At 33.8% G+C, this 213181-nt stretch overlaps 2 protein-coding genes across 2 annotated transcripts; both read right to left on the bottom strand.

Annotated features, from left to right (window-relative positions):
* Positions 1-70547: 70547 nt before the first annotated feature.
* On the bottom strand, positions 70548-111703 carry LOC128555321 (protein zer-1 homolog). Its single transcript, XM_053537405.1, has 6 exons — positions 111656-111703; positions 95131-95175; positions 90083-90150; positions 87761-87952; positions 86329-86429; positions 70548-71089 (listed from the first exon to the last, which is right to left on the bottom strand). The coding sequence occupies exons 3-6, from the start codon at positions 90109-90111 to the stop codon at positions 70944-70946; spliced, it is 468 nt and encodes a 155-aa protein (XP_053393380.1). The 5' UTR covers positions 90112-90150; positions 95131-95175; positions 111656-111703; the 3' UTR covers positions 70548-70943.
* A 5454-nt stretch (positions 111704-117157) lies between these two features.
* On the bottom strand, positions 117158-182189 carry LOC123564770 (uncharacterized). Its single transcript, XM_053537406.1, has 11 exons — positions 182089-182189; positions 176135-177422; positions 169792-169965; positions 168900-169014; positions 163731-163880; positions 161620-161708; positions 135851-135916; positions 135610-135706; positions 129397-129450; positions 128249-128425; positions 117158-117256 (listed from the first exon to the last, which is right to left on the bottom strand). The coding sequence occupies exons 2-11, from the start codon at positions 177391-177393 to the stop codon at positions 117164-117166; spliced, it is 2274 nt and encodes a 757-aa protein (XP_053393381.1). The 5' UTR covers positions 177394-177422; positions 182089-182189; the 3' UTR covers positions 117158-117163.
* Positions 182190-213181: the final 30992 nt, after the last annotated feature.

Below are 213181 nucleotides of genomic sequence, written 5' to 3' on the forward strand. Positions count from 1 at the left end.
AGTCACAAATAAGCATATCTTTTGACTTTTTTTTAGCTTTCGCATATTTTGTTAAGATTGAAACAGAAAGACCAATTACGTGGAGTTAGACCACTATTTGGAATTTATGTTTTATCAATTTAATGGAATTTTGTAATTAAATTCCCTTGGATATAAAGGTCTTTAAAAAGCAGATTATTTCTTTTGATTTCAATATAATTTCAAGTTTCCTTATTCGTTTAATAGCTATTTGGATATTTCAATTATTTCAAACAAAAGGCATATTTCAAACACTTTGTAGCTTCGGAATCCATCTATTTTCGATTTATCTCTTTTATGCAACAAAAGGTAATTACAGTAATAAAAAATTAACAAACTTTTATTTCTAATGAATTTCTTTAAAATATATTCTTCTCAACACAAATCTTTGAAAAAATAATACAATAGTTCTAATATTCATATCATTCCATAGGCACAAATATACTTTCGCTAAAATAACGCTATCTGAAAAAAAATCCAACATATGTTAAGAGCAAGTGTAAATATTCATTTCTTAAAGTTAAGTTTCAAACATCCGTTAGCTGATCAAAATCTGATTAATCACCTTTAAAGCCAACTGGTAATGCTTATGATGACATAACTTCGAAAGGAGATCACCGAATTTCGAATTATAAGAAACAACCTATATGTGTTACAAACTAGGTTAAACAAATTGTCCAGTTCTGTAGCTGGATAAGCATCTATTTTCTTTTCTGCTACAAACTCTGTCAACGTTATAGGCAGACGCCTCTCCATCTGCCTTAATTGCCTATAAATTTTACAAGTGCTTTTGTTATTTAAATTTATGATCATAAAATTTGTAAACAGATGTGTAGTTCTGGTCTGGTTGTGAAAGTTATGATATTTGTTATTTATCAAAATATCAAGGCCTTCGAATGGTTTTTCACCTGATTTATCACGGTTCAGAGGTTAGATGCGCAGGAATTTAACCACGAGGGTGTTAGATCCAGTGGTTAAATGTCAAGGCATCTAAACAAAGAAATGAGTAAATTAGAAATAAACCACAAGAAAGCCTTGCTGGTTTCATTCTTACATGCACATTGAAATATTATGATGGAAATTTTTCTCCATCCACTAATAAGACCACCCCGCTATTAAGACCAGTTTGCCTAAGAACCGTTGATGGTCGTAATAGCGGGATTCTACTGTACAATATCCTATCAAATGTAAAGGCAAAATCCAGTATTATATTAAAATTGAAAGAAATCTATGTTACCTTATAGGGCTTCACCAAAGATATTGACATGTCGAAAAATGTTGATCACCTTTAATGCCATCTTTTAATAAAATTGTTGTGTGTTACATAAAGGGTTAGATCTATCGAATTAAAGTTGAATAATTTTATCGCCATGTCTCTCACTGGTGCATATCAAGAAATGGTTTAATAATACAAGAAGCAATCTGGGTGCGTTTTTCTATAAAATAGCAAAATATACTTAAAGTTATTCAGCTAATAAAAGTCGCAAAATTGTTGACTGAGACAGGCCGCTCATTTTTATACTAGTAATTGACTACTACATCGGAAAACGTTCCCATTTGCAAGTGCACTTCTCATGTTCAATCATTATCATTTAGCCTTTAAATGGTTAACAACCTCATATACCGAAGATCTTGCTTATCGTTCGTCTGAAATATTGATTGATTAGAGAACTTGGCAGGTACAAAGACTATATATGGCTGCTGCACATGCAACACAAGTAAATGATTCGTTACAAAACGTTCTGTTTTCAAAACAAAGTGCTTATATATGGATTCTCTTGTGTGAAAATGTATTGTTGAATTTAGACAATTTATTTCTAAGTAATGAAATTATTGGAGGATGGAGACAAAACAGATTGTCAGATTTTTAGACACATTTCTGTAACGGAATCCAATAATGTTTAATGGCTACATGAAATAGATTAGCTAATGAAGGATGAAATGGTATTTGATCGAAGTTTGCTTTGATATTCTTACGCGTGAAACGAGATGCTAAATGACTTTATACAACAACATCCAATTAAATACAGAACATCAGTTAGGAACAATAGATTACATTCTTCGTGCAGCTCTAAGCTCCCCATTAACAGCAAAACAATAATGCTTTTTGCAAATGCACCAATCTGTCATTTCGTATAATTTGAAAACAGAAATGATTACTGGCATGTAACATTGGTATTGAATATATACTTAAATCGCTGTCAACATTTCTGAGGTATGAAATTTTTATTCACTTGGTTTTAAACCTTGATGTTTTAGATGTAAAGCAATGTCCGTCCTACGTCAGGTGTTCAACTAATAATTTAGCATAATGAAACTGAAATCTCTAAGAGGTGTACATAAGCATTTCGAAATATGTGCATTGCCCAGTTTTCTTGACAATATGTTATAGGTAGTTGTACGTGTTTGAAGAGCATTGTGTTTGAGCTTTTGAAGACTAACCATTCATCTACGGCTACAAAAAGATGCTTAATGAACTAAAACGAAATACCGTGGCACCTTCAATCATTAAGCCCATCACTCGTATGATCACATTTCTGTCAGTTAGAAATTTCTCATGGAACATTTTTGCATGTTTTGTCCTAGAATTAGGTAACACAGATACGAAAAATGCAAGGATTATCAACACTGCACAATTCGACTCATTTAGGACATCTTCATGGACTCTTTATAAAATATTATGCAGTTGGGTTTGAAATAAAATTTGCTCTTCCTAATGAAACCTATGGATATAGGTGGTTGTGCTATATAAGAGTGAGGAACGAATTCAGTGTTGTTATATTTTCTGGTCCTTTGTGCTCATGGAGTCTATTCAACATATGTGTAATAGAATTCCGCTTAAGACGGCACTAGGGGACGCGAGAGGTGTTGCACATGTCATTACCTTTCATGAACAGACTCAATCATTATTTTTCTTGGTTGCATTATTTGCTTCCAAAGGATCTTTTTACATATTTTTCATTGCTTATTCCGCTTTCATGTTTCAATGCAGTTTTTATTGTCACCGAATAAACTTAAGCGAGCTCCAAATTTTACAGAAAATTTTAACACTTGTTTGACAACATAAAAAATAGGAAATCCTGAAGTAGCGACAAAAGAGCGCACTATAAAAAACTGAAATGACTTAAAAGAAACTGGACACTTGTTATGTCTTGGTCTTAACATTGCAGAATGATTTATTACTGTAACATACCTAAAACTGAACATTTGTCGAAATGGAATACAGAGCATGGAACATATATATATCTGATGTGAAGCAAACCATTTAAATACTTGTTAAATTATAGTCAGTTGTCTTCAATTTGAGTTCGTTTTTACGTTTCCATTCACACCAGTATGTTTAAATATGGTCGAGAAACGATTAGAAAGGTAGTTAGTAATTAAGACACAGGTAAAAGGTGCAGTTTGTCTGAAAAAAAGGACAGAATCTTTTCCAGTGATATTTTAGTACTTAGTTCCATCTGGTGCAATGCACTGATGGGTTAGAACACGAGCGGCCAGATGCAACCTCAAAGGAAAATGTCTCTAAAGTAAAATAACTACTGAACATTGGTGCACAAAGAATGTCCTTACAGTAAACAAATATCTGAGAGATTAATAACCGGTTTATCTGCTGATGAAAAGAAACGTGACTTGTTCAAAAAACGAGGTTGTACAGAATGTAATGGGAAGAAGCCCTGTGATATCGTGCTAGATGTCAAGACGCCATATAGCGACATTCGTTTAATCTAGAAAGCGGATGTAATGAGCACTTGGATATGTACATAACATTGACGCGACCGTCTCTTATATAATGCACTCTCAATAGAAAAATGCCTTACAGTGGTCGGGTTGATGCTTATTCTATTTTACATGTTTTGCATTCTCTAATAATAGAACACTAGTAGACAGTTTACATTAACGTGATGGCTGAGAATCACTACAATGCCTCCTAAATAGTTTTTCTACATTTGTTACATTTTTGTCACGTAAAATCTTCTACTAATTAAATTAAGAGCAATGACTTATCTATAGACAATCCTGACATTGAAGTCATAAAACTGAGTTTTGATATCAATTTTAGATAGCAGTTTTGTCATAAGCTGATTTTAAGATTGTGCCCAGAATCAACCAATCAAATGATTGGAAACTGAGACTAGTCTATTCATTAAGCGCAATTTTCTTAGAGAAACTCCAAAAAATGGACCTTGACGAGTGTTTTGCGAACTTTGCGTATTTTCGAAATGCAATAGAAAGTTGATTTTTATGCACGTGAGTAAAGATATTCAATTATATATAGTCGCTTCCAAACATGAGTTTCGGTTTCAAATGATAATTCTAATGCGATCTGATTTGATTCCTATTAAACAGAGGAGACTAAAACCTTGCGTTATTAATATACAACAAATTTTCACTCATTGTACGTCACAATAATTACATCACAACGTCATACATCATAGCGGCACGCTGAAAAAAATAAATCAAGCAAATAGGCTAACTTGTGGGTTAATAATAATAACACTTAATAACGTGTGACAATTGAAAACAATATATCACAACATACAATTAAATAAAAATGTTTGTTCTTTCAGACGCGTATTACCAAATCACTCGGTCTGCTTACTTTATAAAAGTCCTTTGCAATGTTGTCTAGACTTCGAGGCCAGTCTAAAGATACTATCTTTCCGTTGGTCAATATCAGTAATGAGCTTCAAATGATTAATCTGACTGGTTTTCAAACTTAGACACCGATCTCTGCACGGCTTTTACGCTGTCTGCCAAACTCTTATTTTTCTAAGATCCTCATCCTAAATCAAATCAAAATGACAAAGGCAGCAAACATGTAACGTGGTAATCAATTAACTATTCCCCATACTGTCGGGAATAGGAGAAACAAGATATTTTGGATATTTAAACATCGTGGCTAATAAACAGTCTTATTATATATGTATATTTGGGTGAAATTCTGGGACTTATCGGTGACCTATAATCCATACCAGTCATATGTGACATAGCTTTGCCGATCCACTTGTAGTGTGTATCAATACATACTTTTCCGTGTACAACGGGATGAAAATTGTAGTTACAGTTTTTTCTTTGTAAGTCCTATATTTCTTAATTTTAATCACGTTACTTAGCGGGAATGTTTCCGCTTGCGAAAGACGTTAAGTGTCAATTTCGTTTAGGCACGTCTCCTGCACTTAAATTAAAATTGTTGCAAAATGCATATTTTAACGGAATAAGAATAAATTTTAAAGAATTAGTAAGTTGTAAAATTATCTATACCCTATTGTGTTACCTTGAGTAGTTCGCGTATGACCGATGTTAATCGAAAGACATGCCAAGTAAATAGTAGATTTGTCACTACAGATGACTTGTTTCTCCTTTGTCCTTACCTTTTGCTCCGAAAATAATACACATATTTTACATATGAATCAATGGTGACGAACGCATGGCTGCCGGCAGTTATTGAGCATACTTCTCTTACGCAAGGATTTAACTCGCGACGTCTCGATTCAGTGTTTAGTGCAGTACCTACTGAGGCAGCTGTGATGTTGGCTTTTCAGATTTTTGTTTGCCTACTCATCTGTATACAAACATTATGCCCTCATCTCTAGCCTGTCTAGCCGAAATAAAATAACAAAGTCAGCAAACTTGAACATGTTAATCAAGGAATGGTTTTTGTCTAATCCCTTGATCTGTCCATGAAAAATGGAAGAAGCTTTCGGCATTAATCTCTTATTAGTAAACGCAGCTACTCTCAACAGTACCGTTAATTTGCAGTCTACTCATAATGGTAAAAAAAGCTAAATAGATAAACACAGCAAACTTATAATCTTGATTACTGTCGCCAAGTTTTTGTGTAATTTTCGAGTAACGTGGCAACTGTTTTTAATAGTACTATTTTCTAATAAAACAAACTGTATTTTCGACACTGCAGCGTTTTTGCATGCAATTTATTCAGCAAGTGTACGTGCTGTGTAATAACATTTATCATGCTTCGGGCGGAGACATGTCACCAGCAGTCTTTTAGACAGAGATTGATAACAAAATATACGGAGGAGCATAGATTAGAAACCTTAGAGTCTTAAACAATTTTTTGAAAAAGCATATTTATATAAAGATCTTCTAATTTAAAGTATTTAAAAGGTTAATAATAAAATGTCTTTAAGCATTAATTAATTACTGCTTCAGATTTATTTTTCAATCCACTTGTAAACATTAAAAATGTACAATGTATTTCCAAAAAGAAACTGATTGGTATTTATTAATTTATACATGCCCTTTTACACTACGCTGAGAAATGTTATTTGCCATTCTGTCATCTTATATATTGCTCATGTAACTATAGTTTGCCATTTATTTTGGTTACAAAAACTAATTTATGTAATATTGAACGAAAGACAATTTTGCTGGAGTTAATGAACAAGTTCATAAGAAAGATTAAGAAAACTAATACCCTTCACAGATAGTTACTGATGACTTGAAGTGTAACCAATCGCCAACAAATTTTATGTTATATATTCCTAGAGGTAATTGAATATGTTTCTTTCACAAACCATGTATACTTTATTCTGTTAAAGATAAATCAATACATAACTTTATCACACATACGACGTCATTGGTGTATATAACACCATGTTTTACCTTTGACATATCACGTCAAGTTTCATAATATTTTGTTGTTGACATAGTTTTGAGAAGAGTATTTATTTATTTTGTTTGGTGCAACATCGCACCTACACAATTATAGGTCATATGGCGACTTTCCAGCTTATGGTGGTGGAGATAGACCCCAGGTGCCCCTCCGCGCATTATTTCATCGCGAGCGGGTACCTGGGTAGAACCTACGACCTTCCGTAAGACACCTGGATTACTTCCTCACATTGAAAATTCAACGCTGAAAGGCTCGAACCCACATCGATGAGGGGCAAGTGATTTGAAGTCAACGACTTAACCACACGGCCACGGAGGCCCCTTTTGAGAAGAGGCATTATTCGAATTGACATTTTCTACCACCGATATAGAAATTAACAATTTCTGTTTTGGCTCAGTCTCACATTTCATTATTTACTAAATTTTATACGAAAAAATATTTTCTGTGAGATCCTCTGTATATCATGTCAGACGATATTATGATATAGCGAGATTCAAGTGGAAAACTGAGATTTTGTCAGTTCGAAATTTTTTGTAATAGCAGCATATTTTATTTATTCCAAGGTATATTCTATGGTTGAGAGTAAATTAGAAATATTTTTAATGTTATATATTCATATAACGCATATATTTATAATACATCAAATCATTTGGTAAGTTTTGTTTTGTTGAACCATAACTGGAAGTGACAGAATTATGTTTTAATAACTACTGAACGAGCTGTCTTACAGAGCTTCGTAGCTGTTTGGAAGGAAGATACGAATGACAACTGTCCAACTATAAAACCGCTTATTCTTAGTCTTGTTTCTAAGCTATGTATACTCGTAAATTTTCAACCAAGAACGCAAACAACATTTTACATATTGTTGTAAATATATAATTTATCTTTATGTCTATTTTTTTATCAAACTACCATAAGCTTGTTTAGTAGTCGCTTAATTAATTATTTTAATCTGTAAGTAAAAGTTACAACACAACAGCAAAATACAATTGCGCCCCCTCCCACTATTTTTCATGTTGTCGGTGGCAACGCCAATATGACATAGCAAAAACAATGCATCATTCAGCTGAAATATTCAAACTATTACTTAATTATTGATAGTTTTTCTCAGTACCATTGCTTACGTTAGGCTTTATATCGCATAAATACCAAGTGGATTAAGGGTTAAGGTAAGCAGCTTATTGATAAAACGTGATTTGTAATATACATTTTTAATAAACTTTTCTGGCTTCATGACTTCTTTTTGCCGCATTATAAAGGTAAATACGCCTTTTCCGTTAAATTTAGTACTTCAGTACCTTTAGCGTTTCTGTAGTATTAAGCAGCAAATTTTCAGAGGACCATAGCACGCATATCCTGACAATATATGCAAGTTAACTTCATATAGGCTCCTTTCTGCAAGTTTGGGCTTGGTCTTTTGAAAACTGTAGAAGAAATACGCTGAGATTTTTGAAAATTCTAAGAACCATAATTAAAAAAGCAAAAGCGTTTTCAGTCAAAAGGACATAGCCCGCATACTGGACAAGGGACCTAGCCTTCACCCACCTATGGAGGACATCACAGTACACCCAAATGGAGTCAGGAAACAGCTTACAAATCTGAATCCTCACAAGGCCACAGGTCCTGACTGCAATACCACTTCCACACTCAAACTAGCTGCTAATGAACCCACCCCTGTTCTAGCCAGATTTGGGTACAAGCAAGGTACCAAATGATTGGCGTGATGCACTAGTCGTTCAGTCTTCAAGAAGAACAAAAAAAAACCTGCCATCGAACTACCGACCTGTCTCTTTGACGTCCGTAGAGTGCAAGGTTCTAATGCATATCGTGTACAGCTCGGTGATGCGATTCTTTGACCAGCACCGCATGCTCACAGAGTCACAGCATTGATTTCGGGCCAGAAGATCCTGTGAATCCCAGCTGCTGCGGACAATCCGAACCATTGCCAGTAGACTCAAGGGGAGGGGCCAAGATGCTGTAATACTTCTTGACTTTACAAAGGCGCTCGACAAGGTCCCCTATCAGAGCCTTCTGCACAAGTACTACGGAGTGAGAGGGAAGACACTGCGCTGGATAGAGGCTTTCCACGGCAACCGCAAGCAACAGTTCCTCCTAGAAGGCGAGAAATCAACTCAGGCAGATGTCGTCCCCGGTGTGTCCCAGGCAACTGTTTTGGGTCCTCTACATAAACCACCTACCAGAATGTGCCGCCCACTCCGAAACCCGTCTCTTCGCAGACGACAGTATCCTCTTCCGCTTCACTGGAAAACAGCATGATGCTGACCTCCTCCAACAGGACATTGAGGCCCTAGAGAATTGGGAGAGCGACTGGTAAATAATGTTTCATCCAGCCCAATGTACAGTACTGCGAATCTGCCAGAACCGCCGCCATCTGATCGAGATCAAGTACGGTCTCCATGGAGAGACCCTCCAGTCTGCGGATAGCAGCAAATATCTTAGCGTAACACTGAACGATGATCTTCAGTGGAAACAAATCAACAACACTGCTGCTAAGGGCAACCGTACAATCGGCTTTGTAAGACGGAACCCAGCAGATTGTTCCCCTGTGGTCAAGACAGCTGCATATACTACCATCATTAGACCAAAGCTGGAATACGCCAGTAGTGTATGGGATCCAGCAACAGCTACAGAAGCTGATACACTGGACCAGGTGCAGAGGATTTTTGTAAATTAAGGTTATATGCTTTGAAAAATTGTTGGAGGAGTTATCTGGAAAAAAAATGAAACGGACAGATCAATTTGGGTTTATGAGTCTTAAACCTGCCACAAAAACCAAAACTTGTCTCATAAACTTAAGATTTAATAACACTAATAGTCTCAAAAATATTGGTACGAACGGAGGAACACTCGGACGAAACGTTAAGGTGGCAACAAGGTGGTCTCTAGAATTTCGGGGAGTATATTTAATATAACCCTTAGATTTTAATCTTTCATTGGAATAATTGTATAAAGAGCTATTGGTATCAAGAAAGGAACTGTATGATTGAGTGTTATTAAAGAAACAAGGTTAGACTTACTGCTTACAAAATGACAAAGCAAACAGTTATGCAGCTACCAAAACAACGTCATGAAAATAATTGGTGATTGAAATAAAGAGTCTGTACATTTTTTAAAAAAAAATTCATAAAACTCTTTTGTGATACAGCGGAAAACATTCCCATTTGCAATTGCACTCTTAAATCAATTGTTTTTGTTTACAGCCTGTCTGCAATTCTGATTGTTTTGGAGAACTTGGCAGGTACAAAGTCTATATATGGTTGTTACACATGCAACAGATCTAATGAATCGTTACAAAATGTTTTTGTTTGCTTATCTGGTATCCTCTTGTGTAAATAAATATATTGTTAAATCTGAGTAATTTATTTGTAAGCAATGACATTAATTGGGAATAGAAAAAACAGTTACAACGTTTATTGACTACATGAAATGGATTTGCTAATGAAGGATGAAACGGTACAATATAAGCATGAAAATAGATGCTTGATAGCTTTATCCAATAAAATACAAGAAATCAATTAGGAACGATTGATTAAAATCTTCATGTAATTCTAAAATAGAAAAAGTGGAAACTCCACAGGTCGCTCAACACGAGAAAAATGAAAATGTTGCAGGCTCGCTTTGATTGAAATGCTTGTTTGATGCTACCGTCCACGCCCTCAGGCCCGTGTTTAGCAGAACTCAACAGCCTCCAATAAAAGACTGAAATGAATCTGCAAATGCACATACGTATGCCTAATTTTAAGGACCCATAACATTTCTCGCAGCATTATAACAATAGTGTCATTTAATGTGTAGAATTTAAAATATACTCTGTTGTTATATATTCCACCCTTATTTCGATTATATGCAGTTTATATACGGAGTGCTAAACGGTCGTAATACAATTTAAAATAAAAAACATAGTCACATGATTTATTATTAAACGTCGTATTGGCTCGTAAGCGTAGTAATATAGGGATAATACACGTTTTTGTTTTCTGCAGAAGCACGCGGGATCTGTTGGTAATAGAGAAAGAAGGTTTACCATATTTTTGCATATCACTTAAAAATTCAATGAACAGAAACACAATTTCAAAAATAATAATTTTACATAAGAGTTATTTTGAGAACAAGAGAATGAGTACGAACGTATCGACCTGCTTTCAAGATTAGTATGAATTATGTGAGAAATTAAATAAAAACATACCGACTGCTACTTCCCAAAATCAGTGATATGATTCCGAAAAAAAACAATCGTACAAGTTACAAGCGCTTCAATAAGTACACGATTATTGACAAAACTTTAACCGGCACTGAATTCGAAAAGGATGAGATTTGCAACTAAGCACATTAGCGGCTCTGTAGGGGCGAAGGCAGTGCGTTTGGGATTGGTAACTTATACAGCAAAATATGCTATGGATTACATCTTTCATGCGACAAAAATTGGTTATTATGGAAGAAACAAGACGCAGATACCAGATGTCTATCTGCACAAGAATGAATATTTGGGCCTGATACAGCACTTTTTTAATTTTGTAACAGGCCTAAATGGAAATCAGTTTTAAATATATCTGGCGTGTACACGTTTCAATAGACACCTTGTTTAGTCTTCTATATATGAACACATCTGCGGATGTCTTTTTAGAATTTGATTTTTAGTATTTGTAACATTTGCAAATGTTGATTTCGGCTCAACTCGGGGCTAGAGGGCGTATACAATAGCATGTATTTCAACTACCGTCTATGAACAGGCTAAATCAAAGCGAACTGGCAACGTTTTCTTTTTTGTCGTGTTGGGTGCCCTTTGGAATATCCACTTTTTCTTTTTTTATATTTTCTTCTTTATTGTATGTAATCTAAAAGTCAGAACAGTATAATTTTTATTAATGACCATAGAGATGCGCATTTCGTTCACTAAGTTTTGCATTCTCTAGCGGTTGACTTTAATGGAGCATAAGCTGAGAGTAATCACTAGTAAATTTCTTAAATATTTTCTACGTATTCGTTCATCTTTTTTCGGGGAAACATTCACTTATTCTAAATAAGAACGATCATCTTTCAACAGACAATCCTGTCAAGGAAGACATAAAGCTGAGTTTAGAAACAAAATTGTCAAAGGTTATTTCAGATTCACTGAAGGACCAGTCAGTCAGATAATGTAGAGTTGGGACTGATCTGCCTACTTAGCTGGAATGTCACGAAAACATTCACATACAAGGCAACGTGAGAATTGTAATTGAAAGTGTAATATGTATTTCCGCGGTGACTTTTATCTCAGCAAACCTTAAGTAGAGAAATAAAATTACAGAAATATCAGATAAGAAAAAATGTCGTAACGGAACAGTTTTATTTCAAATTAGGCGCATTTTACCTCACGGGAATCAGTTAACAAAAACGAACGTGTTTTAATCATGATTGTTCTCGACAAAGTCTTTTGAGTGATGAAACCGACATTTTTTTCTGTTTTAGTTTTCTCTGGTCGTATACTTAAACTTACATTATATCTGGACATAATGCTATTACTACTACTACTAATACTTATACTACTACTAATAATAATAGTAATGATGATGATTATTGTAATGATAATATCTTTTTAACTGTATTTTAAGAGGATTTCATATTTGGCAGTAAATTAGTCTAATATAATCCTCGAAACTTAAACAAACTATATATATTAATAATCTATTTGATCAGTAAAATATGCATTCAACACAGATTTTTCAAAGAAACTGTTTTCTGTCTTCGATACATGTATGTTTTCGTTATAAGTAACGCCAAGGATTTTGCCCATGAGAAAGTGTGAAGTAGCGAGCAGAAAAATAGTATCATTTGGTTCTCGATACTCCCCGTAACAATGCTGCTGCCATTTATTTGCTTAAAATACATAAACGGTTTATATCGCTAGCATACAATTCCATTTAATCTCCAAAAACTAGAGCATTTTGCCTGTGTCTAAAGTTTCGTATAGCTGGAACTTAAAGCACAGCAAAAATAATATTAGGGTAGCTCGATAAATCGCTATATTTGCTAAAATTGAAGTATGGTAAATTAATAGAATTGATGTTTGCTCTGTTAGCGCTGTTTAAGTATAAGTATTGTAATATAACAAAAGAAAAGTAATCTCTATAATGTTGGGGCTACTACTTTGTACTCGATTGTATCACATAGTTGTTTTTAACACGGTTCATATACTTGGGTGATAGAAAAAGTTTTAGAACCTTAATTGATCAAAATTTGTTTTGATAATCTTAATATCATGAAACTAGATGCTACATGACTTCATCCAATTAAATACACGAAAGCAATTAGGAATAATTGATTAAACTATGCATGAAATACTAATCCTACCATTAAGAGCAAGACATTAATGCTTATGCAAATGCACCAATCTGTCATGTCATATTATTTATATACAGGAAGGAGTATAAATTATCGGTATTAAATGAATTCTTTATCTTAAGGATGTAGGACCATTTTTTTCTACCGTTAAGGTTTTTTTTATACTCCGTGAGCTTGAAGAACATTAGTTTACATTAGACATTTAAGAGGTCACCGAACTCGTTTTTATCTAATAGGACATTTTCTTTTCCACTGTTTAAGCATTTCTGAAATTAAGTAATGCTGAAAAAGTGGCGGGGTACTTTATAAAATATATACTATCCCACATAACGTTATAGGAATTCCAGGTCTTACATGTTACTATGACTACATGGTGATATCAGTATTATATAAGAATAAATGTCACTTTCAAATTCCTTTCCTTTTTACATGATGACATAATTACCCCATCCACTTTTTATCAATGGAAGAAACATATCTAAATCTACAATAAAAAATCTATAGCTAAGATGAAAACAAAATTTGCTACTTCAATGACACACAAAAATGCTTCAAAATGGAAAGAAAATACTTGGGGTCACCGTGCATATAAGAGATATAGTTATTAAAAACTTTACAACTGGCGACTTTTATATTTTTAGCTCATTTTCTTTCAATTTATACTTACTACATAATTAAAGCTGTGGTTAAGCTCCAAGTTTGTAAAACTCAGAGACCAGTTTTAAGTTTGAATATTTCCACAATTTGCTACAAATAATCGACCTGGTTGGTCCCCAAAATTAGATCTCCGTATGGCTTTTAGAAGGCTAACAAAACATTTTGTTATTCTGATATCCGCATTCAGCATCATCACAAAATGACAAAGACAGTAGACGCGTAACATTGTAATCAGTTAGTAATTCGTTGTACTGTCGTAAACAGGAGAAACAAACCTGAAGCTGTGAGCATTAATCAATTGATATAAAACTCAAAGCTAAGATCCTGGTAGAGATTGTCTATAAGAAATCGCATACATTCACAAATCCTATTTCAATCATTTATAATATGTATTCCTTCACATTGGCCTTGAGATAGTGACAAAAGTTAAAACTTTCTCTAAAACTATTCTGATCGATATAATTATTGTATTTAGTTCAGTTTAAACTTCAGAGTTGTTTTTTTAATATCCCACGGAAAAAATCGAAGTTAAACATACCCGCGGAAAGGACAAAAGTTTTGCCATATGGTCAAATAGGTTCCAGCTTATTCCAGTTTACTATTACATTCCACATTAACTGGAAAATAAGTATAGCAGACAAATTGAACTGGAGTCCATAGAAACATCTTAAATGGTTTCTCTTTTGTAGTTTGTTGACATTTGTCTCTGGAAAGCTAGTATGACTGATGACAGCTAGACAGACCAATCAGACAGACTGGTGAAAGAAACCAAATGCAATCCGTATGTTTGTATATATATTTTTTTTTACAATTGGTACGTACACTTAAACATTAAAGGACAGTTGAGAGGTACTCATTTTCATTTCAGTGATGCTAAATGACTTCAACCAATTAAATGCACGAAAGCAATTAGGAACAATTGATTAAGTTATTTATGGAATTCTAAGCCTACCATTAAGAGCAAGACATTAATGCTTTTTAAAATGCACCAATCTGTCATGTCATATTATTTTAATACTGAAAGCATTATTCAATTTCGGCATTAAAGGTATTCTTAAATCTAACATGATCCAAATAACTTTTCCTACGTAACTGTAATGAAAAAAAAAACAAATTTTATGAATAGAAAATAATGTATATATCATAATAGTTTCCATTATATGCCATTTATATAAAACATATGTCAGTGCTAATTGGTATAAATACAACATAAAACATGATTAATGATAAAACACCATTTCGTTATCCAGCTATCCGCATCCTGCATCAACAAAAATGACAAAGGCACCGGACGCGTAACATTGTATAATCAATTAGTAATTCACAATACTGTCGGGAACAGGGGAAACAAAACTTCAAGCTCTGAGCATTAATCAATTGCTATAAGATTCAAGGCAAAGATTCTTTTAGAGAATGCTTATAGCAAATCGCAAACATACACACATGTTATTCTATGTATTTTTCACCTTGGTCTTGCGGTATTGGCAAGAGTTAAAACTGTCTCTCAAACTATTCTGATGGATATCTTGCATTTAGTTCAGAATAAGTTTCAGGGTTTTTCTTTATAAGATATATTTCACGGAATAAAATCAAAGATACACATTCTGGCAGAAAGGACGAACATTACGCCATATGATCAAGGTTTCCCGTCAAATAGGTACCGGCTTATTTCAATTTAAGAACAGTGTCTATATAAATATACGACTTATAAAACTGTTAACTTAATTCAGGCAAACATTCCAAAATAACACAGACGTTGTTATTGGAAATTAAATGTAGCAGACAAATTGAACAGGAAACATCTTAAATGGTCTCTCCTTTAAAGTGTGTTGATATTTGTCTCAGGAAAGCTAGTATGACTGCTGACAGTTTGACAGACCAATCAGACAGATTGGTAGAAGATACCAAATGCAATCAGCTTGTTTGTTTATTGTTTTTACAATTGTTACTTACATTTAAACATTGAAGGCCAGTTGACAAGTACTCATTTTCATCTCGGCATTGTACAGACATTCAATATACGTAGCTGTAAAGTTATTCATTAGATATTTACTGTAGTCGAAGGTAAATCAAAGAAAGTGTCCCGTAAAAAATGTCATAACATTTATAGGATATTAGATTTGTATCGAGAAATATGCATGAGTTCTGAGCGGAAATATTGCGCGACTATTATTCCGCGAAAGAACAAGTGCATATTTCTTGATGCAAATCAAATAAGCATTTTCACGTAAGATTACTATATAAATGATACAGATTTGTTTTTAAGCCTGAGTGAAATTGAAAATATCGTCGTAAAAGGACTTTTATTCGCGGCGACATACATGAAACTGACGTTCCAAATGACGTCACACACCCGATATGAAGTTCAAACGTCAATATGGAAAAATATTGACGTTTCATGTTCCGTTGAAACTTAATTAACGGAGTTATTAATCGAGTATGTAATAGTTTTGATTTGATTTAATCATATTTTATTGCTTCTGAACACATACTACACAGCACATATACATAATAAGTGACAAAAGCAAATGGGTTGGGCTACAAGTTATTACAACATTAGAAGTCAGCCTTTCCCAAGTGCGTAACATTAATAGCAAATGAAAAATGAACGAGTGTATTAGTTAAATTTAGCATTCCTTAAAGATATTGTGACATAGAAATGATAGTAATAATGATTACAATGATAAGAAGAAGAAACAGACCACATCAATTCTTTATTAGCTAATATATTTAATGCTGTAATTTAGCAAATATTTATGTTCAATATATGCATTTATATCTTCAAATCTTGTTTTCAAAATAAACATATAACTTTATTATATATAAATATTGTTATGTCTATCAGTGTCTATCTTAAAAACGCAACCAAAGACAATCTTGGCATTCAACTGGAAAATATACTTGCAATTCTATTATACCAGATGCCAAGTCCTTTGATTAACACATCAGACAGAAAACAAGAACATTAAATACTGTAGAAAACATTTAAATATCCACAGAATCTAAAAATTGGCAATAATAATATAACTTAAAGTATAAATTCTAGATCGTATTAAAGAAAATAATTTTGGTTGTTAAAACATAAAATTGTACATACTAACAAATCGCTGGAGTTATAGTGGATTAGCATGAAGATTAGCATATACGTATGTACTGACACTGACAGATAGTGTTCTATTTACTTCTTACGATCAAAATATATCCATTTTTTTATTTTATTGTATGCTAAAGTTACTATGTTGTTGCGTTTGATCATAGAATCATATCTACAGTTACGTACAAACTTAAAGTTCAAAGCAAAGCACATTTTCTGTAATAGACTTACACATTATTCAAATTTTATCATAAACATGCCATGTACAGCAAATTCTATATCTCACCAGCATTCACATGCTGATAATACATTTTCTTGTCTAGATCTATAAGCTTTTAATTTAATACAATATATCAGCAAACACTACCTGGTCATCTGGTCATCTTCTTTGAATCTCTTGGGATACCAGATGTGCCTGATATAAGCCAGTCATATATGGTAGTACATAAAGCCTAAGTTAAAATTGTGAGTCAGTAAGTTGAGGTTTTGCCGTATTCATCACATGGTTCTGTGTTTTAAAAAAAAAACATGCTTTGGTAAAGATAAAAAGTATTGCAGCAACAATAGAGTAAAGGCGAAAACATTATGTTATGAAAACAAAAGGCTTATCCAGTACATAGTAACAACATTAAATAGACTATCTAATGAAGTAATGGCATGGTCTTCATTCTGAAAGCGTAAACGTACACAAGATCAATATATCCGTGCGAATGGCCCCTTGAACTATGATTATATTTGAAATGTATCAGTATCAATACATATTTATCAAACATGCTTTCTTCCTTGTTTAAACAATTTGCTTGTATGTGTATACACAATCATACGAGGGTGAGTCAATACGCTATGATAATGACCCTATGACAAATTCATTATTCAAGAGACGCTCCTGCATGGCGTTTGACGTCGTCATAATGTTACGTCATTATAGCGTCGCTCGAGCATCATGGCCGCGGTCAGTCATGAGAAACAACTCGCATATATATAAATCGAAAATTTGAGAGGGAAAACGGGGCAAGAAATTCAAGCAAAACTTATGTGAAGCTTGTGGTGGATCTGCAGTTTCGTTTAATACAGTGTATAGGTGGTTGAAGCGTTTTTCGGCGGGAATACTTGACACTTCTGATGACTAACGCAGTGGAAGGCGTACCGTGGTAACTGATAAGTTTCACATTGAAAAAGTTAATGAACTTTTGAATGAAAACAGGCGATATACATGCGATGAGTTAGCAGAGAGTGTCGGCATATGTCATGGATCGGTTTATACAATTTTACACGGCATTTGAAAATGCGACAGGTAGCCACAACACATGACGCGAGATCAAATGACGGATAGGGTAGACAGCAAAAAGACACAACACGGTATGAAAATGAAGGTGATGAGTTCTTAAATGGTATCGTAGCAATAGACGAGACGTGGCTGAGAAGTTATGAACCTGAATTGAAATCACAATCCTCTGAATGGCACATCCAGACTCGCCAAGACCGGCGAAATTTCATAGAAAACAGGGAAATCTGAAACAGCTTGCGAGTATAGCCAATGATAATAGAAGTGTACTATCGATGTATTTTGTTCCCGTTGGAGAGACTGTAAACGGAGCGTATTATGCAGTTTCTGAAGACAAAATTAAGACCAGCTATACAAAAAAGCGACCCGCGCTCCTAAACGCAGGTGTTGGGCTAATTCACGACAACGCAACGCCACATAAATCTAACCCCGTTAAGACAGTTATTGACCGCTACAAATGGGAAATATTGGCGCACACTTCTTATTCTCCTGATCTAAGTCCCAACGACTACGACTTGTTCCCGAAACTGAAAATGCCAGTAAGATTCGAAGATCAAGTTGCTGTGGTCCCGGAGCTTCAATGTATCTCACTTGGTTGCCGAACAACGGGAATCACGGATCTCCCGAAGCGATGGAATGCAGTCATTCAACAGAGGGGACAATACTTTGAAGGATTGTAAATAAGGTATGTCCCTATTTAGTATAGATTCTTTGTTATAAAAGCATTATAATAACTTATTTACTGACCCTCGTAATTCAAATATGCATTTGAAATAAGCATTCTAAAAAACTTATTTCGTTTGTGAACGTTTGCAGTAGCTTTGGAAGCTAAAATTTGGAAGAAAGTGTCTACATTACAAGTATTTCTGTTTTGTTTTTTTCGTTGGACAGGGTGTCGGAAAATAACACATTCTTTCCTTTTCTACTAACGAAGAGGATTACCGTTCTAAAATCCGAATTTAAGAATTTAAAAAGTGTTTCTAATGAAACAAAATGTATTTTCGACACTTTAGAATTTTTGGGCGTGTTGTGCAACAATTTTTATGCTCCAGCCGACAGTGCTGCATGAAGAGATTACATTCAAGGTAATCAGAAACGCGTAGTTCAGGAAGAGTTGTACATGTTTACAAATTATTTTTGACAGACTGAGTATGATTTTACGAAGACTAAAGTAAAACTCGTTTAGAAATATAGATAACAATTATAAGTAAAATCGCATTGACTCCGCCAGTTTAAAATGATAAAAAAGAACTCCAACATTTGGGTAAATTAGTTATAATGCTATAGCTTTATTTCCCGTGCACCTGTAAACTATAAAAGATGTATCTTTCTACATACGAAATTCAAAAACAAATATTTTGATAATTATTTAAGGGTGTGCCTGTTTTGTAATACAATGCACTGAGAAACGACAAGAAAATGTTTCATAAATAAGAAGTTTACATGGCAAAAAATATATTTGTCAGCAATAGAAATATGACTATTACAAAATGTCGCGAAGTATGCCATTTTTCCTTACTGTACTAACCTGAGTCAATGCAAATGACAGAGTGAATATTTTCCCGCGTTTCCTAGTCTCCAGCTCTAAGTATTAGTAATTGACACCATTCTATCTATATCTCCATCTTGTTTCGTAATTTTGTAATGCGATATCATTGACAGTGTTACGTGAGTATCTGTAATCACAAGTCTTGTTTTGCGACTTATTTTAGTTATATAAACTATTCCAATGTGAAATTGAACAACTCACAATTTTCTCCGAAGTAAATGAACATGTACATAGGAAAGTTCATTATCAATTTAATGTCCCTTCACAGTATCTCACTAATGATTTGGAGGTTTACCGATCGTCAACAAACTCCTTGACCTAAAGTTAATTTAATTAGCAGCTTATCTAGTCACTTCAAATATATTTCTTTCAAAGTCGCCTGCTAAAGACAAATCAATATGGAACTGAATAATGTCGCAGAATATTATGATAAATGGAGATTGACTTGGAAAACTGAGATTTTATCACTTCGAGGCTTTTTCCTGTGATATGTCATTACTTATTGCACTTGCGTTTGATATATCTACACGCGACAGCAAAAATGATTTTTGTAGACTTTAAGATAAACCTTAAACATGACTCATACGTCCACACCTTATACAATTTTTTTTAATATTATTACTTAAGGCTTTATTTATTGAATTTCTTTAAAGAGTTTTTGAACCAATTCCGCCAACAAGGGGACATACAACAGAAATATTATATATACTAGTTGTAGATTCGGGACTTTGCATCACGTCGAGTTGGCCATGTCACTTTATAACTCGGGTGGTAAGTTACACAAAAATGCAAGACTTGAAGAAAAAAACACAGATTAACCTACTAGTGTAATTTTCTTTCAAAGTCGCCTGCTAAAGACAAATCAATATGGAACTGAATAATGTCCCAGAATATTATGATAAATGGAGATTGACTTGGAAAACTGAGATTTTATCACTTCGAGGCTTTTTCCTGTGATATGTCATTACTTATTGCACTTGCGTTTGATATATCTACACGCGACAGCAAAAATGATTTTTGTAGACTTTAAGATAAACCTTAAACATGACTCATACGCCCACACCTTATACAATTTTTTTTTAATATTATTACTTTAGGTTTTATTTATTGAATTTCTTTAAAGAGTTTTTGAACCATTCCGCCAATAAGGAAATATTATATATACTAGTTGTTGATTCGGGACTTTGCATCACGTCGAGTTTGCCATGTCACTTTATTACTCGGGTGGTAAGTTACACAAAAATGCAAGACTTGAAGAAAAAACACAGATTAACCTACTAGTGTAATCTTTATCTTATTATAAACCTATATATCTTATATCATCAACGACTTGCTGTTTTCTGAATCCGTATCACCCTAGTCGCAATCTCACATACAGAGTTATCGTTCTTCCGCTTTCACTTCCGCTTCATAAGCCTTCACTCTGCCTATTTTAACGTTTAAGGCACTATCAAAAAGACGCGACAAAAGATATACTAGTTCTGTAAATAAGACGTTGCCTTTGTATGTACAACCTCAGGTATACTTTTTAAAATTCAAAAAAAAATGTTTTCAGAGCTCTTTTCTGTGTTTTTGTCCGGAAACTTTGGGCTCAACTGTTTTTACCAAAGGGTTGTAAGATAAGTGTTAAAGATTCTACTTTTATCCACCAAGAATCTGCTCAAACAATGTTATTCTGTATTCATCTGATGTTTAGCTATTGTGACGCTACGTGAATATAATATTTCGTTTGCAGATTGGAGGGTGAACCATGTTTAAGAGATAGTTCTTTTCGGCCAGTCTTACGGATTGCTTCTTGTCATACTTTCGTTTCCATAGTCTAATTTCCAGCAGCAGTACTCAACAGCAGTAATCAAATCAGACTTCAGTAAATACTGAGATAAAATTGGCACCACTGCTACTATTGCAGAAGTATCAACATTATGCAACATCTTACTGTCCTAAATCTGCAAACCATTTAGCTCGCACACTAATATTCTGCCATCAAAATAATAAATAACACCCTAGACATATAAAATGTGTAGGTCTTCCATTAAGTACAGAAACAATCTTCTGACTAAGAGCGACTGAAGGTTGCTCATCTGTCTTAAATTCGGTGTTGCATTGCTTGTAAAGATGCATGTACCTTTGTCCAGTTGATTGTGTTTACTTGTTTGTGAGAAGGATTTGGAGAAAATAGGTCTCAAAAACATATCGAGCTACCTTCTCTAAACAAAGAAGAAATTTGCGTACGGCAAATCACAGATGCATGTTTGAACACGTCATCTCTCAATTGGTATTGTCTTAATGTTCTTGTTTTTGATTTGCTTTACAGAATTACATTTTATAGGCGAGTCTGATTAAATGAAAACGCTTTCAGGTATTTTTTTGCAAAATACTTAGACCTTTTTATTGAATAAAACGGATACTTCGTATGGCGTTATGTTTCATGTTAAGAATATTAAGAAAATGTACACTATATAGTATCAAAAAATAGTCACTTTAGGTTGCCTCTCTGTCTTATATGATTTCTTCCAGTCTGAATTATTTTTTATGCCTCGGTTTGTCAGAGGAGAAAAAAAAAAACAAATGGAAAAGACTTTCGCTAGAAAATCAATGAGCTTTTAGCTAATAAAAATAAGGAAAAGGATTTAATTGATTTCTATTTACTTTGTTTACAAAGTCTGTGTAATAACTGGTATTTCAAATCTTAACATAACAGGAAGGCTTCAGACATTAGATTCGGGTAAAATTAGCATTAAATATGTTAAAACTGCTGTTGTCATTTTTGCCATTTGCTCATTTGGAATATCTTGCACACTTTAGATGACATCTTTAATATAGGACTATTTAACGATATAATGCTATATTACAATTATTGCATGAATGTCCCTTTTTCCACATTAGCTAATGACCCTCAAACTAATGTCACAGGATGCCTGCATTTGAAAATGCTAAAAATGAAACCAGCAAAAGTAAGGGCCCGCTATCTTGATTGTTAGATATAAGCGGTTATTTTTCAAGGATACATGACTGTTGAAGATTTCAGGTTTATGAATTCATGTCTCTTTCTGTACATAACAGAACATAACATGAACATTAGTTTATTGACATTAATTACACAAGAGTACAATAAATTAATACAGTTTTACATATGACATTGCGGCTTGTTTCATATCCATATCCATACAGTAAAACAGTTTGCATGTATGCATGTATGTTTTGGAACCCTATTATGCGTGTATCAAAAGCGCAGGGGTTCTCAATTTCCTGCTGTCCAAACTGAATTAATTGTTGAACTCTTGTCAAATAAGAGTCGTTTAAAGAACATGTAACAAAACAATTGAAACAAAAATTGGCAAGAAGTTGCAGTTACGTAAATCAAGAGAGAATAATGGGTCTTTTTACAACAATGGTACAGCATAATTTGAATAAAGTGATGTGATTTTGAAATGCTTTTGAGGAGAGTCACATTTGGAAAGCATGAAAAACTATTAAATTAAATTCAGACGATTAAATTACGCATTTCAACTTTTTATTGTAGAAAAGCGTAAGTATTCCCTACTGAATATTCATCCTTGCTTTTTTCCCTTCCCCCTAATATCCTCAACCCCTATTTCTGCCCAATCCCCATTTTAGATCTTGCATAATTATAATCAAAGCAATCTGCTATATATTCTTCCAATACAGTTTCTACTTGTGGCGTGCCTAGTTTTCGATGTTTGGCGTTGTGTCCTGTGCTTTTGGAAAAAATCTGCCATCACTTTTTAATTTTGATAAATTCATCCAGTATGACATCTGCTATAAACAACATACTGTGATGTATCCAAAAAATGCGGTACTTCGAAATTTCAAATGGCTACAGTATTATTATAAACTAACAGTCATATAATTGTTTCAGATGCTATCATGCTCAATACGTAAATAGACTCAGACAGATTTTTTCACTATAAGCTCAATAAATAAATAAGAGGGAGATGTACAAAAAAAAACACTTAATATAAAAGACTATTTCAGTTCAAACTTTCAGTTAAGCCAAACATAATATTATTCATTATATGTATTTCAATAACTTATCAAAATATTAGAGTGAAATAAATTTTTCACCGGTTAAAACTTTAAAACATGCCAGTTTAGTTCCAGCATGAAATAAAAAGAAAATTTGTGTGTAAAATTTAAATATTTTTTCACTCATGCACACCATATCTTACATTTTCACTTTTGGCTATGCCACTCGTGAACATATTACAAGTATAAGTTTTGACTTAAGTTGAAGATTTTACTTAAGTTTGTGGTGATTTCAGCTTAAGTCTAAGTAAAAAACTTAAGTCCTATTCATAAAACAGCTAAAACTTAAGATACGTAAGAAATGACTTAAGTCAGAAAACAAAATGGCGTCGTGAGTACGATTAAAGTGTTGTTTTTCAGAAACATAATTGTGCATGTTGTATCTGTCTGAAATTAATGTTGTTTTTTTAATGTTTTCGTCCACAATAAAAGCCAAGAATTACTTATTAAGTTGTTTTATGAATAACAAATATACTTAAGTAAAATTAATTTTTTACCTAAGTAATACTTAAAAAATAATCAATTTCTTATACTTATACTTAAGATGCTTTACATGTATGAATACGGCCCCTGGTGTTCACTTGTGAAAGATATTTCTATCTTACACTGAAACAAACAAATATGTTTCATTTATATAATTGTCTTTTATGTGATAAGTTCATATATGAATTTGTAACTATACTGAAAAAGGAAAAATAGTGAATACTTGGAAAAAGAAATTGTGTTTTACGTTACACACCCGTTTATCATATTTTAGTGACGTAAAATCGAAAGTTCTCGAGTCCACAAATATTCTTGAACGGACAATTGAATGAAATGAACTCATAAAAGAAATGTTTGGCTTCCCGGACATTTTGGCAGATATATCAAATTGATGCTGAATATATAAATATAAAGTAACAGTTGATACAACAGTTTGACCTTTGATGAAGAATTGATATGTCATTTTTCAGAATCTGTAAGACACGTCAAACGCTAATATTTCCTGGAATCTTCTTCAGTATCATTGAGCGCCCTCGTATATCATAAAGCTGTCAGTATCACATCAAAATAACAGCATAAAATATCTCACGTTTATGGTACAAGGGTGTGGAAATATCTAGGGTTTGGCAAAGGAAAATTGAAAATATATGTTACAAAACAATTGCTTACAACACAGTTCATCGCGTTTGTCATTAAAACAATACCTAAATTATACTCTAATGAAATGAGGTAAGTGACTTTTACAAAAAGATGTACTCATTCTTAAGACGTTTTTCCCCGCATATAATACATACTGCATATTTTAATGTTTGGTTCAAAACATAGCATTTTTCTGGTCTTGTATTAAACTTATGAGTATACAAACTAAACATTGATTGCTTCAGCTTTCCACATAACTTGTTGGTTTGGTCGAAATCAATATTTTCATATCAGCATACTTACACGGGTGAAACACAATATAGGGAGCATTTAGAATATCACATTGTTATACACAGTTTTCATAAATTTCCTAACCCTTTATTGCAATTTAACATTTACACTTCATAACACTAAATATGAAGAAGTTATGTGCCAAATTTTATTGATCTAGCTCAAATAGTTTTCAAGCAGTGGCAAAAAACGCATCTAGAAAAAGTCATTTTTGAAGCGTTATGTTGTTGCACTTAGAATTTTCCATATTTTTCAAATAAAATAATGGTATGATGTTATATATTTCCATGTAAATTGGTGTTATCAGCATAAAGACAATTTTTTAAGGATTATTTTGGTGTTTGATTTGTCATGATCGGATGAAAATTGTTGAAGCTGTCAAGAAAAATGTGAAATGGGTAAGATGTTATGCAGTTTTTCACTGAAATTCCTTCCTTTTGTTATAATGAATAATTGCAATGTTAACATTATTTTTTCTTTCATATTTTGGTCCAGAATCATTTCTCTGGTGTGATAGAACTTACAGAAAAAAAATCAAAATCATGTATTTCTGAAAATTAATTGTATGAATTTTTAAAATTGAAAATCAGGTTTTTATGAAAAGATGTAGAGTCCGTAACCAATTGTATTTTGTAGATTTGTAAGATATTATGAGAGTCTTTATTGATTTTTTCTTATCAAATTTAACTGTTGACATTGATTTTTTCTGCTATTTCCTTTATCATTAACTACATTTTTGCTGTAGCACCACTAATATGGTTACGGACACTACAAAAACCCTGTAGTGTCCGTAACCTGTCTTTCAATGGTGTAAATAAACATTTTTTCAAATTTTATTTATAGGTATTCTTAAGAAAGTAATAACTGATTTCACAAGTTAATTAATCAACTTTATTTTTCATCAACTTGTTGATGTTGCAACCGCATTGGAAAACCCTTATTGCGGCATCTTTATATACAGCATCATTTTCTGTTGCTGCAGCATGAAATTGAAAGATGTCATAGCAAACATGGAAGCGACGAGAGACAAAGAATCACTATTTTTTTCAATATGGAAGGTTCACTGATGACAAATTTAAATAAGTCTATTAATAATTTCACTACAAAAGGTAAATTTTGTCTATTTAATAATGCTACTTGAAACTGTAGTGTCCGTAACCAGAGCTGAAAAAATCAAAACTTGCATCTTTTTACAGAAAAATGAAAAATTATTATTTCAAAGTTTATTATTATTGAGAAAAAACAAATATATTTATTTGTTGACAAATATTTTCAGATATAAAAATATAGATACAGTTCAAAAGTGCTGAAAATCATGTTTATCATCTAAATTGCACAGATTTATATCAAAAATGTAAAGATGTGATAATGATAATTAACAGTTATTCAGTAAGACAAATTTCTTCAGGAGAATCATTGTTAAGATAATTCAAATTCATTTAGCTTACAATAATGTTTCTTTTCAAAATGTTTCAGAGGGGCAGTGTTATCTGGTTACGGACACTACAGAAATTAAACAATGTAAAAAAACCAGTATTACTGAAATTTCTGTTTAAATTATTATACATCTTACAGTTCAAGTGAATAAATCTTTACGAGTATTAATGATTAAAAGTTATATCTAAAAACTTGCAAATGAAAGAAAAATCTCTTCAAGAAGTACAAAGTGCAAACCATGTGATGACAAGTACATGTATACTCATTTAGATGAGATTTTATATTTATGTGATGGGCATATAGTGTTGCTGCTCTATGTATGTACATCCATCAGTTCATTCAAAATCTTGTGTGTCCAACTCCTCCCACCATTAGATTGCTCTGCTTCAGACTTTCATAGATGATCAACCTTGATGTGTAGATAACCATAAAAGAAGGTATTTCTCAGTGACTATTTTAACCACAGTTATGATATTTTTATGTAGAAATATAGAATACATCTAGAAAAATCTTGTGTGTCAGACTCCTCCCACACTATCAGCCTGATTTGATTCAAACTTTTCACAGATGAACAAGCTCAAAATGTGTGTATTACAATAAAGCAAGGAATTTTTTCTGTGACTATTTTACTACAGTTATGGCCCTTTGATAGTTTCTGTTTTAATCATAAGGAATATACAACAATGTAGAGAAACATTTTTATGTGTCCAACTCCTCCAACACTAGTAGCCTGATTTGTTTCAGACTTTCACAGATGAACAAACTTGATGTGCAGATGACCATAAAGGGAGAAATTCTTTCTGTGACTGTTTTTACTTTAGTTATGGCTGTTTGATATTTTTTGCTATATGGAATATAGTATGATAGGGGAATATCCTGTGTGTCCAACGATTCCCAAACTTTTAGCCTGATTTGCTTCAAACCTTAACAGATGAACAAGCTTTATGTGCAGATGACCATAGGGGAAGGAATCTTCTCTGAGTATATTTTTACTGGCGGCAGTTATGATCGTTTTTGCTTAATAGAGAATGGCACAGTATGTGTGCGCATCTGTGTCGTATGGTTATAATCTAGTTTTATATTGCAATTGAATTGCTTGATACGTAGAAGTATGTCTGATTTCATTGTGCATTTGTGATTCAGATATAGAGTTTTGATCTGATGAGGCAGCTGAAGTGCTGAAACTTAAAAGGCATAAAAATGCTGAATAGGTTAGAAGAGGTTAAATGGCAAGAAAGGCAGAAAGTCAATCCAGGCCAATGTGAAAATTAAAAGAAAAATGAGAGAGAAAGAAAGAAGGATTGTAGAATGAGACAGCAACAAGAAGTAGAGAAGAGTAACTCAAAACTAGATTAGTTAAGAAAGCAGAACTAATATCAAAATCACAGGATGAAGTAAAAAGAGTGGAAAGAAATGTATGTGTCTGCACAAACAGGATCTGTCATAGGAGATAAGAGACAATGTTGTTGCATTTATAGATGAATCTACTATGACTGATAATAGGGCTACATTTTTAACACCAAAACATCTGAAAATTTGAAAAAGAAGTTACAAAAAAATTATAGATATGTGTACTTCCGTTAGATAATTCATAGTGTAGTGTCCATAACCATGAAGTTAATTTTTTTTTTTCTGGTTAGTGACATTCTTGAGTAAAAATGTGTAAGTGTTAATTGTGTGATATGAATACAAAGTATTGATAATAATGTATCACTTAGAGAACTTAATATTGCTTATTAAGTTACAAGATTTCATGAAAACAGGAAGTTTTCAGATTTTGTTGTTCTGTTTTCTTTTTCATTGGTTTAAATTTGGCAAGTTGTATATTTTTGTTTGAAGAATATCAAATTTAAATACACTTTCCATTTAGATATCATTTTAACATTATACCAAATAATTCATGAGTGGGTTTAATGTTTTAACATCATCTAATGCAAAACCATTCTTGAGACTTTTTCGTAGTGTCCGTAACCAGTTACTGGTTTCTATCAATATTTAGGATTTTTTTGAAAATCAATCACTTTTCCTTTAATCTAAGTCATTTTGTTTCAACAAAGACAGAATGTGTGTTGATTTTTCATTAAGTTTTCATCATTAACACTGAAATTGAAGATGTCAGATGATTTGAAATATACATGTTTTTTAGCAACAAATTAATATCCAACAATATGTTTCTTTTTTCAGTATCTATACCTTTCCCAGTCCTATTTTTGCCTTGCATTATGTATTTCCATGTGTTTGTCCTACAAAACAGTAAAAATAGTTCAAGTTTATCATAAATTTGAAGCTTTATTTTACAAAATGTACCACTTGTAGTGTCCGTAACCAGCAAAAATATGCATTTTATCAGCCTTTAAAAATTACATTTCCGATGCAAGAACCAGCAAACCACTTAAGTTGCTTATACTTGAAGCACTCTACTATGTAGAAAAATACTTTTTTTGCCAAAATTAAGAACTTATTTTTTCACCTCCAAGTGCAACACTACTGTTCCTTATATTGTGTTTCACCCGACAGCATACTTACACATTCTGGAAAAAAAAAGATTTGAGTTGTTATTACATGATACGCGTATGGAAGGAAGGGGTTGAGGTAGTGAATTCTCATTTGTCCTAACAGACGCTCAAGGAACATATTGCTAAACACACTATAAGCCATGCTTCGGTGTGAGAAGGTTTAGTTATCGATGATCAGTATGAGATAAGTCACTAGTATTCAGTTGAATCTCAGGTGTAATAAGCAATAAAAAAAACGACTTATCAGCAGATATTAATTTCTCTCCCCAATATAAATATATTGATCAATATTCTCACATTAGCAAATACTTCTATGGTTTCTGGTAACTTGATACTAAGAACAGTTAATGTCGAGTTCATGAAATCATGAAATAATTTGTCTGTGATAATTGTGACTTCTTTCATTTGATTATTCTAAACGTTAGCTAAAAAAATGAAAATTAAGAGTTCTAGTCTAAGAGTATTTTAATGGAATCTGTGTTGTATATATGCAGCCAACTATTAGTTAGAATTCAAAGTTCATTCCGAGATAGCTGACTGACATTTATACATATGAAAAGAGATAAGTATCAAATACTAAAGATTACTAACGAACTAAAGTATATATCAACTGACCTAATATGCATATATAACATTCTAGTGACTAAATTTGTAAGATGTCATTTGCACAGTAAATCTCACACTTGACAACCATGTTCTTTAGAGCTAGCGTGGATATTATTGTCACGTGTCGTCTGTCCAAAAAGCCAAAATGTTCCTGGATATTCCACAAAGAATGGAGGAATGATGCTAATCTATAAGTATGTTCTTTTGGCAGAGCAACCGGGTTCACGAGAGATCAGGTTAGGTGCATCACATCTCATGTCGAGCGGAATTTAATAGAATAATAAGCTTAAAGAGGCTTAATCATTCACAACAATTTTTAGATGGGTTAGTTTTTATATTTTGTTGTACACGTAATAACATAGGCATTTCCTTAGTTTTCTTTTGTTTCTAACTAACATTAATAGCATTATTCGGGTTTATTTTCCATATACTAGACACTGTCAGTTTTGATACTTCAATACTTTAACACATATTCAATGTTCGTGTCAAGAAAATAATAAAAATAACATGGAAGTTATTACAGTCTAGAAATGGCAGCTTTACAAGACTTAAGAGACATGCTGTCTGCAATGAACTTAATACCAAAATCGTAAATATTGCAACTGTAACAGTATCACGATACACAGGTTTGAAAATATTAACATATTGATTATAAATAGAGGGAAGTAAGACGCCAAGCAATTTGAATAGAAATGTTAAATGCAGCAAATGTGTTTGTTCTCATAGTCAGTGGTTCTGATGTGATAAAGTCTATGTCTAAAATTAATTTCTAGTCAAATGACTGTATCATACAATTAAAGAAATTGTGTTGGGACAGGCATTTGTGACTATACATATTAATGAAAGACATTTGTAGAGTATGAAAAGCGAGAAGCTCTGGTCCAAAGTAAATACTGTCATCTAACTGACTATCTTTAAAGTAGGTAACACTGCCTAATTTAAATTCACTGATTTCGTGTCGCATGATGAAACTGGCAGAAGTATTCACATATGAGATAATATAGTTGGTTTTGCACTGTGGACGCATTTTATATCATTGTATTTTCCTCATTTTTGACAAATATTAAAAATAAACAATTATAATCTCGAATGATTAGTTTGTGCCAATAACCAATCATATTGATTAATTTTACATCGCACCATTTATAACTTAGTAATAAAAGATTAGAAATCATTTATTGGAAAACTATTTCTCATAAGTATGGAACTATATATTAATTGCCGACATATGGCATGCGTAATTTGCTTCTTTACTGGCGCTGTAAAACATGGTGACAGATGTTTATGGCCGCTTTTATTGTCTCAGTATTCCAGTGCAGCAATTACTGTATTTGATTTGCTCTACAAAATGGCAATTTACAGACTGATTATATACATATTTGCTAATTATTTCTTGTAACTATCCTTTTAGATAAAGTACAACTCTTATGACCATTTTATTGGATAGAAGAATAAATGTGTGTATATGAACACAATTACCACCCTCACCATCTATCTGGTAGATATGATCATCGTGTTTACTTCTGATTTTGTTGTGATTGATTTATATTTCAGTAAGAGATAAATGAAATGGCATATAGGGATCAAAAGTCACCGATTCTATCCAGAGATCGCAGGGTTATGTCTCAATAAGAAGCGGAACCAAGAATGGGTATAGACATGGAAAGAACGTGGTTTTCCTTGTTGAATATTCATCCTTGCTGTATTCTTCTTCCCCCACTAACACCCAACCCCTTCCTCTACTTCATACTCATGCTTGTATTTAAAAATGTACTTGTTGTTGGATTTTTTTAGGCAACCCGCCCCCTATATCTTTCCACAACAGTTTCTATTTGTTGCGGGTCGACTTTGTGATTCATGACTCTAGCTGTGTTTGCTGTGCTCTGTGCTTTCGGGAAATCTGAAAACTTTCTAATTTTAATTTTCACAACTTCCCACCAATATAAGCAATGAATATCGCTCTCTGCAATGTTTTTATTATGCTTGTTTTATTATAAATACTTACTTATATCATCAATAAATGAAAGTTTATGATTACTGCTGGCTATTTCGTACTTTGAAATGCATCAACGCTGCCGTATTTCAGTCAAAGCATACATGCTGTGCAGATTTCTATGGGTTAAAACCATCCGTTTTGATGATAAAATAGCGGAGTGAAGAAGACAAACTATCTTTTGTGTATCAGAGATATTGCAACTGATAAAACGCTGGCAAGCTGGTAAGCTAGAAACTGATGAATAGCTTGTACCATTTGCAAAACTCGAGGTGAAATGACTTTCTGTAGTAGCCCGGAGGCACCTGTAGTGGTTTTCCTCCACCATCAAAAGCTGGCAAAATGGCAATAGTACTATATTGCTTCGGTGTAACTGCAAAAAATATATGGTTGGCTTTCGCATGGCGGAAAAATGGCAAGAACGCGTGAACTAGATTAAAATTCAGCCCGGTGTGAAGGAATATAGTCCTTAAGCCTCTTGAAATGAAAGTGCCATTTTAAAAAATAATTACGTTTCCGTCAAATCACTGCCAGTAATACTTTTTACATACAAAAGTATTCAAAATCATCGGAGTTAATGGATAGTCTATAAATGTTAACATTCGAGTTCAACGACAGCACTAGCGGCCGTTTTCGACAGTCATTTTTTTCTCGACCTTGCCTATTTAACGGCTAATATACTTTTTTAGGAATAACGTAGAACCCGGAAACTTTACACAGGTGTTCCGAAAGGACACATCTGTTAAACCAGATGATAAAATGTTTCACATGTTGTTTATAAACAAAACAATTTGCGCAAAACTTTGGATTTTCGCTCGATTTTTTCAAACTGAAGAAATTGTTAGCGAATATCTCAAAATGTAATGATCGTATTTGGCCCAGAAATTGTAAATGTAAGCCATGGTCATTCCTTGACTAAACTGTCAAGTTGATTTGCAAGAATTGGCTTCGTTTTAATAGAAATAAATGAAAAACTTTACATACCGATTTACAGCTGGGTTACATTTCCAGCTGGGTTACATTTCCAGCGGGCGTCAGGATAGCCGGTTATCCAGCGTGCTTATTAATATAAATTACTAAAATACTGAAAATTGTAAGTCAGCTATATAAAAGCATATGAAAGCATCAGAAGGCTAATAAAGTAAAACTATGATATCATCAACCGTCCTCAAGTATTAAGTCTTTACTAAAGGGTAAAGAGTTTATAAAAAAGCTTATTAGCTTATTACTCGATCCCTTGCTTTTGTAACATAAATTGTAATTACATGCTATTTGTTGAATGAAATATTGTTTAAATCAAAGGGTAGCTTTGGAAGATCTTTTTAATCACATATCCTTAGGACGGCCAGCACATATTTATGCAATCTCACCAGGCATATGTATGTTTTTGACAACACAGAAAGTGACGTCACTCGACCTTCAGCTATTTCCGGAAGTAAATAAAATGAAAATAGAAATGCTAAACTTGAAAACGAAAGCCGCATTTTGATTTGTAGATAGTCAGGGGTCACGCGCAGGGGTCACCCCGTCTAAATGTATGCGCGTGGACTTCTTTTGTTTGCTTTTTTTGCTATTGGGGAGCCAATTTTCAGCACTTTATTACGAATTAAAATTACCTGGGCTTTAGTACAGCATGTCAGCTTTTAATCTATGAAAAAATATTTGAGCTCTGGATAAACAGAAATCCCACAGGGGTCCGTAACGGACCAAGGGTACATTGATAATTTTGAAACTTCATCAAATCGCTCAAAATGTCATTTTTGATGTTGTCTGAGAGTGTCAGTATATGCCTCAGATGTAAGATATAACCGTATTTGAGAGCTGCAGACGTAGACATTTCAGAAATATTTTCAAAATAAGTTTCATGTAATAAATGTTGTTTCTACGGAAGCGTGAAAGGGCCATCAGACGCTAATACGTTTTAGTACGTTAAGGCTGCGGAAAGGATATAAGCTGACATCATATTCAATTCAACACATTAGAGCTAGAGTGTGGTTCAAGTATCACTTACTTTGAAGTTTGCTATTTATAGAGATCATGGCAAAATTAGCGTTCAGTCCCAACATTAATGATAAGCTAAGATGACCAGGTAGCGTCTAATACTAGCAACTAACCAAATAACGTTGGACAATATATGGACAAAAAGTTTAACAATACACTAAAACACTTTCAAATACATTAACTGTTTGTTCTCTACAATTTCGTTATAAGATTGTATAATATAGATCATTTTTTATAAATGACACACAGTGTGTACAAATTCCTCGTAGTTTGTAAGTTGGACTACAATTTGTTTTTACTTAACAGCGATTGAGAGATAAGGAAATGTGATTCTTGCCATCAAGAACAATAGGCTCTTTCAAAAATGCCCATTTGATTATAATACCAAGTAATACAAATGCTTATAATGTACACAAACAGTTCAGAATTCAGGTAAATCATATTATATCACATATACCTAAAGTTATGATGGACAATCACGTCATGATATGAGTCAAAGACTGAAATTCTTGAAAACGACCGGGTATTATTCAAATTATCATTTTCACAGGTATGAAGGAATGTTAAGCAGTATCCTGTCTTGCAAGTGTAAATGATTGCTTCTGGTCGTCAGTCCTTTGAATTTCGTTTGAAGAATTCAGTATCTTTAATGAATCTCAAATGCCCGTTCTTGTTTTGAAAAGCGTTCTAAGTGCGATGCTTGATAGGTGTATAATCTTATTTGCTCATACATAATTATTTAATTGCTCCTAATAAAAATCTGCCATTTTGTTTTATTCGTAAATACCTTTTCAACAAATACTAGTTTATTCATGGTCTAAAACTGCAAGTTGTTGATGTATAGGGGCAAACGATTGAAAACGATTGTTTGCAATCTAAATAAGCAGAACTTTGCAAAATGTCACATGACTGTTAATCAGTTATTTCTTTACATGGCAGCCACATGTAGCTTTAATTAACATATAACAAGGTAGATCGGAACTCTTCTTTGCTTGTTTACGATCTTAAAAAGTCAGTTATGAAAATAAAAGTTCTACTATACGACACAATATATTTGAAATTTTGTCTATGCATGTAGGAATTGCCACCCTGACACAAAATACTTATTTATAGCTCTGTGTTAAACATTTTTCTGTTATACTGACATTGGAGGTGGTCATTAATGAATGGACCTCACTAATACTTGTATCATCGGTAACACATGCTTGAAGTTTAAAAATAAATACTTAAAAATCAATTCATGCATTTAGAATCAGAGCCCGGACAAGACACTGCGGGCGGACGGACGGACGAAAAGAACAAAGCAACTTCTAGACTCTAAACCAAAAGGACAATGATAATGAAATCAACTAGAATTACTCGACATGGCAATAAGGACCATACATAAGTATATACAAACTGTTTACTGACTGCAAGTATACACATTTTACACAAATGGAAGATGAAAGAAATCGCAAAAACACAGACAGACTAAACAGATACAAAATATACATAAAGAAGAGACACAACGTGGCATATTATATGTCTAAACGACAGTTTTTTTTTTACTTTTATACAGCTGTATTCTCGATAGCCGACAGCTGACTTCAACGACTGCCTATTTCAAATACGGCGGCCGTTTTCGACAGTCTTTTTTTCTCGACCATTCCTATTTAACGGCTAATATACTTTTTCAAGAATAACGTAGAACCCGGAAACTTCACACAGTTGTTCCGAAAGGACACATCTGTTAAACCAGATGATAAAATGTTTAACAGTTTGTTCATAAACAAAACAATTTGCGCAAAACTTTGGATTTTTGCTCAATTTTTCAAACTGAAGAAATTGTTAGCGAATATCTCAAAACATAACGATCGTTTTTGACCCAGAAATTGTAAATGTAAGCCATGGTCATTTCTTAACAAAACTGTCAAGTTGATTTGCAAGAATTGGCTTCGTTTTAATAGAAATAAATGAAAAACTTTACATACCGATTTACAGCTGGGTTACATTTCCAGCTGCGTTACATTTCCAGCGGGCGTCAGGATAGCCGGTTATCCGGTGTGATAAGCCTGCTTCTTACAATTGTCTGTACTACGAACAATCACTGTTACAAAACACTCAGCAAATCATATCGGTATATAAGTGTTACAGACACTTTGTACTGTAACAATATATCAGCAGTAAGCGTGAAATATGTATAGATTCTGTGGTGGCTATATTTGTATTATAATCGCACCGATACATTTTGCTGCCGTCAACGTAGATCAAAATTGATTGGAAAATCTAGTGGCTCAATGTAATAACGCAAACTGTGGAGCGTCTACACTTTTGCTATCTGTAACTTCATTACCAAACAGAACTCTATTACAAAATCGCAGACAATCGACCTAAGTGACATGTCGTTTCCTAATCAGATGGTATCAAAATTACTGGTACAGCAGAGATAATAATATGAACCTTTGAAACATCACTGCCTTTGAACAAATATGTTTTTGCTACAAATATAACCTTCAATGATTTAATTTTTGCTTTACTTCAGTTTTCAGATTATATAAATAAATCTCTTTCTATGACTAATACTTAAAAAAATAGATATTCGCATCCAACTATCTCTAATTTGTATTTGTTTAAGATACATAACTTGAACGAAATGATTAACATAAAGCTAAGGTTACCCAATACATCACCTAATGAAAACTAGTCTCTACAGCTACTTGATAGTCACATTTCATCTTTCATGAGCTTCGATAAACACTATAAACTTCTTGTCGCTGTTACTGCTTCAAAATTAGTTTTGCTAAACGAACATATATTTTACACGAGTGAATAATTTATCAAATTAACTGAATACATCTTTAGCGTCTGAGCAATTAAGAATGTTTTCTAAGTTATGTTAGCTGGTTATAGGAACTTGACGTTTGTAAGGTCAGGAATATTCTGCATATATATGCTTGTGAAAATAATATCCGAAAGTTCCAGAAGAATTTTGAATGTTTCTGAAATCTAAACGAAGCAATTCTTTGTTTATTTTTCATTAGAATGTTCCACTTTAAAAGTGTCTTGTATGTGAAAATGTTCCAATTCCTTGACCACGTGTCACAGTGTAAAAAGATGATTTCCGCAGTAACAGAGACAGGATGACCCTAAATCGCTTTTCCAATCGAGTAAAAAATTTGGTAAAAGAGTCTAACTCGTCAGATTATTATGAAATCGGGCCTAACATCTCTGTATGGAAATTTTTTAATGATCCCTGAACAGAGAGAGAGTGGAGGTGGGGGGCGGGGGGGGGGAGCGGAGTGAGGGAGTACTATTGACCATCTTGCAACCATTTTTGACGTTTCATTAAACAAACTTTGTGGAGGGTCACCGAAAGAATCATTTCAGAGAAATTACTTCAAAATCAGACATCCTGTTAAGGAAAATAATTTTTCGTATTTGATTAAGAATTCAGAAAAGAAAGAAGAATTTCTGATGGTCATTTCATAAATTGTCCAAGCTGCTAGCAGTTTGGCATAATGTGCCGCATGAAAAAATTTTTAATCTAAGCTTCGGTGGCGGCCTTTTTTAACCATGCAAAGTCGTTTTGCCAATATTGAATAAAAACTGTACAAGTGTTTAACGTTTTATTCAATAATGTTAGTCATATAAACGTATGTATGTACTTGTAGGTAGAAGTGAGCGCAATGACCAGCTTTGTAGAGCTGCTATTAAGAAATGTCTTGATGGTTACGACAAACATGGTTTAAACATATTTTATTGCATATCAATATACATAATATCTACATCTCAAATACAAAACTTAACAATATTATATGCAAAAGGGTTGGGTAACAAGTTCTCTCAACATTATTACATACCATCCCCTTAACAAAATTCACTTACATGAGATTTGGCTACAAAATGTGTATTGAAAAAGCTATGCAAAATTTTATATAATTGAAGTTAAAAGAAGAATGAAAGAGGGAAGAAAGAATAGTAAGAGAAAGTCAAGTTAGATCAAGTACAACATAATGTTTATATTTCGCTTAAAACTAATATTATAGTTTTTGCTTTCTAGATTTTTATTGTTTGTCTTGTTGTTGCAAAACTAAATCTAGATAAATTTGGACACAAAAGTCACTGTAGTATTTCAATTCTCAAATCGTTTTGTATCTTTAATAAACTTTTGAACACTTCTGAAAATAGTAATATGATCGTTTACTGATAAAGAAGGGTTTCCAAAAAGTAATGTATTTGTACTTAAAGGATGATAGTCCTTGGTTGACTGGAACATAACTATTCTTTGATTTATAAAGTTAGGGCACTGAAAAAGATAGTGCTCACAATCTTCAATATAATATCCACAACTACAACTAAATTCGTTAGCTAAATGATTATTAAAAAGATCAAAACACAAGTTGCTGCATTTGTTTCTTAGTCGAGAGTGAAAAATTGAATATTTTCGATCTCCAAAGGAATATATCTCCGGTACTTCTGGCGCTTTAAACCGTGTGGTCAATAATAACTTTTTGAAATCTGATAGGCTTTCTAGTTGTCTTGTTTCAATGGGTAGTTCATTCCACAATGAGATAGAAGATGGAATAAATGAACTAGAAAATATTTCGGTACCTCTTCTTAAGATTTCATAATCTTCATTATTTCTTAAGTTATAGGGGTTATTGTCACCGACTACATTAGGAAATAAATTACTTAAATATTCTGGGACCATATTATGTTTTATTTTATACATTAATATTAATTTTTGATATACCCGTCTTTGTCTTTCGGACAGAGATATCCATCCTATTTCCCTATAGAGATTTTCTAACGATACTGATCGCGTTGTACCAGTTACAATTCTTGCAGCTTCGTTCTGTAGTTTTTCAAGATTATCTTTTTCAAAATTTGTACAATTATCCCGTACGACAGCTGCATATTCTAGCAATGGTCGGAGAAACGATATATAAATTTGATTCAAAGATTTCATGCGCAATGAAAATTTCAGTTTGCGCATAATGCCTAAAATTTTTGATGCTGACAGTAATATATTTTCAATGTGTTTATGCCATTTACCATTGCTACTTAAAGTCACACCAAGATGTTTGTGATCATTAACAAATTTAACTGGAACATTATCAAAAGTAAGATTAACACTGTGTGGCATTACGTTTGAAAAAAGAATTGCCTCTGTTTTATTTGGATTAAAATCTACTAGCCACTGATGAGCCCATTGAGACACAATTGACAGGTCATGGTTAAGAATACCTTCTAAATCTGCAATATTTGCTGCTGTACATGCCAAAGATGTATCGTCGGCAAATAGACGGGAAATACTCAATAAATTGTCGACAATATCATTTACATAAATGAGAAATAACAAGGGACCTAACACTGACCCCTGTGGAACTCCAGCCATCACAGTCTTGAAATCTGATTGAGACGTCCCTACAAAGACATTCTGACAGCGATTTGATAAATAATTTTCAATCCAGTTAAGAACGTTTCCGATTATTCCTTTTTCTTGTAATTTAAATAATAAACCTTTGTGCCAGACGCGGTCGAATGCCTTAGAAATATCACAAAATACTATGCAATATTCGTTTTCGAGTCTAGTGATTGAGTAATTTGGTGATATATGTCGATTAATTGATAAACTGTTGAATGACCTTTCAAAAAACCTGACTGATACGAATAAAGTATCTTATTTTCGTGGAGATAATTGTATACGTATTTATACACAGTTCTTTCCATCAATTTACTTACACAACTTAAGAGAGAGATAGGTCTATAACTGCTAACCGAATGAATATCGCCTTTCTTAAAGAGTGGCATTACCATGGCTTTTTTCCAAATGTTGGGATAATACCTTCGTTTAAAGACCTATTAAACAGTAAACATAAAGGTTTGGCTATCGAATATTTAGTATTTTTCAAAACTTTATGACTAATTAAATCTAAACCTACTGCTTTATTAACCTCAAGATTAGATATTATATCTATAATATCATTTTCTGTAATAATTATATTGGATAATGAATTTTCTGTTCTTTTTCGCATTTCTGGAAGGTTAACATTTCTATCATCAATACTCGAAATAAATACAAAGTAATCATTAAGACATGTCGCTTTACCAACATCAGTAAAGTAAAATTGTTCCGAATTGTCATCATTAACCTTTTTCAGTGGGGGTATTATTTCCGATTTTTTATTTGTTTTTACTAAATAACGTAAGTGTTTCCAGTATTCTTTTTGATTATTTATCCTGGCCTCAGCAATATTTTCTTCAATATTACTAAAAACTTTTCCTTTGCAGACTTTTTGAGATTATTAACTTTATTTCTAAGTGATTTGAATTTAGTCCAATCTGTAATTTTTTTTACTTTTTATTGCTTTAGATCTATGTCGATCTCTGAGTTTAGAGTACTTTCTTATTTCCGAGTCATACCACGGTTTATCACGTGGATGAATCACTATTTCTTTGGATGGAATACAACGTGACATTAGTGAAAGAAAAACCTCATTAAAACAAGAACATGCATCATGAACAGATACCGTATTTGACTGTATAAAATCCCAGTTTTCTAAATTTATCAAGTTGTTTAATAACTCGAAATTTGCTCTTTTATAATACCAGATTTTTCTACGAGTACATGTTATATTATCATCGCATATTTTTATATATAAAAACGTTACTTTATGATCACTTATCTCGCTCTCTATGTCAATTACCCCGCTGTTAACATGTTCAATTCCATTACATATTAATATGGGATCAATAAGAGTTGACGAACTGTCAGTAACCCTAGTCGGTTCTTGGATAACATTTTCAAGACTATTAACTATAACCAGTTGTTTTTAAATTGTTTAGATTAGCATTTAATAGGTCCTCATTCAAGTCCCCGACTATTGTTAAATTAGATATAATGTTGTATGCATTTTCTATACAAATATTTAAATCATTCCAGAAAATAACTGGAGTACCAGGCGGGCGGTATACACTACAAAGTAAACCTTTAAAAGATTTATAGCGAATTTCTAGCAAAATCGCCTGAATTGATGGCTTTTCTAAATCATAACGACGTTTCGACCACAGATTATTGAGACATATGTAAGAATTCCACCTGAGTGCGCAGACATATCGCTTCTGTGACATGTGAAATGCTCCAAACTAATCACTTCATTTGGTACATTTCATTTAGATGTGTTTATGTAAAACAGAGAATGTCAAAATCTAAAAGATTGTCATTTACATAATTCATTTTATTTCTAATACTCCTAATATTTAAATGGCAAATCGAAAGTGAATTTGACTGCTCCGGGATACTATTGGATTCAGAACTGTCTGGTCCTGGATTTGTTTCTACATCTCCGGCCATTATCACTAGCATTAATACAATCACACCAAAGTTGACAAAATTAAAATTAAGAAACTTAAATGCTAAGAGGCATATTTCAAATGACCTTAGTACACAGTAAACAAGAAAATGGCCAATGCTCATTCGGTAATATTTAAAATATTGCTTCACTTGTGTCCTGTGGGTTTTATTATATAATAGTCCAATGGACACCCTGTGTGATACTATGTCATTACCCATTAGGTTAAAAAATTCATTAAATCAATACTATAGTTTAGGGTGCATTGGCTATGCAACAAATTTAAATCGCGGAATGCGCAAAAAGCTAACTCTGACGTATACTGCTGTACTATAATGCTAGAATAACTAATATGAGTGATAAGAGATAGGATAGACAAAAGAAGAAATAACATCTTATTGAAGTAATAACAGTAAATTGAGATATTATGGTTTGTAGACAATGAACTGCATTAATTAAAATAGAAATAGTGAAATCGCTGACTTGAAAATAACATTCTTAACACATGTGACAATAATATAAAACTTATCATGTCAATTTTGTATATTGTGAACAAATGATATATGTTGATGTAATGCATATATTTGATATTACATAAGGCAAATCAGAAAAATTGAAATAACTGTAGCAGATATCACACAAGACGTTACTTGAAGAAATCCAAATAAAGTAACTGCTTATAAAAAATATTGCGATAAACGTTACTTGAAGAAAATCCAAACAGAGTAAACTAACTGTAGTAGATATCACATTAGACGTTACTTGAAAAAAATCCAAACAGAGTAACACTAACTGTAGTAGATATCACATTAGACGTTACTTGAAAAAAAAAAGTTTTAATTCAAACAAAATAAACTAACTGTAGTAGATATTACATTAGACGTTACTTGAAGAAAATCCAAACAAAATAAACTAACTATAGGAGATATCACATTAGACATTACTTGAGAAAAAATCCAAACAAAGTAAACCACGAAGTTTTACTACTACTACGAAATCTAACACATATCAAAAACATGTGAAAAGATTAAATTAACGCATATAATAATAATAATAATAATAATAATAATACTTATAATAATAATAAAAAAACCCTGATCTATGAAAACATGTGAAAGTATATAGATTTCACACAATAATCTACATTATGAAGGTAATATGTTACCTTTCATGTCTACATGTAGTTTTGCCGAATGTATCATACTAATTTTCATTTGTATTTTAAAAGAAAAAGCAAATACTGTGACCTGTCACAGCATTAATACATAAATACGTTTTTGACTTAATATGATATCTAACCGACAAAATAAGAAACAGAAAAAGAAACGCCAAAAACTATTTCGTATATATACACATATTTACACAACTTGTTTGATTACTACCAACTCAGAGATAAAACTCGTGAGTTTCTTTTTCTCTGAGTTTTTATCCAGTAGAACAAGTTAAACCGTATTACTCAATTACATTGATTTGTCTATAACGTTATTCTATACTTAGATATTCTTGAAAAATATGCTAAAGAAAGACATGTTACTAGCGAACTTTAATTAAAATTCACGACATAATGAAATAGGTTTCGTTTTGACTTTGAATCAAACAAAGCATACTTATAGAGCTTTTGGCCGCAATACGTAACGACAGTGAAATACGTTTTTAACTGACACTTGAAACTTATTAAATTAAAGAAACAAAATGAACAGTACTAGACACGATGTTAAAGAAGTACACATAAATAAATGACAAAAATAACAAGATATAGTGAGATGTCTTTTTTGTAATGGCCTGGTATCTACGACGCATTTGCATACATACATATCAGCAAACTGTTGAATGTCAAGTTTATTAGGCAATATATCAAGTAATGTTAGCGTTATTTTAACGTGCATTGTTATAGCTGTATAAACAGTTTATAATCATTGAGTCTCCATTTATAGTATATATAATAGTGATGAAGCATTAACCCTATTTAGTTTACTCTACAAAATGTCTAATACACTTAATAATTTCCTCAAAAAACGCCGACAAGAAATGTGCATTATGTGCTGTGCGGAAATGACTATTTGCGATTTTAACATCAAATAAGCAACGAACATAAAAAATAGCCAGCCAATGTCTTTTTTCCTCCATTTTTCGCTTCCTTACATCAGTACTTATTATGATGCCTGAGAGAAAAGTGGTGTTCCGCAATGCTTTGACGTTTCTTGATAGGCGCGTCAAACTCTTGACCTTTCCCGGAGCTTACATTTCTTCTATATTAATTTTATTGACCGAGCTGATCGTTCTTTGCGTTAGTGACAATTAATCACATTTAATGTTTGAAGAACACTTTGATGTTTGTGCCATAGAGATCAAAACGATATTCACTTCATCTAACATTAAATCTAACATATTGTCGTAATATTTTCAGTTAAAACAACGGCATCGTTTTATTAATTAGTAGAATGAAAGGGTCATACACTTGCCTTGTTTAGTTGTTTATTCTTCTATAAGTTTCTAGACTCTGGTACTAAATGATATATGTGATAAGCACTAGCGACAATAAATTCCAACATTCCAATGAGAATCTTTACTTTTCTCCAAACAACGCAGCATTAATATCGATCAATGATCATACACTAGTTTACAGAAGCCAGCAGTTGCTGACAATTTGAAAATATCCTTAGAACAGATATTTGTAATTCAAGACAACTGAATGATTTATCAGTTTTACTTGAATGATTTGAAATAAGATAATGGCGCGGAAAGATAAGTTCGGGAAATAAATATTCAATCTTTATTCTGTTTACACTGATTTAATTTGTCCTACAAAATAGGCAATTTGTACTCCGCAAAGGACACATTTCATTCTTCGATACTGTCTTTACATTGTTTAATAGGTAATATGTGATCACTTGAAACTTTTAGGAAAGCACAACTGTATAAAAAAGAAACAGATATTTAAGTGCTATCTTATTTTCTTTATTTAACATGACCGTCCGTACATTCTCATTACGTATGTACATACATTATATGTACTTGATACTTGATAATTTTTCAATTATTTAACAGTTTCTATTCTTGTCAGATGATACCTTATTCAGGCTGTTTTGAAATATTTTAACGTTTTAGTTAAATTATTTGACCTTGTAACCTCCCCTTTTCAGTCCATTGTTTAACTTTGTAATAGGGAATCGATCTTACCGATTTTCGTCGCTGTACGGTAACATGCGATATACCGAATGAGATATATACTATCGAATTAAAAAATGTTTACTTCCGGCACGTGCACAGAGCGTCTGACTTTGGATTTTTTGGAAGGCTTTTCCTTGTGCCTAATAAGTGTCCACATAACTTGTCCGAACCGCAACGTCTTGCACATCAGTATAAATATTGATATATAGTATATATACATGTAGTGTGCACTTGTAAATAAAAGCACCTAGTGAGCACAGTTCATATAAATAAATATGAGCCACGCCATGAGAAAACCAACATAGTGGGTTTGCGACCAGCATGGATCCAGACCAGCCTGCGCATCCGCGCAGTCTGGTCAGGATCCATGCTGTTCGCTAACAGTTTCTCCAATTCCAATAGGCTTTAAAAGCGAACAGCATGGAGCCTGACCAGACTGCGCGGATGCGCAGGCTGGTCTGGATCCATGCTGGTCGCAAACCCACTATGTTGGTTTTCTCATGGCACGGCTCATATATACCTCTCCAGAGTGTGCGCCTATCCAAGAGGCTGAAATTACCTGAAATACAATGCAATATGGGCAGTGTTGATTTTATTACAAAATCTACCTTTAAATTGATAGGGAGTCGATCCTACGCATAGCGACTAAAATCGGGATCGATCCCTCTACGGTAACATGCGATATACCGAATGAGATATTTACTATCGAATTAAAAAATGTGTCTTTCCGTGCTCTTTTCAAATGTTATGGGATGAGTTGACGTCGGATCGATTCCCGATTGAGGCAGTGCCTTATTTCATATTATCCTCCTTAGTCAGTTACTTGCCCTTCTTCCCTTAGAATGTTATTTAACCTTGTAATCTGCTCCTTAGTTATTTACTTGACTTTGTAATATCCTCTTTAGACAGTAAATTCTCCTAGTAATCTCCTTCCTAAACGGCTACTTGAACTTGTAATCTCCTCGTTAGACAGGACAGTTACGCGGCCTTCTAATATGCTCTTTAGTTAGTCATTTGACTTGATAGTCCTAGCTTTATTAAGTTATTTGACCTACACTCAAATTTCAAGTTAACCTTATAAACTCCTCTTATGCTTGGTTATTTGACTTGGACTTGTAAGGAGGTAATACTAAATTATTTTGGTCAAATGAAACGTAAATTCACTGACTGATCAAACTAAACTGTATGTCAGTATAACAGCTGAAAATATGTCTTTTCACTATGTTTGCATGTGTACATGTAAAACTCACCTGCTATCCTTGTACAGAGTCAAAGTCATTATATAATTAATGTTTCATATGTAATCAAAACTATTTTGAATGACTAGATATTGGTTTAATAAAGTACTTAAAGATGTACATATAGGATTTCAGAATAAGTGGCAGCTCATCCCTTTGAGCCTGCAGAAGTACCAGGTGGAAATGGGCAGGGGGTTTGTGTTATTTAAACATGACTGTTTTTTGAGGGATCTATATTCTTTATTTTTTTTAAATGATATATTTAAAAACTTTGTTTTCTATACAACATGCTTGAAAACATGTCCATTGCTTTTCTAAACGATTGTATAAAAATAATACAAAATCAGCTTCGATGCAATATGTTATATTGTTTTGTGTTTTGTGGTGTAAGGATGTAATATCTCATTTGCATTTGTATCAAATAGAGGATAATGTTGAAAGTTTCCCATAAGCGAGTCGCATTTAAGACTCCATCGCACCGATATTACACAACAAGTCCATAAATCTCCTTGTTGCCATTATGAGATCATTGTTAATGGATAAATATTTGGTCAATGTGTGACAACGGAAATTATGGATCATAAACACTTCCAACATAAGAGAAATACAAGAGTTAATCTCCATATACTGCAATAAAAATGTTCAAATATATTATTTGGCATTACAAAGGGTTGTGTCTAATTATGTTGTAGCCCAGAGTTTGAGCATGCATACAGTTGAATAAGGGGGTGCTAGACAATTCTCGGAGAAGAATCACAGTCGATGGTAATTGAACAATACAAAAGTATTAAAACTAAACTATACATAACATGTTATGCGATATACTTATATGTCTGCTGTATGTAAACTGACCTTAGGCGGCATTTTCACCCCTCATAAAACGTGTCAAGCTTATGACATTTTCTAAAACCTACGTTTTCGTTGGCTTTATTGACCAGGATTGTATGAGTTACACTAGAAAATAATTCATTAAAAGTTACAAAATCTTTAACATTAGTATGATAGAAAAAATAAGAACAACATTCATAAGCCTTAAGAGAAAATAGAGTTTATTATCAAATGGACCTCTTCTGTTAACTGTCATTCCACTTGCAAATCCGTGGCGAAACAATGTGCCTACAGGCGTAGTTTAAAAAGTTGTGCATGTAGAAGGTCCGGAATCGATACCCAGATGGTCTTACAGAATGATAACACTGCATAACATCTTCATTTCCAAATATTGTTTTGAAGTTCCTTATTGGTGATGTAAGTCTGTCGCACTTAATGGCTTGATTATAAGACTAATTGTAGTTATTCCAGAACGCAAGTTTATCTCCAAAGTACGCTACATTAATCTCGATCAATGATACCACACTTGTTGGTCACAATTCTACAGTCTCTAGTGACAAAATAAGCTGATAAGAACTATCAGTAATTTGATATCAGTGATGTTATATATGTAACCATAACAGTAAAACATGTCTTCTATGAGAACTAATTAACTCTTCTTCGAATGCCACGTACCGGCTTGTATCTTTACTTCCGTAATCGGGTTTATCGTGTAGTCGAACGTATGTTTTTACTACAACCAAACGTTCCGCGTTAAAATCGTGAGTTAACAAGCTTATATGCCTTATAAAACCTTTTAAAAGCAAATGCCTGTAGTTCTACCCTTTGGACAAATGCATTAAATGAAATCATCTGGAATGCTATGCTGTAATTACAAATTGATGTTTAATAATGATAGAATGCAAGCAACATATAAAGAAATCCTCTTAAATTACAATAATAGTGTTTGTGTAATCAAAGTTCACACCATCATTTTGTTCTGATAATACGGTATTTCTCTACTGTTATAAAGAAAACATTATTTTATGATTTTGAAAATCATACACAGATTATTTGAAACTATAAATCACCGAAGTAATTTCATGGCATGGCTTCAGCGCAAACCCAATAAAGACGTCATCGGTGTCGTGAGACATTATTTCCTCAGATTGTGCGCTGCAGAAAGTTATAATAACCCAAATGTTGACTAATAAAGAAGTATGTATTTTGACTGCATTCATTATATTTGAAATGATATGCAACATTACCTGCCAAATCCACGGCATTTTGCATTTTTGAAATGCACGTGTACTTTTATTTCTTCAATATGTAATGCTCCGATTTTGATGGAAAGAAGAAAAAAGACTTTACTCATTGCATGATGTTGGAAGATATCAGCAAACGCCAGAAGACACTGACAAAATATAACAGAAAATAAAGAATTTTTTATTCAAATAAGTAATGGTTCTGGATAAGCTCTAAAATACATGATAAATTTCGTTTCAACGACGAGAATGATTACTAAACTGCGGTGTTACAATTTTGAGACTGAATGTATAAACCAAGCAAAAACTGTACTTAAAACATATATTCTCACATGAAATATTCACACCCATCAGTGGATAACGTTACAGCCCGTTAATCAAATACTGTATATCATTCCCGCGATCATAGAGGACTAGTCTGGATTACTTTTGCATCGCCATGTGAAAATAATCACTAACTTACAAACAACTCGTCTCATGATTAAAGAAAAGATTAATAAAGTACAAGCGCTTAACATAAGTTTTTGTCTCGATGTTTCCCTCTATAGACCACCAGAGCATGTGTGGTGATAAAACATACATGACATCGAAAAGACGTATTCTAAAAGTATTCAGACCCGGGATGACATAGACATAATAAAACAGAACAGCTGGTAAGCCACATGTCTACCAAACAAGCCCTTCAACTAAGAGCTTTTATTTCTATGGATATGTTGGTGTTTTTCAGCTGTATGATAAACCTTTAGTTTTGATTCCGACCGCACATTAAAAAGGCAGCAGACTATGATGACTGAATGTTATCATCGAAACGTGACAGTAAGCATTATTTGCATCTAAATCCACCAGGTATGCGTTGAATACTCTGCGGTCGTGTAAATGGTCTATGCAGCCTTTTAGATTTAAAGGAATAAGGTCAGTAATTCGGTCGAAATTGTGCTTCCGTGGTGTAGTCGAAAGAAGTCCATAATAAATAGATCCTAATTTTCCCACTATTTGCGCAAATTCGTGTAGAACGAGTGCTTTAATCACACTTTTTCACTGCTAGAATACATTCTGCATGAAATTAGACGATTTTCATGTTCATACACCCCACATGGCACGTTTTGCAGATCGAAACCGGAAGTAGGTGTTTATTGCGCAGACAAGAGCAAATATGCGCCATTTTTAGGGTAGCAGACTACAACTGACTGGCATCTCACTAGGAACTATTCAACCACTATTTTCTTTTCATTTTTTCGTTTATTTTTGATAGAACTTTCAAAATAGGGGTAGGAAAAAGTGATGTTCCCTAAAGATACATAAAGAAGACCTGAAGTTGTCGTTTTTATATGAAACAAAGAAGGATTAGATTTTAAATTACTGATATTTAACCTATAAGAGCTGAAATAAGACTTTTCTCGAAACACATCGCAATTAGTCTTAACAGTCATAAATCGGTCGTATATGATATAAAATGGTGTTTCCAATGCAAAATAATCACGAAATTTGAATTTTTTAAAATTTTGACCATATTTTAAGTAGATGCGCCTATTTCTGCAGCGATTTGTGGGATTAGAAAGCTAATATTTTGTCTCCAGAATGTCAGAAAATGCACAAAATGCATCCTTCTGGGTCTTATTCATGACGGAATGAATGATATTTCAGAATCCCAGTATAAAATATTGCAAACGAGTGAAACTTTTACCAAAATTTACAATAAAGCGACCCTAGGGCCAAAATTTAACCCAGTAATTGGGTAGGGGGTGGTTTCAATTAAATGTCGTTATCTCTCTAAAATCTCGAAATTTCACACTGAAACTTGGCAATATGTTTGGTATTATATCTTTCTTGAAAATAGAAATGAAAATGGTATGAAATTTGATAAGAAATAATTTCTTATATACCATATTTTGACCATGAAGATTGGAAGTCTTATGACCCGGGTAGAACAATATGTGTAAAATCAAAAAACAATTTTGAACAAAGTGTCATGTTTTAATTAGAAAGAAACAACTTGCTCATCTTTCTGTCTGTACAAACTTGATTCTTTCTTGAGTTCAAAACATCCGTCTTCCTCTTCCAATTAAACAACCACAGCAGAGGGTCGAACTTATTTTGGCTCGATAAAATTTTAAGCGAGAGCAAAAGGTTCGTAAAAGGTTAAATGATAGGTATTAGCTCTTAAACTAGGTGCGATATCTTTTTTAAATTTCATGTTAGTTTAACCTTATCGCGGTTATCAAAACTTTGTATTGAGTGGATAAACTTTTCTGATGCAAGGGAGAACTATGTCGTATACCAAAAGTTATTGAATGTAAACTGACAACCAAGAATATGTTCATCGGAAAATCTAAAATTGTTGATCCATTTCGGTTAGGTATAATTTACTTTTTATATTTTACAACATATTATACTTTGATATAAATATTATTATTTCTGTTTTAGCATTGAGTTTAAGTATGTTACAATATGGGGAAATACCTAACTGTAGCTTTTATAGGCTTAAAAGAAAAGAATAACTGAGAGGCGTTGGTGTAGTGACAACATTCATTCCGTAGCATCTTCTTTTTTCACCAACGGTAAATATATGTAACTTTTGGGATTTAGTTTGTGACCCGTAGGTACACTGTATTTTGTCAACATGTGTGTCGATAACTCCCCAACAATATATGAAAGTAATTGCTTAGATAAATGACATTCAGCCTTCAAAATGGCGTTCAAATTAGTGCAATTCAGTCAGATGGCAATGGTCAGGGTTCTGGTAGCTTGTAACATACATGGAGAATACATGGTCAAGAGGCTGAATAATGCCGTTCTGGAACTTCGTTAGGTCAACCTGGCCTTACATTAGCGCATATGCAGTTGAATGATTTTTTTATGTATATAGACTGCAATCCATCAAGGAGTATGTTCTTTTCTGGATGGTGTTTTTGCTGGATATCAGCTATCATCTCCAAAATATTCATTCATTGTTAAATTGAGTGGGAGACGGGATACAAGCATGTTATTTCTGTGGCTATTAGTTCTAGCCTAGATTTCTTTAACATAGGTCATATTTGCACTTTCTTTAATATCTTTGGTACATTACCTAAATCCATGGAATGTATTTATTTATTTTGCTCATCAATAGTTAAAGTTCCTCCAGAAATTTCTTAAAATGTCATGTCTGCATCTTCTGTTTCATGAGTAAAATCAACAAAACAGTTTGTTTAAACATTTCGTTCTATAACATTTTGAGTCTAACCTATCTGATCTTAGTGATTTGTTTTGTGTAAGTGCATAGCATTCCGTATGTTGTCAGATTTATTGATACAAAAGTCGCTGAAATTCTATTCAGTGCAAGTTCCTTTGCGGATAACTCAAAGGGAGCAAGATCACTACTGTTTTTGTTTGTTTTGTTTTTGTTTAATGCCATTTTCAACAGTAATTCAGTTATATAACAGAGGACAGTTAACCTAACCAGGGTTCCTGGATTTTGTAGGAGTACAAACCTGTTCTCTGCAAGTAACTGCCAACTTCCCGACATGAGTCAAGTGGAGGACGAATGATTTCAGACACTGTCTTTTTATTTTATAAAATAGTAACGGGGATTGAACTCAGAACCCCGCGATCCGTATATCTGCGCTCTCCATATTGAGCTAAGCGGGCTGGCTAGATGACTGCTGTATCCCTACAGGTCTTTGACGTATTGGAAAATGCCTATGCAGAGTAATAATCAATTCGATCCTAATATTACCCATCACTTTATATTTGATTATTCATTGTGACTTTGAGTATACGCTGCTTCATGTCTACATTCAAGCTTGCTTTTAAGAAGTAAAAGTCGTCTGTAATTAGGTGCAACTTGGTCGAAATACGACTATTTTAAGCTGGCAAATGAATGCTATCTATCAGTGAACATTAGCTGTTAAAATACATATACACTCACTAGCTTATCAACATGAGGCTGTGCATGTCATATGCATATAATTAGAGGGTAGTTTTCAAAACAGTCATAATGATATGTTGATAGTTTGATAGCAAAGATTAATATAGTTTGTGGTCAACCCTTATGTGAGCTTGCCTAATGAAAACAGTAGATTTGGCTAGACACTTGCGATGAAGAATAATATGTTTTGATATTTAAAGTGGAATTATACGCATTTTCCAAGTACAAATCCAGCTGAAATAGATGTGTGTGTGTAAAAGGGATGGAGGAATTATAGCTTTTAACCGAATATACCAAACTCTTCTTGTTACCAGTACGACATAGTAAGTTTCCAAATATGGACTGGGACAGTCTTTTTAAGAAAAGTCAAACTGCATGCAGGAGTTGCTTCCCTTCAACTTCAGAAATCTCTACCTATATGTAAGGAAGATCACTGCGCAGACGATTGAAGAAAAGAACTATTATTTTGTTAGTTCGATTTCTTTATTTCTGAAGTATAAACTTCAAATACTTATGTGGCATTATCATTGATTTAACAAGTTTAAATGCACAGTAACCGAAAGTTGCTTTTATAAAACATCCACCAAAAACACACTATGTGCAGTAAGATGCGCATACTGCCACTTTAATGTCTTTATATTTCACACATGCACTTGAAAAGGCAAATATTACCTCATCTGCAAAGGCAGTTATGCTAAGTATAGCTATTTGCCAATGTGGTGGTAATTATGGCAACGGTTGATAAACTTGGATAATAAACACGTACTCTTTGCATTTGGAAGGTACATAGATAAACATAAATTTGGTAGGAATCAAATATATATATATCACATTAAATTAAGTGTTCAACTTTCTTTGCAAATTACATAAAACAGTATGCTGAAACTGTTGCGGAAATAGGCTGTGTAAAATGGTTTTGTGCCTTTATAATCTTTCCCATATAGATATGACAAGATTTGTTTCTTATTTATTGCTACTTAAAAATTATATTCATGATCAATACGTTCTTAATTAACAGTGTAATGATAGTTCAGCTCATGAAATAAATTGCTACTTTTTATTCATATTATGGCGGCCATTTTACTTTTGACGGCCATTTTGATAACACGGTAATATCCAATAAATGTAAACAAATATAGTATGCAGCCTTAAATGTCATACAATGTACTGTGTAAATATTGAGCATTCTTTTCCTCTTTTTTATAGAAATACTTGGCATGATAACAGATTATTTGAAGAAATATTGGACTTTGGCGGCCATTTTCAATATCTTGGATGTTACAGCAACTTCCTTCTTATATAGATAATACCCAGTAATATTTGCACCAAGTTTGATACTTTTCCCACAAATGGCAAACGTTCAGGGTGAGCTATCATTATATATTTAATGGTCTGTCGTCCTGCATACATTGCCGGGCATTTTACTGAAATATTTCTCCTCTGAAATAACTGATTAGAATTACACAAAATTCATCTGTAGCATCCTGGCACGGGCCTCTCTCAAGCTTATTGAAATATTTCCGCGAGACGTCTTTTACAACTTCTAATTAACAAGCTTGGCCTATAGCATGCTTGTGTGGACCTTTCTGCAAGAGCTAGAAATAATAGTTCCTCTTCGCCCATTTAGGGGGCCACCAGAGATAATAAACAGGCTTTTAAACGACTTTTCCCGATGTTTCTGTTAAATTATTATGAAATTGAGCAAGCAGTTTCTGACAAGAAGATTTTCAAAGTTTCTGCTATATACATATAGGAAAAAATGAGGACACCCTCTAGTGGCCATTTGCTTCTATGAGGATAATGTAAAAAAAAGCTCTTGCTAGAGGGCATAGGCGTAGGAGCCATGGGGTGTGTGGAGGGGGGGAGCTAGGATAACTATAGTTTTGCCCCCCCCCCCCCCCCCCCACTCCCCAATATTTTGAAAAAGATATATAACTTGCAGTCTAATGTAACAGTTATTTAGTACCATATTATTCTTTTCAACCTGATTTCTTATTTGCATTTGGCCTTTCCTTGCATTTTGACTTGTCTCTTTCCGTAAGGTGAGTATTGAAACCTCGTATGCGCCGAGGATTGTTCGATTATATTTTATAAAAAGAATATAATATCGAGCGCATCACTACAGTTCCGGTTAGAACCTACGGCCCATTTGACCCCTGGACAAGGTTTTGTCATGAATGCACCAGGGATTCCTTGCCCCCACCCCACCCCCTCAACCCAAATGTTTAACTTGCTCCTACGCCTATGGAGGGTTATCAATTTCTGTCAAATTATTTTGAAATCCGGCAAGTGGTCTCTCAGCAGAAGATATTTTTTAATCCGTTGCCATGGCAACCAGAGTTTTGCATCAAATAAAATTATTTGTACAATTTTGTTATCCGATCAAAGTTTCATCAACTTCCACAAAATGGTTTCAGAGAAGATGTGAAAGTGTGGACGGACGACCTGCAGTGAGTGATCACAACAGCTCATCCCGAGCGCTTCGTACTCAGGTGAGTTTTAGAAAGGACTTCTCATCAATTGCTAAATGAATCTTTACAAACCGTGGTCTATAACATACTTGGATTATTTTTTCTAAAGTACTGCTCCTAAAGGCCGCCAGAAATAAAAAGAGAGACAAAATTTGAGATTTCTTCACTTGTCTTCCCAAAACATGACACTCTTGAATGTTCATATGGATGGTCCAACATGAATGCGCGTAAAGGGAGACTGACAGAGCTAAAATTACAAACATTTTTAAACAACTTCTTCTCTTGAACTGATTGGTGGATCTTCACGAAAGTTGGTCTGTAGCATCCCAGAACTGATCTTCCCAAGGAAGGCTACCGAAGTTGAAATATTAATCTTCTCATGAACTGCTTTTTGGATGTACACCGAACAAGGTCAACGGGAATAGGTTAGATTAGCGATTTACTGCCTAATGATAATAGGTATGCTGATCAAAAATAAGTAGAGCACGGAACATTAGAATGTCTTTACTATGTATTGTAGTGTTTACTTTTTAAGTATCAGCGATTTTGCTCGCAAACTCGATTGAATTAGTTGATTGTATACTTTTTGTGTTCATTTTTCAATATTCTTCCAAACAATACTGACAAATAGGCCGAAATTTAAATGGAATGATCAAGATAAAAATAACTAAACAAAAAAGCAGCTTTAATTTCACATACGTAGAACAATTGAAATCGACACTGGTAAAAGAAATTTAAGAGTTATAACTAATGTCATAGCTCTCAGTATAGTCAATCTAATTAAATTTCAACTCTAATAAGATATACTAGTAATCTAATTTGGTGTGAAAACAGTTTACTGCATGTAATAATAACATCAAGGAAAGTAAATGTTTCTGTAATTCAGTCAACCGAAAGTATAATAATTCCATTTACATTTCGGCCTATTTGTCAGTTTTTTTTTGTTTTTTTTTTTGGAAGAATATTGAAAAATCAATACAAAAAGTGCGCTTGATATGTACGATATCAAAGCAAAAACTCGTTTAAAACTGTGGAAAAGTAAGTGCTGTGTTCCATGTCAGTACACCATCAACTAATTTCATCGAGTTTGACAGCAAAATCGCTGATAATTAAAAAGAAAACACTACAATACATAGTAAAGACATTCTAATGTTCCGTGCTCTACTTATTTTTGAGGAGCATATCTATTGTCATGGATGGCAGTTCGATATTTCGCCTCCTCCACCAACCTGGACATTATTTACAGCAAAGAACAGCCGGTGCCGACGCAAGAAACCGCCGATATAGCAGATTTCGGAAAGAGTCCGCCAATACGGTTATGCGCCGTGCCATTACAACCGCTTTTCAATTTTGAATGTAAAACTTAGAAAAGAATACTGTATCACCTGTGTTTCGGGGACCTTGAAAGGTGCGCAGTTATAATCAATGACTGGATGAATAGAAACAAACTGAAAATGAACACTTCTAAAACTGAATTTATTATGTTTGGTAGCAGACCTCAATTGAACGAATGTTTTACAAATTCCATTAACATTGCTGGTGATAATGTCAAACGTGAAAGAACAATTAGATATCTCGGTACATTTCTTGACGAAACCTTGAACTTTAAAGATCATGTAAATCGCAGATGTCGAACAGCCATGTTGAATTACCTACGACGTCTAATTTACTAACGAATAAAAATGACGTGACGTCGTTGTAAAACATATCTGTCAGGTATGATTTTAATGTGTCTCTATTTAGTGAAGGTTTAAGCTGCCTTACAAACATCATTTCTCGTTGTTTTCTACTAACTATACTGTCCGTGAACATTTTGAAAAATGGAAATATTTTATATTTCGGGAACTTAGCTCCCGCACAAATGTCAATATGTTCGCTTACGTAAGTTCGTTAGTAAATAAGACGTCATTTATTTAACAGTGAGGTTCCTTGTTTCTATTGACGACGTCAAAGGAGGCCATATTGTTTGTAACCCTACTGATGATAATTTTTGAAACCGGTTGAGGGGTAAATCAAATATACAAGCTCAAAAGGATTTGGCTATTTCCTTAAAACCCTTTATATATATATATATATAAAGTTTCAAATTGCAAGGAATTAACAGCAGTAGACTTCTGTGTTTTTTTTTTCAATTATTTTAATTCTTCAATGCAAGCGCTTTCAACTGTACACATATCTTCAGGCAGTTTAAAACAAACAATTATCAGGTAAACTGCCTGAAGATATGTGTACAATTGAAAGCGCTTGCAGTGAAGAATTAATAGATGCCTGGTTAAAACACGTAGATTCTGGAAAATATGTAGGTGCTATATTTCTTGACTTAAGGAAAGCATTTGATCTTGTTGATCACTCTATTTTACTACATAAACTAAGATTGTATAAATTTACAGATAGTACAATTAAATTATTTCAGTCGTATTTATCTAACAGGAAACAGTTGATCAAAGTTGGTAACTTCAGATCCGAACAAATGACCGTTAGTTCCGGCGTTCCACAAGGGACAATTCCCGGTCCCCTGCTATTTTTACTTTATATCAATGACATAGCATCATCAACAAACGAAGGTAATATTGATCTATACGCTGACGACTCGACAATATATGAATCTGATTATGATATAAAAATTGTTGAAATTAAACTCCAAGAAAACTTAGATAAAATCGAAAAATGGTTTCAAACAACATGCTGTTACACCTATCAAAAACAAAATGTATGCTAATATGTACAAAACACAAGAAACGCAATTGCAGAAATTTGAACCTAACTATTGGTGGATCTATCATAGAAAATGTAACAGTTAAAAATGTTTTAGGACTTTATATCGACAATACACTTTCGTGGAATATACAAATAGATAAAATATGTTTAAAAGTTAACTAAAAAATTGCACTGTTGAAGAGGATTGTTTATTTTTTAACAGAGGATATGAAAAAATTATTCTACAATGCATATATTTTGTCTGTTTTAGATTACTGCTGTACAATTTGGTATACATGCAGTAAAGGCTCATTAAATAAGATTTTTGCATTTCAAGGAAGAGTTGCTAGAATTGTTTTGAATAAAGAATTGCAGACAAATAAATCTGAAATGTTAAAAGAACCCGGATGGATGAAATGTTCTGAACGATGCAAATACCATACTGGAGTAATGATATATAAAACTACAAAAAATCTTGTACCATCTTACATATCTGATATTTTAACATTTTCCAGCAATGAAATTTATGGCCTTAGATCAGTTGTACATAATGATATTTTAATACCTAAATGTCGCACAAATTATATGAAAAGATCATTTGGCTATAATAGTGCTAAAGTAGGAAATATCATTCCACAGAATATTCGTTGTGTGAATTCACTTACTGCTTTCAAAAGCAAATACAAAAAATACTTATTAGGATCTGAATAACCTACAACTTCAATTACTATTTATTTATTTATTTTCTTTTAACGGTTGAATGAATATCTGAGTGATTTTTATGATTGTATGCATATTTGTTTTTTTCTAATTAAATGGAGTGTTTGTCAAGAGTGAATGTTGTATTTAGATGTTTATCATTCAAATTCTGTCTTGTATTATAATTATATAATCAGTTTTTATCTATTTTTGTGTGTTGAACTGTTTTATTAATATTATAGAAGGCCACATTGAAACTTAAGATGTTTAATATGTTCTAATACTGTTATATATTTTTATGTGTTACCTTCTTTAAATAAAGTTATTATTATTATTATTATAAAATAATTGAAAACAACACAGAAGTCTACTGCTGTTAATTCCTTGCAAATTGAACTTTTATATATTTTATACCTGCACATGGATTTTACTGACTTTTTTAATATAATTATATATATATATTGATCTGTTTTCTTTTTCTTTCTTCTTATACTGTAGAAAAATCTCGTACTAGTATTAAATAAATGTTATTATCTCCATTGTATTTTATTTACACTTTTTACATGTATACTATACATTTTCGGTTGCCAGTTGGGTGCCTGATATGGTTCTGGTCATCATCATGAATGTAATAGATAATAATAATATATATAATTCTGTAATATATATAGACTTTTAATTTTTTTTTTTTATTACTGTCTCATATAGTTCAGTATTGAACAGCCATTAACATGTAATATAATATGTGCCATAGTTGTATAATGTCATGTTAACATGTATATTGGATGAGACAATAAACTAAATAAACTGTATACAGTGCAGAATGGCGATAATTGTATTTCAAATTCACACTTGGTTTTATAAGCAGTAAAATGTTATGGTAACACTCGTAATTAGCGCGACCAGACAATCTACTCGATCTACTTCGAGTTGTTATATATGATGTTGACGGACAATGGCGAAGATAAAAATATTAAATGCAATTTAATTTACAATAATAGATGACTTTTGCACTAATGTTCAAGCAGGTTCGATTATTCTATTTGAAACATTCTGCAGAATATAAGTTAGGAATGCAGTTATTGTCATATTTACACAATAAATATGTATTTCGCTGAGTTCTCTTGCATTGTAATTACGGTATTATCAATAGATAAATGTTTGATAAATGTTACTTTTTATCCCCCGCCGATGAAATCGGGAGAGGGGGTATTAAAATAGCGTTGTCCGTCCGTCACATCCGTGCGTGCGTGCGTCCGTCCGTCCGCAGCCATTTCTCAGTAACTAGCAGGTAGAAGTTCATGAAACTTAAAATAAACATGAACCAACATACTGCGATGATGCCCGTCAAGGTTTTTTTCTTTTTTGATTGGTCAATTTTCCTTATAGTTATTGCCCTTGATTTAATGAAAAATGCCCAAATATGTCCGTCTGCAGCCATTTCTCAGTAACTATTATGTAGAATTTCATCAAACTTGAAATAAATATGCACCAACATACTGCGATGATGCCCGTCAAGTTTTTTTTTATTGGTCAATTTCCCTTAGAGTTATTGCCCTTGATTTAATGAAAAATCCACGTCTGCAGCAATTTCTCAGTAACAAGCTGGTAGAATTTCATTAAAACTTGAAATAAATATGAACCAACATACTTCGACGATGCCTGTCATTTTTTTTAATTGGTCAATTGTCCTTAGAGCTATTGCCCTTTAATATTAATTTAATTGGTAGAATTTCATTCAGCTTCTTTCATTCTTTTCCATGAACTTTTATTATAAACATGTGAAGTTGTGTACCCACACCTGGCCAACACCTTGCCTTGGTAAACTCACCCCCCCCCCCCCCCAAAAAAAATATATATATATATAGAAATTTTGTTTTTCAAACCTTCCATGAATATTTATCAACATGCAAAGTTGTACCATTCCCCCACCTCACTCCTCCACCCAGTCATGCCCACCACCCCAAGCATGCAACACCCCGCCCCTCCCCCCCCCCCCCCCCCCCCCCATTTTTTTTCATTTGTAATTTTCCATCAATATTTATAAGAAACATATGATGTTTTGTACAGTCACACAACCAAAAAATAGCATTCATTTTGTGTTAAAATGATTTTGACTAATGAAATTATTTGCCTCTTAGTAACATCCTTAACTTTTTGCCGGATATACTGTTTTGCCGTTCCTCACCACAAACCCTTTCGGCGGGGGATACCAATTCATCAAATTTGCTTGTTTTTATTAGGAAAGCCTTTCATTCAGTCTTATATTAGCGCCAGACATGAATTAGCGCGTGCCCGTTCCCGCTAATAGCGTGAAAATTAGTACGCTATTATTAATACACTTAAGTACTCGGAAAGTAGGGGGTGGAGGGGCCTATATATTCGGTGGTCAGAGCCTCGGATTCTCCCTACCTCCCCCCTCTTACATAAAGATGTTATAAAAAAAATAGAAAAGAGTTAGGGTTGGGGCAGCCGGCTCGCAGCATACGATTAACCTGTCTTTCTGGGTAGTTTTTAGATGAAATTAAAATAATAATAATAATGTGTAAAGGTTAAGATAACATGACAAGTATTTTTCATATTACATATGAACTGTCCATTCTTTTGGGGTTTTCCATTATTATTTTACCAGGATACAATGACGTGTTAGTGCCCACTTCTGCCATCCACATATTCACATAAATAAGTGGTTTTTGTGAACTTTTTCTTGATATCCAGTTAATCTTCGTATCCAAATTGGCGATTAACGGTTATACTTTCCGTCCCCTATACGGAATGAATGAGTGTATATCCACCTCTTCCCCGAACCACACCTCTAATGGTTTGTGCAAGGAATGATATATTAACATATTTATTATGCCCCTTTATGTATTTTCATTCATTCCGTAATGATAGGGGACGATTACGGGATATTGCCAATCATAACAGACTAACTGACAAAAATCAAGATACCCAGTGACGTAAATAACGTAAGTAAATATGTGAATGGCAGAAATGGGCACCAACAGACAATTTTGTCCTGGTAAGATACTTACGTAGATAACACGCAGTTTTGTCACTTGCCAAGTAATAACTGAATAATTGACATTTTTACGAATATTTTCGAGATATTAAATAAATTAATATGTGGTTGGCAGAAATATGCCACCATAATTTTCTCTAAAATGTCTCATATCCAGTTATTATCTGGCAAGTGGCAAAATTACGTGTTATCTATATAATTATGTTAACAAGACAAAACTGCGTGTTAGTGCCTTCTACTGCCATTCACATAAATATCTAGATAATTATGTTAACAAGACAAAACTGGTGTTAGTGCCTTCTACTGCCATTCACATAAATAAGTGGATATAGTTAAAGTTTTACTGAGACCCAGTTAATATTCGTACCCAAATTGCCGATTAACGGTAACCATTAGACTTTTCGTAACAATTGTTCTCAAAATGAAGAAAATTGTCATACATATTTAATTTCTTGACAATGGTGTTGGATGTTGGATCTCTTTACATTTAAGCCTCTTTCATGTCATTTGGGTTCTTTTTAATTTGTTAGTTTCTGAACTATTTTCACAAAATATGAAAATTTCAATTTCTTTTAGCCTAAACCTGAGTATTTAAAATTCCTCCCACCATTTCATTTCTATGAAGAGAAATATTTAAACCGTCAAACTGTTTCCCTTTAGCATAATTCAAATTAGAAATATTTATGTCAACATTAAAACGGTTTTGTTTTTCGCCAGTTACTCATTTTTCGATTTTTTTTCTCAGTCTGACAAAAGTTATAAGGCAGTCCATGATGTATCCTTTTATATATAGCAGCCTTTATAGATAGGGTGAATTATATTGCATTTTTGCATCACCACTTGTTTTATTGTATATCTTACTGACATATCTGACTTCAAGGTACATTTGTGACGCATGTTTGTGGTGTTTCCTTTCACAATAATCTCCTTAAAACCAAAGCTACCTGGTGAGGACTACATCAGTGTGTATAATATTAACGGCAGGCAGTGTTCAAAGGCATTTGAAAGAAGTAAAAAAATCTGTATGATTTGGGAAAAAAAAGTGTATTTCCTCATCTGCTGATCTTAACAATATTTCCTTATTTGTTGCTCTGAATTCTTTGTATATTTCCTCATCATGTTGTTTGTATATTTCCTCCTTTGTTACCCATAACTGTTTGTATGTTTCCTGACATACAACAGATGCAGAAAAAAGACGTAATTAACGGTATTTTTGAATTTTGTTTCTGATTATGTTATACTTCTTTTTACTAAATCTTGGAATTCAAATCTATCCAATGTACAAATTAATGGGTATGATTATTTTGATTGTCCTAGACCGAAAACAAACAGTAGGGCAAAACGCTTTAGTGGTGGAGTTTTATTCTGTTATAAAGAAAGTTACCGTAATGCCTTAGAACTTGTAGATGTTAATAATAAGGGTATTATATGGATTAAACTTAAAAAAGAATTTTTAAATTCCGATAATGATGTATATTTGTGTACATGTTACATTCCTCCTGAAGATTCAGCTCTGTACCGAAATGTTAACTCTATTTTGTTTGAATTTGATTTTTTTGAATACCTTAATGCTGAAATTAGGAAATATAGTGACCGTGGTGATGTGTACTGGCTTGGTGATCTCAACGCACGGACGGGTGAACAGCCAGACTATATATCTGACATACATTTAGATCGCTATGTCAATTTACCGGAAAATATGGGTCACTCTATTCAGTTACCCGTTAGGGTCAATCATGACAAACAGATTAATCCTTTTGGATTAAAACTGTTAACGCTTTGTAAAGAAAATAATCTATCAATATTGAATGGGCGGCGTGAACCTGGCTATTGCACTTTTCATTCTGTATTGAGCAATAAACCTGTGTCCAGTACAGTTGATTATTTAATTACGAATTGTGAAAATTTTAAATATGTCTCTAACATGTGTGTAATGGATATTATGGAATTTTCGGATCATTGTCCCATATCATTTTCTCTGAATTATAATATTTCATTAAGAATATCAATAATTTTGAATCTCATGAAAAAATCATATGGAACACAGCTGAGAAGGATAAATTTTTGAATATTCTTCAAAGCAAATCTCATTTGTTTACTGATATTACAAACAGGTTGGATGTAGGTGAAACTGATATTGATAGCTATATGTATACCTTTTCCAATTTAGTGCAAGATATTTCCTGTCAAAATTTTGGGAGACGATTTTCTAAGAAACCGATTGTAAAAAAGAAGTCACCTTGGTTTGACTTAGATTGTCAGACAGACAGACAGACAAACATTCTTTATTTTCCATATCAGGTTATACGCATGGCATTACAATTACATGGTATAACAACATGATCAAAATAAAAGTACAAGAATACATCATATAAATGGTGGGCTAAAACATAAATATGGTGATACGAATCAATATTAATGTTCAAAAAGTACCAGTAAATTCACTGTAAGGTTTCACTTTAAAATTTACGATCTACGGGGGAAACAGAGCTGAACAACAACAACAATAATAATAATAATAAAGGAGTAGCTTTCAATTTTCTAGATGTATGCTAAAGTAATCGTGGGAATTAGTTCAACCTTCTGCACGTAAAAAGCGTGAGTTTAGCAGGTATTTACAACCGTAGTAGAATTGACCTATATATTCATTCTTTGAAAAACAAGGCACGCAACAATAATATTGTTGATTTGGGCCATTCGAAATGGATTTATCTATTAGTTAGTAAGTATTAGTATTTTGTTAACATTTTAATTGTTTACAAACTTATTTTGTAACTTTCAGTATGTATGCAACAAATCGCTGCAGCTGTTTTAAAGTTTGGATATCGTCAGTGTTTATTATTTGCTTAAATGATAATATATTTGGATGTCTAACAATATTACCGGGAAGCATTTTTTCTCGAGTTTTCTTAAATCTTTTGCAACATAAAAGGGCATGGAACTCATCTCCTAAGTCTGTCGGACAGTACGTACACTTCCTATTTCCATATTCTTTATAACTATTTTTCCATCGTCCAGTTTCTACTGGAAGTTTGTGATTTGCTGTTCTGAATTTCAATAATTTGAGACTTTCGTGCCGAGGTAAAATTTTTAAGTATTTTTCAAAGTTTATGTTATCTTTAAATAGTTTATACATTTTTCCTTTTGACGATTTTTCTAAATCGGCGGACCATTTTTGGAAGAATTGATTAATTAGAGTTTCCTTTATTAACTTACTGCTGTTCCTAAAATTCAAATTTCTTTGATTCATCCATAAATAGGAGTATCCAGTATTGTTCAAGATATCATGAATGTTTTTTAACCATCGAAAATTTCTGAAATCGTTAGAAAATAACATTGCTTCGTAACATAGATAGGACAGTTTCGTGTTTTTAGAGAGAATCAATCTATTCCAAAATGCGATTATTCGTGATTTAACTATTATTTCGATGGGGTATCTTCCTAACTCTGCATATAACATATACATGGGTGTACTATTTCGGGTTTTTGTTATTTTACGTAGAAAGTTATTATGTACTCGCTCAAGGGCGTTAAGGTTTTCGTAACCAAATATTTCGCATCCGTATGTAAGTATTGGTAGTATGGTGTTATCGAAAAGTTTTAGTTGCAAATCTATCGGGATATCTAGGTTATTAATTCTCATCATCAGTAAATGCATGGCTTTGTTAGCTTGATTGACAATATGGTGTCTAGCAAATGAAAAACTTCCATTACTTGAAAAGTACAGCCCTAAGTATTTGAAACTTTTCGCTATTTCTAACTTATTATTTCCAAGATGAAAATTAAACTTGTTATATTTTCTTGCTCCAAATACCATTACTTTTGTTTTTTCTGTATTTACGTTGAGTTTCCATGTTTCACAATATTCGTAAAAATCATTTAGACATTTCTGTAGAGAGTTTTCGTTATCTGCTATTAAAACGGTATCATCGGCGTACAGTAGAACTAGAATTTTGAATAGGGCATTTGATCTTATATGGAATTCTACGCCATTGTTGTCTCTGTTTGACAGGAAAAGTTCAAGGTAATTTAGATATAAACTAAAGAGCAAGGGCGATAAATGGTCCCCCTGACGCACCCCACGCTCGCTTTTGAAGAAGGCTGATTGTTCGTTTTTTACAGCTACACATGATTTAATATGGTTATACATATTGTATATGATTCTAAAAAATTTACCATTAATTTCATTTTCTAAAAGTTTTTTCCATAAACCTGTACGCCAGAGGGAGTCAAATGCCTGAGAAAAATCTACATATGTAATAAAAAGCTTATGTTTTCTGTTTTTCATTAGTTCAATTAAATAATATAGGGAAAGCATATGGTCTGTAGTCGAATACTCTGCCCTAAATCCCGCCTGATTTTTATTTAATATTTCATTTTCGTTAATATATTTTGTAAGTCTATTATTAAGTACTGCACTAAATACCTTTCCAAGACAACTCAAAATAGTGATAGGACGGTAATTAGCAGGGTCGTTATGACTACCCTTATTTTTATAAATAGGCCTTATTATTCCTTCAAGCCACAATTTCGGTATAGAGCCCGTGTCCATAATTTTATTAAAGTAGGCCACATAAACTGGTAACATAATTTCACAGGTTGTTTTAATGTACTCGTTTAGAATTAGATCTGTCGAGGGGGTTTTCCCATTGTTTGTGTTCGAAATAGCTTTCTTAATTTCTTCAGCGTTTATTTTTGAGTTTAATGTACTATCATCATCATTTATTAAATAAGGGGGTTCATCTGAGTCACTCTTTTGTCGATCTGAGTTTACATTTTTAAAGAAATCGAACAAGTCATTCATCGCCGGGTACCTATTTTTCGATCTGGGTTTAAATTTATTCAATATTTTCCAGTAATCTTTTGGTCTTTTTAAATGCATATTTCTTAATCTATTTTCATTTTTATGTTTTTGGAGATCAATGTATTTTCTCATAGTTGATTTATATGATTTACTAACTGCGTTAAGCCTAATTCTATTTATTTCTGATTTGTTAATTTTATATCGTTTTCTTGCCTGGTGGTACTTAACTCGTGCATTTTACATACTGGGCCGAACCATGGCCTTTGTTTATTGAATTTACTACTAGTGTCTGTATCTTTTGTTTGGTTATTTAGAGTTGTATTAGTATTAAATGTATTAACGGCAGACTCATGAAATAGTTTAGATATTTTTTCGGCTACTGATCTATATCGTGTTCAAGCACTTCCAAAATTTCGTTTATCCCTTGTATGTCTAGATTTAATATGAAAGTTTCTTTTTTCTTATCGTCCCATTTAATCTGTTTTTCTTTTTTATAGGAAATGTCACTATGTTTGTAAGTTTCTCTTTCAAAATTTCCTACAGTTAGGTTTGCCGAAAGAAGGGAGTGACCGTCGGAAAATAAATGGTCAAGCTCCATAATTTCAAAATGACTAAAATATGGGAGAAGATCAACAGCTGCAATTATGTAATCAATTACAGATGTGTTTCGAAACGCTGTTTTCCCAATATATTTATCTCTACATATAAAAATATTGTTATTTTTGCAGATATCCAGTAATTTATTACCGATTTTATTTCTTTTTTTATCAATTGATTTTCTGTCTAAGGGGATTTTCTGATCAATTAGTTTAAGATATGCATTAAATGAATTCAAAAATTCATTGTCAAAATTGAAGTATTCTGTCAAAAATGGATCAAATTCTAAATAATCCTGAGCATCAGAAGTATGTGCATTCAAATCGCCACAGTAAAGTACATGTTCATATTTACTACAAAAATAGGTAATCTCGTTCTCCAACAAAGCGAATAAATCATCATTATAGTAAGGTGACTGCTCGGGCGGAACATATATTGATGCTAAAATTAGATCATCGTCTATTGATAGTATCGACTTATCTATTTTCAACCATAATACATATTCGCAGTCGTTATTTAACAGTTCAACATAGCGTTCGTATTGTTTGTTTACAAATACACCTATTCCGCCTGATTTGCGGATATGAGATTGCTCTCTTGGTTTTGAAAAAAACAAATAATCAGATATACAAATAACATCTGTTATATCCAGTTTGGTTTCACTTACACTAAAAAAGTCAAATTTTTGCAAAAGATCTGTAAATTCTGGGTATAATAACCTTGATTTTAGTCCACAAACGTTAAGTGCTCCGGAATGTATGGTTCCTGTTCTCCTAAAATTGACATTTATCTGGGGATGTTTCCCCCTTCTGTCCTAAGTGTTTTCACTGGGGTTTTCAGTCCTAAGTATTACACTTCTTGGGTTTTCTTTCCCACTGCTGTTTTTACTGATGTTTGAAGTATGTGTTGCGCCTGAAGCAGAATCATCACTATCACTTGCAGCAACATTGTTCTCTGTTCTTGTATCCGACTTATTATTTGGATTCGTGCGAATGGGTAAGTCGTCACGCGCATGAGCGGCTGATTCCGAGTCTATGTCGTACGAATTTACTTGGGGTTCTTCTGATAATTGTGTGAGATCCATGGGTTCAGTCACGCTGGTGGAATTTATCTGATTGGACCAGTATTGTTTTTGCATTTCAACATTGGCTTTAAGTGTTGAAGAAACTTCGTTTTGTACGTTTAAATGTCTGCTTCCTCTAAGCACATCGTACAAATCGGGGAAGCGATCATATTTAACCACGCCTTTTACCTCAATTGCTGCCGGAAATTTGAATTTTACACTTCTAGGGTCATTCTTTGCCCTTTCTTCTTTAAATAACGGCCAGAGTTCTTTTCTGGCTTGTGCAATTTCTGGTGGATAGTCTCTGTTTATACTTATATTTGGTTTATAATTTTTTAGTTTTGGTGCTGATGATAATATATTGTCAATGTCATTTTGATCACTGAAACACGCTATTATTTGTCTTGGGATTTCTTTTCCCCGAAAGTATTTTCTCCTACCAATTCTGAAGGCTTGTTTTATTGAAATAAGTTCATTGTCAATATCAAGTTTCTCAGCCAGTAATTTGTACACCGTGTCAATACACTTTTCTCCCACCTGTTCATATACGCCGGCAAAAACTAGGTTATTAGAACAAGTACGGGCTTCTTGCTCTATTGACTTGTACTCCAATAGGCGTAGCCTTTTTTCCGTTACGTCTAACCTAGCCATATCCATGTATACATGCGATTCAATATCGTCCACTCTCAGTTTCAGAGGGGCGAGATTTGTAGACATAATTTCATATACTGATGAGAGTTTATCGTCATTAGACATGTCTTTGAAGTCTTCTAAAGACGGCCAAAGTTTATAATATTTGTCATTGGAGGTCGAACTGTGGGTGGGGTACCTGTATGATGACGTGGCCTCTTTTTGTCGTATCTCACCTCCTGAAATCCATCCTGTAGCGGGGTGAATCTCGAACCAAACCTTTCAAATGATTCAGCACCCTGTCCCCTATCTCCTGTAATACTCATTATGACTTACAGTTCTTAATAACAAACGTTTCAGCCAAAGTTTAATTTTCAATTTCTCAGTGACGAAATGGCGTCTTATTGCTTTGCCCACCGGAAACGGTGCAGCGAAGGAGACGTTTATGCAAGCCAAGCGTGTACTAAATTTAGATAACTGTGCCGAGAATAAAAATGCATTTTTAAAATGTAGAAGTCAATATGCTAAAATAAAACGACCTACGAAAGCTAAATTTTTTAATAAGGAAAAATTGAAACTGTCTGATCTTAGCAAAAATTCTCCTCGTAAATTTTGGAAGTACATTAAGAAATTTAATAAAAATGGTCCCAAATCAAGTGAAGTGAAGTTAGACGATTTTGAACAATATTTTTCAACGATGTATAACACACCGAATTATGATGATAATGTATGGTTCGATTTTATTTCGCCTGAACCTGATATAAATGTTGAAACACTTGATGCTCCTATTACGGTTGATGAAATTAAAAAAAAACTATATCTTTATTGAATCGAAATAAAAGTTCTGACATTGAAAATAATGTAGCTGACTTTTTTATAGATGCCAAAGATTTCATTTCACCTCACTTATGTTTAATATTTAATATTTAATACAATTTATGAATCTGGAATATACCCAGAATCTTGGTCTAAGGGTATAATTGTACCTGTATATAAGAAAGGCGATGTAAATATTCCTTCGAATTACAGGGGTATAACCATAGTAAATGTTACTGCTAAAATTTTCTCACTGTTGTTAAGAAATAGGATCAATAAGTGGTGTGAAAACGAAAATGTTTATATAGATTCACAGTATGGGTTTCGTGATAATCGATCTACCGCTGACGCTGCTTTTCTATTGCATTCAATAATCCAAAAGATATTATCTAAACAGGCTAAATTATGGTGTATATTCATTGACTACCAAAGGGCATTTGACACTGTTATAAGGGACGCACTCTGGGTGAAATTAGTTAATTCTGGAATAAGCTGTAAAATGTTAAATATGATTAAGAGTATATATAGTCTTGTAAAATGTTGTATTAAATTGTCTTCAAGTATGTCTATGTCAGAGTTTTTTGATGTTACATTGGGTCTAAAGCAAGGAGAACCATTGTCAACCCTGCTATTTATATTGTTCATCAATGATATTGTAGACAACTTAGACCTCAATGTTATGACAGATAAAGATCTTGAGTTATTATCAATGTACCTAATTTTGTTTGCTGATGATATCGTATTGTTTACAACTGATCCAAATAGTCTTCAAGCACAAATAAATAAAATTTACGAGTACTCTTCAAAATGGGGACTTAAAATTAATGTAAATAAAACGAAAGTTTGTATATTTCAGAAGAGGAAGACTCATCATGATATCGATTTCTTCATTAACGACGAAAAGGTTGAAACTGTTGATCATTTTATTTATTTAGGTGTGAAATTTTCTTATACTGGCAATTTGTTAGGAGCTGTTAAAACTTTGTCCGATCAAGCCTTGAGGGCTTATCACAATCTTCTTTCATTATTTGATCGAGTAAATCTGACTGTTAAATTAAAACTGCAGATGTTTGATACAATGGTTGCACCTATTCTTTTATATGGTTCTGAAATTTGGGGCGTATACAATTATACTGAAGTAGATAGAATTCACCTGAGATTTTGTAAATATATACTAGGTGTACGTACAGAAACACCAAATAATGCTGTCTATGGTGAACTGGGGAGAATCCCACTATCTATTATAGCAAAGGAGAGGTCTATTAAATTTCGGTTAAAGATAATGAAATCTGACAATTCATCATTATATAATATGTATACTGGCCAGTGTAATAATATTGTTGGAACTTGCTGGGCAAGTCGTATTAATTCTATTATTGAACATTTGGGTTTTTCACATCTTTTGAATAATTTCAACAAAGATTTTAATTATTTTCCTATGATAAAAAGAAGATTAAGAAATCAATATATTCAGCATTGGAATGGTTCACTTAATAATTGCTCTAAATTAGACTATTATAAGAAATTTAAAAGTTCATTCGGTTACGAACATTACCTGGATAAAATTGAAAATAATTCACTTCGGATTGGGTTGTCTCGCTTAAGATTAAGCTCACATAGATTAGAAATTGAAATGGGTAGATTTAGAGGGATTGATAGAACTGACAGATTATGTAAAATGTGTAATGCGAATGTCACAGAAACTGAATATCATTTTTTATTATGCTGTACAAAATACTTGCAAATCCGTAGAAAATACCTGACTCACATATCATGGCCAACGATTAATAAATTTAATACATTAATGTCGTCTACAAATAAAAAAACATTGTATAATTTGTGTCGTTTTATTAAAGAAGCTTTTGGAATTCGTAATAGCACTCTGGAAGTTATGACTGTTTCTTAAACTGAACAGTATATTTTCTATTTGTAATATGTTGCTGTGCTTATTGTCTTTGCCATATTTCTTGTTTATTATTTGTAAATGGCCAAAGGCAAATTGTGTTTTGCTGATTATGCCAATAAACTTGAAACTTGGTATTATACCGTGATAATTGTTTATCATAAATACAGGTGACAAGTTTTCTTACCTGTTGAATATCCGATAGGTGTTAAAGGATTATAACGTCTATTGTCTGATAAACGATAATTGTTTACAATAATCATGCTTTTCGAATAGAAAACGTTTTTCAGTAAATTAAAGTGAAAGTTTGAATACCAGAAAAGTTGTTTGCATTGTCATAACAGTTTGTCATTCTTTTGTAAATGTTCAAAAAGAGTATGGGTAAAATGCTACAATCTTAGTGTTAAACAGTTATTGAATGGTCGGAGTGGTCCGAGAGATTGGCCATATTTTGCAAATTATGAAGTTCATTATGCTTTCATTGTGGATAAATACCGTGGGCCTATAGGAAGTAGTTCACTGCGTACGTCCATGACCATGTTTTATTTTCGTTTTTTTTCAACCAAGGTAAGCACTTTCAATATTCCTGATATATCAAAAATAGGCGCGCATGGCTTGTCTATAAGCGCATATCAAAAATAAGCGCATAGTGTTGGCTTAAGTATAAGCGCATATCAAAAATAGGCACATAAAAGTGTCACTAAAATTATTATAAGCGTATACGCTTATTTACCAGATTTTACAGTATTGTTCTTAACTCTGTGTATTCCTCATTGTGCTGTTTGTATTTTTCCTAATTCTCTCTCCCTGTACTCCATTTTATCTGTTTTTATTTTTCCTCAACTGTTCATAACTGTTTGTATATTTCCTCATTTGTTGCTCTCATTTTTTTTTATTTTCCGTTTGTGTTGCATGTATATTTCCTCATCGTTGCTCTTTGTATTCCACGGTAAATGTTCTGATCTTTTCTAGGAGAATCACAATGTCATCTCGGAGTCCTCCATGTTGTATCATTCTGTCAATCTTTACCAATCCATCTCGAGATTCTAACTTTTCACAAGAACGCTTAGCTGTATTAAATACACATTCATAATTATATAAATAAAGCAGAATTTCTTCTTTTTGTTTGAAAGATATGTTCACGATTTTTATCCAAGATAAACCTCTGGTTGACATAAACGCAGTAATGGATATGAGGAGCTGTCAAACACTTCAAAATATTATCATTTTTAGTTTTTGTGCAGTTTTAAGTCTCACACACATGAGTTTGGTCACATTACATCTCCAAGTTCATAATGGTAGAAGACCAAAGCTGTCCCTTTAAACATTATTTAGGCACAAGCCGACACCTGGATAGGACCCACAACCTTCAATTAGCCAGAAGAGTGGCATCCTTACATGAAAGAATTCTTTAGCCCAAGTGGTGTTCAGAAACCACGCAGATAGGGGGCTGTAAGTAAATTCAAAATCTGGGACCAAAACTACTAGGCTACAGCAGACTAAAACATTATGCTATGGTTTAGAATACACTTGATATAATTACCTTATACCATATATATTCAATATTTACATTGAAAAATGTCATCCGAATATTTCTAAGGACAACCAGCCAATTAAACAAGAGGACCATGATGGTCCTGAAGCGCTCACCTGTCCAAATGCAACCCAGTTCATTGTGGCTAAGTTTCATTGAAAACCACCAAGTAGTTTCAGAGTAGATGCCATTACAAAAATTGTTAACAGACGGAAGGACATTTAAGGCGATTTGTCTAGTCCACCATCTGTAAATTTTGTTGAACTTAAATTCACACTACTAAGGGCTAGGCCTTTTTTTCGACCGGGCATTGTAATTTCAACAATCTCTGTACAAGGTTCATGTAAATGTGGCCTTTAGAGTGTCAGTACTACTTTTGCTTTGGTTGAGCAAGTGACATTATTAGTCCTAGGAAATAACAAGTAGAGTAATTATTGTTACAGTTTATAAATATATTTTTATTTAACTAGCATCACATTGCTGACATAAATCTTGTGAATAATGATATCCACAGAAATTATACATTATAATATAGTATTTGTAATACAAGCTGGCATTTTTTATCTAAATAATACAAAAATGTATATAAATAAGAGATATGTTTGCCCACAGTATGTGATATTAAACATGCTAGATTGTTTGATAGACATTACAATATAAGCCTTGTGTATCAAATGCAAATTATAATTTTTCATGAACAGCATATGATATGTTTCTGATTTAAAAAGTAACCAATACCTTTTTAGTTGTAGAGAGCTATTAGTACTGGGTATTTTGCACTGCGAGCTTAGTATTCGGTCAAATAGAAGGATCACAAGCATATCTCCACATCCCTGAAAGATCCATACTATAGACAGAGAAATTCCCACTGATATGCCCGCATGTTGTAGAGCTTCATAGAAGCATTTGTTTTTACAAATAAATTCAACTTTATACGGCACATAGTGCCCCCAGTACAGTAATAAGTAAACAGCCATATACAAAACTATCTCACAACATCCAACTGTTCCTCTTCAAAAACAATTATATCATATGCTGTCATTGTCTTCAAAATCTAGTTCTTGTCAATGATAATATGTACTGATAACAATCGAACATGTTTCATATTTGCAGATACAGGGTTTTAACAGCTAGGTCAAAGATGAAGATTTTTTTTCTATGCATGTTATATTGTCCATAATTATTCAACACAATAAAAATGTTGTTGCAGTTTGAACGTTTACTGTTGCATACATTATTGCATTGTTGATATTTTTAATCACACGTGGCCAAAGTTAAAGTCAGGTAAAATGAGGTAATTTAGCATTATTTAACTTTTGACTGGCAAAAACATTGTGTTGTGATGTTAAATGCCAAATACAATGACAATATGTTGATAAAACACAAAAATGAAAACAGTATCAAACAGAAACAGATATTAACACAAGTAATGAACAAACACACTTTAAAAACTTTAACATGAAAGAGCTACAATGTGATCTGTGTAGATAGTAACATCAGTGCCAAGCACATAATATATACATAAATTACATAGTATAATTCTTTTAACAATCCTATTAAATTTAAATCATTTACTTATGTATACAAGTTTAAAGACACTATGTCGATTGTTTTTCATTCTATAAGCACTAATATTTGTCTTATTTACAGGTATTGGTGACATTAACCATTGACTGAGAGACAACAGTAACTGTAAAGTTTCTGTAAGACACAAATAGCAATTGTTTCTCATACAATAAAATGAAAATACCTTTACAATACACACTGCATGTTGCTGACAATATTCAAAAATGATTGGTCTATTTGATGATAGCAATAATTGTTAACCATTGAAACAAAGAAAACGTAACAACCAAATATTTGTTGCATACCACAAATTTGACCAAGTTGATAAATGTAAAACATAATGATACATCAAGCTTGTTCATGCAATAAATAACTTAAACTATAAAAAGTGAATTTACCAATTAACACTTTGCACATGTTAAAAAATTGATTTGTAAAATGGCAATTTTCCACCGAATGCTTAAATGGAGAAACTAGAGCTATCACTAAAGGTGATGAATGTACCCCCGCATGCACTGACACAGTACATTGCAATTTGACGCACACAAGATTGCATAATTATGTGGACTGTATGTATATAGACTGTATGTATACAGTATAGTAACAAAAAACAAAGTCCCATAACTATGCAGAATATTCATCTAAAAGAAAGTAACATGCACCATGCACAACTAGGGTTGGTACTGATCACTTGTATGAAGTTTCATTAAATTGTATGCAAGGGTTCAGAAGATTATGCGCGCACAAGATTGCATATGCAGACTATATGTACATAATATGTTAACAAGAAACAAAGTCCCATAACTCTGCAATTTTTGTCGTTGAAAGAACCTAACATGCCCCCATGCACAATTACTGTTGTTACTGATCACTTGTGTTAAGTTTCATTACATTGTGTCAAGGGGATGAGGAGAGATGGTGCGCACAAGATTGTGTCTACGGACAGACAGAGAGACAACCTGAAACCAGTATACCCTCCCTTACAACTTTGTTGTTGTTGGGGGGGGGGGGGGGGGGGGGGGGGGGAGGTACAATAATTGTCTTTTCAAGAGTAGAAGCAACAACAGACATAATATTGACAGACTGATTAGAAAATTCAATTTGACAAGCCCACCATTCTTAAAGATGGTGAGCTAATAAGCTATTTCAAATAGTGGAAACATTCCCTTGTTGTTTTTATGGTGCCCACCCACATAAAGCAAAAGCACCATACAGTACCAACTTCATATTTTTATGAAGTTGGCACTGTAAGACAGCCAAATGGGTGATATTTTCAAGAAACACATTAAGGATGCACAAATGAATAGTAATTTACTTATTACTGTTTATTATTTCTTAAACAAATAAATTATTTTATGGTCTGACCAATAGGTTTCCACTGTCCCAACTCTAGCGTCTAGATTTGAAAAAATAAGATCTAAAGTTGTCAAATAGTCAGTTGTTGATTCATTTACAAGTTGTTCACACACCAGAGTTTCTGATAAGTACTCTAGAACAGGTCTAGATTTAACCGCTACATCAATATTAAAATCCCCTAAAATAACCATAGGTATTGACACACTTACTCTTTGTAACAGTTCATCTCTCAAGAATGTGCGAAACATACTGTCAGACATACTTGGAGATTTGTATAACACAACAATCTGCACTTCTTGATTACCCTGCACAATCTTCACAATTGTGAATTCAAAATTTTCCGAATTAAACGAGCAATATGAAGATATATTCATTTCATTTCTGACATATACAGCTATTCCATGTGAAGGTCTGTGAGTTGGTGATTGTGACGATTGATCATTTCGTATCAGGCGAAAGCCATCTATATCATACTCAGCATCAGTATCAGAATAGCACAACCGTGTTTCAGCAAGACCAAATATATGTGATGACATGAGAGTATGATCATATTTGATATCCTTAAAATGTTTATGTAGAGACCTGCAATTATTGAAAGCTACTTTTAATGTTGAATCAACCGATTCTAAAGGAACATAGCACAACTCCAGTCTAGCACTATTTTGTAACCTGTCCATTTCAGTCTTTACTTTTTGATCAACTTGTAAAGCTTGCTCATTGAAATTTAGAATTTGTAGCTTATCTAACGATTTAACTCTACTCAATGCAACATAATGTAGGTGTGGAACTTTCCGTGTTTTCCGCTGAGACAGGTCAATTACAGCACTTTCTAAAGTAGTACCTTGTGCTCTATGAACAGAACGCCCAGCAGACGGTTGCAAAGGGTACTGAATCCTTTCAAATGTCTTTTTGTTGTATGTAAAAGACCTTTCGATGTCAAATATGGGTGTCCAATTATGGTCTATTTCTGAATGGTAAAATCCTCGGTTTCTATATTTTATCCTTGTTTCATTTCCAGCTTTTGCCTCATCAAACTGCACCCATATGACACTTGGTCGATTTGTCTCTACTTGCTTGTATTCTAGATGTTTTACAATACAAGAAGCTCCATTAGCTAATCCATCTTCAGTGTCTACATTAACTGTTAGATCATAAATCATTCCAACTACAACAAGTAACTGACAATGTAAATTTGCTGTTTTGTTTGGATCTGTTGGCAATTTCTGTATGGCTCTTCTGTTTTTCATTGAATGTTTTGGGAAACAACAGAATCATGACATGGTATTAAAACTTTCTGCGTTTTTTAAACTATCAATAATTTTTTCATTGAATATATGCATGTAATAATTTTCTGCAAACAGATGTGGCGAGTCCTTCTGGTAATTTGTGCATCTGTGTTTATTTCACACTGTTTTAGAACAGTTTTGTCATCATCTGTCAAACAATTGCTTCTAAGTCTGTTTAAAAGTTCTGCAAATTTCAAATCATCCTTTTGTCTCATAATTTCTGTCAATTCATACAATGAAAAGTGTTCTTTCCACAGGTTTATTGAGAGAGCTTCTGCATCACGAGTTAAATCATTAAATATCCAATCACCACTCACAGGTTTCAACTGAAACAAGTCTCCCACAACAATTACACTTACACCTCCAAATGGTATTCTTGTTCCTTTCAATTCTTGCAGTCTCTGATTAATAAAGTTTAGCATTCCATTGCTTACCATTGATATTTCATCAATGATCACAACTGACAGGTTTTTATACTTAGATCTAAAAGTATTCAAAGCATCACATGTTAATGATTGATTTGCTTGTTTGTATTTTTGTTTGAAGGCTGATGAAATGGTTGAACCATTGATGTTAAATGCAGCTTTTCCAGTGTATGCACATAAAAGAACTCTAATGTCATCAGGATTCTCGCCTTCTTTAAGATTAAGTATTCTATATAAGGTCTGATATAATGCTTTAATAACTACACTTTTGCCAACACCTGCACCACCTGAGAGGAATGTATATAAAGGTGCATCTTTGGTTTTCACCCAATGTATAACATGATTGTAAAATTGTTTCTGCTTTATGTTTAATGATTGCAATAGAGATCTATAGTCTTCATCAGAAAGAAGATTTTCACTTGAAAGTACCTGTGGAGCACTGACAGAACATCCAATTTCAATGCCAATATCATATTCCCGGTGCTCAACTGCTCTATCAGGATTGAAATATATAAATGTTTCTGACTCTACTGTTTCTTCTTCAGCAGTTTCAGCTTCTACTTGCTGAGTTCCAGGAGCTATTTCATCAAATGCATCATACTCTGCTTCTGCCAAATCTCTAGCAATTTCTAATTCTTCTGCATGGTGTTCATAATAAGAGCATTTCTGGTCAACTGTTTCTTTCAATGACTCATAGTATTCTTTGTATGTACTGAAATTTGCTGGCAGCAAATCAGTTAATTCATTTCTCCACGGATGAAATAATAGAAGTTTTTCTCTGTAATGGTTTTCTTCATCTGTTTTGTGACTGAATCTTACATATCTAATTACTTTTGAGTTTTGACGACGTCTGATTTTGATTCCACTTTTTAAAGTTATAACTGTTTCAATTTCCTCTAAGTCCTCATCATCTGTTACTTCCATATTATTTTCATCATCATTTCTTTCATCAGAGTCTCCATTTCCATCTGGATAAATCACTTCAAACTGTGACACATAATCCGCTAAACAATAATGCTGCAATACTTTTGGCCGTTTTGAGTATCTTTTAATAACATTGTCAGACATTATGTCTGTTGATTCAGCTGGCATATTTTCAAGTACAGAGGCAGGTTTCAATAACTGGACCCTTTCATTTGGAGTGGATGTATAATAAACACAACATCTCTTGTACTTTTGGTCAAGGGCATTTGAAGGACCAATAAACTGCCTCTTGAGCACTAACTTAAACGCTATTTGAAAACACATTTCCAATATGTCTCACTTGTCTTTTAATATCCAAGTTCCCATTCCTCGCTTCTTTGGCAGCTGCATGTAACAAATTACTCATACCTCTTTGAGATTACTAATATATGACACTATATACATTGCACAGGCATAAGGATCTAGCACAAACTGTATGTCTACATTTGCCCTCCAACCTTTCAACACATGTTCATTATATAAATTCACACGTATTTCACTTGGATGACGTTTCAAAAATACTTTTGGTGAATCCAATGAACTTCTGATACATTTGATGTAATCTTCCTCACTCATTTGCACAACTTTTGTCAAAAACTTCTCATATGACATACTGTATCCATCTTTTTCATCATTCATTTTTTTCTGTAATTGCTGATATAATTTATGGTACTTGTCTCTGTCAATTTCAAGAGGTTCCAAAATCATAGTCTTTGGAATTGGTGGTAGTGGATAACCAAAGCGACAAAGTCTGTCTTCTCTTTTTCTACAAGTTCTAGAATGTTTGTGAGTTTGAATTTCTACAAGTGAACCAACAGCTGGATTACTGATAGAACATGTCAAATACTGATCCACATATGTGGTCAAGTCATTAATGGAATCCACTTTGTATTTTGGTGCATTCTTTACCCATACAATCATGTGAATGTGTGGAGACCCACGCTGCTGAAATTCAACTCTGTAAAAATAATCAGCAATTTCTCCAAGTGGTTTGTGCTCACTCTTAAGAACTGTATTAATAAACTCTTGTACTCTGTGGTCAAAATATCTAGAGCAAGTGACTGGATCTGACTGAATAAGTTTAATCTTTTGTTCCCATGAAAGTCCTTCAATTTGCTCATCAGAATAGTTGACCTTATAATTTAAAGTAGCTAACATTTTCAAAAGATCAGTCCATCTAGTGTCGGCAGAAGACAATGACATGAACCATGTTGGCATACCTAACTGTCTTAGCATTGCATATACATCTTTCTTTCGAGACTCCAAATAAGAAGGTGAGTTTCGAAGTTGTTTAAATAAATAGTAACCTTCATCATTTCTGACAATATTATTAATGTACTCAGAGTTCATTATCTGAGCTGCAGTCATGTTACTTGTACCTGTTCGACATCTTCTAACAGCAAGGTTGGCTTTATCATTCAGCTGTTTCATTTGTATCTTTTTCAGTTTAAAGAAAATATTTGGCAGACAATTAGCAGCCCTTCTGTCTTGGCTTCTCAACTCCCATTTTGCAATGTCACTATAATTTACTGGCACAATTCTTGCTTCGTTTTCAAGACGCCTTTTACCACAAAATATGCTAGGGAAACAAAGATATTCTGAATCTGTATCTTGAAATATGCTAAGTGGTCGTTGACCTTCCCCTGGTGCGAACGTAAATGTCATGTTTCGATTTTCAAGGTTGGCATCGTCTAGTAAAGTGTCAATATTTCCAACATTTTCCTGTGCGACTTCTTCTGCATCTGAATCATACAGCTCTTCACTATTATCTGTAATGTCTAAAGTTTGTTGTCTTGATTTTTCTTCACATGTACAATGGTCATGGATTTCAGCAAAAACATTTTCAAAGTCCTCAACGTCAAAATTTGATGCATGTTTTATTAATGTTTGAAAACAGGATCGCAATAAAGTGCTGTAATCTTGGTCATAAGTAGACTCCTCCAAAAGGTCAGCCATACAAGAGTCAAAATCTTCATAACTGGTATCCTTTAAAATTTCCACTTGAGACTCAAAGAATTCATTCAATATTTGATTACTGTTTGCTGTTACACTTTCAATCCAATGCTCATCGATTTCTACATTAGCATTTTTATAAAGTTCACTGTTTTTCATTAAACAATGTAAGGCAACAAGTACTTTGTGGGGTCTAACATTTTCAGAGAAAGCACATGACTTAAAAGACATTTTTTTCTTCAATTTTACTGGTACCGTAACATTTTCATCAAAAGGTCTTGGTAATGCATTTACTACAGGTTGAATATCAACAGGTACATTTACAACATTTCCTTTAATTGACAACTTGCGACCTCTTGGCAGTTCTCTTAATTGCATAAATGGTATACGTAAAGCAATTAAACGCTCTTCTAATGAGAAAAGTTCCAACTCCTTTGGCTTAACTGGCCACTTCATCCCATTTAAAACAGACAATTTCGGTACTTTACCACTGTTTATGCTAGATTTACATGTTCTACAAACCCATTCCTTGTTATCGACTGATATCACCCCTGTTAAATATTTTTCTTTCTCTTTGCAAATTAAATATTTCACTTCTGTTACACTGTGTTTGAACCATGTTTGATGACAACAACTGCATATATATACAGGCAAAAGTGATATTCTTTCTTGAAAACGATCAATACAAGTGTCAGTATAATGTCCGCACCGTCTTCTCTTTTTCTGCAAGCATTCAGCTTCAGAGAATGAAGGATATTTTCTCTTGGAAACTTTCCTTTCACTATCCAAAACCTTTTCAGCATCTTTACACCTTGCATCTAATCTCCATTGCTGTTTTGCAATTCTTTCTCTTTCCAAATTATATGGATTTGATCTTGATTTTCTCTTTGACTTATTTTGTATTTCAAGTTCTCTTTGTTTAATGTCATCACTTGTTCGTTTCTCTCTTCTTTGTTTTGCTTCCCAAAGCTTAAATTCTTTTACTAATCTCGCCCTTCTTTTCGACATCTTCTCATTTTCTTTCTCTTTCTCTCTGAATTCTTCAGACTGTCTGGCATTGCGCTTTGATTGAAGCGAGCACTGTCTATCTTTCTTCTGATATTCTTCAGACTGTCTGGCATTGCGTTTTGATTGAAGCGAGCGCTGTCTATCTTTCTTCTGATATTCTTCAGACTGTCTGGCATTGCGCTTTGATTGAAGCGAGCGCTGTCTATCTGTCTTCTGATATTCTTCAGACTGCCTGCAATTGTGCATTGATTTGAGCGAGCGCTGTCTATCTTTCTTCTGGTATTCTTCAGACTGTCTGGCATTGTGCATTGACTTGAGCGAGCGCTGTCTATCTTTCTTCTGATAATCTTCAGACTGTCTGGCATTGTGCATTGACTTGAGCGAGCGCTGTCTATCTTTTTTCAGATAATCTTCAGACTGTCTGGCATTGCGCATTGATTTACGAGTATACTCTTTATCCTTATTTTTAAATTCATCACTTTGTCTTTTCTCCTGCATGTAAGTTCTCATGTAAATTGTTCTCGAAGGCATCTTTTGCTTATTTGTTTGCTTTAATTTACTTCTTTGCATTTGATCTTTGAAGTACTTGCCTATGAGTGTTACAGGAGGATCACAGTTTGAATCTTGTGGCGATGTTTCTTTTTCACAAGCAGTACTATGACGACTAGGAGACTTCTTTTTCCTCTTATTTGTCACAGTTTCCCATTCATTTAAGCCAGGAGTGCCAGTATCATCATTGACTGATTCAACATTCTGTTCACTTAAACACATTGTTGGTTCACAATAAACACTGGCAAAATGTATGAGCAATAAGTCAAATTGCTCTGTTATGTCGATCAACATACTGTCATACAAGGCATACATGTATGTAACAAGATCTTGTAACTGATGAAACGAAATAAGTATTGATGTTCCACTTTCTGAGGACAACCCAGTTAGACCATGTGAATGTGAATCAAAAAAGAAATATTGGTCTTCCTTCTTAAACACAGCTGAACAAATTGATCCAATCATAAGTAGCAAGTAAGAGGACTTGGTAAATGCAGTATCCAATGATTGATAAAGAGAAGGTAAACTCATTGTAGCAAACTGCTGTGTGCAAACACCAGAGATGACCTCTAACTTGGTAACAGAAATCTGTTTATTCATGATATTTATATTGACTGGAAGTTCATCAAAATTTAACAGGAAATTCCTAAATTTGTTTGTTCTTTGGAGCTCTTGGACAGTTTTCTTATATATTGAATCCCCATCTAAAAGAACCATATCCAAGTCTTTGCTGCAATTCAACCTTGAATAATTTGCATGAATCAAGGAACACATAGCATTTAATGTGCACTGCCTGCCACGTGACTCTACACTGAAAATATTTTCACCTTGATGAAATGAGCCCAGGATAAATACATCAGAACCTGCTGGTCTTGAGAGTGTATTGAAAACTGGTGCAGCAACATATGACGGTTCACAAGCAGACAAAACAGATGATTCTATTTCAGATGTAAACATAGTACAATCAACTGGAAAGTATAATCAGTTTCAATTCCGGTTTCACTTGGTAAACCACTAGGAACATTTTGCATACAACTTTGTAAATCATCAAGCATATCGGTTGGCAAATCACAAGGCAAATCATAAGGCAAATCATTCAGCGCAGATGGCCCAGAGGGCTCAGAGAGGCGGGCATTGACCCCCATCTGCTTTTCAGTGCCCTGTACAGATAGATCTGTACCCATACCAGATGGCCCAGACGCAGACGCGACATTAGGCACAGGCCACAGTGGACCTGTAGGATCATCCCGACCCTCATCTGACGTAGCTTCATCAGGATTGACACCACTCTTCTCAAAACCATTCAACTCAACCATAGACCTGAAAATGTAAAACAAAAAGGTGCATTTTGAGAAAGACTCTGTCTCAAAATGTTTACAATGAAAAACATAAAGAACAGGACATAGCTTAATTTTAAACTAGAGCCTTCAATGAAATAACCCACCCCCTTTCCCTACAGCTGTTTGTTCAAGATGTTTTTGCAAAGGTATAATTATTTTTTCAAATGGTGACAGGGGACCGAAATCATAAATTAACAACATTAACATCTTGGCATTCCAACAAAATTACAGAACACTTGTAACTCTCAAAGTGAGTAATAAAGTTTAGACTAAATTGTCGAAGTAATTCTGTCATAAGTGAAATAAAGCTAACATACAACTGTAAGGACTCAATTTTCAAAACATGTTGGTGTTCATTTACCTAACACCCATGTCAATCCCTCTATCTGCTTCTCTTTTCTCTCTCATGCGAGCAGTTTTAGCCTTCCTGGCTTGGCTACAGGACTTGTTTCTTAATTTTGGCATCCTAAGTACAAATGTAATAGTAAATATAGTAAAGACATTTTTTTCAATTATACAAGTATTTATGAAAGTTTATGTAAGCTGGCAGAGAAATGTTTTAAACTTTATACAATAATTATTTATAAGCTTGAACTCCAAAGGCCTCACACAAGAAAGGTTGGAACCTATATGACAAATAAGCCAAGTACCGAACCTTTACAGGAAAAGATGAAATATCATCTAGTCTATAAAAACTTGGTGTTTCAGTAACAGTGACCTTGATCTTAACAATAGTCGAGGTCTCGGACTGTGTGTCTTAAGCAGATATCAACTATAATAAGACTAAATGCAAGCTTGTACATGTTAAAATGACCAACTTAACTTTACCATCCATTTTCTTCTGAGCACTGACCCTGTTATTCAACATATATCAGAGAATTAACATATATCAGAGAACTGGGAGTCATGGAATAGAAAAAATATTTGTTTGCATTCAAATTATATTACCTCACTCCTGAAAGTCCCTATCTTATGCTCTCTCAACAAACACTTGAATTCCTCAAACAGGTCACCTCCTCCAACACTAGAATCACTATCACCACTTATCTCTCACTATCAGTTTGTTAATCACTATTTTCACTATATTAATCTGTCACTATCAGTTTTTTTGAGTCACAATATCTAACACAATAAATATAATGTACAAAAATAAATTGTCACAAAGAATGTTTTCAGAAGGCTCAAGTTGATACTAGAAGAAAAAGAAAAGTTTGTTAGTCAATGTAAGATTGATGATATGTTCATACATCAACAAGAAGATTTTCAAAATCTTAAATAATAAAGACAATATTTCATTCCAAATTAATAACGGGGAGAGCTCAATGACCTTCAAATCACTTGTCTCTCTCAGCTTTGGGTTTAAGTCTCACTTAGGCATGTAGGACATTGAATTCTGGTCTACGGTTGGAAAATTGAATACTGCTTAAATGCAAGTACACACATTGTTGCACAGCTTGATGTAAAAAAGACGAACATAATAGTCCTGAATCGCTCAGCTGTCCACACATGATCAAGTTTTGAGCTCACAGATCAAGACAAACATTTGGAGCAACTTTCATGAAGATGCATTGAAGAATGTGGCCTCTAGAGGGGTCAAAAAGTCCATTTACAAGCTATGATTATACTGAAACTTACTTTTAAAATCACAGGAAATTATTTTTTAATCTATAATATGTCTCACTTAAAGTATATCAGTAGACTACTTTTAAAGTAATTTGCGGATATGTAAGAAATAAAGCAAAACATAAAGAGATAACCGTGTTCAACAAGGAAGTGTTCTCCCTGGAAGAGGCCCTTTTCATCACTGGTAATTTTTAACAGAAATGTGTGTTTACTGTGTAAGGATCATGATCCGAATTTTTTCTTTTTATTTGAAAATTGTTAATACAACAGGACTACTGATAGCAACAAAATCATTCAATCCACAGCCTTTAGCAAATCTATTTTTACCAATGGCACTTACCCGGTACGGCTGAAGCCTGCGATACCCAATAATAAAGCATTGTATTGTATTATTAATAATTGCAAGTCAATAATTTGACTAATGGGTACAATTCTGTTTTTGCAGAATTTAAGCGCATTTCAAACATGATTTTTCTGCCATCAATGCAGAAATTCTAATAAACATTTTTTTCTTCCTCGGACAGAGATCAGGTAAGATCCACTCCAGCTGAAGAATCCTGAAAATATAAAAATATCATCAAGGTGAACATTCTGACCAATTTTCATGAAGATCCATTGAAAAGTATGGCCTCTAGAGACGTCACAAGGTTTTTCCATTTTGAGACCTACTGACCTAGTTTTAGACCGCACCTGACCTAGTTTCGAACTTGAATTAGATATAATGAAGGTGAACATTCTGACCAATTTTTATGAAGATCCATGGAAAGATATGGCCTCTAGAGAGGTCAAAAGGTTTTTCTATTTTTAGACCTCCTGACCTACTTTTTTTTATCACAATTGACCCAGTTTCAATCTTGACCTAGATATCATAAAGGTTAACATTCTGACTAATTTTCATGAAAATCCATTGAAAAGTATGGCCTCTAGAGAGGTCACAATGTTTTTCTATTTTTAGACCTACTGACCTAGTTTTTGGCCGCAGGTGACCCAGTTTTGAACTTGACCTAGATATCAAGGTTAATATTTTGACCAATTTTCATGAAGATCCATTAAAAAGTATGGCCTCTAGAAAGATCACAAGATTTTTCTATATTTAGACCTGCTGACCTAGTTTTTGACCGCACGTGACCCACTTTCAAATCTGACTTAGATATTATCAAGGTGAACATTCTGACTAATTTTCATGAAGATCCATTGAAAAATATGGCCTCTAAGGAGGTCACAAGGTTTTTCTGTTTTAAGACCTACTGACCTAGTTTTTGATTGCACATAAACCAGTTTCGAACTTGACCTAAATATCATCAAGGTAAACATTCTGACCAATTTTCATGAAGATCCTTTAAAAAATATGGCCTCTAGAGAGGTCACAAGATTTTTCTACTTTTAGATCTACTGACCTAGTTTTTGATCGCAGTTGACCCAGTTTCAAACTTGACCTATATATCATCAAGATAAACATTCAGACCAATATTCATACAGATCCCATGAAAAATGTGGCCTCTAGAGAGGTCACAAGGTTTTTTCATTATTTGACCTACTGACCTACTTTTTGATGGCATGTGACCCACTTCCGAACTTGACCTAGATATCATCAAGATGAACAATCTGACTAATTTTTATGAAGATCCATTCAAAAGTATGTCCTCTAGATCGGTCACAAGGTTTTTCTATTTTTAGACCTACTGACCTAGTTTTTGACAGCACGTGACCCGGTTTCGAACTTGAGCTATATATCATCAAGATGAACATTCAGACAAACTTTCATACAGATCCCATGTAAAATATGGCTTTTAGAGAGGTCACAAAGTTTTTCTATTATTTGACCTACTGACCTTGTTTTTGAAGGCACGTGACCCAGTTTCGAACTTGACCTAGATGTCATCAATGTGAACAATCTGACTAATTTTCATGAAGATCTCATGAAAAATATGGCCTCTAGAGAGGTCACAAGGTTTTTCTATTTTTAGACCTACTGACCTAGTTTTTGACCGCACATGACCCAGTTTCGAACTTGACCTAGATATCATCAAGATGAACATTCTGACCAATTTTCATAAAGACCCCATGAAAAATGTGACCTCTAGAGTGGTCACAAGCAAAAGTTTACGCACGAACGCACGCACGGACTGACGGACGGACGACGGACGCTGCGTGATCACAAAAGCTCACCTTGTCACTTTGTGACAGGTGAGCTAATAAAAAAGAACTTGCACTGTATAATTTAATTCAAGGTGCGTTTGCAAGTTAGCACAGTCAACTGTAAATGTGCTTAAATTACAGGAAACACTAAAAGTTTCTTTTATCACCTTTGTAACTGATTATTCAAGTGACTTTACTTTCTTAAAACAGGGGCTTCTGTTGTAAAGGCCCCCGACTATGAATCACTTGTCCCTCACTAATGTGGGTTTGAGCTTCACTCAGGGCTTTGAATTCTTTATGTGAGGAAGCCATTTAGCAGGATTACAGGTCATCGGTTCTAACCAGGTGACCACACATGATGAAATCATGCACAGAGGAGTATCTGGGGTCTTCCTCCACCGTCAAAGCTGGAAAGTCACCATATGGCCTATAATTGTTTTGATGTGATGTTAAACAAAACAAAAACAAAGTATCTTAAAATAATGTACATTTCTAAAACAAATAACAGCAACAATACTTTAACAGTGCAACCTAATTTGAAATTGGTCTGAATCCAAAGACACTTACGTGAAACAATGACCGAATTACATATGAGCCAAGCTGCCCAATATTGTACAACTGGAGTGCTGTAACTGTCTAGGTGTGACAAAACTGTAGGCAATGACCACCTGAGAAAAGGAAAAAAATCAAACTCAAACTGTCTGATCCATAAACACTTCTGTAACAGGTTTTTATACAAGAACTGCAGCTTCATTTTGCAAGAGCCAGATATAAGTAAAATATTATTCTTATTTCCAGAGTTAATAGTAGATTAATTCTGAATTCATAATGACGATCAGCGATTTATTTGAAATTACTTAATCTCTCGATGCTTCTTCTGAATTCTCCAGCTGCTAGATGAGCTTGTACGAGCAACTAGGCAGAGAATGGAGAAAACGTAATCACACGGAAATTATCGATATTCCTTATGAATCAACTACATTGAGACAAAATTTTATTGCCAAAAAAATGTAATTTTCCTGTGTACAAATTAAAAGTTTCAAAACTTAAAATTATTCCACACGAATATGTTACTTTCATGCTGAAGTATCCTTAAAGTTTCTAATAATAGGATTAGGCCATATTGACCCTAGGGGAATAATTTGAACAATCTTGTAGTGAATCACTAGATGATGTCACACAGAAAATATCAAAGCCTTAGGACCTGTGGTTTTGGACAAAAAGAATTTCAAGGTTTTTCCCTATATACATGTAAGTCTATATAAACCATGTGGCCCCAGGGGCGGGCGGGCCATATTTGACCCTGGTAGAGGACCACTAGATGATTCTACATACCAAATATCAAAGCCCTATGCCTTGTGCTTTTGGACAAGAAGATTTTCGGGCCAGCAGTTTCACACAAGAAGATTTTTAAAGTTTCTTTTATATACTTACAGGGCAAAGTGACTATTCCCTCTGGCAGCAATGTTTTTGACGAATCATAATAATTTGAACAATCTTGGTAGAGGGTCACACAAGGACCACCTGTGTAAAATTATTCTAAAATTGGGCTAGCAGTTCCACTCAAGAAGATTTTTAAAGTTTGCACTATATACATTGTACATATCTATAGAGAAAAGTGACTATGCACTCTAGTGGCCATGTTTTTTGAAAAATCAAAATAATTTGAACAATCTTGGTAGAGGGTGACATTAGGACCATTTGTGTGGAATTATTTCAAAATCGGGCTATTGTTTAGGAGAAGATGTCTTATGAAGACTTTTTTAATTTTAGTTCTGGCAGTCCTATGTGCAACCAAGCGGAACCGTTTGAACACCTTTGGTAGAGGGACCACCCAAGGAACATCACGGCCAAGTTTCATCAAAATCCATTCATTGGTTCTGGAGGAGATGTCGTTTAAACACAAATGTTGACGAAGGACTGACAGACACAGGATGATCACAATACCCCACCATGAGCACTTTGTGCTCAGGCGAGGTAAAAAAAACATTACTGATACCTGATTTTTCTGCCTATAGGTTTATTAATATCCCATTTGTGCATTACTTGGTCTATTTTCTCTAATATTTCATCTCTAGACGGTTTCACCACCGTCCATGCCTCGGGACCATATGAAGCCAGTATGATGAGAAAATCAGCAGCTTTAAAACTTACACCAAAGTCTTCCTCATTTTCATATGACAACAGCTTCCTGAAGAAATTTTAAAGTTAAAAATGTATCTAAATATTTCATCATATTTAAGTGAAGCAATTCTAAAGCAAATACACCAATATATGGGGTCCACATCAACATATTTACCTATTACATTATAAGTTTTAGATGAATTTTTTTAATATCTATGCATGCAAGAAACCATTGCAGACTTGACAAGAAATTTGACATTACACATTTGTTTTCTCAATGTGATCTTGATCTCTGAACCATGGGTCTGGGTCTTGCACATGGCTTAACATCTCAAATCATCATCATCCCGAGCAATTTTAAAATCCCTTTATAGATGGAACACCTATGAAAATGGCAGAAAAATATCATGTTAAAATTTTACCCCAAATTGTGACCCAGACTTTGAGTCTGGGGTCTGAATCTTGTACATTGCATCAATTAATTATAGGGAACAGTTGTTGTCCTTGGCCTCCAAGTTACAACTATGGCCTCTATAGTGTACACATGCTTTTCCTTTGATCTGACCTTTTAACTGGCCTAGTTTTTGACCCTTAATGGCCCAGATTCAATCTTGACCTAGAAATCATCAAGGAAATCCTTCTGACCAAGTTTCATAAAGATTGAGTCAAAATTGTTCCCTCTAGTGTGTTCACAAGCTTTTCCTTTGATTTCCTTTGATTTGACTGGATAACCTAGTTTTTGAACCCACATGACCCACATTCGAACTTGACCTAGAAATCATCAAAACAATCATTCTGACAAAAGTTTCAAAAGTTTCATAAATGTTGAATTACAACTGTGGCCTCTAGAGTGTTCAAAAGCATTTCCTTTGATCTGGCCTACTGACCTAGTTTTTGAACTCACTTGACCCAGTTTCGAACTTGACCTAGAGATCACCAAGACTAACATTCATACAGATGGGGTCACAAATGTGGCCTCTAGAGTGTTCACAAGGCAAATGCTGATGCACGATGCACGGCTGAGGCCGGACGCCGGACAATGACTGGTCACAATAGCTCACCTTGAGCATTTTGTGCTCTGGTGAGCTTAAAATACTATAAATGCTTCAAGCCATCTACTGACAAAATACAAACATAAAATGAAGTTGTGCTGTTTTACTTCAAAGACCGTTTCCAGTCTCAAAGTCACTGTGGCCGTTCAGACCCACTCTAATCCCCTATCCCACCCTAGCAACAAAAGCCATCTAGCAATCAAAGGCAACTGTCCTTTGAAGTTTGATTACTGCAAGTCTAAGAGCCCTCCAGTCACTGATGGAAAACACATTTGAGTCTAAAGGTAACTTTGATTCTAATCTAATAGGGGTCATCTGCTGACCACAGACAATCATTCAGTGACATTTTATTGCTTAAAATTAAAGCATTATTGATGGAAATTCTGTCTAGTTACTGAAATGCTAACATACCTACTGACTGACAACAGTTTCAGCATGACATAGAACTGGCATAGAAAGAGTAATGAATGAGTTGGGTTTTACAGCGAATCAACACAAAAAGGTCATATATCGAGACTTAAAAGAGACCTCCCCTGTCGTGCAGTATGTGTATGTGTGCATGTGTGTGTGTGTGTGGGGGGGGGGGGGTCATGCATGTGCATGCATGTGTAAAGAGGTGAGGGTTGTAGAGGACGTAATTTGGCAGTGGGCTGGTGTTTGGGCAGAGCCTTTCTTACTGTTTTGTAAGACACAGAGGTGAGATACTTAAGCACAACGAACTATTCTTGGCAACATTTTTTAATGGAAGCTTTGTCAAGGTTAGGGCGGTAAGTGATGTCAGTTGTTGTACACTACAAATCGTCTTATTACCACCTCTCTATATTCCAACTTGCAAGTCAATTTCTTTGACAGTTTTTAAGTTATGCTCTGGAAACAAAATATGGAAACTACAGTTCTGACTTCTGAGCTCAATTTGTGACCTTAACGTTTTGTCTACTGACCTCTTTCATGCATTTTGCACAATGTTTCATCATTATTTACTTACATGCTAAGTTTATTGTCATTTTCTTGAATGGTTATAAAGTTATGCCCGGGACATGAAATATGACAGACAGACAAATGGACAGATAAAATCCCTTTAATAATATAAACCCAAATTTTCCAAAACGGGCATATAAAAACATTAATGAACACCATGTACTTACTTAAACATTGATATCATGTCCGAAGCCATCAGCCAAGTTATCAAACCAGGATTTTCAGATACATTAACCTGAAAAATATTGTAAACAATAAACAACAGGGTCAAATGGGCCTAAATCGCTTCACTTAAGAGAACTTCATTATCTGACGTTACTTCTGACCAAGCCTGGTGAACATACTTTAAGCAGATCACAAAAATTGTTTTACATTGTTCTTTTCTATATTTTGCAGTGACAGCCCAAAAATGTATGACCATTAGATCAAACCTTCTGATAAGAAGTTGTTTAAAAATGTTCTAATTAAAGTTCTGGTGTCCACTAAAAGGGGTCAAGCTAAACAATAACAATTGCCCCAAAATCCAAGTTTGATGAAGAACCATCAAATGGTTGATGAGTCATTGTCATTAAACCGTTTCTACTTTTGGCCCCTAAAATCAAGACAAAGTTTGGAGAGAACGTTACAATGATGCTACAAATCAAGTCTGATTAAGAACAAGTCAGCATTTCACCAGAAGATGTAATTTAAAGATTTGTCCATTTTTAATCTAGCAGCCATGGAAACAGATCGCTCATTTGAATACATCTGCATGAAGACCTAATACTTCAGACCAAATCTGATGCGGTTCGTGAGAAAAAGTCATTTAAAGCTACATGTACTTCCAATTTTTGCTCTAAGCCCCCATTTTTGAAGAATACTAAGAGAGAACCTTACAATAATGCTACAGACCAAGTTGGATGAAGATCTATTTAGCAGTTCATAGAAGAAATCATCTAAAGGTATTTCTTTTTTTTTTCTTTCCAGTAGCCTCTAAAACAGGCCAAGTGCTCCGATCTAAACTTGGCAGAAGACCTTTAATGATGCTCTAAACCATGTTTTATTAATGATCCATCAGGCAGTCCATGAGTATTTCTATTTATTGGGAGAGGATCTTGCAATGATAATACAGATCAAGTTTGATGAAGATCAATCAAGCGACTCAAGAGAAAATTCATAAAACAAACGTGGAATAATACCTTATGAGGAATCTTTATTTTTAGCTCTTAAGGCCTGTAAAATGGGCAAAGTGCCCCGAATTGAACATGTTTGTGAGAGGACTTTACAACAACACTACAGATGAAGTTTAATGAAGATCTAAGCAGAGTTTCATAAGAAGATGTCACTTAAAGTTTTTCATTCATTTCTGATTCTTGCTAACCCTAAAACGGCCAAACAATCTATCAAGCATTTCATTGTAGTTCATGGGAAGTAGTCATTTATTGCTAATACATTTTTTAGCTCTAGCTGTGCCTTAAAGCAGCAAAGTGATCTCACATGAACTAATTTGGAGAGGACATTGTAATAATGCTACAGAGCCAAAACTCCAGTTAAAGTCACTGTCTTAGAATAACATTCCACTGTAAATCGGTAGGTAATGTTTTTCATTTATTTCTATTAAAACTAAGCCAATTCTTGCAAATTAACTTGGCAGTTTTGTCAAGGAATGACCATGGCTTACATTTACAATTTCTGGGCCAAAAACGATCGTTATGTTTTTAGATATTTGCTAACAATTTTTTTAAAAGTTTTGCGCAAATTGTTTTGTTTATGAACAACCTGTGAAAACTTTTATCATCTGGTTTAACAGATGTGTCCTTTCGGAATACCTGTGTGAAGTTTCCGGATTCTACGCTATTCTTAAAAAATGTATATTAGCCGTTAAACAGGCATGGGCGAGAAAAAAAAGACTGTCGAAAACGGCCACTGTTTTTGAAATAGGCAGTCGCTGAAGTCAGCTGTCGGCTATCGAGAATACAGCTGTATAAAAGTATAAAAACTGTCTTGTAGACATGTTATATGCTCCGTTGTGTCTCTTCTTTATGTATATTTTGTATCTGTTTAGTCTGTCTGTGTTTTTTGCGATTTCTTTCATCTTTTATTCGTGTAAAATGTGTATACTTGCAGTCAGTAAACAGTTTGTATATACTTATGTATGATCCTTATTGCCATGTCGAGTAATTTTGGTTGATTTCATTATCGTTGTCCTCTTGGTTTAGAGTCTAGAAGTTGCTTTGTTCCTTTCGTCCGTCCGTCCCTCCGCAGTGTCTTGTCCGGGCTCTGATTCTACATGCATGGACTGATTTTTAAGTATTTATTTTTAAACTTCAAACATGTGTACCGATGGTACAAGTATTAGTGAGGCCCATTCATTAATGACCACCTCCAATATCAGTATAACAAGAAATTCTTTAACACAGAGCTTTAAATAAGTATTTTGTGTCAGGCTGGCAATTCCTACATGCATAGACAAAATTTCAAATATATTGTGTCATATAGTAGAACTTTTATTTTCATGCGGTTTTATTTGATAGCTGACTGTGTAAGATTGTAAACAAGCAAAGAAGTGTTCCGATCTGCCTTGTTATATGTTAATTAAAGCTACATGTGGCTGTCATGTTAAGAAATAACTGATTAACAGTCATGTGACATTTTGCAAAGTTCTGCTTATTTGGATTTGAAACAATCGTTTTTAATCGTTTGCCTATACATCAACAACTTGCAGTTTTAGACCATGAATAAACTGGTATTTGCTGTAAAGGTATTTATGAATAAAACAAAATGGCAGATTTACATTAGGAGCAATTAAATAATTATGTATGAGCAAATAAGATTATACACCTATCAAGCATCGCACTGAGAACACTTTTCAAAACAAGAACGGGCATTTGCGATTCATTAAATATACTGAATTTTTCAAACGAATGACGACCAGAAGCAATCATTTGCACTTGCAAAACCCGAGGCGAAATTACTTTCTATAGTAGCCCGGAGGCACCTGTAGTGGTTTTCCTCCACCATCAAAAGCTGGCAAAACGGCAATATGTACTCTAATGCTTCGGTGTAACTGCAAATAATATATGGTTGGTTTTCGCATGGCGGAAAAATGGCAAGAACGCGTGAACTAGGTTAAAATTCAGTCCGCGTGTGAAGGAATATAGTCCTCAAGCCTCTTGAAATTAAAGTGCCATTTTAAAAAGTAATTACGTTTCCGTCAAATCACTGCCAGTAATACTTTTACATACAAAAGTATTCAAAATCATCGGAGTTAATGGATAGTCTATAAATGTTAACATCCGAGTTCAACAACAGCACTAGCGGCCGTTTTCGACAGTATTTTTTTTCCCGACCATGCCTATTTAACGGCTAATATACTTTTTCAAGAATAACGTAGAACCCGGAAACTTTACACAGGTGTTCCAAAAGGACACATCTGTTAAACCAGATGATAAAAGTTTTCACAGGTTGTTCATAAACAGAACAATTTGCGCAAAACTTTGGATTTTTGCTCGATTTTTCAAACTGAAGAAATTGTTAGCGAATATCTCAAAACATAACGATCGTTTTTGGCCCAGAAATTGTAAATGTAAGCCATGGTCATTCCTTGACAAAACTGTCAAGTTAATTTGCAAGAATTGACTTCGTTTTAATAGAAATAAATGAAAAATTGTACCTACCGATTTACAGCTGGGTTACATTTCCAGCTGGGTTACATTTCCAGCGGGCGTCAGGATAGCCGGTTATCCAGTGTGTTCACAGGTCGCTCAACATGACAAAAATGAAAATGTTGCAGGCTCGGTTTGATTGAGCCTGTTCATGGACGGTAGTGGAAATGCATGCTACCGTCCACGCCCTCTAGCCATAACTCAACTGAAAATCAATAAACTGGAATGGGCAGTTGATATGCATAACTAGGTTTCACACTGAGGTGGACTTATTATTAGGCCAAATGGTGTGTTAAATAGTATAAACACTGTTTTTTTTTGTTTTGTTTTGTTTTTTGTTGGGTTTAATGTCGCAGCGATACAACTGTAGATCATATCGCGACTTTAAGGCTTTGATTGTTGTAGCAGACCCCTGAGCGACACATGGGTAGAACCACCAACAATCAGTAAGCTAGCTGGATGGCTTCCTCACATGGAGAATTCAATGCTCTGAGTAAGGTAGGAACATTCATTGGTGAGGGGTAAATGATTCGAAGTCAGTGACTTTAACCCCTTTTCATAATTGTAAAATAAAACAAATGAAGGGAGCAGTTGCACAGACAACTTATTTTATTTTGTTGGGTTTAACGTCGCACCAACACAATTATAGGTCATATGGAAACTTTTCAGCTTTGATGGTGGAGGAAGACTCCAGGTGCTTCTCCGTGCATTATTTCATCACGAGTGGACACCTTTCGTAAGCCAGCTAGATGGCTTCCTCACATGAAGGATCAAACGCTCTGAGAGAAACTTTAACCCAAATCGATGAGGGGCAAGTGATTTGAACTCAGCAACCTTAACCACTCGGGCACAGACGCCCCTTGCTGCACAGACAACGTTAATTATGACAAAACAACTGAAAATCCTTGTGGTGTTGGAACAGTTGTGCTGATAAGGTAAACTAAAACAAGTCATACATACAAGTCATACAAGGGCAATAACTCTACTAAAATCTCTGAATCCGATCATGCAAACAATATGTACAATGAGGCTTGCCATTGGTCACTTTTTGTAAGGAAATCCGCTTATTGTGTAAGCGGCCAAAACACCAGAAAATTTGATGAATCATGGATCATAACGCAACTTAAAATCAACAAAGCAGAACATGCTGAAGATACTCATAATAAAGCTTTTGATCACTTTTGAGAAGTTTTGCATTAATCTGTAACATATGAATAGTTAAGGGAAACAAAATACATGAGATACAAGTAGCAAACTAATTGTCCTTTAACAAAACATTTAAGCCACGCCATGAGAAAGCCAACATAGTGGCTTTGCGACCAGCATGGATCCAGACCAGCCTGCGCATCCGTGCAGTCTGGTCAGGATCCATGCTCTTCGCTTTCAAAGCCTACTGGGATTAGAGGAACTGTAAGCCAACAGCATGGGTCCTGACCAGACTGTGTGGATCCATGCTGGTCGCAAAGCCACTTTGTTGGTTTTCTAATGGCGCGACTCATTTGTAGCTGATGCTAATTATGTACAGTACATATAACAGTGGTCAACTTTGCAAATACAAAATAGAAACATACCAAAGTGGCGGTAATCACTACCCAGAGGGGTTTGTCAGAATATTTCTGAAACAAAGTCAACAAAATTACAAAGTAAATTACTTAAATACTGCATTTGTATTTATTCCATCTACAGACTCTAGATTACAATGAAAATTTAATATAAAATGTATAACAAAATGAGTTCAGGAAACAGCTGATAAAAACTCATGCTTAGAATTGTTGCCTTTTTTATTTTGAAAGAGTTTTGTCCTCAATGTTTTGCAACAAATTTGTCAATTCGGCTATACAAAAGTCAGCTTTTATCAAATACAATTTTTTCAAATTTTTTATTTGAGACTTCATCTGACGAATTTTTTAATTTGATATTTGAGTTACCTGTCCTTATATCAAATACTGTCAGTTCCTCCGCAAGACTAATCCATTTGTGATATTTGATGATGATAGGGCCGAAGTTAAGAAATGGTGAATTTGATAACCATGTAATAAACTTTAAACCAATACTGTTACAATAGCTCACCCTAGTAGTATAAGAAATGGGGTTTTTGGCACACTTTTGACCCAAATTAATTTTAACCCTTGACCTAACCGACCAACTGCGGACCAATTTCAACAAATTTAAAACAAATTTTAATCAAATTATTGTTAAAACCTAGAGTAAAATATGTTTAAACACTCCACCAAATATTTGCCAAAATCCTGCCAAGTGGCAGCAATGTTGCAGAACGTAGGCTGGCCAACTTGAACAAACTTTGGCAAAACTTTCGCAAACAACAAATTCAACCAATCAAAAGCCTGCCTTTTTCTGCCAGTGGCCAGCAATGTGGACAATGTCTGCCACTTGGCGAAACTTTTGCAAAACTTTGGCAGATTATTTTTATTGAATAAAATGTAAAGGTATTTAAACTTATTTTGAATAATAACTACATTAGGACTCTTTAAATAATTTTTAAATACTATGATATAGATTAGTTTACAGAATAAAATCATATTGTTTGAAAGAAAGAAATTTACTGAAAAATATAAATCCTCATTATGTTACCAACAACAAAAAACGGAGAAAAATGATAAAGGCTACTTTCATCTTGTGGAAAAATAAAATCAAAGTTTGTTAAAGAGTGTTACAGGGGGTTAATTGTAGATATTCACAAGCAATGTTACCTTTATTACCTAAGAAGGATAACACTTACCTGGATAATAAATTATTGTGGCCAGAAATCCCCTATAATGGACCTCCCCCTGTCAAAGAACTGGTGCATATGTATGGACCATGATTTTGCTATGACAGTGGTGTAAAAAAAGGGTACATGTGATAAGCAAATGCTTTTCAATTTAAATAAAAACTAAGTCAAAAACATTGGAGAAAAGATTGCAAAACATTTAGTTGTAAAACCAGCTAGCAAAACGAAATACACACTTGGGTTTGGGACAAAAATCAAAAAACGGAGAAAAAAAAAAGGGGGTAAGTATACCCCCGGAATCACATGGAGCGATGAATTAGCAGAAGAATTACACAAACCAATTAAAAGAAATTTAGAAACGAAGAGTGATATTAATGATATTGATGATACTTGGTCAGCTGATTTGAAGTTACATGCAAGCTTTTTCAAAATATCATAAAGGAGTAAAGTACTTGTTAACTCGTTATTGATATATTTAGTAAATACTTGTTATTCCATTAAAGAATAAAACTGAGAATCTGTTACTGAAGCATTTGAAAAAAAATAATATTAAGAAAGGACGTTTACCAATAAATTTATGGGTAGATGAAGGAAAAGAATGTTATAATAAAAAGTTTGAATCATTTGAATAACAAATACGATTAATATGTATCATCCATTTAATGAAGGAAAGGCTGTAGTATTGAAAGATATTAATAGAATTTAAAAAGAATACTGTGGAAGATATTTTACAGGCAAATAATACTTATACATATTTAGATAATGTGCATATATGTTATAAAATAGAACATAACAAAACATGCTAGTATAAAAAATTCACAACCGAAGCTAGTAAAAACTTAAAATAAAGGTACTGTAACTTTAATTTATATGTGATTTAAAGATACCAAAGAGCAAAGCAAAATTTAAAATTGGTGATCGAGTTCGTTAAGCAAACTTAAAAGACATTTTGAAAAAGGATATACACCTTACGGGACTAGGGGAATTTTGTATAATTTATAAAATTAATAATACAAATCCCAGAACATAAACTATTAAAGATTAAAATAAGGAAATAATTCAAGGTTCATTTTATGAACAAGAACGTTTAACCAACTAAACAAGAAGTTTTAGAATAAAAAATTATTAAGACGAGCCTATAAGAAAAAAACAAGCTTTAGTAAAATGGAAGGTTACAATGAAAAATTTAATATTGGGTACCATTTAGTGAATTGAAAGAATTTTAATTTAGAAAATAAAGTTTTAATATATCAATGAAGCCATAAAAATTTTAATTTCAATAAAGAAGAGAAACAATAGATCAGTTAAATCCATTCACTTAACTAAATCTAGCTGCTGCTTACCAGAAAAATTATATAAGTTTGTGGGAGAGTAAGTACCGATTATATAGTCTACAGCAGGTGTTTTTGGTTGTTCAGCTGCATTAGCACTTGTTCCAGCTAGTCCTATTATTTGTAGCAGTTGCTGGCGCGGTCCATCCGTATTTACCAGATTTACTAACAGACTAAAAACTTAGACGACTAGAAAATTATTTAAAAGCACATCATCCAAAAAATAAAACAACTTATAACAAAAGCACGGATTTGGAAAAGTAAATAAGAAGAGAAACAAGTTTTTCAGGATATTTATTACAATACTATAGAAATGCAGAAAGAAAAAAAATATTTCAATGCCTTTTGGAAACGAATATGAAGTAATTAAACTTAAAAGATTAAAAGTAAAAAAGAAGAAGAGCTGTATTAAAATTTTACGGGGTGGTGGGTTTGGTGGGGAGTGAAGTATATTATATATAGATGTTTTAAAGAAAGGAGATAGAAATGATTATGTCAAAATTTCTAGCACTTTAGAGAAATTAATGAATCCAGAAAAAAATTCATATAAAAAGTTGCTAAAAGAAGAAATGTTATTAAATACAAAAACTTATCAATAGTTAGCGAGAATATAAAAATCATGTCATGATAAATGACTTAAGGGGTAGAATCCTTATCTTTTAAAAAATAATTTATTTGAATGAACTGGTAGTCTATTAAACTGTAACAAGAAAATGCTGGACCCTCATATCTAAAAACCTCTAGTTTAAAAAGTTTATGTGATTGTCCCAGACCAAATAAATATTCTAACAACCTAAAAAATATTGTAAACGACTGTGAACTATTGAAGAAAAAACAAATAAAAGCAATTATGCAGCGTCCTAAAGACCTTGGTATTAATTCTGGGTTTAATAACAATGTCTGCAAAGGAGAAAACCCGAGTAAAAGTGGAATATCAAAGTAATTGGAAAAAGATATAAATTAAATATTATAATTCTTCTTAAAGAGAAGTTAAAACGTTTAGTTAGTTTATTATTTTTTAATTATTTTTTAATCCTGTATTTTGCTTTACGAATTTTATTTTCTAAATATAATATATAGATGAAATCGAGAGATCTACACAACAATATTATAAGAAATTTGAAATTAAAATTACATATAGACAAGATCCAAAGAATCAATTATATTTAACTATAAACGACTCTTATGAAATACTTAAATCTGAACTTAAAACTTTAAAAGGTATAAAAATAAACGTGTTTTAAAATAACTTTTGCAAAAATGGATAAAACTGATACAATATATAAATCAGCTTATTTTCAATCAAAGGCTTTAGAAATTATTAACACAAACGAAATAAAAAAAAACTTTACATCAAGCTTTTGATGAAATAATAAATAGAATTGGTAATTGGATTTCTGAAGGAAGTGGCTGGAGAATAGAGTCAGTTGATGCTCATTATATAAATAGATATAAGTATAGTCCATTGGCTGCTTCAAGTTATTTAGAATTACCAAAACCATTACAACATCCAATGAAAGGATTAATAAATATAAAGAATGATGATAACGAATGTTTTAGATGGTGTCATTTAGCTTACAAATTTCCTGTTGAAAAAAATCCTCAAAGAGTTTCAAATTATAAAAAACATATAAACGATCTTGATTATACTGGAATTAAATTTCCTGTTACATTAAATCAAATACCTAAAATAGAAGTTTTAAATGAAATATCATTTAATATATTTGGTTATGAAGAAATAGTATTTATCCATTGTACATATCAAAATATCAATACGAAGAACACTGTGACATGTTGCTTAAATTAAAAAATGATAAAATAAATGATATGACTGTTAAGCCCTCAAGAACTGTAGTCCAACATTATGTTTGGATAAAAGACTTAATAGATTAATGTTTAACAAAACAAACATAAAAAAAAAACATTTCTGTAAAAGCTGTTTGCAACATTTTACTCAAGAAAGAATATTAATGAACATATTCCAAATTGTTTAGCTATTAATGGTACCAAGGTGTAAAAATGCCAAAGAGGGAAGTAAAGTACAATTTAAAAATTATCATAAAGGTTTAGCAGTACCTTTTGTAATTTATGCTGATTTTGAATCAATAACTAAAAAAGTTTTAACTGCTTTACCATCAACTGAATCTTCATTTACTGACCATATCAAAATCATATAGATTGTGGTTACGGCTATAAAGTTGTTTGTTGTTATGACGATAAATATACTAAACCAAGCCCAGATTTTATAAGGTCCTAATGCAGTTTATAAGTTTATTGAAAAAATGCTGTGAGAAGAGGAATATTGTAAAGAAAAATTTAAAGAACATGTTCAACAAAGAACTAAGAATGTCTTAAAAATGATTCAACGAAGTAAAAAACAAAAGTTTGTCATATCTGTGAAAAAAGAATATATAGAAGATTCCCATCAAAGTAAGGAGACCATTGTCATAGTAACAGAAAATTCAGAGGGAAGTGCTCACTCAGAATGTAATATTAATTTAAACGAACACATAAAATTCCTGTTATTTTTCATAATTTTAAGAGGTATGAACGGTCATTGTATTAATGCAACCAATAGGAAACTTTAAAAAAGAAATTATTGTTATTCCTACAATAAGGAAAGATATATGGCTTTAAATATTTCTGACTTGTCTTTATTGATTCATTCCAATTTAAATCTCAATCATTGATTACCCTAGTAAAAAATATTCCAGAATTAAATACTTATCTCAGAATTTGATTACAATAGAATTATTAAAAAAAACAAAAGTGTTTATCCATATGATTACATGGATTCATTAAAAAAATCGAAAAGAAACAGAATTACCTTCTAAAGAGAGTTTTTATTCAATTTTACATGAAACACCATATATCTGACAACGATATGAACATGCTAAAAATGTTTGGAATAAATTTAAAATAAAAACAATTGGAGAATATCATGATCTATATTGAAAAACTGACGTATAACTTTTAGCTGATGTATTTCGAAAAATTTAGAAAATTATTTTTAGAGTACTACAATTTAGATCCTTGTCATTATTTAGTAGTCCGTATAGCTTGGGATGCCAATGTTTAAAAATGACTGGAATTAAATATATTTTAATAACTGATATTGATATTATCTTTTTATTGAAAAGGGACTGGAGAGAGGAATCAGTTATATTCAAACAGATACAGTAAACAAACAATAATATATGAACGATTATAATTCAAAAGAAGAAGCAAATAGCATTATTGTACATTGAACGCCATAATCTTTAAACGTTGTCCATGTGTCAACCTTTGCCCTCTGGAAACTTAAATGTAGATCGAAAAACAATTCAAGAAATTATGCAAAAAGTAAAACTAACTTATAGTTGAATGTGATCTTGAATATCCCAAACGAATTACAGAAAACCGCACCCACAACGCTTATCCTTTAGCTCCTGAAAAAATTAAAATACCAGGTCAATGGCTTTTCTGATTATAGTAAAAATATTAAAACGGAATTTGAATAGGAAAAGTAATGTAAAATATATTTCCAACTTTAATGAAAAAACAAAATTAAGTAGTTTCATTTTAAAAATCTTGAAACTAGATACACAATTAGGATTACAATAACCAAAATACATAAAATATTAACTTTTGAATGAAATTCCTTGGTTCAAAAAGTATATTGCATTTTAATACTCAAAAAAAGGATCTAAAGCAAAAAATTCATTTTGAAAAGGACATTTTTAAGTTAATGAACAATTCTGTATTTCGGTAAGACGATGGAGAATTTAACGCAAGAGGGTTAATATTAAATTAACACATGTTGAAAAATATTTTATTAAAAATACATAGCCATACCATCATTTGTTAGTTCACGAGTTTTACTCTAACATTTTGGAATTCATAGAACTAAAAGAAAGTTGTTATTAAACAGACCTGTTATGTTGGAATGTTGCAATCTAGATTTACAAAATATTTAATGTAATGATTTTCATTATAATTAATTAAGACAAGTACGAAGAGTAATTGTAACTAATGTTTACTCTGACACCTGAATCATTAATGTTTATGAAATAAAAACCAAAGATGCATATGAGGATTTTTATAAGGCCAAAGATTTATATGATAATATGATTATCACCCAAATCAGAATTTTACTTTGCTAATAAATAAAAAAGTAATTGAAAAATTTAAAGATGAAGTTTTTTCAGCCGGCATTCCATTGTTAATTGTCGGATTAAGAAGTAAAAGTATTCATATTTATTAGAAAATGAAGTTAATGTTAAAAAATGTAAAGGAATTAAAAAAACTGTGTTGTTAAAAAACAATAGTTCAATAAAAATTACAAAGATTACTTTGTTTAATTCAACCAAACTAATTCACACTTTTTAAATTTATTCCGTTCTAATATACACAAGCTTTTCCAGTTATGTTTAAATTAAAACATCTTATCATGTTATGACGATAAAAAGATTATTCTTGCTAATGGTATTGATACATTAGCTATTCTTAAATTAATTAAAGTGTTTTATTAAATTTTTATAAAGTTTTATAAATTATAGAACCTTAAATGTTTATTGAAATATTCCTAACATTGAAAGAATTAATATGGAATAACATCATTTATTTTTTTTTTTTTTAAAAAAAATTCATTTGCATAATTATAGAAATAGATTCAACATTTTTATTTTTTTTTCTGTTATTTTTTGCATTGTAACTTTGAAGAATTACATTTTCTTTATTTTTTAATTGTATTTTAAGCTCTCCCTTATCTGAATTTAATTGCATCAACAAGAATATTTAAGATGCAAATAAAATTAATTGTTACATTATTACCATTTTGAACTAAAAACCAGGACTAGCATTTACAGTTTTCCATTGAAATAATCCACTATCAGTATCTTCGGTATAACTTGTTTAAAAACATCGAGGTTTGTCTTATTAATTGTCTTTCAATTTTATATACTTTTCTCATTTATATTATTGAAGGATTCCCATTATATTAATTATTCCAGTTAAATAAAACACAGTTTAATAAGTTAAATAAATGTCCTTATTAGTTAAAAATAATTTATATAGGTTTTGTTCATTTTTGTTTTTCATTATTAATTTTAGTATTTTATACAATAAATCATACAACGTACTTTATCTTGTAACATTTAATGAAAAAATAAACATAATATCCGCAAGCATACTTGTTTTGTCTTGATATTGAACATTGTTGTATTTTACATTTGGTATATAAATTAATCACTTCTTTCCGGCGGAGAAGTCCAAATGGATCGAAATACAGAGTATTAAAGTAACAAATCCAAGTGTGTTCAAGACAACAAGTCCGTCCAATTTTATAATTCCACATTCAAACCTTTTTCTTTTAATTTTAATAGATTATTCCTACTTAAATACACCCAGAAAGTTTTTAATTTTTAATTGGTTTACCCATTGTTCATTTTCAAAGTTAGAAATAGGTTTGTTTATAAATTTTATATCTTTTTACTAAATTTATTTTCTTTTACTAAATTTTATTTTTTTTATTACTATAGGAATTCGTCTGTAAGTCGTTCCGTTTGAGATCAATCTGTATACCCTGGCCATGTCCCTACCACTTAAACAAGATGAAATCAAAGGTAGTCCTAGACTAGCAGCCAACATAACCAAAACACCACCTCCTGGTTTTTGTTTTGGTGTGTAATTTAATCACTCAGATCCTACGAGTTGCTTTCTTTGAATTAGTGGAAGATTATGGTGCTATCAATTTCTCTTATCATTAGCTACTGAAATCATAACCATTTCCAAGTTTTTACTAACACCAGTACTGGCCAGTCCAGAAAGGGCTCCAATGCCTAGAGGGCTAATATTTTGGAGCATTTTTGCTGCCATTGGAAAATGTTTTTTCCCTAACCAAACCAGCTAAAGCTCCTAAAAATCCAACCATTTTGACCTTGACTGCACATTTGGCTTTTGAAATGGTAATTTATAATCCCTTTTATTTGCAACAGCTTTTTTTAATTTGATTAATTTGTGTTTTTGTTAATAGTAAAAGGGAATTTCATGAAATTTTCATGTTTTAATCTAAAAGTAGGTGGGAATTTTGTTGTTGTAGCTCGGGCTAAATTTTTTTCTTTGTCCATCCAGTAAGGTTAATTTTATATTCAATATAATTTGATGTCATTATAATATAATTTATATTTAAATTATTTAATTTATATTATTTTATTTAAACAATGACAAGGTTCATTTAAACAATAACAAGTTCATTCCACTAGTATGTTTCAACTGTTTTCCACATATAATACAATTGCCGGAAAAGTCGAATATTGGAGGCAGGTGGAATATTTTAATTTAGGCTGTTTAATGTAATATGCTTAGGATCTTCAGTAGTTACTTCCTTTTATATTCAAGTAAAATGAACAAATTCCACAATACTTATAAAAAGTTGATCGTATTTAAAAGACTCCCAGTAGTCTTTATATTTGTTATAATAATAATTAATTACATCCTCATATATTCTGCTATACTTGTATATTCTGTTTCTGGATAAAAAACACCATTACCAACTACAAGACAACAAACTCAAAGTGCAATTTTCCATTTGCTCTGCATTAATTTTAAATGTAACTAAATAAATGAGGGGTTATGTTCTTGTGATTACTGTTGTCAGGTCGTTGTATAATAAATAAATACATGTAGTGGTTTTGTTATACCACCTGTTTATTCTAAAGGTTATATTATTTTGTTGTGTAGCAGTTGATTGTGTCCCCATTTCCCTAAGTATGACCATCTTGCTTTTGTAAATCTTTCAAGTAGTAATAATCAACCCAAAGTTCATTAAAAAGGAAAACGAACCCTAGAATTATTTTGTTAGCAATTACCTACCAGCATCACAGCATTAGCTCAAAAATTAATTCATCCATCAGCTGTCAGCTGCAGTGTGTTTGAATTTGGACTGGAGGTATAATATAGTTTCTAAACCTTGAAAAAATGAATAATTATTAATGGAATTTTAGCATTTACCTCTTTCCCGACCTTCGATAATAACTTCCTAGAAGCAAATCCACTATTATATCCAACTTGATCATTCCTGCGTCTCAAGCATATCAGTATAATCTAAATAAATATATTTCGTTTGTTTCCAGTTGATTCTGCATAATCATTAGATAGTTTCAACTAAATCCTTTACATTTACGACCTTAATATAAATCTTAGCAATCATATACAATTTTTTCCATTTTGTTAACCACTAACGGATCAATTACTGAAGCTGCATTATTAATTAAAGCAATTTGATATCAGCTCACCAGGCACCATAATTATTACCATTAGCAAAGCTTATTTACTTTAAAACTCACTTCAAAATAACCATTAAACCAATCAAAATGATAGATTCTATCATTAAGTGTAAAGTGATATCCGTTTTTTTTGTTGCTTAAACATTATTTCCTAGACAGATTATTAAAGCAGTATCTAATGTGGAATAGGAGTTAAGTCATTTCTTTCGCAATTATTGTTTGTTCTAAATAAAAACATGTATATATTAATAATTATTTATTATTTTTTATTCTATTTTTTAATAAAGTTAAAACTTTAGTTTTATAAATTAATCTGTTAATACGTTTTTGTCGAGCTGAATCCAGATCCTGACAATATTCTATTTATTCTCATATGAAATATCCTCCTCTTTAGCATTATTATTTTTATTATTATTTTTACTGTTATTCTTTTCTTGTAATTCCTTGCATAAAAATTACCAACTCCGAAGCAGTTTCTTTTTAAGTTTTTTCAACAACAATTTTATCACAGCTAAATTCCAACTTCTGTTCCAAACCTTTTTTTGTTCCACTTTCAAGAGCTGCTTATTTCCTGCTGTTTCCAAAGCGTTTTTTTCCAGCTGTGCCAATTGAGATGCAACTCCGCTTGAAACAATTTCGTTAAAGTGTCAAAGATACCTGGTCCATGTATGAATTTCTTTTCTCCGGTGAGCACAAATAAATATAAATATTCCTTTATTTTTGGCATAAAACTTTCTTGTACATTATATAAAACTAAAATTTTATAATTTCTATAATTAAGAATTAAAACTTAGTTTAATTATTTCTTTAAAATTAGTGTATAACTTGTTTCAACCTCATTAAAATTAATTATTCTACCAAATACATCTGTAATATATTTTCTAATTGAATTTATAATATATTTATTAATTTCAAATATCCAACTCTTTGTGGTTCTTTTGTAAATGGAATAAGCTCTTGTATATCTTCAGTACTTAAAGCATAGATAATTATCACTGAAATTACCCTCACAAGCGAATATCAATAAGATCACAAATGAATTAAATTGTATCCACGAGAGTTTAGTTATATTTGGGTGTTGTAGTTCCCCCATCAGTATTCTCAATGCTTTATTCTCAAAATCCAAGCAATGTAATGAAAATTTGACCATTCTGTAAATCCAACAGATTTGGTGCGGATGATATCAAAATCTAAAACTACTAAATCTATGTGCATCTGTAGTGGAGCAATTTCTGAATTATTAAATCCAAAATCATCATTTACTTATTAAGGTTTCTCTAATATAATTATTATATCTGTGGTAACTGTAAGAACCATTTGTAAATATAATATCTTTTCCATTCTTTACCATTATATAACGAATTTTTTTTAGTCGTCATATTCATCACTAAGATTATCCAAGAAAGAGGTCATGAGTGTTAAAACTATCCAAACACAACATACGTGTTATTTTTATCTAAAATTAAAGAACAACTAAATCAGATGTAAAATCACTCGATTTTATTTTTAATCTCCTTTAAAACTGTTTCAGAACTTATACTATTTTTTGTCCATTATATATAACTAAAATTTAAATCAAGAAAAATAATTTTTATATAACATTTCATGGGTGTTCGGGAAAAAGTGAATTCATTTTTAATTAGTTCATCAATTATTCTAATAATACCTTCATTTTGTAGTTCTTCATTAATTATTTCCAGCAGCAATGAACCACAAATTAACGTCAAGTCATTAACCAATTCTTTTGGATTACAGGGACAAACGTCATAACTTGTCCTCTAATTACTTTTTTAAATTTCATTAGATCTTTTATTGATAGTTTAATCCGACTTTTCTGTTAATTCTTTGATAATTTTATTGAATGATTTGAATGTTTTTTTCTTATTGTTAGACCTTTTATAATTAAATCATCAAATCATTATCTACTTAGTGTTAATTACTTCTTTTCCAGTTATTCTATCCTTACAATAATTGTTTTTGACCTTAAATTTATTTAAGTATATAAGAATTTCCATATTGTCCATTGGTACAACTTATATGGGTTATAATATCTATTCCCTTTTTTTCCCATATACTTTTTTCTGTTTCTAAATTATAATGATCGTTTCTCTATATTATTTTTAATTTTCCTTCCGGCTATATTTCTTCCTGTGCCTTCAGATCATGACCTGGTTTGTTTTGTCTTTCAGTTATTCACCAGAATTTGCTAGCCAATTTTTTTATTTCATCCGATACATGTTCTATGATACCCTCTACTTCGTCTCTAGACATTCTTTATTAGGCTTTTTAGATTTGCTGGAAAAAAGTTAACACTTCTGCGGGTGAGTTATATTTTTATCTATAAGGTTTAAATCAATTTCTTTATTAAAAATCAATTGTAAATTCGTTTGGTCATGCTTCAATTCTTTTTCTTCTGATTCCTTCAGAGATTCTATAGTGTCCTTCAAACTCATCACCATCATCCGTATCCCGTATCAAACCCACATGATCCTTCAGGAACCCTGTAATCGGTGGTGGTTCTTGGAATAGGCTGTTGGAAACCCGCTGATATTTTGTAGTCCTTGTCATTTCATCACCTAGTAACGCTAATTGCTCATTAAACCAGTAATGCTTTTAACTGACTTGATAATTGTTCTTTGTTTTTTTGGGGGACTTTCTATTTTTCAGTAATTGGCTGTATAAATTTCAGTATACAAATCCCGATTTGTAGCCTTTCTTATTTTATCTCTCATTATTTCTTCTCTAAGTGCGCGCTGCGGGGCCACTATTTTTTTTCTTATTCTATTTCATTAAGTTTTATGATAGCATTTAATAATAATGTAAGATAAATGTAAAATAATGTAAGATAATGTAAAAGAATGTAATATAAAGTTTAAAACTTTAGTTTTTTAATAGAAATAAATGGAAATTTCCCAAATTAAGATACAAAAAGTGATTAAACCAATAACGTTAAACAATTTTAATCCTTTTATGCCAGATTCATGTTTAGAATGTGTAATATGTGGACCTCTGGATCTGGAAAAACAGAATACATTAAATGCATAGACTTCGAAAACCACTTATAGATTATGATAAATTAAACTTGTATGCTAAAAACCTAAACAATCTAAATATCAGGATTTAATTAACCACTTAAGTCAAATTGCAAAAAAAATGAAAGTAGATCCAAATGAAATACTTGAATATTCAGCTGAATCCCAACCAAATTGAACCTGTGAAATCTTGAACCAGAAAAACAAAAAGTAGTAATATTTTTGGTGGGGATGTGAAAGAATAAAAAGTCAAAATGGAAATAACAAAATACTTTATTCAAGACGTCAACAAAAACTGTTGTGTTATTTATTTATCAGTCTTACTATAAAACCCCAAAGAATATTCGAATTAACTGTTCACATTATATTTTCTTTGAAAGTCCAGGTATACGAGAAAAATTATATGATTTGTGATGAACAAAATATAATCGTGATACTTTTTGCTAATGCAACAAATCAAAAATAGAGTTCTTATATAATGACAATACCAAGGAAGTTTTTAAGAAAAAACTTTACTGGTAATATAATAATGGTGTTTTTAATGATACAAAACATAGAAGTGAAACGGAAAGTGTAAGTAAAGTTAAATTTTGATATTATTTAAGATTATGCGACTACAAAACAATATAAAAAGCTTAGAAAGGACATGAATTCATATCTTTCACAGAAATAAGGAACTTATAACAACAATGAACTAGCTTAGATAAGGGAGGTGAATAAAATAATCAACTTAGGAAATCCAGATAAATCCACCTAGTATTCAAAGACGGTTTTGTGTATAAAAAAGTTTCAAAAGTGTAATAGATGAAACTATAATCTGAAGTATTCAAATATTAAACAGATATTAGAAGCAGAAGAAAAGAATATTGAAGAATTAACAAGATTTTAAAAGAATTCATTATTTATAGTTGAAATTAACAAGGTAAAATTGAAGAAGAAATGAAAGCTATGTTGATTCTATTAAAGAACTTAAGAGAAAATCTGATTTGACAATGATAACATAACAGAAGTATTTCGAGTTAAGTATACATTTTAATTCACCCAAATCAAGAATTAAAAGATAGATGAGTAAACAGGAAGAACAAAAAGACAAGATTATTGGAAGCTGAGAAAAAGTTACAAAATATGTACAGTTAGAAATCAGAACAGAAATAAATAAAATAAATACTGAAACTGAAAATAAGCAAAAGATTTATTAGAAATAATTTTCAATAAACTTGCAGAATAATAATCTGAATTGGAAAAGGCAGCTCACAAAGAGGTGATGATCATGACACAGCATTAAGGATTTTAAAAAAAGAGCTCAATTCTAAAATAGATGACTTAACAAACAAATTCGAAATTGGATTAGTATTGTCTGACAACCGTCATAAATTTAAAGTATGCAGACTTAAGTAATTACAAAAAAATTAACAAGACGATATGACGCAGCTTAAGTGCTAAAGTTGAAAAGAACATAAAAATGAACTGGACTTTGTAGTTGAAAAATCATTAACAAGGAGAGTTTTTTAAAAAAATTAGCTGCTAATACTGAACAATTAACACAGTTAACACTCAGATAGAAAATTTGAAGAAAAAACTTGTAGACTGATAATAAATGTTGATGGAGGGTTACAAGGCACTAATAATGTACGAAAGTTAAGTAAACTTAAAGGTTAGTACAAAAAGATATTAATGAATTTATAATCAAATTAATGATAAAATTAAAAAAATATAAATGGATTTGGACTCTGTAGGTAAAATATCAGGTAATTCACGGAGAATCAATTCACTCTAATACCCAAGTAATTACTGCTAATACGAAAGCAATAACCGCTAATGTCGAAGAAAATACCACTAATGCGAAGAAATTAAAAAGTAAAAAATGTTTTCTTAAAACAAGAAACACAATCGCTAGAACAAAGGCTACTGTGACAATTTATCAGCTGCGGAAGGGGGGGCCACAACAAATCGACTTGATGATTAGCGAATAATTCTTAAACTTAAAAAGAAAGACAGGAACAATAGAAAAATAGGGTAGTAGGAAGTGAGAATGAAGCGTTTCTCTTTGAATACTATTATAACATAACTTTTGATTACATAGAGGGTGGTGGGGGGGAGTGTGAAAAAGTATTTGACCTCGTGGAGCCTGGATACATATCAACATATAAAAATATGCCGATCTGAACTATTTAAATATATTTGAAATAAGACCTGGAATTATCTTAATTAAAAGATTTTATAAGCATAAACCACAATATAAAATAAGATGTACTAGATATGCCTTTGAGTGGTGTGTTTATATCAGAAAAACCGGAACATAAATAATAGATATTAAGAATTTATTAAAGGGAGCAAGCTCCCCGGTGAACCGGTAATAAACCGACTAAAAGCCACTATCACATTTAATTAGGTGGGGCGAAATAATAGGCCTCAGGATGATGTTTAACTTTTTGTATTTTGAATAATGTAAATATAACAGCTGAGCAGCTGAGGACTTTGAGACTGTAAGTTAATATCTATGTATAAGAAAAAAATTAAAATTATCTAAAACAAGGAACAATGGTTTGATATTCACCCGTATGAGGGGGGGGGGGGTGGGGGGGGGGGGGGGGCGATTCAGCATTTACAGAATTAACAATTTATGCTTTTGATGGGCAGTTACAGATCAAATTCTACCATAACAGATGAACTGTAATCCTTTGATAGAATACAGCCTTTGGATTAAAGGTTAATTAAAAGCTTAATTATAGGTTTAATTACTATGTGTAACCCTGATAATATACTTACTAATTGAAAATAAGATCAAATAAGTTACATTTTATCAATAAAAATAATCTGCCAAAAGTTTTGCCAAATTTCTGCCAAAAGTTGCCAAGCTGCAGACATTGTCACATTGCTAGCACTTGGCAGAAAAGGCAGGCTTTTTGATTGGTTGAAATTGTGTTTGCCAAAGTTTTGCCAAAAGATTGTCCAGTTGGCAGCGTCCGCCACATTGCTGCCACTTGGCAGGATTTTGCACATATTGGTGGAAGTGTATAATCATATTTTACTATAGTTTTTTAACAATAATTTGTTAAAATTTTGTTTTAAATTTGTGAAATTGTCAGCATTGGTCGTTAGGTCAAGGGTTAAAATTTAATTTGGGGTCAAAAGTGTGCCAAAAACCCCATTTCTTATACTACTCACCCTAGTGACCTTCACTGACAGACATGAGCAAATCAATATATATATTGAGGGTGTTTGCTTGGTTCCATCTAAAACCAAAATATATTTCATATCACATGCAAAATTATGACATCACAACGTTTATACTGAGAAAAGATTTAAATATTCCTTAACAGTTCTTTTACATTTCAGAACAATGGAGCACATATCTTAAACATTTTGTTGGTATTTATATACTCTATACCTTTAAAGATTTGTACTTTCGGAAGAACACCGATTTTTTATTATTCATTTGCATTCAAGAGCAGTTCCAAAACAGTGAAAACAAGAATTTGTAAAAGAGATACCAACGTCCCCCGCCTGGGGACATTTTTCACAATACCAAATCATACTACAATCACTTGAAGAATAACAGAGTTATGAACCAGACATGGAATTTGCGGACAATATGAAGGACGGACAGAAAAGTGCATTGCTTTATTACTTAAAACTTGTTTTTCAACCAGGAGCCTAATAGCCTACTGTTATATTTCAATAAACTACTGAAAAAGCATGAAATGAACCCCGCTGGGGCATATAAGAGTTCTTACGTCAATACAGGTCCTGGATACCTGCAGCCCTTCATTCTGTACAAACAACTCCCACAGTTACAGGTACGCCTTCCTGCAAACAAAGCAAGCTAATGAAAGGAACTTGCTTCTTATAAAAACTGCAAAACATTGCAGCGGAAAATAGACAAGATTGGAAAAAAGAATTAGCAACATTTTGAGAGGCAAAAAATCTACTAACCCAAAACCTGAAAGGTTAAAATTTAAATGATATCATTTAAGAAGGCAATTAATGTATGATTTTTAATGGGAATTATTGGCACAGTGGTTAGCATGTTGGACTACAAAGCCGGCAGTCCCGGTTAAATTCCTAAACGAGGCTGATAATCCAACTTGCGTTCAGTACTGGTACTGGTTCCAGCAGTACAGGCCTAGACTGGATGTTGTGGAGGTTAATATAACACCTTTCCTTTGGCTCTGCTGGAAATAAGTTGATCCATCCACGTAAACTACCAACGGTAAAAAAGAAACTTTTATAAATAAGAACTTTAGGTTGATGGATTTTCACTAAACTTGGTCTGTATCACCCTTGTATCAATGTGAATCATTTAAACAAACTTAAGGCATACCTATGCAATGACAATACAGAGCAAGCTTTTAAGTCTGGTGTAATTCTAACCAGAAGTTACGTGTCTGCAGAATGACAAATGCAGGACACAGCAGGATGGTACCAGACTAAAACCCACAATATCAACAACTACCTGTGAACAAAAAGGCTAACCAATAAAAGCAAATCTGATGAACTGGTATTCACCGCCAAATGGGGTTTATGGTGAAAAATGGCAAAGAAATAAATCTGCAAAAAAGCTAAGATGTTTGTCTAAAGAGAGCATACTCAAGTAAGCATCTGGAATGGTGTAGGAGTGAGTGTTCCGACATCACATGTTATACAATCCAAGAAGGTTTGAGAAAATTGAAATAAAAAGGACTGAAAAAAATCTGGGGTGAACGGATGACAGTACAAAACTTCACATGTTGATAATAAATATTAATGAAAAACAAATGGGCCACGCTCACCTAAATAACACGTCGTAACTGTGTATACATGTTTCACCTAGTGATTTAATGGAGACAAATATTCTAACCAATTTTCATCAAGATTTAAACAAAAAGCATGGCCTCCTTTGAATGTCTACAAGCAATTTCGTTGTGCTTTGACTAAGTCATGTAGTTTTTCGCCAAACATGGCCCAGATTCCAACTTGTCCATTTTCATGAAAATAAACATCTGACTAAGTTTCGGGAAGATTGGAGCAAAAACGGTGACCTCTAGAGTGTATACAATTTTTCCTTTGAATTGGACTGGTGACCTAGTTTTTGACTCTACATGACCCAAATTACAAAGCATCCAAGAATTCGTAATAACAAACATTCTGATCAAGTTTTATGAAGATAGAATAAATCAAAGGCCTGAAGGGCCTGAGAGTCGGCTAATGATTGATGTACTGGTAGAATAGTCTACCAGTTTCAGTTTGCACATTTAGTTTTTTTTTTTTTCCCCCACAAAACAGAGATTTTGTTACAATAATGAATGAACATTCAGAGTCGAGCCGAGAAAACTTTGACAGACATTATACAAGTATTTTAAACCCAATTTTTTTCTCTAAAATTGAAGAGTGGTTTGCAAGAAATAAAAAATGATGAAAGTACAAACTCCTATTTGACAGCTGACACGAAGATACTGCCCATGACTAATATATTTTTTATTTTTCCAGTAAACATTGCCTCCGCATTGACAAAAGAGGCAATTATCGGCGGGTATATATTCCACATGATAACATTTTAATGACAATTTATATATAAAATTATTAACAGCGCGGACGCGCCATAACAATTTGTAACGGAAAAAAAACACAATTTGGACGAACGAACAGTTCAGATATTTTACAGATAATGGCCTGGCGATAAACCGGGTGATATGATTAGTATTGCTACATCATATAAGATGTGATGTCAAATTTAAAATATACTTACTTTTGCGTTTGAGGCTAACATGATTGTAAATAATGCCGAATTTCAATATACGATGTAACATAAATGCTGTTCTTTTTAGTTAAAACCATCATTTATTCTATTTGCAGACCTGTTAAACAACCACCCTATCAAATCTTGTCTGAAATCCCGACGTCCATGTACTTTTCAATTATCCGTTTTGAATTCATTTAGCCAGACAGGCCCAGACGGGCTGAAAAATGTTTGAGGAGCCATTTTTTTACCGTGGTCGTAGCAGGTTGGGTGGCGGGAGGGGGTGTTTCTCCGCTTTAAAATTGCAGTCAGATTTTGAAATGGCAATTGTGGCAGGCGTAAAAGGGCAACATGTATCACCAAACTGTTAAGTGGCAATATGGGGAAAGGGTGTGGGAGGATACCAGCTCCGCAAGTACGGTTTGCACAAGTACCAATAAGAAATTTTGAATATGTAGACCCTTGAATACGGCCTTTGGTGCGATTCCTAACTAAAAATTTTATGTTTCAATTTCGTTATATACCTAGATTCTTTTTAGTATTACAATATCCAAAGTATGAATGACTGTCACTTCATCTTTTTACTTTCAGATCATGCCTCAGGACTAGAATATGAGTCTGATATAGGTTCTATGTAGGTGTTATAAAAATAAATTCTAGAATCATTTCAGTTACAATAATATCTATCATGTCTGTTACTTGACTGTTAAAATTTCATAACACAGCTCCATATTTACCCAAAATATTATATCCGGATACGATTACACTTTTCCAAATCTCCAGTTTCAACAATATGGTTTACAAATTGTGATGATACGAAGACATTTAGCAGCAAATGGCAGTATCTGTCATTGAAGTTTACGGTTAAATTACCTCTTATTTAAATCTTTTCATAAAAAAGTTGTTTCGTTTCGTCAAAGCCAAACATAGACGATCTACTTTCGATTTCAAAAACTACAAGAAAATACAATTTAATGTTTCGCCGATTTGTTTATTTCTCGAAAAATAAGAAATAAAATCATTTTTAATATCAGTAGTAATTAAACAAACCAGTAAGAGCTTCTTCTTCCGATAATTTATCCGCTTACAGACTGCAAAATTCAACCCATGCAAAGTCGTAGAAGCGTTGTTATAAACAGGTCAGGCGTGTTCGCCGACAAGTGTCCAGAATGTAGTTCGGATTCATCCGCAAAGTTTCGCGGAAGAATTATCGTACTGCACATATCTTATTCGGGTCATTTAAAATGAAGCTGTCATAATTTAATTTTGTCGGTGTGGTAAACTCTTTGATAAGAGACATTCCAATGCTTTCAGAGGTACCCGACTCAGTAAAATACTAGCAGTATGTTCTGGAACTATATTCTGTCTTTCGCTGGATGTTACGTAAGCTTGGTAAGCCTGCGCAATTCATAAAATGCACAGTGCAATAAATTTGTTATTTGCGCAATGATTTTAAAGATTATTTTTTGAAACGGACAGGGTAACAAATGGATAATTTGGCTAATAAGTTAATATGCAGTTTTTATTTGAATTTGTGAACACGATATTTGCTATTTTGTGACAAAAGGGCATAAACTTCGTCACCATAATCATATGCGCAAATGAATTACCAAATCCCGCAGAATCGTTATGCGTGTTTATGCTTAATGAGTTACCGCGGAAGAAAATATGTGGCTTTATTCGAGTTTTGCACAATTACAAGTCATAAATTTGACAGATTACATCGTATATTGGTCATAGCAAATAGGATTGACATAAATGAACTTCATTCGACTAATGAACTCTTTGAAATTAGAGACAACCTAATGGAACTACATCACTTCGCTGTGTTGTGAGGCCATTTAATAAGAATAAGAAATCGGGCGATAGCAAGGACTCGTCAAACGCTTGAAAGCGTTTAGCCGACTCAAAAATGTGCCCCTTAGGGTGTAAACAAGCTTATTATTTTTTGTGGCCTCTACAGTGTTCAATAGATTTTCCTTTGATTTGACCCTGTGACCTAGTTTTGACCCCACATGAACCAGATTCGAATTTGACCTAAAGATCATCAAGATTAACATTCTGACTAAGTTTCATGAAGATATAGTCATAAATGTGGCCTCTTGAGTGTTAACAAGCTTCCCCTTTGAATTGAGCTTGTGGCCTGGTTCTTGACCCCACCTGACCCAGATCTTAACTTGACCTATATATCATCAAGCTTAATTTTCTTACCAAGTTTCATTAAGATATGGTCATAAATGTGGCCTCTAGAGTGTTAACAAGCTTTTCCTTTGATTTGACCTGGTGACCTAGTTTTTTACCCCAGATGACCCAATATCAAACTCGTCGAAGACTTTATTGAGTGTACCATTCTGACCAAGTTTTATTAAGATTGGGCCTAAATGGTGACCTCTAGAGTGTTAACAAGCTTTTCCTTTAATTTGGCCTAATGACCTAGTTTTTGACCCTGCCTGACCCAGATTTAAACTTGACCTATAGATCATCAAGATTAACATTCTGACCAAGTTTCATTAAGATATGGTCATAAATGTAGCCTCTACAGTGTTCACTAGCTTTTCCTTTGATTTGACCTAATGACCTAGGTTTTGACCCTACATGACCTAGATTCAAACTGGACCTTGAGATCAAGATTAACATTCTGACCAAGTTTCATGAAGATAAAGTCTTAAATGTGACCTCTACAGTGTTAACAAGCTTTTCCTTTGATTTGACCTGGTGACCTAGTTTTTGATCCCAGATGACCTTATATGGAACTCGTCCAAGATTTTACTGAGTATCATTTTGACCAAGTTTCATTTAGATTGGGCCATTTTGGTCGAGGACCACAAGGCAATGCTACATACCAAATATCGAAGTCCTAGGTCTTGTGGTTTTAGACAAGAAAATTTTTAAAGTTTTTTCCCTTATAAGTGTATGCAAGTCTATTCTGTCTGGAGCAGGGCCTTTTTTCACCCCAGGGGCATAATTTGAACAATTTTCGCAATTATCATAAAGGACCATCAGATGATGTTACATGCCAAATATTAAGGCTCTAGGCCTTCCAGTTTTGGACAGGAACATTTTTTACAGTTTTTCCTGTTGGTTGCCATGGCAACTAGAGTTCTGTATGGAATTCAATTCTTTGAACAATTTTGAAAGGGGCCACCCAAGGATCATTCCTGTGAAGTTTGGTGTAATTCTGCACAGCGGTTTTGAAGAAGATTTTTTTATAAATTGTTGGTGGACGGATGACTGACGACGCATGCTGGACATTGAGTGGTCACAAAAGCATACCGTGAGCCTTTGGTTCTGGTGAGCTTAAAATGTAAAAACTGGAAGAACAAACAGCTACTAAATCTGCGCTGCCTATAGAAATATTTCTAACTTAAGGAACTTTTTGTGAGACAAATTTTTACCAATTTACACATTTTTCTACTAATACTTGTTTTGTAAGCATATTTTTCGATAACCCAATTAAACCTATACTGAGCTATCAAAATCTAAATCATACTTCCTCAACTCAATAATTAGTGTAAAATTATGACAATTATGATAATTTACCTGTAAGTGTCCACAGTATATTCCATATCTTTAGCACAAAAGCTGAACTTGCTTTTTCTTTGATTTCTTTTAACAATATCTGAAAGAAATTTCAAAATTACATTTATGTTATCCTAAATCTTGCGGAGGTTTCATAAAGACTGGCCTAGAAATGTGACCTCAATGGTTATCATAGACTAAAAATCAGCAATACAGTTAAGAAATTGTTTTATATCATGCATGATTGTATTTTTTTTTAATTAAAGAATATACAACATCAAGACCTCTCATAGGACACTCCACTATTCAACAGCCTTGTGAACTGAATGAATATACAAGAGAGTCATGATGACCCTGGATCGCTCACCTAAGAAATATGAGCTACATGTTTCAAATGTCAAACTGATGCTTTTTAGACATTTTTTGGAAGATTTTCTGATGTACAATCAAGTAACCCCTGGGGCGGGGCCAATTTTACCCCGGGGGTCATGATTTCAACAAAGCTTTTAGAAGTCTACTAGGCAATGCTACATATCAAATATCTAAGATCTAGGCCTTCTGGTTTATTTTTAGCAAATTTATGAAGTTTTCCCTATGTACAATCAAGTAACCCCTGAGGCTGAGTCAATTTGACCCTGGGGGTCAAGATTTGAATAAATTTTGTACAGGTCCACTAGGCAATGCTACATGTCAAACATCTAAGCTCTAGGCCTTCTGGTTTATTTCTAGAAAAATTTTGAAGATTTTTCTATGTACAATCAAGTAACCCCATGGGGCGGGTTCAATTTGACCCCGGGGGCCATGATTTGAACAAATTTTGTAGAAGTCTACTAGGCAATGCTACATGTCAAATATCTAAGATCTAGGCCTTCTAGTTTATTTTTAGATTTTTTTAAAGAGTTTCCTATGTAAAAGCAAGTGACCCCTGGGGCGGGGTCAATTTTGATCCGGGGGATCATGATTTGAACAAATTTTGTAGAGGTCCACTAGGCAATGATACATGTCAAATATCTAAGCTCTAGGCCTTCTGGTTTATTTTTAGAAAATTTTGAAGATTTTTCTATGTAAAATCAAGTAACCCCAAGGGGCAGTGTCAATTTGACCCAGGGGGGTCATGATTTGAATAAATTTTGTAGAGGTCCACTAGGCAATGCTATATGTCAAATATCTAAGCTCTAGACCTTCTGGGGTCTTTTTTAGAAAACTGTTGAAGATTTTCCTATGTAAAATTAAGTGACCCCTGGGGCAGGGTCAATTTTGACCCCGGGGATCATGATTTGAACAAATTTTGTAGAGGTCCACTAGGAAATGCTACATGTCAAATATCTAAGCTCTAGGCCTTCTGGTTTATTTTTTAAACAATTTTGAAGATTTTCCTATAGAAATCTATGTAAAATCAAGTGACCCTGGGCCGGGGTCAAGTTTGACCCCGGGGTGATGATTTGAACAACTTTAGTAGAGGTCCACTAGGCAATGCTACATGTCAAATATCTAAGCTCTTGGCTTCTGGTTTTTGAGAAGAAGATTTTTTTTAATTTTCCTATGTAAAATCAAGTGACCCCTGGGGCGGGGTCAATTTTGACCCCGAGGTCATGATTTGAGCAAACCTGGTAGAGGTCCACTAGGGAATGCTTCACACCAAATATCTAAGCTCTAGGGCTTCTGGTTTTTTAAAGATTTTCCTTTTGATTGCCATGGCAACCAGAGTTCTGCATGGAAATCAATTCTTTGGACAATTTTTAAAGAAGACCATCCAAGGAACATCCCTGTGAAGTTTCATTAAAATTGGTCTGTTGGTTAAGGAGGAGATGTTGTTTAAAGGAAAGTGTCGACGGACGCCGGACGGGCGGACGAACGGACACCGGACGGTGACCGATCACAATACCTCACCCTGAGCACTTTGTGCTCAGGTGAGCTAAAAAGCCGAACAAGAGTACAGCGATGCTGAGCAATATACGCCAAAAGGTATGACATTTGGCCTAAAAGCGTGAAAGGACATAGGAGCAAGACATCTGAAACATGAGCTCTGCATGTTGTCTTAATGTAGTGAACATTTGTGTGAATTTTCTTTAAAATCTTTCAAGCAGTTCAAGAGTTACAGAGCGATGAGAAACAAAGCCATATGACCTTGTATCCCTAAGTTTGACCTTGACCTTGAACATGACTTTGAAGCAAGTCATTTGTAACATGCTTTCTGCAGGTTGTCTCGATGTGGTTAACATTCTTGTCAAGTTTCTCTGAAATCCTCTAGGAGGTTCAAGAGTTACATTGCTGACTCGAAATTGCCAAAGGACAGACAGACAGACACCAGGCTCAGGTGAGCTAAAAATAGTAGGTGTGCAAGTTTATATCATTTTAAAGACTCATGCAAGTTTTCATCAATTCATATCAAATCCTTTTTGGCTAGGCGCATCACAAGGTGAAATGTGCATTTTTGACTATTTTAGAAACCATTAATCTGGAAATAGTGGGGAGAAGCCAGACAGAAAAACAGAAGGTGTCTGTATCATATCATGATAAACACTCATGCAAGGTCTAATCAATTTATATGAAATACTTTTTGAGCTAGGTGCATCACAGGGTGAAACTGTACAGCCTTTACTATTTCAGGACCCATAAATTTGGTAATGGGGGCAGAGCAAGACAAACAAGAGGGCCAAGATGTCCCTAGGTCACTCACCTGAGAAACACATCACAAGAGGGCTGTGATGGCCCTATATCACTCACCTGAGTATCATTGCTCTTAATGATAAGATCAAGTTTTGACATAGATCACATATGCATATACTTCAAATATCATCAGGATAAATATTTTCTAATAACAGTCCCTTTTGACTGATGGATCCCATACTAGTCAGGGCCAATCTCCATACCAAGTCTGAGGGTCCTAGGCTCAGATGCTGCATTTTTGTACTAGCATGTCTATTCCTTACCCTGGAAGACTTAAATAACATTTAAAACCAATCTCATTAGATGCTGCTGAGGTACATTGATTTACATAAATAAACGGAGGTAATTAGTCATAAAATCAGTCAACAGTTATCTACCCTGATTGTCTCAATCCAACTAATGACAATAATGAAATTTCAAATGAGTCCTATAAATACTCACTGAGATAAATCCATTTTTATTAAAATCAGGAAAGGTAATCATGCATTGGTATATGCATGTAGAAGAGTACAAGCCTTTACAACGACATGTTAGAAAAATAAGTAAAAGCAGAAATTTCTTACCATGGAAGACATAAATAAAATTTCAAACCAATCTCATTAGAAGCTGCTAGGTATATCCATTTACATAAAAACAAAGGGAGGTAATTTGTCATAAATTCAGACAATATGTATCTTCAATGATTGCCCAAGTCCATCTGATGGCATAAATGAAATTTCAAATCAGTATCTTCATTAATTACGAAGATTTACCCATTTCAATTTGAAATAAAGGGAGTTAATTTGACATAAAATCTATCCATAGTTATCTACCCAGATTGTCCAACTAATGAAAATAATAAAATTTCAAATGAGTCCTATAAGGACTCACTGATATAAATTCAGTTTGATAAAAATCAGGGGAGGTAATCAGATATAAAATAACTCTAGAACCTATAATTCATCATGGAATCCAAGATTAATTGTTGTTGAAGATATTTTGCAAGTTTGTATCAAATCAAACCATAAATGAAGTCTCTATGTGGCTGCAAAACCCAAAATAGCTAATTTTGGACCTTCAAGGGGCCATAACTCTAAAACCCATTACGGGATTTGGCCACTTTTTGAAAAGAACCGAGACATTATGCCAATACAAGTTGTGTGGAAGTTTGATTAAAGCTGATTGCAAAAAGTTGCCTCTATCATGTTCACAAGCAAAAAAGTAAATTCTGGCCCTTTAAGGGTGTCATGTAAGTATACATGTTATCATGTTGACGCGCTAATCTTGGCGTCACGTTTACGTGGCGCGGTTTATCATATTATTATGTATGACGTCCTTGACGTCACTTGTTTATTTATGTACTTCCGCAGTCAAACGAAAGCAACAGAAGTTAACTGTAAGAAACCACACAACGTCTTGTATTTAAATTCCACTAGTGTCTAAACGACATTTTGGTGCCGTGACAATGGCAACACGATTACGGGCAGTGCTTAAAGGACAGAAAGGAGCAGTGACGCGAGTTTTTACCAAATCTGAAACTACTGATTCAGAGGGAACGAATTTTGACGAGCTCCAAACCATTGAGGATACCCTGAAAGGCAAACTCCAAATTATAACGGACATACACGAACAAATTGTGAACTCTATCCCGGAAGAGAATGCAGAGGAGATTGAACATGAAATTCTGGACCAAGAAGATTATGTGTACGAGTTGAGAAATAGAATTCAATGAGTGAGCAAATTCAGGCAAGTCAAATTTTCTAATCTCAATGCAAATTCACATGTTTTTCCTATTCTGATCCCAGAAGGCACAGAAAACAGAACACAGCGCGAAAATAACTATTCTTACAGCATACAAGGACATGCATCCACGGCAAACCCGAGTTAGGCTCAGTATATCATAGATTACCTAAACTCGAGCTTCCTAAGTTTGATGGTGATATTTTAGAATGGCAGTCCTTTTGGGACTCGTACGAATGTGCAATTCACAATAATGCATCGCTGAGCGGAGTACAGAAGTTTACTTACCTGAAGACTTCTCTTAGAAATGAGGCATTACAGATGATAGCTGGTTTCTCGCTCACTAATTCTTATTACGAGAAAGCTATTTCCCTACTTCATGAACGTTATGGACAGAAAGATATTATCATACAATCATACATGACGGCTTTACTAGAAGTCCCCGCACCTACGCACACAGTTTCGAGTTTACGCAGATTCTACGACACAACAGAAACCTACATCAGAGCGCTAGAATCGTTAAACCAATCAGAATCTACGTATGGTTCCCTGCTTACTCCAGTGATGTTGCAGAAGCTACCTTCCGACGTCAGACAGAATACGACACGTGCGCACGGGTCACAGTCGTGGCGCTTACCCGAACTTTTGAGAAGTTTACTATCCGAGATTACTATTCTGGATGCCGAAGCCCCGTACGTAAAACAATATGATGTCCCAGCCACGACCTCCACATTTCTCACGAAGTCCGATTCCCACAAAACGGAGAAAAGCAATTCCACTACACAGCGAAAACCAAAGAGTTATACAGAGAAGAAATGTGTGTATTGTAAAGGACATCATTCAAGCTTAGAATGCAAAAATGTTACAGATTATAAAAAGAGAACTGACATAGTGAAAAAGAATAAGTTATGTTTTAACTGCCTCGGTGCTCATAAACTGTCAGACTGCAGATCCAGATTCAAATGTAAGAAGTTCTCCAAACGACACCATACAAGTATTTGTATCGGAAGTGAGTCTACATCGACTGAAACACCTACCAACCAACAATGCAACGTAAAGGAAACTGATTCAGCAGTTTTGCACTCTACGCAGACGATTTCTACTGGACCAGTTTTGTTGAAAACAGTCTACCAACATATCATTTCCCGCCAATATACTCTTCGACGAAGGTTCCCATAGTTCTTTTATTACGGAAAGCATGGCTAGAAAGCTTGAAATAAAACCGACTGGAAAAGGAACATTATCACTCTCAGGATTTGGCGACAAAGGACGACGACTACGACATCTTGATAGAGCAGTTATCTATTTAGAGTCGACCCATGAAGATATACCTGTTAAAGTGTTAATCGTGCTGCCGTTAGCAAGTACACAAACCAAGTTAGAGAACTGCCATACTTAAAGGCACTAAAACTAGCACATCCGGTGCATACAAGTGATGACTTTAACATAGAGATTTTAGTTGGTGCAGATTTTTATTGGACTATAGTGCAAGACGAGGTTATTCGTGTCAACGGACCTACAGCCATACAGTCAAAACTCGGCTATCTTTTGTCAGGACCTCTCAATGTTCCCACATTTAGAAACATTACGCCGACACCCGTATCCATGATGAATGTGTTTACACTGCATAGCAAGGAAGAGGTTGACTTAGAAAAGTTTTGGAAAATCGAACCCATGGGAGTCGAACCAGTCACCAAGAAACAGGAATATGAACAGTACTTGATACATTACCAAGATACGTGCATTACCTACAACGAAGGTAAATACATAGCAAAGTTACCTTGGAGAGAAGAACACGATACATTACCGACCAATGAATTGGTCAGCCGGCGCAGAACTGAAAATGTAATCAACCGACTGAGGAAAGAACCTAAACTACTACACACGTATGGGGAGATAATCAGAGAGCAAGAACAACGAGGATTTATAGAAGAGGTACCAGCCGACCAGATATGCACGACAAGAAAGTTACATTACATTCCTCACCAACATGTAAAAAAGGACTCGGCAACAACTCCGATTCGCATCGTCTATGATTGTAGCTGCAGATCCGTACGTGAATTTCCGAGCCTGAACGACTGCTTGATGAACACCCCTCCTTACCTCACCTATCTATCCAGACGACCGAGAAGAACCAGAAGCAGACGATATGTCACGTGATACAGCAGACAAGCTATACCGTTTCAGGGTTTCCGCTGCAATTCGCCAAAGTCGCCAATGGCGAAAAAAATAAAAAATTGGCGAAAAAAGTTTTTGCCGTAAATGTATTTTTTACAATGTGTATTTCTCTGTCTTAACTACTCTCTGTCTTGCCTTAAAAATCAATATTACCCGCAGGCGTTTCTGTTCATGATACACAATACACAGCGTGTCACCAAGCGAGGGATTTGCGATTCGGGATCAATTACACAAGCTGCCACGTGCCTCTCGATCTTTGACTTTAATTTAAACATGCGATAAACCAATGACAGCTTTGGATGTAGAACGCGTGACGTATTTTATCGGCAAAATTATTAAGCTCCGCCTTTACATGTGTCATCGTTGATTGAAGTAATATGGCGCGGTAGTAAACAAATGAAAGTCATGTTTCACGGACTGAATTAAAAGACAATGATAGCTGATTTATACATGTTTTAACAAGCGGAATCACGAAAGTAGTGTCAAAGTAGCCATTTCTAAGTTATATTTTGTAGCAAAACTTCAGAATGAACGTATAACGGGACATCCGCGATAAATTCCAATAATTTTTAATAATAATGATTGTAGATTGATTTTGGCAAATTCCAATGAAAAACTGCGATAAACAAACAGAAATCAATGGTAAAAATTAACTCTGGCCATAGAAAATAAGTTATAAATTTTCATTTTATAAATAATGCTAGTCTTGATTGCTTTTTTTACGTTTGTCACACATTTTCGCGACCCCAATTTCCGATTAATTTTGGTCATTCAGAGAAGACCTACCTATGCAAATGTATTTTTTAATTTTTGATGAGAAGTACCCTGCTATTTTGGCAAAGAAATAATAATATTTTCTCAAAATTTAGACCAAGAAACACACCAGAGGCCAACATTCCGTACCTGCATTTTATTTTTTTTTCCAGGGGGAAAACCCTCTGACACCCCACTCATAAAGAGGGTACTAACCCCTCCTTTACCTCAAAATTTTGGACCTTAAAATGCATCAGAGGCCAACATTTTATACCTGTATTTCAAAATGTCCCAGGGGGAAAGCCCCCTGACCCCCCACCCCCTCATCAAAAGGGTACTAACCTCTCCATTATCTCAAAATTTTTAACATAAAAATGCACCAGAGGCCTTCATTTCATGCCTGTATTTCAAAAATTTCCAAGGGGAGAGCCCCCTACCCCCCTCCCCCACCATCCCCCAATAAGTTTTTCAATCAAATAATGAAAAAACTGTATAAATGACAAATTGTTGCAACATGCACATTGTGTTGGAGAATACACTCACTGGACACTCCCCCTGTGTGTCGTTGAAGCGGTGGAAGCACGAGTACCTTACATCGTTAAGAGAGTTCCACAAACGTTTAGGAGGCGAAGGCGATCTGATTCGAATTGGCGACGTAGTCCAGATTCAGGACGACACATTACCCAGAAGCAGGTGGTCCATAGGTGTTATTGATGACGTTGTTACTGGTGCAGACGGACGTACACATGCAGCACGAGTCAAATCTAGAAAGGGCATCATCACCAGACCTATAGCAAAACTTTATCCGCTTGAGCTGATTGAATAGACTGCGTTAAGATTTCGTTGGTAATAGAGACTAGAGACTATGTTCAAATTTCAGTGATAAGAGAAACTGTGTTTAGAATTAGGTGATAATTGAGACAATTTCCGTTACTAGAGATATATTCAGACTGTGAAAGACAAATTATAATGACATTCCGTAGAATGGTTTCAAACGCGTGATTCATTTAACAAGACTTAGTAATTTTCATTCAAGAGTGCAATTTGATACATAACAATTGTCTTGTAATTTACTCTGATATTTTACTTTCCGGCCCCGGAGTGTCATGTAAGTATACATGTTATCATGTTGACGCGCTAATCTTGGCGTCACGTTAACGTGGCGCGGTTTATCATATTATTATGTATGACGTCCTTGATGTCACTTGTTTATATATGTACTTCCGCAGTCAAACGAAAGCAACAGAAGTAAACTGTAAGAAACCACACAACGTCTTGTATTTAAATTCCACTAGTGTCTAAACGACAAAGGGCCCATAACTCTCGAACCCATGATGGGATCTGGCAAGTTTTCGAAACGAACAGAGATATTATGCCCATACAAGTTGTGTGCAAGTTTCATTCAAATCAAATACAAAATGTCTCTATCGTGTTCACAAGGAAATTGTGGACGGACAGATAACAGAAAATTGGAAAAGGGTGATCACAAAAGCTCACCCTGTCACTACAAAACAGGTGAGCTAATAACAGTGTAAATATATTTGACCTAGTGATTTCTTGGAAACAAATATTCAGACAAATTTTCATTAGGATTTTCAACGCGGTTGCTGAAGCTGGATAGCTTCCTTACATATTGATTCACAGATTAAAAGGAATACAAATGTTATCAATTAACTAATTAATCTAAACTGTAGCATATTCTACTCATCTGATATCTGTTAATGATGTTTACTCAATGTTACGCTATATAAACAACATATATTATAAAATGTTGGTCTGAATTTGTATGTCCACTGTTGTTAATTCTTTTTAAACATTCATAGATACATATATGAAAAAAACACTACCGCAGCTTTTGTGTAAAGCGCATGTCTCCCACAACTGCCTAATCATCTGAACAGTAAGTCTGTCTTTATAAACTGTTCACTCACAGAAAATACACCTTTGATAGTTTTGGAGTAAATGTTGGAGTAAGCGGCCTTTTGGATAAGTGTTGGAGTAATCTGCCTATGGGTAATTCAAGGGCCATAATTCCCAAGTGCCTGTGACGATTTGGCTAGTTATCAAACTTGGCCGAGGACTTATTGGCAAACACATTTTGTTCAATTTTGGTGAAGATCTGATGAGAAATGTTTGACTTAGGGTGCGCACAAGATTTGTGACTGACGGACACAAAGACAGACTGACAGACAGACAGGAGTAAATCAATATGTCTCCCACCATACAGTGGTGTGGGAGACATAACTAGAGTTGTCACAGGAGTGACAAATTATACCCTCACAATGTTGCCTTGTCACAGAACTAAGCCAATGTCAAAGCCAAACTTGCTTGACCTTTCACCTACTGACCTCAAAATCAATAGAGGTCAACTGCTGGTCATGATTAACCTCCCTATGAAGTTTCATGATTCTAAACCCAAGCATTCTCAAGTTATTGTCTAGAATCCAGGTCACTCTGACCTTTGACCTCTGGAATTCCAAATCAATACTGGTCATCTGCTGGTCATGACACTTCCCTTTTAAGTTTCGAGATGCTAGTCCCAAGCGATCTGTCTGTCTGTCTGTTTTGGGTTTAACAACAGTTTATTTTCCGTTTTTCAACAGTATTTCAGTCATGTAACGGCAGGCAGTTAACCTAACCAGTGTTCCTGGATTCTGTACCAGTACAAACCTGTTTTCCGCAAGTAACTGCCAACTTCCCCACATGAATCAGAGGTGGAGGACTAATGATTTCAGACACAATGTCGTTTATCAAATAGTCACGGAGAACATACGCCTGCCCGAGGATCGAACTCGCAACCCCGTGATCCGTAGACCAACGCTCTTACCTACTGAGCTAAGCGGGCGGGCTTCCAAGCGATCTGTAGTTTTTGTCCAAAAACCATTTAATTGTTCTGGGTCACTGTAACCTTGACTTGACCTACTGACCTCAACGTCATTAGGAGTCATCTGCTAGTCATAACCAAACTCCCTATCTATTTTCTTGATCCTAGGTTCATGCGTTCTCAAGTAACCTTCCGTAAACCGTTTAACTGTTTTGTGTTGCTGTGAGCTTGACCTTTGACCTACTAATATCAAAGTCGAACTTGACCTGTATTTTATCATGTTACACCTGTTAAACAAAAATTCATGATCCTAGACCCAAGTGTTCTAAAGTTATCATACGGAAACCGTTTAACTGTTCAGGTTCACTGTGACCTTGACCTTTGATCTACTGACCCCGAAGTCAAACTTGACCTGTATTTTCTGATGTTACACCTATTTACCAAAAAGTATTTAAATCGGTCAATTCTTTCATGAGTTATCATCCGGAACCCATAAAACCGACAGACCGACAGACAAGCTCACTCCTTGTGGGGGAATAATGGTAACATTTTATTTGTAAATTGTTGGAAAATTGAGAAAAATGCTATGAAATACAAATGTACTTCATCATATTAAAGGGAAGTAACTAAGAAGAAATACCCCAACATATTTTTAATTTGCCCCCAATGATACATCAGCTTGTTAAAAATTGAACATTTACGAATTTTAAAGGTTATTTGAATATCCATCAAAATCATATCCATGAAAAAGTTACAGACTAGACAATGAAAATGACTAACTCTTTGACCTCAAAGCAAGACACTGACCTTTGAGTTAGGTTTCGGAGTCTTCTGCATGGCGTATTGTCTCATTATAGAAGCATTTGAATCAAGTAATATTAGACACCCTTTATGGAAAGTGCTGCAGACACATAGCAATAAAAAATATTTCAAAGTGCATTTACTGACCTTAACAATTTCCAACTTCCTGCCAGCAACCACCTTGTATTCTAGATTGTTTTTGCAAACTGAATACAGCAAATCAAGGGGGAAATTCCCGCACCACAATTTCTCTGTTCGTCCCACTGGACTGTGAAATATTCCAAGCAAAACTTGTACATACTGCTTGAATCTGTAACTGTACATCTGTAAATTAATACGAAGATAAAAGTACAAAATAATGTACTATTTTCATCACTGTAGTATATGAAATTATGTTATATTGAACTGTAGGTTTTCAAAATATCTTGATTTCCAATACTTATTAAATGTTTTCCTTTTTCTTGGAAACAATTGCCAACATGTACTCAGCTTATTTACAAACATATAGAAAGCTGTACCATACTTCATATTTTTTTCTTGTTTCAAACTTAACTCATGTACATTTACATACATCATCTATATGTATTGTTTTACTAATATAAAGGTATTTCTGACAAATACACATGCAGAAGTTTTGGGATTTCAATTTCTACTGAAAACTCACCCACCCTTTAAAGCTTAAAAACAGAGGAAAGTCGAACTTTTTACCACAATGTTTTAGGTGAAGTGTATGTTTTCGGTGAAGAATCACTAGAGACAAAGTCTCTAATGTCTCTAATTCATATGGAAACATCTGTTATAGGTGTTGAGAACAAAGAGTCCTTGAACAATGTTTACACTGACTGACTGTCACATGAAACAGAAATACTGCTGTGGAACACTTTAATCATGCTGGTTACAACTGATTCTGCCTTTGTGACCAGTGTGCAGTCTGGTCAAGATCTGCACTGTTCGCCATTCAGTTAGTATCTATTTGTTAAGCATCCCTTTTAACAGATAATGGCACTGTCCAAATTAATAAATGGATGTTAATTAACCTTTAGCCTGCTGGCGGCAAGCGATACTGCGTTTGTGACCAGTACAGACCAAGATCAGCCTGCACATCCGTGCAGTCTGATCATGGTCTGCACTGTTCGCTATTCAGTCAGTAAATTTTCAGTGAACAACCCCTTGAATAATAAGTGGTACTACCCAAACTGAATGATGGACCAGTTCATTTTAGAAATTTAGCAGGGTAAAGGTTAAAGAAATTAAGCAGGGTAAGGATTAACCCAACATAACAAAAGACAACTTACTGCTGTACGTTCCAAGTCAAGGTGACGAATCAACAACATGGACTTCTCAAATATCTGTAAAACATATTGTCAGCTGGACTAAATAAATCTTGTGTGGTCTTCCAAGTACAGTAAACTCCAAAAAATACCACACTGACAACTTTCTATAAAAGCTATAATTATGCTGGCCATTAATATTTGATCATGTTTGTAATTCATACCGCAGTGACAACTACAAGACACACAGGTCTCAACTGAGATTTACTATCATACATTCGGCAATGTTCACTAATAGTCTGACCAAGTTTTCCATTTATGTTGTACATGCTTTAATATTTAGAAGAGGGCCACGATGGCCCTATGTCACTCACCTGAGTAACACACAATAACTGCGTAAACATGTTTTACCTGGTGATGTCAGGGAGACAAGTATTCTGAAAAACTTTCATTAAGATTGGATCAAAACGATTTGGCCTCTTCAGTCTTAACAAGCTTATTCTTTGCTTTGACCTGGTGACCTAGTTTTTTTACCCTACATGACCCAAATAAAAATTCGTGAGATATCTCATGTACACAAACATTCTAACCAATGAACAAGAGTGTTACCTTTGAATTTACCGGGTGACCTAGTTTTTGACCCCATATGACCCAGTATAAAACTTGGCCTAGGAATCATGAAGATAAACATTCTGACCAAGTTTCATGAAGACAGGTTCATAAATGTGGCTTCTATGTTGTTTACAAGCTTTTCTTTTGACTTCAACAGACAAGAACCAGTTGTGATCCGGGTCTAGAAATCATGAAGATAATCATTCTGTGCAAGTTTGTACAAAATCAAAGAGAAATGAAACCTCTACATGGCTGAAAAGGCCAAAATAGAAAATTTTGCCCCTTTCAGGGGCAGTGACTCCAGAACCCAAGATGGAATCTAGCCGGTTTTCAAAAGAAACTGAGGTTTTATTGTGACAAAAGTTGAGTGTACGTGTGGCTAAAATCAAATATAAAACGTCACTTTTATCGTGTTCCCAAGGTGAAAATTAACAAATTTTGGATCTTTCAGGTGTCAATCAGGGGCCATAACTCCGGAACCTATAATTGGATCTGACAGATTCATCATGGAATCAAAGATTTATTGATGTTGAAGATATTTTGCAAGTTTTATCAAATCAAACCATACATGAAGTCCCTATATGGCTGCAAAAGCGAAAATAGCAATTTTGGCCCTTTAAGAGCCATAACTCTGGAAGCCATGATGGGATCTGGCCAGTTTTTCAAAGGATCCGAAATATATTATGCCAATACAAGTTGTATGCAAGTTTGATTAAAGTGGACTGCAAAATGTGGTCTCTATCTATCGTGTTCGCAAGCCAAAAATAGCAAATAACTCTGGACCCCATTATGGGATCTGGCCCGTTTTCAAAAGAAACCGAGATATTATACCAATACAATTAACAGTTGTGTGCAAATTTGATTAAAGTTGATAGCAAAATGAGGTCTCTTTCGTGTTCACAAGCCAAAAACAGCAAATTTTTGCTCTTAAAGGAGCCCTTACTCCGGAACCCATGATGAAATCTGGCCAGTTTTCAAACAATGATGGCCCTATATCGCTCACCTGTTATCATTGCACTTGAGGACAAGAACGTCCTCATAAAAAATATCTAAGTCCAAAGGACAGTAACAACAAAGGGAAGAAATTTAACCAAAAAGAAAAAAAAATTCTTACAAGTTACAGATATGTCAAGATACACCTACAAATTGGAGGTACCGTCCATGTTGTACCACAGAAAAGTGTACTCGGTTTTTCCCTACGGCCAATAATAAAAAAGTTACTAAAAATAAGCTATTTATAGTAACGTAAAAGGGAAGTAATTAAAAAAAAAAAAATTATTGTAAGTGAAGAAAAGAAGGATCTGCCAAATAAATCTGTTGACATAAATGAAATTTCAGATCAGTATCTTCATTAGTTATGGAGATACACCCATTTTAATTTGAAATAAAGGGAGGTAATTTGACATAAAATCAGTCCATAATTATCTACCCTGATTGGTTCAGTCCAACTAATGACAATAATGAAATTTCAAATAAGTACTATAAGTACTTACTGATATAAATCCATTTTGATTACAATCAGGGGAGGTAATCAGATATAAAATAACTCTGAACCTACGCTTGGAAGTTGGATCTGATTTGTCATGGAATCCAAGAGTTATTGTTGTTGAAGTTATTTTGGAAGTTTGTATCAAATAAAACCATAAATGAAGTCTCTATATAGCTGCAAAAGCCAAAATAGCCAATTTTGGACCTTTAAGGGGCCATAACTCTGGAACCCATGAAGAAATCTGGCCAGTTCAAGAAAGGAACCAAGATCTTGTGGTGATACAAGTTGTGTGCAAGTTTGGTTAAAATCGAATCATAAATGAAGCTGCTATTGTGCAGACAAGGTCAAAATAGCTAATTTTGGCCCTTTCAGGGGCCATAACTCTAAAACCCATAATGGGATCTGGCCAGTTCAAGAAAGGAACCGAGATCTTATGGTGATACAAGTTGTGTGCTAGTTTGGTAAAAATCAAATCATAAATAAAGCTGCTACTGTGCAGACAAGGTCAAAATAGCTAATTTTGGCCCTTTAAGGGGCCATAACTCTGGAACCCATGATGGAATCTCGCCAGTTCAAAAAAGAAACCAAGATCTTATGGTGATACAAGTTGTATGCCAGCTTGGTTAAAATCAAATCATAAATGAAGCTGCTATTGTGCAGACAAGGTTAAAATAGCTAATTTTGGCCCTTTCAGGGGCCATAACTCTGGAACCCATAATGGAATCTGGCCAGTTCAAGAAAGGAACCGAGATCTTATGGTGATACAAGTTGTGTGCCAGTTTGGTAAAAATCAAATCATAAATAAAGCTGCTACTGTGCAGACAAGGTCAAAATTGCTAATTTTGGCATTTTCAGGGGCCATAACTCTGGAATACATAATGGAATCTGGCCAGTTCAAGAAAGGAACTGAGATCTTATGGTGATACAAGTTGTGCGCAAGTTTGGTAAAAATCAAATCATAAATAAAGTTGCTATTGTGCAGACAAGGTCAAAATAGCTAATTTTGGCCCTTTCAGGGGCCATTACTCTGGAACCCATAATGGGATCTGGCCAGTTCAAGAAAGGAACCGAGATCTTATGGTGATACAAGCTGTGTGCAAGTTTGGTTAAAATAAAATCATAAATGAAACCTCTATCGTGCAGACAAGAAATTGTGGACGGAAGACGGACGACGGACGAAGGGCGATCACAAAAGCTCTACGTGACAGGTGAGCTAAAAAACAATGAGATATTATACCAATACAAGTTGTGTGCAAGTCTGATAAAGTTGATAGCAAAATGTGGCCCTATCATGTTCACAAGCCAAAAAAATAGCAAACTAGAAAATGCTTTTGTAAAAAAGCGCATGTCTCCCCCAATGCAAAGTCCTATAGGCAAGAAGTCAATAGGGGTCAGGAGCAAAAGTCAAAGAGACACTGATGGTTAGCTGCAATACGGATCATCTACTTGGCATGTCCAATCATCCCGCTAAATTTCAACACTCTTGGCCTAGTGGTTCTCAAGTCACTGTTCAGGCTTCTGTGACCTTGACCTTTGATCAAGTGACCTCAAAATAAATAGGGGTCATCTACTCTGCAAGTCCAATCATCCTATTAAGTTTCAACATTGTAGGTCAAGTGGTTCTCAAGTTATTTCCAAAAAATGATTTTACATGAACAGGCCACTGTGGCCTTGACCTTTAATAGACTGACCCCAAAATCAATAGGGGTCATCTACTCTGCATGTTCAATCATCCTATGAAGTTTCAACATTTTGGGTCATGTGGTTCTCAAGTTATTGATCGGAACTTGTTATCAATGTTCAGGCCCCTGTGACCTTGACCTTTAACGGAGTGACCCCAAAAACAATAGGGGTCATCTACTCTGCATGGTCAATCATCCTATGAAGTTTCAACATTCTGGGTCGAGAGGTTCTCAAGTTATTGATCGGAACTGGTTATCAATGTTCAGGCCCTGTGACCTTGACCTTTAACAGAGTGACCCCCAAAAACATTAGGGGTCATTTACTCTGCATGAACAATCATCATATGAAGTTTCAACATTCTGGGTCGAGAGGTTCTCAAGTTATTGATCGGAAATGGTTTTCCATGTTCAGGCCCCTGTAGCCTTGACCTTTAACAGAGTGACCCTAAAATCGTTAGGGGTCATCTACTCTGTATGACCAATCATTCTATGAAATTTCATCATTCTGGGTCAAGTGGTTCTCAAGTTACAGACCGGAAATGGTCTTCCATGTTCAGGCCCCTGTGACCTTGACCTTTCACAGAGTGACCCCAAAATCGTTAGGGGTCATCTATTCTGCATGACCAATCATCCTATTAAGTTTCAACATTCTGGGTCAAGTGGTTCTCAAGTTACTGACCGGAAATGGTTTTCAATGTTCAGGCCCCTGTGACCTTGACCTTTAATAGAGTGACCCCAAAATCGATATGGGTCATCTACTCTGTATGTACAATCATCCTATGAAGTTTCAACATTCTGGGTCAAGTGGTTCTCTAGTTATTGATCGGAAATGGTTTTCCATGTTCAGGCCCCTGTGACCTTGACCTTTGACAGAGTGACTCCAAAATCAATAGGGGTCATCTACTCTTCATGACCAATCATCCTATGAAGTTTCAACATTCTGGGTCAAGTTGTTCTCTAGTTATTGATCGGAAATGGTTTTCCATGTTCAGGCCCCTGTGACCTTGACCTTTGACAGAGTGACCCCAAAATCAATAGGGGTCATCTACTCTTCATGACCAATCATCCTATGAAGTTTCAACATTCTGGGTCAAGTGGTTCTCAAGTTACTGACCGGAAATGGTTTTCAATGTTCGGGCCCCTGTGACCTTGACCTTTAATGGAGTGACCCCAAAATCGATAGGGGTCATCTACTTTGCATGTACAATCATCCTATGAAATTTCAACATTCTGGGTCAAGTGGTTCTCTAGTTATTGATCGGAAATGGTTTTCAATGTTCGGGCCCCTGTGACCTTGACCTTTGACGGAGTGACCCCAAAAACAATAGGGGTCGTCTACTCCAGCAGCCCTACAACCCTATGAAGTTTGAAGGTTCTAGGTCAAATGGTTCTCCAGTTATTGCTTGGAAATGAAGTGTGACGTACGGACGGACGGACGGACGGATGGACGGACGGACAGGGCAAAAACAATATGTCTCCTGGGGGAGACATAATTAAATTTTGGCCCTTAAAGGGGCGATAACTCTGGAACCTATGATGGGATCTGGCAAATTTTCGAAATGAACCGAGATATTATGCTAATACAAGTTGTGTGCAAGTTGATTAAAATTGACTACAAAATGTGGTCTCTAACGTGTTCACAAAAAATTGTGAACGTACGATTGATGACAGATGGATTGACGACCTACAACAGACAAAATGCAATCATAAAAGCTCACCATGTCACTATGGGATAGGTGAGCTAAACAACAGACAGCACATAAGAAATGTTTCAGAGAAAGAGGCAAGTATTCTTAGAAAGTCATACTGGTTTCCTCATGAACACATGATCACTGACTTGAGTGTTCCTCAAATAGAGAAATAGCATCAGACATTCAACAACCTTTAATCTATTTTACGATCTGTCTACACTACTAAATTTATTATGTTGCAACAGTTTTTGTTGCAGTAAGTTTAAATATTTAAAAGATATTAAGAAAATTCCCGCATCTGAATGTTGATTAACAAAGGACCTGATTTCAATCATATAAAACTAGTTATTACATACTCGTTTCTATTCCCTGTTAAGTTACACTGGTACCGGAAACGTCTGTATTTTTCCGTACACTGACGCCTGAATTTCATTCAGGTGCGTGACGTAATTCATTTTGTGTTGTAGTAATTATACGTGTAGATGCACATGTAATAAAAAGGTTATTATCTTTGCATTGGGAAATATGCACTCGTTCCTCAGCGGAAGAATATTGCCCTAAAGTCGCGCAATATTTCCTCTGAAGAACTCGTGCATATTTCCCGATGCAAAGCTAATAACCTATAAATATAGAACCAGTCTCCAAATACATCCTTGCCATTGGTCAATTTCAAAAGTTCTTTGTGCTCAGAAACAGCCAATCAGAGGCTGGCGTTTGGGGAAGGTGTCTCCAAGATTGTAAGGTTGAATCATAGACTGTTTACCTTAGTTCTCTGTTCTGTCATCCTTGTGGCACTTAGGTTCCAGCGAATCCTGGTACACATCATGTTACAAATATTAAGAAGCTGGTCCAGAAGCAATCTAAATAATAAGATATTTATTATTCATACATGGTTTTATATAAGGTTATACTGCCTACATTTAAATTACATAATGTCTTAAAAAGCTCATAAATTATGGCTTAAAAAGGCTTGTCTTAGGTATGAAAGGACAGTAAAATTATACCTCTTCCTTCTGACAGTGAAACATTCCACCAGACCATGGTCTACAACCAGACTGAACATGATTTCCCTGAAATATACACAGGTGCTTGTAAAGGTCCTTTATAAGTTTTTGCAGCTATATTATGTTAAATACAGATAAAGAGAACTAGATGTGTGTCCATAAGACACTGGTGCCCCCATTCCTGTCACTGTGTTCATATCAGTGACTAAGTCAAGGGCAATAACTGTAGTTTAACTGTGTGAATAAATAATTTAATACCAGGTGAAACCACTTCAAACACTTAGTAACACTCCTGTGAGGTTTGATGACTCTTTGTGAAATACTTTCTAAGATAATTATTATGCATGAAACAAATTTGGACAGACAGATAAAGACAAATTTGTTTGTGGGGTAGGGCACAAAAAATAAAAGAGACATTGTACACACAGGATATCTGAATATTGTGGAATCCTACAAACTGCTATGTCACTTATTTTCACGATGCTAATAGTTCACTATATTTAGAACTGGAAAGGGATAGATATAAGAGTTTATATAAAATAATACCCCACCAACGTAAGCTCACTTATTTGACAAAATATCCAATTGTAAAGCTCTTAACATACAGAAAGGGTAATCAGTAGACAATATACTCTAAAGCTAGGCACGTCGTCTTACTGTGCCACACATTCATGCATAGTTATTTTAAATATAATATTTAGATATGGACCGGACACGCCCATCAATGCACTATCATGAAATATGACCTTTAACGTCTAAGTGTGACCTTGACCTTCGAGCTACAGACCTGGGTCTTGCGAGCGACACGTCGTCTTACTGTGCCAGACATTTACGGGTAGTTTCTTGAAAATCCATCCATGGATGACAAAGATATGGACCGGACACGCGCATCAATGCACTATCATGAAAAATGATCTTTAACGTCTAAGTGTGACATTGACCTTTGAGCTACGGACCTGGGTCTTGCGCGCGCCAGTCGTCTTACTGTGGTACACATTTATGACAAGTTATTTGAAAAAACATCCATGGATGACCCAAAGATATGGACGGACACGCCCATCAATGCACTATCATGAAAAATGACCTTTAACGTCTAAGTGTGACATTGACCTTTGAGCTACGGACCTGGGTCTTGCGCGCGACACGTCGTCTTACTGTGGTACACATTCATGCCAAGTTAATTGAAAATCCATCCATGGATGACAAAGATATGGACCGGATACGAAAATTGCGGACAGACCGACAGACCGACAGACGGTTCAAAACCTATATGCCTCCCTTCGGGGGCATAAAAATCGACAGATTCAGATTAAAAATATAATAATTTGAGTGAGGTGTACGCGGGTATACTGGATAATTTTATGTCCAAAATAATTAGATTGTAATATGCAATTTCTTGATTCCACTATTCAACAACTAGAACTATAGTTCAACTTTCAGTTTAAACAGATAAAACAAATCATGATCTTCACAAAAACATATGAATACTAAAATAAAAATGTTTATAACAGTTTTAAATTGAGTTTGTATATTTTAACTCAAAAATGATAAGGCGAGTACAATAAGCCTCTGCAATTTGTCAGACGCGATAATCATAGTAGTAAAGTAATTGTTTGGCGAAAACAGTATAACCTTCATTTGACCTTTTGACCCTTGGTCAGATGGTCAATGCCGGACAATTTAAAATCCACAGGCTTTAAACCCAGTAAAAACCGACTAAAAAGTTTTAAAGTTAAATTTAAACATATATAATATAAGATGAGTTTACAAAATAAAATATATTGTTTGAAAGAAAGAAAATTTATAGATAATGTAAATCCTCACTTTGTTACAGCAAAAACGGGAGGCTAAAGATAAACAAAATGTAAATCTTTTCGGAAAAACGAAAGCAAAATTTGTTAAAAGTACTATCAAAGCAGGTTTAAATTTTGATATTCATAAAGCAATGTTACCTTTATTACCCAAAAAAGGTTTTTAACACTTTTCCAAAGGGTATAACTATTGTGGACCAGGAAATCCTTTAGTAACGGACCTCCTGTCAACGAAAATGGGTGCAGTATGTAGGACCATGACTTTTGCTATGACAGTGGTGTAAAAAAGAGTACATGTGATAAGCAAATGCTTTCCAATTTAAATAACACTAAATCAAAAACATTTGGAGAAAAGATTGCAAAACATTTAGTTGTAAAAACCAGCTATCAAAACAAAATACAAACTTGGGTTGGGACAAAATCAAAAAAACGGGAAAAGGGGGTAGAGTATACCCCCGGAATCACATGGAGCGATGAATAGCTGAAGAATTACACAAACCAATTAAAAGGAAATTTAGGAAACGAAGAGTGATAGTTAATGACATTGATGATACTTGGTCAGCTGATTTAGTTGACATGCAAGCTTTTTCAAAATACAATAAAGGAGTAAAGTACTTGTTAACCGTTATTGATATATTTAGTAAATATGCTTGGGTTATTCCATTAAAGAATAAAACTGGAGAATCTGTTACTGAAGCATTTGAAAAAGAGTGCAAGAATGTCAAAATATACGCCCGTCACAGCAAATTTCTTTACTCTAGCACCTGTATTTGCAAATGGAATTTTAACTTTGTGGTTGTTTAGTAATAACTAAATGTTTTGTTTTTCTAAGTCCACAAAAAAACTCCTTACCAGGTAGAGATACCTTAAAATACACCTAAAATTGGAAAGTAACATCTATGTTGTACCATAGAAAAGTGGTCTTGGTTTTTCCCTACGGTCAATTATAAAAAAGTTACAATATAAGTTATTTATAGTAACAACTAAGGGAAGTTAATCTTAAAAAAAAAAAAAAAAAAATTGTAAGTCCTCACAAAAATCTTTTCCAGGTAGAGACTGGTCAAAATACACCTCAAAATTGGATGTAGCATGCATATTGTACTACAGAAAAGTGGTCTCGATTTTTCCCTATGACTAGTAATGAAAAAGTTACAATATAAGCTATTTATAGTAACAACAAAGGGAAGTAATTCGAAAGAAGGGAACTGCGCATGACACTTCGTCTCATGATGGTGTATAATTGTGTCAAGTTACATCAAAATCCCTCCATGCATGAAGAAGAAATGCTTCGGACAAAGTCATTCTTGTATCTGACCTTTGGCCTCTAAGTGTGACCTTGACCTTAGACCTAGGGACCTGGTTCTTGCGCATGACACTACGTCTCGTGGTGGTGAACATTTGTGCCAAGTTATATCAAAATCCCTCTATGCATGAAGAAGACATGCTCCGGACAAGGTTTTCATTCTTATATCCTTTGACCTCTAAGTGTGACCTTGACCTTAGACCTAGAGAGCTGGTTCTTGCGCATGACACTCCGCCTCATGGTGGTGAACATTTGTGCCAAGTTATATCAAAATCCCTCTATGCATGAAGAAGAAATGCTCCGAACAAAGTTTTCATTCTTGTATCCTTTGACCTCTAAGTGTGACCTTGACCTTAGACCTAGGGACCCGGTTCTTGCGCATGACACTCCTTCTCATGATGATGAACAATTGTGCCAACTTTCATCAAAATCCCTCTATGCATGAAGAAGATATGCTCCGGACAAAGTCATTCTTGAATTTGACCTTTGACCTCTAAGTGTGACCTTGACCTTAGACCTAGGGACCTGGTTCTTGCGCATGACACTCCGTCTCATGATGGTGAACAACTGTGCCAAGTTTCATCAAAATCCCTTCATGCATGTAGAAGATATGCTCCGGACAAGGTCTGTGGACGCCGCCCGCCCGCCCGCCAGGGGCGTTCCCATAATACGTCCCGTTTTTCAAACGGGCGTATAAAAATAATTTTAAAAGGGCGATTACCAATAAATTTATGGGTGGATGAAGGAAAAGAATTTTATAATAAAAAGTTTGAATCATTTTTGAATAAAAATAAGATTAATATGTATCATACATTTAATGAAGGTAAAGCTGTAGTAATTGAAAGATTCAATAGAACTTTAAAAAGAATAATGTGGAAATATTTTACAACAAATAATACTTATACTTATTTAGATAATTTGCAGGATATGGTTGATAAATATAACAAGAGGGCCAAGATGGCCCTAGGTCGCTCACCTAAGAAACACTCCGTAACAGTGTAAAACATGTTTGACCTAGTGATTTCATGGAAACAAATATTCTGACCAATTTTCATTAAGATTGGACCAAAAAATTGGTCTCTTGCGATAAAACAAGCATTTTCTTAGATATGACCTAGTTTTTGACCCTAGATGACCCATGTTCAAACTCGACCTAGATTTTATCAAGGCAATCATTCTGACCAAAATTCATGAAGATCAACTGAAAAATACAGCCTCTATCACATACAGAAGTTTTTTCTTTGATTTGACCAAGTGACCTAGTTTTTGACCTCAGATAACCCATATTCAAATTCGACCTAGATTTCATTAAGGCAATCAACCTGACCGAATTTCATACAAATCAATTGAAAAAAAAAACAGTCTCTATCGCATACACAAGATTTTTCTTTAATTTGACCTAGTGACCTAGTTTTTGACCTCAGATAACCCATATTCAAAATCGACCTAGATTTCATCAACGCAATCACTCTGACCAAATTTCATGAAGATCAATTGAAAAATACATCCTCTATTGCATACACAATGTTTTTCTTCGATTTGACCTAGTGACCTAGTTTTTTACCCCAGATGACCCATTTTCGAACTCGGCCTAGATTTTATCAAGGTAATCATTCTGGCTAAATTTCATGAAGATCAGTTGAAAAATACCGCCTCTATTGCATACACAAGGTTTTTCTTTTATTTGACCTAGTGACCTAGTTTTTGACCCCAGATGACCCATTTTCGAACTTGGTCTAAATTTCATCAAGGGTACCATTCTGACCAAAATTCATGAAGTTCAATTGAAAAATACAGCCTCTATCGCATACACAAGGATTTTACGTGATATGACCTAGTGACCTAGTTTTTGAACCCAGATGACCCATTTTCGAACTCGGCCTAGATTTCATCAAGGTAATCACTCTGACCAAAATTCATGAAGATCAATTGAAAAATACCACCTCTAAACGCATACACAAGGTTTTTCTTTGATTTGACCTAGTGACCTAGTTTTTGACCCGAGATGACCCATTTTCGAACTCGGCCTAGATTTCATCAAGGCAATCATTCTGACCAAAATAATGAAGATCAATTGAAAAATACAGCCTCTATCGCATACACAAGGTTTTTCTTTGATTTGACCTAGTGACCTAGTTTTTGACCCCAGATGACCCATTTTCGAACTCGGCCTAGATTTCATCAAGGTTATCATTCTGACCAATATTCATGAAGATTAATTGAAAAATACCGCCTCTTTTCGCATACACAAGGTTTTTCTTTGATTTGACCTAGTGGGCCTAGTTTTTGACCCCAGATGACCCATTTTCGAACTCGGCCTAGATTTCATTAAAGTTATCATTCTGACCAATATTCATGAAGATTAAATGAAAAATACAGTCTCTATCGCATACACAAGGTTTTTCTTTGATTTGACCTAAATGACCTAGTTTTTGACCCGAGATGACCCATTTTCGAACTCGGCCTAGATTTCATCAAGGTTATCATTCTGACCAACATTCATGAAGATTAAATGAAAAATACAGCCTCTATCGCATACACAAGGTTTTTTTTTTGATTTGACCTAGTGACCTAGTTTTTGACCCGAGATGACCCATTTTCGACTCGGGCCCAGATTTCATCAAGGTTATTTCTGACCAATATTCATGAAGATTAATTGAAAAATATAGCCTCTATCGCATACACAAGCTAAATGTTGACAGACGACGGACGACAGACGACAGACGACAGACGACGGACGACAGACGCCGGACATCGAGCGATCAGAAAAACTCACCTGAGCATTGCTCAGGTGAGCTAACAAAACAAAACATTCTAGTATAAAAATGACACCAACCGAAGCCAGTAAAAACTTAAATAAAGGTACTGTTTACTTTAATTTATAGGGTGATTTAAAGATACCAAAGAGCAAAGAAAAATTTTAAAAATTGGGGGATCGAGCGAAAAACAAATTTAAAAAAACTTTTTCGAAAAAGTATACACCAAAGGAAAAGGGGAAAATTTTTTTATAATTTTAAAATTAAAAATACAAACCCCAACATACTCTATTAAAGTTTTTAAATAATGAAATAGTTCAAGTTCATTTTACGGACAAAAAAACTTTTACCTACTACACAAAAGTTTTTTGAATTTGAAAAAGTTTTTAGACAGACTAAAAAAAAACAAGCTTTATAAAATGGAAAGGTTTACAAAAAAATTTTAATATTTGGGGTTCCCGTTTACGACTTGAACAATTTAATTTAAAAAAAAAAAGTTTAATTATATAAATGAGTAATAAAAAGAAATTTTCTAATAATAAGGGGAATAGAAAAAATAGACAAAATTATTCACTTAACAAACTACTGCTGTTTTAAAAAAAAATTAAAAATTTTTGTGGGGAGAATACTGGTTTATATATTACAGCAGGGCTTTGGTTGTTCGCTGTTTTTGCACTTTTTCCACCCCTTTTCCCAATTTGTACAGTTTGCTGGCGCTGTTCCATCATAATTCCATATTTACTAACGACTAAAACTTGACGACAAAAATTTTTTTTAAAAGCACATCACCCAAAAAAATAAAACAATTTATAACAAAAGAAAAAATTGGGAAAGGTAAAAAAAAGAAATCCAAAAAAAGTTATTCAGGTATTTTTACAATACTATTAGAAATGCAGAAAGAAAAAAAATATTCAACACCCTTGAATTCATAGAAGGAATTAAACTTAAGGATATAAAACAAAAAAAAAGGTTGTTTTAAAAGATTATTAAAGATTTATTAAAGATTTATTAAAGATTTTTCTAAAATTTCATAAAAATGAAAAAAATTTATATCAGTTGAAGGTAATATTGCATCAGGAAAAAGCGTTTTTAATATTATTAAAAGAAATAATCCTAATTTTAATATAACCAAAACCCAATTCCGAATGGAAAAATGTTATAACCCAAGGGAAATTTTCATTCCCTTTTTTGAACTTGCTGCTCAAAAACCCTTTCCAAATATTTATTTCCTTTTCAGCAACAACTTTAAACAGTCAAAAAAAAAAAAAAGTTTCTTTGCAAACATTTGATGGTTTTTTTTGTCCTTAAACGGTTATTTAATAACAAAACGTTTTTACAAAACAACATCACGACAACGGTGTTTAAATGACCCCGAGGGGAAGTAACAATCTTTTTTAATGTCATATTATAAAAACCAAGGGAAAAAAAACCCAATTGATGGTTTTTGTTTATTTTTAAAACCAAACCCCAAAATATTTTAAAAGACCCCAAAAAAAGAAACAGAACGAAGAAAAAAATTGGGTTTTAAATTTAATTTAGAAAAACTACAAAAATTACACAAAGAATTTAAAAACAGAATTTTCGGGAAGGGTATTAAAATTTTAAACCCCCCCCCCCCCCCCCCCGTTGATAACAATTTAGAAAAAATGTTTTAAAATCTTATTAAAAAATATAATAATAAAACAAATTTTCTCAAATCAATATAATTTCATTAGTGCGTTTTTAAAGTTTTTTTTCTATAAGTTTTAATATAGAGGGTTAATTTAAAAAGGTAGATAAATGATTATCCCCAAAAATTATCTAGCACTTTGGGAAAATAATAAATCCAGAAAAAAAATTCATATAAAAAAGTTCTTAAAAAAAAAGTTATTAAATCAAAATTTGTCAAATAGTTACGATAATAAAAAATCTGCATTGATAAATTACAAAAATGTTATAGATCCTTATTTTTAAAAAAAAATTTTATTTAAGGAACTGGGTTGTATATTAACGAAGAAAAAATCTAAAAGATTATTCCCCGCCCAAAAAAAAATTTTGAAAAACCTAAAAAAGTTTTTGTAACCGACTGATACTAATAAAGAAAAAACATAAAAAGCAAAGCACGTCTAAAGACCGGGTATTAATTCGGGGTGAATACCAATGTGCTGCAAAGGAGAAAACCGATAAAAGTGGAATATCAAAAAAATGGAAAAAGATAAAAGTTTAAAATATTTTAATTCTTTTTAAAAGATAATTTAAAACTTTTTTTATTTTATTATTTTTTTAATTTTTTTTTTTTAATCCTTTTTGCTTAACGAATTTTTTTTTCCTAAAAAATATATAAGGGAAATCGAAGTTTACAAAACAATATTAAAAAATTTGAAATTAAAATTACATAAACAAGTCCAAAGAATCAATTTTTTAATTAAAACGACTCTTATGAATTTAAATCTGAATTTAAAACTTTAAAAAGGGTATAAAAATAAACTTGTTTTAAAAAAAATTTTGGGGCAAAAATGGATAAAACTGTACAATAAAAATCATTTATTTTCATAAAAGGCTTTAGAAATTTTTAACAAAAATAAAAATAAAAAAAACTTTACACAATTTTGATGAAAAAATTTTAATAAATTTTGTAATTGGATTTCGAAGGAAGTGGTGGAGAAAAGTCATTTGATGCTATTAAAAATAGATATAAGTACAGTCCATTGGCTGTTTCAATTATTTAGAATTACCAAATAAACTACAAAATTTCAATAAAAGGGATTAAAAAATTTAAAAGAACATGAAAAGAATTTTTTAGAGGGTGTCTTTTAGTTTATAAATTTCCTTTAAAAGAAAACCCTCATAGAGTTTAAAAAATATAAAAAACTTAAACATCTTGTTTTATACGGAAATTTAAAATTTCCTGTTACTTAAAAATCAAATACCTAAAATAAATTTTTAAAATGAAATATTTTTAAATTTTTTTGATATAAAACCTAGGGGAAAATTTATCCATTGTACATATCAAATATCAATACGAAGAACACTGTGACAGTTGCTAATTACTAATGATAAAATAACTGTGAGATGAAAAGGGGGTTAAAAACCCACTGACCCAAACATTATGTTTGGAAAAAAACTTTAAAATTTAATGAATAACAAAACAAAAAATACAAACAAGAAACATTTTGTAGATTTTGCCCCCCCAACTTTTTTCTCAAAAAGAATATTAAATAAAACACATCCCAAACTGTTTGTTTAAGGTACTCAAGTAAAAAAATGCCAAAAGGGGGAAGTAAAGTACAATTTAAAATTATTAAAAAGGGTTTTTACAGTACCTTTTGTAATTTTGCGATTTTGAATCAATAACTAAAAAGGTTTTTAAATCTTACCATCAACTGAATCTTCATTTATGAACCATATAAAAACCATATGTTGTGGTTACGGCTTAAAGTTTTTGTTGTTAGATGACAAATATACAAAACCAACACAGATTTCAGAGGCCCCAAACGCAGTTTAAAATTTATAAAAAAAATGTTTGAGGAAGGGAATATTGTAAAGAAATTTTAAAGAACTTTTTAACAAAGAACAAAGAATGTCTAAAAAAGATGAAATAAATTTTAAAAAAACAAATTTTTGTCATATCTGTGAAAAAGAATATATAGAAGTAAAGGGCCCCCTACGTGATGAAAAACAAATTTTCCAAAGGGACCAAAGGCCCGGGGATCATTGTCTATAACAAAAATTCAGAGAAGTGCTCACTCAAAATGAAAAATTTTAAAATTTTAAAAATTAACCCTTTGTCATTATTTTAGTAGCCCGGGTTTAGCTTGGATCAATGTTAAAAATGACGGGAATTAATTTAGTTTTAAATAAATATTGAATGATCTTTTATTGAAAAGGGACTGAAGGGGAAAAAATTTTATATTTCAAACAGATACAGTAAACAAACAAAAATATATGAAGATTATGATCCTAAACTTGACAGCAAATACTTTAGTACCTCGACGCCAAAATTTTACTTGGGGCTATTGTAAACCCTTTTACTCTCTGGAAACTTAAATTTATATCCAAAAACAATTCAAAAATTTAAATTGCAAAAGGTAAAACTATTTTATATTTGAATGGATCTTGAAATCCAAAAAAATTTACATAAAACCCACAAAAAATTACCTTTACCCCCTGAAAAAATTAAAATACCAGGAAGGCTTTTAAATTATGTAAAAAAATTAAAAAAAAATTTTAAAAATAGGAAAAAGTAATGTAAAAAAAATTATTTTCCAATTTTGATAAAAACAAAATTATGTAGTTCATTAAAAAAAATCTTGAACTATATAAAAAATTTGGGGTTAAAAGTATCAAAAATACACAAAATATTAATTTTGACAAAGTCCGGTTTAAAAAAAGTATATTGATTTTAATACCAAAAAAGATCTAAAGCAAAAAATTCATTTGAAAAAAGATTTTTTTTAATTAATGAACAATTCTGTATTGGGTAAGACATGGAGAATTTAGCAAAGGATTAATATTAAATTAACTATGATAAAAACCTTTTAAAAATAAAAAACCCAAAACCCTTCATTTGTTAGTTCAACGTGTTTAACAAAATTTTTTTGGGAATTCATAGAATAAAAGAAAGTTTTTTTTTTAAACGCCTTGTTATGTTGGAATGGATTTTAGATTTTTAAAATTTTTAAATGTATTTTTCATTAAAACTTAAGGAAAATACGAGGTAATTGTAAATTACATAATGACACTGTTTCTTATGTTATAAAAAAACCAAAATGCTATGAGGATTTTTATGGACAAGGATTTATTTATAATAGTATTATGATAGTTTTCAAAATTTTTTTTTCGATAATAATAAAAAAGTAATTGGAAATTTTAAAGATGAAGTGCCGGCTTTCCCATTGTTAATTTGTCGGATTAAAAGTAAAACTTTCATTTTATTAGAAAACGAAGTTAATATAAAAAATGTAAAGGAATTAAAAAACTTGTTTTTAAGAAAAAATTTTCAAAAAAAAATTACAAAGACACTTTTTTTAAATTTCAACCCAAACTAATCACACCTTTAAAGTTATTCGTTCGAAAACAAAATTTTTCCCAGCATTTTATAAAAAAAAATCTTTATATTATGACGAAAAATATATTTGTAATGGTATTAACATTGCTTTTCTTAAATTACCTTTTAAATTAACTCTTAAATTAAAACCCATAAATTGTTAATAAATATTTTTAACGTTTAAAAAAAAATTAATATAAATAAATATTTTTTTTAAAAATTTTTTACAAATTAAAGAAATAGATTCTTTTTTTTTTTTTTTACATCGTAACTTGAGAATTACATTTTTTTTATTTTTTAGTTGTAATTTAGCTTCTCCTTTACTAATTTAATTGCATCAACAAGAATAATTAAAATGAAATTTAAAAATAATTCTTAAATTATTGCCATTTTAAAAACTAAACCGGGACTAGTTTTACATTTTTTCCATTGAAAAAATCCACTACAGATCTCAGTATAACATGTTAAAAAAAAGGGAGGTTTTCTTTTTAAATTGTGCACTTCCAGTTTCCAAGGACACGCCCTCTTTCTATTTTATTTACTTTTTATTTATTTATTGAAACCCATTAAAATTATTCAAAAATAAAAACACATTTTAATAAGTTTTAATTAAAACCCAAAAAAAAATTTACATGTCCTTATTTTTTAAAATAATTTATTATTTTGTTCATTTTTTTTTACATTTTAATTTTTTATTTTATACATAAATCTAAATGTTTAACCATCTTTAACTTTTTTATGAAAAAAAAACAAATACCCCCAAAACATATTTGTTTTGTTTGTATTGAAATTTTTGTTTTTTACTTTTGGTATTACTTATTTTCTTTCGGCGGGGGAAGTCCAAATGGATCGAATAAAAAGCATTTCTCAAAAAACCCTCGGGTTTTATCGAATACATATTATTTAAGTAAAAACCCCCAAGGGTTTTTCCAGGTCCAGCAGAGTCATCTAAATTGATTTTTCCCACACTGCCTTTACTTTTAATTTTGAAAATTATTTTAAAAAAAACCCCTAATTTTTTAATTTTTAATTTTTTTTACCCATTGTTCTTTAAAAGTTAGAAATTGGTTTGTTATAAAATTTTATTTTTTTTTACAAAGAATTTCTCTGTAAGGTCTTTTCTGAAAATCAACTGTAGCCCAAAAACCCTTTGGTTCCTGGGAATTTATAATTCCACCCTGAACATGTCCCTTCCCACTTAACAAAGATGTAATAAAAGGACCCCTAGACTAGCAGCCAACATACTAAAAAGCCGCCATTTTTTTTTTTTTTTTGTGTTAATTTAATCATCCAGATCCTACAAGTTGCTTTCTTTGATTAGGTGTAAGATAGGGGAAAATTCATATTTTCTTATCATTACTACGAAATTTTTCCCCGGGGGAAAAGGGCCCCATTGGCCAATCATCCCTTTCCCCAAGTAACTTACAACACCAGTACTGGCCACCCCAGGAGGGCTCCGTGCCTAGGGGGGCTAATTTTTTTGGAGCATTTTTGCTCCCATTGGAAATTGTTTTTCCTAACAAACCAGCCAAAAGCTCCAAAAAAATCCACCATTTTGCCCTTATGGACATTTTTTTTTTTGAAATTTTAATTTCAATCCTTTTTATTTGCAACAGTTTTTTTAAATTTTGATTAATTTGTTTTTTTGTTAAAAGTAAAGGAAAGTTTCCATGTAATTGTTCATGTTTTAACAAAAATAGGGGAATTTTTTTTATTATAAGCTTGTGCAAAATTTTTTTTTTTTGTCCCTGTAAGGTTAATTTAAATTCAAAAAAAAAATTTTTTGATACCATTATTAAATTTTTATATTTATTTTATTTAAAAAATAACAAGTTCTTTTCCCAATAGTATTTATTTCAACTGTTTCCTCTATAATAAAATTTGCGTAAACACAAAATTTTAGCTGCGGGTGGAATATTTTTTTTTAGCTGTTAAGAAATTTTATTTGGATCTTCTGTTTTATTCCCTTTTTTACCCAAATTTTTAAAAAGAACAAATCCAAATTAAACTATAAAAGTTTGACTATTTAGCAACCCCCGGAGCAATTTATTTTGTTTATAAAAAATTAAATTAATCATCAAAAATTTTTGATATATTGTGTATTCTGTTTTTCTGGATAAAAAACACCATGACGACAACTCAAAGTGCTTTTTTGCTGCTTTAATTTTTTAAATGTATCTAAAAATTGATTATGTTCTTTGAATTACTTTTATCGGGTCTTTAAAAAATAAACAAATACATTTGTGGTTTTGACACCCGCCCTTATTCTAAAGGTTATATTAGTGGTTGTGTTCCTTGATTGCGTCACCATTTCCCCTAGGTATGACCATCTTCTTTTTTAAAACTTTTAAAATTTTAAAATTTAATCCAAATTCATTGAAAATTAAAAGGGGAACCCATAGAATTAATTCTTTACAATTACTCACCAGCACACAGCATTAGCTCTAAAAATTTTTTCTTCATCAGCTCAGTGTTATTTGAATTTTTACTTGGAGGGATAATATTAGTTTTTAAACCTTGAAAAAAAAGAATAATTATTTTAAAGGGAAATTTTTGCATTACCTCTTTACCACCCTGGGTTGATAACTTCCTAGAAGCAAAACCACTATTATATCCAGCTTTACATTCCTCTCTCAGCCCTTACAGTAGTACAAAAAAAAAAATCATTTGTTCCCGTTGATTTGCTAATCCTCAGACAATTCAACCAAACTTTTTTTTTACACCTTTTATAAATTTTACAATCATTACAATTTTTTTCCCTTTTTTTTAACAAATAACGATCAATTTTTTGAAGCAGCATTTTTAATTGGGAATTTGATTATATCTAATTTTTTCCATTAGCAAGTTTTTTACTTTAAAAATTACTTCAAATAAGCATTTAAAACCCAAACAAATAGACTTCACATTAATTTAAAATGATATCCTTTTTTCTGTTGCTTAAATTTTTTTCCCAAGACAATATTAAGGTATCTAATTGAATAGGATTAATTCATTCTTTCACAATATTGTTTTGTTTTAAACATGTATTATTTATATTATTTTATTTTTTATTAAAGTTAAAATTTGTTTTATTAAATTAAAAATTTAGTTTTTATAAATTAATTTTTTAATAGTTTACGTTCCCGATCCTGGCAAAAACTTTTATTCTCATTAATATCCTCCCCTTTTCTATTATTTTTATTTTTTTACTGTTATTCTTTTCTTTAATTTTCCTTTGCAATTAAATTACCAACGCCGGGGCAGGTTTCTTTTTAAAAATTTTTTAACAATTTTATATATCTCCCGTGAAAGCTTCCCCAAAAGCTTTGCTGCAGCTAAAAATTTCCAACTTTTTTTTCCAACCTTTTTTTTTCCCCCCCCCCCCCCTTTCACTCTTTTCCTCTGTTTCCAAAGCTTTTTTTTTCCCGCTGTGCTAATTGAAGATGCAACCCCCTTGAAAAAAATTGTTAAAATGTCAAAGATACCTGTTCCGGGTATGTTTTTTTCCTGTGTACATCAACAAATAAATATTTCCTTTTTTTTGTCAAACCTTTTTGTACATTATATAAAACAAATTTATAATTTCATATTTCTTTTAATAATTTGTGTAAAACTTTTTTTCAACCCCCATTTAAAATTTAAATTTTTCTCCAAATCATCTGAATAATTTTCTAATTTAATTTATAATATTTATTTTAAATTTTAGAAAATCCCAAATCTTTGGGTCTTTTGTAAAAGGATAAACCCCTTTTTTAAATTGCATACTTTTAAACAAGATAAATCACTGAAATTACCCTAAAAAAAAGGGAATTTTTCAATAAGATCGCAAAGAATTAAATTTTATCCACGAGTTGGGTTTTATTTGGTTTGTAGTTCCCCATTCAGATTTTCTAATTTTTTTTTTTTTTAAATCCAAGCAAAGTATGAAAAAATTTATATTTCCAAAAACCCAAATTAAAATTTTCTTTAAATTTAAATCAAAAATTAAAACTACTTAAATCAATTTTAAAATTATTGGTGCACTGTCCATTTATAAAATTCAAAACCCCCATTACTTATTAAAGTTTCCCTAAAATAATTATTAATATCTGTGTAACTGTAAGAACCATTTGTAAATATAATATTTTTCCCTCCTTACCATTATAATAACGAATTCTTTTTTGTCATTTTCACAATATTATGCCAAGGTAGGTCATAGTGTTAATATATCCAAACCACGCATAATTTTGTTTTTACTAAAATTAAAGAAGATAAAAACTGATTGTAAAATACTGGGGTATTTTTTTTTATCTTTAACTGTTTCAGAACTTAATATATTTTTGTTATTAATATTCAAGAAAAATATTTTTTATATAACATTTTTGTTTTCTGGGAAGAGTGAATTCATTTTTAAAAATTGATCTACTACCCCAATACCCTTTATTTTTTAAATTTTTCATTTTTATTTTCCCGCATCAATCGAACCCCCAAATTTAAATCCAACTCATTTAAACCAAATTTTTCTGGATTACATGGACAAATCATAACCTTGTCCAAAAATTTCTTTTTTTAAATTTTTATGATCTTTTTTAGGGAATCCTACTTTTCTGTTAAAATTTTTTAAATATTTTTTTTAGAAAAAATTTAATGTTTTTTATTATTGTTATATCTTTTATTTAAACAAATCAATCAAATCATTTCACTTTAGTTTTAATTACTTCTTTTCCCTTTTGATCCTTTCAATTAATTTTTTGTACCATAAAGTTTATTTAAGTTAATAAATTAAATACCAATTTCCCTTTGGTGAAACTTTTTAAAGGTTTGATATCTTATTCCCTTTTTTCCATTAAAAATTTTTTCCTTGTTTTTTAAAATATCAATGATTACGTCTCTATATTTTTTATAATTTTCCCACTTTGCTATAAATTTCTTCTTTTCTTCAAATCAAATTTTTTTGTTTTTCTTTCTAGTTTATTGCACAGATTCATTAAACCCCAATTTTTTTTTATCCCTTTATACCTTTTCATGAATTTTCTACTTTTCTCTTCATTTTTTCATCGGTCTTAGATTTGCTGTGAAAAAATCAAACACTTTTTGCGGCGTAAAAATTGTTTTTATCTAAAAGATCTAAAAATATCTTTATTAAAATTAACTGTAAATTTTTTTGGTCTTTCTCCCAATTTTTCTTTTAAAATTCTTTGATTCTTTTTAGGAAATTTTTAGTGTTTCAAACTCATATGATCTTTTGCGGGTAACAATCGATTGGTTCTTGGAAAAGCTCTTCCACCCTTTTTTGATTTTTGCTTCTTTTATCTTTCAGCAAACTGTTCTGGAATTAATGCCAGTTGTTTTTAAATTCCCGGTAATGCTTTTTAAATGACTTTACAATTCTTTTTTTTACTTTTTATTTTTTTCAGTAATTGGGTTATAAATTCAGAGTAATATCCAAATTTTTATCTTTTTAATTTTTTTCTCTATTATTTTTTCTCTAAAAGCCTATCTTTTGCCCGATAATTTTTTTCTTTTTTCTTTTTTCATTAAGTTTTGATTGCATTTTTAATAACGAAAATAATGTAAAATAAAGCAAGTAATGTAAATAATGTATTATTATTATATAAAATGGGAAATCCAAATTTTGATACAAAAAATATAAATCCAAAAACTTTACACAAATTTTTTCCTTTTTGCCAATTCAGTTTTAGAATTTAAAATTGTGGATCGCGGATCTGAAAAACAAATACACTAAATCATATATTTGAAAACCTCTTATATATTATGATAAATTAACTTATAGCAAAAACCTAGAACAATCTAAACAGGGTTTAATTTAAAATTTTAAAGGGAAAGCAGAAAAAAAAAATAAAACCAAATGAAATACTTGAAAATTTTACTAACCTAACCAAATTGAACCATCGATAGCCTTGAACAAAAAACAAAAAGTAGTAAATTTTATGTTTTTATGTGAAGATAAAAAAAGGTTCAAAAAGAAATAACAAAATACTTTATTCAAGGGGTCACAAAAATGTTGTTTATTTTTTAAGTCAGTCTTACTATAAAACACCAAAAATATTTGAATTTAAATGTCAATTATATTTTATTTGAAATCCAGGAAAAGAAAATGAAAGATTTGTAATGAACAAAATATTAAAACCCCAACCCTTTTTCTAATGCAACAAAACAAAAATATTTTCTTTATATTTACAAACCCAAAGGGAAATTTTTAGAAAAAACTTTACTGGAATAAAAAATTATAAAATGGAGTTTTAATGATTTAAAAAAAATAAGTGAACCTGACGTATAAGAAATTAAATTTTATTTGATTAAGTATTCTACAAAAAACAATTCAAAAAAACTTAAAAAGGGGAAAGGAATCGTATCTTCACAAAAATAAGGAACTTTATAACACAAAAACAGAGCATTAGATATGGGATAAAAACCTTATAAACCTAGGAATCCAGATAAACCCAAAAGGCAGTTTCCAAAACGATTTTTTGTTTAAAAAATTCAAAATGTAATAATAACATAATCTTGAAACATCAAAACTAAAAACCCCAAAACTAGAACAGAATAAAAATATTGAAGAATTTTAAAAAAAAGACTTAAAAAACAATTCTTATTAATAGTTGAAATTTCAAAAAACTTTAAAAAGAAAGAAAGCTATGGTTGATTTTTAAAAACTTGAAGGAAATCTGATTTTGAAGTACAACAAAAAAAAGTATTTTGAACCCATTTTGAAAAAAAAATACAATCAAGTTCAAAATTAAAAATTTATGATTAAACATGAAAACTAAAAGACAATTATTGAGGCTGAGAAAAGTTACAAAATATGTTCATTTTGAAATCAAACGAAATAAATAAACTAAATACAAATGAAAAAAAACAAAAGATTTATTAGAAATTTAAATTTAAAAAAAACTTGCAGAAAAATGAATGGGAAAAGGCAGCTTCACAAAGAGGTGAGATCAGACAAGCTTAATAACCTTTTAAAAAAAAGCTAATTCTAAATAGATGATTTTTTAAAAAAAAAATTCGATTTTTTATTGTACTGTTGACAAACCTATAATTTAAAGTATGCAGACTTTAAAAATAATACAAAAAAAATTTCAAGAGATTTAATGAATTTAATGCTAAAGTTGAAAAACATAAAAATGAACTGGACTTTGTATTTGGGAAACATTTTAAAAAAGGGGAATCAATTTTTGTAATGCAAAGAAATTAAAACAAATTTAAAGAACAGCTAGAAAATTTTAAGAAACAACTTTGGAAACTTTATTAGTACTTTGAAAACACGCACAATTTTAAAATACGCGGAATAATACCTTACAGTTTATTACAAAAAGATATTAAGATTTTTTTAAAAAAAATTTTTGAAAAATTAAAAAAAAAAAATAAATATCGGGGCTCTGTATTGAAATATCAATAAACAAGGGGAATCAATTTCTGCTAATACTCAAAAAATTTCTACTAATACCCCAAAAAATTCAAAAGTAAAAAAGTTTTTCTAAAAAAAGAAACACAATTAGCTAGAACAAAAAGGCGTCGTTGACAATTTATCGCTTCTGAAGTTGCTACAACAAAACGACTTGATGATTTTGCTGAAATAATTCTTTAACTTTTAAAAAAAAAGATAAAAAAAAAAAAAAGAATTGGGGAAAAAAATAGAAAAAAAATAAAACAAATGTTTCTTTTTGAATTAAAAGTTTTTATGAAACAAACCAAGTTTGGATACAATTTTTATGAATACATAAAAATGAAAAAGTATTTTAACCGTCAGGGGACTGGGTATATTCAACTATGAAGTATGGCCCTGAGCTATTTTAATGCCTTCAATTAAAATTTTGAATTACCGTAGATTTTTAAAATTTTATACACTTAAACCAACCAAAATAAAATAGCTGTAAATTACTTTTGAGGGTGTGTTTTTGTCGAAAAAAACCGGGAATTTATATAATAGATATTATGATTTTTTTAACGGGGGGAAGCCCATAGGTGAAACCGGATAAACCGATTAAAAACCCAACACTTTTTATATTTTGGTGGGGAATGATAATGAAGATCCCTTTTTTATAATTTGATAATGTAATATAGCAGCTGAGGGCTTTGACACTGATCTTTAGTATCATTTATAAGAAAAAAATTAAGATTTATTTAACACAAGGGGCAATGTTTGACATTCATCCTTTTGACGATTCAACATCTACAGAAGAACATTTTTCCTTTTTACGGGTTTTACATCAGATTTTACATATGGGTGAAAACCATATTTAGAAGAAACAGACTTTTTTAGTTAATCTTAAGTTTTTATTAATTACGTGTTTTTATTTAACTGGAAAAAATATAAGGGAATATTAATATAAAAGAAAGCGTTTGTTCAATCAGCATATCCTTGGCATATCAAACGATTGAGTGATTTTTTAAATAAAAATATTATATATTCAAACAGTGTATACCATAGCTACTCAAACGGTTGAGTGATTTCGTTTTTTGTACTTAAAACTTTAAAACTTGTTTAATATTGTTAAAAAAATCAAAAAACCCTGTTTTTGAAAAATTTTTTTTAAACCCCGACGCCAGGGAAATTTATTCGGCACACCCACGCCGGGGGGGAACCATTAGTCTTTCTAAGAGCCTCTCGTAGGCTCACCCCAGCGGTTTTTCCCCAAAAACACAAACCTGCCCGGGTTTTTCAGCCAAATCACCTTCAACCCCCTTTTCGTTTTCTCCCGAAACCTTGAAACTAGAGCAAAAACGAAGTAAAGGGAAAATTCAGTGCTATTAAACATTGCGGGGAATTCTTTTTGTGCACAACCATCCAAAGTCAAAAGCGGGGGTAACCGTTTTAAAAGACAAGGGGACCCAGTACACAAACCATACTGAAGCTACCCTTTTAAAAAGACAAGGGGAACGCAATCGACTTTCCCGGAAAAAGGGAACATAACAAAAATCAATAATAAAAAGTTGAAACCGGTTTAAATTTTAGTTTATTAAAATGTTTATGGTTTGAAATTACAAATTTTATTTTCATGTGTTATATTTATTCAATTTCTTTTTTTTTTAAAAATAACAACTCCAAAGTAATTTTATTCTTCCAATATTTTTTAAAAAAATTTTTATGAATTTCAATTTTAAAGGGAGAATTACTTGTTTTTTTTAAAAAAAGGGGGATGTTTATAAATAACCCCGACCTTTTTTATTTGTTTTAAATTTTTCATTTGGGGGTTTTCCCCGGCTGTTTTTTTTTAGTTGAAATTTTCTTTTTTCATGGATAATTATTTAAATTTTTTATTGGTATTTTGAAATTTTGTTCTTTCTAATGTCTTTAACATTTTTTTATCTATTAGAAGGGTTACAAAACAAGGAAGTAAAAAATAATTTAAAAAAAGAAAATAAAGGGTCTAAATTCAACCAATTATTTTTACTTCCTTTTGTTATATTAGGCCAAAATTTTTCATTTTTTTCTCTGGTGTAGTTTTTAAAGTTTTTAGTGAAACTTTTTAAATAAAGAATGTTTTTTTTTCTTTTTAATCATTTTAATTAAATCATCTTTTAGTTTAAATCAGAGGTTTTTTTCTGGGTTTAAAACCTGTGGATTTTAAATTTTCCGGCACGACCAGTCCTGACCAAGGGTCAAAAGGCAAATGAGTTAACTTTTTCGCACAAACAATTACTTTACTACTAATCATCATTTAAAATATTCTTGTTTTTTAAGTTGATCCTAGTATCTTAATTTTCGATTGCGAAACTAGTTCTTACAACTTCGATTAATCGCTCTCAACACCCATTCCAGATGGAATCAACCTCGAGTTCAGACTTTTTAGTTGTGTTGTAAAATTAAAAATGCAATGAATAGTTTAAAACAAACGCAAACTCATCACAAATTGCTGTTCCTCGTAGAAAAATGATAGAATTTTGTGATTTTACAAGTTATTCTATTTTTCTGAGACTCTGGATGCCAAGGACAAACCTAAATTATAATTATAGTCCAGTACACCTCAGTACACCTCACTAAAATGATTACATTTTTACTTTGAACCTGTCGATTTTTATAATTTATAAAGCATTCTGCTCCCAATAAATTGCTCTATAATGTGCCAAAAATCGCATCTAAAAATAACCAGCTGATACGGAAGTACATACGGAGTAACATTACATATTGAACGTCCTCGTATCTTTCCAGGACACAACTATGGCACAAGCTGCCAGACAAAAACCCATTTCATACATCTGTTTTATGTCGGATCTTGAAGGAAAAGCATCCATACCCTCTTTAGAATAATACAAAAAGCACAATGATAGAGCACTTACTGGGTCACAGGAAATGCCTTATCCATCCTTTATCAAACTATTTTATTTTTTATTGTTTAAACAGAGAACAGCGTGAACAAGAGCTGTCGGATGACAGCACGCTTGACTATTCGAAGAATAGATGGAAGAATGGGGTCAAAATATTACCACAAATTTTCAGACAAAAGAAAACAAGATCTGTCACTAATTGTGACAAATGCCCCCGCAGCGCCTTGACCTTTGACCTGGTGGCCTTGACCTTTGACCTGGTGACCCTAAAGTCAATAGGGGTTGTGTACTCAATAAGTAATATTAGCAAGTGAAGTTTGAAGGTCCTGGGTGTTGTGGTTCGCGAGTAAAAAGCCTTCATGCAAGAAGTTAACACTGGCCCCTGACTTTGACCTTTGATGTGTTGACCCCAAAGTCAGTAGGGGTCGTGTACTCAATAAGTACTATCAGCATGTGAAGTTTGAAAGTCCTGGGTGCAGTGGTTTGCGAGTAAAGTGCCTTCATGCAAAAAGTTAACATTGGCCCCTGTGACCTTGACCTTTGGTGTGGTGACCCCAGTCAGTAGGGGTCTTCTACTCAATAAGTACTATCAGCAGGTGAAGTTTGAAGGTCCTGGGTGCAGTGGTCGGCGAGTAAAGTGCCTTCATGCAAAAAGTTAACGTGACGAACTAACGAACAGACGGACAGTTGAAAACTAATAGGCCTCCCTTCAGGTGCATAAAAATAGATAAGACAAACAATGTTCCTACAAATTTTGTAGATTTGGATAAATCTTGCACTAAATAACAATGTGTAACCATAATGGTTATGAAGTGTTCAAAGTTTCAAAGTAATATGTCCAACAGTTCAGACAAACTATGGAATGGTATGAGAAACTAAACTTATTTCTGTCAAAAAAGGGCTCAACTGAGTTGAAGTCCTTGGCCTAGTTATGAAGTCTTGTCTACATAATGTAGACTGTGATGGTAAACAAGTCGTCAAAGTTTCAAAGCCAAATGACAAACAAGATAGGCAAAGTATGGACTGGTATGAAAATATTAACTGATTCCGAGCCAAAAAGGGACATATTCATCCAAAATAGCGGACAGAGTTATGTACTCTTGCCTACAGATGGAAATCTTGATGATAAGCGAGTGTTTAAAGTTTCAAAGCCACATGTCACACAGTTATGACAAAACATTGACATGTATGAAAACTGAACCAATTTTCAAGTCGAAAAAGGGCCATAATTCAGCCAAAATACTTGACAGAGTTATGTACTATTGTCTACAGATAGAGACATTATTGAGCAAGTGATTATAGTTTCATAGCCATATGTTAAACACTTTACCCAAAATATGAACTGGTTCGAAAAAATTAACCAAGATCTCTAGGTCATAATTCAACCAAAATCCTTGATGCAGTCATGAGCTCTTGCCTTTACCTGGACATGCTGATGGCACACAAGTCTTTAAAGTTTCAAAGCTACAAGTCAAATAATTTTTTTTTAAACGCTGATTTCGTACAAAAAACTGAACCAACTTCGAAGTCCAAAAAGGGCCATAATTCAGCCAAAATACTTGACAGAGTTATGTACTCTTGTCTACAGATAGAGATATTATACTGAACAAGTGATTAAAGTTTAAAAGCCATATGTCGAACACTACACAAAACATGAACTGGTATGAAGAACTTGACCAAGATTTCAAGTCAAAAGGGGCCATAATTCAGCCGAAATCCTTGACGGAGTTATGTTCTCTTGCCTATAACTGGACATGGTGATGGTAAACAAGCGTTGAAAGTTTCAAAGCTTTATCTCAAACGACTTTATCAAAATGTGGACTGGTACAAAAAACTTAACCATGGTGTGATATCGAAGCCGACGCCAAGGTGAGTAGAACAGCTCGATGAAAAAATCATCCCACCACAACATGAAAACAAGATGTGCATGTCCTCTTGGAAGTGAAGCTGCTATGAAATTTCAATAAATTCCATCAAGAGCTTGCTGAGCAATACTCTATAAAAAAGGTACCATAGAACACTATCTTTGAATAATCAAATGGCAATTTCTGAGTGAAAAATCAACATAGCAGAACAAGAATATAATATGCTAATCTCCTCTTGAGAGTAAAGCTTTCTATGAATTCTAAATTCTAACCAGTAGTTGCTTAGAAATACTCCAGACAAGAATTGCCAGACAGTCAGACACAGACTCACGGAAGAAGTGGCAACTATGCTTCCCCTTCAAGAAGTACAAAACTATTAAAGCATTAACAACATGGAACTTTTAAATTCTTTTACAGCTGTTTACTCCCTCCAATCCCAAGTATACTATACGTCACCAGACAGCTGAGTCTTATTATTTTGAATCTAGACTTCATACTCTGTGTACTGCCTCCTTAGAGAGAGCTTAACAATTTTAACTAATATATAATGAAGGAACAAACTGAGTGACAGAAACTAAAGCATTACACTTAATGACTAAATAGAGGCTTAAAACTGTGTTTTTGCCATCAAAGTTTCACAGTATCTGAGTTCCCAACAGTGTAAGTTTTACTGCTGGTACAAAATGAAATGGTTTCTACAATAAATTCACTGCAAGATATCAAGATTACCACTTAGTGAGTTCTTTCAGCGTTCAAAAAACTTTGCGTTTTGGTTCCAAAAATTAAGGCATAATTTTCTGCGTTTTTTATTTTTGTGTTTTCACATAAAAGGAAGAGAATTTTTTGCGTTTTCAATGCCAAGGAGGATGAATTGTTGTGAGAATGACTAATTGGTGAAAAACATTGAACTAAATTACCCGTAACTGCTATAAAGTAAACATGCTTTTAATGAAACATTGTAAGATATGCATTGCATTGAGAGCTGTCTAGCTGAAATTGTCTCGTGGATGCACTGCAACATGCTGAAGTTCAATGCTGATAAAACAGAGGTAATGCTATTCACATCAAGGAGTAACTCCAAGCACAATCCACAAAATGTGTTAGGAATCTTGATGCAGTATTTGACAACAGTATGGATATGGAATAACAAGTCAATTCTGTGTGCTGGGCTGGATATTCACAACTCCGCAGAACAGGTCATGGTATCTTACCAGTGATGCCACAAAGACACCTATCAACAGTCCCGTTACTTCACGGTTAGACTACTGTAATGCCTTGTTAAGTAGTATTCCAAATAGCACTAAACAAGTTGCAACATGTCAAGAACACGGCAGCTCGCGTCATCACTAAGATGCCCCATCGCAATCATATTACACTGGTTCTGAAGGAGCCAGTAATACAGGGTGCAGTACAAGCCACACCTTTAGGCAGGGTTCCTACTGTCGGTCGGCAAAAGCGCCAAATGTGACAAAATATAAATTATGGCGCTAAAACTCTTCAATTTGCGAATTTCATTGGTGCCAACACAATAACCGTCGATCTGATCTTCTGATCATTCTCAAGGAAGTAGTAATGGATAATCAAACAATACATGAAGACAATACACCGATGTGTCAATATCGATTTACACCTCGGGGTATAATTTTAAACTTCGCCGAGTCACGAGAGTATGCCTCCATGCAAAAATGATTATCAGTCAATTTGATTCACCTTTAGCCCTGCCTTCTTCTACGAAAGCAAATGAAATGAAATATTAGCTGCGTGCTTCGTCTGAAGCCCTACCCATTTTCTTGATACTAAAAACGTGAGCTAAATATTAATGACGAAGTGAATCGATAACTTTTAATGACAACCCGATTCGCAAAAGTAATCAAGATCGAAAATATGCGAGAAATAATGACACGTCAAATCGCTATCATAAAATACATATTATGCAATCATAAAAATATTGATATTAGATAAAATTTGTGCAAGCATAAAATATCAACGTTAAATGAATTTACCCATTCGGAAAATTCAATTGCGGTGGTCATAAAATTTCAATCGAAGACTTTTGAGACACAAATGAACTAAAGCAGTTCTTTTGGTTCTTTCATGTGCCCAACGTAAAGCATTGGTACACGGGGTAAATATTGCAAAGCTCAACCACTTAGCTTCAAAAGAGCTTCATTTAGATGGTATTTTCACTATAAATAATTATGTATGGAACAAAATAGAAATTTAGATCTGTCTGTCTGTGTTTAAGTTTAATAATGGTCCATTCGCTCTTTTGGACACAATGAAGCATAGAAATGCCACGTAGAGTATAGAACGCAGACATGCCCCTTATAATGTCCTTAAAGCGTGATTTTTGGTGTATTGATTACCTTGACCTTGATCTTGGAGCTAGTGGTCTGGATCTTGCGCATGATACATCATCTCATTATGGTGAACATTTGTGCCAAGTTATTTCAAAATCCCTTTATGGATGGAAGAGTTACAGCCCAGACAGGAACTTACCGGATGCACGGACTCACACATTCACGGACGGATGACGGACAGTGCGATTTTAACATGCACACCTTTGGCGGCATAAAAAGTGCAGATTTTTGCAGTTTAAATTTTTGATGGGTAAATATTCTGCTGGAAATATTTTTGCAATTATACCGAGAGACTGCAGAAACATAGAATTATCACCCCCTAGAAATAACTAGCTGTACGGTATTTTAAATGTATGCAATATTCAACAAAGTTTTAAAATAAAGAACTTGTACTCACAAAGCGATACAAATACTTTTCTCTTCAAATTCTTCTGATGCTCCACCATCAGTCCATTCTCCTGATTGTGTCATATACATTATAAGACCCTGTGGTTATAGACAGATCATATAAATAAAATTTCTAATAGGTAAATTACCCAAAGTTATTTTGTTTTTCTTGAACCACACATTGAACCTCACATTCTCATATTCGATTTTTTGCAAAAGCAAACAAAACCTGCAAAATTTCCATAATTTGAAATAAGACAACAAGAGCACCGCAATGCGGAGCAATATACACTCTAAGGTAGGACCTTTGACCTCTTAAGTGTGACCTTGAAGTGAGCCATCCAAAACATGCACTCTGCATGTCTTCTCGTTATGATGAACATTTGAAGCAAGCCATCCAAAACGTGTGCTCTGCACGTCGACTCAATGTGGTGACCATTTGTCTCAAGTTCTTCGAAACATATATAGCCCAAAAACACAACACTTTCCACACCACCTTGTATCCCTCTGTTGCCTTATGTATCCCTTGTATCCCTGTATGACTGACCAATTTGGTGAAATATTAAAAAGTATGCATGTAACCCCCTTGTATCCCTCTGTTGCCTTATGTATCCCTTGTATCCCTGTATGACTGACCAATTTGCTAAAATATTTTAAAAAATCTAGTTGTAATAATTGATCTTGTATCCCACTATTGCCTGACAAAACCATTGTATCCCTTTTGCCTAAATATAAAGTATCGTATATAATTTTGTATCCTGTAACCCAAGGTTACATTTAACACACTATATGGAAAATTTTGTGTTTTTAGGACATATCTGCTTCGAAATCCTTCAAGGGGTTCAAGAGCTACAGAATGAACACGAAATTGCTAACAGATAAACTGATGTATAGACATCAGCATTACCACATAATACGTCCCTTTGGGCGAAAATGTTAAAGGGAAATTACCTATATATTTTTCATACAAGATAAACTTCAGAAGCTCACTTGCGTAAGTAGATAACTCTTCTTAATGCCGGAGTTCAATGATTTAAGATTAGTACTATGACATTATTGATATGCATTAAGAGAACTTTTTGTATTTCGTGCTGTGTTACTCCCAGTGACAAAGAATGATACCAACATTGTATGACACCCTGAAAATGCTTGCTAGAATTATAGATTTCACAACAGGGCTGACAACTTCATGCTAATGATGTTGACCTGAGTTTCATTTTAATAGGATGGAAACTGCAGTCGAGTGTAAATATCATGTTCAAATGACGTAATGTTAATACATCTAAGTCTAAAATAGGGACATAACTCCATAAATAGTAACAGCACACAAAAATCTTTATAAAAAAGACATTTTCACAAAAAATCAGTCTAACACCTCTTTGTCTTTACGTTTTTTCTGTTTACAAAACAAACATTACTTTAGCACTATAGAGCAAAACCGGGTAGGATTCATCACTTGAATTTCTATTTTTATTAAGAAACTGAATAAGGCTAGAATATGATATTATATAAATATCATATGGCAGCGTGTGTGACATTGATACTGTCAACCCGAGGGCAGAATGTCACCCGAGGCGAAAGCCGAATGGCAACGTTCTGTTTCGAGGGTTGACAATATCAATGTCACACACACTGCCATATGATATTTATTTTATTATACCGAACAAAATTTAGTACATAAAAATCTCTAAATATGTTTAATTCATTTAATTGAACAGTTTCATCTTTAGCATGGTAATCGCTTGTGTACACATTGAATAGTGACGTCACTACTATTTATATACAAGGGAGGCAATCATTTGGATAAAAAATGAAGCAGTTAATTGCCCTTATATGACATTCAAATTATCAGGCTGGTCACATGACCTGACAGTCACTTTCGCTTGGTCATGTGTCAAAAACATTGAAAATGCTTTTGATAGTCAAAATATCTCTTTCTCAGGTAATGAGATTTTATCTTTGTTGACAAAAGAGAGGTATAATAATTCAAAATGTCACCAGAATTGAATTAACTTATCCATAATTTAAACCATGACAAGAAAATGTGGCAATGATGCAGTAATATTATTTTCATATCAACCTTTGTACTGATCTGTGTAACAAAAACTTATTCAAACTTACATCTACCAAGGCAAGACCTGCAGTACTGCCAACCCTATGTTCCTTTAACCATTGGCTTATGTCTTTGATAACCGCAGACATGAGCATCCTATTGTGCTGCAGAGATTTCAGAGCTTCTACCAACTGTTCAATGCTTGCAGTCCCACTCACCTGTAAACAGATATAGCAAAGAGCTCTATAAATTCCATGAAAACTTCAAAGTTTTGCGCACTGACCTTAAACTTTAAAATGATTCTTTTCTTACTACAAAACAGAATTTAGGGTCATGCCCGAGGGAGCCAAATGTGCATCAAATGGAAGTCAGACATTTTTTTAAATTACAAGACAGAATTATTGTTCTTGTCAATAACAAAGTATTTTACCCATTTACCAACTTTATTACAATCCTAACCTATGACAATACAATGTAACATGACTGACTTTGAAATTTAGAATTCTTCGAAACTTTTTGACCAATTCTCATAAATTTCAAACTTAAACTGTTGTAAACAAAGTTTTCCTTTGATCTGACCTACTGATCTGGTTTTGACCCCACATGACCAAGTTTCCAACTTGACCTTAAGATCATCAAGACAAGGCACAAAATACATGTCAGAGTTATGGAACTTGACCCCGTGAGGTTGGTAAATGATCTAGAAAAAGAATAAATAAGTTTCACATCTATATGCCTTTTAGTAATAGCTGTATGTACTTGCACACAAAACCTTAACCGTGATATTCTATGTCCAAAAGGGGGCATATTTGGCCAAAATGCAGGTCAGAGTTATTGGAATTGATGGTTTCAACTAATTTTATAACCACGAAGACACATGTGAAGTTTCAATTCAAAATCTGCATTAGTTTTGGAGATAGAAAATTCTGGTTAAAGTTTTTCTCCAAAACTAATGCAAATTTTGAATTGGAACTTCACATGTTTCTTCAGGGTAATAAAATTAGTTGAAACCATCAAGTCCCATAACTCTGACCTGCATTTTGGCCAAATTATCCCCCTTTTGGACATAGAAAATCCCGTTTAAGGTTTTGCATGCAAGTACAAATTATGCCCCTTTTTGGACTTAAAAAAATCTGGTTAAAGTTTTATGTGCAAGTTACTAAGTCCAAAAAGGGGCATAATTTGCTCAAAATATATGTCAGAGTTGTGGGACTTATCCCAGTGACCTTGATTATTGATCTAGAAAAAGAAAAAATAAGTTTCAAATTTATATGCCCTTTAGTAATAGCTGTATGTACTTGCACACAAAACTTTAACAAGGATTTTCTATGTCAAAAGGGGGCATAATTTGGCCAAAATGCAGGTCAGAGTTATGGGACCTGATGCTATCAACTAGTTTTATAACCCAGAAGACACATGTAAAGTTTCAATTCAATATCTGCATTAGTTTTGGAGATAGTAACTTGCATGTAAAACTTTAACCAGGATTTTCTAAGTCAAAAATGGGGCATAATTTGCTCAAAATACATGTCAGAGTTATGCAACTTGACCCAGTGAGGTTGGTAATTGTCCTTGAAAAAGAAAAAGTAAGTTTCAAAGGTATATGCCTTGAAATGATAGCTGTATGTACTTGCATGCGAAACTTTAACCAAGGTGTGACACAGACGCCGATACTGATCGATGCTGACGCCGACGCCAGGGTGAGTAGGATAGTTAGACTATTCTTTGAATAGTTGAGCTAACAAGGGCACTGCAATGCAATGCAAATGCACAGCAATATACACGCAAAACAAAGTCATATGACCTTTGACCCCTAAGTGTGACCTTGACCTTGAAGTGAGCCATCCGAAACATGCGCTCTGCACGTCATTTCGATGAGATGAACACACGTGTCAGGTTTCTTTGAAATCCTTCAAGGGGTTCAAGAGTTACAGAGCGGAAGGGAAATTGCTAACAAAAACAGACAGACATACAGACACCAAGGTGGTAACGTAATACGTCCCTTTGGGCGTATAAAAAGGAGTCTAGATCTTATGATGATACAAGTTGTGCGCAAATTTGGTTACAATCAAATCATAAATGAAACTGCTTTTGTGCAGACAAGGTCAAAATAGCTTATTTTGGCCTTTTCAGGGACCATAACGCTGGAACCCCTTATGGGATCTAGTCGGTTCAAGAAAGGAACCAAGATCTTATGGTGACACAAGTTTTGTGCAAGTCTGATTAAATTCAAATCATAAATGAAGCTGCTATTATGCAGACAAGGTCAAAATAGCAGACTCTGGTCCTATCACGGGTAGGGTTGGATACCAGTTCCCGGTATATGTACTGTACCGAATGATCACTTAATCAAAGTACCGGTATATACCGTTTCGTAAAGAACCGGTTCTGATTTCGATAATTCAATAAAAGTAAATAAACAAAATAATTACCAAATCCGTGGCAAAAGAAAGCAGAAAATAAGCAAATAGTATCTGAAACACAGTAATAACGTGATCGACATTGTTTACTGTGACACCGCTCTGAGTAACCTCTGTATTAACATGGACAGCTGGCCTTGTGAATAATTTCGTATGCTAAATATTAATAACTAAGGCACCGCCTATAGCATGGGGACTTATCTTTTATATATCTACTTACGAAGAAAATATTCAACACTCAAAGAAAGTGAAACTTAGCTCAAATAAACAGTTTACTTTTAGTGTCATCATACCTCTTTCAGCGAATATCATATTTTGAAAATTGTATGAGAAGCCGTGACGGGGACGTCATTCAACGCGTTCTCGCACTGGCTTATGATTTTTTTTGTTTGGACTCCACACAGAAACTTAACGGCCTTTACACTTCCTTACTGTTTTAAAGTGTTTTTATTTTTCAGTTGCATGTACAGTTTTCATTACGAAAAAGAAGTAAAAGAATCATGTTGGCGTGGTTTACGAATTTCTGGGACTGATTCGGGGTGCTCAGATGATCATGCAGACCACCAGTCTGCGGTGTGTACATAAACCGGAACCGGAAAACATCGAAAAAATTGCCTCAGTATATGTAAACAACAAAGACGAATAACTATATATGGACGTTACCGTCTCGGGAATTTTCATCCCTGGCGCTTCTCGCCGTGGACAAATCCCCTATTATAAAAACTTCTTTTCCCGTCGTTCGAAACTACATAAATCACGCTTAATTGCAAAATATACGGCACTTTTTTGCTCTTTGTCATATTCTATCAAAACAAATGAAATTTAAATAAAAAGTTACGATAATAAGCTGTAACCTACGTAAACAAGTCATCGGTTTTCGCGAACTAATAGAAATATGTTATTGTTGGTCCTTTCAAGCGTTATCCAACCCTAATCAGGGGCCATAACTCGAGAACCCATAATGGAATCTGGCCAGTACAAGAAATTACCAAGATCTTGTGGTGATACAAGTTGTGTGCGAGTTTGGTTAAAATCAAATCAAAAATGAAGCTTCTATTGAGCAGACTAGGTCAAAATAGCTAATTCTGGCTATTTCAGGGGCCATCTCTGGAACCCATTATGGAATCTGGCCAGTTCAAGAAAGCAACCAAGATCTTATGGTGATACAAGTTTTGTGCAAGTTTGGTTAAAATAAAATCATAAATGAAACCACTATCTTGCAGACAAAAAATTGTTGACATGCACGGACGGCCCTTTAAGTGTGTGTGTTTGTTCGGGTTTTAACGTCTTTTTCAACAATTTTTCAGTCATATAAACGACGGTGTCTACTTGTAGCAGTGAGCACAATGCCAAACTTTATAGTGCTGCCTCACTGGAATATCACGCCATAGACACGTGGCATGATACCCCACCCAGTCACATTATACTGACACCGGGCTGACCAGTCCTAGCACTATCCCCTTAATGCTGAGCGCCAAGCGAGGAAGCTGCCAGTACCATTTATTACGTCTTTTGGTATGACACGGCCGCGGTTCGAACCCACGACCTCCCGCACTCGAAGCGGACGCTCTACTTAAAGGGTCAATAACTCTAGAACCCATGATGGGATCTGGCCAGTTTTCGAAACGAACCGAGATATCATGCCAATACAAGTTTTCTACAAGTTTGATCAAAATTGCTTGCAAAATGTGGTCTCTATCGTGTTTATAAGAAATTGTGGACGGATGACTGACGGACGAGGGACGAAGGGCAATCACAAAAGCTCACCCTGTCACAACCTGAGAGGTTAGCTAAAAAAAAATAAGAAATTAGAATTCCAGGAATTTACGTCCCCGTCAAACAGCTATTAAGACCAAAAAGGACGAAACTCTGTGCTTACAAAATTAAATGATTTCACAGTATATAGCAAAACTATAAAAGGTCCATAACTGCTGTAAAAATAGTCAAGTAAAACATTCTTCCTTTATGGTTATCTGCATATCAAGGTTGTTCATCTTTGAAAGACTGAAGCAAATCCAGCTAATGATGTGGGAGGAAGATGTCAGGAGGAAGATATCAGGACAATCTTATGAGGTCAAGGATTAAACTTATAATTGAGATATTTATTAAATCTTGCTGATATCAAACTTGGCTTATATTTTATAGAGATGCACTTTCTGATATAAATTTCTTTTGCCAGCAGTTTTATAAGCACTGGCCTCCAGATCGTATGACAATAAAAAAAGATTTTTTTCAGATATCAGGAAATTATTGATATATTTCTTAAGAAAGACAGATTACACGGTTTGGAAACACACAAGAATTAGTTGTTGTTTACTATTTTTTCCATTCAAGTCTGAAAAGAGTTTGTATTGGAGAACTGGATATTAGAACCTTTTCCTCCGTGGTGTATAGGTTAAGAATGCAGGTTAGTTTTCTTTGCTAAGGGAGACCTAGTTTTGATTCCGGACTCATCATCATGTTTTCTTTTTTTATATTGGCATTTTATGATAGTTTAGAAACAGAAACATATGTTCTATTGTTCATAATATGACCAACCTTCAATTTTAAACAAAAGTCATTTTTGATGGGTATGATGTCATCTTTGGCAAAGTTTAAACAAATTTGAGAGCTGTGAAACTAGGAGGATGCTTCATAGCAAATGTTTCAAAGAAGAAGTTGTTTCAATGAACGTCTGCTAACAAATCAAAGAATCAACGTGACTGTAGCTCAGGTGAGCTTAAAACCTATTATTTGTAGAAACAGAACTTTCACTGTAATAACACACATATTCACTCTACAAATATGAAAACTGTAAGATATCTCTATCATACATACCCTATCAGCTGGAATGAACTTGTGTTTACATGCATCAGTACCATATAGTCCAAGAAAGTCAAACCGTCTACCCTCAAATCCTGGCATACAGTGACCTATACACCACTTCTGATCTCTGAAAAATAGTAACTTCTGTACCCTTTGTTTTTAAACTTAAGATCATACAAAACAATAACACCCGGGAATGGTGGTGGTAGGGGGGGAGTGGGTTAAACTGAGTGTATGAGGGTAGGGGCTTAATGTGGGAGAAAGGTATATCAGTGTGTTAAATGAAAAGGATGTCTTGTGTGAAGTTTCAATACTCACGACAATACAGCTTGACAGTTGCACACAAATGTTTTACCACTTTTTCTAAGACAAAAAGATACCAAAGTTTACAACAAAACCTGCCTTAAGCTATTTAACTTGTTTATTTTATTAGGTCTGTTGATTACGAAGCATTGTATGAAGTCTCACTTCAACATCAAAAGTTGTTACTGAGAAACAGCTACATGTAACTATACTGTTAGTTGCATGCAAAACTTTTACAGAATTTTCTAAATCAAAACGGGTCACAAAAAGTAAGAAATGTGACCCTCTGGACAGGGCAAAATGATACCCAGGTTTTATGCCAACCTGGTTGCAAAATTCTTTGTGGCTAATAACTGCCTGAAGTATCAATTCATTACTGTATACGTGGACATATCTGCGGGTAAAAAAATAGCAAAACACAAATATTTGAAAATCGCCAAAACCAACAGCTTAGTTTGTTTATTTTACTTGACTTTAATGACATGTGTCTTGGTAAACATCAAATTTACGCTGGCTGATATTTTCAATCTGTGAAATTCCAAACATTTCTATGTCACTAACTTTCCACTTATACACTATATTTTATCCAAAAAAGACTTACTCTTTATCTGTGTGACAAATAATGGTAGCAAGGTTTGTGCCAGATATATCCAGTGATTTCAACTGTGGCATCACCTTCAATGCCTCGATGAACATTTCAACCGTTTGCTCCGAGTAAGAAAACATTGATGACATGAAGTATTCCATTGGTACACTGCATGAGATATCCAAATGTCTGCACATATAAAACAAATCTCATATTGCAACTGTAAGAGTTTGCAATAAACTACAAAATGGTAAAGATTTTAAATGAATTGTTATTCATTCCATTTGGTTTCGCACTGCTTCACACCAGAGTGATTTAAGGAGGTAGGTTACCTTGTTACCAGGGTAAATTCAAATTAGTTGAACCGCAGTGATTTTTTGTATTTCGTGTAATTTAATGTTTTAACTGCTACAATCTCAGTTCCATTTATCTCTGTCCCTTCAAGTACAATTTTTATCCAGGTTTGAAGTACATGACCCTCTTAAGGTATTTTATATAGAAAGAAGAAGGAAAATACGGATATTTAACACTTTTCAGTGTATTTTGGTTTCTTTGTTATCCGTAGAAGTCTGCATAATTAATAGTTTTACTAGTATGCGCATTAGCTTTCTAATAAAAGCTTAAAATGTATATGTCGCGGGGCTCGTGTTTCCATGGTAACGCATTTTCTCTCATTTTTCAACAATTATGTATGAAAACGGGTTTTTCGACGGCTTCAGTGCCATTCTGTTATTGACCAACATGGAATATTTGGGTAATATGATTAGCAAAATACCAAGAACTTTACATAGTACTATGTCTTTCTTAAAGTTTAGAGTAACCATGGCAACAGAGATGTTTAAAATAGCTTGTATGTTGCTTTTTGTCGTAATTTCTTATAAAAAAAATTATATAAAATTATCTTTCTTCTTAATGTAGCTTTAAAACATCTTATTTCTAACGTTAGTAATATTTTCGTATGAATTGCAGTTAATTTAACAAATTTCACAGCTTAAAATACTTACAGCAGTGCCCGTCGTTTGACATTTTTATTGAAAAAACCGTTTCTGCATGCTGCTATTATTCTCATGGATATTGTTGAAATGAAAATAAAAAGCCGAAGCTGTGTTCCTTAAATAAACCAGTGTCAACGCTTTTGAATTTTACAATTTGACATATAGGTCACGGGCCTCGTTTCCATGGTAACATCAATTTAATTCAAGACACCACAATTTTTTACTGAAATTTGAACAATTTTAGAGCTTAGTTTTAGTATTTAAGTAACAAATTATCAACGGAAACTGGGAAACAGGTATAACAAATCAAACTGCCCAATTTTTATTTGTAAATGACCGTAATAAGTTAACTTTCAGCCAACTATATTCCCAATCACATCAGTTACCATCATCCATTTTCTTACATTCCGCATAACATTTCAATATAATTACATAAAAGAAGCAAAATATTGATCATTTTCAGAGCAAAAGATTAATAAAAAGTATTTCAGCAAATAATGGCTGTTTAAAAATAGTTCAAATAAAGAAAAAGCACAGAATAACGTACTTTCAAAATGAAAGTTATTAATTTTGCGCGTAACTGACACGTAACGTCATGACGTCAATGACGTCATTTTAAGGCAACAATGTTTTGAAGCGTTTCTGCGGCAATTCATTCATTATATCTGCATTATTAAACCATTAAACATGAGATCGGAGGCAGGTTGAAGTTTTATTTCCAGATGAATGGATATACAAACACATTTAGTTTGTCGTAAACGTCGCCGTAAATCGTCACGTTAGCTTCCGGTTGGACATGCGCACTTACAAATATCAAGGTAACCTACCTCCTTAAGAAATTTTGACTAGAATAAAAATATTCATCTTGATTTCATAAAACATTCATTGTTTTCATACATGGTTAATCTCTAATCATTGAAGAGGTTTGTTACACACAAGTAGAAACCTTAAGAACCATGCTAGATCTTGCTTCATAAAATAGTAGTCTGCTAGAAAACAAAACTACAAAAGGGCATAAACTCTTGAGCATTTATACAGCATATAAAGAAATAAAATGTCTATTGATTATGTTATGTAAGGTAAGAATGACTTTTTTATGAAGAATAAGGCTTCGAAAGTAAAAAGCAGAACAGTATTCACTTAATTGTGATGTATCAGACTAAGTTAGTCACAAAAGGCCAAAGCTTCCTTTACCAGAGCATCTACAATTCAAAGAGCAATCTCAAAATGTAATACTTTTAACAAGAGGGTCATGATGACCCTGGATCGCTCACCTGAGTAATATGAGCTACATGTTTCAAATGTCAAACTGATGATATTTAGAAAATTTTTGGAAGATTTTCCGATGTACAATCAAGTAGCCCCTGGGGCGGGGCCAATTTTACCTCGGGTCATGATTTGAACAAAATTTGTAGAAGTCTACTAGGCAATGTTACATACCAAATATCTAAGATTTAGGCCTTCTGGTTTGTTTTTAGCAAATTTATGAAGATTTCCCTTTGTACAATCAAGTAACCCCTCGGGCGGGGTCAATTTGACCCTGGAGGGTCAAGATTTAAACAAACTTTGTAGAGGTCCACTAGGCAACACTACATATCAAATATCTAAGCTCTAGGCCTTCTGGTTTATTTTTAGAAAATTTTGAAGATTTTTCTATGTACAATCAAGTAACCCCATGAGGTGGGGTCAATTTGACCCCTGGGGTCATGATTTGAATAAATTTTGTAGAAGTCTACTAGGCAATGCTACATGTCAAATATCTAAGATCTAGGCCTTCTGGTTTATTTTTAGAAATTTTTTGAAGATTTTCCTATGTAAAATCAAGTGTCCCCTGGGGCAATGATTTGAACAAATTTTGTAGAGGTCTACTAGGCAATGCTACAAGTGAAATATCTAAGCTCTAGGCCTTTTGGTTTATTTTTTGATTTTTTTTTGAAGATTTTCCTATGTAAATTAAAGTGAACCCTCGGGCGGGGTCAATTTTGACCCCGGGGGTCATGATTTGAACAAATTTTGTAGAGGTCCACTAGGCAATGCTACATGTGAAATATCTAAGCTCTAGGCCTTCTAGTTTATTTTTAGAAAATTTTGAAGATTTTTCTATGTACAATCAAGTAACCCCATGGGGCGGGGTCAATTTGACCCCGGGGGTCATGATTTGAACAAATTTTGTAGAAGTCTACTAGGCAATGCTACATGTCAAATATCTTAAGATCTAGGCCTTCTGGTTTATTTTTAGAAACATTTTGAAGATTTTCCTATGTAAAATCAAGTGACACCTGGGGCGGGGTCATGATTTGAATAGATTTTGTAGAAGTCTACTAGGCAATGCTACATGTCAAATATCTAAGATCTAGGCCTTCTGGTTTATTTTTAGAAAATTTTGAAGATTTTCCTATGTAAAATCAAGTGTCCCCTGGGGCGGGGTCAATTTTGACACCGGGGGTAATGATTTGAACAAATTTTGTAGAGGTCTACTAGGCAATGCTACAAGTGAAATATCTAAGCTCTAGGCCTTTCGGTTTATTTTTTGAATTTTTTTTTAAGATTTTCCTATGTAAATTCAAGTGACCCCTCGGGCGGGGTCAATTTTGACCCCGGGGGTCATGATTGAACAACTTTAGTAGAGGTCCACTAGGCAATGCTACATGTGAAATATCTAAGCTCTAGGCCTTCTAGTTTATTTTTAGAAAATTTTGAAGATTTTTCTATGTACAATCAAGTAACCTAATGGGGCGGGGTCAATTTGACCCCGGGGGTCATGATTTGAACAAATTTTGTAGAAGTCTACTAGGCAATGCTACATGTCAAATATCTTAAGATCTAGGCCTTCTGGTTTATTTTTAGAAAAATTTTGAAGATTTTCCTATGTAAAATCAAATGACCCCTGGGGTGGGGTCAATTTTGACCCCGGGGGTCATGATTTGAATAAATTTTGTAGAGGTCCACTAGGCAATGCTACATGTCAAATATCTAAGCTTTAGGCCTTCTGGTTTATTTTTAGAAAATTTTTGAAGATTTTCCTATGTAAAATCAAGTGATCCCTGGGGTGGGGTCAATTTTGACCCCGGGGGTCATGATTTGAACAAATTTTGTAGAGGTCCATTAGGCAATGCTACATATGAAATATTTAAGTCCTAGGCCATCTGGTTTATTTTTAGAAATTTTTTGAAGATTTTCCTATGTAAAATCAAGTGACCCCTCGGGCGGGGTCAATTTTGACCCCGGGGTCACGATTTGAACAACTTTAGTAGAGGTCCACTAGGCAATGCTACATGTCAAATATCTAAGCTCTAGGGCTTCTGGTTTTTGAGAAGAAGATTTTTCAAGATTTTCCTATGTAAAATCAAGTGATCCCATGGGGTGGGGTCAATTTTGACCCCGGGGTCATGATTTGAACAAATTTGGTAGAGGTCCACTAGGTAATGCTTCACACCAAATATCTAAGGTCTAGGCTTCAGGTTTTTGAGAAGAAGATTTTTAAAGTTTTTCCTTTCGGTTGCCATGGCAACCAGAGTTCTGCATGGAATTCAATTCTTTGAACAATTTTGAAAGGGGGCCATCCAAGGATCATTCCTGTGAAGTTTGGTGTAATTCTGCCCAGTGGTTTTGAAGAAGAAGATTTTTTAAGAAAATGTTGACGGACACACCACGTACGACACACGACGGACATTGAGCGGTCACAAAAGCTCACCATGAGCCTTTGGCTCAGGTGTGCTAAAAATACCAGTAATTCAGTCATAAAAGTAAATAAACAAACATGCATTTTACATCTGCAATTCAGAATCAACAACAACAAGAGCTGTCCGTAAGACAGCCAAGCTCGACTATTCGAAATATTGTCACAGAAGCAGGAAATTATTACCCAAAATGTTAAATATCAAAAGAGTTTTAAGTTCGAAAGGGGACATAATTTGACCAAAATACATATCAGAGTTATGGGACTTGATGTTATCAACTAGTTTTATAACGCCGAAGAAACATGTTAAGTTTCAATTCAATATCTGCATTAGTTTTGGGGATAGTAACTTGCATGTTAAACTTTAACCAGAATTTTCTAAGTCCAAAAGGGGGCATAATTTGCTCAAAATACATGTTAAGAGTTATGGAACTTGACCCAGTGAGGTTGGTAATTGACCTTGAAAAAGAATAAATAAGTTTCAAAGCTATATGCCTTTTGGTAATAGCCGTATGTACTTGCACGCAAAACTTTAACCAGGATTTTCTAAGTCCAAAAGGGGGCATAATTTGCCCAAAATACATGTCAGAGTTATGGGACTTGGTGCTATCAACTAGTTTTATAACCCCGAAGACACATGTGAAGTTTCAATTTAATATCTGTAGTAGTTTTGGAGATAGTAACTTGCATGTAAAACTTTAACCAGAATTTTCTAAGTCCAAAAGGGGGCATAATTTGCTCAAAATACATGTCAGAGTTAAGGGACTTGACCCAGTGAGGTAGGTAATTGATCTAGAAAAAGAAAAAATAAGTTTCAAATCTATATGCCTTTTAGTAATAGCTGTATGTACTTGCACGCAAAACTTTAACCAGAATTTTCTAAGTCCAAAAGGGGGCATAATTTGGCCAAAATACATGTCAGAGTTATGGGGGTTGACCCAGTGAGGTAGGTAATTGATCTAGAAAAAGAAAAAATAAGTTTCAAATCTATATGCCTTTTAGTAATAGCTGTATGTACTTGCACGCAAAACTTTAACCAGAATTTTCTAAGTCCAAAAGGGGGCATAATTTGGCCAAAATGAAGGTCAGAGTTATGGGACTTGGTGCTATCAACTAGTTTTATAACCCCGAAGACACATGTGAAGTTTCAATTCAATATCTGCATTAGTTTTGGAGATAGTAACTTGCATGTAAAACTTTAACCAAAATTTTCTAAGTCCAAAAGGGGGCATAATTTGCTCAAAATACATGTCAGAGTTATGGGACTTGACCCAGAGAGGTTGGTAATTGACCTAGAAAAAGAATAAATAAGTTTCAAAGCTATATGCCTTTAAATGATAGCTGTATGTACTTGCATGCAAAAACTTAACCAAGGTGTGACGCCGACGCCGACGCCGACGCCGACGCCGACGCCAGGGTGAGTAGAATAGCTAGACTATTCTTCGAATAGTCGAGCTAAAAATAAGCCTAACACTAGCTCTATAACTAATATGTGGAAATGGAGTCTTAAACTGGAAGAAAATTGTTGAATTCTGACAAAAGCCTTCATCTAAGGACCACACAAGCATCTCAAAAGCTACCCAGATCAGATACTGAAAATTGGTCAAGCTAATTAGGACTAAGACATTTTTATGTTATTAAATGCACTTATCAGGTTAGTTTAAGTTTAAACCAGTGAACTTACCTCAGGTTTTGAAGAACAGGTAGGTTTGTAAAGAACTTGTTGGTGTATGGCATCTTGATTTCATCACTATCTGCTACATAGTCATCAAAATACTCTAAAGACAAACACAATGACTGAAGATCCTTGAGCCTTGGTAGATCTGGCTGAGACAGGAACCATTCGATTGGGTTTGAGATAATAGTAACTAACTTGAAAGACTGAAGATGTTGGTTACAGCTGATAACCCTTGAAAGAAGTGCATAAAACCACCCAAAACTTCTACATGGCTCAAAGTTTGGATGAGCATTGGAGTCAATTTGTAGGTAACTAAAAGATTTCAAATTGGAAATGACCTTGTCGGATACATTTTCAGATTGTTTGTCTTCTGATTCAACAGTTTCTGTGTCTGTGACAGTCTCGGTATCTAAGTTTCCTTTTTGCAAATCTGTTTTCTTTGCACTATAACCTTCTGTCTTCTTAAAATCACAGGTAGCTCCTTGCTTATCATCAGCAGCAGCTGCAGCAGTAGCATCATTATCACCATCATCATCGTTGTCATTGTCATCATCATTGTTGTCATTGTCATCATCATCGTTGTCATTGTCATCATCATCGTTGTCATTGTCATCATCATCGTTGTCATTGTCATCATCATTGTTGTCATTGTCATCATCATCGTTGTCATTGTCATCATCATCGTTGTCATTGTCATCATCATTGTTGTCATTATCATCACTTGAGTCAGGCACTATAATATCGGCATCAAAGTCTTTTCCACCAAGCATATTTAAAAAGCCAACTGTACATAATTCCTCACATTTCTGTGAAAGTTTTAATGATGTCAAATGAGGCAAATTGTTTTCCAGCAATTCACTGTAGGCTGAGAGTTGTAAGTCATTATCAAAGATTGTAAGATCAAGTCTTCTAACTGACTTACATGAATCAGCAAACATCAGAATATTTGTCCAGGGTGATGTAGTAGTTACACTTATTTCATCACACTGTTGACATATTTCCATTAGCTGATCAATGTATGGGAGTTCATGATCACACGGTATGCAGCATTTACTGTAATATCCCAACATTCTGTTGGCATGCAACAACGAAAATAATGAAGTGAACTCTTCATTTGTGTCTTGTGTTTTGTTCAGAGATTGCACAAGTGTATCTATATTGTTCATTAGGTAGAAAACACATAGGTCCTGTAGTGTATCAGGACAGTCTATGACAGAACTTGCATCACCCTTTGAAATTTCAGGATTCAGAACAATATGTGCCATAATATCTGCTATGTTCTGCTCTTTTCAATCTGCAACAAGATAAAAATAATTTAATCAAAATCTATCAATTGCACAGAAAGCCCTTACAATTTACATCAAATGGGGCGAAATTATCCACATTTCTTTCAAGTACCTGTGCCTTTGTTAGGGATTGTGGAGAGTTGGGTTATTGGAACTCACAGCCTCTGGGTTACCAGCCAGACACTCAACCATGACGCAGAGTGGCTTTCTATCAAATACAAATGGTATTTTTTACAAATAATCATGTCTTCCCTAGAAGTATTCCTAATCTTTGACTCTAGTTACTATTGGCTATTTAAAATCAGTGTAATTGACATAATTCAGACTTTCAGATATGATTGCTAGCACAGTGATGATTTAATGGTAAAAAGAAAAATATTCTTCTTCTTTCGCTTAGCTCAGTAGGTAGAGCTTTGGTCTACAGATCAAGGGGACGGGAGTTCGGTCCTCGGGCAGTGCATATGTTCCAGGTTACTATTTGATAAATTATAACACAGTTAATTGCAGGCTAATTATTCCAAGTGTATTATTGCATTATTACTTTTACATGGATAAAACATCAAATTACACCATTTGAATGTAAAACATGTATGGGGAGAGATATATTTATACCGATTTTCATGTGCTTGTTTTTTCATGAACACTCGGGACATCTCGAGCACAACATTACACTGTGATTAATACTGTATGTTCATGCATTATTTAGATCTAATAGCTATTATTTGACATTTACGGATTAAGTCTACGTGGACTGTGGACACCTAAGGCGATAGATTTTTCAAGGGGACCGTCTCAACATAGTTTAATTATATTATGCGCGATATGAAAAAGTGTTTATAACGGTAAAAGGGTTTGAGTTATTATATCATCACTATGCGGTAGGTGATATAAATTTGGATGTGCCTGTTTTTAGCTCGACTTTTCGAAGAAAAGGTAGAGCTATTGCACTCTCTCCGGCGTCGGCGTCGGCGTCTCCGTTAGGTTAAAATTTTTGATAAAGTCAAATATCTCTGTTACTGTCAAAGCTATTGACTTGAAACTTAAAATACTTATTTACTATCAAAGTCTACACAAGAAAGATCAATCCCCATAACTCTGATTGAATTTTTACAGAATTATGCCCCTTTTTAATTTAGCATTTTTTGGTTATAGTTTTTGATAAAGTCAAATATCTCTGTTACTATCAAAGCTATTGACTTGAAACTTATAATATTTATTTACTATCGAAGTCTACACCAGGAGAAATAATCCACATAACTCTGATTGAATTTTGATAGAATTATGCTCCTTTTAACTTAGAATTTTTGATTAAAGTTTGTGATAAAGTCAAATATCTCTGTTACTATCAAAGCTATTGACATGAAACTTAAAACAGTTATTTACTATCGAAGTCTACACATGGAAGAACAATCCCCATAACTCTGATTTGAATTTTTACAAAATTATGCCCCTTTTTAATTAAGAATTTTCTGTTAAATTTTATTATAAAGTCAAATATCTCTGTTACTATCAAAGCTACTGACTTGAAACTTAAAATAATGATTTGCTATCGAAGTCTACACCAGGAAAAACATTCTGCGTTACTCTGATTTGAATTTTGATAGAATAATGTCCCTTTTTAACTTAGAATTTTTGGTTAAAATTTTTGATAAAGTCAAATATCTCTGTTGACTGAAGCAGTTGACTTGAAACTTAAAATACTTATTTACTATCGAAGTCTACACAAGGAAAATCAATCCCCATAACTCTGATTGAATTTTTACAGAATTATGCCCCTTTTTAATTAAGAATTTTCTGTTAATTTTTTTGATCAAGTCAAATATCTTTGTTAAGTTAAAAAATACTAATTTACTATTTAAGTCTGCACGCGTAGAAACAATCCCCACAACTCTGATTTGAATTTTGTTAGAATTATGCCCCTTTTTAACTTAGAATTTTTGGTTAAAGTTTTTGATAAAGGCAAATGTCTCTGTTACTATCGAAGCTATTGACTTGAAACTTAAAATAGTTATTTACTATCGAAATCTACACCAAGGAAAGCAATCCCCATAACTCTGATTTAGATTTTGACAGAATTATGCCCCTTTTTAACTTAGATCATTTTGTTAAAATTTTTGATAATTTCAAATATCTCTGTTACTATTAAAGCTTTTGACTTGAAACTTAAAATAGTTATTTACTATCGAAGTCTACACAAGGAAAATCAATCCCCATAACTCTGATTTGACAAGAAATTATAACTCTATGTGGTCACACCTTTGAATTATCTCCCTTTTGACACTTCTTGACCGGATGATAAACTAAATAAGTATTGAAGATACCAAGTCGTAACTTTATACAATGTTAGACCTCATTGAAAGGAAGTGCAGTGACAAGGAATCATTACTGTAGTTGGTCCCATTTTTAATAATCTCCATTTTTAAACCTTCTTTGGGGCATAACTCGAATACTATGCAAGATAGATTTCATACTTTACAAACTGATAGAAGTCAGTGAGAAGGAGTGTAGGGACAAGGAACCATAATCTAGGTCGTCCCATTTTTTAATTATCTACCTTTTTTGAAAACTTTATACTTACTCTAGATGCCACATTTTCTTTATGAAATTTAGTCCAAAGACAGAACATTTCTCTTTTTAAATGTATAAAAAATCAAAATACAGTTATCTTGGATATAAAAGTCAGTCGATAGGTCATATCATAGAAATACCTTTTCAACAGTCTGAAGGCCTAGTTTCTACGTACATGTCTGTGCATCCCTTGTGTGTAGAAGAAAACATAACGGATTGAGTGTATAAACTGAAAACTGTCAACAAGAAATGAATTTCATTTAATTCATGTTTATGCCATAATACAGTATCATGAAATCGGAAGATTTTTTATTTTGATTATTTTCCTATCTTCCGTTCATTTATCTAGTAAAAAAGCTGTCCATCTCTTCGTCCATCCACTACTGACAAATTAAAACAATAAAGTTATACGAATACAAAGTCTTTAACGCGGATAATACAGAAATAACAAGTGCTCCGCCAAGCAGGGCAATATACGCCCGAAGGATTATATCAGGAGATGGGAGCAAAATTTAAAGAACTTTACTGTTGAAGCCCAAACGAAAAGGACAACAAAGGGAAGAAATTCCCCGAAAAACTCTAAGTCCACTAAAATCATTACCAGGTACAGATATGTCAAAATACACCTTAACTTTGCAGGTACCATCCATGTTGTACCACAGAAAAGTGGTATCGGCTTTTTCCCTACGGCCAATAATAAGAATGTTACAAAATAACCTATTTATAGTAACATAAAAGGGAAGTAATTCAATAAAAAAATATTGTAAGTGAACAAAAAATGGGTACGCCAAATAAAACCAAGAGCACCGCAATGCAAAGCAACATAAACACAAAACAAAGTCATGTGACCATTGACCCCTAAGTGTAACCTTGACCTTGAAGCGAGCCATGCGCTCTGCACGTCGTCTCATTGTGGTGAACATTTGTGCCAAGTTTCTTTAAAATCCTTTAAGCAGTTCAACAGTTACACGTCGCACTCGAAACAAAGTTATATAACCTTTGACCCCTTAGTGTGACCTTGACCTTGTATCTAGCCATCCAAAACATGCGCGCTGCACGTCGACTCGATGTGGTGGACATTTGTGCAATGTTTATTTAAAATCCCTCATACAGATCAAGAGTTACAGAGCGGACACGAAAGAAAGTCATATGACCTTGACCCCTAAGTGTGACCTTGACCTTAAAGCAAACCACCTGATACAGGCGCTCTGCACGTCCTCCTGATGTGGATAACATTTGTTTAAAAAATCCTTAAAGGAGCGGAGTCGACACTAAATTGTTAACGGACAGACGGACAGACAGACAAACAGACAGACAGACAGACAGACAGCCAGATGAACACCTGTGGTATCCCAAAATACGTCCCTTCGGGCGTATAATAACAACAAAGGAATGGAGACGCAAGATATTACGTTTTCTACAGTTTTCACAATGTTTTACCTGCTGACCTACATTTTGATCCCAACTGACCCAGTTTAGATTTTTTCATGTTGGACGACGACGACGATGGAATACGGATACATTGCGATCAGACTAGCTCATCTTTTCAACTTTGTCGCAGATGCGCAAATTATAATACTGAAGAACATTTCAGGAAAATGTTATGACGCTAGATCAAATACTTTTTGCGATATGTATAACAAAACATTTCTCTGGCGAACAGACGGACGGACAGACAAATCCAAATATTATCCTTTGCAGTGACATATTAAGCCAGACCTTACCATCATTATAGAAATGTTTTCCTACCAAACATAAATTAAAATTATCATGTTGAGACGGTCCCCTTGAAAAATCGATCGTCCTAGGTGTTCACAGTCCACGTAGACTTAATCCGTAAATGTCTAATAGGCAGAACATGCTAAAGAACGTTTAAGTTCATGAGATAAATGTATTAGCAACAATAAATTGTTTTTTACACTTTGGGGCTTACAATTTATGTTTGAATGTGAATTCCTAATGATAACGCCTGTTCCCAGACACGGATGTGTTGGACTTAATATCAGACTGAAATGAATAAAAGTGAAAATTACGTAACCAAATGGACTACCCTAATATAGTTATTGGAAACTTCAATAAAGTATAAAAGAAACAATCTGTAAATACCTATATATCATTTGATATCGACGTCCACAGGATAACTTTGATCATACATGACTGGCAGTAAATTGCTCACTTTACACCGTATTACTGTGGAGAACAGTTCTGTCAGGTAATGAAAAAATATTTCTCATTAATCATCTAGCAAATATTTCCAATATAAGCACATGAACCTGGTTATTGGACATAAAATATATCGAACATACTGCAGCAGGAAGTTTCCTTCAAATAAATGTCTTACCGATACTATGTCAAAATGTTGTCAAAATTATTTTTCAACTGTGGTTAAGTCTGATACAAAATCAAACATACAATCAAATATTTTCATTAGCCAAACTTACTATTGTAATAATTTATTCTGAAGATTTTGTGAACCTTGAATCAGAGATACCTTATGTTCATATAGTCTGTCCAATAGTGTTCTATACAACGAAGTCCTGATTCAGCTGGTGTTTATGGACCTGTGCTGAACACTTCACTACCAGAAACATAAATACATGCTGGAGTGAGTAGATAGAATGCATTCTAAAACACTGAAAAGATCTTCTCACATATTTAATTAACTATCTCAACAGCCCTATTTGCCTGCGTGTCACAGCCATAAAAGTCCTGTACTTGACTGTGTGTTGCTATATTTCAGATCCTATGGTAATGAAAACAAATCAATATTTCAGTATAATACAGCTATGCTTAAAAGACATGCTAAAGGGCACTAGTGGTTTTTCACATTTTGTAACTTCTCATAAACAGACTAAACCATACCAAATCTACCAGTACTTTGCTTGCAATGATCCCTTTCAGATCTGGGTGATGGTGTTTTCATTTTTATTCACCACATGAAAAACAAGTGGGGGGGGGGGGCGCATGAAGTCCCTGCATCGCTCACCTGACATATTGACCTAAAGATCATCAAGATCAACATTCTGACCAAGTTTCATTAAGATATTGTCATAAATGTAGCCTCTAAAGTGTTAACTAGCTTTTCCTTTGATTTGACCCTGTGACCTATTTTTTCATCATACATGACCCAGATTCAAACCAGACCTAAAGATCATCAAGATTAATATTCCGATTAAGTTTCATGAAGATACAGTCATAAGGTGGCCTCTAGAGCGTTAACAAGCTTTTCCTTTCATTTGACATAGTTTTTGACCCAACCTGAACCAGATTTGAACATGACCTATAGATCACCAAGATTAACATTCTGACCAAGTTTCATTAAGATATGGTCATAAATGGGCCACTACAGTGTTAACAAGCTTTTCCTTTAATTTGACCTGGCAGGGCTCTCGTTGCTTTTTTGGGACTGGGGCCAGGGTCCATGCAAGGGGGAATTTCGCAATGATTTTTCAAAAAAAAATTCTTTTGAGGGGAATTTCAAACGTGAAAGAAATGCAAACAAATATAAACATTCTTTTCAACTTTACTGACCCAAACCTGAATTCTGTTAATTATAAACTCTGCTGTATGAATTCTGCCAAATATAAACATTATTCAGAAATCACACTTTGTATTTTTCCTCTGAGCCACTGAATTTTTGGAAACAAAAACATTTCAAGGCCAACAAATCAACTGCAAGCGCTTAGCACGGATGTTCTTGGACTTAGGGGGGATTTTTTGTAATATGGGGAAAAAAAACATACCATTTTGAGGGGGGAATGGGGCCGATATTCGGCCCCAAATTTTGCCAAACGAGAGCCATGCCTGGTGACCTAGTTTTCCACCCAAGATGATCCAATATTAAACTAATGCAAGATTTTATTAAAGGTAATATTCTGACAAAGTTTCATTCAGATTGGGCCAAAATTGTGACCTCTAGAGTGTTAAAAAGGTTTTTCTCTGATCTGACCTGGTGACCTCGTTTTTGACCCCAGCTGACCCAGATTTGAACTTGACCTATAGATCATCAAGATTAACATTCTGACTAAGTTCATTAAGATATGGTCATAAATATGGCCTCTAGAGTGTTAACTTCTTTTCCTTTGATTTGACCTGGGACCTACTCTTGAATCAAGATGACCCAATATCAAACTCGTCCAAGATTTTATTGAGGGTAACATTCTGAACAAGTTTCATTAAGATTGGTCCAAAATTGTGACCTCTAGGGTGTTAACAAGCTTTTCCTTTGATCTGACCTGGTGACCTCGTTTTTGACCCCAGATGACCCAATATCAAAATTATCCAGGACTTCATTGAGGGTAACATTCTGACCACGTTTCATTAAGATTAGGTCAAAATTGTGACCTCTAGAGTGTTAAAAGTCAAATTGCTGATGACGGACAGATGAATAGACGGACAACAATGGAAGACGGACACAGGACGATCACAAAAGCTCACCCTGAGCACTTTTTGTTCTTTAAAATCACTTTCAACCATCCTCAAATTCATTTGACAAGATAATGGTTTTGTCAGATAAATACATGTCAAAGGCAGATCACTACCAAATCAAATGTAACCTCCATAGGTCTAATCACAAGTATTCCAAATATAAATAGTGCTAATCTTTTTTTCTTTCCTCATGCCCTTTCTCAATAGTATCATGTTTTCTATTTAGTCTACAGCATTTCAGTACGTATTACACAGAATCTATCGAAATTGGCATGTTCCTATCACATGCTAGGTAAAAATGGCGGGCATAAGAATTTTAATGTCTCTAAAAGAGACAATGAAGAAGGGAATAGGTGTTAATTAGCAGGCTGTATTTAAGAAAACTGTACAGCCATTCTCCCAAAATCGACTCATACTGGAAACAAGAGGGCCAAGATGGCCCTAGGTCAATCACCTAAGAAACATTGAACCTGGCCAAGATTTCATCGAGGCAATCATTCTGACTAAATTTTATGATATCCAGTGTAAAATGCAGCCCCTATTGCATACACAAGGTTTTTCTTTAATTGACCAGGTGACCTAGTTTTTGAACCTAGACGCACATATTCAAACTCAACCTTGATTTCATCCAAACAAATATTCTGATCAAATGTCATAAAGATCTGGTGTAAAATGCAGCCCCTACTGCATACACAGGGTTTTCTTTGATTTGACCTAGTGACCTAGTTTTTGACCCAAGATGACCCATATTTGAACTTGACCTAGATTTCATCAATGAAATCATTCTGACCGAAATTCATAAAGATGAACTGAAAAATACAGCCTCTATGGCATACACAAAGTTTTTCTTCTAGTTTTTCTTCTATTTGACCTAGTGGCCTAGCTTTTGATCCTAGATGGCCCATAATAGAAATCCTCCTGGATTTCAATAAGGCAATCATTCTGGCTAAATTCTATAAATATCCAGTGTAATATGCAGCCCCTATTGCCTAAACAAAGTTTTTCTTTAATTTGACCGGGTGACATAGTTTTTGACCCTAGATGACCCATATTCAAACCATATCTAGATTTCATCCAGATAAACATTCTCATCAAACTTCATGAAGATTCGGTGTAAAATGCAGTCCCTATTGCATACATAAGCTTTTTCTTTGGTATGACCTAGTGACCTAGTGTTTGACTCCAGATGACCCATATTAGCCCTTGACCTAAATTTCACTAAGGTAATCATTCTGACCAAAATTCATGAAGATTAATTGAAAAATACTGCCTCTATCACCTACACAAGGTTTTTCTTTGATTTGACCTAGTGACCTAGTTTCTGACCCTAGATGACCCATTTTTGAACTCGGCCTAGATTTCATCAAGGTAATCATTCTGACCAAAAATTCAGAAGATTAATTGAACAAAAGGGTCATGATGACCCTGGATTGCTAACCTGAGTAATATGAGCTACATGTTTCAAAGATCAAACTGATGATAAAATACTAAGAAAGTCAGTAGGTCACATTCATGGTCAATGAAATTCAGTTTTATGACTGGTGTGCAAAACTGTGTATGTCATCATAATTTCAAGGCTGTATCTTTAAAAACAAGAATGTAGGTCAGTAGGTCAAGGTCACAGTCAAGCGACATCATATTACTTGGGTCATCAGGTAATTATTATTAAACAGTCTTAAAAATAGGATCAAATGATTTTTTAAGTATTTTTCCTAATAGTATATAACACACATAGTAACTAAGTGACCCCAGGGCAGGGCCTCTTTAACCCCAGGGTCATAATTTGAATAATATTTGGTAGAGGACTACTAATAATGCACCATACCAAATATCAAAAACATAGGTCGTATGGTTTCAGACAATAAGTTTTTTTTACCTAATAAGTCTATATATATAACTTTGACCCCCAGGGCAGGACCTCTTTTCATCCCAGGGGTACAATTTTCGTTGATGACAGTAATACAATGCTACAACCAAATATCAAAGGTCTAAGTGTTGTGGTTTCAGACAAGATGATTTTTAACTTTTTTTCATATATAAATCTATGTAAAACTTGGGACCCACGGGGTAGGGCCATATTTGATCCTAGAGGCATACATGTCATACGTCCTGGATTGTCCGGGATTGTCCCGGAAATCACATACTCGTCCCGGTGTCCCGAACAGTGTTGAAATGTCCCGGAAAATTAAAAATACAGAAAAACAAAAATAACCCCCCAAAAAACTAGTTTTTTTGCCTATAAATTGTTGAATTTTACATGAATAAAACACAATAAACAGTCACCGGTGTCACATTGTTTATTCCTAATTATCCGATAATCAGTTTCATGCCCTCGAGCAGGATTAATTTACAGACCCTGATTATGAATTGACAAAATTATGCAATCAGTAACAGTTTATGATAATTTAATATTAGGAATTTAATATATAGCCGAAAATCTCGTTGTTGTTAGCACGTAGGCGGTGAAGCTACATGTAGCCTTGATTGGAAGAAATGGCTGATAACGGTCAATTAAACGATAATTATTTTAAAAGGTTGTAATCTTTCAAAATGTAGATTGATTGTCACACATATTCTAAATTAAACTTTTGACTATTGAATGACTTTGCCGGCCGATCCTTGAAAATTGACCCAACCCGAAATATTTTATATCGACTAGATGATGCTACATACCAAATATCAAAGCCCTAGGCCGTGTGGTTTTGTACAGGAAGATTTTCAAAATTTTCCCTATATAAGTCTATATAAACCATGTGACCCCGGGGCGGGGCCATATTTGACCCTAGGGGAATAATTTGAACAATTTTTGATGGAAGACCACTAGATGATGCTACATACCAATTATCAAAGCCCTAGGCCATGTGGTTTTGTACAAGAAGATTTTCAAAGTTTTCCCTATATAAGTCATATATAAACCATGCGACCCCCGGGGCAGAGCCATATTTGACCCTAGGGGATAATTTGAACAATTCTGGTAGAGGATCACAAGATGATGCTACAAACCAAATATCAAAACCCTAGGCCCTATGGCATTGGACAAGAAGATCTTTAAAGTTTTTCCTTTCAGTTGCCATGGCAACCAGAGTGCTGCATGTTTTTAATTTCTTCGAACAGTTTTGAAAGGAGACCGCCAAAGGATCATTTGTGTGAAGTTTGGAGTAATTCTGCCCAGTGATTTTGAAGAAGATTTTTTAGAAAATGTTGACGGACACACGACGCATGATGGACAATTGAGCGGTCACAAAGCTCACCATGAGCTACAGCCAGTTGCCATTCTGTGTATTATATACTTCTTTGTTGGGACCGATAGATTTTAAAGTTATGAGTCCCAAGGATCGGCTCATATTTTATTCGCTAAAATTGTCACTATGTGATTCTTTTCTGATAAACTGCAGAGGGTTCAAAGCTTAAAATATCATATAAACCATTACACTACCATGGACTTTAAATTTCAACTAGAAAATGCTTTTGTAAAAAAGCGCATGTCTCCCACAATGCAAAGTCCTATACAAGAAGTCAATAGGGGTCAGGAGCAAAAGTCGAAGAGACACTGATGGTTGGCTGCAATAGGGATCATCTACTTGGCATGTCCAGTCATCCCGCTAAATTTCAACACTCTTGACCTAGTGGTTCTCAAGTCACTGTTCAGGCTCCTGTGACCTTGACCTTTGATCAAGTGACCTCAAAATAAATAGGGGTCATCTACTCTGCATGTCCAATCATCCTATTAAGTTTCAACATTGTAGGTCAAGTGATTCTCAAGTTTTTTCTAAAAAATGATTTTACAAGAACAGGCCACTGTGACCTTGACCTTTAATAGACTGACCCCAAAATCAATAGGGGTCATCTACTCTGCATGTTCAATCATCCTATGAAGTTTCAACATTCTGGGTCAAGTGGTTCTCAAGTTATTGATCAGAACTGGTTATCAATGTTCAGGCCTCTGTGACCTTGACCTTGACCTTTAACGGAGTGACCCCAAAAACAATAGGGGTCATTTACTCTGCATGAACAATCATCCAATGAAGTTTCAACATTCTGGGTCGAGAGGTTCTCAAGTTATTGTTTGGAAATGGTTTTCCATGTTCAGGCCCCTGTGGCCTTGACCTTTAACAGAGTGACCCTAAAATCGTTAGGGGTCATCTACTCTGCATAACCAATCATCCTATGAAGTTTCAACATTCTGGGTCAAGTGGTTCTCAAGTTACTGACCGGAAATGGTTTTCAATCTTCAGACCCCTGTGACCTTGACCTTTCACAGAGTGACCCCAAAATCGATAGGGGTCATCTACTTTGCATGCACAATCATCCTATGAAGTTTCAACATTCTTGGTCAAGTGGTTCTCTAGTTATTGATCGGAAATGGTTTTCCATGTTCAGGCCCCTGTGACCTTGACCTTTGATGGAGTGACCCCAAAATCAATAGGGTCATCTACTCATCATGACCAATCATCCTTTTGAAGTTTCAACATTCTGGGTCAAGTGGTTCTCTAGTTATTGATCGAAATGGTTTTTCAATGTCAGGCCCCTGTGACCTTGACCTTTGACGGAGTGACCCCAAATCAATAGGGTCATCTACTCTTCATGACCAATCATCCTATGAAGTTTCAACATTCTGGGTCAAGTGGTTCTCTAGTTATTGATCGGAAATGGTTTTCAATGTTCAGGCCCCTGTGACCTTGACCTTTGACGGAGTGACCCCAAAATCAATAGAGGTCATCCACTCTTCATGGCCAATCATCCTATGAAGTTTCAACATTCTGGGTCAAGTGGTTCTCTAGTTATTGATCGGAAATGGTTTTCAATGTTCAGGCCCCTGTGACCTTGACCTTTGACGGAGTGACCCCAAAATCAATAGGGGTCATCTACTCTTCATGGCCAATCATCCTATGAAGTTTCACATTTCTGGGTCAAGTGGTTCTCTAGTTATTGATCGAAATGGTTTTCAATTTCAGGCCCCTGGACCTTGACCTTATGACGGAGTGACCCCAAAACAATAGGGGTCGTCTACTCCAGCACCCCTACAACCCTATGAAGTTTGAAGGTTCTAGGTCAAATGGTTCTCCAGTTATTGCTCGGAAATGAAGTGTGACGTACGGAGGGACGGACGGAAAGACGGACAGACGGACAGGGCAAAAACAATATGTCTCCTTGGGGAGACATAACTATTTGCAAGCTGCATTTAGGGAGAGTAGCTGTGTAGAGGAAATGTAGTTCTCTTATATAAAAGTTGCTTTTTTTCCTAAAGTAGAGATCTAGCGATATAGTTATGGAAATAAAAGTCTTTAAAATCTAATATGCTAGAAAATGTCGAAAAACTGTTATGAAGTATTACTATGTTGATTTTATATGACATAAAGCAGGTAGAGCACACAGTAATTAACAGTTCATATATAAATCAATACATCACCTGGAAATTTATATATCAACACATCTTTAATCCATAGGTTATACTACTGTTTGCAGATCAAATTGCCCCTTCAATTTCTTTCAGATCGATAGAGTTGCACGTTTACGTCACAGAAACTGTGAAGCTTGAGCTATTTTTGGAGTAATTTCTGACAGGTTAACCCCGCTCATCCACAATAAATTATTCATTCACCTTGTCCTGAACCTTTTTTTCTTATCTTGACGTCACACAAAGCGCACGCTCTGACTCTGTCTTTGAAGTATTGCCGTACTTGCATACATTGTAAAATGCAATAAGGTGATAATGGATATGTTTTAAAAGTAGAATATAGAATAGTTCAACTACGTCAAATGAAAACAGCACTTTTTGTTTGTTATGACAATTATTATCGACAGAATTTCCAACCACGCAAGGTACACAAGGTTTTATAGAAAGGTATCTCGTTGACTCTTCAAGCTACGTAACACTTGTACGTAGATCCATAAACACTGACTTATTTGATATTCAGACTGTTGCAGAGTCTTCTGTAGCTTAACTATCGCAAATCTAACTCCATTTTAGATCTAATTTTATTTTATTTTTATTTTATTGGTGGGGTTTACGTGTATGTGAATTTATCTACTATTTATTTGAAGTCATTTAAACACTATTTCAGTTATTTACATACAGGCAGTTGATAAACCTTTTCTTCGTTCATGGAAAGAACCAGTTATAGACTCGCATAAGTCAAAATAATTCGACGTTTAGTTTGTTTTATACTTGTGACGGTCACTCTAAATGGACCAAAATAATCGAGGATAAATAACAGCACACCGTCATTTAAAGTCGTTGGTTTTATTGCTTAGACATTACGTGTAACGTTAATCGTGTTAAAGGGAATTATGATAACTTTTACATAAATTAATGAGGAATTTAATCTCCCCTTTTGATTAGTCTTAATAATGAGACCCCGGGTCGACCGATTTTACATTTTGAAATTTTACGTTGTCTACCTAGAGGGGATATCGACCAGTCAAAAAATATAACGATATTCAACTCTTGAGTATAATTATTTGGACTACCTTTTGATACAATAGTAAGTTTTATTTGAATTTATCTCATATTCGCAACAAATCAGCATCTAAACCCAAATCTAGTGATCTTTCGAGTTGAGAAAATAACTCGTAACTGTTTCCTAGGATCGCGTCAAATTAGTTAGACTAAGACTCACATATTCCATAAGAAATTGCCAACATTTTTCAGCTAAAGAGGCATGGTCGGTTCCGGGAATCGAACTTATGCCCATCAGTCAATAATGAGCGAATCCAACAACTCGAGTCAGTCACGTTTTATAATTATTGTGAAAACTAAACACTAGATACGTTATTTAGAAGAAAAGACTGCAGCAAAAGTTACTGAAATTTAGGCAGAAAAAAGGCCTGTAATGTACAAAAGGGTGTCTTTTTTCACATCCAAGCTACCTAAATGTAGTGTGCATTGTGGCAAGATTCATTTAAATTTTAAATGAAGATTAATTTAGTACATCTGTTACAATCCGGTTAAACACCCGTTCGAACAGTATTTAAATCATCATTTCTCGGTCATGCAGCCAATGTAAACAAGTTTATTCAGTATTTTTGTTTACTCGTATCGGAAAGGCGGAGTTACCTGTATAGACGAGTTCCAAAAATAGCTTCAGCGACGTAAAGGTACAAGTCTATTGATTTAAGATAAGGCGAAAGGGCAATTTGATCTGCAAACAGTAGTATCAGCCGCTTCATAAATGTTATTTCTAACGCAAATCATTTCCGCAAAGATTTCAACAATGGAGACTGACAAAAAACTGTAAATGTTCATTTTATGATAAAAAAAATGTGTGTTTGTAAAATAAACTGCATTAGCATATCTGTATATTAAACCACATATGAATGTTTAACAGTTTCAAATGCTATAAATACGTCAAAATACAACTTATTCAATTAATAATGTCGAAATTCTTCTCCTTTCTTTCCAAGGTGAAGGTTCATGATTGACTGGTTTACAACATCGTCATTCAGTTTCATCAGCAGCTTCTTAGTAATGAATAGCATCTCTCTTTGTCAACATCAATCACAGTGCTTGTTAAAATAAATGCACCAGTCAACATCAAAATGCTTCCAGCGAATTGAAAGAAAGGCAGAGAAATGAATTGTAGTTATTTTTGCATTTCTGGGGTATATTATAATCCTGAAGTCCTTCACTTGTATAGTTCTTTGAAAATATGTCCCCAAAAGCAAACTTTGCAGCATTCGAATTTGAAATAAACTTCACAAATGTGCTGGTTTAATAAAATCAAAAATAAGGAAGTGGCTATTCTTACGGTCCCGTATGAATAGCCTCACAGGCTATTCTTACGGCTCTCCCGTAAGAATAGTGAAAAAGCCCGCCTGTGGCTATTCCTATGGCTCTTTGTAATTTTTTATTAGTGTAAAATACGTATTTAAGTGAAATTTGATCGTTGGTTGTACAGATGTAGATGTAAATACACATGTTATTAATACTGAAACACTAAAAATATTTACCAAGTGTTTTCAACTAAACCAGTTAGAGAATTATTGATCTACTGCAGTATGTTTCGTTTATATGCATGCAAATTTTTCAACAGTACGAATCTCTCACCTGACTCTAAACATGTTAACTGACCTTTAATTTATGTTTATATTTAGTTTAAACATATTTTATTTCAGTAATACATGAAACATTTACAGAACATTAGTTAGGAATTGGACGTTTGTCACACATCAGCTTGACATTTGACATTTGCAGCAATTCAGACCTGACAAATTATTGTAACACAATGACAAAGTGTGTTTACACATCATTTCCGAAATCGGTTGAAATGACTTCAGTACTATGTATTGTAATAAAAAAACTGCCGTAAGAATAACAACCTGCAGGCTTTTCACTATTCTTACGCGAGAGCCGTAAGAATAGCCTGCGAGGCTATTCCTACGGGACCGTAAGAATAGCCACTTCCCAAAAATAAACCCCGGATGTGCGTTTAATGGTGTGGATTTTACTGTGAATTTTTTTTTTAAACAATTTTACTTACTGGTATATTGATTAAAATATGTGTAGATATATAAATTTACAGGTGGTATATTGATTTATATATGATCTGTTAATTACTGTGTGTGCACTACCTTAAGGGGACGCATATTGCTACATTCACAGTTCATACAGAAATGCGGAAGGGGTGCATATTCAAGAAATTGATGGTGGGAAAATAAAAAACATATTCCTAAACTGATATAATACTGATGGACACCTGTAATATTCAGTATTTTGTGGATAAGGATGTGGTACTATGAATGTAATAGGAAAACAGACGTCTTTGAGAAAGTACATTCAACACAAAATATTAAGCTTTTGTATAAGGAAAAAACAGGTTGTTTACAATAACAGTGTTCCCAATAATGTTGAAGGGATGAGATTTTCTTTCTAACACACCAGGTTTGCTTAAACATGTAAAAATTTAATGCCACGTCATTTCAGCTCGGGATGGACGCCATATTTCTCATTGATAAAAATGTAAACAAAAAAAATCAGAGTGGGATTAGCATTGCAAGGGCATAACATGACATTCTACACAATGAATACCTTAGAACAGATATCTAAGATGCTACACAGGTCAGGCGGGTTAAATGCATAATGGCGATCACTTGAAATTCATCTTGAAAAGGTGGTTAATTTTAGTTTATTTACATGGTTTTTAATTTTCCCACGACTTCTCGGCGATTCACTGCAAATGTACATGTAAATGGGACTTGGTGCTATCGGCTAGTTTTATAACCCCAAAGACACATGTGAAGTTTCAATTCAATATCTGCATTAGTTTTGGAGATAGTAACTTGCATGTAAAACTTTAACCAGGATTTTCTAAGTCCAAAAGGGGGCATAATTTGGCCAAAATACATGTCAGAGTTATGGGACTTGACCCTGTGAGGTAGGTAATTGATCTAGAAAAAGAAAAAATAAGTTTCCAATCTATATGCCTTTTAGTAATAGCTGTATGTACTTGCACGCAAACCTTTAACCAGAATTTTCTAAGTCCAAAAGGGGGCATAATTTGGTCAAAATGAAGGTCAGAGTTATGGGGCTTGGTGCTATCAACTCGTTATATAACCCCGAAGACACATGTGAAGTTTCAATTCAATATCTGCATTAGTTTTGGAGATAGTAACTTGCATGTAAAACTATAACCAGAATTTTCTAAGTCCAAAAGGGGGCATAATTTGCTCAAAATACATGTTAGAGTTATGGAACTTGACCCAGTGAGGTTGGTAATTGACCTAGAAAAAGAATAAATAAGTTTCAAAGCTATATGCCTTTAAATGATAGCTGTATGTACTTGCATGCAAAAACTTAACCAAAGTGAGTAGAATAGCTAGACTATTCTTCGAATAGTCGAGCTAAAAACATGTCGATGATTATAATTTCTTATCAAATAATGAATCCTATTCAGATATTTGTCTTTAATATTAGAAAATTATTAATTTCTGTGGACATTTTGTCAAAAAATATTACTTACATTGGACTACTTTGTGCATCAAACTGGTTTCCGCTTCAGTTGTGAGGCACTTCCGTTATACTTTTTGACAACAGTAACAAAACACAAAATGAATTAATAGTCACTTATAAACCGACTGCTACTTAAATCAGTGTAAGTAAAGTTGTTGTTACAACATTATATATGTTCGTTACGTTATGAGATAAAGTTTATCTTGAACTGCATAATCCATTAATTACGTTTAGATGATATTGCATTTACAACTAATTTGACCCCATTTTTTACGTGAATGACAGCATTCTCGTGCAACTCGTGCAAACAGAGTTATGAAAAGTATGGTGGAGAATTCAAGGACAAATTATAAATGACATTAAAGTGAGGATAACTGTATATTCGTCCAGTTTTGATCATTGACATGCCTGCTGTGTATTAGTAACTTTTGTGAACAAGAATAGAATGTTACTTTTGCACATATACACATTGATTGGACCTCTCAACCAAATTTCATACCTTATTTTAGGGATTTTTAAGACAATACATTTTCAAAAGTTTGTTGAATGTGTTTTGATATTTAAGTGCATTGAAGTTCATGAATACCAAGTTAAAAATTAATAATGGCAACATTTCTAGGCCCTTATTGTAAGCCACTAGACTTCTGTAATGATAAATGTTTAATGTATTAAGGGGAATATACTCTTTTAGTTTTGGAATGTGACATTCCTTGACCACCGTATCTTTTCTTATGCACTACTTTGTAAACAAACTAAATAATGTGTTTTAGCTTACATATGGGAAATGAAAAGCAAGACAGTGACCATATTTCTCATTCTTTCTTTAAATTAGAATCTGTAGGACATTGATAAATGTTTGGACAAGGTGAAGCACTATTATTTTCGCACCAAAAAGTCTTAATTGTTGACTTTGAATGTACACAATAAGTCTTATGTAATTCAACAATAACTTTCTTGTTTCAGTTTTCTCATTTTTATTTTAGTGAGCAATCCTTTATGTACTTATAACAGTTGAAACAGTATCCAGTTCATGTACCAAAACCTTGTACTTTTTGGCAGGTAAATTTTATCATACCCCACCCACTTTTTTCTAATTTCAAAGTAGGCAGTGGCTAGGTAGCCGGTTCCGGCTACCTAGACCAAAGGTCTACGTAGCCGGTTCCGGCTACCTAGACTAAAGGTCTAGGTAGCCGGCTCTATATATATACATATCATATATTAACACGTAAGTCAGGGTATTAGTTAAATCAGTTACATTTTTTGTGACTTATTATTTACTATTTGTGATTTACCTGTTTATTTCGCCGTATTTATGCACGCGTATCATATCGGCCGATATTTTGTTATGTTATCAACAAATGATCAAAGTGTTGTTATCGTCATCGGCGTGTTTAAATGGCATGTTTATAATTAAAAGTAAAATTTTAAATGAATTTTTGTAGTTTGTTATAAATGTAAAAAAAATACACCAGTTTTGATAGATGATTTCAATTGTCGGCGATCCTTTAGAATTAGGTCTTTTGATATATACATGTAATTATGTAATTTTACATTTCACATTTATCACGCTACCTTAGAATAAAGAGCTCATATGTAACAAACAATTAGAACCAATAAAGATCATTGAATTGTAGACAAATCGGAGAAGAAATTAGTAAGTAATTAGATAATTAATTAAAGACGCACATAGAAGTGCGAAAGTAATGATCACTTAAAATTTTCACTTAAAAAAGGCACACGAAATGATCCAACGTCGTTATGTTCAGTAGAGTCGCATCATTTAATATACGATGATGCTCTTTGTTTTGCCTTTTTAAAACTGTTTGTTTTGTTTTCTTTTAGGAATGAATCGCTGTATCTCGAATATGTATCGAGTACATTCTAACATAACAAAATGTTCGCCGATATGAGTGCGTAAATACGGCAAAATAAACAGGTAAACCACAAACAATTAATGGTTATTAATAAAACCCGGCCCGGCCCGGACCAAACCACGGAAATAGCCGATTCTGATTGTACGGAAACCACCGGAAACTTACGGACGGAAGGCTAATATAATTACGAATGAATGGTGATACCGTCATCTTAATCAAGGCAAATTTATGAGTATTTTATTTCATTATTACAAAAGTAGAAGCAAAGTATTTAATATTGATGATACGTATGTTTGATGAAGTATTGCACTTAACATAAGCAAAGACCTAAAATAACAAGATATTTGAATCACACTCAATCAAAGAAGTACCTCTCATCCAGCTTTATATGGTCAAAAAAATAGATTATATTGTATACGTGATAAAAAAATATATCTTCTTAGTTGTTGGTCGAATATTTTTTGTTATACATTTTTTGCATTATATAAAGTGGGTGGGGTACATAAAATACCCCGTATTAGCGTATTTCTTAGCCAAAACCGAACTGGATTGCACGAAAGAGTATTTAAATAAATTACTTTCTAAATGAATAGTTTGCAAGAAAAGGTTTCATCGCCTTTCATTTGTGTTGCTCTTATTTAATAACGGGTGGTTTATTCTAATTATCGGTTGTAAAATACATAGCTTTTCCTACCCCCTTTTTCTGTTTAAAATCTTTTAAATACCCCTCATCCAGCTTTATATGGTCAAAAAAATAGATTATATTGTATACGTGATAAAAAGAATATATCTTCTTGGTTGTCGGTCGAATATTTTTATTATACATTTTTTGCCTTATATAAAGTGGGTGGGGTACATAAAATACCCCGGATTTGTGTATTTCTTAGCCAAACCTGAACTAGAGTATCTAGATGATTTTCTGTTTCGCAGCGGTATTAATAAATGACTTTGAGAAATAAGACCATTTAAGAGGTTACTTCTTCTTACTGTAAATTTTAGGTTAAATACTTTTATTTTATTCTCTTGTATTTTAGGTGCCAAATCTTATAATAAAATGTATATAAAATGATTACATTTTGCGTATTTTTCAAGCATAAGCCTTATGCGTAAAAGCAATGTAAAAAGATATATATTTGAACTGATTTTAGAAACATGGTGCCATGTTTTGTTAGTAAAAACACGATTTGAATCTTAAACAAGAGGACCATGATGGTCCTGAATCGCTCACCTGTCCCAACATGACCAAGTTTTGAACTGAGTATGACGTCGTTTTTTTTCTATTATTTGACATAGTGACCTAGTTTTTGAGCTCATGTGACCCAGTTTTGAATCTGACCTAGATATCATCAAGATGAACATTCAGACCAACTTTCATACAGATCCCATGAAAAATATTGCCTCTAGAGAGGTCACAACGTTTTTTTCATTATTTGACCTGCTGACCTAGTTATTGATGGCATGTGACCCAGTTTCAAACTTGATCTAGATATCATCAAGGTGAACATTCTGACCAACTTTCATGAAGATCCATTCAAAAGTATGGCCTCTAGAGAGGTCACAAGGTTTTTCTATTTTTAGACCTAATGACCTAGTTTTTGACCACAGCTGACCCAGTTTCGAAACTGACCTAGATATCATCAAGATGAACATTCAGACCAACTTTTATGCAGATCCCATGAAAAATATGGCCTCTAGAGAGGTCACAAGGTTTTTCTATTATTTGACCTACTGACCTAGTTTTTGACGGCACATAACCCAGTTTCGAACTTGACCTAGATATCATCGAGGTGAACATTCTGAACAATTTTCATGAAGATCCATTGAGAAATATAGCCTCTAGAGAGGTCACAAGGTTTTACTATTTTTAGACCTAATGACCTAGTTTTTGACCCCACGTGACCCAGTTTCGAACTTGACCTAGATATCATCAAGGTGAACATTCTGACCAATATTCATGAAGATCTCATGAAAAATTTGGCCTCTAGAGAGGTCACAAGGTTTTTCTATTTTTAGACCTACTGACCTAGTTTTTGACCCCACGTGACCCAGTTTCGAACTTGACCTAGATATCATCAAGATGAACATTCTGACCAATTTTCATGAAGATCTTGTGATATATATGGCCTCTAGAGAGGTCACAAGGTTTTTCTATTTTTAGACCTACTGACCTAGTTTTTGAAGGCACGTGACCCAGTTTCGAACTTGACCTAGATATCATCAAGATGAACATTCTGACCAACTTTCATAAAGATCCCATGAAAAATGTGACCTCTAGAGTGGTCACAAGCAAAAGTTTACGGACGCACGGACGGACGACGGACGACGGACACCGCGCGATCACAAAAGCTCACCTTGTCACTTTGTGACAGGTGAGCTAAAAAACCGCACTACTTAGCCATTCCATTTGAAAACATATAGGTTTCAATGGGCCTGTTACACCAAATGAAACATAATTACCGTTTGGATATATTGGGCAACTCCAAAAACAAACTTTTTAATAAAAAGTATTAAAAAACTGCTCATTCTATTCTTTAAAAAAGTGTCAGTGATATTAGAAATTATTCGTATTCATTTTTTTTAACATAAAAATAATTTCCGTAAAGTCTCATTGAACAAAAAAGTATTTAAAAAATCTGCCTATTTACTACCTATTTTTAGGCATGTTACCGGACACAAAGAATTATTTAGGCTTTAGAAATGCACAGGTGAAACAAAAATTCTTTGAGGCCCGAGAGGAATTCCTTTCTTCGAAAGATAACAACTTTTTGGACATACGTGATTATAAAATAGTATATAATGATAACGATACAAAATTTCGGGAAATAATTAGAAGGCTCGTCAAAACAACGCTATATATATAATGTATAACGACTTCCTGTGCACAAGTTTACAAATTATATTAAGACGTTTTTGCAACCAGAAAGAACACGCAGTCTTAACCCATTCATCAAAGAAGTTCCTCGCGGGCATGATAAAGTTCAGTGTTTTTTACTAAATTCTAAATATGTAAGTTGATATCGACACGATATCATTCGTAATTATATTAGCCTTCCGTCCGTAAGTTTCTGTAATAATGAAATAAAATACTCATAAATTTGTCTTGATTAAGATGACGGTATCACCATTCATTCGTAATTATATTAGCCTACCGTCCGTAAGTTTCCGGTGGTTTCCGTACAATCGGAATCCGCTTTTTCCGTGGTTTGGTCCGGGCCGGGCCGGGCCGGGTTTTATTAATAACCACAATTAATAGTAAATCAGAAGAAATGTATTTTATTTAACTAATTTAATGATCCTTATAATCCTTTATAGATACAGTTTATTAAAGCCGGCTACCTTTACTTACATGTTCATATATGATATGTATATATAGAGCCGGCTACCTAGACCTTTAGTCTCGGTAGCCGGAACCGGCTACGTAGACTAAAGGTCTAGGTAGCCGGAACCGGCTACCTAGCCACTGCCTTCAAAGTATGCGTCCCCTTAAACAGGCTGGTAACATTGCCCGATCGGGCTTATGACACAAAAAGTAATATTTCTTGACAAATAATGAAGATATTTCTTTCAAACTTGGTCCATTTATTAAGCATTACATATGATGCTTATCAAGATAGAAATAACTTTGTTGCCTTCAGTTTAATTAGAATTACTTCCCTTTTTCAGATTTTTATGACGCATAATTTTTGAAGTCCAAAAATATTATGTTTTAATGCAATGTTTAAAACAGAAAAGGGTTCAATGGCTTTCTAGTGCTCCAAACTTGTGCGCCAATACCTTTACTCTATATATTTAGGGTAATTTTTTTGTTTCTAGTGCAGATGTATGAGCAATTTTTTTAGGACTAACATTTCTCTATAATGTTGTAAGTGAAAGCAGAGTAAAATGCTTACATTCATGTACTAGCGCAATAATTTAGAGCATTAGAAAGCCATTTAACCCTTTTTTGTTTTAAACTTAGCATTAGAACATTGTTTTTTTGGACTTCAAAGATTATGCGTCATAAAAATCTGAAAAGGGGAAATAATTCTACCAAAACTGAAGGCAACCAAGTTATTTTTATTCTAATTTGTATCATTTGTTATGCTTAACAAATGGACCAAGTTTGGAAGAAATATCTTCATTATTTTTCAAGAAATATTACTTTTTGTGTCATAAGCCCGATCGGGCAATGTTACCAGCCTGTTAAAGAACCAGATTTAGCAGTAGCTTTTAGTCTATAAATAAGTCGTTGATCATTCATACTTTGTTAAAATTAATCATACCTTAACATTGAGCATTAAAGACTCCACTAATTAAAGTTAACTGAAAACAATTCTGTCTCTGATTTTGTCAATATACAGGCAGAAAAACGACTCTATAAAGAACACATACAACACAAAATATCTTTATCTGCAAATGGCGTGCTCGAAATAAAGGGAGAACACTCTGCAACATTTCTAGTCCCATTTTGTTTTCTATTTTTCTAAATGATTAAGTGTCATTCATATCACATAGCTACAGTGGCCTTGAATTACTTTCAAACTCAGTAAAGACTGTTATTAGTGATAATACAATTGAGGTTTATTTTAAACTGTACCTGTTGCTATATGCTTTAGATTCAATGTCAGATTATTGTGACGTGTGGAAGCTAGAAGTGAACACAAATAAAACTAAAGTAATCGTATTCTCTCGAGGGAAAATTAGGAATAAGCCATCTTTTACTTATAATAAGTTAAATAACAATGAGCTGGAAATTGTTGATGACTTTAGTTACTTTGGAGTAAAACTCAATTATAATGGTAGTTTTCATAAAACTAAGAAGTATTTATGTGAGCAAGCTAGAAAAGCAATGTTTAGTTTACTCAAGAAATGTCGTAAATTGCAGTTAGGAATTGATTTGGTTTTGCATTTATTTGAAACAACGGTCAGTCCCATCTTGTTGTATGGAAATGAAGTGTGGGGCTGTGAAGACCTTAGTGTTACATGCACTTTTCAGAATGAAATTTCTAAAATTATTACTAAATGTTAAGAAATCTACGCCTAATAATATGGTACTTGGTGAGCTTGGTGTTTTACCATTAGATTCAGTTGTTAAGAGTAGGGTTTTGAATTACTGGAGTAGAGTTGTGAACAGTAGAACAGAAAAAATCAATGTTATTATGTATAGGTTATTATACAGACTAGATTTTGAAAATGTAGGCCTATATTCATGTCCTTGGATAAAGTTTGTGAAAACGTCGTAAGAACAATTAGGTTTTGCAGATTTTTGGATTAATCAGTCGGCTCCTAGCCCAAAATGTTTTAGTACTATTATTAAGCAAAGAATCAAAGATCTGTTTATGCAGAAATGGAATAAGCAGTTGCAGTCATCTAGCAAATGTATTAACTACAGAATATTTAAAACAGATTTCACTTTTGAGAATTATTTTAATTTATTTCCAAGAGACTTGGCTTTGTCATTTTGTCATTTTAGATGTCGTAACAATAAATTACCAGTAGAAAAGGGTGTAAGATATAATATTGATCTTAGTCAGAGAACTTGTCATTTGTGTAGTAATAACTCTATAGGGGATGAATTCCATTATATTTTTGATTGTGTACACTTTATTTCAGAAAGGAAAAAATACATTCCAAAAGAATTAAGAATATGCAATATTGTATCTTTTCAAAAATTGTTTCAAAGCTCGGATAGGACTGTTTTATTAAAACTTGCAATATTTCTTAAAAATGTTATGCAAAAGGTAAGGTAATATTACCACCTTCCATTAAATGTAACTTTACATTCAATTATTTTTACACATGTCTAGTCACGCTTAGATAGAATTATCATTTTGAATATTTTTGAACTGTCTTGGAACTGTTTTGTGGAAATTGTTATGGTATTATGCCATGCAGATGCCCTTATGGGCCTTGTTTTAAAAATAAATTGGCTGAAAACTGAAACTGAACCCTACAACTTTAAAGGCATAAATACACCATGGTCTGATTTAAAATGAAATTGAGAAAATTCAAACGGCTGCAGTAAATGTACACCAGTACCCATTTTAAATGCCTACAACTTACATTTTCTTGATAGATATTGTAAGTGCCGAATAAAAATCAAAAGAAAGGTTGGGGTCATGTTTGATGCAAAAAAGTCATTCCTGGTTTTAGTGACCATTGCATACAATTTGTTGACCTTTTATCATCAGCAAGAATTAATCTAAAAAGTAAGCATAAAACACAAAACTTGGGTGTTCAAGAATTGTGGCAGAGCTTTAAAAATAAATTAGATGAGCTAGTATCAAAGTATCAAGTCATGTACTGAGCAAACTTGTCTCAGGTAGACATCATCTTCCATGGTTGAACTCTGAAATTAAAAAAAAATAATTAAAAAACGGGATAGACTTTAAAGTAAAATAAAGAAAAATAACTATATATATATATATATATATATATATATATATATATATATATATATATATATATATATATATATATATATACGTCTTGTTGTTTTCTAGACTTATAATATATTAAAACTCTTATCCAAAAGAAAACATAGAATTCATACTGCGATTAGAGCTACATGAATAATGTTTCTTGTAGTTCCCGTTACGAAATGGTCAACAGCTGCGAACATGCCGCGAACATACCTATTTGCAGGAAGTATTTGCGGGATACTCGCTGCTATCACGATCATCCTGCGATTGGTTTGATACTAGTTCGTGGGATATCAAGTTCCCAGAAAGACCAATGATCGCGGCATGTTCGCAAGAAGAACTTAGAAGATTATATTTTGTTGGTAAACTGTTACTGAGAGCTTTTATAAGAGCAGGTAATTGTAGATGAATTAATTTGTGACATTATCTGTAAGGTCACAGTATGAGTCTGATAAGTTAATTACAACCAGATAATTATATTATTCTGGATACCTTTAGAAGGAAATCTGTGTGCATTACAGACAGTTTTCATAAGTGATAGGAATATAATAATTTTTTGTGATACGACATGTAAAACTATGATAGATTTGTAGTGATACATATAACTTCTAAGCAGTGTGAAGAAAAACATTGGGATGAAATGCATGAATACATGCACTCAGACACTGTTATTGAAATGACAAGTAACAGTTAAAATTCAAACATATCTTATCATTAAAACTTTGTTTAAAATGCTCCAAATATGATATGAAAAGTTCAGACATTGACAATTTGAATTTGTTACAACCTAGGTGTTCAAGTTTATTCAATAAATTTATATCCCTGATTCCTACTGATTTGTTTTTGCACCTTTTCTGTACATGCTTTTTTGTACACAATTTCTGTAGAGATGGTTTCAGCTAGTTCGTGGCATGTTCGCAGCAACTAGTTTGCGGGATGTTCCCAGTAACTAGTTTGTGGGATGATCGCAGCAACTTGTTCGCGGGAAGTTCACAGCTACTTGTTTGCGGGAAGTTCACGGCAACTTGTTCGCGGCAAAACTAATTTGAATGTGAAAAGTGAACACCAAACGAACATCCCTCAAACAATTATACCAATTGTATCAAAAGTGTTTGTGGCATGTTTGCCGGATATTGGCGGCATGATCGTTGCAAGTGTTCACGGCAAACTATAATATTTCCAAAAGTGTCCGAAGCACATAAACATGGCACGACCAAATGATTCTGGGTTTTTATAAAATGTTCGAAAATGACTCTTGTGGTGTTGCTCTTCTGAGAGAAAAAGGTGTCTGGAAATCTAGTGCCCATGATAAGACAGAAATTTTTAATTAATGGTTTTCTTCAGTATTTACAAATGACCCCAGTCCTAGCTTACCAAATCTTAGTCCTAGCCCATTTGCAAGCATGCCCAGAATAAAAGTAACTGAGAATGGTGTTAAGAAATGGCTTGAAATTTTAAACCTGTACAAAGCAGCAGGTCCAGTTTAAAAGAATGTGCAACTGAAATAGTTCCACTCTTTACAATATTGTTTAATAAATCTCTTGATAGTGGTACTGTTCCCTAAGATTGGTCTGAGCCTTATGTAACACCTATCTTTAAAAACAAGAGGGCCATGATGGCCCTATATCGCTCACCTGTTATCATTGCACTTGAGGACAAGAAGGTCCTCGGAAAAGATATCTAAATCCAAAGGACAGGAACAACAAAGGGAAGAAATTTAACCAAAAAGAACAAAAAATCTTACAAGGTATAGATATGTCAAAATACACCTAAAAATTGGAGGTACCATCCATGTTGTACCACACAAAAGTGGTCTCGGTTTTTCCCTATGGCCAATAATAAAAAAGTTACTAAAATAAGCTATTTATAGTATCGTAAAAGGGAAGTAATTAAAAAAAATTGTAAGTGAACAAAAGAAGGATCTGCCAATTAAATCTGATGACATAAATGAAATTTCAGATCAGTATCTTCATTAGTTACGGAGATACACGCATTTTAATTTGAAATAAAGGGAGGTAATTTGACATAAAATCAGTCCATAGTTATCTACCCTGATTGTCTCAGTCAAACTAATAACAATAATGAAATTTCAAATAAGTCCTATAAGTACTTACTGATATAAATCCATTTTGATTACAATCAGGGGAGGTAATCAGATATAAAATAACTCTGGAAACTACGATTGGATCTGAGTTGTCATGAAATCCAAGATTTATTGTTGTTGAAGATATTTTGGAAGTTTGTATCAAATAAAACCATAAATGAAGTCTCTATATGGCTGCAAAAGCCAATTTTGGACCTTTAAGGGGCCATAACTCTGGAACCCATGAAGGAATCTGGCCAGTTCAAGAAAGGAAGCAAGATCTTGTGGTGATACAAGTTGTGTGCAAGTTTGGTTAAAATCAAATCATAAATAAAGCTGCTATTGTGCAGACAAGGTCAAAATAGCTAATTTTGGCCCTTTCAGGGGCCATAACTCTGGAACCCATTATGGGATCTGGCCGATTCAAGAAAGGAACCGAGATCTTATGGTGACACAAGTTTTGTGTAAGTTTGATTAAATTCAAATCATAAATGAAGCTGCTATTGTGCAGACAAGGTCAGAATAGCTAATTCCGGCCCTTTAAGGGGCAATAACTCTAGAACCCATAAAGGGATCTGGCCTGTTCAAGAAAGGACCCAAGATCTTATGGTGATACAAGTTGTGTGCAAGTTTGATTAAAATAAAATCATAAATGAAGCTGCTATTGTGCAGACAAGGTCAAAATAGCTAATTTTGGCCCTTTCAGGGGCCCTAACTCTGGAACCCATAATGGAATCTGGCCAGTTCAAGAAAGGAACCAAGATCTTATGGTTATACAAGTTGTGTGCCAGTTTGGTAAAAATCAAATCATAAATGAAGCTGCTATTGTGCAGACAAGGTCAAAATAGCTAATTTTGGCCCTTTCAGGGGCCATAACTCTGTAACCCATAATGGGATCTGACCAGTTCAAGAAAGGAACCGTGACCTTATGGTGATACAAGTTGTGTGCAAGTTTGGTTAAGATAAAATCATAAATGAAACCACTATAGTGCAGACAAGAAATTGTTGACGGACGCACGCACGCACGCACGACGGACGAAGGGTGATCACAAAAGCTCACCTTGTCACTATGTGACAGGTGAGCTAAAAAGGGTGAAAGTTTCAAGCTTCTAAATATATAGACCAGTCTCATTGACATGTATAGCTAGCAAACTATTAGAACACATTGTGGTCAGCAATATATTGGATCACTTAGACAAATTTAACATCCTGGTGGACAACAAGCATGGTTTTCGTGCCTGGCAATCTTGTGAGACCCAACTTGTGGATCTTAATCATGACTTAGCTAAATCAGTACAGCAAAGCCAAGTTGATGTTGCCATCGTGGACTTTAGTAAAGCATTTGTTGTAGTTCACCATGGCTGGCTCTTATCAAAATTAGATCATTATGGCATCAGAGGGTGGTGGTAGATGGAGCAACATCTGGATTTGCTCCTGTTATATCAAGCGTCCCTCAGGGGTCTGTCCTTGGACCTCTACTATTCTTGTTCTACATAATGGACCTACCGGGTTCTGTATCTTCCAATGTGTGTCTTTTGCAGATGACTGTGTTATCTACAGAACAATTAAGTAACAGGCAGACACAGCTCAACTGCAACAGGACTTTAACAGTTTGTCATTATGGGAGCAGAAATGGAAGATGTCCTTTAACATCAGCAAATGTCATATCATCATCATGCATGTTTCTAGATCCAGAAAACCAGTAAAAACTGTCTATACCTTTAATACTTGGCCCGCCTCTGTCTGTTGTCAGTCAAGCTACTTACCTAGGTGTAGAAGTAACATCTAACTTATCTTGGTCCCCTCATATAAACAAAGTATCAAGTAAAGCATGACCAAGTCTAGGTTTCTTAAAACATAATATACATTCTGCTAAGAGAAGTACCGAAAACAGCTGCCTATAACACCACTGTTAGACTAACTTTAGAGTATTGTTTCAGTGTTTGGGATCCTTACCATCAGAAGGATATAGATAAGTTAGAAAACATTCAGAGGCAAGCTGCAAGATTTGTAGTAAATAATTATAACAAGACCCCGGGCACAGTCACAAATATATTCTAACAACTCTAAGTCCAATCAATCCAGAAGGAAATATTGTAGGTTGGTTTTATTTTATAAAATGGTTTGCAATCACATTGATGTTGATCCTAAACAATATCTCGCTCCAGTCACTAAACAATCTAGATATTACCATAATTTAGCTCTGCAAATACATTCTACCATAGCTGACTGTTACAAAATTTACTCATTTTCCCCAGAACTGTGATAGAGTGGAACATCTTAGCATCTCATGTAGTCAGTGCTGAAATAATCTTCGGCTGCAAATCAGCAATACTTGAATCGATGTTCCAACCATAATTACTATATTATTACTTATACTTTTATCCTGTTTTAACCCCTTCTCTTTTCCTGCACATCAGATTATGTATGTACATGTTTTGCATTTAGGGCTTTAAGGTGTTAGGTTTTGCACCTTTTTTATCACCAACTGTCAGGGAGTACTAGGTGGACTGAGTAACTTGGGAAACCTGATGGTCTTTCACTTTTTAACTCCCCACACATGGCCAAAATGTATCAGTAATTGAACGAGGCCATTATCGTAAAAGAAGAAGAAGAAAAATATTTTCATCACAAAACAGATTTGTTCGAAAGTTAAGTAGATCTCTATCTGGTCATTTACTTACAATATTATTTATGGTAACTCAATGCTTTATACAAGTAAGATTTCCTTTTTTTAACATTCTAACAGCATTCATCACTTTCACATTCTTATTATTGCTAAAAGAACTGTCTTTCAGTTTTTATTCTTTTATTCTGTACTTATTACCAATGCGCACCCTGCCCATAATACTCGTGAGAGGCATGAGGCAGTATAAAGAGATAGATAGATAGATTTTTACTGATAGTATTTTCAAGAAGAGGTCATGATGGCCCTATATGGCTCATCTGAGTAGAGTTGCTTGCTTGAACAAATTTCTTAGCTAAAGCTTTAATAACAAGAAAATTAGGAGAGTGGGTCAAGGTAAAGATTATGCAAAATTACTTTTGAAATCTGCAAAAAAATACTACAGATGGTCCAAATCCTTTTGTTTTAGCTTAGAAAACAAGAAAGTAGATCAGTAGGTCAAATTGATGGTCACTGAAAGTCTTTTTAAAATCGGCATGCAAATCTATTCATGTCATCCAAATATCAAAGTTGTATCTTAAAAAACAAGAAAGAAGGTCAGTAGGTCACATTCAAGGTCACTGAAAATCAGTTTTAAGATTGGTGTGCAAAACTGAACATGTCATCCAAATTTCAAGGCTGTATCTTAGAAAAAAGTAGGTCAGTATGTCACATTCATGGTCACTGAAAGTCAGGTTTAAGATCGATGTGCAAAACTGTACATGTCATCCAAATTTCAAGGCTGTATCTTTAAAAACACGAAAGTAGGTCAGCAGGTCAAGGTAACTGTTAAGTGACCCCTAATTACTTCGGGTCATACGGTAATTATAATTGAACAGTCCAGGAAATATGATCAGATAATTTTTGAAGCATTTTTTCCTGTGACCCAAGGTTCATAATTTGAACAATATTGTTAGAGAGCCATTAAGCAATGTTACATAATAACATAATAATCAAAAGCATAGGCCTTGAACTTTCAGTCAAGAAGATTTTTTTCCTATGTAAGTCTATGTAAAACTTGGGACCCTCAGGGCATGGCCTCTTTTTTTATCCCAGAGGCATAATTTTAACAATTTTGGTAAAGGACCTCTAGGCAATGCAACATACCAAAAAGCAAAAGCCTAGGCCTTGCAATTTCAGATAAGAAGATTTTTAAAATATTTCCTATATAAGTCTATATAAAACTTGGGACCCCCGAAGCGGGGCCTCTTTTCAACCCAGGGGCATAATTTGAACAATCTTGGTAGAGAACCACAAGGCAAGGCTACATACCAAACATCAAACGCCTAGGTCTTGTGGTTTCAGACAAGAAGATTTGTTTTTAATTTCCTGTTTGTCTATATAAAACTTGAGACCCCTGGGACGGAGCCTCTTTTCACCCCAGGGGCATAATTTGAACAACTTTGGTAGGGAACCAAAAGGCAATGGTACATACCAAATATCAAACGCCTAGGTCTTTTGGTTTCAGACAAGAAGTTTTTTTAAGTTTTTTCCTACATAAGTCTATGTAAAACTTGGGACCTCAAGGACGGGGCCTCTTTTCACCCAAGGGGCATAATTTGAACATCGTTATAGAGGACCATTAGATGATGTCACATACCAAATATTGAGACTCTATGCCTTATGGTTTTGGAAAAGAAGATTTTCAAATTTTCCCTCTATAAGTCTATGTTAACCATGTGACCCCCAGGGTGGGGCCATGTGTGACCCTAGGAGAATAATTTGAACAACCTTGGTAGAAGACCACTAGATGATGCTACATACCAAATATAAAAGCCCTATGACCTGTGGTCTTGGACAAGAAGACTTTTTATAGTTTTTCATTTCGGTTGCCATGACAACCAGAGTTCTAATGGAATTCAATTCTTTGAACAATTATTAAAGATCATCTAAGGAACATTCCTGTGAAATTTCATCAAAATTGGCCTGACTGTTTAGGAGGAGATGTTTGTTAAAGGAAAGTGTGGATGGACGGACGGATGGTGGATGGACGTCAGATGGTGAGCAATCACAATAACTCACCTGAACCTTTGGCTCAGGTGAGCTAAAATTGATTATCTTATCCTGGTTGCCCTACCAAGACAGAGTTATTTAATTGCATGAATTCAAAGGAAAGACACACTTTTAAATTTTAGAGTGTTAAAAATGATTTAGTCCAAAGTTCAAAACTACGCCCATAACTTACAACTTTTGGCCCAAGTCTGAACCTTACATCTCTAGACTAACAAGACGTACACATGTAATTCAGAGACTTAAGTTGAAAAAAAGAATTATGTTTTATTTACAAATTTAAACAGATTTGCATGTTTCAGTTTTTTATGTTGCCATAAAATGCTCAGCAGGCATCAACTCAGCAATTAAGCCATTAACTGCCATCTTCCCCACATGAATTAGGGTGGAGAACAAATTATTTCAGACACAATTTCTTTATCAAATCGTCACGGAAAACATATGCCCCGCCTGGGGATCAAACTCATGACTCCGCAATCTGTAGATCGACGCTCTCCCTATTGAGCTAAGCCTGTGGGCTAAAGCAAAACAAGAGGGCGCTGATGACCCTAGATCACTAACCTAGGTTTAAGAGCTTACGCAGGCTAGAGTGTGTGAAAATTTGGAAGAGCATAATAATATGCTCCAGGTGTACTAAGTTCAAGAGGCAGTAGAAGGTGATAACATAAATAAGTGTGACATCACAAACAGTTCAAACACTATATGCTTCTTAGGTCTTTGAAATTGGGTGGATTATACACAAAGACTATTGGATAAGGTTGAGGGTGTTAAAGAAAATCTCTATAAATGGTTATCTGCATCCAGAGGTTCATGAGGAGAAGTTGTTTAAATGTATTTCTAACGTATTTCTAATTTTAGATCTGTACGTCCATACAAGAGAGCCATAATGACAACATATTGCTCACCTGAAATTAGTTGCTTGCTTGAACAAATTTCTTTCCTAAAGCTTCAAAAACAAAAACAAAACTAGTTGAGTAGGTCGTGGTAAAGATTATTAAAGAAAACTAATGAAATCTGTTAAAAAGTTATACAGGTGGTCCAAATCTCTTAGCTGTAGCTTCAAAAACAAGAAAGTAGGTCAGTAGGTCAGGGTTAAGAATATTAAAGATTGGTATTGAAATCTGAATCAAAAGTTATACATGTTATTATAATACCAGATTTATATAGCGCCCTTTTCATGATAAACACGTTCAAAGGCGCTTTACATAATAGCAAACGCAGCCACACAGGGCGCGAAATTCATCCTCTACTAGTAAAGATACAGAGCGATCTGACCAGAGGGACAGAGTAAGTGAAAGCCCCCAGAACAGACAGAGAGAACAGAGAGAGATACAGGCCTGTCCGGCTAACTTAGCCTAGCTCTTTGCGAATAGACAGTCTGGTTCTTTAACGTGCCCGGTGTATAGCACCGATACACGCGAAGCCGTCTTTCCTGGGAAGAATCAGTACAGGCCTCTTAGTCAGGTGGGAGACACTCAAGAGCATCTCATAAATTTCCCGTTCCTGGATTGGCAGTCAAGCGTGTTACCACTAGACCACCGGCCCACCTTTTGCCAGTATACTTTTTTAACTTGGTCTTCATTATTTTTCTTTTAAAATTACTGACCACTGTAGCAATTATGCACGCTTTTTTTCATGCCTAGAGGTAGAAAATGCATGTTTTGCACAAGATAATAATGTACCAAGCCACATAAGCATACAATCAAGTTTGAGTGGAGCTGTCGCCATTTTGTACAAATAGTTTACCCAAGATGATTTTTTCAGCTCAAATAACTTTTTCAGAAATTGATACTTTAATTATTTTTCAGACTATACACATAAATATGAAATAGGTAGTGCCAACCTGAAGTTTGCTTTCTTGTTCCTTTGCCTAGAGTATAGCACTGATACAAGTGATCCAAATTTCTATGCTATACCTTCAAAAAAAAAAAAAGAAAGTAGGTCAGTCGGCCAAGATTAAGACTTTTCAAGAGGAGTACTGAAATCTGTATCAAAAATTATAAAGGTGATCCCAATTTCAATGCTGTAACATAAAAAACAAGATAGTAGGTCAGTAGGTCACGATTGAGACTATTAAAGATGGGAACTGGAATCTGTATCAAACATTTGACATGTGGTCCAAATTTCTCTGCTGTTACTTCAAAAACAAGAAAGGTCAGTAGGTCACGATTAAGAATATTCAAGATGAGTATTGAAATCTGTATCAAACATTATTCATGTGGTCCAAATTTTTATGCTGTAACTTCAAAAATGTAAAAGTAGGTCAGTAGTTCATGATTAAGACTTTCCAAGATGAGTATTGAGATCCGTATCAAACATTATACCTGTGGTCCAAAGTCTTTGCCATTGCTTCAGAAACAAATAAGTCTATGTAAAACAAGCTTTTCGTTTGATTTGAGCACGTGACCCTAGATCACTCACCTGAGTATAAGAGCTTAAGCAGGCTGGAGAGTCATATGGGGTCAAAAAATAGGTCATCCAGTCAAATCAAAGGAAAAGCTTGTAAACACTCTTGTGACAATATTTATGACCCTATCTTAATGAAACTTGGTCAGAATTTTTATCTTGATGATTCCTAGGCCAATTTTGAAACTGGGTCATGTGGGGTCAAAAACAAGGTCACCTGCTCAAATCAAAGGAAAAGCTTATTAACACTCTAGAGGCCATATTTATGACCCTATCTTCATGAAACTTGGTAAGAATGTTCATCTTGATTATTCATAGGCCAAGTTAGAAACTAGGTCATATGGGGTCAAAAACTAGGTCACCACTCAAATCAAAGGAAAAGCTGAACACTGTGGAGGCCACATTTATGACCCTATCTTCAAGAAACTTGGTCAGAATGTGTATCTTGATGATTCCAAGGCCAAGTTTAGAAGGTGAGCAACACAGGGTCATCACGACCCTCTTGTTTTAAGTTCTAGCAGCCTCTTAAAGGTGCAAAGCTCCCCTATTTGCACTAAATTGGGAGAGGACCTTATAATGATGCTACAGAAAATATTTTGATTAAGATCTATCAAGCAATTCTTGAGCTAAAGTCTTTTAATGGTGTTTCTATTTTTATTTCTAGCAGCCCCTGAAAGAGGCCGGAAACCCCCATTTGATGAAAATTGGAAGGGGACATTATGATGATACTACAGACCAAGTTTAATGAAGATCCAATGGACCATGAAGTAGTTCATGACAAAAAGTCGTTTAACGGTACTTCTGTTCAAGCCTCTAGAGGGCCCTAAAAGAACCTAGTGCTCCTATTTGAACAAAACTGGAATTGGACCTTACAATTATTCTACAGACTAAGTTTGATGAAGAACCATCAAGCAGTTAATAAAATGAGAACAAGAGTGCCAGACTGTCACAAAATACGCCCGTCTAAATATTCAGTTACGTTAATTCAAGGGCCATAATCCAAGAGTGCCTAGAGCGATTTGGATGGTTATCACACTTGGCCAAGATATGCCTAAAAACATTGTCACCAAGTTTGGTGAAGATTGGATGAAAACTGTTCGACTTAGAGAGCGGACAAGGCTAAATTCGCAGTTTTTCGAGTAATTCGATGGCCATAATCTAAGAGTGCATGGGGCGATTTGGGTGATTATCGAACTTGCCCGAGATATTATGCCTACAAATATTGTCAGCAAGACTGGTGAAGATCAGATGAAAACTGTTCAACTTAGAGAGCGGACATGCTTTTGGATGCTAACCGCTCCCCTCCTACCCCCCCCCCCCCCCCCCCCCTCCACCAGGTGTTCACATAATACGCCCCACTCTTTCAGAGACGGGCATATAAAA

This window comes from Mercenaria mercenaria, chromosome 2 (assembly GCF_021730395.1).
Source record: "Mercenaria mercenaria strain notata chromosome 2, MADL_Memer_1, whole genome shotgun sequence".
NCBI classification, from domain to species: Eukaryota; Metazoa; Mollusca; class Bivalvia; order Venerida; family Veneridae; genus Mercenaria; species Mercenaria mercenaria.

Bases quoted from the DNA above. Each gene is read 5' to 3' on its own strand.
- LOC128555321 (XM_053537405.1), bottom strand. From the start codon at position 90,111: ATGGCTTCGGACATGATATCAATGTTTAA. The intron at 87,953-90,082 runs GTAAGTACATGG...AAATTTCTTCAG, and splicing joins GACATGATATCAATGTTTAA to GAAGCTGTTGTCATATGAAA. The intron at 86,430-87,760 runs GTATCAGTAATG...TCCTTTTCTCAG, and splicing joins CCTATAGGCAGAAAAATCAG to GTGGTCATTGCCTACAGTTT.
- LOC123564770 (XM_053537406.1), bottom strand. From the start codon at position 177,393: ATGGCACATATTGTTCTGAATCCTGAAATTTCAAAGGGTGATGCAAGT. The intron at 163,881-168,899 runs GTATGTATGATA...ATCTGTTTACAG, and splicing joins AGTTCATTCCAGCTGATAGG to GTGAGTGGGACTGCAAGCAT. The intron at 117,257-128,248 runs GTCAGTAAATGC...AATTTCTTTCAG, and splicing joins GGAAGTTGGAAATTGTTAAG to ATATTGTTAAAAGAAATCAA.